Here is a 288,358-nt window from a genome sequence, read left to right as displayed (position 1 = left end):
ACCCTGCCCTGCTCCACTTGTCCACATGTCCGTGGTTAAGTGGACATTGGGTACAACTGCATTTTTTAGGACACTGGTGAGTCTTTTTCTGACGTCCGTGTACATTCTCGGTATCGCCTGCCTAGAGAAGTGGAACCTAGATGGTATTTGGTAACGGGGGCACACTGCCTCAATAAATTGTCTAGTTCCCTGTGAACTAACGGCGGATACCGGACGCACGTCTAACACCAACATAGTTGTCAAGGACTCAGTTATCCGCTTTGCAGTAGGATGACTGCTGTGATATTTCATCTTCCTCGCAAAGGACTGTTGAACAGTCAATTGCTTACTGGAAGTAGTACAAGTGGGCTTACGACTTCCCCTCTGGGATGACCATCGACTCCCAGCGGCAACAACAGCAGCGCCAGCAGCAGTAGGCGTTACACGCAAGGATGCATCGGAGGAATCCCAGGCAGGAGAGGACTCGTCAGACTTGCCAGTGACATGGCCTGCAGGACTATTGGCATTCCTGGGGAAGGAGGAAATTGACACTGAGGGAGTTGGTGGGGTGGTTTGCGTGAGCTTGGTTACAAGAGGAAGGGATTTACTGGTCAGTGGACTGCTTCCGCTGTCACCCAAAGTTTTTGAACTTGTCACTGACTTATTATGAATGCGCTGCAGGTGACGTATAAGGGAGGATGTTCCGAGGTGGTTAACGTCCTTACCCCTACTTATTACAGCTTGACAAAGGGAACACACGGCTTGACACCTGTTGTCCGCATTTCTGGTGAAATACCTCCACACCGAAGAGCTGATTTTTTTGGTATTTTCACCTGGCATGTCAACGGCCATATTCCTCCCACGGACAACAGGTGTCTCCCCGGGTGCCTGACTTAAACAAACCACCTCACCATCAGAATCCTCCTGGTCAATTTCCTCCCCAGCGCCAGCAACACCCATATCCTCCTCATCCTGGTGTACTTCAACACTGACATCTTCAATCTGACTATCAGGAACTGGACTGCGGGTGCTCCTTCCAGCACTTGCAGGGGGCGTGCAAATGGTGGAAGGCGCATGCTCTTCACGTCCAGTGTTGGGAAGGTCAGGCATCGCAACCGACACAATTGGACTCTCCTTGTGGATTTGGGATTTCAAAGAACGCACAGTTCTTTGAGGTGCTTTTGCCAGCTTGAGTCTTTTCAGTTTTCTAGCGAGAGGCTGAGTGCTTCCATCCTCATGTGAAGCTGAACCACTAGCCATGAACATAGGCCAGGGCCTCAGCCGTTCCTTGCCACTCCGTGTGGTAAATGGCATATTGGCAAGTTTACGCTTCTCCTCCGACAATTTTATTTTAGGTTTTGGAGTCCTTTTTTTACTGATATTTGGTGTTTTGGTTTTGACATGCTCTGTACTATGCCATTGGGCATCGGCCTTGGCAGACGACGTTGCTGGCATTTCATCGTCTCGGCCATGACTAGTGGCAGCAGCTTCAGCACGAGGTGGAAGTGGATCTTGATCTTTCCCTAATTTTGGAACCTCAACATTTTTGTTCTCCATATTTTAATAGGCACAACTAAAAGGCACCTCAGGTAAACAATGCAGATGGATGGATTGGATACTAGTATACAATTATGGACGGGCTGCCGAGTGCCGACACAGAGGTAGCCACAGCCGTGAACTACCGCACTGTACTGTGTCTGCTGCTAATATATAGACTGGTTGATAAAGAGATAGTATACTCGTAACTAGTATGTATGTATAAAGAAAGAAAAAAAAACCACGGTTAGGTGGTATATACAATTATGGACGGGCTGCCGAGTGCCGACACAGAGGTAGCCACAGCCGTGAACTACCGCACTGTACTGTGTCTGCTGCTAATATATAGACTGGTTGATAAAGAGATAGTATACTCGTAACTAGTATGTATGTATAAAGAAAGAAAAAAAAACCACGGTTAGGTCACTGGTATATACAATTATGGACGGGCTGCCGAGTGCCGACACAGAGGTAGCCACAGCCGTGAACTACCGCACTGTACACTGGTTGATAAAGAGATAGTAGTATACTCGTAACAACTAGTATGACGACGGTATAAAGAATGAAAAAAAAACCACGGTTAGGTGGTATATAATACAATTATGGTTGGACGGACTGCCTGCCGAGTGCCGACACAGAGGTAGCCACAGCCGTGAACTACCGCACTGTACACTGGTTGATAAAGAGATAGTAGTATACTCGTAACAACTAGTATGACGACGGTATAAAGAATGAAAAAAAAACCACGGTTAGGTGGTATATAATACAATTATGGTTGGACGGACTGCCTGCAGAGTGCCGACACAGAGGTAGCCACAGCCGTGAACTACCGCACTGTACACTGGTTGATAAAGAGATAGTAGTATACTCGTAACAACTAGTATGACGACGGTATAAAGAACGAAAAAAAAACCACGGTTAGGTGGTATATATTATAATACAATTATGGATGGACGGACTGCCTGCCGAGTTCCGACACAGAGGTAGCCACAGCCGTGAACTACCGCACTGTACACTGGTTGATAAAGAGATAGTAGTATACTCGTAACAACTAGTATGACGACGGTATAAAGAACGAAAAAAAAACCACGGTTAGGTGGTATATATTATAATACAATTATGGATGGACGGACTGCCTGCCGAGTTCCGACACAGAGGTAGCCACAGCCGTGAACTACCGCACTGTACACTGGTTGATAAAGAGATAGTAGTATACTCGTAACAACTAGTATGACTATGACGACGGTATAAAGAAAGAAAAAAAAAACCACGGTTAGGTGGTATATAATACAATTATGGATGGACGGACTGCCTGCCGAGTGCCGACACAGAGGTAGCCACAGCCGTGAACTACCGCACTGTACTGTGTCTGCTGCTAATATAGACTGGTTGATAAAGAGATAGTATACAATACTACTAATATACTGGTGGTCAGGCACTGGTCACCACTAGTCACACTGGCAGTGGCACTCCTGCAGCAAAAGTGTGCACTGTTTAATTTTAATATAATATTATTTATCATGTACTCCTGGCTCCTGCTATAACAACCTGCAGTGCTCCCCAGTCTCCCCCACAATTATAAGCTTTATATACAATACATTGATGTGCAGCACACTGGGCTGAGCAGTGCACACAGACTGAGTCACTGTGTGACTGTGTATCGTTTTTTTCAGGCAGAGAACGGATATATTAAATAAAACAAACAACTGCACTGTCTCTGGTGGTCACTGGTCACTGTGGTCGTCAGTCACTAAACTCTGTCTGCACTCTGCACTCTCTTCTAATCTACAGTATCACAGCAATCTCTCTCTCTCTCTCTCTTCTAAATCTAATCTAAATGGAGAGGACGCCAGCCACGTCCTCTCCCTATCAATCTCAATGCACGTGTGAAAATGGCGGCGACGCGCGGCTCCTTATATAGAATCCGAGTCTCGCGAGAATCCGACAGCGTCATGATGACGTTCGGGCGCGCTCGGGTTAACCGAGCAAGGCGGGAAGATCCGAGTCGCTCGGACCCGTGAAAAAAAAAGTGAAGTTCGTGCGGGTTCGGATTCAAAGAAACCGAACCCGCTCATCTCTACTAGGTAGTTCATAGTAAAACAGCACTTTACTATTCATTCTTTCCTATATGTTTAGTTCTATTATAGTATTAAATCTTAAATATTATAAGAATTAGCAGTTTTAAAATCATTAATGTTTGAAGATAAACGTGGATAAGATACTTGGAATAAAGTGACAGTGCATACATAATTCATAAATACTGAAAAAGACTTATTGGATTAGGGGAAGTCTGAAGAACTGGGAATAGAAATGAGGATAACAAAAGGTTATAAAGGGAGAATAAAAATATGAAGGACCGTTTAAAATAATCTATAAAAACCATTTTAACTCGAAATCCGAGTTGAGGCCCCCTGGTTTTAATGTCCCCAACTCGAAAATCAATCGCATTTCTGTTTTTGCCAATTGAGTGGCCGTATTTTTGTGTCTGCAATGTCCTGGAATCTGTTTTAAACCAAAAAACCTCTTGATTTCAGATGTCTTGCTGTTGTGTTTCACTCTAAAATGCTCAAAAATGCATAAGTGGGATGGACTTAAATAAATCACTTTCTCAAACATGGTTATGTACAGTATCATTGAGACAGTCCATAGACACAGTAAGCGAGTCCTGGAGAAAACACCCAGCGGGTGTGTAAATAGGTCCGCACGCCGGAAGTAGTCACTGGAACGCATCGTCATAAGGTCACGTGCATAAGTCCCGGAGTTACTGGCGTATCCCGGGATTTCTAGTGACATCATTTAACACTGCCTCCTTCTCACAGTCCACGCCCACATGTCAATCACCCAAAATGGGATGTTCTTCTTTCTTTATAAGAGCTCATCCTATTGGGATGCCTAGGACTCGTTATAAGTACCCAAAATAAGAAAAAGAAACATATCAATATTTCAAAGATGCCATCAAAACAATCATATGAATGGGATGAGATTAAACGCTAGGTAACGGCGGCCTTTCGGCCATCTGGCATGCGCAGTTCCGACCCGTTCGCTGCGCTGCGAACTGCAGCGCGCGATCGGGTCAGAATGGTAATACATATTATTTGCAACACATTGTTCCCCATTACCCAATTTTGCCCAGTTTTCTGATGGGAGCAGTCCTTTGTTTGGTCAAGTCATTTTTATAAATGTTCCATAAGGATACAGAATATGGACATATTTCTATAGACTTGGGACCAGGTTGAATTAGAGATGTTCATTTCCTATAATTTATTTATAATAATAATCATTTCAGTTTAGTTTTTACCCATACAGCCATCCAAGAGTTAATTTTTTTTAAACACATTTTAAAGAGGCTGATTCTAATACCTACCTTAATGAAAAGAGTGGCCATAAAAAACACCTGGCTTAACAGTATCCCAAAAAGCCAGTATCGCCAGGGTGGAAATTAATTATTATAGTCAAATTTTGCCTTATATGCTATATTAGCTCTATACTCTAGAGCAGTGGTCTCCAACCTTAATTGGGGCGTGAGCTACTTTCGGATAAAATGAAACCTCTGAAGGAGCTACCCCCTCCCCCCAATGCGCGTGCGTTCCTGTGAAAGTGGGTGTGGCCTTACAAAAGTGGGTGTGGCCTCACAACTACAAGTAATGCCCCCCCGCGTAGTGCCAGATACACAAATAATGCCCCTGAGCAGTGCCAGATACATAAATAATGCCCCTCAGCAGTGCCAGATATTCAAATATTGCCTCCCAGCAGTGCCAGATACACAAATAATGCCACCATCAGTGCCAGATACACAAATAATGCCCCCCAGCAGTGTTAGATAAAATGCCGCCAACAGTGCCAGATACAATTCCCCCCGCAGTGCCATTTAAAATGCCCCCCGCAGCGCCAAATCAAATGCCCTCCCCCCTCGCAGTGTCCGATACAGTGCCCTACACAATGCTAACCCTTGCTAGATTCTTCTACTGCCGCCGGTGCTGCTCCTCATGTATGAGGGACGGAAGGGGAGGAGAGTGCAGCGCGCGCCTCTCTGTGAAGTCCGGAGAGTGGCTGTGGTGAGGGTGCCGGCGGCGGCGGGCATTTAAAATATGGTGCCAGTAAGTGAGCCAATCAAAACTCGCGGTCCGGCAGCCAATCAGGTGCCGCCACTGCCGGTCCATGAACTCTGACACAAAGAAACAGAGAATTTGATGGCAGCTAAGAACCACTTGGCCCATCTAGTTTTCCCTAAACACTTGTACAAACACTGATTTACACACCGTATATTTTTGGAGTGTGGGAGGACACTGAAGTACCCACACAAGCATGGGGAGAATATACAAACTCCATACAGTTAGGGATGTTACTATTGATGTTGAATAGAAGTCCTCTACCAGTGGCAGTGACATTAGAATTTTTCTTAATATTGTTGAATTGCTGGCATAATGTTATTTAATGCTAAAATAACATTATACCGGCAATTCAACAATATTAATAAAAACAACTAATGTCACTGCCACCAGCTAGAGAAGTTGTATTCAAAGTGCAGATAGTGTTATCCCTGTGCTCAGCAGTAGTGCAGCATATGTTTATTACATTGCATATTGAATATGTGTTTTTTTAATATTATTAAAAAAACCACAGATATTTAATGTTCATTATGCAATGTAATAAAAATACGCTGCATTATGGGTGAGCACAGTGGATCAAAATAGTACTAACTGCACTTTGTATAGCATTGCATTGTGAATATTATCTGGGTTTGTTTTTTGTAATGTATGCTCTGGCTCATGAGAGACGCTGCGTGACAGCGTTTCCACACTCTGACTGCTGTCACTTACCAAAACATCACTGCTATCCTCCTGTTCCACGCTGCCTGGGCTGTTTCTCCTGCAGTCATGGGTCCTGGACTGGGCTCCTCTTAGGACTGTCGCCACTGCAAAGACTGAACTGTGAAAGGCGGGGAGAAGGCAGAGGGCGCAGCATCGTACGGATGCATCACATGATAACTAATGCACACAACGGGACCTGGACAGGTGACTGGGAGCAGTGGTTGGGTTTCTACCGGGGAGGGGGGACAGGGTCCACCGTCGGAGTTAACAACTCTCCAGTGCCACAGCTCTCTTCCGACCAGATCGATCCCTTTAAATTATACCCCATGCTAGCCGCCACACTGCCACAGCTCGACGCCATGGTTAATGCCCAGGGGTGGTCTTCTGTTTGCCGGCGGTCGGGCTCCCGGCGCTCAGTATACCGGCGCCGGGAGCCCGACAGCCGGCATACCGACACTTATTTTCCCTCGTGGGGGTCCACGACCCCCATAGAGGGAGAATAAAATAGTGTGGCGCGCGTAGCGCGCCACCGTGCCAGTAGCGTGGCGAGCGCAGCGAGCCCGCAAGGGGCTCATTTGCGCTCGCCAAGCTGTCGGTAAGCCGGCGGTCGGGCTCCCGGCGCCGGGATGCTGGTCGCCGGGAGCCCGACCGCCGGCCAGCCGTAGTGAACCCAATGCCCAGAACCGTGGGGCCCCTCACAACGTCGGGGCTCGGTACAGGTGTCCCCCTTGACCCCCCCCCCTGTCGCCTGGCTTGCTTAACCTCTAACTATACCTTCAACAGATCAACAAGCTAAGCTTAAATTCACCAATGGTACCTTGGCCTCTCTCCAAAATTCCTATAAATATTCATGGCTTAGATCCTCCTTAAACAATTGGCTTCCACTGGGGATCTCAGGGCCGGTCAGAAATGTAACATTAAAAATGAAAATCCACCCTAAAATAATATATATATTTCATATTACACCTCTTCAGGTCCCAAATCGCTGTTTTAAAGAATTCCATGCTCTTTTAAGTAGTTTAATCTGGAATAAAGAAGCAGCCTAGAATTTACACATTTATAATCATCCAGAGCTCTTCCCCCACTAACTTATCTAAGAGCCTGCATTTTAGTTAGTCTCCAAACTCAAATATCAAATGGTATGGATCCTAATTGTATTCTCCACAAAAATTGAAGATGCAATGTTTCAACCACTAACTCATATTCCCATTATGTTATTAAGGACAGTATGCAGTGGCACATCTTCTATATCCACCCCTCTCTTAAGATCTGCTACAGCTATTTTATGAGCTTGGAGGAATCCTAAACTACATATGGACCTGTCAGGTTCACAGATCCCTACAATTAGCAGGGATTGTCAAAATCAGGAGCTGTGGTGCTACTAAGAGCTGAGGAAGACTAAGGGTGTGTACACACGGGGAGATATTTTCTTTCAATTTTGACTATATAGTCAAAATCGCAAGAAAAGTTAGTGCAGATTGCAAGTCACCTTGCAATCCCGATCCGATCCCAATGCGCGGTCCCGCTAGGTCGGCATCGCAAGAAAAGATAGACTGTGCAGGCAAGTCAGTCCTTGCTAGATCGGGGTACTATCTGGTTCATCTCACATGTCAATGACATCTCACATAAGACAAAATCGTAAGCACACATAGTCCATATCTCAAGAAAAGTTAGTCAAAATCGGTGGTGCTGGGCTCTGGGGGAGTTCAAGGGAAATCGCAAGTGAAAATCGGGCATAGCAAGGATCTCACCGTGTGTACACACCCTAAGAGTTTGGTGAACCAAAACTGGGAACAAAAGAGGCTTACCTATGCGCAGGAGAAGCTCATCACATATTTCTATAGCAAAAAAAAAACTAGATAAAATGTGATTTTTTTTTTATTTGTTTACTTTAAAAACAGAGAGGCAGATGTAATGAAGTGCAAGTTGGCCGGAGGTGCGGGTTTTGTTTTTTTTAAAGCGGCAATAATTTACAAGGCATATAAAATGCAGTCTTTTAAAGATAAAATTACAATCTCCAGTGCGCTTTCCAGTGGCGGCTGCAGCTCACACCACATTGTGCAGGGGGAGCGGGATAGCACATATGAATATACATGCAGGGATATATGTAACATATGTGCTGGCTGCAGGTCACCGGGGATCAAAAGCGTTGTGTGTTTTACAGCCGCCGCTGAACCCGGGATGCTGCATTTGGCTAAACTCTCCTTCAAAGCTCGCCCCCAGACTTGTGAAAACTAGCCAATGGGAGGCCCGGGGTGTGCTTAGCAGGAGAGTGGAGGTGTTATGCTGAAAGCTGACTCCTGGGTTCAGCGACGGCTGTAAGACAACACGTAGTGCTGCCGATCAGTGGCGTAAGTTCGTCCCAGTTGCCCGTAGGCAAGATAAATATTGCCCCTCCCCCCTATATTTAGATAAATATATATATGTGTGTGTGTGTGTGTGTGTGTGTGTGTGTGTGTGTGTGTGTGTGTGTGTAGTGTTATTTTTTATCACACATTAGCAGTCATAACCAGGATTAGAAACCATGACCTGTTCCACTGCAGCAGACACTTTTCTGATGGAGCTGTTTGCTCCTGAACAGTAAGCATGAGAATTGTAACTAAATGAAGTTACGTGTAGTTGTCAGAGAAGTAACTTCATATACCGTAGTTAGAATTCTTATATTTCCTATCCAGTGTAATAGGTTGTGATATCTAATCCTGGGTATGACACTTGTAAAATGTGTATCTACAATATAATAAAAAGGGTGTGATTTGTAAGGTGCAGGGACCAGTGAGGAAGTCGGCCACTGGAGAGATAGCGACAGCCATCAATTAACTTAATTCAGTGGTGTCACAGAATGGGAGGAGAGGTGCCCCCCTTCAGAGCAGGAGCCCGGCGGCAGATGACTCCGTTGCCTCCCAGAGTTACGCCACTGCTGCCGATTCCCGGAGACCTGCAGCCGGCACATATGTTGCATACATTCCTGCATGTATGCTCATACGAGCTATCCCACTTCCCCTTGCACGATGTGGTGTGAGCTGCAGCTGCACGATGTGGTGTGAGCTGGTGCTTTAAAATATATATCTTTAAGACTGCCCTTTATATGGTAGTGCAACGTGTATAAGGATCTCTACAATGTGGTATAACTTGTATATAAGGGGCACTACTGTGGTGTAAAGTGTATAAGGAGCTTTACTGTGTGGTATAACATGTATATAAGGGGTAGTACTGTGGTGAAAAGTGTATAAGGAGCTCTACTGTGTCGTATAACGTGTATATAAGGGGTACTACAGGGACGTGCAATCAGGGGAGGCAGGGGAGGCAGTGCCTCCCCTGTCATTAATGATTGCAGTAATACAAAGAAGATACTTGTGACACATATTCTGTTCTGTCATAAGTATCTTCTTTTATTATTCTAATAATTTAAACACATCAACATTAGCTTGGGAGGCACCGATAGCTAGTGCCTCCCGTTGACAATTATAACGGGATAAAGCGGGTGGGCGGGGCCATGCACTGGGCTGTAAAAGCCCATTAAATATAGTGGAGAAAGCGGCACTAGTGTGAGTGCCTCGTTGACAGGGACGGGCTTTCAGCACACATTAAAGCACGCCCCTGTCAGCGAGATTGATTTGATTGGACAGCGGATCCAGTGATGGATCCGCTGTCCAATCACCCACACTGTGGCGCAGGGAAGCAGCGGCAGGACAAGCAAGCAGCTGGTGTACACACCAGGCAGCACAGCATGTGTACTTCTGTGGGTGCTGCGGCTGCCTGGCAGATAGTATCCCGGCCCCGCTCCGTGCCAGACAGGCGTACAGAGACCAGCGACGGCGCAGCCTTCTCCCTGTCCTCGGAAGCGGCGCCCAGCAGCGGTGTGTGTCTCCGACCTGCAATGAGGGGTAAGGAGTGGAGGCTGCGGGAGAGAGAGAGACGCACAGATGGGAAATGAGGATGTCAGCATTTGTAATTGTCAGGTGTGTGTCTGTGTGTGTGGTGGGGGGGGGGGGGTGTTACTGGGCAGACAGCAGCACACTAATGCTCCCATTTCTGTGAGAAAGACCTGTATTGTTTAGTTAGCAAGACCCCACAGAGCTGTTTTAAGTGTCAGTACTATATTTTTCTTCCCCTAATTGATCTAATTCCCCTTATTCTTTCTAGTAGAGGGCCTCAGGATGTCTAGTGTGCTCTGGTCCTGGGTCACAATGAGTCCCATCAGCTCACCTCCTCTCATTCCCCCTGACTCGCCTTGTGGTGATAGGAGCCTGACAGCAGCTGCGGCCCAGTGATCTCTCTCCATTACCCTGCCACGGTTGGCACTGGGGAGGGGGGCAGAGCCAAGTGCAGCTAATCTGCGGCAGCCCCTGAGGCAACGAGAAGCCCAGAGCTGGGAGTGCATGCAGTGGCCGGTGCTCTTCCCTCTCCTTCCTCCTCCCAGCCAGCAGCAGCACTGGTGCCTGCACTCTCACAGACTGGGGACTCTACACAGGGCACATCTGCCCAGGACCCAGGTGAGAAGGGGGCAGCTGGGCTAGGTGGGAAGTGACTGGGCAGCTCACCCCCAGCTCCTCTACAGCCACCCGGGTGACATGGGCTGCAGGGAGATATTGGGGAGGGGGATTCAGAAGCCAATTGGTGATGTGCCCATACCATCCTGTGTAGATCTGTGCTGAGGGGGTAATTCAGACCTGGTCGCACGCAGGCGTTTTTATGCACTACTGCAACCAGGCAATCGCCGCCTACAAGGGAGGGGGTAATGCCTGTGCAGGGGTGCAATGGGCTGTGCAGTGAGCTGCACAAACAAAAGTTTGTGCAGTTTCTGCACAGCCCAGGACTTACCTGCTGCAATAATCCAGGAAGCAGCTGACGTAAGGGACCCTCCTCTGCAACGGCCGGACATGCCTGCGTTTCTTCCGACACTCCCAGAAAACGGTGAGTTGCCACCCAGAAACGCCTTCTGCCTGTCAATCTTCTTGCGATCACCCCTGCGATCGCTTTCTTCATAGAATCCGCTGCTCTCCAGCAACCCGTCGCCGGGCAACAACGCGTCTGCGCAATGCGGCCCACACGCATGCGCAGTTCAGACCTGTTCGCACAGCTGCGAGAAAATGCAGCGTGCAAATGGGTCTGAATGACCCCCTCTAACCACAGTATATACACAAGGCTGCAGGACCAACCCACCACCTTGTGCACTCTATTGTATCTGCTGTTCCTACAAAGTGAGCTGAGATTTCTGTTCTTATGCTGTTGGGGATGTAGTGGAGAAACCAGTGCCTCCCCAGCCTTTGACCTCACTGCACGCCACTGGGGTACTACCAAGTGTAACATATATAAGCAGCTCTACCGTGTGGTGTAATGTGACTAACGGACACTACTGTGCAGTGTAATGTGAGTTGGTACTATTCTGTGGCCACACCGCTTCCCCACAAAGCCACGCCCCTATATTTTTGCCTATATTTTTGACACGTGCATGGGGGTGAGGGGTCACCAATTCTCTGTTTGGCACAGGGCACCAAAATGTCTAGCTATGGCACTGACCACTGGAAAACATTGGTGCTCAATTGTCCAAGACACTAAAGAAAGGTGAGTACATTTATTACACGCTTAAGAGAATTTTACCATCCACAGTGTTCACTATTGTGTTTGTTGTTTTTGAGGGGGGATTCCATATAAAAAAAACTAAGTATACCGACTCTAATTATGTCTGATACGTTTCAACAGGAAATGAGTGCTCCGGAATTTAAACCACTTTTTACACTGTATGGTGTAACAGACATAACGTATGATCCATCTGCGCACGCTTTCTCTGAGCAGACTGCTGACCTGTACTGACTGCTGAAATTCTTATTTCTGTTAAAGTACACCTGGGGTTAGCATGAAACTTTTAGGCATTTTGTTCTTATGACAATGGGGGTCATTCCGAGATGATTGCAGCTGTGCTAAATTTAGCACAGCTACAATCACTCACACTGACATGCGGGGGGACGCCCAGCACAGGGCTAGTCCGCCCCGCATGTCAGTGCCGCCTTCTCCCCGCGGAAGTGCAAATGCATCGCACAGCGGCAGTGCCTTTGCACTGCAAGAGTAGCTCCCGACCAGCGCAGCTTTCGCGTGCTGGCCGGGAGCTACTCCTCGCTCCCCGGCCCGCAGCGGCTGCATGTGATGTCACGCAACCGCTGCGGCCCGCCCCCGTTTGGTCCGGCCACGCCTGCGTTAGCCGGACCGCGTCCACAAAACGGCGGCCAAATGCCGCCGTTCCGCCCCTCCGGGCCCAGTGACCGCCTCTGCCTCTCAATCAGGCAGAGGCGATCGTAGCGGCCCGATGGCCTTCGGCCGTCTGGCATGCGCTAGCGCACCACGGCACCGGCACATGCGCAGTTCTGACCCGATCGCACCGCTACGATAAACTCCAGCGTGCGATCGGGTCAGAATGACCTCCCTCTACTTGTTTACATCAGCTGAGATCACATCGACAACATGAAATTCATATAATATGTCAGGGTAAACAGGGCACATAGTAACGTACAGTATATGTCAGGCTCAACACATAATAGTTCCTTAAAGGTACTGTCAAATTTCCTCCTAATTGCTGTTTACTAAAGTAGCTGATGTTGCTTAGTAAATATAAATAGGTAATTTAATAATGAGGTGGTAGCCTTCTAGTCTGCTATAATAAAGCTCTGTTTTACTGACATAGAAATACATCACTGACAGAGCTTCCTGCTGTAACAGTGACATTAGACGGGCAGATTATACAAGGCATTCATTATGTTAAACAGTACCGGATAGCTACCAGGATATATATGCGGTGACATATTTGAGTCATGTTGAGATCATTCTTGCCTACTTTTGAAAAAGTATTTCAGGGAGATTGTGAAAGTAACACCTACCAGCACAGATGTGTCCTGCTACACAGAGCTGGCCCTAACCAATATGATGCCCTAGGCAAGATTTTGGCTGGTGCCCCCTAGCACCACCGCTGGTTCTGCCTCTGACCTTGCACCTCTTTCCTAGCACCATCACCCCTCACCCATAGCAGTCCTTGTACCCCCTATATTTTAAATAGGAACAGTTTGCACATTTGACGCACAGCCCAAAAAGGGGCATCTTCTTGCTGGGAAGGGGCATGGCCACACAATAGTAATGCATTTATACACAATTCCACACAGTTATACCCCTTACACATATGAGACACATTAATGTCCTTATAAACATAATGCGCCTTACACATTATGACAACCTTTATTAATGCCCTTTTACACATAATGTCCCTTACACATATGCCGCACATTATTAATGCCCTTATACACATAATGACACACATAGTGCCCCCTACACATTTGCTGCACATTATTAGTGCCCCTATACACATAATGACCCACATACAGTAAGTAGTACCCTGTTACACATATGCCGCACATTATTAATGCCCTTATACACATAATGACACACATAGTGCCCTTTACACATATGTTGCACATTATTAATGCATTTTTACATGACACACAAAATGCTCCTTACACATATTCTGAACACTACTGCACAACCAACCCACTCACATGCACACAGCACTCACACTGCCACTAACACTGTGACCTCTGCCTCAGGTTGGATACAGATGTGTCCTCAAAAATCTTTCCTCAATGCTAACGTCAGGCACCTTTTTTTTAAATGAAAATGCATCTTATTTGCATTGCTATGTGGCTAGGATGCACAAGCAGCTTCTGCTGATTAAACTGATATGCAGCATGCCTATATACTATGTGAGACTGTGGCTGTATCTGCATATGAAATGCTACATACAGAATATAGGCATGCCGCATATCATTTTAATCAGCAGAAGCTGCTGATGCCCCTAGGCATATCAAATGCCGCTGTGAAGGGGCCCACAGTCGGTAGCAGTATAATGAGACAGACTGACTCATTACATGCTGCCCGCCATTACACTGCAGGCCCTAAAAATGGGGGTAATTCCGAGTTGTTCGCTCGTTGCCGATTTTCGCAACGGAGCGATTAAGGCAAAAATGCGCATGCGGTTAGTATTTTAGCACAAAACTTAGTAGATTTACTCACGTCCGAACGAAGATTTTTCATCGTTGAAGTGATCGGAGTGTGATTGACAGGAAGTGGGTGTTTCTGGGCGGAAACTGGCCGTTTTCTGGGAGTGTGCGGGAAAACGCAGGCGTGTCAGGAAAAAACGCGGGAGTGTCTGGAAAAACAGGGGAGTGGCTGGGCGAACGCAGGGCGTGTTTGTGACGTCAAACCAGGAACAAAACGGCCTGAGCTGATCGCAATCTGTGAGTAGGTCTGGAGCTACTCAGAAACTGCTAAGAATTTTCTATTCGCAATTCTGCTAATCTTTCGTTCGCTATTCTGCTAAGCTAAGATACACTCCCAGAGGGCGGCGGCCTAGCGTGTGCAATGCTGCTAAAATCTGCTAGCGAGCGAACAACTCGGAATTACCCCCAATGAAGGAAGCCTGAATGCGGTCTGCGGCACCAGCAAAGGAGAAGGGTGATGAGATCAATCATCACCCTTCTTTGAACTCTGCACAGTGCGCACTGCTGGCTGTCACAATATCCTCCAACCAGCTCCATACCTCCCAGCATTTTGAATCCCTAAATAGGTACCTCTCACGAGTCGAAGGTGCGTGCTCCCGAAAAGGGTGTGTGGTCTATGTAAAAGGAGCATGGCATTGCGGCAATGCCACAATCGTGAGCCACTCCCCCCATTTCTGTCACTATGGGTGAATGCCCAGCATTCTATGAGCTGCTGGCATGCCCCCAGTCCCTCTGTCACCTGTATATACACGCTGTGCGCATGGGACTGTCCCGCGAAAATCGGGACAGTTGGGAGGTATGCAGCTCTGTCTCTGCTGGCCGAGGGTCCACCACTGCGTGCTGGGAGAAGGGGAGGGAGCGTCTCGGGAGCATGCTGTGTCCAGGAGACGTCAGCAGTTGCCCTGAAGAGTGTTGCTAGAGCCAGAGAGCTAGCCAGGAGGGGCGCACAGTACAGTATGTTGTGGGGAAAAAAAAACATAAAAAACTGTAAATACCAGACTGTGTACAGTATATATGTGTTTTGCTGTGTGTGTTTTGCTATGGGTGTTTTGCTGTGTGTTTTACTATGTGTGTGTTGTACTTTGTGTGTGTTTTTTACTTTGTGTGTATATATTTAACTCTCTGTCTATAAAAATAGTGCACTCACATACTGTGTGTAATAACGTGTATAAGGAGTACTACAGTGAGTCGCAACATGTATAAGGTGCTCTACTGTGTGGCGTTGTGTATAATGAGCACTACTGTGTGTGGCGTTACATGTATAAAGAGCACTACTGTGTGGCGTGTATAATGAGCACTACTGTGTGCGGCATTACATGTATAAGGCATACTACTGTGTGGCATTATGTGTATAAGGAGTGCTGCTGTGTGGTGTTACATGTACAAGAAGCACTGCTGTGTGGCGGGACATGTGTAAGGAGCACTGCTGTGTGACGTTATGTTACATGTATAAGGAGTGCGGCTGTGTGGGATTACATGTATAAGGAGCACTGCTGTGTGGCATTATGTGTATAAGGAGACCTGCTGTGTGGCGTTATGTGTATAAGAAGCACTGCTGAGTGGCGGGACATGTGTAAGGAGCACTGCTGGGTGACGTTACGTGTATAAGTAGTGCTGCTGTGTGGTATTACAAGTATAAGGAGCGCTGCTGTGTGGTGTAAGGTGTGTAAGGAGCGCTGCTGTGTGGTGTAAGGTGTGTAAGGAGCGCTGCTGTGTTGCGTAAGGTGTTTAAGGTGCACTGCTGTGTGGTGTAAGGTGTATAATGAGCGCTGCTGTGTGGCGTAAGGTGTATAATGAGCGCTGCTGTGTAGTGTAAGGTGTATTAGGAGTGCTGCTGTGTGGTGTAAGGTGTATAATGAGCGCTGCTGTGTGGTGTAAGGTGTATAATGAGCGCTGCTGTGTGGTGTAAGGTGTATTAGGAACGCTGCTGTGTGGTGTAAGGTGTATTAGGAGCGCTGCTGTGTGGTGTAAGGTGTATTAGGAGCGCTGCTGTGTGGTGTAAGGTGTATTAGAAGCGCTGCTGTGTGGTGTAAGGTGTATAATGAGCGCTGCTGTGTGGTGTAAGGTGTATAATGAGCGCTGCTGTGTGATGTAAGGTGTATAATAAGCGCTGCTGTGTGGTGTAAGGTGAATGAGCACTGCTGTGTGGTGTAAGGTGTATAATGAGGTCTGCTGTGTGGTGTAAGGTGTATAATGAGGGCTGCTGTGTGGTGTAAGGTGTATAATGAGGGCTGCTGTGTGGTGTAAGGTGTATTAGGAGCGCTGTTGTGTGGTGCAAGGTGTATTAGGAGCGCTGCTGTGTGGTGTAAGGTGTATTGGAGGGCTGTTGTGTGGTGTAAGGTGTATTAGGAGCGCTGCTGTGTGGTGTAAGGTGTATTAGGAGCGCTGCTGTGTGGTGTAAGGTGTATTAGGAGCGCTGCTGTGTGGTGTAAGGTGTATAATGAGCGCTGCTGTGTGGTGTAAGGTGTATAATGAGCGCTGCTGTGTGGTGTAAGGTGTATAATGAGCGCTGCTGTGTGGTGTAAGGTGAATGAGCGCTGCTGTGTGGTGTAAGGTGTATAATGAGCGTTGGTGTAAGGTGTATAATGAGCGCTGCTGTGTGGTGTAAGGTGTATAATGAGCGCTGCTGTGTGGCATAAGGTGTATAATGAGCGCTGCTGTGTAGTGTAAGGTGTATTAGGAGTGCTGCTGTGTGGTGTAAGGTGTATAATGAGCGCTGCTGTGTGGTGTAAGGTGTATTAGGAGCGCTGCTGTGTGGTGTAAGGTGTATAATGAGCGCTGCTGTGTGGTGTAAGGTGTATAATGAGCGCTGCTGTGTGGTGTAAGGTGTATAATGAGCGCTGCTGTGTGGTGTAAGGTGAATGAGCGCTGCTGTGTGGTGTAAGGTGTAAAATGAGCGCTGCTGTGTGGTGTAAGGTGTATAATGAGCGCTGCTGTGTGGCGTAAGGTGTATAATGAGCGCTGCTGTGTAGTGTAAGGTGTATTAGGAGTGCTGCTGTGTGGTGTAAGGTGTATAATGAGCGCTGCTGTGTGGTGTAAGGTGTAAAATGAGCGCTGCTGTGTGGTGTAAGGTGTATTAGGAACGCTTCTGTGTGGTGCACTTTGAGGGTACTATTATGTGGTGATGCCCCTTCTCAATGAGACCAAACCCCACTTTTTGGGTGGTCCCTATTTTATATATGGGAGGGGGTCCCAATGCATATTGATGCGCCTGGGCCCACCACTCTCTAGTTCCGCCACTGGGAGGGAAACAGGTGGAAGAACAGGGTTGGGAGGAAGAATAGGGGCTATATGGGAGGAAGACGGAAGGGAGATATGGGAAGTGCAATGGAAGATGGGGGGAAGACAGGGGGAAGAACAGTCAGGTGATGAGGTAGGAGGGGGATTAGCCTGGTGGCAAGGGATGGAAAGGGGATTAGCCTGGTGAGGAGGAGGGGGGGGGGTAGCTTGGTGACAAGGGGAGGGGGGAGATTAGTCTGGTGAGGGGGGGGGGGGGTTAGCCTGCTGACAGGGGGAGGAGGAGGATTAGCCTGGTGATGGGGGAGGAGGGCAGATTAGTCTGGTTGGGGGGGGGGGGGGGTTAGCCTGCTGACAGGGGGAGGAGGGGGATTAGCCTGGTGATGGGAGAGGAGGGCAGATTAGTCTGGTTGGGGGGGTTAGCCTGGTGACGGGGAGGAGGGGGATTAGTTTTGTGAGGGGGAGGGTTAGCCTGGTGATAGGGGGAGGAGGGGGATTATTTCTGTGAGGGGGTTAGCCTGGTTATAGGGGGATTTGCCTGGTGACAGGAGGAGAATGGGAGGATTAGCCTGGTAAGTGGGGGCATGTTAGCCTGGTGACAGGGTGAGGAGGGGGGATTAGCCTGGTGATGGGGAGGAGGGCAGATTAGTCTGGTTGGGGGGGGGGGGGGGTTAGCCTGGTGACAGGGGGAGGGGGATTAGTTCTGTGAGGGGGAGGGTTAGCCTGGTGACAGGGGGAGGGGGGGGTTATTTTTGTGGGGGGGAGAATGGGAGGATTAGTCTAGTGAGTGGGGGAAAATTTGCCTGGTGACAAGGGTAGGAGCGGGGATTAGTCTGGTGAGGGGTGTCGGTTAGCCTGGCGACAGGGTGAGAAGGGGGGATTAGTCTGGTGAGGGTGTCGGTTAGCCTGGCGACAGGGTGAGAAGGGAGGATTAGTCTGGTGAGGGGTGTCGGTTAGCCTGGCGACAGGGTGAGAGGGAGGGATTAGTCTGGTGAGGGGGGGGGGGTTAGCCTGGTGACAGGGTGAGGAGGGGTGATAGACTGGTGACAGGGGCAGGAGGGGGGGGTTAGGCTGGTGAGGAGGGGAGGTAGCCTGGTGACAGGGGAAGGATGGGGGGGGGGGGTTAGGCTGGTGAGGAAGGGGGTCGTCTGGTGACAGAGGAAGGAGGGGGATTAGTCTAGTCTTGGGGATGGGGGGTTAGCCTGGTCTGGGTAGGGGGATTAGCCTGGTGACAGGGGGAGGAGAGGGGATTAGTCTAGTCTTGGGGGGGGGGGATTAGCCTGGTCTGGGGAGGGGGATTAGCCTGGTGACAGTGGGAGGAGAGGGGATTAGTCTGGTTGGGGGGGGGGGTGCAGGTGGCACTTTCACTTGTGATGCTGTTGCTACATATTGCAGAGCTCTGGGTTATGTAATTTATACTATATATGACAGTACCTGTCACTTGCAGATGGCGGCTCCATTGATGCTATAATAGGGGGCTCCAGCGTTTCTGACCTACTTGCACCGGACAGTGTGAGGGGGACACCCGGCCTTCCACGGCCGCCACTCACTGCACATTCGCGGACAGCCCGTCGGGCATCTAGAGGGAGCCGCGGCTGAGAACAGAACAGCGCGGGAGCCGCCAGAGCCGGGAATTCAGCAAGGGCTTCCTGGTAGGCTGGGGTCGTGGTCCAGCCAGGCTGCTCGGCGCGTACGCGGTGTAATGGTAGGGCCTTCCCTGTCCCCTGCCACTCATCCCCACTGCGGAGAAGCCGCCAGCGGCAGCAGCAGAGCAGTGCTGGGTCCTAGTGCCGCTGGCTAGATCATCTTGCCCTGCAGCCGGCAGTAAACAGAGGTGCTGGCGGGGTGGCTCTGCACTGCAGCTGTGCTCAACACACCGCATCGTCACTGGCAATGTGCTGTAGCAGGAATGTTTTTTTCCTGTTTACAGCAGCACAGCAGTCTGTGGGCCTATTTTGAAGGTGGGCCTGGAGCTGCAGCTCCATCAGCCCCATTGTTAATCCGGCCCTGCCACTAAGGAAACAGCTGACACAGGTTTAAAATAAATGAGCTTACACAGGAGTCAATGAGAGAGCTGCGATCACAAAAAGGTTCATTAAAATGTAAGGCTTGGTCTGGACCCTTTTTACAGGACCCGTTCAACAGGAAGGAGCCAGCACATGGTCTTCTATCTATCCGTCTACACATAAGCATGCTGAGCAGGATGACAGGACGACCGGATTTCCAGTAGAACACATACATTTTGAATGTATGTGTTCACACAGTGCAGCTGTGCCGTCGTGGCACTGGCCGGATCCTGTTCTGCAGCATCCGGCGAAAAGGCTATGTGTGAATCCAAAAAGGCTCCTTCCTGTTGAACGTGTCCTGCAACCCGGGTCCGGCAAAAACGATATGTGTGGCCCAAGTCTTACCCAACGCCGGGAACCCAACAGCCAGAATCCCGGGGAGCGAGCACAGCGTGTCTCCTGGCGGGCTCAATGCGCTCGCCACGCTTTGGGCCTGGTGGCGACCTTCGGTTGCTACACTATTATATTCCCACTCGGGTGATGGTGTGGACCACCACCCGAGTGGGAATACCAGGCTTGGGTCGGGATTCCGATCGCCGACATTTACCCAGCTGTCAATATTCAGACGTCGGGATCCTGACAGCCGGTAATTTAACCACATTCGAGAATTTGTGTATTTGTGAATATTACGTGATCTTTGTGAAGTGCTGAAATAAAAAAAAACAGATCGCCATTAACAAAGACATCTATTGTTGAGTAGAACTGAGACAAATGTATTTTTACACTCCAACCAGTAAAGCAAGTGCCCATAAGTTCCCGTCTCATGCTGTGTATCATACAGTGGTCACTGACTATAAAAAATGACTCATAACGAAGGAAAGATGGTTTTGTAAACAATTGGGAAAATGCTGCTATATATTACACAGCTGCTTGTCATCAATGTTATGTTTAGCATGAATACACTGTGAGGCTGGTAAACTTTACAGCCTGGCATAACCTCTACTGTGTATTTAAATGTCTGCATGCAAACAGGAGTCTGTGGTTTACTAACGAGCACAGTAATCTCCTTTGTATGTTAGTGTATGGACCTATCCTGTAGCGACACCTGACACGGGTTTCTTTCTACAGTGACATCACTTCCTACCTGGTGATTACTAAGATCATTTTTTATTACACTGATCCCTGCACTCATTCTTTCTGCTCATAAAGGGCCTGGTTATGAGGTGGCTATATTGTCAATGCCACATGTTAGAGGCTGATGTTTTCAGTCTGCGCACGCATTCGAGTCGCACTGCGCATGCGCACGAACAGTTACCACTCTAGCACGCAGATCGAAACTGCACACAAAGAGATGCAATTTGGGGGGGGGGGGCGTTTCCGGGAAGTAACAGGGACTGGCTATCCAGACGTGGTCAGCAACTGCATCCCGCAGTTTTAGACCAAATTTTCAAGCGGGCTCTAATTGTTCCAACTTTTATGGCTGTGCTTTCATTTCACCCCAGAGCCTTGTACCTCTTGTTAGAGCCCTGAGATCTAGCATCACATCACATACTGTCCAACTAGTGATCGAATGTGCTATTTGGGTAAATTAAATGTGATCCATCTGAGCAGAATATAATGCGCTGCACTTCTTTAGACAGATTTGTAGCTCAATTGTTAGCAAATTGTTTTTACATAAAATAAAATGAGGGGGTGGTATTGGAACCCTGGCAGTTGGGATCCCGATAGTGGCATCATGCCGTTCAGAATCCCGATGGATACTGGTATACCCTAACCCACTCCTCTCACAGCCTAACCCTAACTGATCACATCCCAAATTAGAGATGTGCGGCGGGCACTTTTCGTGTTTTGGTTTTGGTTCTAATTCCCCGCTCGTGTTTTGGTTCTGGTTCCATGCTCGTGTTTTGGTTTTGGATTGGTTTTGCCAAAACCACTCTTTCGTGTTTTGGTTTTGGATCTGGATGATTTTTGAAAAAAAACATAAAAACGACTCAAATCACAAAATTTGGGGGTAATTTTGATCCTATGGTATTATTAACCTCAATAACATTCATTTCCACTCATTTACAGTCTATTCTGAACACTTAACAATATTGTTTTTATGCCAAAAGGTTGCTCCGAGGTAGCTGTATGCAGCAGGGACGTGCGGTGTGGTAAATTTCTCAGGAGGCACTGGCTAGCACCAGAGTTAGATGTACACTAGAGATGAGCGCCTGAAATTTTTCGGGTTTTGTGTTTTGGTTTTGGGTTCGGTTCCGCGGCCGTGTTTTGGGTTCGAACGCGTTTTGGCAAAACCTCACCGAATTTTTTTTGTCGGATTCGGGTGTGTTTTGGATTCGGGTGTTTTTTTCAAAAAACACTAAAAAACAGCTTAAATCATAGAATTTGGGGGTCATTTTGATCCCAAAGTATTATTAACCTCAAAAACCATAATTTACACTCATTTTCAGTCTATTCTGAATACCTCACACCTCACAATATTATTTTTAGTCCTAAAATTTGCACCGAGGTCGCTGGATGACTAAGCTAAGCGACCCTAGTGGCCGACACAAACACCGGGCCCATCTAGGAGTGGCACTGCAGTGTCACGCAGGATGGCCCTTCCAAAAAACCCTCCCCAAACAGCACATGACGCAAAGAAAAAAAGAGGCGCAATGAGGTAGCTGTGTGAGTAAGATTAGCGACCCTAGTGGCCGACACAAACACCGGGCCCATCTAGGAGTGGCACTGCAGTGTCACGCAGGATGTCCCTTCCAAAAAACCCTCCCCAAACAGCACATGACGCAAAGAAAAAAAGAGGCGCAATGAGGTAGCTGACTGTGTGAGTAAGATTAGCGACCCTAGTGGCCGACACAAACACCGGGCCCATTTAGGAGTGGCAGTGCAGTGTCACGCAGGCTGTCCCTTCCAAAAAACCCTCCCCAATCAGCACATGATGCAAAGAAAAAGAAAAGAAAAAAGAGGTGCAAGATGAAATTGTCCTTGGGCCCTCCCACCCACCCTTATGTTGTATAAACAAAACAGGACATGCACACTTTAACCAACCCATCATTTCAGTGACAGGGTCTGCCACACGACTGTGACTGATATGACGGGTTGGTTTGGACCCCCCCCAAAAAAGAAGCAATTAATCTCTCCTTGCACAAACTGGCTCTACAGAGGCAAGATGTCCACCTCATCATCACCCTCCGATATATCACCGTGTACATCCCCCTCCTCACAGATTATCAATTCGTCCCCACTGGAATCCATCATCTCAGCTCCCTGTGTACTTTGTGGAGGCAATTGCTGCTGGTCAATGTCTCCGCGGAGGAATTGATTATAATTCATTTTAATGAACATCATCTTCTCCACATTTTCTGGATGTAACCTCGTACGCCGATTGCTGACAAGGTGAGCGGCGGCACTAAACACTCTTTCGGAGTACACACTTGTGGGAGGGCAACTTAGGTAGAATAAAGCCAGTTTGTGCAAGGGCCTCCAAATTGCCTCTTTTTCCTGCCAGTATAAGTACGGACTGTGTGACGTGCCTACTTGGATGCGGTCACTCATATAATCCTCCACCATTCTATCAATGTTGAGAGAATCATATGCAGTGACAGTAGACGACATGTCCGTAATCGTTGTCAGGTCCTTCAGTCCGGACCAGATGTCAGCATCAGCAGTCGCTCCAGACTGCCCTGCATCACCGCCAGCGGGTGGGCTCGGAATTCTGAGCCTTTTCCTCGCACCCCCAGTTGCGGGAGAATGTGAAGGAGGAGATGTTGACAGGTCGCGTTCCGCTTGACTTGACAATTTTGTCACCAGCAGGTCTTTCAACCCCAGCAGACTTGTGTCTGCCGGAAAGAGAGATCCAAGGTAGGCTTTAAATCTAGGATCGAGCACGGTGGCCAAAATGTAGTGCTCTGATTTCAACAGATTGACCACCCGTGAATCCTTGTTAAGCGAATTAAGGGCTCCATCCACAAGTCCCACATGCCTAGCGGAATCGCTCCGTGTTAGCTCCTCCTTCAATGTCTCCAGCTTCTTCTGCAAAAGCCTGATGAGGGGAATGACCTGACTCAGGCTGGCAGTGTCTGAACTGACTTCACGTGTGGCAAGTTCAAAGGGCATCAGAACCTTGCACAACGTTGAAATCATTCTCCACTGCGCTTGAGACAGGTGCATTCCACCTACTATATCGTGCTCAATTGTATAGGCTTGAATGGCCTTTTGCTGCTCCTCCAACCTCTGAAGCATATAGAGGGTTGAATTCCACCTCGTTACCACTTCTTGCTTCAGATGATGGCAGGGCAGGTTCAGTAGTTTTTGGTGGTGCTCCAGTCTTCTGTACGTGGTGCCTGTACGCCGAAAGTGTCCCGCAATTCTTCTGGCCACCGACAGCATCTCTTGCACGCCCCTGTCGTTTTTTTAAAAATTCTGCACCACCAAATTCAAGGTATGTGCAAAACATGGGACGTGCTGGAATTTGCCCATATTTAATGCACACACAATATTGCTGGCGTTGTCCGATGCCACAAATCCACAGGAGAGTCCAATTGGGGTAAGCCATTCCGCGATGATCTTCCTCAGTTGCCGTAAGAGGTTTTCAGCTGTGTGCGTATTCTGGAAAGCGGTGATACAAAGCGTAGCCTGCCTAGGAAAGAGTTGGCGTTTGCGAGATGCTGCTACTGGTGCCGCCGCTGCTGTTCTTGCGGTGGGAGTCCATACATCTACCCAGTGGGCTGTCACAGTCATATAGTCCTGACCCTGCCCTGCTCCACTTGTCCACATGTCCGTGGTTAAGTGGACATTGGGTACAACTGCATTTTTTAGGACACTGGTGAGTCTTTTTCTGAGGTCCGTGTACATTTTCGGTATCGCCTGCCTAGAGAAGTGGAACCTAGATGGTATTTGGTAACGGGGGCACACTGCCTCAATAAATTGTCTAGTTCCCTGTGAACTAACGGCGGATACCGGACGCACGTCTAACACCAACATAGTTGTCAAGGCCTCAGTTATCCGCTTTGCAGCAGGATGACTGCTGTGATATTTCATCTTCCTCGCAAAGGACTGTTGAACAGTCAATTGCTTACTGGAAGTAGTACAAGTGGGCTTACGACTTCCCCTCTGGGATGACCATCGACTCCCAGCAGCAACAACAGCAGCGCCAGCAGCAGTAGGCGTTACACGCAAGGATGCATCGGAGGAATCCCAGGCAGGAGAGGAATCGTCAGAATTGCCAGTGACATGGCCTGCAGGACTATTGGCATTCCTTGGGAAGGAGGAAATTGACACTGAGGGAGTTGGTGGGGTGGTTTGCGTGAGCTTGGTTACAAGAGGAAGGGATTTACTGGTCAGTGGACTGCTTCCGCTGTCACCCAAAGTTTTTGAACTTGTCACTGACTTATTATGAATGCGCTGCAGGTGACGTATAAGGGAGGATGTTCCGAGGTGGTTAACGTCCTTACCCCTACTTATTACAGCTTGACAAAGGGAACACACGGCTTGACACCTGTTGTCCGCATTTCTGTTGAAATACCTCCACACCGAAGAGCTGATTTTTTTGGTATTTTCACCTGGCATGTCAACGGCCATATTCCTCCCACGGACAACAGGTGTCTCCCCGGGTGCCTGACTTAAACAAACCACCTCACCATCAGAATCCTCCTGGTCAATTTCCTCCCCAGCGCCAGCAACACCCATATCCTCCTCATCCTGGTGTACTTCAACACTGACATCTTCAATCTGACTATCAGGAACTGGACTGCGGGTGCTCCTTCCAGCACTTGCAGGGGGCGTGCAAATGGTGGAAGGCGCATGCTCTTCACGTCCAGTGTTGGGAAGGTCAGGCATCGCAACCGACACAATTGGACTCTCCTTGTGGATTTGGGATTTCGAAGAATGCACAGTTCTTTGCTGTGCTGCTTTTGCCAGCTTGAGTCTTTTCATTTTTCTAGCGAGAGGCTGAGTGCTTCCATCCTCATGTGAAGCTGAACCACTAGCCATGAACATAGGCCAGGGCCTCAGCCGTTCCTTGCCACTCCGTGTCGTAAATGGCATATTGGCAAGTTTACGCTTCTCCTCCGACAATTTTATTTTAGGTTTTGGAGTCCTTTTTTTTCTGATATTTGGTGTTTTGGATTTGACATGCTCTGTACTATGACATTGGGCATCGGCCTTGGCAGACGACGTTGCTGGCATTTCATCGTCTCGGCCATGACTAGTGGCAGCAGCTTCAGCACGAGGTGGAAGTGGATCTTGATCTTTCCCTAATTTTGGAACCTCAACATTTTTGTTCTCCATATTTTAATAGGCACAACTAAAAGGCACCTCAGGTAAACAATGGAGATGGATACTAGTATACAATTATGGACTGCCTGCCGAGTGCAGACACAGAGGTAGCCACAGCCGTGAACTACCGTACTGTACTGTGTCTGCTGCTAATATAGACTGGTTGATAAAGAGATGTCTATGTAACTATGTATGTATAAAGAAGAAAGAAAAAAAAACCACGGTTAGGTGGTATACAATTATGGACGGACTGCCTGCCGAGTGCAGACACAGAGGTAGCCACAGCCGTGAACTACCGTACTGTACTGTGTCTGCTGCTAATAATATAGACTGGTTGATAAAGAGATGTCGTAGTAGTATGTATGTATAAAGAAGAAAGAAAAAAAAACCACGGTTAGGTGGTATACAATTATGGACGGACTGCCTGCCGAGTGCAGACACAGAGGTAGCCACAGCCGTGAACTACCGTACTGTACTGTGTCTGCTGCTAATATAGACTGGTTGATAAAGAGATGTCTATGTAACTATGTATGTATAAAGAAGAAAGAAAAAAAAACCACGGTTAGGTGGTATACAATTATGGACGGACTGCCTGCCGAGTGCAGACACAGAGGTAGCCACAGCCGTGAACTACCGTACTGTACTGTGTCTGCTGCTAATATAGACTGGTTGATAAAGAGATGTCTATGTAACTATGTATGTATAAAGAAGAAAGAAAAAAAAACCACGGTTAGGTGGTATACAATTATGGACGGACTGCCTGCCGAGTGCAGACACAGAGGTAGCCACAGCCGTGAACTACCGTACTGTACTGTGTCTGCTGCTAATATAGACTGGTTGATAAAGAGATGTCTATGTAACTATGTATGTATAAAGAAGAAAGAAAAAAAAACCACGGTTAGGTGGTATACAATTATGGACGGACTGCCTGCCGAGTGCAGACACAGAGGTAGCCACAGCCGTGAACTACCGTACTGTACTGTGTCTGCTGCTAATATAGACTGGTTGATAAAGAGATGTCTATGTAACTATGTATGTATAAAGAAGAAAGAAAAAAAAAACCACGGTTAGGTGGTATACAATTATGGACGGACTGCCTGCCGAGTGCAGACACAGAGGTAGCCACAGCCGTGAACTACCGTACTGTACTGTGTCTGCTGCTAATATAGACTGGTTGATAAAGAGATGTCTATGTAACTATGTATGTATAAAGAAGAAAGAAAAAAAAACCACGGTTAGGTGGTATACAATTATGGACGGACTGCCTGCCGAGTGCAGACACAGAGGTAGCCACAGCCGTGAACTACCGTACTGTACTGTGTCTGCTGCTAATAATATAGACTGGTTGATAAAGAGATGTCGTAGTAGTATGTATGTATAAAGAAGAAAGAAAAAAAAACCACGGTTAGGTGGTATACAATTATGGACGGACTGCCTGCCGAGTGCAGACACAGAGGTAGCCACAGCCGTGAACTACCGTACTGTACTGTGTCTGCTGCTAATATAGACTGGTTGATAAAGAGATGTCTATGTAACTATGTATGTATAAAGAAGAAAGAAAAAAAAACCACGGTTAGGTGGTATACAATTATGGACGGACTGCCTGCCGAGTGCAGACACAGAGGTATCCACAGCCGTGAACTACCGTACTGTACTGTGTCTGCTGCTAATAATATAGACTGGTTGATAAAGAGATGTCGTAGTAGTATGTATGTATAAAGAAGAAAGAAAAAAAAACCACGGTTAGGTGGTATACAATTATGGACGGACTGCCTGCCGAGTGCAGACACAGAGGTAGCCACAGCCGTGAACTACCGTACTGTACTGTGTCTGCTGCTAATATAGACTGGTTGATAAAGAGATGTCTATGTAACTATGTATGTATAAAGAAGAAAGAAAAAAAAACCACGGTTAGGTGGTATACAATTATGGACGGACTGCCTGCCGAGTGCAGACACAGAGGTAGCCACAGCCGTGAACTACCGTACTGTACTGTGTCTGCTGCTAATATAGACTGGTTGATAAAGAGATGTCTATGTAACTATGTATGTATAAAGAAGAAAGAAAAAAAAACCACGGTTAGGTGGTATACAATTATGGACGGACTGCCTGCCGAGTGCAGACACAGAGGTAGCCACAGCCGTGAACTACCGTACTGTACTGTGTCTGCTGCTAATATAGACTGGTTGATAAAGAGATGTCTATGTAACTATGTATGTATAAAGAAGAAAGAAAAAAAAACCACGGTTAGGTGGTATACAATTATGGACGGACTGCCTGCCGAGTGCAGACACAGAGGTAGCCACAGCCGTGAACTACCGTACTGTACTGTGTCTGCTGCTAATATAGACTGGTTGATAAAGAGATGTCTATGTAACTATGTATGTATAAAGAAGAAAGAAAAAAAAACCACGGTTAGGTGGTATACAATTATGGACGGACTGCCTGCCGAGTGCAGACACAGAGGTAGCCACAGCCGTGAACTACCGTACTGTACTGTGTCTGCTGCTAATATAGACTGGTTGATAAAGAGATGTCTATGTAACTATGTATGTATAAAGAAGAAAGAAAAAAAAACCACGGTTAGGTGGTATACAATTATGGACGGACTGCCTGCCGAGTGCAGACACAGAGGTAGCCACAGCCGTGAACTACCGTACTGTACTGTGTCTGCTGCTAATATAGACTGGTTGATAAAGAGATGTCGTAGTAGTATGTATGTATAAAGAAGAAAAAAAAACCACGGTTAGGTGGTATACAATTATGGACGGACTGCCTGCCGAGTGCAGACACAGAGGTAGCCACAGCCGTGAACTACCGTACTGTGTCTGCTGCGACTGGATGATAAATGATATAAAAAATATATATATATCACTACTGCAGCCGGACAGGTATATATTATATATTATATAATGACGGACCTGCTGGACACTGTCTGTCAGCAGAATGAGTTTTATTTTTATAGAATAAAAAAAAAAACAACACACAAGTGAAGTCACACGACGAGTGTTTAACTTTTTCAGGCAATCACAATATAAGTATACTACTAACTATACTGGTGGTCAGTGTGGTCAGGTCACTGGTCAGTCACACTGGCAGTGGCACTCCTGCAGCAAAAGTGTGCACTGTTTAATTTTAATATAATATTATGTACTCCTGGCTCCTGCTATAACCTATAACTGGCACTGCAGTGCTCCCCAGTCTCCCCCACAATTATAAGCTGTGTGAGCTGAGCAGTCAGACAGATATATAATATATATAGATGATGCAGCACACTGGGCTGAGCCTGAGCAGTGCACACAGATATGGTATGTGACTGAGTCACTGTGTGTATCGCTTTTTTCAGGCAGAGAACGGATATATTAAATAAACTGCACTGTCTGGTGGTCACTCACTATATAATATTATGTACTCCTGGCTCCTGCTATAACCTATAACTGGCACTGCAGTGCTCCCCAGTCTCCCCCACAATTATAAGCTGTGTGAGCTGAGCAGTCAGACAGATATATAATATATATAGATGATGCAGCACACTGGGCTGAGCCTGAGCAGTGCACACAGATATGGTATGTGACTGAGTCACTGTGTGTATCGCTTTTTTCAGGCAGAGAACGGATATATTAAATAAACTGCACTGTCTGGTGGTCACTCACTAGTAAACTCTCTGCACTCTCTACACTTCTACAGTACTCCTCCTAGTCCTAAGCTCCAGTAAATCTCTCTCTCTTATAATCTAAATGGAGAGGACGCCAGCCACGTCCTCTCCCTATCAATCTCAATGCACGTGTGAAAATGGCGGCGACGCGCGGCTCCTTATATAGAATCCGAGTCTCGCGAGAATCCGACAGCGTCATGATGACGTTCGGGCGCGCTCGGGTTAACCGAGCAAGGCGGGAGGATCCGAGTCTGCTCGGACCCGTGAAAAAAACCATGAAGTTCGGGCGGGTTCGGATTCAGAGAAACCGAACCCGCTCATCTCTAATGTACACACAATATATGAGCCAAGGGGTACATGGGGGCATTATACACATGTGCAGCAGTATAAACTCCTAAAAATGTTGTGAGTTTTCATTAGAGATGTTCTGAAAAGATATATATTTTTTACTCCACAGTTTTGGCTATAAAAATTATTAGAATAATGCAAAGAAGATATTTCAAACATATTGTTTGTATTTTTCAAATACTTTATACAGTAAAAACTCTGGCACGGGGCGTGGTCTGGGGTCTGAAGGAGGCAGACGTGTCTGAGGAGAGCTCCTGAGACCAATAGCCCAAAATACCCACCCCTATAATATTTACGCCTTTTAGGCCACCTTACAGCATCTGCTACCCTTCTGGTGCCCCCCGGCTGAGACCCCTGAAGCGCCGCGGAATCGGGGAGCAGTTTTAACTGCTCCCGCGGATTGCGGCCTGCAGGACTAGAAGAAGCCGGGGCCTCGATTTTGAACAATAGGCCGGGGACGGCTCCGGGACCCGCTACGTGGGCCGCGAACATCAGACAGAGCCCTAAAGACTCACCTGTCACCGGCCGCTTGCCGCGGCCAGCTGTTTCCTCCCTGCTCTAAGCTCCCACCGTGACGGGGACCCGGCAGCTCGTCGGACGGAGAGGAGAGAGAGGACGCCCGGCGGCCATCTTGGGCTCAGTGAGAGGTGCTGGCTGTACTTTCACTGCAGCAACGTATGTAAGGGAGAGAGGGGGGAACTGCAGGGCTGGATTACATAAGCTTGGTCACAATATAAAAAACCACAAGTGCAGTCACAGTACCCCCCACACCCATCCATCCATCCATCCACTCATCCATCCATCCATCTACTTAATAATTTCTCTATACTTGCTGGCTGACTCTCTACCCGGTGGCTTGGAGTCCGGTGGCTACACCCCGCTCGGGCTATATCAGAGGCACCATCGCTATAAGTGAAAGAATGGGCCCCTAGCCTAGTGCATACCTGCCTGATGCTACCCTAAGACCACGAGGAGGGTTCTTGCACGATGACGGCCCTCATGCTATATAATACCGAGGAAATGTGAAAGTGTAATTTTAAACAGCTATATCTAAAGACCGATCTCATGGTGAAAGGGATAAAGAAAAAAAAGAAGGCCAAGACTAAGCCGGGGGAGATCCCACCCCCCGCGAATCGACGTTCATCAGATCTACGTCGGTTCCTAACTTCCCCAGCCTCAACCCCTTCTGCTCCTTCTAACGCCCCGACCTTTTCGAGTGTACACGACCCGTTAGACGACATGGCCTCCCCTGGGACTCCAGAGCCCTCACAGGCCCTCTCCCTATCAGCGGAGATAAGTGAAATATTGTCTCATGTGCGAACACTTCCGACGAAACAAGACTTCTCGGCCTTGGAGACCCGTCTGCTATCCACCATCACTCAAGAAGTGACAGCGCTCCGACAAGATATGTCGCAAATCGCGACTCGAGTTGATGTCCTAGAACGCCATGAATCGTCTACTGTGGACTCTTTAACTAAATTTCGGGAAGTGCTATGCCACCAACGAGACGATATCTCTTTCTTAAAGTCGCGCATTGAAGATATGGATAATCGCGGCCGGCGAAATAATATTAGAATCAGGGGCCTGCCGGAGAGCGTCCAGCAAACAGATCTGGTAGACGCCTTATCTAAGATATTTGGGGAACTTATCGACCTGGATCCGAATAAGGACATTATATTCGATAGAGCTCATAGAGCCCTTCGTCCTCGAGGCTTGCCCTCCGACAGACCACGGGACGTGATTTGTAGGCTCCACTATTACGCCCAAAAAGAGGAAATAATGAGGTCGGCCCGTCAACTAGACAACATTGCATTTCAAGGCGACAAGATCCAGATATTCCCTGACCTGGCCTGGTCAACCCTGCAACAACGTCGCGCCTTGAAACCTCTTACAGACTCTCTCAGGAAGCTCGAGCTGAAATACAGATGGGGCTTTCCATTCTCCCTCCAGATTTCTCATGGCGGCAAAATTGCGAGCCTTTCCAGACCATCGGACTTACAGGCCTTCTTCACGACTCTAGGTATCCCCCCGGTTCCGGTTCCTGACTGGGACGCCTTTCACCACCTTCCGGACTTACCTGTTGTACTCCCTCCAGATGACGCATGGCAACAAGTTCGCACCCCGCGGAGGCGGGGATCCACTCCGGGCCCACGACTTTCGAAGCCTCCTTGAATGAGATGCCTCGTCCCGAGTGGATATAATTTTGCTTGTTGAATACGTTATACATTGAATTTTTCTCTTTCTTCAAAGTGCAATGTATTGCTCACCAAAGTGATCGGTTTTTGCTTTTGTTTCTGTTTATATTTTCTTTCTTCCCCCTTTTTTTTTGGAGGGGGAGGGAAGAGAAATTATATATTAATATATATATGTTATATTTTTGTTTGTGTAGAGGGATAATAGTGTACAGACACTACAGTCTACTGAAACCCGGCTCGATAATTTGAGGCTTGTCTGTGCGCTCTTGTGCCAATATGTATACTTAAATATTTGTATGCTTTATTTTTCATGTTTCACATATGCCTAGTGCATACATCGGTAATACCGTATATTTAACGAGTTTCTATTTGGGGAGTGGTCACTGTCCTGAGCCCCCCGCAGGACCCCAATATGCTGCATCCTCTGTTTCTTTGGACCGGGAGTCGGCAGGATTCCGCTCCTGTCCTTTTTGCAGCAATTTTGGTTGTAATACCACTTTGGCTTAACGTTAAAGTACTTTTTGGCGGAGATTTCCCCGCCACAGCTTTTTCTTTCTATTTCTTTGCTCTCCCTTTTTTCCTATCTCCCCCCCCTGTTGTTATTTTTCCCCCACCTTTCCCAAGGTCTGCCGTTGAGAAGACTATCGTGAAACGAACGGATCTGACGGATAATGGGGGTGAGTGATCTACACGTAACTACCCTTAACGTCAAAGGGCTTAATGTCCCTGAAAAAAGGTCTAAACTCCTTAAATGGCTTAGAGACGAGAAAATAGACGTCGCTTTTATTCAGGAAACACACTTCAAGATGGGACACGCACCGTCCCTAAAATGTCACTACTACCCGCATGTTTTCCTGTCCAATAATTCGGCTGGTAAGACACTAGGTGTAGCCATCCTACTTGCCCGCCATCTGCCTGTCCTCAATGTAGCCTCCCACAGAATAGCTGAAGGAAGGGGGTTGCTGGTGAAATGCGACATACATGGCCAACGTTTCTCCTTTTTAAATATATATGCCCCTAATGCTAAACAACCCTCCTTTTTATCCTCAGTTCTAGAAGACGCGGAACCTCTATTGGAGGGGGTGGTAGTGATGGGAGGTGATCTGAATTGGACCCTGGATCCTCGCCAGGACAATTCTAAAAAGATCTCCTGCAAGCCAGAGAGGGAGCATAGGGGAATGAGGCGTGCTCTGCTCGACCATCAGCTGATCGACACTTGGAGATTGACACACCCCACAGATATAGATTACACCTATTTCTCACACCCACACCAGACATATTCCAGGATTGATTATTTATTTCTGAGTCACCGACACCTACACCTTCTGTCTGATGCCTCTATAGGACAGATTGTATGGTCCGATCATGCCCCAGTCAACCTCACCATACGCTTACCACCCAATACACATCGCCAATGGTCTTGGCGTTTCAACGACACTTTCTTACAAGATGCAGATTGTAAGTCCCGAATTGATAACGCTTTAGACTCTTATATCTGCACCAATGACTTGGATGACATCTCCAAAGTCTCAGTATGGGAAGCACATAAATGTGTCATCAGGGGGGTCTGTGTCCAAATAGGATCCTTTCGCAAAAAGCAGAGGGAGAAACTCAGAGAGGATCTATTGACTAAAATACAATCTCTTGAGCTCCTACATAAAAAATCCCAAACCCCACAACACTACGCTGATCTCGAAACTGCTAGGGCAGCTCTGAATAAGTTACTTTCAGATAGAGTCAAATTTTCTTATCGGAAGTGCCGTAGCAGATACTATCAATGGGGCAACAAGCCTGGAAAATTACTGGCCAAAGCACTTAGAGAACAACGTGCTCTTACTTTCATTCATACAATTAAAGATAATCATGGCCAACCCCAACACCAGACATCTCACATAGCCAGAGCCTTCAAGACATATTACTCTACTCTGTATAATCTCTCCGGCCCAACCGGCAGAATTGACAGGTCGTCCCATCAAAAAGCCATAGCTGACTATTTAAAGACCTTACATTTCCCCACACTGACCGCAACAGAAGTAGAAGATCTAGATGCCCCTTTTTCTACTGAAGAGGTTCAGAGAGTTATCGAATCCTCTCCTAATGGCAAGAGTCCCGGCCCCGACGGATATACTATTGCCTACTACAAAGCTTTTAAAGATAAATTAATCCCCATACTCACAAGAGCCTTTAACACTATATCTGATCAATCGCCCTTCTCCCCACAATCTCTCGAAGCCCATATTGCAGTTTTACCCAAAGAGGGTAAAGACCCCAGTCTCTGCTCTAGCTACCGCCCAATCTCCCTATTAAATATTGATATAAAGCTTTTCGCTAAATTGATTGCAAACCGCCTTAAACTACTGCTGCCTGGCTTGATACATGGAGACCAAGCTGGGTTTGTTTTAGGTCGAGAAGCCAGGGACAATACCTCCAAAGTGCTTAGCATGATTCACTATGCAGGCCAGCTTTCATCCCCATCTATCCTACTGTCAACCGATGCAGAAAAAGCTTTTGACAGAGTGGACTGGGATTTTATGACTGGAATATTGAGGCATCTGGGACTAGGTAGCACCTGCCTTCACAGAATCCTATCCCTCTATACCTCCCCATCCGCCAAAATTAAGATTAATGGCTCCCTTTCTGACCCCTTTCCAATTTTTAACGGTACGCGACAGGGATGCCCGCTATCCCCATTGCTCTTTGTCCTTTGCATGGAAACACTAGCCCGAAGCATTAGGGCTAACCCAAACATTTCAGGCTTGCTAGTAAGGGGGACCGAATATAAACTGGCATTATATGCCGATGATCTACTCGCAATAATCACGAACCCGGTCACCTCTCTGCCAAATTTAATGGTGGAATTTGAGAAGTTTGGAGTCCTCTCCAACTTCAAAATAAATTATTCCAAATCTATTGCCATGAACCTAACTACATCTCCTGCTATAGTAGAAGGCCTGAAACACGCCTTCCCCTTCACCTGGCATGATCATAAATTAAAATATCTAGGGGTGTTACTGACCAATGACTTATCCAAAATGTTCTCCCTAAATTTTAAACCCTTATTATCTAGGCTTCGTTTAGACTTCCTGTTATGGAGAAAGCTGAGACTGTCCTGGTTCGGAAGGATCAACGTAGTTAAAATGAATGCCCTCCCCAGGATTTTATTCTTTCTCCAGACCCTTCCGATACACATCCCCCTGCTATGGCTTCGAGATGTCCAGAGGCTTATCCGTACATTTGTATGGGGTGGGAATACACCTAGATTTAAACACGATATTTTGTTCCGGAGAAAACACCAAGGGGGGCAACAACTCCCACATATCTCTAACTATTACCACGCAGAACACCTGAATAGGATTCTGGAGTGGACACGTGCTAAAGATCGCAAACAATGGGTCCTCCTAGAGGAGGGCTGTCTCCCATACTATATAGAAATTGCACCTTGGCTTCCTATCCTCCCGAAGGTGTCACACCCCACGGTCTCTCCCACACTCAGATTATGGGCCAAGCTGAGATCCCAGAGTTATATATCCTCCAAACGGTCCCCCTTAACCTCTTTTCTCTATAACTCCGAATTTGCCCCTGGCCTTCAGGGGACTGCTTTCGCCCCATGGGCGGAAGCCGGGATCTTCAGGGTCGGTCAGCTGGTGAGCTCGGGTAGGGTGCGCTCCTTTTCAGATGTTCAATCCTCTTGGAACCTACACAATACGGAGTTTTGGAGGTTCCTGCAGGTCCACCATTTCATATCATCTCCCAAGAACTTCTCTGACGTAACTAGGGACCTCACTGGATTTGAGAGACTATGTATCTCCCCCAGCTCACCCACACATACTATTTCACAAATTTATACGTTGATTATGGAAAATTTCTTCCCACAACCTCCTACCTTCTTGGCTTCCTGGGAAAGGGAATTGTCGGGGCTACCTACTCAAATTAACTGGGAATCCGTGTTTAAGAACGCTCAGGCGAGTTCTTTATGCATCTCGACACTAGAGACCCTTTATAAACTTATATATAGGTGGTATAGGACCCCCCGTGTTCTCAACAGAATGTTTCCCTCTCTTTTGAATATGTGTTGGAGATGCAAAAATGCCCCAGGGAGTTTTATACATATTTGGTGGGATTGCCCTCTTATAACCTCATTCTGGGCAGAAGTATTTAAATGCACCGAAATGATAATAGGTGACGAAATCCCGAGAGACCCAGATTTCTGGCTCCTTAATCACACCCCCGTAGGATCACACTCCTACAAACATTCCCTGTTAAGACACCTTAGCAACGCCGCTAAAGCGGTGATCCCAGTTCTTTGGAGATCTACCTCCCCACCCTCAATTAAAATGTGGTTCACAAAGATTGATCACTTCTTGAACATGGAAGACCTGGTTTCCTTCTCATCCGGGAAAACAGTTAACTTCATAGCTATTTGGTTTCCCTGGTACGACTTTAAAGACACATCGCAGTATAGGTCCTATATTGCGACATAACCCCCCTCATATTGGTAAACAGGCCCATAATCATAATCATATCATTATCTATACCTATACCCATATTTCGATAATGTTGTCTCAGCATTGTGGCCCAGACTCAGGATCGGTGGAGACCGCCCATACGCCCCCCAAATAGTCTGCCCGCACCACGCAGATCACCACACCTGACCCTGCCCACCCTAACCTTCCCTTGCTTACCCTCTTTTCCTCTTCTCTTCTCTCTTTCCTTTTTTTTTTTCTCTCTCTCTCTTTCCCACTCACTGATGCTGTTTTGATATTATGTTCATCCCCTATAAGCTTTAATGATGACAGAAATTCAGACAGATATTTTTCGGCTAAGGGCGCTCTACGTGTGGTGTACTGATGGATATATGCTATGTGATATTTTTGTATGCCCTTTTGTTTTTGTTTTTTTGAAAATGTTTCTGTAATGTTTTTTGAATACTGCTTTGACTAATAAAAACAGTTTACACAAAAAAAAAACTCTGGCACAAAAACATTAGTATGACAGGAAAGGCTCTGCCTCACCTGCCTCACCCCATCACTGGTATGCAGGGCCGCCATCAAGGGGGTGCCCTGTGCACACTTGTCCCGGGCCAGGCCACTCTGACATAGTGGAGGGCCCGGGCTGCTCAAACAGCCAGTCGTCGCTATTCCCGGGGGACTGACCGCGGCTGCTACCAGTACAGTACCACTCGCCTCCATTGAGACTGCCTCTGAGGCCGCCGGCGGCGCCACAGCTTCCCTTATGCAGTGCTGAGGCTGTCATCGCGGGCTGCTCCCCACTGCCACCCACCCACTGCCGCCGGCGCCACCCACCCCCAATCATAATAAGCAAGCAGCAGCTTGCTGTTTAATAAAGTTTTATGGATCCGGATGCGGCGCGTCAGTGAAGAGGAGCCGCGGTGCTGAAGAACTAGGGACAGGAGCAGACAGCGTGGGAGAGAGGACCCTCGGGACGGATTTGCAAAGGGTAAGTATGTGTTTGTGTGATTGTGTAATTTGTGTTGTGTGTTTGTGACTCTGAGAAGGGGGCCCGGGGCTGTCATGTCATGCAATAAATACAGAAAGGGTCAGATTATTCTTTGAAGAACAGTGTACGAGCCATGCAATAATACCATATATAAATAGGCTGCTATATAAATAAGATGAAGAATATACAATTTATTTATTTTAAAAGGTTGATCTGTTTTGATATCCCTATGAATGGAGTATTGAGATCAAACTCACAGCCGTAACTAGCGGTGTGCCAGCGGTGCCTTGCCCACAGCACACGTGCATTGTGGGCGCACCCTCTGGCAGCACCTGCACGGCCGCTCACCACGGCCGCCGCCACTGCCTCTCTCCACCATTACCTGCAGCACTGTACCACAATTGTCCTGTACCACAATTTCTGGTGGCAGCCCTGCGGCAGGATCACTGGAATTTTACGGCAGGATCACTGGATTTATACGGCAGTACCGCTGGACATATATGGCAGTATCAATGGACATTTACCGCAGGATCACTGGACATACAGTATACGGAAGTATCACTGGACATATACGCAGGGCCAGCAACAGAAATCTCGGGGCCCGGTACACTGATACCTCTGGGGCCCCCCTCTTCCCTCCAACCACCTCCCCCACCCAACCTTGACCCCAGACCCACACATCCCTCCCCTGCATGTGCCAATAAATGTATTGCCATATAGGTGTATTGTTCAGGTGTACACAAAAAACAGAGAATTTAACGGCAGCTAAGAACCACTTGGCCCATCTAATTTGCCCTAAACACTTGTACACACATTGATTTACACACAGTATCTTTTTGGAGTGTGGGAGGACACTGGAGTACCCAGAGGAAACCCACACACGCATGGGGAGAATATACAAACTCCACACAGTTAGGGATGTTACTATTGATGTTGAATAGAGCTAGAGAAGTTCTATTCAAAGTGCAAATAGTGTTATACGTGTGCTCAGCAGTAGTGCAGTGTATGTTTATTATATTGCATATTGAATATGTGTTTTTTTAATATTATAAAAAAAACATAGATAATTAATATTCATTATGCATTGTAATAAAAATACGCTGCATTATGGGTGAGCACAGTGGATCAAAATAGTACTAACTGCACTTTGTATAGCATTGCATTGTGAATATTATCTGGGTTTGTTTTTTGTAATGTACGCTCTGGCGTGACAGCGTTTCCACACTCTGACTGCTGTCACTTACCAAAACATCACTGCTATCCTCCTGTTCCACGCTGCCTGGGCTGTTTCTCCTGCAGTCATGGGTCCTGGACTGGGCTCCTCTTTGGACCGTCGCCACTGCAAAGATTGAACTGTGAAAGGCGGGGAGGAGGCAGAGGGCACAGCATCGTACGGATGCATCACATGATAACTAACGCACACAACGAGACCCGGACAGGTGACTGGGGGCAGTGGTTGGGTTTCCGCCAGGGAGGGGGGGCAGGGTCCACCGTCGGAGTTAACAACTCTCCAGTGCCATAGCTCTCTTCCGGCCAGCACGATCCCTTTAAATTATACCCCATGCTAGCCGCCACACTGCCACAGCTCGATGCCATGGTTAATGCCCAGAACCTTGGGGCCCCTCACAACGTCGGGGCCCGGTACGGGTGTCCCCTTTGACCCCCACTGTCGTCGGGCCTGCATATACGACAGGCCGGCAGCACAGGGACACCAACACTGGACTGATGCAGGACAACACAGCAACACTGCAATGGACTGGACTTACTGTATACAGCAGCACTGGACATATGGCAGCAAAGGACACCACCACTGTGACTGGTCTGATGCAGCACAACACAGCACCACTGGACTGGATTTATACAGTAGCACTGGACATATGGCAGCAGAGGACACCACTGTGACTGGTCTGATGCAGCACAACACAGCACCACTGGACTGGATTTATACAGTAGCACTGGACATATGGCAGCAGAGGACACCACCACTGTGACTGGACTGACGCAGCTCAAGACACCACCACTGGACTGATGCAGCGCAACACAGTACCACTGGACTGTACTTATACAGCAGCACTGGACATATGGCAGCAGAGGACACCACCACTGCGACTGGACTGATGCAGCACAACACAGCACCACTGGTCTGGATTTATACAGTAGCACTGGACATATGGCAGCAGAGGACACAACCACTGTGACTGGACTGATGCAGCACAACACAGCACCACTGGACTGGATTTATACAGTAGCACTGGACATATGGCAGCAGAGGACACCACCACTGTGACTGGACTGATACAGCACAAGACACCACCACTGGACTGATGCAGCGCAACACAGTACCACTGGACTGTACTTATACAGCAGCACTGGACATATGGCAGCAGAGGACACCACCACTGTGACTGATGCAGCACAACACAGCACCACTGGACTGGATTTATACAGTAGCACTGGACATATGGCAGCAGAGGACACCACTGTGACTGGACTGATGCAGCACAAGACACCACCACTGGACTGATGCAGGACAACACAGCACCACTGGACTGTACTTATACAGCAGCACTGGACATATGGCAGCAGAGGACACACAACCACTGTGACTGGACAGATGCAGCACAATACACAGACACTGAGGACAGAGACACGTTCTCTCTCTACACTCTCCAGTGCCGGAGTGAAAATGGCGGCGACGCCGGCTGTTTATATGGAATCCAAACACTGCGAGAATCCGAAAGCGGGATGATGACGTTTTGCCTCGTTCTGGTTTCCGAGTCAGGCGGGAAAACCCGAGCCTGACTCGGATCCGGGCTCGTGACCTGAAGTCCGGTATGTGTGTATCTGTGGCCAGATTCATAATTAGTCAGGGGCCTAAACAAAACTATACACACCTTAGCGCTGATCCAACTGGTGGGGATATATAGGTAATTGTATTATAGCGGCATGCAACGTGCCGCTATAACACTGCCTGCTTCTCCTCATTACCAAGGTGAAGCAGGAAGGGACATTGACAAGATGCATTAACATCTTGTCTGTCGAAGAAGAGGAGTGATAGCTCCCCCCTCCGGCGATGTCCCCCTGAGCTCACAGCGCATCAGCTCAGAGCTGAAACGCCGTGTCCCCTTCCCGGCTGGCTCCTCTGCGCATGTGCGGGAGCTCGCTACTCATCTCACAATCCGACTGTCAGGACTGTAAGTGGTCGAGATGTATGGGTAGGTATTGTGACCGGCGGTCTCCTGACTGACGGTCACATAACTACATCCCTTATCAGCATCTTCCTATAGGCAGCCCCACACATTCCATTCAAACATAGAGGGGCCTATTATGAAATAACTGTGAAATGAGAAAATAAGATTTTAAACCTACCGGTAAATCTTTTTCTCCTAGTCCGTAGAGGATGCTGGGGACTCTGTAAGGACCATGGGGTATAGACGGGCTCCGCAGGAGACATGGGCACCTAAAAGAACTTTTAGTATGGGTGTGCACTGGCTCCTCCCTCTATGCCCCTCCTCCAGACCTCAGTTAGAGAACTGTGAACAGAGGAGATGGACAACACGAGGAAAGGATTTTGTTAATCTAAGGGCAAGATTCATACCAGCCCACACCAATCATACCATATAACCTGGAATACACATAACCAGTTACCAGTATGAACAAACAACAGCATCGGTCCAAGACCGATGTCAACTGTAACATAACCCTTATGTAAGCAATAACTATATACAAGCATACCTCCCAACTGTCCCGATTTTCGCGGGACAGTCCCGTTTTTTGGGGTCTGTCCCGCTGTCCCACCCGCGGGCCGCAGTGTCCCGCGGTGGGGGGGGACAGTTGGGAGGCTCAGTCTCTCGCTGCCCTGCTTAGCAGAGCAGCGGTGAATAGACGCTGTGCGCATGCGCACAGCGTCTATTCATTGTAGACAGAGGGAGAGGGGGCATGCCAGCGGCTCACGGAGCGCTGGGCATGCCCCCTCAGTGCCGAAATCGGGGGCGTGGCTCGCGATCGCGGGTCTTCCCGCGAAGCCACACCCCCTTTCCATAGGTCACGCCCCTTTTTCGGGGGCGGGGACGCCGCGCGTGTGTCCCTCTTTCAAGGCGGCCAAAGTTGGGAGGTATGTACAAGTCTTGCAGAGTTTCCACACTGGGACGGGCGCCCAGCATCCTCTACGGACTAGGAGAAATAGATTTACCGGTAGGTTTAAAATCTTATTTTCTTTTACGTCCTAGAGGATGCTGGGGACTCCGTAAGGACCATGGGGTTTATACCAAAGCTCCCAATCGGGCGGGAGAGTGCGGATGACTCTGCAGCACCGACTGAGCAAATGCTAGGTCCTCATCAGCCAGGGTATCAAACTTGTAGAATTTAGCAAAAGTGTTTGAACCCGACCAAGTCGCCGCTCGGCAAAGCTGTAATGCCGAGACGCCCCGGGCAACCGCCCAAGAAGAGCCCACCTTCCTAGTGGAATGGGCCTTTACTGAATGCGGTAACGGCAATCCAGCCGTAACATAAGCCTGCTGAATCGTGTTACAGATCCAGCGAGAAATAGTCTGCTTCGAAGCAGGCGCGCCAATCTTGTTGCCAGCATACAGGACAAACAATGCTTCTGTTTTCCTAATTCTAGCCATCCTAGCTACATAAATCTTTAAGGCCCTGACTACATCCAGGGACATGGAATCCTCCAAGTCACTCGTAGCCACAGGCACCACTATAGGTTGGTTCATATGAAATGAAGACACCACCTTAGGTAAAAATTGAGGCCGAGTCCTCAATTCCACTCTATCCACATGAAAAATCAAGTAGGGGCTCTTGTGAGACAAGGCCGCCAATTCTGACACACGCCTCGCAGATGCCAAGGCTAATAACATGACCACCTTCCAGGTGAGAAATTTCAACTCAACCGTTTTAAGGGGTTTGTGATTTAAGGAACTGCAACACCACGTTCAGATCCCATGGTGCCACTGGGGGCACAAAAGGAGGCTGGATGTGCAGCACTCCTTTTACAAAAGTCTGGACTTCTGGAAGAGAAGCCAATTCCTTCTGAAAGAATATCGACAGGGCCGAAATCTGTACTTTAACAGAGCCTAACTTTAGGCCCATATCCACTCCTGTCTGTAGGAAGTGGAGAAAACGACCCAGATGGAAATCTTCCGTAGGAGCATTCTTGGTTTCACACCAAGAGACATATTTCCGCCAGATACGGTGATAATGTTTTGCCGTCACTTCCTTCCTAGCCTTTATTAGAGTAGGTATGACCTCCTCCGGAATACCCTTCTCAGCTAGGATCCGGCGTTCAACCGCCATGCCGTCAAACGTAACCGCGGTAAGTCTTGGAACATGCAGGGCCCCTGCTGTAACAGGTCCTCCCTTAGACGAAGAGGCCAAGGATTCTCTGTGAGCATCTCCTGAAGATCTGAGTACCAGGCCCTTCGAGGCTAGTCTGGAACAATGAATATTGTCTGTACTCTTTTTCGTCTTATGATCCTCAACACTTTTGTGATGAGAGGAAGAGGAGGAAACACATAGACCGACTGGAATACCCATGGCGTTACCAGAGCATCTACTGCTATTGCCTGAGGGTCCCAGGACCTGGCACAATACCTCTGAAGCTTCTTGTTGAGGCGTGATGCCATCATATCTATTTGAGGAACTCCCCAGAGACCCGTTATCTCTGCAAAGACTTCTTGATGAAGTCCCCACTCTCCTGGATGGAGATCGTGTCTGCTGAGGAAGTCTGCTTCCCAGTTGTCCACTCCCGGAATGAAGACAGCTGACAGAGCGCTTACGTGATTTTCCACCCAGCGAAGAATCCTGGTGGCCTCCGCCATCGCGACTCTGCTTCTTGTCCCACCTTGGCGGTTCACATGAGCCACTGCTGTGACATTGTCTGATTGAATCAGAACCGGTAGGTTGCGAAGAAGACTCGCCGCTTGTCGAAGGCCGTTGTATATGGCCCTTAATTCCAACACGTTGATGTGTAGACAGGACTCCTGGTCTGACCACAGTCCTTGAAAATTTCTTCCTTGGGTGACTGCTCCCCATCCTCGGAGGCTCGCTTCCGTGGTTACCAGGACCCAGTCCTGAATGCCGAACCTGCGACCCTCTAGAAGGTGAGCACTTTGCAGCCACCATAGAAGAGACACCCTGGCCCTGGGGGACAGTGTTATTTTTTGATGTACTTGTAGATGGGACCCGGACCATTTGTCCAGAAGATCCCATTGAAACGTCCTCGCATGGAACCTGCCGAAGGGAATGGCCTCGTAAGCTGCAACCATTTTCCCCAGAACTCGAGTGCATTGATGAACTGACACTCTTTTTGGCTTTAGCAGGTCTCGGACCATGTTCTGGAGGTCCTGAACTTTTTCCAACGGGAGGAAAACTTTCTTTTGTTCCGTGTCCAGTATCATGTCTAGGAACGCTAGTCTACTTGTTGGAACCAACTGTGACTTTGGCAGATTGAGAATCCACCCATGTTGCTGAAGCACTCTCTGAGAGAGTGCCACGTTCTCCAGTAATTGCTCTCTTGATCTCGCTTTTATCAGGAGATCGTCCAAGTATGGGATAATTGTGACTCCTTGCTTGCGCAGGATCACCATCATTTCCGCCATTATCTTGGTGAAAATCCTCTAGGCCATGGAAAGCCCAAACGGCAACGTCTGAAACTGATAATGACAATCCTGTACCGCGAATCTCAGGTACTCCTGATGAGAGGGATATATGGGGACATGAAGGTAAGCATCCTTTATGTCCAGTGACACCATAAAATCCCCCCCTTCCAGGCAGGCTATCACCGCTCGGAGCGATTCCATCTTGAATTTGAATCTTTTCAGGTACAGGTTTAGGGATTTTAGATTTAAAATAGGCCTGACCGAACCATCCGGCTTCGGGACCACAAATAGGGTTGAATAATACCCTTTTCCCTGTTGGCTCAGGGGAACCCTGATAATCACTCGCTGTTGACACAGCGTTTGAATTGCAGCTAGCACTACTTCCCGCTCTGGGGTAGAAGCTGGTAAGGCCGACTTGAAAAATCGGCGTGGAGGCAATTCTTCGAATGCCAGCTTGTAGCCCTGGGAGACTATTTCTATCACCCAAGGGTCCACGTCTGACTGAACCCAGACTTGGCTGAATAGTCGAAGGCGTGCACCCACCTGTGCGGACTCCCGCAGGGGAGCCCCAGCGTCATGCGGTGGACTTAGCGGAAGCCGGGGAGGACTTCTGCTCTTGGGAACTAGCCGCAGCAGGTGTCCTCTTGCCTCTACCCCTACCTTTGGCGAGGAAAGAGGAGCCCCGGCCTCTTCTGGATCTATGCGACCGAAAGGACTGCATCTGATATTGTGGAGGTTTCTTTTGCTGTTGGGGAACAAAAGGTAAAAAGGTAGACTTACCCGCGGTAGCTGTGGAAACCAGGTCCGCGAGGGCGTCCCCAAACAATACATCACCTTTGTAAGGTAAAACCTCCATATGCCTTTTTGAGTCTGCATCCCCCGTCCATTGGCGGATCCATAAGGCTATTCTTGCCGAAATAGCCATAGCATTGGCTCTTGAACCCAGTAATCCAATGTCTCTTTGAGCGTCCCTCATATATAAGATTGCGTCCTTAATATGAGCTAATGTTAACAAAATGGTATCCCTATCTAGGGTATCAAGGTCAGCTGACAGGGTATCTGTCCAAGCTGCTACTGCACTACATACCCATGCCGACGCAATTGCCGGTCTAAGCAAAGTACCAGTATGTGTGTAAATAGACTTTAATGTAGTCTCTTGCCTGCGGTCCGCAGGGTCCTTGAGGGCCGCTGTGTCAGGGGACGGTAGCGCCACCTTCTTGGAAAGGCGTGTTAAGGCTTTGTCCACTGTGGGAGAGGATTCCCAACGTACCCTGTCCTGTGTAGGGGAAGGGTACGCCATAAGAATCCTTTTGGGAATCTGCAGCTTCTTATCTGGAGTTTCCCATGCTTTTTCACATAACTCATTAAATTCATGGGAAGGAGGAAAGTTTATAACCTGTTTCTTTCCCTTAAACATGTGTATCCTCGTGTCGGGCACCGAGGGCTCATCAGTGATATGTAAAACATCTTTTATTGCAGTAATCATGCACTGAATACTTTTTGACACCCTGGGGTGCAATCTTGCTTCATCATAGTCGACACTGGAATCAGAGTCCGTGTCGGTATCTGTGTCCCCTATTTGTGAGAATGGAAGTTTCTGAGACCCCGACGGGTCCTGTGAGTCGGCACAATCCGTAGATTGACCACCTGCCGACACCCTGGACTCTGCTTTGTCCAGCCTCTTATGCAGTGAAGCTACACTAGCATTTAACATATGCCACATATCCATCCAATCCTGAGTCGGCACCGCCGACTGGGACCCACCACTCATCTGTTCCACCTCCTCTTTGGATAAGCCTTCCGTTTCAGACATGCCGACACACATTTACCGACACCCCACACACACAGGGATATAGCTATGAGGGGACAATTCCCTAAAGCAGGCCCTTTGGAGAGACAGAGAGAGAGTATGCCAGCACACACCAGCGCCAAACTGACCCAGGAAAACACCCAGACAGCGCTTTTATATCATATATATATACTGATTTTCCCCACTCACTGCGCCAATTATGTGCCCCCTCTCTTTGTTTCCAGCCCTCTGATGTTCAGCAGGGGAGAGTCCGGGGAGCCAGCGTTCTCTGCAGCCTCTGTGGAGAAAATGGCGCTGGTTAATGCTGAGGGATCAAGCTCCGCCCCCTCGCGCGGCGGGCTTCGGTCCCGCTCGTATATTTGAAAAAAATGGCGGGGGATCTGTAGTTTACTGCCTCCGCAGCCTAACTATTTGTATGCCCAAACGAGGATTATTGCTGCCCAGGGCCCCCCCCCCCCCCCCCTGTATGTGTGTAAAGTGTGGGAGCAATGGCACGCAGCTTACTGCTGCGCGCTTACCTCAGGAAGATCTGAAGTCTTCTGCCGCATGACGTCTTCTGTCTTCTTTATTCACCCGGCTTCTTTTTTCCGGCATCTGTGAGGAGGATGGCGGCGTGGCTCCGGGACGAACCCCAGGGTGAGACCTGTGTTCAGACTCCCTCTGGAGCTAATGGTGTCCAGCAGCCTAAGAAACAGAGCCCTTAAACTCTTAAGAAGTGGGTCTGCTTCTCTCCCCTCAGTCCCACGATGCAGGGAGTCTGTTGCCAGCAGAGCTCCCTGAAAATAAAAAAACTAACAAAGTTCTTTTACAGAAAACTCAGGAGAGCTCCCTGTAATGCACCCTATCTCCTCTGGGCACAAGATCTAACTGAGGTCTGGAGGAGGGGCATAGAGGTAGGAGCCAGTGCACACCCATACTAAAAGTTCTTTTAGGTGCCCATGTCTCCTGCGGAGCCCGTCTATACCCCATGGTCCTTATGGAGTCCCCAGCATCCTCTAGGACGTAAGAAAAACTTTAGTTTTCAATTCTAACATTTCGCAATTTGTTTGAAATTAATTTTGCTCCCATAATAAAATAATCACTTCCGAAAAACAGGTATTTTTGCGAAGACAGTTTTTCGGAAGTGTGAAACTTTTCTCCTACTTGTCCATTACAATGAACAGCACTGATCTGCTATACCCCCGTTGTCTGCTACCTCCGGCATCCTAACAAGTGACGGCTCTCGTCACAAGCAGTTTCCAGTGCTGCCTCTCCTTCCCTGCATCCCCTGCACCCTCTGTCATCCTCACCAGCCTCTTCCCCCTGCCCATGGCAGCTCTAGTTACAGCACTTTCACAGAGGTGAGTGCTGCAGCCGCGGTTTCCCCGTTCCGATATGCTGGCACTGAGATCCACTGCCCAGCTCCAGAGGAGATAACTTAAGCCCTATCTTGTATGCTGTAAAATTACAGGGGTGCTGTGAAAATAAAGGGGCACTGTTCTGTGTGCTGTAATAGTAAAGGGGTGCTGTCCTGTGAAATGGAGAACAAAAATTTTGAGGAAAAAATAATGGGAGATCAGGAACCACTTCCAGTTCCTAGTACTAGTGCTGAAGCTGCTGCTGCCACCAGTCATGACATTGACGATGCAATTCCATCAACGTCGTCTGCAAAGGCCGATGACCAGTGTCATAGAGGGCATGTAAAATTCAAGAAGCAAAAATTAAGAACCAAAAAAAAAAAATTATCTGATGAGAAACGTAAAATTGACAATATGCCATTCACGACACGAAGTGGCAAGGAAAGGCTAACGCCTTGGCCTGTTCATGACTGGTGGTTCAGCTTCGCGTGAAGATGGAAGCCCTCTTCCCTCTCGATAAATGTAAAAATAAAGCTTGTTAAAGCACAGGAAAAAACAACTGTGCATTCAGAGATATCACAAATCACCAAGGAGAGTCCAAGTGTGTCCGCGGTTGTGATGTCTAGGACTAACCTTCCCAAGACTGTATGGAAATAGGAGGCTCCTGCCACCATTTGCACGCCCCCTGCAAGTGCTGGGAGGAGCACTGCCAGTCCAGTTGCTGATATTGAGATTGAGGATGTCACTGTAGAAGTACACCAGGATGAGGAGGATAATGGTGTAGCTGGAGCTGAGGAGGAATTTGACGATGAGGATTTTGATGGTGATGTGGTTTGTTTGAATAAGGCACTAGTGGAGACAGATGTTGGCCATGGGATGAAAAAGCCCATTGTCATGCCTGGACAAAATACCAAAAAATCCATCTCTTCACTGTGGAATTATTTCTCTGTGAGTATGAGGATGAGGATGTAAACACTGAAGGGGTGAGGACTCGGAGGATGAGGATGAGGACGACATCTTGCCTCTGTAGTACCAGTTTGTGCAAGGAGAAATTATTTGCTTCTTTTTTGGTGGGGGCCCAAACAAAGCAATCATTTCAGTCACAGTCATGTGACAGACCCTGATGATTTGTTTGTTAAAGTGTGCATGTCCTGTTTATACAACATAATGGTGGGTGGGAGGGCACAAGGACAATTCCATCTTGCACCCCTTTTTTTTCTTTGCATTATGTGCTCTTTGGAGCCTTGTTTTTTAAAAGTGCCAACCTGTCTGCCACTGCAGTGCCACTCCTAGATGGGCCAGGTGTTTTTGCCTCACACTTGTGTGGCTTAGCAAAGTCATCCAGCTACCTCGGTGCAACCTTTTGGCCTAAAAACAATATTGTTAGGTGTTCAGAATAGACTGGAAATAAATGCTATTGAGGTTAATAATACCTTAGGATCAAAATTACCCCCAAATTCTGATTTTAGCTGTTTTTGTGTTTTGTTTTTTTCCAAACATCATCCAGATCCAAAACCAGAACCCAAAAGGGTGGTTTTGGCAAAACCAATCCAGATCCAAAACCCGAGTGGGGATCCAAAACACAAAACACAAAAAGTTCCTGCCACACATCTCTAATCCTAACCCGAATATTCAGAATCGGGATCCATTGGGATTGTGACCGGGGATCCTGACCACCGGAAAGGTCAGCTCTTATGACTAAAAGTCTCCTGAATTCAAATAGCTTTGATCGTACTGTGAAACTGAAGGTAAGCTGTAAAAATTAAGACCAAAGAGCTTAAAGTAATAGACATGCACAAGATAGATAAAGGCTACAAAATAATATCCAAGTGAATATATATATCCCAGTGAGCACTGCTGTGAATTGTGAAGAAATGGAAGCTGCATCGCACCACCCAGGTACTACCTATTCAAAGCCATGCCTCAAACCTCTGTAGGACCGTAAGAAGGAGCCAAATATTCTTTGTAAAACATTGCACCATATGTGTATGTATGTATAAAATAATAAATAAATTATATGGATTATGCTTAGCCTTTTTCTTTTGATCTTTTTTTCCTCTACTACAGTATATGTGATCTGTTCATCCTGGTGTGCTTTTTTCCTTTCTTCTATACTGTTACTGGTTGATTTTCAGGTATGTCTTTTGTTCTCATCATGAGGTGGTACTAGGGAGGCCAATCCCGGGATCGGGATCGCCGGGATCCCGGGATTTGGGCCCAAAAATGCCGGATTTTGAATCCTGGGATTGGAGCCTCCAATCCCGGGATTCACGGGATTAGAGTGCGCATGCGCAGTTTTTACCAGACAGCGCTGAGCACTATAGCTCAGTGCTGCCCGGCTGTCAGCGAGGTAGTTCTACACACACACTGACTGCGCTGGCTGCATTTCAAATGTAGCGCCGGCTGCCAGCCAATCAGAGCTGGCAGACCGGCAGCCAATCAGAGACGCGGCAGCGGCCGCGGCTCCTGATTGGCTGCCGGACTGCCAGTTCTGACTGGCTGGCGGCCAGCGCTACATTTGAAATGCGGCCAGCGCGGTCAGTGTGTGTGTGTGTGTCCATGGCTGCTGCCCGTGGCCCGCCCAATTAGTAAGTACTATCGCTACCTACACCCACACTCCCTCACTGCTGCAGACATCCTCCCTCTCTCTCTCTACTCCTGACATCCTCCCTGCTCGCTACACCCACCTTCCCTTCCTGCTCCTCACATGCTCCCTACACACCCACTGTCCCGCTGCTCCCTACACCCACCCTCCCTTCCTGCTCCTTACATTCTCCCTACACCCACCCTCCCTCCCTCGCTGCCTTCCACCCTTCGCTGCCCTCCACATTTACTCTCTCTGCTCCCTACACTGATCCCTACTGCAATCCCGGGATCCCGGGAATCCCGGGATTGAGCATTTTGCAATCCCGAATCCCGGGATTGAAAAAATGCCCCGGGATTGGCCTCCCTAGGTGGTACTGTATGTGATGAGTAAGTATGGGAAATAACAAAAGTGTTTGGAGACTGTAGATGTGTGTTATACCAGAACTATGAAGCTATAACACCACTGACACGGGTGGGAGGGGTCAGATGTCATACTGTCAACAAATGCTAACATGATGACATCATTTTTATCACTCTTCAGCTTTATATATATATATAATGTAAAAAAATGAGACTGATGCTATAATTTACCTATAATTATATTAAGTACATTTTAACTCCGTTCCCCTTCTATGTATTCCCCTTCTGCATCCACACGCCGCTGCATTCTTATTTTCCATTGCTAAAAGCCATGCTGTAGCTCATTATCTGTCAGCTGTCGTTTTCTTCTTTACCTCAGTAACTAATGCAAAACGGGTTCCCTTGAGTATAGCTTTGACTTTAGGGAAAAGAAAGAAGTCACACGGTGCTAAGTCTGATGAGTATGGAGGGTGTTCTAGCACTACAAACTGTTACTTGGCCAAAAATTGCTTCACAGAAAGAGTTGTGTGGGCTTGTGACCTACAGTATCCTGATGGAGGATTAAACCATTTTTCCACAACTCTTGCCTCTTCCTTCTAATTCTTTCCTGCAAAGTTTGTAGAACAATGTTATAGTAATGTTGATTCACTGTTGCGCCTTCTGGTACCCAGTCTGTCAAACTAAAACCCCTGATATCAAAGAACACAAGTAACATGGCTTTGAAACTGGATTGCTTTGACAAGCTTTCTTCAGTCTTGGTGATGATGGTGTTTTCCAGTACAGTGAAGATCCATGTTTCATCACAGGTAATAACTTAGTGAAGACACTTGGAACCATCTTAGCACAAACTTTTGTCATGTTAAGATCTTGGTGCAAAGCTTGCCTAACAGTTTCTTTGTCTTTAATATGCTAACCGAGGCCCCCGTAAGCCTCGGTTAGCATACGGAAAGATTTGGTGGGCATTTTGTTCAATATTTTAAGTTAACATGTTGCTCTACTTTTGAACTAAGTATTTTTACAACACACAGGACAAACTTTAAACATAGTGTGACCGCAAACTATCTGTGCGAGAGGGGTGAAACTTGCAAAACCATTTTGGGATAGTCCAAGGTCAGCGATTCCCCACTCCCTTTTAACTCATGCAGTATGGTTTATTTTTATATGTACAGTCGGCTGTGATATGATATGCCGATGTTCAAGATGTCGGCCGTTACATGACCAACCGCGGAATCCTGACTTTTAGAATGCCAACAGAGGATGGGCTAATTAATTTATCCCTCCCTTGCCCCCTACCCTAACCAGCCTGGGGTGGCGGCTAGGGCTAAGGACACTTGGGGTGTCGGCTACGTCTAATCCCAGGGGGTGGCATCTAGGGCTAAGGACACAGGGGTTTGCAGCTACAGCTAAACCAGGGCTGAATCTAGACCTTGTGGTGCCCCGGGCGAAATAGGGGCGTGGCTTCATGGAGAAGGGGTGTGGTCATTTATGCCCCCTGTAGAATTGCCCCCAGTACTGTGCCCCCAGTAGTATTGCCACCAGTACTGTGCCCCCAGTAGAGTAGAAAATAAAAAAAAATAAAAAAATAAATTAATACTTACAATCTCCGCTCCTAATTCCCGACCGCTGCGGCCCTCCGTCTCCAGCCGCCAGCGCCACTCCTCGGATTTATGGGAGAGACGTCATGATGTCTCTCCCATAGCACCACTTAGACTAGAGGTCAATTAGGACCTTTAGCATCTATGTGCCGCTCCCACAATGCAGTGTGGTGCGCAATGACTTCATCGCGCACCGCACAGCACCGGGCATCTAAACAGCACTGTGCGGCACCAGTAGCGGATTGTGCCACGGCGGCGGCGCCCTCCAGAAGTCGTCGCCCCGGGCAAAAATCCTGCTTGCCCGTAGCAAGATCCGCTACTGGGCTAACCCCCCTGTGCAGCATAACCCTAACCTCCCTCCAGGTCCTAAACTTAACCCTCACCCCAATACTTACAGTACTATCGGGATGCCGTCAGTCAGGGTTCCGATGCAGGGAATCCATGAGGTGTCAGAATTCTGGGGTCGGTAACCTTACCGCCGGCTTCCAGTGTACTAGGGTGCTGACCGCATCCCATACAGTCTTGTCATTTGATAGCCAAACCTTACATTTATTATTCTCAGAAGACAACCTACCAGTATATTTTTGGATTGTGGTAGGAAACTGAAGTACTTGTAAAAAAAAACATTCAAACCCAGGAGAACATACAAACTCCACTTATATAGGACCTTCATGGGAATAGAACACTAGATAGCTAGCTAGTGCACCACCATGGTAAAATAAATATGGTGAGATGATAAAAGTGGTGACTGCCCATCGCCTGTGAAATTCTGTCATCTCAGGCTGGGAACCAATGTGCGCTTTACAGAAATACAAGTCTGAGACAGACCATTTCATTCTTTAATTAGGAAGTTCCAATAACTGTGGGAAGTAATTTAGATCTTGTCTGGGTCATCATACGACACATCTAAAATATTTTTGGCTGCTGCTTTGGGGAGTAACAACCATTAGCTAAGAAGAGATTCTAATAAAGAATATTTTTTGCATTTATCATAATAAAATATGGGCTTAAGGAAAGGAGGACGAGCACTTCACCACAGTACTTTGGCTTTGTTATCAGCAGCACGTGGGTATCTGCAAAGCAGACAGAATGTTACTGATCATAAACACATACTGGAACATTTTTATTTGCAAATTCTGTACAAAGGTCCAACAAACAAAATATAAATTGCCATAAATGGGGTGATATTAAAGAAATAGTGCCCTCCATATGAAATACTTAATGCCAGGAAACAAAAATGTGTAGTCTGCTTTGAATCTGTATAAATTCTCTCAAAAGTTTCTAAAGTAGCCCATGTATAAATGTAAGCAATTCACTGAAATACTAAGGGGCAGCTATATTCATTATAGTGACTGTGTAATAAAGGATCATCAAAATGTATGAAAAAAACACATTCAGAGATCGCAGTGATCTCGTCCCTATGGTTTCTAAGACATAAAGTGATCACTAATGGTATCCGCACTGACACACTAATACAAAAATGGGTGTGGTATTGCAGGGAAGGGGTGTTGCTATTCAACAGTACCCCCACTTCAAATTACGCCAAACAGTAGTGCAACCTTATTCTCATTACTCCCCACAGTAGTGTCCCTTATTTATGTTGTGTCACACAGTAGTGCCCATTATTTACGTTTTGTCACACAGTAATGCTCCTTATTCACAGTAGTAACCCATATTCACATCATGTCATACAGTAGTGCCCCTTTATGCACATTATGCTACACAGTAGTACCCCTTTATATACATTATGCCACAGAATAGTACCTCTTTATGCATATTATACCACACAGTAGTGCCCCTTTATACACATTATATCACACAGTAGTGCCTCTTTATACACATTAAGTCACAAAGTAATGCCCCTTTATACACTTTGTCACACAGTAGTGCCCATTAATGCACTTTATGCCACACAGTAGTACCCCTTTATACACATTATGTCACACAAAAATGCCCCTTTATACACATTATGCCACACAGTAATGTCTCTTTATGCCGCACAGTAATGTCTCTTTATGCACATTATGCCACGCAGTATTGTCTCTTTATGCCACACAAGTTTCTCACTGTAATCCCAGACATTGTATATACTGTCTTATCCAAAACCAATAACACAGACATATAGCTATATACTGTCCCATCATACATCAACAGCTATACCACACACATTTACTGCCTTACCCTACAGTTATGCCACATATATATTGCCTCAAACTACAATAATAGCACATATATACTGCCTTCGTTTACATTTTAATCACATATACTGCCTTACCCTACATGTTAGTCCACATACATACTGCATGACCTGAGTTTAATAGGCATTCTGTAATTTAATAATACCCCCATCCGCACATACTATATATACTACATGACCTTAATTTCAAAGATGTACTGCAATAGTTGAAACACACACACACACACACACACACACACACCAGGGCCGAAACTAGGATTTTTGTCACCCGGGGCAAGGTAGTCATTTGACACCCCCCCCCCCCCCCAAAAAAAAAAGAGATTTTTTTTTTTTACAATAAAAAAATAAAAAAATAAACATTTTAAAATAAATAAATAAATAAAAATATTATATATATATATATATATATATCATCACATGTCCACGCAATCACATAGACAGGACCAGCACACTGTAGTTTTGTCAAGAAATGCTGTATTATAAACGTGAATAAAGTTACAAGGCTCGTCATATACTCATCGTTTGATCAGCACAGGGAAACACAGTAGACCACCCAAACAGCCGTTTTCGGACTTAATCCTTCATCAGGGGAATAGCCTTACAAAGTGCCATAGTGCCATGTGCAAAATAAGCCTGTATAAAGTGCCAAAAAATCTGTTCACTTGTGTGCTCTATTTAAACACACTTAATGGAGCTTACCTGCTACACCTGTGACCGTCATCACTCCCTTCCGTTCAGACCCGTCACACCGCCCGGCCGGGGTGCACCGCAGCCGGAACGCACGCCAGCGAACCACCCGGCCGGAAGTCCGGACACGCGACACGCACGCGTCACCCAACCGGAAGTCCGGACCCGTGAACCGCACCGTGCGTCCCACCAGCGGCGCAGACACCAGCCGTTAAGAGCAGCAAAGTCAAAATCAAAAGTGAGCGTGTCCGGGACACATTGCAGCTGGTCGCATCCACAACAGTATACAAAAGACTTGTCATAAAAACCTAATCATATTCACCAGCAACCAACCCAGTGAATGCTCCTCGATACTGTTCTGTATCGGGTCCATATATTTATGAACCGTCCACTACAATAATTAAAGAGGGACAACGGTGATCATTTGCCCCGATGCAAGACAGTATCGACAGAGTTAACATATACACATAAAAATAAATAAAAAATAAAAAATGGAGAATGATAATGAAACAATCTGCTGATTAGACCCAAAGTACTTGCACTAACTCTCTATACTTAATTCTACAATATTATAGGGATCTTCAATCTATCACCAGTGCCAGCATTACAAGAATGAAGCAAATGAGCATTCTTCATTAAGTCCATTAGGGAACATCGCATCAAGCATGTAGATCCATCGGCACTCTTGCTGTAATAGCAGTCTGTGTCTATCTCCTCCTCTTCTCAAAGGTGGTACATGGTCTATAGGCATAAATTTAAATTCACCTAATTTGTGTCCCATAGTCACAAAATGCCTAGCCACCGGTGGCGTGCTTCCATCCATTTTTTGATACGCCTTTTTTATGGAGGACCTGTGCATCGCTATCCTCTCCTTCAGCATACGTATCGTCTTCCCTATATAAATTTTCCCACAGGGACAGAGTATCAGGTATGTCACGAATTTAGTGTCACATGACATCCGAAATCGTAGCGGGTATGTTGTTCCTTTAGTTGGATGACTGCATGTCTTTCCTGTCATCATAAAGCTGCAGTTCACACAGCCATGGCACTTAAAGGCACCCTTTTGTAGCTGCAGCCATCTATTGCCCCTGCCAACTCTGGGGCTAATGTCAGAAAAAGTCACCTCCTCTTTCAGATTATGGCTACGGCGGTAGCCAAATAAAGGTGTCTCTTCGCAGTAATATTTCATCACCGGGTCGGTCTGCAGAATATGCCAGTGTTTCAAGATAGACTGAGGAGCCTTGTTTGAAGAAATGGAGTATGTGCTGGCATATACCATCCTGTTATTCTTTTGCCTCTGTTGGGGTTTCAACAGGTCTTCTCGGGGTATTTGCAAGCAACGAGTTATCGCATCCTTCACTTCCTTCTCGTCATAACCCCTCTCAACAAATTTATCACCCATAGAGTGTAAAGCTTCAGGTAAAGCGGCTCTATCGGATACTATCCTTGCGACCCGGACCAACTGCGAATAAGGCAGTCCTTTTTTTAAAGCTACTGGATGGAAGCTTGATGCAAACAAAAGAGAGTTTTTGTCAGTGGGCTTCCGGTACATGCCAGTCGTTAATGTCCCTTGTTGTATACGCACCAGGACGTCCAGATAATTAATCTCAATATCACTACTGGCACTGGTGAATTTAATAGATCCCAATATGTTATTAAGTTTGTCAACAAATTCATCTAATAACTGCTGGCCACCAGTCCACAGCATGAATAAGTCGTCTATGAAACGTACATAGAACTTAATATACCGCGAATATACAGGATCACCCATGATGTGTAATCGCTCATAATGGTACATAAAAATATTGGCGTAGGCTGGGGCCATATTAGACCCCATCGCCGTACCTTTGAGCTGCAAGAAAAATGAGTTATTGAATAAGAAGTAGTGTGTTTAAATAGAGCACACAAGTGAACAGATTTTTTGGCACTTTATACAGGCTTATTTTGCACATGGCACTATGGCACTTTGTAAGGCTATTCCCCTGATGAAGGATTAAGTCCGAAAACGGCTGTTTGGGTGGTCTACTGTGTTTCCCTGTGCTGATCAAACGATGAGTATATGACGAGCCTTGTAACTTTATTCACGTTTATAATACAGCATTTCTTGACAAAACTACAGTGTGCTGGTCCTGTCTATGTGATTGCGTGGACATGTGATGATATATTTACCTGCTTGACCGGACACCTGGACTATACCTCTGAGAGTGTCAGTGCGGCTTCCCGGATTCTCATTCTGTGATAATCTTATATTAAGTATTGGAGCTGCACCACTATTGGACTATTTTTAATGGTTTTATCAGTTTGTTTTTTGGTTTTTTCTGTTTATAATAATTTTTTTGGAGTGCACTTTTTTATCTTTTCACTCAGTATATGATGGAGAATGATGTTGGTAATCTTACAGGAACGAAAAGGTTTCTTGAAAAAGATGTTAGTCGTATTTTATTTAACACCACAGATCAGCTGTCTTTTGATGTAGATTCACCAGCTGAGGTGAATAGTGATTTACTCAAGTTACGCAAGAGGTTGATTGAATTGGAGTTGCACGGTTTAACACTCTCCCAATATCATAAGGAGAACCTTATCCCGAAGGGGTTGAGGATTAGAAATCAACCAACACTTGGGCGTAATAATAAAGAATTTTGTAGACAGTGGTGCCAGATATTGAACCAATGCAGCTTTGATCTGATGGTGTTAATTGTGCAACAAGTTAATTCAGACATTGACAATGTAAAAAAAGAAATAACCTTATGTGAAGCCCAGGGTCTTGCTATTTTGAAAGCTGACAGCACAGTGGACTGGTTGGCTCAACTTGATGAGAATTTGGTCTCGTTTAAAAATGAATTGTTAGCCTTTAAAAAAACTAAATATAAAAAGGTCAAGGATGACTACAAGGAGCTCAGGGTGTATCCCTGGGTTTTTGCCCCGTTAAATCGTAGACCATGGCGATCAGGACAGGGGTATAGGAAAAGGAATGATACACATTTCACTGATTTAGAATCTCAGACATCACACAGTGACTCCGATACCTCCACCCAAGGTAAAGGCTCGACGGCTTTTTTAGGCGGAAGGGCCAATACCAGGAGCTATGTGAGGGGCAACAGAAACCAAAAAAACCTTGTAGACGGGGAGGGCAGAGACACAAAAGTCGTAGGAAAAGGTCAGAAGGGAGGCAGGAGATAACAGTATTGAATCTATCGACCTATTCACCCACTGATTTAGAGTTAGCTGTCTTATCTAAAGGATTGACTCATGTACAAACATATCGGCAGAACAAATTTAACTGTGAAATTGAGTTATATAAGTTTCAAAGGCAGTTAAGACTAAAAAATCATTTTTTCAGGAAGGGTGAACAGGAGGACAGACTCTCGTTATTTAGAGGGAGGAGTACTTTTGAGCCACCTGCAACGAATGCCTCTATAGAAACTTTTATGAGGCTGGTACGGACTGAAACTCTATCTTCGGTACAGAACACCAGGCTGCGTTTCTCTAATATGTCTAAATTAGAAACGGAGGCAGTTAAGAGCCTACGTGAGAATCCAGAAATAATCATACGCCCCGCTGATAAAGGCGGGGCTATTGTCTTAATGGATAGACAGGACTACTTAGATGAGATTACACGCCAACTTTCTGACACGACATGTTATAAACTACTGCCCTGTGATCCGACAGAGCGCTTTAAGAGAGAGATTGATTCCATCATTCTCTTGGGTAAATCCAACAACTGGATTGATGCAATGACCAGTGACTTTTTGACACAAGAATTTCCTATAATCCCGTTAATCTATGTGTTACCCAAGGTGCACAAGACGTTGGATAAACCACCAGGTAGGCCCATCATATCCTCGAGGGGATCGTTGGGTCAACCAATTTCTCAATACATAGACCACCATTTACAGTCGGTGGTCCAGAATACACCCTACTATATTAAGGATACCACAGATTTCTTGTGTAAACTGAGAGCAACCGGTCCACTGGTACCTGGATGTATACTGGTGACACTAGATGTCACCAGTTTATACACGAATATTAGTCATGAGGAAGGTATTGCTGCTGTCAGGGATGTTGTTGGCCACAGTCCACAGTATGAGGGTCCACCTTTGGAATATTTATTGTTATTGATTGAAGTGGTACTACATAAGAACTACTTCTTATTCAATAACTCATTTTTCTTGCAGCTCAAAGGTACGGCGATGGGGTCTAATATGGCCCCAGCCTACGCCAATATTTTTATGTACCATTATGAGCGATTACACATCATGGGTGATCCTGTATATTCGCGGTATATTAAGTTCTATATACGTTTCATAGATGACTTATTCATGCTGTGGACTGGTGGCCAGCAGTTATTAGATGAATTTGTTGACAAACTTAATAACATATTGGGATCTATTAAATTCACCAGTGCCAGTAGTGATGTTGAGATTAATTATCTGGACGTCCTGGTGCGTATACAACAAGGGACATTAACGACTGGCATGTACCGGAAGCCCACTGACAAAAACTCTCTTTTGCTCGCATCAAGCTTCCATCCAGTAGCTTTAAAAAAAGGACTGCCTTATTCGCAGTTGGTCCGGGTCGCAAGGATAGTATCCGATAGAGCCGCTTTACCTGAAGCTTTACACTCTATGGGTGATAAATTTGTTGAGAGGGGTTATGACGAGAAGGAAGTGAAGGATGCGATAACTCGTTGCTTGCAAATACCCCGAGAAGACCTGTTGAAACCCCAACAGAGGCAAAAGAATAACAGGATGGTATATGCCAGCACATACTCCATTTCTTCAAACAAGGCTCGTCAGTCTATCTTGAAACACTGGCATATTCTGCAGACCGACCCGGTGATAAAATATTACTGCGAAGAGACACCTTTATTTGGCTACCGCCGTAGCCATAATCTGAAAGAGGAGGTGACTTTTTCTGACATTAGCCCCAGAGTTGGCAGGGGCAATAGATGGCTGCAGCTACAAAAGGGTGCCTTTAAGTGCCATGGCTGTGTGAACTGCAGCTTTATGATGACAGGAAAGACATGCAGTCATCCAACTAAAGGAACAACATACCCGCTACGATTTCGGATGTCATGTGACACTAAATTTGTGACATACCTGATACTCTGTCCCTGTGGGAAAATTTATATAGGGAAGACGATACGTATGCTGAAGGAGAGGATAGCGATGCACAGGTCCTCCATAAAAAAGGCGTATCAAAAAATGGATGGAAGCACGCCACCGGTGGCTAGGCATTTTGTGACTATGGGACACAAATTAGGTGAATTTAAATTTATGCCTATAGACCATGTACCACCTTTGAGAAGAGGAGGAGATAGACACAGACTGCTATTACAGCAAGAGTGCCGATGGATCTACATGCTTGATGCGATGGTCCCTAATGGACTTAATGAAGAATGCTCATTTGCTTCATTCTTGTAATGCTGGCACTGGTGATAGATTGAAGATCCCTATAATATTGTAGAATTAAGTATAGAGAGTTAGTGCAAGTACTTTGGGTCTAATCAGCAGATTGTTTCATTATCATTCTCCATTTTTTATTTTTTATTTATTTTTATGTGTATATGTTAACTCTGTCGATAATGTCTTGCATCGGGGCAAATGATCACCGTTGTCCCTCTTTAATTATTGTAGTGGACGGTTCATAAATATATGGACCCGATACAGAACAGTATCGAGGAGCATTCACTGGGTTGGTTGCTGGTGAATATGATTAGGTTTTTATGACAAGTCTTTTGTATACTGTTGTGGATGCGACCAGCTGCAATGTGTCCCGGACACGCTCACTTTTGATTTTGACTTTGCTGCTCTTAACGGCTGGTGTCTGCGCCGCTGGTGGGACGCACGGTGCGGTTCACGGGTCCGGACTTCCGGTTGGGTGACGCGTGCGTGTCGCGTGTCCGGACTTCCGGCCGGGTGGTTCGCTGGCGTGCGTTCCGGCTGCGGTGCACCCCGGCCGGGCGGTGTGACGGGTCTGAACGGAAGGGAGTGATGACGGTCACAGGTGTAGCAGGTAAGCTCCATTAAGTGTGTTTAAATAGAGCACACAAGTGAACAGATTTTTTGGCACTTTATACAGGCTTATTTTGCACATGGCACTATGGCACTTTGTAAGGCTATTCCCCTGATGAAGGATTAAGTCCGAAAACGGCTGTTTGGGTGGTCTACTGCGTTTCCCTGTGCTGATCAAACGATGAGTATATGACGAGCCTTGTAACTTTATTCACGTTTATAATACAGCATTTCTTGACAAAACTACAGTGTGCTGGTCCTGTCTATGTGATTGCGTGGACATGTGATGATATATTTACCTGCTTGACCGGACACCTGGACTATACCTCTGAGAGTGTCAGTGCGGCTTCCCGGATTCTCATTCTGTGATAATCTTATATATATATATATATATATCTTTCAGAACTTTTTTACCTGAAAAATTGCCTTTTCTAACATAAATTTCATATCCAGGAAAAAGTGTCCCCATTTTACACAGTACGACAGGCACGTGTCCCCATTTTACACAGTACGCTGGCAAGTGTCCCCATTTTACACATTGCGGCAGACACGTGTCCCCATTTTACACAGTACGACAGGCAAGTGTCCCCATTTTACACATTGTGGCAGACAGGTGACCCCATTTTACACATTGCGGCAGACAGGTGTCCCCATTTTACACATTGCGGCAGGAAAAAGTGTCCCCATTTTACACATTGCGGCAGGCACGTGTCCCCATTTTACACAGTACGACAGGCAAGTGTCCCCATTTTACACATTGCGGCAGGAAAAAGTGTCCCCATTTTACACATTGCGGCAGGAAAAAGTGTCCCCATTTTACACATTGCGGCAGGAAAAAGTGTCCCCATTTTACACATTGCGGCAGGAAAAAGTGTCCCTATCTTACACATTGCGGCAGACAGGTCCCCATTTTACACATTCCGGCAGGTGGTGGGGAGAAAGAGGGAGAGAGAGAGAGAGAGAGAGAGAGAGAGAGAGGGAGGGAGAGGGGCTGACTTACATTTGAAGCGGTTCTCGACGCTCTTCAGCCGCCTCTCCCTCCTCGTCTGCGCGGCTCCCCCTTCTCCCTCCTCCCGAGTGCCCAGCTCGGGGGGGCGGGGTTTCGTGGAATGACGCGTTTGCGTCGTGACGTCACGACGCAATCGCGTCATCCCGCGAAACCCCGCCCCCCCGAGCTGGGCACTCGGGAGGAGGGAGAAGGGGGTTTCAAAGTACAAAGAAGTGCCGCGGCGGGCGCCCCGTGCGGTTGCACGGCTCGCCCGCCGCAAGAAATGGCACTGGCGCATAGGGAGAGGGTGTTAGGGGGTCTCGGCGCCCCCTCCAATCCGGCGCCCAGGTCGCCTGCCCCCCTAGCCCCCCCCCTAGTTTCGGCCCTGCACACACACACACAAACACACTTCCTTATCCCCCAGCTGTCATAGGGTGACTCATCAGCTGCTCAGTCAGCTGATGCCTCACTCTCACATTCAGGGCTGGATTTAGGACCACATGGGCCTGGGGCAAAAAATATTTAAGGGCCTATTGTAAGAGGCAGATGAGATGTGACCATTGCTGTGTGGGTGTGGCAGTACCATGTGGGCATGTACAAGTGATAAAAATGGAGAGAGATAAAGTACAGGTGAGTCCTGGGTCATCTGTGCAGCTATCTGCAGCACATGCGACTTGCTTGCCATGAATAGTGTGCTCAAGATTTATATAGCACCAGCATATTCTGTTGCATTTAATAATTAGGAACAAAACAGTAATAAAACAAAGCTGGATAATAACACACAGACAGAAAGGTAAAAGGGTCCAGCTCACTAGTTTACAATGTACAAAATGTAGTTTAAAATATTCTTTTTCAACAACAAAATCTCTACGAACAATCTACAACAACAACTTGAACACATTTACATGATAATATCAACATATTGTTATGGTCTGAACAATTCAGTTCAGTGAAAACAGAATTCCTGGCCTAATATTGTAAATAATTCTTGGAGCCAAACATCTAGAGATTCACTCTTTTCTAGTTAAATATTTGGCAAATAAGTCTACACGGAGCAAAGGCCCCTTCTTTATTGTTTTGCTGACATTATAGATACATTGGGTCTCATTCAGGTCCGGTCGGTCGTTACTGCGCCCCCTGCTGCAAAGTACTGATTGTCAGTACTCTGCAAATGTGCAGGACTCATTCTGCGCATACGTAAATGGGTTGTACAATGACGGACGCAGAACTGCATCAGACTGTCAGTGATTGACAGTCTGATGCTGTTTGGGGGTGGGGAGGGAGCAGCGACAGCCTCTGTTTCTCCAAATGGAGCCGTGTCACCGCCGTTGCAGGGGAGGGCTGTCTGGCCTCTAGGTTGCAGCAGCGGCAGCTAACTTGTACAACCCCATAGGTCGTGCAGCCAGCCAATGGTGCTGGGGAAGTTACGATACTAGGTTCTTGGACACAGTTCAGATCAGTAATGCAGTAGGAGGTGTGGTGTGACGCCCCCAGCTGCATTACCATATTAGTGCTATGGCTTCTGCTTCTATGTAAGCAGCAGCGACTGCTCCTCCAACGATGGACGCAATGTTGATATTGTACGATGGGGAGGGATTTTTGACCACACCTAAGTCGCACTGCTCATATGCCGTGATGGTCCTGCGATGGCAGTCGCAGTGAGGACTTATTCGCAAAGTGAGTGACATGCAGGGGGGCATTAGTGGAAGGCTGCAGAGGCGGCTCACACGCAGGCGTGTTACAGTTTGCGACTGTAATACCATACGCAGTAATCATGGCTCTGGTGTCCTAGTTCCTGCAGCCGTGCTGCATGTCCACACTGTTATTCAGACAAATCAATTAGAAACCAGCGTGCATCCAATGTCTGCGTCTTCGTACACGAGTGGCGGATCTCAAACACCTGCAGTGGGCATCTCCCTACTAATCCTGGCGGCTGCGGCATTGGCACATTTTGCACAGGCACTGCATACGAAATCGCAGCTGAGATGGCATCTGTGCTTATCTCTGAACTAGGGGGGGTCATTCCGAGATGATCGTAGCTGTGCTACATTTAGCACAGCTACGATCATTCACACTGACATGCGGGGGGGGGGGGACGCCCAGCAGAGGGCTATCCCACCCCGCATGTCAGTGCCGCCCCCCCCCCCCCCCCCCCCCCCCCCCGCAGAGGAGCAAAGGCATCGCACAGCAGTGATGCCTTTGCACTGCAAGAGTAGCTCCCGACCAGCGCAGCTTTAGCGTACTGGCCGGGAGCTACTCATCGCTCCGCAGCGGCTACGTGTGATGTCACGCAGCCGCCGCAGACCGCCCCCCCTCCCCCCCAACATTCCGGCCACTCCTGTGTTTGCAGGACCACGCCCCCTAAACGGCAGCTTAACGCCGCTGTCCACCTCCCTCCGCTAGGCAACGACAGCTGCCATGCTCCGGCGCACTGTGGCGCCGGCGCATGCGCAGTTCCGACCCGCTCGCTGCGCTGCGAGAAACTGCAGCGAGTGATCGGGTCGGAATGACCCCCAGAGTCTCTATTCTGCACAGTTTGCCGTCTGTTTCCAGCTGTTCTCTCTGTCAGCAAAGCAGCTAGGGAGACTCAAGTGGTTTTATGTTGCTGCAACTAATTATGACTATGCACTGCGTATTGCTTAATACCTTGTGCGCACAGCATGCTATCGTTTATACCTACATATGTCTGTACATTCAAGTTAAGTCAAGGAACACATAACGTTTAATGAAGTAGTCAGCAGCACTCAGTATATCATAATAACAATCTAGAACTTAAGAGCGAAAATAAATCAAAATCTCAGACTGTACGTGATGTGAAACTATACAGAGTATTAATCTGTGCTAAACCTAAAACCTACAAAGCATGGAACAAAGGAATTTGATCATTTATCACAACCACGGTAGTGAGAGCCATCAGGAAATGTACAAATAAGTATCTAACACTGAGAGTTCAGCTGAAATAAATCTACGCAATAGTCGTGTTTTCCCATAATCCTCTCCGTTCAGTTTTGCCTACTGCAAACATTTCTTATTCTGTACAGTGCTATCAGTGACTGTGCATGTACGATGGTATTATTCCATTTTATTTACATAACGCCAACATACAGTACTCCATAGCACTTGATATTTGGCAGCAAATGTCTGTATATGCAATGGTAGGCAGGACATACTTGAGTTGAGACATGTGATAAAGTGTCATTATTACACATTGTTCTAAGTATTTAAGTCCTTCGTGTTTCCGTCATCTGCTTTCTATTATCTCCCAGCATAGAAAGCTCCTGCATGACATTACGTCAGCTCCAGACAGACCATTACAGAAGGCAACCAGTATTTGTCATTCTTTCTTACACACTTGTACATGTGATGCGACTGCAAAATCAGGGACGGGACCCACGCACGCATGCATAGGTCCTATCCTGCACACGCGCAGGCAGGAGGCTTCCATAATTTCTACGATCATGCTGTGATTGCGGCACGATCGCAATGGGTGGGTGGTAGTCTTCATGCTGGGTGGCCTTGCCCTGCGACGGGCGGCTCACAGCTTGCAATAAAAAGGACTGTAAATGCTGCTGTTTAGTGAATGAGGTCCACAGTCAGTGATAACTCTGCTATTGTTGGCAGTAACCCCCAGCCGCAGCAAGGCTGCCTTTGAATTGAGAAGTCCATGAAACATAAAAGTGTTTAAAAAATGTCATTTCATTTTAATATTATGCACCAAAAGGAAGGAAGAAAGTTTATGAACAAAAAAATACATGCCATGCAATGAGATGAGCTCACCAGTCCCAAAGTAGCCAGTCACTAGCTATATGTATTCTGTATGCACTTAACACAATGCAGCCAGAACGCACACACCCTGCACAGACATGAGATATTCACAAAAGTAGACACAACACAAGCAAATCCAACTGTCTGGATAAGTCTAACACATTGAATAATAGTTTGAAACTAGACTCAGTTCCTGCAAAATCTGATTAAATTGGCCAGAGGGCCAGATCAACAATGTGACAGATGGAGCTACAGCTCTAGGCCTTCACCTGAAAATAGGCCCATCATCACAGCAGATGCTGACCATGTGTCTAGCTGGTCAAACAGTCGCCCATAAATCACAAGTATTAATATTGTTTCTTTAGTTTTCTTTCTTTATGTATTTAGGGAGATAGTGGGGATGCTAGTGTAGGACGTGTGCACACCCACGTAGGTCTGGCCACACCCACACAGTACTCACCACACCTATGTGGCTCTGGCCACACCCACACAACAATGGTCACAGCTCCATTCCCTTCTCAGTATAGCCAATGAACATTTCCAGCCGAGAGACCCATGTGGCCCTTAATCCGGCCCTGAGTGGACCTGTCATGGTTGAACTTCTTCTAGTACCTACAGTATCAGTGACTGCACAAGAAGACTAACCAATGCAAAAGACAAATCATAAAAATGTCTCTCCACTTGCTTCCCTTTGGCAGGGCTGGAAAACATTAATAACCTTTAAAGTTACCACAGTCCTGCTGCATGTCTTTTTAACAGGTGTCATCTACACATAGCTGAGACACTTTTAGCCTCATGTCTCAGTAATGTCACTAGTTCCTAGAGAACTGACTTACTGATTTCTCTTTGAGGGGAGGTGACTTGGAGAGTGATAAAGTGCAGAAGTTGCCCAAAGCAACCAATTAGCTTCTGTCATTTGTCTAGTACAGGCTTTGAAATGACAGTTAGAATCTGATTGGTTGCTTTAGGAAACTGTTCCTCTTAATCTTGAAGGTCTGACACATCTCCCCTAAATACTGTACCTGCTTGGTTCAGCTCACAGATGGCTTCCTCAGGTCATTGCTGACTAGCATAGAATCCTAATGTTAGAGCCATAAGCAAAGAAAGCACAACATATACTGTACACTTCAGGCTTCTGGAGAGCAGAATGACAATATTGGAATGGACAGAGTTAAACCTCCTAGGCTAGGGGTGTATCAAGATGGTATGACAGGTTACAGCCAATTAGGAAAAGTTATGGGTGGTGTCAGTGGATGAATTGGGCTGGTTTTGTGGTGTATTCTGTCTCGGAAAAGAGCGGCAGGTTCTCGTGTTTGAGTTGTTAGTCACAGTTTTCAGTCGGTTTGGTGCTGTTTAGGTGCACTCACCTTCGTTGACTGTTATATCTGCTGGACCACCCTTCAGGGGGGAGCGTCATCACCCTTCAGGGTGGGTAGTCAAGGTAGAAGGTCTGAGTGGATACCTAGTGTTTTGTGATTATGATTGGTTTTGATTTAATTAGCTTGGGGTTTTTGTCATTGGATTTCAGCCGTTCTTTTTTCTGGCCACCATACTCTTTATCTTAAATATACAAATTAATATAATTTTATTACAAGTTTTTTCTAGTTATTAGATTAATAATGAATAGCTAACAACTTTCTGCCAAAATACATGTCCCCGTGTCGTTATTTTATAGTATAAGTTGTTTGAATTGTTCATTGTCATGAGGGAGGTACACCCCTCAGCCAATAGGAGGTTTATTTATTTTCTATCTCTCACTACAAGTATCTATTAGTATATAACATGCTATTGTGTCTGTCTAGTCACTAGTGCAGTCACAGTGAGAGTCAGAGAGAGGCCTTGCCCCACCCTACCCTCCCAGCTCTCAGTGGCTGCCTGACAGAACCTATCCTCTAGACACGTGCAATGCCCTGGACACACAGTAGCAAATCCTACTGTACTGTAAGTGTTCATTGGAAGGCCCCCTTAGCCGTGTGCCAGTCCCAGGTGCCCAGATCTGCAGTAACTTATCCGAGTAAGCGCGAACCGGGGTTACATGCCGCAGAGTGTGCAGACAGGGCTTTCTGGGCTTGGGGAAGAAGGATACAGAGACAAGCGTATGCATGCTGTTTGCTGCTACATGTCCAAGTCTGCAAATTGCAACTGAGCCACAACATGAGCTGAACTTCACCCACCACCCCGCCGACGATGCATACAGCGCAGCTTCCATGAAACGCTGAATGAAGAGAGAGCAGTATCTTACTGTAGCCTTCAGGAGAGAGCATGGAATAATGGGGGCTAAAAAAGGGCTATGAGGTAGGTTGTAACAGCAATGCAGTTGGATAATTCTGAATAAGCCCATACTATGTAGTCTTCACAATAAAATAGGGTAGAAAAGGTAAATTTATTTTTTGATCGAGACCCAAAAAGGTCTAGATTTATAGTATATGGCAGAGGTTCTCAAACTTTTTTGAATCACGGCACCATACAGCATCAGAATTTTTCCCACGGCACCCCTAGGCCAAAAATTTCTTTGACAAATGTGGAAAAAAATATTAAATTAAGCAAATTGTGTTTATATGTCATCCTTAGGTTCAGTTGTGTGGTGAGGGACAGAATTTTCTTCTGTTTGTCCACAAATTTTATGACTGGAAGAAGGGCCGGTGCTAGGGAATTCGGCGCTATCCTGCAAACTATAAAGTTGCGCCCTCCATCCCATACTTCACAAAGGTACAGTGTTGAAAAAAGGAATGTGGTCTCACAAGGAAGGGGTGTAGCACACAATAGTACCACCAATTAAAATTATGACACACAGTAATACCCCTTACACCTTATGTCACACACAGTAATGTCCCTTACACATTATGCCTCACTCAGTAATACCACTTACACATTATGAAACACATAATAATGCTCCTTACACATTCTGGATGATCTTTACACATTATGCCACGCACAGTGCCACTTATACATTATGGAATGCCCTTTACACATTATGCTATACACAGTAAAGTCCTTTACACATTATGCCATATCTGGCACCAGTTGTGAGCCACTGCAGACACTCCTGATTAGTTGCTGGTGCTTGAGCTCCAAGACAGCTGGGGGGAGGTGACACAGTGACTGGAACAGAACAAAAAGTGTGTGTGTGTGTGTGTGTGTGTGTGTGTGTGTGTGTGTGTGAGACAAGTGACTGGGAAAGAACACTGAAGGGGGTTTGACACTGTGACTGGGACAGAACACAGGGGTGATGACACTGTATGTGGTGAGCATACAGCTCATCGGGATACCGGCTGTCACAATACCGACGCCAGGATCCTGACTGGGGCACCATACCGCCACCGGTATAACGTCAAGGTAGGTGTTTCACCCTCTATTGGAATAACACCCAAAACGGGAGAATAGAACCTGAGCCCACAAGGAGCTTCATTGCGCTCGCCACCCCCCCTACCGACATTCCACCGCTCGGGTTGCCGATGTCGGTATACTGACCTTTGGCATCCTGTGCGGCGGGATACCATATCGATCCCGTTGACACAGTGTCTGGGACAGAACACGGGGGGGGGGGGGGGGGTGACACAGTGACAACAGAACAGAGAGGAGTAGTAACAATGGCTGGGACAGAAAACGGGGGGGGGGGGGGTGACACAGTGATAGAACACAGAGAAGGAGTGACAATGGCTCGGGCAGATACAGGGGGTGACAATTGCCGGGGCATAATACAGGGGCGGGCAGTGACCCTGACAGAACATGGGGAGGGGGGGTGACATAGTGGCTGGGACAGAACACAAGGGGTTTGACAATGCCTGGGACAAAATAAGGTGGGTGGGGGGGGCACTGACATAACACAGGGAGGGGTGACAGGACAGAAGGGCCAAGAGAGAGGGGTGACAGGGCCAGCACAGAGGGGACAGAACAGGGGTGACTGGGCCAGCGCAGAGGAGACAGGACCGAGGTGACGAGGACAGGACAGGGGTGACAAGGACGGGACAGGAAGGCCAGTGGACAGGGCAGATGTGACAGGGACAGGACAGGGATTACAGGACAGAAGGGCCAGGAGAGAGGGGAGACAGGGCCAGCACAGAGGTGACAGGGACAGGACAGAGGGGAGAGTGGACCAGCACAGGGGTGACAGGGACAGCACAGAGGTGACAGGGACAGGACAGAGGGGAGACCGGGCCAGCACAGGGGTGACAGGGACAGCACAGAGGTGACAGGGACAGCCCAGAGGGGAGACTGGAACAGCACAGGGGTGACAGGGACAGCACAGAGGTGATAGGGACAGGACAGAGGGGAGACCGGACCAGCACAGGGGTGACAGGGACAGCACAGAGGTGATAGGGACAGGACAGAGGGGAGACCGGACCAGCACAGGGGTGACAGGGACAGCACAGAGGTGACAGGGACAGCACAGGGGTGACAGGGACAGCACAGGGGAGACAGGGACAGCACAGAGGGGAGACCGGACCAGCACAGGGGTGACAGGGACAGCACAGAGGTGACAGGGACAGCACAGGGGTGACAGGGACAGCACAGGGGTGACAGGGACAGCACAGAGGGGAAACCGGACCAGCACAGGGGTGACAGGGACAGCACAGAGGTGATAGGGACAGGACAGAGGGGAGACCGGACAAGCACAGGGGTTACAGGGACAGCACAGAGGTGACAGGGACAGCACAGGGGGGACAGGACAGGGGTGACAGGGCCAGCACAGAGGAGACACGACAGAGGTGACAGGGACATGACAGAGGTGACAGGGAAGGCACAGAAGGGCCAGGAGCGAGAGGAGAAAGGGCCAGCATAGAAGGGACAGGACAGGGGTGACAGGGCTAGCACAAGCGGGACAAGGGCAACAGGACAGAAGGGCCAGGAGAGAGGAGAGACATGGCTAGCATATAGGTGACAGGGACATGACAGAGGTGACAGGGCCATCACAGCGGGGACAGGACAGGGGTGACAAGGACAGGACAGAGGTGACAGGGCCATCACAGGGGGGACAGGACAGGGGTGACAGGAACAGGAGAGTGTTGAGACAGGACCAGGACACAGCCCTGAATTCAGCACTGGTGGGAGTAAGTAGTTAGCAGCCCGGCTTCACTCACTATATACTGTAACTGATAGAGTATGCCCTACCTCCAGTCCCTCTCACTACATTACTTAGCAACAGGACAAACACAGCCTGTACCCCGCGCAATTCCCCGTCCAATACCTTTACCTCTCCACACCCAGTTAAACTGTTGTAGCTGTCCTCCACCAGTGACTCGCCCGCTGAAGTTCGGCCACTTCCTCTTTGGATCCTGGATCACTAGCAAGAAGCAGCAAAGGCCGGGAGCCGTGAAGGGGTGGAGCATGCAGGCGGCCAGCTGGAGCGCAGGCCGGCTATGTGAATGCATGTGGAGTGGAGACGTAGCGGTAGAAGAAAAAGCCGTCTGGGTCTTCAAAACGGGCGGCAGTGACGCTACTCTCCAATCGCTGCTGCTGTAAGGAGTCCGCTCTGTGGCTTTTCTGGTGGCAGCGCAGGAGAAGGGGGGAGCGCGGACAGCCACGCGGAAGAGGTGTAGAGGGAGTGGGCGGAAGAGGTGTAGAGGGAGTGGGCAGCCACGCAGGGAGAATGGGGGGAGGGTGGGGGAGCCCGCAGCAGCAAGAGCAATATAAGGCGCTGCGGAACGAGACAAGGCAGAGCCTCAGCTTCCTGCATTTCACTAGGGGTATTGTTAAAGCCTGGTTATCTCTCTCCCACAGGGATGCAGAGCAGGGGGAGCGCCTCTCCAGCCAAGCGCCTCCCTACACTGCATCCCTTTGCAGAGCAGGTTGCGCCATGCCTGACTGGAAGCCACTAGCAATAGTTTTGCCTATTACATTGACCATAAATAAATTGAATTGGTCCTGGACCACCAATCCAAGGCACCACTGCAAGTGTACTGAGGCACCCCAGGGTATCACGGCACACAGTTTGAGAACCTGGTATGTGGTCAAGAAATAATATTATTTAAATTAACCAATACTAAATAATATTATTTAAATTAACCAATACTAAATTATTGAATGAGGCATACAGAAAGATTAGAGAGAGGGAAAGACATAGGGAGAGAGAGAGATGGGAGGAATGGGGGGGGGGGGGGGAGATAGGAGGAGATGAGAGAGGGGGCAAAAACCATGCAAACAGCAGCCACATATGAAGCCAATATACTGGGCTTCATATAAAACTGTATTTAACATTATAGTTCAGCAGATGTAGCGCCCATCAAAACGCCTTGCATTCAACTTGTGACATTCCGATTAAAATAATCAGAAATATTTGTTGACTTTATTGCACCATTACATAATAACTTCAATAAACATTTAGAGTGGCTTTTGGATGGATGTAACTTTGACTGTATATATGATGAAACTATTTTCCTAGAAAATGAGGACCGGTGACTGAGACAAATACCCTCTGCAGATCATGTAGCCAAGAACACTTTAAAAATGTGCACAAACGGAGCAACAGAGGGATTACTGCAAAAGCTTAATATGCACTTATAATGAATAACTCTCGCTTGAGACAAAAGCAAACATCTGCAGTACTTATATGTGACAATTGACTTTTGTTTTCACCACTTAAAAAAGTAAATATTTTACTCTCAAAGAGTCTGTAATAAATAGCATAAACTGGGACTACTAACACAGTGATAATTGGCTTTAGTTGTGAATAACTCTTTACTATTGAGTTGAACGTAAGCCCGTTTCTAGAGCGCCTCTTACTTGTTTCCCCGCTGCACATACACCAGGATTGAGCATACATAAACTGGGACTACTAACACAGTGATAATTGGCTTTAGTTGTGAATAACCCGTTTCTAGAGCGCCTCTTACTTGTTTCCTCGCTGCACATACACCAGGATTGAGCATACATACACTGGCACGGGTGATGCAGAGTCAAACGCATTGCCAGCACATCTGTGCTTGCAACTGAAGGGGCGTTACTGGGCAATGAGTTACTGCACAGCTCCGGGCGGTGCAGAATTAGGTGTATGTGTAACTGTTCATGCTCTCAGTTAAATAATTTGCCCCAATTATGGTAAGTGCGCACTGAGGATGGTGAAATGCAGCAATCATGCACATAGGAGCGAGTGCACCACAAAGATGCACGCAATGGTCAATTACGATTGTCCCTAATGTATTTCCTTCTAACAATGCTGTCTTAATTACAGGCAATCAGACCTGTCTAGTGATTCTCAGCTGGTCATAAAAAGATTGGTTCTGTCACGTGGCCGGAGCTTCAGGATTCTCTTCCAGTTTGGCCACACATAAATGGATAAGTTAAACAGATCTGGCCACTCAGTGATGAGCAACCAAAGCAGATGCGACAACAAAAGCCACCTGCGCCCTGGGGCCGCAGCTTAGTCTGCACTCAGGAGCACGATTCCTCCAATAACACATACAAATATAAGTGGTCCAACAAGTGCAGTCTCCTGGAAACAATCGTTATGGCTTCTCTGATTCTGTTGTCCCTCCTGATTCTTAACACACTCAGAAGACGAGAAGAAAACAGGACATCTTACTGTATCAATTTCCAAAGTGTTCTTTGCATAGCAGCAGTGTTTCTTAGGAATACAGTTATATTGCCGGCAGTCAGGATACCGACGCCGGAATCCCAGCACCTGACAATGCCGGCAGCCGGAATCCCGGCTAACAGGGGCTATTCCCAAATGTAGGATTTCAAGAGGGGGGGTTTCCAAATGTAATCCACAGTCTACCACTCTGCAGAACATGGAATACAGTATTAATATGTAACACTATAGACGGTCTATAGTATAGACTGTATCAAACATTTAAATAATATACAGTAAATAAGATAAGAGGTCATGAAAAAGTTTAAACATACTAAATAAATAAATACGCAAACACAAAGGAACCAAAACTACACTTTCTAAGCACACATTCTCCCACCTCATGATAAGGCTCCTGTCTCTTCCTGGTAGCTACTCTCTGGTCCAGTGCACTTATTGGAAGCTCAGATCCACACACAGCAAACTTGATAGAAGAAGCTGCCACCACTGGGCATGTGCAGCAGCTCTGCTCTGTCTCTTAGCTTGCATGATGTGGCAGCAGCTCTAGTAATTGTAATATATACCATTGCTATTGTCAAAATGTGAGACAATTGCCAAGAGTAGGGGGGCAACCAGAACCTCCCCCCCCTACGTTTGCCTATGACGACTCGCCCCTCTGCCAGCATTCTGGCGGCCGGTATCCCATACCCTACACGTTTCTTTAAACACTCACCTAATATACAGTGAGATGCATGCACATAAAGGTATATTTTACTCCCTCTTTAGTACTGATAAAAATAATATGGGTTGGTACTAACATAAACCAGTGTATCTCCTTTCGGGAGTAGAACTCTCCTGGGACCAAGTATAGTCGTTCACCAAAAGGTTTCTCTACACCCAATCACTTCCACCCTCAGCCTGATCACATAGCGGTAAGTATACAGGCAGTATCCACAGACCAAATAAATTCCAATAGGGTATTTATTCCAAGCATATCATAAAAAAAAGTAAAAATTAATAAAAATAGGATAAAAAATAGTCCCCATGCAGCACGCCAATTCTATTCCAAAGACTGCTTGCCTACTCTGGGAGACACTCGAATTTTTGAAGCTGCAGACGAGGGATGAGATATAGGTATGGCAACTGGGGCATTAGCTCTGGAAAGCCCACAAAACACGGGTGGCAGCTTCACTGAGTACCATCTGGCTTGCACTATGATTGGGCCAGAAAGTAATAACTGCATGCTTCAGTATTCACTAATTGCAGGTAGTTCCAAGTGGAAAAGTCTGCCACCCCTGGAAATGTCACCCTCCCAGATCATTTCCACTTTCCTAGTGAAGTGGGTGGGGCCATGAAGCCACAATTCGATATGAATCACCCAATCTCTGAGATGACACGAAGCATGGAATTTTGCACTGCTGAGGAAGAGTTATGCGCCCGGCCATTTGCTTTTGGACCTATGTAAAAAGGTTGGAATGGAGTAGACTACATCAGGAACGTGGCATTACTTTATTGGCGCATCTATAATGGGTGCAGGGTATGTAGTGCACTTGGGACCCTGGGTCAATGGGGGCCCACCCCATATACCCTGTATCCATTATTATACTTACCTCTCTGTAGTCCTGCAGGAACACTGCAACAGCAGCACAAATCACCAGGAAAATTGCGCAGCGACCACTTTCCCAGACATTAGCGCGTGAGCAGTAGACTGACACCGCGCCAAAGTCTACTGCACTGCAGGAGGGGCACCGCAAGGAGTCTGCACATGATCTTCCTCTTCTCTTAATTTGCCCCTGCTTTACTTTAATATGCCTAGATTGTGAAGGCTGGCGTTGAAAGTTCTATCTTCCACTTTAATAGAAATGAGACTTCGTAGACACTGAGAAATAGCAGTCCTCATTACTTACAATTTTTATTTAGCTGGAAAAGATTAATCTAAATTGCAAAGCCAAAATCGGCATGGCTTGGCATGGTTTTAATTTGATACAGTAGAGATTTCATTCTTAAAGTCAAAGGAATGCATATCTTTAATGGAAGCCAATCGCTTGGCAGGTTACAATAAATAGCGTTTCTGACAAATATGCCAGGCATTTTTTCTTAGGTGCCAAGTATTCATGAGACCCGATTTATTAAGTAGGAAAAATATGCCATGCAATGTAAAACTATGAGCTAATTTGTCCAAGTTCCCTTAAGAAAACTAGACATGATGCTAATTATAAAACGTAACAGTGTCGCTGTATTTTAATAATAATGTAATGATATTTGCACTCTATTAAACTTTTCCTGAAAGTATTCCATCTAAAGCAGCGTTCCCACATACAAGTTTTGTTTTGTAATATTTACTAAATAGCAAGTTAACAACTTTTAATCTGATCATTTTTATAATGTGTTCTTCTTCAAGTCAATGGGCCTAATTCAGACCTGATTGTAGATCTACAATCAGTTACACAGACATGTGGGGGGACACCCAGCACAGGGCTAGTCCGCCCCGCATGTCAGGCCCTACCCCGCACCGCACAAGTACAAAAGCATTGCCCAGTGGCGATGCTATTGTACTTCACAAGTAGCTCCCAACGAGCGCAGGCCCTGCGCACTGGCAGCTAGCTACCCGTCGCTGTCCTGGTTGCAGCGGCTGCATGTTATGTCACGCAGCCACCGCTGCCCGCCCCCCCGCACCGTCTGGGCACGCCTGCGTTGCCCGGACTGCGCCTCTAAAATGGTGGGCAAACCCCGCCGGCCTGACCCCTTCCGCCCAGCGAACGCCTCTTCCTGTCAATCAGGCAGAGACGATTGCAGGGCTGAGATGGCCTTTGGCTGTCTGGTATGCTCCGGCGTACTGCGGCGCCACGCATGCGCAGTTCAAACCTGATCGGCAGCAGCAGGTCTGAATTAGGCCCAATATCTCTTTTAAAAATTTCTCTGGAGAATGACTGTGGTTGCCATGGTAGCCACGTGACACTATGGTTAATCTGCAGAATTATCAATCATTAATAGCGGACTGAAGAAACAAGCCAAGGAAAAAAGTAATTACCAAAATTCTTCTTAATGCCTTTCAAAATGATTGATGTTTTAAAGAACACATTTTTATAAGATTGCTGCTTTTAAGAACATTGGCCCTCATTCCGAGTTGTTCGCTCGGTATTTTTCATCGCATCGCAGTGAAAATCCGCTTAGTACGCATGCGCAATGTTCGCACTGCGACTGCGCCAAGTAACTTTACTATGAAGAAAGTATTTTTACTCACGGCTTTTTCTTCGCTCCGGCGATCGTAATGTGATTGACAGGAAATGGGTGTTACTGGGCGGATACACGGCGTTTCAGGGGCGTGTGGCTGAAAACGCTACCGTTTCCGGAAAAAACGCAGGAGTGGCCGGGGAAACGGTGGGAGTGCCTGGGCGAACGCTGGGTGTGTTTGTGACGTCAACCAGGAACGACAAGCACTGAAATGATCGCACAGGCAGAGTAAGTCTGGAGCTACTCTGAAACTGCTAACTCGTTTGTAATCGCAATATTGCGCGTACGTCGGTCGCAATTTTAAGAAGCTAAGATTCACTCCCAGTAGGCGGCGGCTTAGCGTGTGTAACTCTGCTACATTCGCCTTGCGAGCGAACAACTCGGAATGAGGGCCATTGTCCAGCTACACAAAGCAGCTTTGTGCTTAAGAAACTAGAAATAGCTGTTTCGTGCTACAGAAAAGTTTCAGCAGTAACTAACTGTGAATACAATGAGCTTTCGCAAATTCTATGTTAATTTACTTTAAAAGATCAACCCGGCTCATTACCGTTGTAGTTGTTATGAAGAGCCAATCTTTTCTCATAGATAGCCATTGGAGATATTGAATTTCACAGTTGCAATATTAGATTGGCCTCAACATATGGATCTGCTGCTTATGTGGTGGTCCTCCTCTATATCTGTTAGAACTCTTTGATTTCTATGACAAAGTCCAATGTTTGGGCCAATGGTCTCTTAGCTGGGGGATTGATGACTAAGGGCTGAGACCAGTGTAGGAATGGGGAATGGATGGTCCACCAATGCAGTGGTACATTATTATTATTATTATTATTATTATTATTATTATTATCATCATTATCCTTTATTTATATGGCGCCACAAGGGATCCGCAGCACCCATTACACAGTACATAATCAAATGCGCAAACAAGAAAACAGCACCTACAGTTCAAGACAATATAGGACAGGTATAGAAAACCAGGGCTTAGGTGCCATCAAAGAGAGTATAAGATTGTGTAAGTAAGAAAAGGAAAATAGGATTTTAATTACCTAGTGGTAAATCCTTTTCTCGTAGTCCGTAGAGGATACTGGGGTCCACATTAGTACCATGGGGTATAGATGGGTCCACTAGGAGCCATTGGCACTTTAAGAGTTTGAGAGTGTGGGCTGGCTCCTCCCTCTATGCCCCTCCTACCAGACTCAGTATAGAAACTGTGCCCGAGGAGACGGACATCTTCGAGAGAAGGATTTTACACAGATAGAGGCGATATTCACACCAGCTCACACACAAGGTAAACCAAGCTAACTTGCTTGAAACATAAGCAACGGCTGAACAATATTACTTACCAAGTAACAAAACAGTACTTAACCAAGAACTAAGCAGTACTGAACTACGTAACCACTGCAGGATCACGACGCGCTGGGCGGGCACCCAGCATCCTCTACGGACTACGAGAAAAGGATTTACCGGTAGGTAATTAAAATCCTATTTTCTCTTACGTCCTAGAGGATGCTGGGGTCCACATTAGTACCATGGGGATGTACCAAAGCTCCCAGAACGGGAGGGAGAGCGCGGAGGCTCCTGCAGAACTGATTGACCAAACTTCAGGTCCTCAGAGGCCAAAGTATCAAACTTGTAGAACTCTGTAAACTTGTTCGACCCAGACCAAGTAGCCGCTCAGCAAAGCTGTAAAGCCGAGACACCCCGGGCAGCTGACCAGGAAGATTGTCTGCTTAGAAGCAGGACACCCAAGTTTCTTGGGATCATACAGAACAAACAGAGAGTCCGATTTTCTGTGACGAGCAGTCCTCTTCACATAGATTTTCAGAGCCCTTACAACATCCAAGGACTTTGATGAAACTGAGGAGTCAGGAACAACTGGCATCACAATAGGTTGGTTGATATGAAATGCCGACACAACCTTCAGAAGGAACCGCTGACGTGTCCGGAGCTCAGCTCTATCTTCATGGAAGATCAAGTAGGGGCTCTTAGAATACAAAGACCCCAGCTCCGACACACGTCTAGCAGAAGCTAAGGCCAACAAAGTGAAAGCCTTCCACATGAGAAACTTGACCTCAACCTCCTGTAGAGACTCAAACCAGTCCGACTGGAGGAACTGCAACACCACGTTAAGATCCCAGGGCGCCGTAGGTTGGATGTGCAGAACTCCCTTCAAAAAAGTCTGAACCTCAGGGAGGGCAGCCAACTGTTTCTGGAAGAAAATGGATAGGGCCGAAATCTGGACCTTTACGGATGCCCATATCCACACCTGCTTGCAGGAAGCGGAGAAAACATCCCAGTTGAAACCCCACCATAGGAATTTCCTTGGATTCACATTAAGATACATACTTTTTCCAAATGCGATGGTAATGTTTAGACGTTACTCCTTTCCTAGCCTGTATCAAGGTAGGAATGACTTTGTTCGGAATGCCCTGCCGAGCTAGTATCTGGCGTTTAAGGTCCATGCCATCAAACGTAGCCATGGTAAGTCTTGATAAGCGAACGGCCCCTGCTGCAGCAGGTCCTCCCGAAGAGGAAGAGGCCTCGGCTCTTCTAGCAGTAGATCCAGAAGATCCGCGTACCAAGACCTTCTTGAACAGTCTGGAGCAATGAGGATCGCTTGAACCCTTGTTCTCCTTATGAGCTTTAGCACTCTTAGAATGAGTAGGAGTGGTGGAAACATGTACACCGACTGGAAAACCCACAGAGTCACCAGGGCGTCCACCGCCACTGCTTGCGGGTCCCTCGACCTGGAACAATATCGCCGAAGCTTCTTGTTGAAACGAGAGGCCATCATGTCGATTTGAGGTACACCCCAAAGATCTGTTACCTCCGTGAACACCTTCGGATGGAGTCCCCACTCTCCTGGATGGAGATCGTGTCTGCTGAGGAAGTCCACTTCCCAGTTGTCTACTCATGGAATGAAGATTGCTGACAGAGCCAACGTGTGTTTTTCTGCCCAGAGGATGATTCTGGTTACCTCCGACATTCAGCTCTGCTCTTCGTTCCGCCCTGTCGGTTTATGTAAGCCACTGTCGTTACATTGTCCGGCTGCACTTGAATGGCCCGATTTCTCAGAAGATGGGCCGCTTGGAGAAGATTGTTGTAGTTCCAGAATGTTTATCGGCAGGCCGGCTTCCAGACTTGACCACCTTCCTTGGAAGGTCTCCCCTTGAGTGACTGCGCCCCAGCCCCGGAGTCTTGCATCCGTGGTTAGAAGGATCCAGTCCTGAATCCCAAACCTGCGGCCCTCCAGAAGGTGAGGCAATTGTAGCCACCAGAGGAGTGAAATTCTGGCCTTTGGCGACAGACGTATTCTCTGGTGCATGTGTAGATGAGATCCCAACCACTTGTCCAGGAGATCCAGTTGGAAGGACCGAGCATGTAATCTCCCATACTGCAGAGCCTTGTAAGAGGCCACCATCTGCCCCAGAAGGTGAATGCACTGATGAACTGACACCCGGGCTGGCTTCAGGACATCCCGGACCATTGTTTGTATCACCAACGCTTTTTCCTCTGGAAGAAACACCTTCTGCACTTCCGTGTCGAGGATCATTCCCAGAAAGGACAACCTCCTGGATGGTTCCAAATGTGATTTTGGAAGATTCAGGATCCAACCGTGTTCCCTTAGTAGATGGGTTGTGAGAGCAATGGACTGTAACAACTTCTCCTTGGACGATGCCTTTATCAGCAGATCGTCCAGATATGGAATTATGTTCACCCCCTGTCTGCGGAGGAGAACCATAATTTCCGCCATCACCTTGGTGAATACCCTTGGTGCTGTGGAGAGGCCGAATGGCAGGGCCTGGAATTGAAAATGACAGTCCAACAGTGCGAATCGGAGATAAGCTTGATGTGGCAGCCAAATCGAAATGTGGAGGTATGCATCCTTGATATCCAGGGATACCAGGAATTCCCCCTCCTCCAGATCTGATATCACCGCCCTTAGAGACTCCATTTTGAACTTGAACTCCCTCAGGAAGGGGTTTAGCGACTTTAAGTTCAGAATGGGCTTGACCGAACCATCCAGTTTCGGTACCACGAAAAGGTTCGAATAGTAACCTTTGTTTTGCATATGGGGTGGAACTGGTATAATAACCTGTGCCTCCTCCAACTTCTGGATGGCTTCCTGTAGGATAGCCCTGTCTGCCAGTAAAGCTGGCAAGCCTGATTTGAAGAACCGGTGAGGAGGGAGGTTTTGAAATTCCAGCCTGTACCCCTGGGACACAATATCTTGCACCCAGGGATCCAGGCCGGACGATATCCAGACGTGACTGAAATGCCTGAGTCTTGTCCCCACCAGCCCCACCTCCAGGCTGCACGGTCCACCGTCACGCTGAGGACTTTGACGTACCTGAAGTAGGTTTTTGTTCCTGGGAACCCGCCGCAGTAGATTTCTTGGATTTTGGCCGATCTCCTCTGAAGAAGTTGTAGGACGGCTTGGCCTTTCTTGCTTTGGCAGTTCAAAAGGACTGAGATGCAGCCAAAGAAAAGGGTTTCTTCGTAGCAGGTGCAGCTGAGGGAAGAAAAGGAGACTTACCCGCTGTAGCCGTGGAAATCGACGCATCCAACGCTTCCCCAAAGAGAGCCTGAACTGTGTAGGGTAGGGTCTCCACACCTCTCCTGGATTCCGCGTCGGGAGACCACTGACGCAGCCAAAGTCCCCTACGAGCTAAGACAGACATGGAAGATATCCCCGCAGCCATGGAACTCAGGTCTTTCATGGATTCCACCATAAATCCTGCAGAATCCTGAATGTTACGTAAAAACAGTTCAACATCACTTTTATCCATTGTATACAAATCCTCAAGTAACGTGCCTGACCACTTTACTATAGCTTTGGAAATCCATGCACAGGCAATAGTAGGACGTAGTATCACCCCTGAAGCCGTGTATATGGATTTGAGCGTAATGTCAATTTTGCGATCAGCCGGCTCTTTTAAGGCGGTAGATCCTGGAACAGGTAAAACCACCTTTTTAGAGAGTCTGGATACAGACGCGTCAGCTATGAGTGGGTTTTCCCATTTTTTCCTATCCTCATCAGGGAAGGGGAAAGCAACCAGAACCCTTCTAGGGATATGACATTTTTGCTCCGGGTTTTTTACAAGCTTTTCCATATATAGCATTTAATTCTTTTGATGCAGGGAAGGTTAGCAAGGCTTTCTTATTGTCAGTGAAGTAAGCCTCCCCAACCTGCTCAGATGTTGTATTAGCAATATTCAACACATCTCTAATAGCCTCTATCGTCAACTGCACCCCTTTTGCAAGAGATGCCGCCCCCCGCAGCGCATCCCCATCACCGTCTGCCATGTCAGAATCGGTATCCGTGTCATCTTGCATAATCTGGTCAAGAGCACGTTTGTGGGAACATGCAGCAGGGGGTCCTGAGGTAACAGAACCGGACCAAACTGCCATAGAGTTCTGTAAAACCTGAGTTGCAGATTCATTTTGTGCAACCCTAGTAGAAATCTGAGAAATCATAGTTTTAATAGAGGATAACCATTCAGGCTCCCTTGCTGGTATCTGCGCTAAGACAGTGCAATCCTGATTACATAGAATGGGATCATCCTGAGAGGACATATCCTCTGCAGTATATGACAGAGAGTCCCTGGACATAGCTTAAGGGAGACCACAGACACTCCACACACACACAGGGGAGGACAGAGTTTAACCCCCCAAGAATGGCAAGAGAGACACAGAGATTGGAGCCAACCCACATACCGCACTTTTAAGGTATAGGGAGACCCCCCCAACCAGCGCTGACCCCTGATACCGTAAGAGATAGCTGGAGTTAAATTGGAAGGACAGCTCTCACTGACAGCGCTTCTGCAGGCAGGAAAATGGCGCTGAACGCTGCTGGGTCCGCTCTGAGGAGAAGCTCCGCACCCTTCATGGCGCTGTCTTCCCGCTCTTCTAAAAATTATACTGGCCTGAGGAATTGTGCTGGCAGCGATCCAGGGACCCTGACAGGCTTGGAGGTTAGTGCAGGGTGTAGGCACTGGCCGCTGGCTCAGGACGCCCCTCACAGCGCCGCACTATGTACCATTGAGCCCCGGAGTGCAGTTAGTACTGCGCTCCATACCCTGTTGCCGCCATCTTCACCCCCCCCCCCGCTTGGAAGGGGGGCCGGTGACTAACTCGCCACCGATCTTCTGGCTCTGTAAGGGGGTGGCGGCATGCTGATGGGGTGAGCGATCCCCTGTGACTGGGAAAGTTCGATTCCCTCAGGAGCTCAGTGTCCTGTCAGCGGAGATAGTGGCTCAGACCCCGCAGGGCGGACACTACTCCCCCCCTTAGTCCCACGAAGCAGGGAGGCTGTTGCCAGCAGCCTCCCTGTAAAATAATAAACTCTAAAAACACACTTTTAAGAGAGAAGCTCTCTCTCCTAGCTGTGACCGGCTCCTCCGGGCAAATTTTCTAAACTGAGTCTGGTAGGAGGGGCATAGAGAAAGGAGCCAGCCCACACTCTCAAACTCTTAAAGTGCCAATTTTTCCTAGTGGACCCATCTATTCCCCATGATACTAATGTGGACCCCAGCATTCTGTAGGACGTAAGAGAAAGGCACATTAGGAAAGAAGTCCCTGCTCTTGCAAGCTTACAATCTAAAAGATGAGGTGCTAACAGACCGGGGTGACACAGAAGGGGTAGACAGTGAGCATAGACAAGAGGGTTAGGAGGAGAGTTGGCTGGGTTTGGTGAAGAAGTGGGTCTTGAGAGCCCGTTTAAAGTTTCGTTAGGCGGCAGCTTGCCACTGGCACCAACTTCGGCACACTGGACACTAGAGAGTTAGGCGGAGGTTCGCCCCTGGCACCAGTTTCGGCACACTAGGCACTAAAAAGGGAGACACCTCACCCCTGACACCAGTTTCGGCACACTGGGCATGAGAGTGAGGTGGCAGCTCGCCCCTTGCACCAGTTTCAGCACACTGGGCACTACAGAGTGAGGCGGTGACTAGCCCCTGGCCCCAGTTTTGGCACTAAATAGTGAGGCGGCAGCTCGACCCTGGCACCAGTTTTGGCACACTGGGTACTAGCGTTTGAGGTGGTGGCTCGCCTCTGACTCCAGTTTCAACACACTGGATACTAGAGTATACTTTTGGATTGTGAGAGAAAACCCATGCAAGTACGGGGAGAATATACAAACTCCACACAGTTAGGGCCGTGGTGGGAATCAAACCCATGACCTCAGTGCTGTGAGGCAGTAATGCTAACCAATAAACCATCCGTACTGCCCACTAGATAGAGGAGTTTCAAAACATCAGTTTAAATATTCTTAAATGTATAATAAAAATAATAATAAAAATAGTTTTAATAAAAAGTACTTCTGTTTTCCACCTTTGTGGTCAGGACTCAGCGGAGGATAGAACTAACAATATTATAAGATTGGGTAGAGTGAGTCACAGAGACATCACATCACCTTCCAACAACATCACAAATGTGTCTGAGGCCAGACCAAACAAACATTAGCTTTGGTTTGTAGACCAAAACATTAACCACACTTTAAGCACTATCCTGAAGCCCCTTTAAAATGGTGATTTAGAAACTCCTGCCTATATTTAAATGGGTTTCACCTCAAATCTATAATATGCATGGTTGACTTTTTATGGTGCTTTTTATATAGCTTAAAAAGTCTGAACATTTTGAACGTATTTTAGGATGTCTAAAAATATTGAAATGTTTTCAGGAACAATTTCATACAATGAACCTAGTAAGAAGGGTAAACCACCGTGAATTACCATTTACTGTGGGACATGCAAGCCTGAAATGCAACCCATGACACAGGACAGGGTTTAGGACACAGGCTACAATGACGGTCACACCAGTGGCGCAACTAGCGAGCGGTGGGCCCAGGTGCGACAAAATGCTGTGGGCCCCCCCTCATCCCATCCAAGTCCACCTCCTCACCCCTGGAGAGGATCTGGTGAGGGGGACCTGCTCAGGGCCAGAGAAATGGATACTTAGCAACAGTGCCGTAGCTAGACATTTTAGCACTGTGTGCAAGAAACGGCATCGGAGTCCCCCCTCTATGTAAAACAGGGACAGTGCGCGCCATAGGCGCGCACAAAAAATATAGGGGCGTGGCTTTGTGGGGAAGGGGTGTGGCCACAAAATAATACCAATTCATATAATGGTGCACAGTAGTCTGCATTATTAAAATTGCGCCACACAGTAGCACCACTACACTTTGGTAGAGCCCCTTTTACACCTTACGGCAGACAGATTCCCCTTTTTACACATTACGGCAGACAGCATCCACCTTTTACACATTACGGCAGACAGCGTCCCCTTTTTACACATAACGGCAGACAGCGTCCCCTTTTTTACACATTGCGGCAGACAGCGTCCCCTTTTTACACATAACGGCAGACAGCATCCCCTTTTTACACATTATGGCAGACAGCGTCCCCTTTTTACACATAACGGCAGACAGCATCCCCTTTTTACACATTACGGCAGACAGCGTCTCGTTTTTACACATTACGGCAGACAGCGTTCCTTTTTACACATTACGGCAGACAGATTCCCCTTTTTACACATTACGGCAGACAGAGTCCCCTTTTTTACACATTACGGCAGACAGCATCCATTTTTTTACACATTACGGAAGACAGCGTTCCCTTTTTACACATTACGGCAGACAGTGTCCCCTTTTTTACACATTAAGGCAGACAGCGTCCCCTTTTTTACACATAACGGCAGACAGCGTCCCCTTCTTACATATTACGGCCGACAGATTCCCCTTTTTACACATTACGGCAGACAGCGCCCCCTTTTTTACACATTACGGAAGGCAGCGTTCCCTTTTTACACATTACGGCAGACAGCGTCCCCTTTTTTACACATTACGGCAGACAGAGTCCCCTTTTTTACACATAACGGCAGACAGCGTCCCCTTTTTTACACATTACGGAAGACAGCGTTCCCTTTTTACACATTACGGCAGACAGCGTCCCCTTTTTTACACATTACGACAGACAGCATCCCCTTTTTACACATAACAGCATACAGCGTACCCTTCTTACACATAACGGCAGACAGCATATTCTTCTTACATATTACGGTAGACAGATTCCCCTTTTTACACATTATGGCAGACAGAGTCCCCTTTTTTAGACAATTCGACAGACAGCGCCCCCTTTTTTACACATTACGGAAGACAACGTCCCCTTTTTACACATAACGGCAGACAGCGTACCCTTCTTACACATTACGGCAGACAGTGTCCCCTTTTTTACACATTAAGGCAGACAGCGTCCCCTTTTTTACACATAACGGCAGACAGCGTCCCCTTCTTACATATTACGGCCGACAGATTCCCCTTTTTACACATTACGGCAGACAGCGCCCCCTTTTTTACACATTACGGAAGGCAGCGTTCCCTTTTTACACATTACGGCAGACAGCGTCCCCTTTTTTACACATTACGGCAGACAGAGTCCCCTTTTTTACACATAACGGCAGACAGCGTCCCCTTTTTTACACATTACGGAAGACAGCGTTCCCTTTTTACACATTACGGCAGACAGCGTCCCCTTTTTTACACATTACGACAGACAGCATCCCCTTTTTACACATAACAGCATACAGCGTACCCTTCTTACACATAACGGCAGACAGCATATTCTTCTTACATATTACGGTAGACAGATTCCCCTTTTTACACATTATGGCAGACAGAGTCCCCTTTTTTAGACAATTCGACAGACAGCGCCCCCTTTTTTACACATTACGGAAGACAACGTCCCCTTTTTACACATAACGGCAGACAGCGTACCCTTCTTACACATTACGGCAGACAGATTCCCCTTTTTACACATTACGGCAGACAGAGTCCCCTTTTTTACACTTTACGGCAGCCAGCGTCCTGTTTTTACACATTACGGCAGACAGAGTCCCCTTTTTTACACATTACGGCAGACAGTGTCCCCTTTTTTACACATTACGGAAGACAGCGTTCCCTTTTTACACATTACGGCAGACACCGTCCCCTTTTTTACACATTACTGCAGACAACGGTGGTCATTCCGAGTTCTTCGCTCTGTAATTTTCTTCGCATCGCAGCGACTTTCCGCTTATTGCGCATGCGCAATGTTCGCACTGCGACTGCGCCAAGTAAATTTGCTATAAAGTTTGGTATTTTACTCACGGCATTACGAGGTTTTTCTTCGTTCTGGTGATCGTAATGTGATTGACAGGAAGTGGGTGTTTCTGGGCGGAAACTGGCCATTTTATGGGAGTGTTTGAAAAAACGCTACAGTTTCTGGGAAAAACGCGGGAGTGGGCTGGAGAAACGGAGGAGTGTCTGGGGGAACGCTGGGTGTGTTTGTGACGTCAAACCAGGAACGACAAGCACTGAACTGATCGCACTGGCAGAGTAAGTCTCGAGCTACTCAGAAACTGCACAGAGAAGTCTTTTCGCAATATTGCAAATTTTTCGTTCGCAATTTTGAGAAGCTAAGATTCACTCCCAGTAGGCGGCGGCTTAGCGTGTGCAATGCTGCTAAAAGCAGCTTGCGAGCGAACAACTCGGAATCACCCCCAACGTCCCCTTTTTTACACATAACGGCAGACTGCGTACCCTTCTTACACATTACGGCAGACAGATTCCCCTTTTTACACATAACGGCAGACAGCGTCCCGTTTTTACACATTACGGCAGACACCATACCCTTTTTTACACATTACGGCAGACAGATTCTCCTTTTTACACATTACGGCAGACAGAGTCCCCTTTTTTACACATTACGGCAGGCAGTGTCCCCTTTTTTACACATTACAGAAGACAGCGTTCCCTTTTTACACATTACGGCAGAAAGCGTCTTCTTTTTTACACATTACGGCAGGCAGATTCCCCTTTTTACACATTACGGCAGACAGAGTCCCCTTTTTTACAAATTAGTGCAGACAGCGCCCCCTTTTTTACACATTACGGAAGACAGCGTCCCCTTTTTACACATTACGGCAGACAGCGGCCCCTTTTTTACACATTACGGCAGACAGCGTCACCTTTTTTAAACATAACAGTAGACAGCGTCCCCTTTTTACACATTACAGCTGACAGCGTCCCCCTTTTTTACACATTACGACAGACAACGTCCCCTTTTTACTAGAGATGAGCGTGTTCGGTTCGTCGAGATCCGAACCCCCCCAAACTTCATCTATTTTACACGGGTCCGAGGCAGCTTCGGATCTTCCCGCCTTGCTCGGTTAACCCAAACGCGGCCGAATGTCATCATCCCACTGTCGGATTCTCGCGAGCTTCGTATTCTATATAAAGAGCCGCGCATCGTCGCCATTTTCATTCGTGCATTGGAGATTGAACGGAGAAGACGTGGCTACGTTCTCTGCCTGAAAAGCTCCATATCTGTGCTCAGTGTGCTGCAAATATCTGTGCTCAGTGTGCTGCAAATATCTGTGCTCAGTGTGCTGCAAATATCTACGTTCTCTGCCTGAAAAGCTCCATATCTGTGCTCAGTGTGCTGCAAATACCTGTGCTCAGTGTGCTGCATTTTGGTGACCAACAGTATATAGTTGTACAGTACAGTAGGCCATTGCTGTATCTTGCAGCTCCGTGTCACTGCAAGTATCCATTCCATATCTGTGCTGCATTTTTGTGAGCAGTAAATATAGTAGTACAGTGCAGCATTTTGGTGACCACCAGTATATAGTTGTAAAGTACAGTAGGCCATTGCTGTATTTTGCAGTTCCGTGTCACTGCAAGTATCCATTCCATATCTGTGCTGCATTTTTGTGAGCAGTATTTATAGTAGTATAGTGCAGCATTTTGGTGACCAACAGTATATAGTTGTACAGTACAGTAGGCCATTGCTGTATCTTGCAGCTCCGTGTCACTGCAAGTATCCATTCCATATCTGTGCTGCATTTTTGTGAGCAGTATATATAGTAGTACAGTGCAGCATTTTGGTGACCAACAGTATATAGTTGTACATTACAGTAGGCTATTGCTGTATCTTGCAGCTCCGTGTCACTGCAAGTATCCATTCCATATCTGTGCTGCATTTTTGTGAGCAGTATATATAGTAGTATAGTGCAGCATTTTGGTGACCAACAGTATATAGTTGTACAGTACAGTAGGCCATTGCTGTATCTTGCAGCTCTGTGTCACTGCAAGTATCCATTCCATATCTGTGCTGCATTTTTGTGAGCAGTATATATAGTAGTACAGTGCAGCATTTTGGTGACCAACAGTATATAGTTGTACAGTACAGTAGGCCATTGCTGTATCTTGCAGCTCCGTGTCACTGCAAGTATCCATTCCATATCTGTGCTGCATTTTTGTGAGCAGTATATATAGTAGTACAGTGCAGCATTTTGGTGACCAACAGTATATAGTTGTACAGTACAGTAGGCCATTGCTGTATCTTGCAGCTCCATGTCACGGCAAGTATCCATTCCATATCCGTGCTGCATTTTTGTGAGCAGTATATATAGTAGTACAGTGCAGCATTTTGGTGACCAACAGTATATGGTTGTACAGTACAGTAGGCCATTGCTGTATCTTGCAGCTCTGTGTCACTGCAAGTATCCATTCCATATCTGTGCTGCATTTTTGTGAGCAGTATATATAGTAGTACAGTGCAGCATTTTGGTGACCAACAGTATATAGTTGTACATTACAGTAGGCCATTGCTATATCTTGCAGCTCTGTGTCACTGCAAGTATCCATTCCATATCTGTGCTGCATTTTTGTGAGCAGTATATATAGTAGTACAGTGCAGCATTTTGGTGATCAACACTATTATAGTTGTACAGTACAGTAGGCCATTGCTATTGATATAATAATATTACTGGCATATAATTCCACACATTAAAAAATGGAGAACAAAAATGTGGAGGGTGAAATAGGGAAAGATCAAGATCCACTTCCACATAGTGCTGAAGCTGCTGCTGCCACTAGTCATGGCAAAGACGATTCAATGCCATCAACGTCGTCTGCCAAGGCCGATGCCCAATGTCATAGTAGAGAGCATGTAAAATCTAAAAAACTAAAGTTCAGTAAAATGACCCAAAAATCTAAATTAAAAGCGTCTGAGGAGAAGCGTAAACTTGCCAATATGCCATTTACGACACGGAGTGGCAAGGAACGGCTGAGGCCCTGGCCTATGTTCATGGCTAGTGGTTCAGCTTCACATGAGGATGGAAGCACTCATCTTCCCGCTAGAAAACTGAAAAGAGTTAAGATGGCAAAAGCACAGCAAAGAACTGTGCGTTCTTCTAAATCACAAATCCCCAAGGAGAGTCTAATTGTGTCGGCGGTTGCGATGCCTGACCTTCCCAACACTGGACGGGAAGAGGTGGTTCCTGATAGTCAAATTGAAGATGTCACTGTTGAAGTACACCAGGATGAGGATATGGGTGTTGCTGGCGCTGAGGAAGAAATTGACAAGGAGGATTCTGATGGTGAGGTAGTTTGTTTAAGTCAGGCACCCGGGGAGACACCTGTTGTCCGTGGGGTGAATATGGCCATTGACATGCCTGGTCAAATGACAAAAAAAAAATCACCTCTTCGGTGTGGAATTATTTTAATAGAAATGCAGACAACAGGTGTCAAGCCGTGTGTTGCCTTTGTCAAGCTGTAATAAGTAGTGGTAAGGACGTTAACCACCTAGGAACATCCTCCCTTATACGTCACCTGGAGCGCATTCATCAGAAGTCATTGACAAGTTCAAAAACTTTGGGTGACAGCGGAAGCAGCCAACTGACAACTAAATCCCTTCCTCTTGTACCCAAGCTCCTGCAAACCACACCACCAACTCCCTCAGTGTCAATTTCCTCCTTAGACAGGAACGCCAATAGTCCTACAGGTCATGTCACTGGCAAGTCTGACAAGTCCTCTCCTAACTGGGATTCCTCCGATGGATCCTTGAGTGTAACGCCTACTGCTGCTGTTGTTGCAGCTGGGTGTCGATCATCATCCCAGAGGGGTAGTCGGAAGACCACTTGTACTACTTCCAGTAAGCAACTGACTGTCCAACAGTCCTTTGCGAGGAAGATGAAATATCACAGCAGTCATCCTGTTGCAAAGCGGATAACTCAGGCTTTGGCAGCTGTGTTGGTGTTAGACGTGTGTCCGGTATCCACCGTTAATTCACAGGGACGTAGAGAATTTCTTGAGGTAGTGTGTCCCCGGTACCAAATCCCATCTAGGTTCCACTTCTCTAGGCAGGCGATACCGAGAATGTACACAGACATCAGAAAAAGAGTCACCAGTGTCCTAAAAAATGCAGTTGTACCCAATGTACACTTAACCACGGACATGTGGACAAGTGGAGCAGGACAGACTCAGGACTATATGACTGTGACAGCCCACTGGGTAGATGTATTGCCTCCCGCAGCAACAACAGCAGCAGCGGCACCAGTAGCAGCATCTCACAAACGCCAACTTGTTCCTAGGCAGGCTATGCTTTGTATCTCCGCTTTCCATAAGAGGCACACAGCTGACAACCTCTTACGGAAAATGAGGAACATCATCGCAGATTGGCTTACCCCAATTGGACTCTCCTGGGGATTTGTGACATCGGACAACGCCACCAATATTGTGCATGCGTTACATGTGGGCAAATTCCAGCACGTCCCATGTTTTGCACATACAATTAATTTGGTGGTGCAGAATTTTTTTAAAAATGACAGGGGTGTGCAAGAGATGCTGTCGGTGGCCCAAAGAATTGTGGGCCACTTTTGGCATTCAGCCACCGCGTGCTGAAGACTGGAGCACCAGCTAACACTCCTGAACCTGCCCCTCCATCAGCTGAAGCAAGAGGTGGTAACGAGGTGGAATTCAACCCTCTATATGCTTCAGAGGATGGAGGAGCAGCAAAAGGCCATTCAAGCCTATACATCTGCCTACGATATAGGCAAAGGAGGGGGAATGCACCTGACTCAAGCGCAGTGGAGAATGATTTCAACGTTGTGCAAGGTTCTGCAACCCTTTGAACTTGCCACACGTGAAGTCAGTTCAGACACTGCCAGCCTGAGTCAGGTCATTCCCCTCATCAGGCTTTTGCAGAAGCAGCTGGAGAGATTGAAGGAGGAGCTAAGATGGAGCGATTCCGCTAGGCATGTGGGACTTGTGGATGGAGCCCTTAATTCGCTTAACCAGGATTCATGGGTGGTCAATCTGTTGAACTCAGAGCACTACATTTTGGCCACCGTGCTCGATCCTAGGTTTAAAGCCTACGTTGTATCTCTCTTTCCGGCAGACACAAGTCTGCAGAGGTTCAAAGACCTGCTGTTGAGAAAATTGTCAAGTCAAGCGGAACGTGACCCGTCAACAGCTCCTCCTTTACATTCTCCCGCAACTGGGGGTGCGAGGAAAAGGATACGAATTCCGAGCCCACCCGCTGGCAGTGATGCAGGGCAGTCAGGAGCGAGTGCTGACATCTGGTCCGGCCTGAAGGACCTGCCAACGATTACTGACATGTCGTCTACTGTCACTGCATATGATTTTGTCACCATTGAAAGAATGGTGGAGGATTATATCAGTGACCACATCCAAGTAGGCCCCCTTCCAGTGTGTACTCCGAAAGAGTGTTTAGTGCAGCCGCTCATCTTGTCAGTGATCGGCGTACGAGGTTACTTCCACAAAATGTGGAGAAGATGATGTTCATCAAAATGAATTATAATCAGTTCCTCCGTGGAGACATTCACCAGCAATTGCCTCCAGAAAGTACACAGGGACCTGTGATGGTGGATTCCAGTGGGGACGAATTAATACTCTGTGAGGAGGGGGGTGTACACAGTGAAAGGGGTGAGGAATCGGAGGATGATGATGAGGTCGACATCTTGCCTCTGTAGAGCCAGTTTGAGCAAGGAGAGATTGATTGCTTCTTTTTTTGGTGGGGGCCCAAACCAACCAGTCATTTCAGCCACAGTCGTGTGGCAGACCCTGTCGCTGAAATGATGGGTTTGTTAAAGTGTGCATGTCCTGTTTATACAACATAAGGGTGGGTGGGAGGTAAGGGTGGGTGGGAGGGCCCAAGGACAATTCCATCTTGCACATCTTTTTTATTATTATTTATCTTTGCATCATGTGATGTTTGGGGACAATTTTTATAAGTGCCATCCTGTCTGACACTGCAGTGCAACTCCTAGATGGGCCAGGTGTTTGTGCCGCCCTCTTGGGTCGCTTAGCTTAGTCATCCAGCGACCTCGGTACAAATTTTAGGACTAAAAATAATATTGTGAGGTGTAAGGTGTTCAGAATAGACTGGAAATGAGTGGAAATTATGGTTATTGAGGTTAATAATACTATAGGATCAAAATTACCCCCAAATTCTATGATTTAAGCTGTTTTTGAGTTGTTGTTTTTTTAAAAACACCCAAATCCATAACACACCCGAATCCAATAAAAAAATTTCAGGGAGGTTTTGCCAAAACGCGTCCGAATCCAAAACACGGCCGCGGAATCGAATCCAAAACCAAAACACAAAACCCGAAAAATTTTCGGTGCACATCTCTACTTTTTACACATTACGGCAGACAACGTCCCTTTTTTACACATAACGGCAGACAGCGTTCCCTTTTTTACACATAACTGCAGACAGCGTCCCCCTTTTTACACATAACGGCAGACAGACAGAATATATAGAAAGAAAGAAAGAAAGAAAGAAAGAAAGAAAGAAAGAAAGAAAGAAAGAATAGATTAGATTATACTTACTGTCTCCGCTGGCAGTCAGGCTCCTCGGTGCAGCAGCTTCTGGCAGATCCCGGGCAGGGGAGAAGGAGGGGAAGTAGGGAGCCGCATCAGCGCAGTGTAATTGGTGGAGGCGCTGCTGCAGCTGTCCCTCTCCTTCACCATAGGCTGTCCTTCGCCGCTGTGAATGCTGGGATGCTCTTCCCAGCATTCACCATCGGAGATGTACGCACACCAGTGCAGATGCCCCATCATCAGAGATGTACACAGACTAGCACAGGCGCCCCAACCTTGGAGATGTACGCAGACCAGCACATGCGCCCCACCACCGGAGATGTACGCAGATCAGCACAGGCAGCCCACCATCTGAGATGTACGCAGACCAGCACAGGCGCCCCACCAATGGAGATGTACGCAGACCAGCACAGGTGGCCCACCATCTGAGATGTACGCAGAACGTTACAGGTGCCCCACCATCTCAGATGTACGCAGACCAGCACAGGCGCCCCACCATCGGAAATGTACGCAGACCAGCGCAGGTGCCCAACCATCTCAGATGTACGCAGACCAGCGCAGACGCCCGATCATTGGAGATGTACGCAGACCAGCATAGGCACCCCACCATTGGAGATGTACGCAGACCAGCGCAGGTGTCCCACCATTGAAGATGTAAGCAGACCAGCGCAGGCACCTCAACATCGGAGATGTATGCAGACCAGTACAGGTGGCCCACCATCGGAGATGTACGCAGACCAGCACAGGTGCCCAACCATCGGAGATGTACGCAGACCAGCACAGGCGCCCCCCATTGGAGATGTACATAGACCAGCGCTGGCGCTCCACCATCGGAGATGGACGCAGACCAGCACAGGCGGCCCACCATCGGAGATGTACGCAGAACGTTGCAGGTGCCCCACCATCTCAGATTTACGCAGACCAGAATTAAAGGAATCACAGTAGCTTCTTGCATATGAAATGTTTTGTCCAATAGTAATACATAAGGAAGTGTTTGTTCATTTTTTACTCTATTTTTATTCAATTCTATGTTCGATTTTATAGGTGATTTTATATTTGATTTGAAATGGACATCCAAAACCGAATAACAAACCTCTAGTCGACACACATCGAATTTGAGTTTGAAATCAATTTCAAAATCGAATGTTAGCAAATAAATTATTTGGACAGTGAAAAAAAAAATGTCGATTTGATTCGATTTCAGTCAATTTAAATCAACATTAATCAACATTAAGATCGAAAATAAGATTAAACGTTAGAAAATACTGTATACCCCCTAGTGTGGAGGTGAGAACTAGAAGCTGGAATTTATCTATTGAAACCAGATCTCTGAATGATTAGCAGAAAATTGTGGCTTTAACCTACAGTAAGAAGATATGCATCCTATTTCAGGACTAACTACATTCACCCTTTATACCCCTTTCACATCGCGCAAATAACCCGGTATCGACACGGCATATTGCCGTGTCGACACGGGTCAGTGTGCGATGTGAAAGCACTTTCGGCGAATTAGCGGGTCGCCTGACCCGGTAATTCAACCCGGTATAAAAGAAGGATTATACCCGGGTTGAATACCGGGTCAGGCGCAGTGTGAATGGGAGCCGCGTCGATGCGACACGGTTCCCATTTACAGCATAGGGAGAGGCGGGGCAGGAGATGAGCTCATCTCCCAGCGCCACCTCCACCCCCGCCCCTGCTGCACCCCCCCGCTACTATAGCAACCGACCCGGTATATTGCCGGGTCGGAAAGCCATCAAAGGAGACCAAATGCCGGATCCCACCCGGTAAGGACACGTTTCTCTTAGCGGGTGGGATCCGGCATTTGCGATGTGAAAGTGGTATTAGATAGGTTAGTAATCTCATAATCTACAAAAGTACAAATGGTAAAGTTCTGCTAAAAGGCCACAATATGGATGCTGCAACTTTCTAGGTATGCGTGTGTCACATATGATGAGCGAGGTTGCAGAGGAATTTCCCATTATATTCTATAGATAGGGCCAACTTGTGTCTGGGAAACGCACGTATACCTCTATGCTACACATATTAAATCTGTCACTTATTGGCCTCAAAAAGCTAAATATTTGGCTTTTTTTGCTGCTCATATTTCACTGTAGTTAAAACATATTAAATTAGTTTTGCTTGTTACCTCATTATTTAGCAGGGATCATTTAATGTGGATTAGTGAAGGGTCATATGTACTAATGGGCTTTACACACTCGGCAATCCACCACCGAGCTGCCCGACGGACAGGTGATCCGGTGGCGGGGGGGGGGGGGGGGGGGGGGGGGGTGATGGAGGAGTGAAGTTTCTTCACTCCCTCCGTCATCCGGCTCCATAGCAGTGCATGCTAATATGGACGAGATTGTCCATATTGGCTTGCATGCATAAGCGACGGGGCACCACTGATGAATGAGCGCAGGGCTGCGCATCGTTAATCGTTGGTGCCTCCACACTTCACGATATGAACAAGTTCTCATTCATTAATGAACAAGAATGTTCATATCGTGCAGTGAGATCCGTAAGTGTATAGGGCCCATAAGCCTTGAAAAGTGATAAAGTGGAAAGTGATATAGTACCAGACAATCAGCTCCTAACTGTCATATTACAGGCTGGGTTTGCAAAATATCAAGAGCTGGTTGGTTGGTAGTTTATCACTCTCCACTTTATCACTTTTCAAGGCTTAGTACATCTGATCTATAATGAAACTATATCATACTTACCGACTTTATGGCTGCTCTCTCCGGGAGAGAGCAGCCAGGTCGGCTCAACAGGGGGCCAGGCAGGGTAGTGACGAGCAGAGGGGGGCGAGGCAGAGGTGGAACGGGGGTGGGGCGGAGGTGGGGGCATGGCTGATGTATCGCGTCATTTAAGCCACGCCCCGGCATTATACTGCAGGGGGCGTGGCTATGATGATGCGATTTAACATGTCGTCGACTGCCCGGACCGCCCACTTTACTCATTAAGTGGGCGGCCGGGCAGGGGGACCACAGAAATCGGGATACTTGCCTGCTCTTCCGGGAGGGCCACCTGATTTTCGGGAGCCTCCCGGCCATTCCGGGAGAGAAAGTATGAACTATATATATTTAAAAAAAAACTGTATTTTTTAATATTAACTGTAATTCTTACCAGTGCAGCTTCCCTTTAATGTAGAGGCAGCAAACATATTTCTCTCCATTTTTCTTCAACCCGAAGTAAATCCCATCTGACAGAAGTGTTGCCTAATCCCACCGGTGAATGATGTACTATATGAAATACCAGTCGCTCACAATGGGACAAATCAGTATGTGTAATATTCATGCACAGAGTTAGGGCCAGGTATTCCCTTTTTTCCAGCTAATTGAATTGTTTGTATGTTTTCTCAGTAAACCTCTAAGAAAGCATATTTATTCTGCTGGTAAACTAGCAGGCCAACGAAAATAAGCAAATCCAGATGGGAAAACAACAGGAGTGTCACAAACTAGTGCAGAGTACAGTCAGTCTGTCCCGAAACCTAAACAAATGGCATCAGTCACCGAGAATGAAAAATGTAAAAGTGCTAGACGTTAGAATAGACCGATAGTTTGTCACTGAATGGGGCCATTGACGACAGAATATAAACCTGAACCTGCAAAGCTTTCACTTTCTGTCTTGTTCTAATTTATTGAAATAGAATCACTGTATTGAATTTATTTAATGCTCACTCAATAGAGCTCTTTCACTAAATGTATCACGCTTGTGGCACAGAGTATTTGTAGGTATTGAAGGAATGAAGGTATAAGGTTTAATTCACACACACACATAGCCTTAGAGAGCCACTCTGGGCCCTGGTAAAGGGGCAGGGGCATGGCTTAATAAAGTGGGCATGACTATGCGCTTTAATATAAAAATATTGCGCGCTCCATAAGTTTTAACACAGGGAGGAAGGGCTCCCGCTTCCTACCTTACTTAATCTGGAAGCGGTTCCCTCCTCCCCGGCCAGCACCATCTTCCCAGTGATATTTGAGAAGATGACACTTGCCGCTACAGAGCTAACATACACTTTAGTACTGTGCCTAGCACTGTGCCAGAGTCTTTGTTTTCTATGTGCGGCGCCATCTTCCCGAAGATATTACTGGGAAGATGGTGACTCCGCCGACCGGCCACAGCACAGGTATAACGGTGGGAGTGGGGTGGGGGCTGGGGGGGGGGTCATTGTTTAGCGGACCTGGGCCACTCTAGCAGTCCAGGCCCGGGTACTTTGTAAACTGTCGCTATAACTCCTTGAGTGAGTCTATGGCCACGCAAACTGGCCGCGGGTGTAACAACACTGGCTCCATGTTTCCTTCTTTATGTGCTGAAGGCAGATACACATCCCAAAAACTGCCGTGAGACCTGCGTTTTTGCTGCCAGTCCCGTTACATCGCTCAAACGGTCCCCTCCTGTCAATCTCTCTGCGGTGAAATCCTTGCTTGTTTTTGGTTGGTTTAGTTATTTTATTTTTTATTTGAAATGGTATAAAATATACTATAATAATGATGCAGGTACAGTAATCTGATCCTGAGTTGGGAGCAAAGCAAGCAGATGCTGTAGGGTAATACTGGCTGCTGATGCATGTAGCCAGGGACGGACTGGGGAGTCCATCCGGCCCTGGCAGAAGTGCGCACGAGAAAGAGGGCGCGCGGACACAGCAAATAGGGGCATGTCATGAGTTAGGGGGCGTGGACTCGCGGCACGCCCCCATATTGCTTAGAAACAGGCAGTGGCGGCGGCAGCAGGGGACAAACCAATCTCTGTGGACCGGACCGGCCCACCAGCCCATCGGCCCTTCTGACATTTGCCAGAAGTGCCAGATGGCCAGTCCGGCCCTGCATGTAGCCCACAAATACTGGGCAGATTTATATTTATGCTGCAATGTAGATTTGAGTTTGGACACGCTCCTCTCACATCTGAGGGCTAAATTTACTAAGAATCGTGTTTGACTTTTTAACCAAAATGATGACCATCGCTGGTGGGTTGCAGGGTCTAAATGCAGTGTATAATAACCATCGTGTTTGAGGTCCAATGAAATTCGCAAGCGATGACCACTGTCAACACATTTGTAATGTAGTGGCTTCAGGTGGCAGGAGTGGCAATAGAGAGTTTGTAGTTAGCAGGAGTTTTTTTGGAGGAGTTTTCTAGAGTTAATGATGATAATGATGGAACAACATAATAGTAATGTCAGCGCTGGTGGCTGCGTGCGCCCGAATGGACTACTGTAACACTTGAATTGCTGCATCTAGTGGCCGCTGGAGTGCACAACACTTGAATCCCCCCATAGTGGTTGAGGAGCAGCGTTAGTTTTTTTTTATTATATAAGATTGTTGTCATACCCCTTTTCCACCAAACTTATAACCTGGGTTATTGACGGGCCAACCGGGGTCAAGGTGTGTTGGGAAAGCGCCAGATCAAAATAACTCAGGTCAAGTTACCTGGGAATCCAAACCTGGAAGGTACCAGGGCCGAACCAGGCACCAACCTGAGTAGCCTGCTGTGAGAATTCCTGTCAGGAATGGAGGGGTTACAGCAAATATTGGAAATATCTGCAGTGATTCCTTCATAGTACATTTGTGGGATCCTTAATATTTGTGAGCAGTGGCAGCACTGGTGTCAAAAAGGGGGTGTGGCTTTGTGTGCAGGAAGCCTCATTGCCATCACTAGAGGGGGTGTGGCCTTGTGGGGGAAGCCGCCAGAGACTCTTCCAGCACTGCTGGCGTCTTCTCAGTGACAGGTGCCGGGTGCTGCAGGATAATGTCATACTGCAGCACCTGGCTCCTGTCACCGCTGAGGAGTCGGCATTTTGGTATCATCCCTTGGACGGGTGACACCCCGGTGTGGCCCGAACCCCCTTGTGACGCCTGTGTTTGTGTGTGTCCCCTGAAAACAGACATTGTCTTGCAAATATCCCACAAATATTATTTGATAACTGGACCTCTTAAACACAAAGATATCTAGCATGTAAACAGAATAGTGTATTATTTAGAACAGTTCTGTGCTTACAAAGTATGGCTATGAATGTTTTTGGAATTTGCCCATAAATCAAAGCTGCAAAATGGAACACCACTTTTAGGCCTTTTTTTGGTAATTCTCAAACATGACTAAAGCCACAGCTAACTCACAAATACTGTAAGTGTTAACAGAGGCTGTACTATTTTTGGATTAGTTCCTGCTGTGTCCTTTGGTACATTACATAAATTGCCTGTCCATGGTCCTTTTTTTTTTTACTTAGAATAAATATAGCATGATGCAGTGTTATAAGCAAAGTCTTGTTTATCAAAATAAACTTACCGGTTTCTCATACACAGATCCAGTGATTCCCGGGACACCTGTAACTGGACCACATGCGGCAGAAGGACCTAGTCACAAGAGTAAGAAGAAATACGGCACCAAGCCCAACACCACAAAGTCTGAATGCCCAAGCACAGCCATGTGCACCTGCTGTAGATCCAGGGATGCAATTTCTGTAAGCAATTGCAGCATTTGAGGACAGGCAGGTTGGACTCATAACTATACAAATATGCAAATTAACACAAATGATACACGTTTGATGCGGAGAATGGAAGTCGCATTACAGTATGTCAGTAGTTAATGTAAACCTCAAGAGATCGGTAGCAAGTACAGATAAAGTAAATGTAACCATAAAAAAAGAATGCATGATTCACACATTAGAGTTCAAGAGTCATTCCTTAGTATGTATGATTCACAAACTATATAGTTTTGAAATACGCACATGCTTTCCTTTGGAAAACAATTATTAGCCTGCATACTGTACCTCAGACAAAGCAAAGTTCATCCATGACCAGAACGCCACACACTGCCTCACCAGCAACAAACCCACCCAGGTGTGGACTCCACAGAAGTACTGCCCATGCACCAAAAAGCTCTGCTGAGCAGCGTCCTTCTCAGCCTCCTTAAAGTAGAAAGTAAAACATTGGCTTCATTAATTTATTGATAATGTAATGGTTTAATTAGGTACCAAACTAAAAAAATTTTTTATTAAATTATAATAATTTAAGTAAGTGTGTAGGTGAATTTTATTTTTCCACTTAACACTTGTACCACCCTACATTATGGACCAAATACTATTTTTTTTATTAAACATTTAATAAGACTATTAAGGGTGTTTGCATTGGGTAGAACATATCAGTCGTAATTTTGCATACTATATATGGTAAATTGGGTACATTTTGCCTTTACCTAACACAGCTGAGTGAATGAAATAATTTGTTAATATGCCTTTGCAACAGCATTTGTTGTTTTAAGTTTAACACATAATCAGTTTACTCATGTTTACCATAAAAATAATGATGGTGTTAAGTATACTTACAGGGGAAAAAGCTGTTGATTAGTGATCACTTAACCTGCCTCTAATTGATGTAGCACCAAATTATGCAATAAACAGCAGTGGAGCACAATTTCTGCCACTTTGGTAGGACTAAATAGCAAATTTCCACCTGATTTATCAAGTCACCTGAACATTTATTTTAATAGGCCAAAAGTGCATTCTATAACTGCTCTAGTGGATTTGTGGGTATCATTATACTTACATGCAGCAGGAATTCGCAGAAGTGACAATTGATTCAGAAGCCTGGAGCTACAGCCTTAGCATGAATCACCTGTTAATAACAAAAAAACAACAACATATATTTATGTGCATTTATAATAATGTGACAAACAAATGTCTACATACCCAGAAGCCATCCATCTGGCAACTGTACCACCTCAAACTTATCATAGAGGGATGACTGACTGAGGAAAAAGATTATGTGGCACAAGTTAGGATAGCCAACTACAACACTCATTATATTTTGTTTTGCATCAAACACCACCTGCACATTTGTAGACTAGGCATAGTTCTATATATTTATATATAGTATATATATTTCTGCCCTATTTTTAGGTGGTCTCAGGCCAATGTGTGCGCAGTCTATAGCTCCCAGGACATTAGGCATGAAGTGAGACTATAGAAAGCTACAATTATTGGCTTCAGCCTTCAGCTCCAACATTGCTGCAGGTGAATTAGTCCCCTTTTATTGGCATCATTATGAAGCTTGGACGAATTAGAGCTCTTCTCACAGACCAGCCCACACCTCATTTGGTAGTCTTTGGTTTTGTTTTTTTACTATTGTGGTGCGATTATTTAGCGATTTCTATCGGTTTTCTAACCTGATGGTTAGTCAATTCTAGATTTGTATTGTTGTCTATGAAAACAAATGATGGTTGCTCCAATGGTCTAATGCAGTTTATTGCTATCTAAAGTTGGGTTTTTCATGCAATTTTCCAGCGAATTTGCCTTCATTGAGCCTCAATTTGCAAATTTAATGGAAATCCCCCCCAAAAAAACCAAATCAACTAAATTTACCCCTAAATTTTTCTGCATATTTTAAATCTGCCCCATCTGGTTTTTAACAACGTACAAAGATTTTTGCTGATTTTTGCTTTTCATCCAACTCAAAATCAGTCCTATGTATATAAGAGTCATTGGGACACACTTAGAAAAGAACACATTTATAGATGTTAACCCTACAGTACTTTTACAACTGTGGAGTGCAGTCAGCAAAGACACCAATGATGAGTGAAGGGGTTGGAGGAGTAGTAGGGGGAGGGAAAATAGGGACATGTCCAGATGTACTTTTTAAAAGCTAGGAGAGGACAAGCTCATTTGTTTGAGCAGTCATATTTACATATAGTGAACCAGGCAGATGGCTGGCAGAGATTGTTCATTGTGGAAAAGAGAGGCAGAGGTTCAGTAATCAGCCTTGAGGAGAAATGCGGTGTGCACATGTATTTTGATAGAAATGTAAACAGGATTGTCTTTTTATAAGCAGAACACGCAAAATTAATTAATTCATTATTACCAGTTATTTATATAGCGCACACATATTTTGGATCGCTTTACAGGGAATATTTGACCATTCACATCAGTCCCTGCCCCAGTAGAGCTTACAGTCTACATTCCCTACCACATGTACACACACACACACACACACACACACACACACACACATTCATGCTAGGGTTAATTTTGCAGACAGTTAACTTACCAGCATATTTTTGGATTGTGGGAGGAAACCGGAGGACCCGGAGGAAACCCACGCAAGTATGGGGAGAATATACAAAGTCCACACCGTTAGGGCCATGTTAGGAATCAAAGCCATGACCTCAGCTCTATGATGCAGTAATGGTAACCATTACACAGTCTGTACTGCCTATAATTAGCTTTAAAATTATCTTCTAAGATTTTGAAGGCAGACAAAAAAGAAGCTATGAACCATTTTTTAGTAGGAAGCAAATATCGGGCAAGACCTCCTGATATAACGAGAGTTCATCTGTGTATACCATTCTACTAATACATGGGTTTGTATCAGGAAACAGCCTATTCAGTGTAATTGGATATTATACCTTCTGTAGTCAAATTTATTGGAGGTCTCATTTATTTTAGTTGAAACTTAACTTTTTTCAGTTTCCTCCCAATGTTGCTCCATGCATTCTCATCTGAGGGAAGTAGGACATATGTCTCTTTACAATTCCAGTTCATGTCGGCTCCTGATAGGGACAGGTGCATCCAAGTATATGCCATAAAGTTGATGAAACCAGGGTCACATGTAAATGCTAGCTGGGGTACAGTAGTTTAAAGAGAGGTTTCAGAGTTCTCAGTACTTGAAGATAAAAAAAATGTTGATTTTGCATAAATTCTAATGGTCTAAAGTGTTTCTGAAGGAACATTGTTATATGGTTCCTCTTAGGAAGCTATTGATTATGAGGCAAAATGAACAGAGAACCTGAGACTTGCTTGGATCAAGCTAGAGAACTGTCTAGGGAAAAGATTACCAGAGGTAAAGGTGGGTTGTCCTAGATAGGTGTCATGGGGAACTTGGGAGTAGTAAAGTTACACCTAAATGCATACCGGATTTTAAGAAAAAAAAACGTCTTTTTTTTTTTTTGTACGTTCCCTATTCCCTAATCATAATGTCTAATCAGAATAAAAATGTCCCTCAATATTGGCACGCAATTCTCTTCAAGCCACTGAGAAGACGGAACATACAACAGGCTGTCTGCTCTTGCTATTTGGATATTTCCACTAATTAAAGCCATGGTATTCCCACTGCTGTTTAATGTATCACTTATAGGCTATTGACAGTAGTATGTAGGTGTCATTGTTCTAACAGCTGCCTTTGGAGATGGTAGATATTAGCCAAATGACTTCTATAGACAGTGACATCTTTAGGCTAGAAGAAGACACTTCACTACATTTAAAATATACTAAATTTGATCCAAAAACTGGATATAGTTCAATTGCATTTAAGTGTATGTGTTATTCGGATACATTACTAATTGATGGGGCTATCGTCTATTTATTACATAAGAAAAGTGAGAGTGAACAGTTTTTTCCCACCTATTCTTTCCACCCTTCCCAATTATTCCCCAGTCCTGAACATGATATTGTAGGGCCAGTGAAAACACAATATATAAAAGATATAGTCCAGTATGTAATGGGAGCCGATAATGGCAAAATGTCCGTTGTCTGCAGCTATAGCTGCAAACATCGGGCTTTCTGAAGTCGGCTTTAAACAGCTCCTGCTGTTTAAAATGATATGTAGCATGCCTATATTCTGTGAGTAATAGCAACTGCATCTGCATACAACATGTTATGCTACAGTGTTTTCCAGCCAAACACAGTAACATAATTAGGGATGCTGATATAGTCACAATTACACACAGAATATAGCCATGCTGTATATCATTTTAATCAGCATAAGCTGCTTGTGCGTCCTGGAGGACTGGGGTTTATTTAGGGTGTGTGTTGCTTTAATCATGGGACTTTTGGGGGATGATGGGTGACTTTCTCTCACACTGTGGACCTCATGTATTAAAAGGCGCAATTCCGGTTGGTCCAAAAAAAATCGGACGTTTTTTAGTCTAAATACCGCGACAACTCGGATCCAATACACAGAAGCCAGAAAAAAGACACACTCCATTACATTGTCCGAGTCCCGGGAAATAAACGCACAATTGTAATATCTGATGAGGTGCGATAACTTTCTGGGTAGCATTATCTGCTTACATTACAACCCGGCCATACAGCAGTTACTTTTTTCAGCACTCTGTGGACTCTCAAAACAGTGGGGGCGTTCGCTGCTGTGCGTTTTCGCACAGTGGGCGATCAGGTAGTAACTGCACATGCGTATGCACCGCGTGTTGGACAGAAACAAAGGGCATCGCCGGTCAGCGACGGGATGGTGCGAAAAATCCGATCGCACGGGCGTTCGTAGGGTGATTGAAGCTGTTTGTGGGTGGTAACTGACCGTTTACTGGGAATGTCCAGAAAAACGCAGACGTGCCCAAGCGTTTTCAGAAAGGGTGCCTGACGTCAGATGCGGCACGGATCAGCGTATTCTCATCACACTGTAGGAGTAAGTCCTGGGCTGCACACACTGCACACAGTGGATTTTTGCAGCTCTGCGTACACATGGGATCGCACACTTGCACAGTGAATTTAAACTCCCCCTGGAGGCGGCGACTATCCGAACGCAGGACAGCCAGCGATCAGGTCTGAATCACCCCCAATGAACCATTACACTGTGAAGCATAATAAAGGCTGGAGACAACCAGATGACACAGAGACTGATTGGCAACCGTGTAGTTATTTAAGTATCCAATTACCATTTATATTGTGGTTCTGGTATGAATGGTCGACCATGTTAAGGTCGACAATCATTAGGTCGACCACTATTGGTCGAGAGTGACATGGTGGACAAATAGTCTACACAAGAAAATGGTCGACACTGGACAGGTCGACGCATGAAAAGGTCGACATGGATATTTTAACCATTTGCCGCCTGCCGCCCGCCGAAGGTACGTCATCATCCGGAGTTCGCGGCCGCTGGATTATTATGTGCAGCAGGAACCTTACACGCCAGCAAGCCCCCGGACTGCTCACCGGACTCACCAACGGATCCTCTTAGATGTAGGGACAGTAAGGGCAAAACGAACTGTGCAAACATCATCCAACCACTCACTACTTTGTCCTCAAAGGAGCTGTAAACATTTTATTAACCATCATTTTTTTTTTTTTTAACAGGTGCCAAGGTTCATTATACATAATTTTTAATTACCTAGCGCTCATTTTTATACCCTGTTTGTGGTGTCACTTTTTCCATAACATGACCAGGAACCCCAATTAGTGTACCGCGTTCACTTGCATGGCTCGTGCTGCGGGCAAGGTGCCTCACTCCGTTACTGCTGCGCTCGGCACAGGTTACTATTCCCAATCGTAGTCTAAGTGGATGGTAAAGTTTGAAAAAGTTACAAATCTATTTTTAGGGGGGGAAAAGCCATGTCGACCTTTTCATGTATCGACGTGTCCCGTGTCGACCATATTCATATGTCGACCATTTGTCCATGATTACCATGTCAATGTCGACCAATAGTGGTCGACTAGTGACTGTTGACCTAAGTAGGGTCGACTTGCCAAATGGATACCTATATTGTTTGTCATAATTTGCTGGGTAAAACACCAAAATACTTAAACATGTCAAACTGAAATTATTTTTGCTATACTTACAGAACTGTTAAGAAGATTTAGGTCTTTCAAGAAATGACGCAATTTGGACAGAAAATGAAGAACAAATGCAACCTATTTACAGCCAAATGCAATCAATAAATTTACAACATTTAAAATAAATAATAGCACATGATTAGTACAATTAATCATATTGCTATTAGTCATGATACACAACAAAGTGTTGACCATATGAACTATGGCCCTCATTCCGAGTTGTTCGCTCGTTATTTTTCTTCGCATCGGTGCGATTTTCCGCTAACTGCGCATGCGCAATGTTCGCACTGCGACTGCGTCAAGTAAATTTGCTAAGAAGTTTGGTATTTTACTCACGGCATTACGAGGTTTTTTCTTCGTTCTGGTGAACGGAGTGTGATTGACAGGAAGTGGGTGTTTCTGGGCGGAAACTGACCGTTTTATGGGTGTGTGTGAAAAAACGCTGCCGTTTCTGGGAAAAACGCCGGAGTGGCTGGAGAAACGGGGGAGTGTCTGGGCGAACGCTGGGTGTGTTTGTGACGTCAAACCAGGAACGAAACTGACTGAACTGATCGCAGTGGCAGAGTAAGTCTCGAGCTACTCAGAAACTGCTAAGAAATTTCTATTCGCAATTTTGAGAATCTTTCGTTCGCAATTCTGCTAAGCTAAGATTCACTCCCAGTAGACGGCGGCTTAGCGTGTGCAATGCTGCTAAAAGCAGCTTGCGAGCGAACAACTCGGAATGAGGGCCAATATACTGTAATAGGAGTGAGTCAAGTTCTGTCTAATTGTCCAATAACACCTGCCAGCACTAGCTAACTGTTTCTGATTGGCTGGTTGATTATTCACAACTGAAGCTAAATGTGCTGCCTTCATTGCTCATGCCTATTGTATACGTTTTATGGGTGGTGTGTTATAGGTTGACATTGTTGTTACTTTTATTCATAAATGTGAAAGAATGTTATATCTGCTGTAACATTGAGGGTTTTTTTTATTTGTGAAACCTGGCAACAAAATGTGTCTTTTCCTATCAAACAACAAATGTTTTCTTGTGTTTATGATGTAGTTGGGCGAAACCGTATGTGATGTACACCCGAAGTGAACCTGTCGCAGAACTGGACACAAAAGCAAAGGCTTTTCTCGCTACGCATGGAGTGCACATAGTTTCGTAGAGTAGTGCAAAAGTGAAATTTCATTTTGCAGATCGTGCTTATTTTTGAGGCGGTCCGTGTATTGCACAAGGGAGCACAGACATTTTTAAGTCGAACAAACCTGAAAACTGGAATATTCAGGTTTCATCTTACACTTTTTTAGGCATTGCACTTTGAGCCTGATTCATATTTGCATGCAAACTCTACAAATACGATGTTTGGAGGACCCGTTTTGAAGGTGTGGCGGGTCCAGGGTCTACGTCGTCAGCCGCAACTTTTCTGGATCCCAGTGTCCAGATCCTACCGCCAGCCTGAGAAAGCTTCAATTTATGCAGGCTGGCCTGTGCCTGTAACCAGGAAGCGGTTAAAATACCGCTAGTCAGGATCCCAGGGGTCACAATGCCGCCGCCGGAATCCCGACTAGCAGTAAAATGGCGTGCCGAAATACCGGCGCCATAGCCTATTCTCCCTCTGCGGGTGTCCACGACACCCATAGTGGGATAATTGAACCTGTGGCGAGCGCAGTGAGCCACCGTGCCCGCAGCGTGGTGAGTGCAGCGAGCCCGCAAGGGGATTTTTAGCGCTCGTCCCGCTGCCAACATTCTGGCGGACGGGATCCCGCTGTTGGGAGCATGACAGCTGGGATCCTGGTTACCGGCATTTCATACTGAACCCCTGTAATCATCGCAAATCTCAACGATGATCCAAGGGCTGGGTCCTCAGGCGCAGCACTCGGATCCTCGCTAATGCTAACAGGATGCATTTACCTCCTACAGATGACTCCAGGTGCATTAGACTTCTAATCAGACAGAATTGCAGAGCTGCTTCCTTGCGGCTGTACAATTCCATAAAATGAATCGGGCCCTATGGGCTATTCACAGTGTTGCAGAGATGGGGAAGTGGGTACTAATTACCCGGGCTAGAGCTTCTTGGGGGGGGGGGCAGCGGAAGCACAGATCTGAGCACCCCCCACCCCCATGTCAATCGTCAGCCTCTGGAAAGTGAGGTGAGCGATCACATTGATCTAACCCTGGCTTGATTAGGCTATGCCACCTTTCATTATGGGGGCCTGGAAAGCCTTTCTACAGCCCTGGCTATTCATCTGTACTTTGGCAGAGGAGCCTATCTCTAGGTGCATTTTGATCAATGTAAAACAAAAACAAAAGCTAACAGAAAACTGCCACATGTAGTAAAGGCAGTCTAAAAATCCTTGTGACTTATTTATGCCATACATGAAGCTATTTAAGGTGAGAACTAGAAAACTTTTAAGTCAAGTAATCAGTGGCACTAAAGGGGTCAGAGGTTGAACTTTGATGTGACCGTAACACTTTGCACAGTTTACCTCAGATTTTTCATCTCCATGCAAATCTACAGTAGCTGGACTATTTGGCAAAGGCATCTCTACAGAACAGAATGTAAGCATGATGACCCCCCCCCCCCCTCCCCCTCCAAATGTGCTTGGTGCACCACAATGATATTCATTGCTCTTTCTATATTATGTCCAAATTTTACTCAAGGATATATTTTCATGGTAGTCAATAAGGGCAAAAGTCGCATGAACAAATACTTTTTGCTTTCTATGTTCTCACAATCAGGTCCAAAATACTGGGGTAGATTTATTGAAGCTTGGAGAGAGATAAAGTGGAGACAGATAGATCTGCTAACTGCCATGTTACAAGCTTTGTTTTAAAGATGATAGTTAGGAGATGATTGGTTGGTAGTTTATCTTTCTCCACTTTATCTCTCTCCAAACTGTGATAAATCTCCCTGTTTGGTAAAAAAACGCATGTTCCCAAGATATTGCCCATAAACACTGATATCCGAATCAAGGGATATATTGAGGTTTTCAGCTGCCTAGATAACATTTTTTATTTGTTGCAGTTAACTCATAGTCCTCCAGTTACTCATCCGCAGATTTAGGAATCAACAGATTAAAGTCAAATTCCAGTCCTAGGAGACACTGACAGACAAACATATCTATGTACTGAAAGTAACGTTTCCGGTCGAGAGAAGAATATCATAGGGTTGGGTGACCTCCAAGAGATTATATCAGTACAAACTGTCTTCTGTTAAGTATGCATAGAATGGGACAAGTACTGATAGATTGCACTGCTTGGCATGTACAAGCACTCATATTATTTAATCAATGAAAATGAATGTGCACCTGCAGCGTAATGCAAAATGCCAGCACCAATCGGCATTCCTGCCACTTCCACACGCACACAGATGTGGGGTACAAAGCGCAATGAACCATAAGTTTGTCCAGAGGACTCTTTATGATGTATCAGTGAAACATTTAAGTCTATCAGTGACATGGTATTATTCACCTACCATCAGATCGGTGGTCGGGATGCCGGCGGTCATGTGACCAACGCTGGAATCCCGACACCACTCAGGAGCCCGGCGCCGAATCACCGACAGCTGACATCCCTAAGGTGCATTTCGGGGTTTAGGGTTAGGGCCTGGGGGGAAGGTTTAGGGTTAGGCAATAGGGGGGGTGATTAGCCGTAGCCAACACCCCTGGAGGGTTAGCCGTAGCTGACACCCCTGGAGGGTTAGCAATAGCTACCACCACCCAAGGGTTAGGTTAAGGGACAGGGAAGGGTAAAATACTTACACCGTCCTCTGTTGGGATCTTTAGTGTTGGGATGTCACTGTCGGACTGTGACATGTGACCGTTGGGATTTTGTATGTAATCCGTCATATCAAACCTTTTCCAGTGCTACTGGTGAGACAAGTATCACTGACATAGAAAAAAAAACATTTCTAAGCACTGTACAAATTCAGCTGCTGTGTACCTTACAAAATCAGGACACAAAACTGCAGTTCAGTGTAGAGAGGCCGATCCCGGGTATTGGGATTGGGATAAAGACCTGCCCACCCCAACCCAGCCTACACTAATACTGACCATCGTGGGTGGGAGCCAGGCTCGCAGGTGGCGAGATGCGGTCCGTGTGGCACTGACGGCTGGTGGCAGACTGCGCAGCGTGACCTCTGACATCATGTCACGCTGCGCAGTAGGCACTGCTGGGGGCAGGAGGAGCCAGGAGGAGGGAGCCGGGCAGCGTCTGAACCTCCTGAGGACGCTCAACGCTGCACGGCATTAAAAAAACAATGGGGCAGGTAAATCCCACAATCCTTGTGATCGGTACTTCCAATCCCGGGATTGAATCCCGTCCGTTTTTTGGCCTAAATCCCGGGATCCCACCGACCTTGTTTAGTGTAAATGGCAGAGCGTCCTACAGGACACATGGAGTCCTAGGATTCAGCTCCGAGGATGAGTAGGTTTGAGTACAATGGCCCTCATTCCGAGTTGTTCGCTCGCAAGGCGATTTTAGCAGTATTGCACACGCTAAGCCGCCGCCTACTGGGAGTGAATCTTAGCTTCTTAAAATTGCGAACGAAAGATTCGCAATATTGCGATTACACATCTCGTAGCAGTTTCAGAGTAGCTTCAGACTTACTCGGCATCTGCGATCAGTTCAGTGCTTATCGTTCCTGGTTTGACGTCACAAACACACCCAGCGTTCGCCCAGACACTCCTCTGTTTCTCCAGCCACTCCCGCGTTTTTTCCGGAAACGGTAGCGTTTTTCCCCACACGCCCATAAAACGGCCTGTTTCCGCCCAGTAACACCCATTTCCTGTCAATCACACTACGATCGCCTGAGCGAAGAAAAAGCCGTGAGTAAAAATCCAAACTTCATAGCAAATTTACTTGGCGCAGTCGCAGTGCGGACATTGCGCATGCGCACTAAGCGGAAAAACGCTGCGATGCGAAGAAATTTTCCGAGCGAACGACTCGGAATGACCTCCAATATTTGTACTTTTGTACCGAAGTGACCCAAAAAAGTCACAATTAATTTAATTTTGAAGAAAATAGCTAATCTCACAAAAGCAAATTCCCCCTTGCAGCAAATTCAGAGGCAACCACATACTGTACGAGCCGGATTGTTACATGTGCTACACTTTACATAGTCATGTAGGGTAAGTGCTCCAACTCCCCAGCCTATTTTTTGATAGCTATGAAAATAATGCAGCAACTATTTTCTTGAAACGAGTTCTACCCTTCTATTGCCTACGCCTCTCATTTGATGACCCTCATATATTGACGGTGTGATGATATTGTCAACAAAACTGGCTAGTTTAGCCCAAACTGGTACTTAATTGCAGCACGTGTCGTCCTCCTCCTCCTACTGCCAGCGATCATATAGAATTAAAAATACAATTTATTGACAATTGGAGTAAATGTGGCCTGTTAAGGTTTTGGGTGTCCATCTCAGGGTTCCCGGCTCTCAGACACCTGGAGGCTGAGATACAGTGTACTTAAGACTGTACTGTCTAGGGTGTATATTTACTAAAGTATGGATTTATCGAAGTGGAGATGTTGCCCATAGCAACCAAACAGATTTTACTTATCATTTATCTAGCACCTTCTAGAAGATAGTAGCTGGAATCTGATTGGGCAACATATCCACTTCATAAACCCACACTTTATTAAATATACCCCTAGGCTGGGAGTCTGGTATGGTAATGTTACTAAACGGGTTAGCTACATTAGTTCTATTAACTTATTTTACATGAGGCAATTTGATTGCTTTTTTGCCTATGCACACCAGACTTCCTCTCTGTTATCTCTTTTAAATAGCTGCAAGGAGAGAACAATAACTTAGCTCCAGCTGCTTAGTACATGTAATCACAGTCGTGGGTGTCTCTGTAGGGTCCCAGGGGTACAGGCAGGCCTTTGTGATGCCATGACCATACCCATGGGGAGCGCACCATACATAATAAAAGAGGGGCCGTAGCCTTGCCCCCTCCCTCCTGTGGACACTCCACCCACCAGCACCCTCGCCCTCTGTAAGTCTCTGCAGCCCTGATCACAACTTAATTATGTATGGAAATGTTTACTTATTAGTAACAGGTATTGTAGGCTTACTTTCCAACAGTGCCGATTTCAACAGAAAGTCACGATTTGAGAGGACTGTCTAACAAATGTAATTTTCAACCTGACTTGCGGGAGGTTGGAAGGTATTCCCTTGACACATGCAGGAGAGACAGGTGCTTCGTTACCCTCATTACAACTCAGTCACAACCCCAGAACTCTGCAGCCACGCCCCAATGTCCCAATTCTGGGATTACCATCAAGTATGCATCTATAGTATGTCTGTTTCTTCAATGCACTAGGCACGCCAATGGGAGCCATGTTTCCATCTGAATTTCCAATTTGGAAGATTAACCTGCTAGAGGACAGTCCTAGAGGAATATTTTTTTTTATAAACACCACCTCGCCCCTAATGCCAGATTAACAAATGGGTGGAAAAAACTACAATCGGAGTCCTCTATATGCAAATAGTCCTGTTGTCATGATGATGACCAGCTGCTTAGTTGGCTACAAGGTCAGCAATAATCATAGGTATTCAAATTATGGGGGATATTTAATAAACATAATTTTCTCATAACAGCAGGAAAATGTGATATTTATGTTTTCTGGAAATGGAGATAACATTTTTTTATTATTTTTAAAAAGAGATAAATATCTCTTCTCCAGTGGCAGTTGCAGCACAGTCCAAAATTCAAATAGGGGAGCCACACCAACTGCCAGTGAGACCTGGACAGCGATGTTTGGCAGCGTTTCAAGGGTGGCAGTTGGTGTGGTTCCAGAGGCGGAGCTATCATTGGTGCAGCAGGTGCATTGCACCAGGCCCCTGAGGACTAAGGTGCCCACTGCTGCCGAGACTATACCATTTGACCAATATCAGATAAATGGCACAGTGCAGAGAGCAGAGTTGGACCCCACTTGTAGGCAGGGATGACCTTGTGTGTGCTGGACTGATAGAGGAGTCCTGCCACCTATTAGTGCTGATGATCACAGCTACATACTGCCTCTAATTAACAGACAGCTGTATATTATTTCTGATTTACTGCTGTCTGTGAATTAAAGGCAGCTCACACCAGGTGTAACTAGAACTGTCAGAGTCTTCCTGACTGAGTGCCAAACTGAGGAAAGTTTATGGGGGGGGGGGGGTCCCTGTCAGGGACAGAGCAGAAGCTGCTGTGTTCCTGCCCTACCAAGGTACATGCCCTTCTGTGCTCTGTACTGTGCAGGACATTGTTCTTTTTCCCCCTTTCACCCACTGCCTCTCCCTGTCACCCTCTGTCACCCACTGCTGTGTGGTATTTTATGAACTTAGGTTGGGATGGAGGAGGGGGGCCCAAAGTATAATTTTGCACCTGGGCCTACCACTCTCAAGTTCTGCCATTGTGTGGCTCCCCTACTTGGAGTTTGGACTGTGCTGCAAGTTGCAACTGCCACTGGAGAAGAGATAGTTATCCCTTTTTTAACAAACAAATTTATCTCCATCTCCAGAAAACATAAATATCACATTTTCCTGCTTTTATGAGATAATTCTGTATATTAAATATCCCCTTAACTCTGAGGAGACTGGCTAGCAGAGGAAAGACCAGGCAGATGCTATTTCTGTGCTAAATTCCTTAGTCAGTGCCTGGAGAATGCGAGCTTAGGCACAATAGAATGTGAGAAGAGTGTCTGCAATGGAAGCCCAAGCTGGTGAGGAGGAGGAATGCTATTATATAAGCACTGTCCCTTATTAAACCTCACAGCCAGTGTCAGGGCCTGGACTAAGGAGAGCACCAAGCAGCAGAGGCAGAAAATAATTATCTATTCTTTTAAAAAGTGAAGAAAAATATTACTTTATTTTAATAATGAGACATGTTTTTCATTTGTACAGCCACAGCATAGAGGCCATGTGGTACCACTGTCCTTGTAAATATGCGACAACAAGCTTTCCCATGTTATCACAGGGAATAGCTGGCAAGGCATTCATCAGTGAAACCCAGTGATTACATTTTCCGGATCCCAGGCTGATTACACCTGGATAAGCCCTATCTATGGCAAAACCAGTCATTTTTGGCAGATTTATGGCTCTTCTCCCCATGACACATCAATGACGGATGCAGGATGTGCTGTTCACATGGGTTCTCATGCCGCACAGTATAGACACAGGAGAGATTCACTAACTATGTGGCGCTTCCTCCCAGCGGCATCCTATTTCCAGCGGTGTATTCTGAAAGATGGTGCCGACAAAGACTTTGCTGCTTTTGGCTAATGCCCCAACTTTCTGAAAACACAGATGGAAAGATGGCTGAGAAGCCATCAGAAAATATAAAGGGGGATGGGGCATCACCTTGCAGACACAACGTCCGCTGGAACAGGCATGGGGGGGAGCCCCGCTACATGGAGAGCGGGGACTACTGCACTTTTGCCAACTCAAACCGTATAATGGGCCTAATGCAGCGTGGATCGCTAATTACAGAAATCGCAAATCGCATGCATAGCGTTCGCATTGCATATGTGTGAGGGGAAATAGTGACAGAAATTGCGTACAGATCATAATCGCAATGTAGCCGTTGTTTGACTGACAGGAAGCCGGCATTTCCTGGCGGAAACCTGTGTTTTCTGGGTATATCAAAAAAACTCAGGTGTGCCCAGGCGTTTTTGGGGAGGGTCTCTGACGTCAGCGCAGACTACTTCCAGGCCGTCTCAGTCCCAGATTAGTGGCAGCCTCAGACCTACTCACATTTGCTTAGACGGCAATTTTTTTTGATGTTCCGGGAACTGTGTATGCATTTGCAAAGGGATAGCGATCTGCAATGCATTCGCAATTTTGCACGGGGCGTTTTTTCTTCCTGACAGGGCGGCGCCTTTCTACTCGCAGACAACTACAATTTCTCTGACTAGCGATCCATGCTGAATTATGCCCAATATTCCTCCCATACCCCCAAACAAAGTTGCGGTGGTTTCTGCAACACACCATTCAGTCCTATGAAGTATATTCACCTACGGCAGCAGAATGTCAGCAAATCAACTACAAGAACTCATATTTCTTGCAACACATCATTTAGGCTTTCACTGTGCCAATTAAATGTTTAATTTCACTTAAAGTAATGTGACAATAACATGGAGGGGGTAATGTGCGAATAACCATCAACTTCTCATAATACCACAAGTGACCTATTATTACCATTGCTTATTTATACAGCGCCAAACTCCTATTTCTCAGCGCTGCACAGATACGTAATCACTCACACCGGTCTCTGCCCTAATGTTCTCAACAGTACATTGTACAGGCAGCTACTGTTCCTTCCTAAGTCAGGCCCATTCAGTCCAATTCTGTCCATTTGGTCATCATCATGCTGTAAGGATTTGCTGACTGTTGGGATGGCAGAATGTTCCACAGAGCTTGGATGCTTATTACACACACTTTCTTCCAGTTGCACATTCTTTCACATATAACTTTCCTTTCTCAATGTGCTCCCTGGTAAACACAGACTGCAGAGAGCAGGGTGCAGACAGCACTGAATTCTCAGCCCACCTACTACAGGGGGAACACTCCTCCCACCCGCAGATAAAAGCCTGGAGAATGGTAACTGCTGTGGTCAGAGCACTTTCCCAGTCCCTCACTGTCACATGTCTGCATTACACCTTTCCCTTGGAGCTGGCATAACCAAGGTAAGATCATGGCATGTTTAACTGTCTAGCAACTATGCCAGGCTCAAAATGCCACCTGCTGCACACAAGGACTAGTCAGAGCAGGTTGGGGAGTATGGCTCTGTGTGCAATAATACCACCTTCTGAGATAGATAGATAGATAGATAGATAGATAGATAGATAGATAGATAGATAGATAGATAGATAGTGTGTTATATTGCTTTCCTGTCATCATTAGCCACAGTGCTCAGTCACAGTGAGTGATGACAACTGTGTTATGTATACATGTGGTTTGCTGGTGCAAGTGGATGTGGCATAGCTCTGGAATGCCTTATAAATTACTATACAGTAACACTGTGCAGTGAGGAGATGCAGACAGATTCTCTACTTACAGTAGTATCCGTGACTCTCTCTCTGCAGGAGCTGTCAGCAGGTGCACGCTGGGAATTCTGGACCATAGTTATGTCTGCAGCTTCATTGTCACTGTTGAGACTTTTAGTCAACTGACAGCCCAGTTTAGTAACTAATCTTCCAGACAAATAGCTGGGGCACTGGGTTGTACAGGAAAGCTGTGTATTTAAAAAAAGAAAACTTGTGTGTCTATAGATATAAAATACAGAATTACTTCTTAAAGGAATTTTTGTAAATACTGGGAAGTAACGAGAGAAATATGGAATTAAAGGACAGGAGTCGTTTACATGACGCTCGTTATTGTTGCTCGTTTATAACATTTTTATATTGTTGTACAGTTTTTTATGATCAGGTTTATCAGTGTAATAGCTGTGTGGCTGGGATGTTCTGTATAAAGTAGATCAGTGGTTCTCCAACTTGGTCCTCCGGACCCCACGCAGTTCAGGTTTTCCAGATCACCTAGCAGGTGCACAGGTGTAGGCATTACTCACTGATACTTTATTATTTCACTTGTAATTCTGTGAGGAGACCTAGAAAACATGAACTGTTTGGGGTCCTGAGGATACATGTATCGCTCCCAATTCTATATAGTGAGACAGTACAAATGTGTAATGCAGTACAGTGCCTCAGTTTGCACAACTAAAACGTGTATATAATGCATATAAATTATTTTCTGAGAGTTCTTATAGTGCATTAGCTTCATCATTTCTAAAGAAAAGCCAATTCATTATTATATTCGCATCACATTTAGGGAAGTCTTGATTTGAAAGAGTTATCTCTGCATAAATTTGTTATTAATTACCCAAATATCTGCTATTTTCTTTCAATGGTGTCTAACAAGCGTTGGAGCCTTTTGCAGCTAGACCATGTTTAGTTTAGATCCTTGGATACGTCTATTGGAATAGCAGTTTGAATGGCTGGCGTTACACTTTGCGTGAAGGGAATGAAAGTCTTGTATGACTCTGCTGTGAATGATAATGTGGTCCATTGTATTGGATCGTACAGTAGATGAGTCTGTGCATGAAACAAATCTGTCTTCGTTTGACTATATTTTCCCAATCTTTTGGCTACCTGTAATTTACTACTTAAAATAAGCTACTGTACTCCTTGGGTAGTCGTTCATGATATCTCTTACAGACACTCTTCAGTCTATACAACTAAACTAGCCATATGGGTATGGCTGTTATAGACCACTCCAGTCTTGAGGGCCTGGGAATGAATCAGAGAAATAGGGTAAAATATCATAGACCAAGCCTTATAAGTTACCATGGAAATCTGGTGGATTCTATATTCCAACCCACTTCTTATGGCTTGGACAGTGGCAGTTGTTCTGTTCTTCTATCGTGTAATTGAAACATCTATACCTAACAGACATAGGGGTCTATTTACTATGCCTTGGATGGAGACAACGTGGACTGAGATAAAGTACCAGCCAATCAGCTTTGTCACAAGCTGGGTTTGAAAAATGACAGTTAGGAGCTGTTTGGCTGGTACTTTGGAGGACATGTACTAAGCAGTGATAAAAGTGGAGAGGTGAGCCAGTGGAGAAGTTGCCCATGGTAACCAAATAGCTACTCTGTATGCTTTTATAGTATGCAAATTATAAATGTTACGGTAATGCTGGTTGGTTGCCATGGGCAACTCCTCCACTGGCTCACTTCTCCACTTTTATCACTGCTTAGTACATCTCCCCCTTTATCTCCGTCCACTTTACCTCCATCCAAGGCTAATCTCAAGATTGGCTTACTGAGTTTCAAAGCACTACATGACCAGGGCCCAAGGTACCTGAAGCAGCTTCTGATTCCATACTGCCCCACTCGATTACTGCGATCTGTAGATGAAGGCCTTTTAGCAGTACCTAGAATCTCCTGTAATTCATCTTGGGGTCGAGCTTTTAGTCATGCGGCTCCGACTCTATGGAACTCACTTCCCCACACAGTGCAAAAGGTCCCAACCATAGAATCCTTCAAAAATAGACTCAAGACTTTCCTGTTTACTCAGGTATTTCCATAATGTCCCTTTCTATCTATGCTTCTGTATTTTATGAAAAACTGTTCTGTCCTTCATTGTTTCTGTACTATATTATGCTATGTATCTGTTAAGCGCGTTGAGTCCTATTGGAGAAAACGCGCTATAAAAATAAAATTATTGTTATTATTATTATTAAATAGACCCCGCAGTATACAAAATTGGAGGTAAATATGTGTTTATGCTAAGTCCTTTGTACTTTTTGTATGTACTCCCAATTTATATACACCAGACGCCTTCACAGCACATTGACATAAACATTTAAAACGTTTTCTGGGTGCATCAGAACTTCCAGTACCCTTGATTTTCTCATTGTCCACTGCTTTACAAAAAGCAAACTCACGATTACGTAATAAAATAGAAATATATTTGGTTGGATTCCTCTTTGAAGGTTTGTTTGGTCAATTCACTCTTTGCTCTGGTTTACTCTTATTTTCTTCTGTATATATCTGCTCAAGAATATTTGCCCCCAGCCCATATTATCATACATTTGAAGACTGTATTGAATATTGGAGAGTATCATAAATTCCCGTGAAGGTAAAATATACTGTGAAAAACCACCTCATATAACAAACCTTGTTTAAACCTAACTACCTTTGTAACACACCTAAGGGATCTTGTGCTACACTCTGTGGAAACCTGGCATGCAGTACATTATTATTGTACAGTATGATTACTGAACAACTGTCAAATTAAAGGATCTAGCAAAAAAATACAAAAAGAAAAGAGAGAATTTTTTTTTCTTTTGATGTTATCAGATTGCGCTTTCATTTCTTATATAAACACTCATGTTTTTCTTACCAGTCTCTGGAGTTCTGGCAGTGTGTTTGGTCAGACCTCTGGTTTTTATTACTATTTTACATTTCTATAGAGCTTTTTTATATATAATAACCAGGCTCTTGACATTAAAGCAAACCCATAACAACATTTAGCTCTGGGGCTCCGCCGCATTAAATATATCCCACAAAAGAATAATACAAAGGAAATTTGCTTCAATATCTGTTCTACAGAACTCTTGAATTGCATTGGATGGTAAATGAGGCTTCAGCTACTAGAACAAATCCCCGTCTACCAGCGCATCTGTTATTGATATTCTGCTGAATTTAAATATTGCCACTTAAATGGGACTTTTTGCTGTTAAACTTTTGTAGTTGTTACGTATATTACAAAAAAGTTTATAGGAGCAATTGTTTTTTTTAGGTATTCAGTAAATAGCCTGTTTTTTCCTCCAAAAGGTAATAAAATAGTAAATTCTGTGCTCAGTGCATTAGCAATCCTATAATGTTGGTGTACAATTTTATTTGGCCACCATGTTTTTTTTTTACTTGCCAGTAATATATTAATATGTTAAATAGCTTTTAAGCATGTATCATCTATAGCTATGCTATTACAAATTCTTGTCACCTTTTAAAATCTTCCCGGGGGGGAAGACGACAGACACAGACACCATGGGGTCTATTTACTAATCCTTAGATGGAGATAAAGTGGATGGAGATAAAGGCCCTCATTCCGAGTTGTTCGCTCGCAAGCTGCTTTTAGCAGCTTTGCACACGCTAAGCCGCCGCCTACTGGGAGTGAATCTTAGCATAGTAAAATTGCGAACGAAAGATTAGCAGAATTGCGAATAGACACTTCTTAGCAGTTTCTGAGTAGCTCCAGACTTACTCGGCATCTGCGATCAGTTCAGTCAGTTTCGTTCCTGGTTTGACGTCACAAACACACCCAGCGTTCGGCCAGACACTCCTCCGTTTCTCCAGCCACTCCCGCGTTTTTCCCAGAAACGGCAGCGTTTTTTCGCACACACCCATAAAACGGCCAGTTTCCGCCCAGAAACACCCACTTCCTGTCAATCACATTACGATCACCAGAACGAAGAAAAAACCTCGTAATGCCGTGAGTAAAATTCCTAACTGCATAGCAAATTTACTTGGCGCAGTCGCACTGCGGACATTGCGCATGCGCATTAGCGACTAATCACTCCGTTGCGAGAAAAAAATAACGAGCGAACAACTCGGAATGACCCCCAAAGTACCAGCCAATCGGCTCCTAACTGTCATTTTTCAAACCCAGCCTGTGACATGGCAGTTAGTAGCTGATTGGCTGGTACTTTATTTCCGTCCACTTTATCTCCATCCAAGGCTTAGTTAATAGACCCCCATCTCACAAAGCTCTCACCATATCATGTGATGATTGAGGAGAGAAGTAGGAGAGGATGTCACCTTGCAGAATGAGCTCAGAGGTGTTCCAAAGAGTCACCGCTCATTACATCATGCATACCTGCTAACAGGCTGCAATGTGAAGTAGGGACCCCTGTGCATGTTGCAGCCACGCACGCCTGACAAGGTGGCATGGTCTCATGAATTGGGGCAAGGCCTGCGGAACTCCCTCCCCCATGTTTCCATCACCCCAGGGGGCATGCCCAGCAATCCCAGAGATGCTCAGCTGCCCCAGGCTCTACCCACTATACAGAACAGTGGTGAGAGAGTTCCCCCCCTAACTTTTTCCCTCCACGGGACACGCAGTACGCGGGTGGAACGGTGAGACAGTTCCTGAAAAGCCTTCCCAAATCTCTCATTGACAGTATAAGCCTTGCTGTACTATCTCATCTGTCTTTTCCTCAGAAACAAAACTTAAAAAATACAATTTTGTCTTTGTATAAGTTTAGTGACTACAAATCAAGTTAATCAGTGTTGGGGCAACTTAGAGGAAAGTAGATAACACATAGCAACCACTTATCAATTTTTAATTGTAGAATCTGTCTTAGACATACTAAACTCATGTTCCAGGTCGTAGTCTCTAATCTACTGTAGGTTTCCGAATGTGTCCTGTATTTATCAAAACTGATGACATCCATAATCATCAATATAGTAATATAATCTAAAGTAAAATACCCGTATTATAATATTATTCATATTGTACTAGCTGATGTGCTCGGTTTCAATGGAACAAACGTTTGCTGGGCGGAAAATTTTACTTTTCATCATTAGGAATCGAATTTCGAAAAATCTCTGCATATGGGGTGTATTCAATACCTGTCGGGTCTTTTCCTACAGGTGAGTATTCAATGGGACAGGTGAGTATTCAATGGGTCTGATTTGGCCGCTCCCGACAATTGTCAGTGAGTTGCTGAGTGCCGATCCATGCTGCTGCTGCTGCCACTGACAATACTCACCCATACCCGCTCCTCAGCTCACCGACTGCACCTTCGGCTGCCTCACGCGTCTCATCTCCCCGGTTCCGACAATGTTAATTTGACTTTAAAAAAAGTCGGATTGACATTGTCGGAACCTGGGCCAAAATCTGTCGGATTTGGTCGCGGAACACGTGGATCCGCGGCTAATCCGACAATCCACGTGTTTTCCGACAAGTCGGGAATTCCCGACTTGTCGGAAAAAAACAGCCAGTATTGAATAGGTCGGAACCCCTTCCGACCTAAACCTGTCGGAAGCTGCCGTCTTTCCGACAAGTAGGCAGCTTACGACACTTATTGAATACACCTCTTAGTGGGCGGCTGCAAATAACTGTCACAGTTTCCAGACCACCTGGCAGGTCACATGTTACAAGTCACCCAGCAAGTGCACAGGCAGAGTTCATCAATTGTCACATTTTCACAGAGCACAATGGTGATTCATTGTAAATGACGGGTGGACGTTTTGCCACATAACATCGAAATGAATCATCCAGTTACAACGCATTTGCAAAACTACGGACCAAGACCTTTATTTTTGTATATGATGTGCCCTGCTCAGACCACTGCATCATAGAAATATGTCACTCATAAAAGTCATTCTTCTACTATTAATATATAGATATTATAGATAGAGTTTCTGTCATTTTTTTAAAATGGAATGCAGTCAAGATACCAGCTGTCAGGATCCTGGCAGTCGGAGTGTCGATGCCAGAATCCTGACAACCGTCAGAATGCCAACGCCGGAATCCTGACAGCTAACATCCCGAATGTAAGTATAGCGGGCGGGTTAGGGCCTGGGGGGGGGGGGGGGGGAGGAGTCTAGGTTTAGTCGCCACCCAGGTGGGTTAGGTCTTAGGTTGTCGGGTGGGAGGTTAGGGTTGGGCTGTGAGAAGGGGGGTTAGGGTTAGGCATCACCGAAGGGAGGTTAGGTTTAGGCACTAATGGGGGAGGGTTAGGCTTAGGCTGCGGAGCAGGGGGGTTAGGTTTAGGCACCACTGAGGGAAAGTTGGGGTCAGGCACTAAGGGGGGAGGTTAGGGGGTAGGGGAGAGGAGGGTTAGGGGGTAGGGGAGAGGGCGGGAACACTGTCGGGTTTTCAACTATCGTGATGCCGGTGTTTGTATTGTGACCGCCGGCACCCCCTGCACCGGCAAATCATACTGAACCCATTTAAACTGTGCTAGATAAGACAGAAGCGTATTGTTTGGTTTGGGAATCTTCTCCACTTTTATCTCTGTCAAAGGTTTGATACAGATGTACCATGTTCATCTTACTGCGATGCGGCACGTTGCATCACGGCATGCTACATGATGTGCCTCTAAGCCAGCGATCATTGCATTTCAAGAATTAATGGAGCAATCAGCGGCCGTGAATAGTCGCAGCCTGGCACGCCATACAGCAAGCCGTGCTGCAGCATGCTGTATCGCAGCAAAGTTTAGCCTGGCTACATCTGTATACTGTATCTCTCCTATAACCTGAGACTGATGAGATTATTTAGAATCAGACACTTGTGGAATCCATCCACTTGGGGTGTATTAGGAACACCGCTATTCATGTATTACAAAGAATGTACAGGGTGATTCAAAAGTCGCAGTACACCCTTTTCTTTCAAAAACTGTGCTGGAAATGGGAAAACTGAATACTCCAGTAAGAGATGGGTGAGGTGGGCTATCTTTTAGGGTATGTACCGAACATGGGCGCCATCTTGAAATCTGCCATCTTGAATCTAAGTCAGTTTTTCCATTTCCAGCACAGTTTTTGAAACAAAAGGGTGTCCTGCGACTTTGACAAAGGTGTACTGCGACTTTTGAATCACCCTATAAAGATAACAATTAAACAATTACATTAAACTCTATAAAAACATTCAGCGTGTGGTCTGGATTTATTAGAGCAATGAACTTGTTGATGATTAGTTATATTTAGAGATGTGCACTTGAAATTTTTCGGGTTTTGTGTTTTGGTTTTGGGTTCGGTTCCGCGGCCGTGTTTTGGGTTCGACCGCGTTTTGGCAAAACCTCACCGAATTTTTTTTGTCGGATTCGGGTGTGTTTTGGATTCGGGTGTTTTTTTCAAAAAACACTAAAAAACAGCTTAAATCATAGAATTTGGGGGTCATTTTGATCCCAAAGTATTATTAACCTCAAAAACCATAATTTCCACTCATTTTCAGTCTATTCTGAATACCTCACACCTCACAATATTATTTTTAGTCCTAAAATTTGCACCGAGGTCGCTGGATAACTAAGCTAAGCGACCCTAGTGGCCGACACAAACACCGGGCCCATCTAGGAGTGGCACTGCAGTGTCACGCAGGATGGCCCTTCCAAAAAACACTCCCCAAACAGCACATGACGCAAAGAAAAAAAGAGGCGCAATGAGGTAGCTGTGTGAGTAAGATAAGCGACCCTAGTGGCCGACACAAACACCGGGCCCATCTAGGAGTGGCACTGCAGTGTCACGCAGGATGGCCCTTCCAAAAAACACTCCCCAAACAGCACATGACGCAAAGAAAAAAAGAGGCGCAATGAGGTAGCTGTGTGAGTAAGATAAGCGACCCTAGTGGCCGACACAAACACCTGGCCCATCTAGGAGTGGCACTGCAGTGTCACGCAGGATGGCCCTTCCAAAAAACACTCCCCAAACAGCACATGACGCAAAGAAAAATTAAAGAAAAAAAGAGGTGCAAGATGGAATTGTCCTTGGGCCCTCCCACCCACCCTTATGTTGTATAAACAGGACATGCACACTTTAACCAACCCATCATTTCAGTGACAGGGTCTGCCACACGACTGTGACTGAAATGACGGGTTGGTTTGGACCCCCACCAAAAAAGAAGCAATTAATCTCTCCTTGCACAAACTGGCTCTACAGAGGCAAGATGTCCACCTCATCATCATCCTCCGATATATCACCGTGTACATCCCCCTCCTCACAGATTATCAATTCGTCCCCACTGGAATCCACCATCTCAGCTCCCTGTGTACTTTGTGGAGGCAATTGCTGCTGGTCAATGTCTCCACGGAGGAATTGATTATAATTCATTTTAATGAACATCATCTTCTCCACATTTTCTGGAAGTAACCTCGTACGCCGATTGCTGACAAGGTGAGCGGCGGCACTAAACACTCTTTCGGAGTACACACTTGTGGGAGGGCAACTTAGGTAGAATAAAGCCAGTTTGTGCAAGGGCCTCCAAATTGCCTCTTTTTCCTGCCAGTATAAGTACGGACTGTGTGACGTGCCTACTTGGATGCGGTCACTCATATAATCCTCCACCATTCTTTCAATGGGGAGAGAATCATATGCAGTGACAGTAGACGACATGTCCGTAATCGTTGACAGGTCCTTCAGTCCGGACCAGATGTCAGCATCAGCAGTCGCTCCAGACTGCCCTGTATCACCGCCAGCGGGTGGGCTCGGAATTCTGAGCCTTTTCCTCGCACCCCCAGTTGCGGGAGAATGTGAAGGAGGAGATGTTGACAGGTCGCGTTCCGCTTGACTTGACAATTTTCTCACCAGCAGGTCTTTGAACCCCAGCAGACTTGTGTCTGCCGGAAAGAGAGATCCAAGGTAGGTTTTAAATCTAGGATCGAGCACGGTGGCCAAAATGTAGTGCTCTGATTTCAACAGATTGACCACCCGTGAATCCTTGTTAAGCGAATTAAGGGCTCCATCCACAAGTCCCACATGCCTAGCGGAATCGCTCCGTGTTAGCTCCTCCTTCAATGTCTCCAGCTTCTTCTGCAAAAGCCTGATGAGGGGAATGACCTGACTCAGGCTGGCAGTGTCTGAACAGACTTCACGTGTGGCAAGTTCAAAGGGCAGCAGAACCTTGCACAACGTTGAAATCATTCTCCACTGCGCTTGAGACAAGTGCATTCCACCTCCTATATCGTGCTGAATTGTATAGGCTTGAATGGCCTTTTGCTGCTCCTCCAACCTCTGAAGCATATATAGGGTTGAATTCCACCTCGTTACCACTTCTTGCTTCAGATGATGGCAGGGCAGGTTCAGGCGTTTTTGGTGTTGCTCCAGTCTTCTGTACGTGGTGCCTGTACGCCGAAAGTGTCCCGCAATTCTTCTGGCCACCGACAGCATCTCTTGCACGCCCCTGTCGTTTTTTAAAAAATTCTGCACCACCAAATTCAAGGTATGTGCAAAACATGGGACGTGCTGGAATTTGCCCAGATTTAATGCACACACAATATTGCTGGCGTTGTCCGATGCCACAAATCCACAGGAGAGTCCAATTGGGGTAAGCCATTCCGCGATGATCTTCCTCAGTTGCCGTAAGAGGTTTTCAGCTGTGTGCGTATTCTGGAAACCGGTGATACAAAGCGTAGCCTGCCTAGGAAAGAGTTGGCGTTTGCGAGATGCTGCTACTGGTGCCGCCGCTGCTGTTCTTGCGGCGGGAGTCCATACATCTACCCAGTGGGCTGTCACAGTCATATAGTCCTGACCCTGCCCTGCTCCACTTGTCCACATGTCCGTGGTTAAGTGGACATTGGGTACAGCTGCATTTTTTAGGACACTGGTGACTCTTTTTCTGAGGTCTGTGTACATTTTCGGTATCGCCTGCCTAGAGAAATGGAACCTAGATGGTATTTGGTACCGGGGACACAGTACCTCCAACAAGTCTCTAGTTGGCTCTGCAGTAATGATGGATACCGGAACCACGTTTCTCACCACCCAGGATGCCAAGGCCTCAGTTATCCGCTTTGCAGCAGGATGACTGCTGTGATATTTCATCTTCCTCGCAAAGGACTGTTGGACAGTCAATTGCTTGGTGGAAGTAGTAAAAGTGGTCTTACGATTTCCCCTCTGGGATGACCATCGACTCCCAGCAGCAACAACAGCAGCACCAGCAGCAGTAGGCGTTACACGCAAGGATGCATCGGAGGAATCTCAGGCAGGAGAGGAATCGTCAGAATTGCCAGTGACATGGCCTGCAGGACTATTGGCATTCCTGGGGAAGGAGGAAATTGACACTGAGGGAGTTGGTGGGGTGGTTTGCGTGAGCTTGGTTACAAACGGAAGGGATTTACTGGTCAGTGGACTGCTTCCGCTGTCGCCCAAAGTTTTTGAACTTGTCACTGACTTATTATGAATGCGCTGCAGGTGACGTATAAGGGAGGATGTTCCGAGGTGGTTAACGTCCTTACCCCTACTTATTACAGCTTGACAAAGGCAACACACGGCTTGACAAATGTTGTCCGCATTTCTGTTGAAATACTTCCACACCGAAGAGCTGATTTTTTTGGTATTTTCACCAGGCATGTCAACGGCCATATTCCTCCCACGGACAACAGGTGTCTCCCCGGGTGCCTGACTTAAACAAACCACCTCACCATCAGAATCCTCCTTGTCAATTTCCTCCCCAGCGCCAGCAACACCCATATCCTCCTCATCCTGGTGTACTTCAACACTGACATCTTCAATCTGACTATCAGGAACTGGACTGCGGGTGCTCCTTCCAGCACTTGCAGGGGGCGTGCAAATGGTGGAAGGCGCATGCTCTTCACGTCCAGTGTTGGGAAGGTCAGGCATCGCAACCGACACAATTGGACTCTCCTTGTGGATTTGGGATTTCGAAGAACGCACAGTTCTTTGCTGTGCTTTTGCCAGCTTGAGTCTTTTCATTTTTCTAGCGAGAGGCTGGGTGCTTCCATCCTCATGTGAAGCTGTACCACTAGCCATGAACATAGGCCAGGGCCTCAGCCGTTCCTTGCCACTCCGTGTGGTAAATGGCATATTGGCAAGTTTACGCTTCTCCGACGACAATTTTATTTTAGATTTTGGAGTCCTTTTTTTACTGATATTTGGTGTTTTGGACTTTACATGCTCTGTACTATGACATTGGGCATCGGCCTTGGCAGACGACGTTGCTGGCATTTCATCGTCTCGGCCATGACTAGTGGCAGCAGCTTCAGCACGAGGTGGAAGTGGATCTTGATCTTTCCCTAATTTTGGAACCTCAACATTTTTGTTCTCCATATTTTAATAGGCACAACTAAAAGGCACCTCAGGTAAACAATGGAGATGGATGGATACTAGTATACTTATGGATGGACGAGCGACTGCCGACACAGAGGTAGCTACAGCCGTGGACTACCGTACTGTGTCTGCTGCTAATATAGACTGGATGATAATGAGATGAAATCAATATATATATATATATAATATCACTAGTACTGCAGCCGGACAGGTATATATATTTATTATGTAATGACTGATGACGGACCTGCTGGACACTGTCAGCTCAGCAGCACCGCAGACTGCTACAGTAAGCTACTATAGTAGTATGTATAAAGAAGAAAGAAAAAGAAAAAAACCACGGGTAGGTGGTATACAATTATGGATGGACGAGCGACTGCCGACACAGAGGTAGCTACAGCCGTGGACTACCGTACTGTGTCTGCTGCTAATATAGACTGGATGATAATGAGATGAAATCAATATATATATATATATATATATAATATCACACTAGTACTGCAGCCGGACAGGTAGATATATTTATTATGTAATGACTGATGACGGACCTGCTGGACACTGTCAGCTCAGCAGCACCGCAGACTGCTACAGTAAGCTACTATAGTAGTATGTATAAAGAAGAAAGAAAAAAAAAAACCACGGGTAGGTGGTATACAATTATGGATGGACGAGCGACTGCCGACACAGAGGTAGCTACAGCCGTGGACTACCGTACTGTGTCTGCTGCTAATATAGACTGGATGATAATGAGATGAAATCAATATATATATATATATAATATCACTAGTACTGCAGCCGGACAGGTATATATATTTATTATGTAATGACTGATGACGGACCTGCTGGACACTGTCAGCTCAGCAGCACCGCAGACTGCTACAGTAAGCTACTATAGTAGTATGTATAAAGAAGAAGAAAGAAAAAAAAAAAACACGGGTAGGTGGTATACAATATTATATATATATTATATACAATTATATATATATATTATATATATTAAACTGGTGGTGATTATTAAACTGGTGGTCAGGTCACTGGTCACACTATCAGCAACTTGCAAGTAGTACTCCTAAGCAGACAATCACAATATATATTATACTGGTGGTCAGTGTGGTCACAATGGCAGTGTGGCACTCTGGCAGCAAAAGTGTGCACTGTACGTTATATGTACTCCTGAGTCCTGCTCTCAGACTCTAACTGCTCCCCACTGTCAGTGTCTCCCCCACAAGTCAGATATACATTATACAGTCACACTATCTATCTATCACTTCAGCAAGTAGTAGTACTCCTCCTAATGCTCCCCAAAATTACTTCTGTGTCTCTCTCTACTCTAGTCTCACTCTCTTCTCTATAAACGGAGAGGACGCCAGCCACGTCCTCTCCCTATGAATCTCAATGCACGTGTGAAAATGGCGGCGACGCGCGGCTCCTTATATAGAATACGAGTCTCGCGATAGAATCCGAGCCTCGCGAGAATCCGACAGCGGGATGATGACGTTCGGGCGCGCTCGGGTTAACCGAGCAAGGCGGGAAGATCCGAGTCGCTCGGCCCCGTGTAAAAAAAAATGAAGTTCGGGCGGGTTCGGATTCCGAGGAACCGAACCCGCTCATCTCTAGTTATATTGTTATATTTTTCAGTGGGCGATACCGCGTTGTTAGTACCATATAAAGTGGATAAAGAGTGAAGTTTAGGTGTTCTTTATACAGGACATTATACTTGCTGTAAATTAACAGCACTCTCGTGATAAGTTATAAAGGTTCTGAAACTTGGCTTTTTCCTGCAGCTCTGATTTATCTATGTGCTGCATCTTTATCATTTGTATTTAAAAGTCCATTGATATTTACTGTAGTAGTACGGTGTAGTGAATTATGGTTCCGGTATGAATGGTCGACCCTGTTATGGTCGACATTCATTAGGTCGACCACTATTGGTCGACATTGACATGGTCGACATGGACACATGGTCGACACATGAAAATGGTCGACACATGAAAAGGTCGACATGAGTTTTTTTACTTTTTTGGGTGTCGTTTTTTGCGTAAAGTGACTGGGAAGTGGGAACCCCAATTAGGCATGGTGCCTTCGCTCCGCTACTGCTTCGCTCGGCACAGATTACCGTTCCAATCGTAGTCCACGTGGATCGTAAAGTATGGAAAAGTTCCCCAAAAGAAAAAAAAGTTAAAAAACTCACGTCGACCTTTTCATGTGTCGACCATTTTCATGTGTCGACCATGTGTCCATGTCGACCATGTCCATGTCGACCAATAGTGGTCGACCTAATGACTGTCGACCATAACATGGTCGACCATCTGAACGGATACCGTGAATTATAGGTTGATTTCTTTTGTTGTTGTAATGTTTATATCAGTACACACATCACTGTCTCTCCAAAGCTTTACATATTATTTTCCACTTTGGAAATGCTCGCTGCTGCTTGTTAAGTTGTACTACAGTATTACGGCCGCTGTGCACGTGCCAACAATAGCACATTTTTGATACTGTGCACTACAGAACGCTCAACTCCTGTTTTAGCCATTTTAAGCCAAAAATCTGTAGCACATATCAGAGCACTTCAGAAGTAGCACTATGTGCTGCCAGGGAGACGGAACACGTTCCGATTGTAGTCAGACCCAGATTTGTGGAAAGGCCATATACTGTATACCCAGGCACAGAGTGGCAGAAAACAGGGGTGTCAAATCGCCAGTAAAAAGGCAGATAGACATGGTTCTGTTAGGAGGGATTGCTTAATCCATATACTATTTCATTATGGCGACTATAAAAATAATTCCTTCTGCTACTGAGGATCTGTATTATCTGTAGTCATTCTGTATTACAGCACTGTGACGGGCAACCTGACGTACGTACTTCAAGGCGTGCTTGCCTACTTTCTGAATGTCCATCCCAACCTCCTGAATCACGCCCATGATGGGATTCATTGTGAAACATGTCATTATCCCCCACTCTGTTGCATGATGCTGTAACTCCTGCCTTGCAGAGCAGGGGTGGGGCTGCAATGAAATGGACTACTACACTACATCTCTCTACTTCCCAGACCTTCCTAGTTGATCCCCCCTATCCAAGGAATTCCTGGAGAGGAGGCAAAGTGTTATGTTGTGGTTCATTCTGTGGGTATGCAATCTGATTGCAGGCAATCCGGCGCCATGTTTCCACTCACAGGAAATGCACGTGACGTTTTCAGGTCACCCTGAAAACGGCCATGATACACCTGCCTTTCTTGCTCCCCCCCCCCAACACCGCCCCCGGATGCCCGTTGCCTATCAGTCATGATGTGATCGCATCCTTCCAGGATGAGACCGCATCATGATAGCTGGCACGTGCAGACTGGAAAACCGTGGCCTCCAGAGCATTCACAGCCATAGCGATCAGCTCTGAATAAGGTCCTAATTGGGAGATGTACTAATATGTGAAAAGAGTGGAGAAGTGAGCCTATGGCAACCAATCAGCTGATCTGTATAATTTTATAGTATGCAAATCATAAGTGTTGCTTCAGTGCTGATTGGTTGCCATGGGCAACTTCTCCAGTGGCTCACTTCTCCACTCTTTTCACTGGTTAGTACATCTCCCCCCTTCTTTCATCTCCCAACCTCTTTATCACCACCTCCATAACCCTCTCCGCCTCCAATGACTCTTGTCTCTCCCCATCTGACACCAATCTTTTTGCCTCTTTAACCCAGTTCAACATTTTGTAGTGGTCATCTACCATCCCCCTATTCCTCAGTTTCTTTGCATTTATTTCTGTGCACTCAGCATCAGATTCAATATGACTAAAACTTTGCTTATAGTCTTCCACCTTCCAGAGTCACCTACCTCCCACCTTATCTTTATCAGTTGACAACACCCTTCCTTCTCCTCCGTCTGTCTCCCAATCATACTATTTTTACTTGCGCATATCCACCCTGCTCACAACTTATGGTGGGTACACACTAGGTGATTTTGTAAACAATATCGCTCATTTTTACCCTCCTGAGTGAAATTTTTACAATATCGCCCAGTGTGTATGCTGCAGCGATGGCCGGTGCACGCTCCCAGGGTTCTTCCAGTTTCAGTCTGGTTCAAGCCTGCTATACTGCTCTGCTTCCAGTCCGGATCAAGCCTGCCGTCTCATCAGGTTCTAGTCCAGTTCAAGTTTGCTGTCCTCCAGTTCCAATTTGGTTCAAGTATACTGTTTCCTCCAGTTCCACTTCGGTTCAAGTCTGTCGTCTCCGCCGGTTCCAGTCTGGTTTAAGCTTGCTGTCTCCTCCAGTCCCAATCTAGTCCCAGTCCAGTTCAAGCCTGCTGTCTCCTCTGGTCTAAGCCAGGTTCCAGCTTGCTATCCTCTCTGGTTACAGTCCGATTCAGCTTGCTATACTACTCTGCTTCCAGTCCGACTCAAGCCTGTTATTCTTCATTCTGGATTCAGTCAGGTCCAGTCTGCATTTCTTCAAGTGTGTGTCCTTCATTCCGGTCCCAGTCTGGTTCTGCCTCCCCTTTACAACCTGGTTACTGCAGTAGTCTAAAGCAGGCCTGGCCAACCTGTGTCTCTCCAGCTGCTGTGAAACTACACTTCCAGTAGTGATGTGCGATGAGGTGAATAGCTGGAGAGGGACATATGGGGATGAGTCTGGATTCAGGGAGCCTGTCTCACCCCCTACTCACTGTAACTCTCCCCTCACTACACTAAGCTACAGCGTCCATCGAGTCTCTCACCTGCATCCCTGCGTCTTATTGCTTCTGACTGAGCCCCGACTACCTTGCTCTTCATGGTCACATGACACATCCAAGTGTCCATCAGTGCACAAGGCACAGCCCCACACTCAGAGGCATGCCTCTATTAGCATACTTTATGTGCAGCGTTATTGCCAGTGGTGTGACCCTGCCCCCAGCTCTGCATAGCAGTGTCTGACTGTAGAACCGAGGCAGAGCTGTTGCTGCCTCATACATATAGATTGGTAAATGCTCAATTAGCTTAGTGATATCATTCAGGTGCTCGAAAGGAAGGGGTATTTCTGAGCAAGAAAAAAAGCAATTGTTTCCCCAGCACTGGGGAAACAATTGCTTTTTTTCTTGCTCAGAAATACCCCTTCCTTTCGAGCACCTGAATGATATCACTAAGCTAATTGAGCATTTACCAATCTATATGTATGTTGTGAGAGGCAGAGAGGTTTCTGCATTAGGAGGAGGTGCAGGCCCTGACATGCCACATGGAGCATTATGGGGTTGCTCCAAGGTAAGTAGCTCTTAGCTTAGACATATTTTAGTAAGGAGCCATTATCATGTGACTCCTTGCTGGTTAATATTAGACCCAGATTGGGGTAATGGAGGTGTGAGGTGTGGTGCCTCTGGACTGGCTGAGCTGGATGGCTTTAGTGTGGCATACCTTTACATTCTATTAACACTTTTCACTTATTAATTTTCTAACACTATTTCTCTATTTTAATTACATTTCATGTTTGTATCACCCCCTCTATAGCTTCGGCTTCCTAAATACTAATTTATTAACACTATAGTTTTTTACACTGGTATGTCACGCTGTGCTTTCTGGCTCATTCTGGTGTTTTGGGGTGCCACACCCTGCACCTAGATATAGCGCTAGGGACCCCAAATATACAGAGAGGCCTTGATGCGGCTTTGGGGCTTAACCACACATTTGCGCAAATATGTGTAACGAAGATCTCTGAATTCTATTATCATGTGGGATTTATATCTGGTTACTGTTATCCATTCAGTGTGCTGGGGAAACAATTGCTTTTTTTCTTGCTGTTGCTGCCTCATCTCTCGTCTCCCTGTAGCTCCAGGGATCTCTACAGAACTGGTGAGTGTTAACTATTAAAAGGATTACAATAAAGATGTTTGTTATAATTATCATCTTTGTACATGGTCAAGTCACATTATTATGACCAGCTCCTACATTTGACATTGGTTGTGCGTAGCCTATGAAGTACTTGACATGTTGTGCGCTGGCTTATTGGGTATATAAGGTGTGCGATAGGCCGTCTGCACACACATAGGGCCTAATTCAGAGTTGATCGCAGCAGCAAATTTGTTAGTAGTTGGTCAAAACCATGTGCACTGCTGGGGGGGCAGATATAACATGTGCAGAGAGAGTTAGATTTGGGTGGGGTGTGTTCAAACTGAAATCTAAATTGCAGTGTAAAAATAAAGCAGACAGTATTTACCCTGTACAGAAACAAAATAACCCACCCATATCTAACTCTCTCTGCAAATGTTATATTTGCCCCCCTGCAGTGCACATGGTTTTGCCCAACTGCTAACAAATTTGCAGCTGCGATCAACTCTGAATTACCCCCATAACTCGTTGCTGTCATGGGTAAAAGGGCTGATTAATCCGAGTTGCAAAAAGAGATGATTATCGGCTTTCAGGCCAAGGGTGGCAGTATGTCTGACACAGCGTGCTGCTGTGGTTAAGGTGTATCATGACTGGACAAATGTGAGAAGTGAATGTGGGCTTCGAAGGTGTGTGAGTACCGACCACCTACGCTTACTTTCAAAATAAACCTGGGGGCTACCAGACATGTGTCTAAAACGACAGTTCAGCCCATCTAGCTGCTGTCTGTGCTGCAAACGGTGGTTACTCTATTAGCTGGTGGTCATAATAATGTGACTCAACCGTGTATTATTCTAATCATTAGGAGTTTGACAGGGAGTATAACAGGGTATGCCTATCCTGACTGCACGTCCCTGCATCCCAGCATGCTCTGCCACAGTTTTAGCATTCCCTAATGGCAAAACTGTGGCAGGGCATGCTGGGACGTGTAGTTTTACAACAGTTGGAGAGCCACAGGTTGGCCAGGCCTGGTCTAAAGTAGCCTGTTAATACCATTGTCTGTAATAGTGCTTCCAAGTGCCAAGTCGTCAGTCTGCTAACCTTTGTGACTTCAAGCAAGTCTTCTGATAACAACTCGCCTGCTCATTGCAGGTTGAAGTGGATTGTTCCAGTATTAGATACTTCAGCTTGTATTGCTGCTTCATGTATTCCACATCCTTCCACTATCCTTCTCCGCACCATAACTGAAGGAAGTTCTCTGGGTCTCTTTTTTTATTGTACCATCGGTGTGACCATTGATGGTGGTGGCTGTGTCTTGAGGCCCAAATATATTAAGCCTTAAAAAGTGATAAAATGGAGCGTGATAAAGTACCAGCCAATCAGCTTAATAACGTCCATGTTACAATGGCTCAGTGTACCCCAAGGGAAGTGCTGATGTTAGCATTAAGATTAGGCTGCAGATGTGACTGCTGCAAAAGGAGCTAAAGAGGTGGCATGCTCAATACAAAAAAGCATAATTTGCCCAAAACGCACACTGGGCACACTGGCATTTTTTTTTTCCAACACACCTATATTAACATTTTCTCAGATGTATTGCACATTTGGTAAATGACTGCTGTGTTTTCATTGTGTTCTTTTTTTTTTTTTAAATGTATGATTTTTTTTTTATTGTTTTTACGGAAAATACCCTCTTGGCTAGAATGTTTTAAAATCCTTTGATTTCATTTTCTCATCTACAGGTAATTAATTCGAACTACTGCTCCCAGCAGACACTGTTGCATTGGGCTTAGTTAATATAACAGCATTCTTAGGTAATTGTAATATTTGTTAAAAAAAAAAGTAGTAGATCTGTTATTGTTTTGTTCTTATGTGATGCTATCAATCCCCCTCAGCATTTCTTTGTTTTAATTTTATTGCTCTCCTCACTGACCTTCTGTGGGTGATGGGTAGTGAGGTGTGGCCTTTTATCAGGGGAAATGCAAACACTTGGTATTTGGTCTACATATTAAGGGATACACGGCTGACAAGCCAGGCTGACACAGATAGTGCAGAATTCAAAGTGGAGAAATATAAGTGGTTTTTCAGCCTTTACTGTACTTAGCCTGTACTTAAACTGTACGAAAACTGAAAGAAAACAACACGCACCAACAACTACAAATTTACTTCTTTCCAACTTCTAATGTATGTATATGTGTAATGATTGCCTTGTAATTGACATTGCATGTGTGGGGAAGTTGCACAGTGAAACAGTTTATTATTGCATGCTCTCTGGTGTTTTCCTCCTTTGATCATTTGGCCATTGTGGTCAGGGTACTATATCTTTACATTTACTGAGGTGTATTCGTGGTGTACAGGACAGAGTGTGATTCCTGATTAGTAAAAAAAACAAACAAACAAACACTGAGCAACATCCCCAAACAGGTAATTTCAACTTTAAACTTGTCATTTATTTTGTACTGTCTGGAGTGGACATGGCTACTTATAACAAATGCACAGAAAAAAAATCTTAAAGCTATGTGTGCAAATGCTAGGAGCTTAGGAGACCAAATTCCAGAGCTAATTGCAATAATGACAAGGGATAACCTGGATTTTGTGGCAATTACAGAGTCATGGTGCAATGAGAATCATGACTGGGACATAGTTATACCAGGATACAATTTATTTAGGAAGGATAGAATAGGAAGAATAGGAGGAGGGGTAGCAATGTATGTGAAAAAAAGCATAAATGCTACTTTAATACAAAATATTGAAGACAAAACTAAGGCCCTTTGGGTCACCATAGAAACCGCAGAGAAGGACATTATTCGCATTGGGATGATCTATAGACCACCAGGCCAGGGACAGGATTTGGACAGGAACCTATAGAAACATAGAATTTGACGGCAGATAAGAACCACTTGGCCCATCTAGTCTGCCCCTTTTTTATTTTATCCTTTAGGCAATCTCAACCCTTTTTTAACCTTGATTCTTTGTAAGGATATTCATATGCCTGTCCCAAGCATGTTTAAATTGCCCTACAGTCTTAGCCTCTACCACCTCTGATGGGAGGCTATTCCACTTAATATCCACTACCCTTTCTGTGAAGTAATTTTTCCTTAAATTTCCCCTGAACCTCCCCCCCTCCAGTCTCAATGTATGCCCTCGAGTTCTAATACTTCTTTTCCTTTGAAGAATGTTTCCCTCCTGAACTTTGTTAAGACCCTTTATATATTTGAAAGTTTCTATCATGTCTCCCCTTTCCCTTCTCTCCTCCAAACTATACATGTTAAGATCTTTTAGCCTTTCCAGGTAAGTTTTGTGATGTAGGCCATGCACCATTTTAGTTGCCCTTCTTTGTACACTCTCTAATGTATTTATATCCTTCTGGAGATAGGGTCTCCAGAACTGGACACAGTATTCCAGATGGGGCCATACCAATGACCTATACAGTGGCATTATCACTTCTTTTTTCCTGCTACTGATTCCTCTCCCTATGCAACCAAGCATCTGACTTGCCTTTCTCATTGCTTTGTTGCATTGCTTTCCTGCCTTCAAGTCACTTGAAATAGTGACTCCTAAATCTCTTTCCTCCTCAGTAGTTTCCATTATAGTACCCTTGATACTATACTTAGCCTTTGGGTTTTTGAGACCCAAGTGCATGATTTTGCATTTTTTAGCATTAAACTGTAGTTGCCACGTTCTTGACCATTTCTCAAGCCTACCTAGGTCATTAATCATTTGTTTGACCCCTCCCGGTGTGTCTACCCTGTTGCAGATCTTTGTATCATCTGCAAAAAGGCATATCTTCCCTTCAATAGCATCTGCAATGTCACCAACAAAGATATTAAAGAGAACTGGACCAAGTACAGATCCCTGGGGTACTCCACTGGTAACATTTCCCTCCATAGATTGCACTCCATTAACTACGACTGTCTGTTTCCTATCCTGCAACCAGGTTCTTATCCATTTAACTGATTTATAATCCACCCCCAGGCTTTCAAGTTTATTTAGCAGTCTGCGATGTGGGACAGTGTCAAATGCCTTACTAAAGTCTAGATATGCTACATCTACAGCTCCCCCTTGATCTATTATTTTCATCACAGAGTCAAAAAAGTCAATAAGATTTGTTTGGCATGATCTCCCACCAGTAAATCCATGCTGTTTTGGATCCTGTAAGTTGTTTGATGTAAGATATTCCACTACTCTTTCTTTTAATAGTTTTTCCATTACTTTCCCTACTACTGATGTAAGGCTTACTGGTCTGTAGTTACTTGCTTCTTCCTTGCTTCCACTTTTGTGCAGTGGAACTACATTTGCTCTTTTCCAGTCCTCTGGAATAGCAGCTGTATTTAGTGACTGGTTAAATAAATCTGTTAAAGGTGTAACCAGCACATCTTTTAGCTCTTTGAGTATCCTTGGGTGTATCCCATCTGGTCCCATTGATTTATCCACTTTTAGTTTTGAAAGTTCTGTTAGGACCTTCTCCTCTGTAAATGTATTTTCATCTACCTTATTTTTATGAATGTCCTTGCAATTTAACTGTGGCCTCATCCCTTCTTCTGTAGTAAATACTGAGCAAAAATAATTATTTAGGTGATCTGCTATTGCTTTGTCTCCCTCCACCAAATGCCCACTCTCTGTCGTAAGTCTTATTATTCCTCCATTTGATTTTCTCCTTTCACTTATATACTTCAAAAAAGTTTTGCCCCCTTTATCTACTGACTGGGCCATTTTCTCCTCAGCTTCTGCCTTTGCACGTCTGATCACTTTCTTAGCATCCTTCCGTCTGTCCAGATACACCTCTTTGTCGTTATTATTTTGAGTCTGTTTGTATTTCCTAAAAGCCATCTTTTTTGCTTTCACACTAGTTGATACTACTTTTGTGAACCACACTGGCTTCCTTTTCCTGGTGCTTTTCCTAACCATTTTGATACAAAGGTCTGTTGCACTTAGTAATGCACTTTTTCATTTTTTTCCACCTCTCCTGCACTCCTTCCAAGTTCCTCCAGTCTGCCAATGAATCACTTAAACATATCCCCATTTTTGCAAAGTCTGCATTTCTAAAATCCAACACCTTTGTTTTTGTGTGAGAGGAGTTGGATCCTGTCTTTATACTAAACCATACTGCTTGATGATCACTGGATCCCAGGTGCTCACCCACATATATATCAGATATCCTATCACCATTTGTAAGAATTAGATCTAATATTGAGTCTTTGCGAGTGGGCTCCCTCACCAATTGCTTGAGAGATGCTCCCTGTAAGGAATGTAGAAATTTGCCACTTGTAGCTGAACTTGCAAAAGACCCCTTGTCACAACTGAGGGCCTGAGCTGACGGGAGGCAGCCTCAGTTGTAGGGGCTGAGATGTACCGGAACCTGGGAGGTTGTATCAGACCCCTGGACATGTAAGTAACATGAATAATAACTGCCCGAAGGCGTGACCACGACAACTTGGATAAAAGTCAATGATGTTTATTATGACAACTCCGCAACACAGCAGCAGTAAAAGAAAACGTAAAAGTCAGCAATGAATAAATACAGTTCCTGGGTACTACAGGATGGCAGGAGCCACAGGGCACTGGTAGTGTGAGATAGTTCTTATGATCTTCTAGATGGAAAGTCCTTACCAGGCCCGACTGTAGCAATGGAGATAACCCAGGATTGTGCCAGCTGGTGTTCCAGGAAAAGCTGGGTTGCTGAAGATAAAACAGCTGCTGTGAATACTGGCTGGAACCAGACTGTTGTTAGCACGGAGTGGATACTGGCTGGAACCAGTTAAATAATAAATGAACTTGGGAGCGATGAAATATGAACTGAAATGTAGAACTTGAGAGCGGAGAAATAATAATACCGGTGGAGAGTGGTAAAGTGTAGAAAGGACACCGGCCCTTTAAGGGAAGCTGTACTCTGCTGGAAGCTGAGCTGGAAGCAGGTAATGTTGTAGCTGGAAACAGATGAATCCACAATGGATTGGAGAGTCAGGCTACACCGCAGGTGGAATGCTGGTGCGGGTCTCTATGGTGGAAGTCTTGAGACAGGAGCTGGAACCTGGAAGACAATCACAGGAGAGAGACAAACAGGAACTAGGTTTGACAACCAAAGCACTGACGCCTTCCTTGCTCAGGCACAGTGTATTTATACCTGCAGCAAGGAAGGGATTGGCTAGGCAATTATGCAGATTAACAATACTGACAACAGATTGGAGGAAATGATCAGCTGACAGAATCCAAGATGGCTGCGCCCATGCAGACACCTGGAGGGAAGTTTGGTTTGCAATCCATGTGGTAATGAAAACAGCAATGGCGGCGCCGGCCACCGGAGACAGGAGACGCCAGGCCGACAAGTGCACATCCAACCACGCGGACACAGCGGAGGCCGCGGCCGACGTAATCGCCACTCTGACACTCTGCATGCAGAAGCTCAGGGACGGCGGCGGAGGCCGCGGGAGACGCCATGCCAGATGTAATAAGGCGTCACTGTGACAGCGTCTCAGAGAGACAGGAGAGGATGCAGGAATGTGAACACTAGGACAACAGATGGGATCCGGTCCTGGAGCGCTGAGCCAGCCCCAGGAGGCATCTGATGGGTAAGAAATGGCGTCCAGATACCCGGATCGTGACACCCCTCCCAATTTACATCAGGTAAATTAAAGTCTCCCATGATTATGACTTCTCCCTTAAAAGCCATTTTAGAGATGTCCAACAATAGGTTCCTGTCCAAATCCTGCCCCTGGCCTGGTGGTCTATAGATCACCCCAATGCGAATAATGTCCTTCTTCCCAGTTTCTATGGTGACCCAAAGGGCCTCAGTTTTGGCTTCAATATTTTGTATTAAAGTAGCATTTTTGCTTTTTTTCACATACATTGCTACCCCTCCTCCTATTCTTCCTATTCTATCTTTCCTAAATAAATTGTATCCTGGTATAGCTAAGTCCCAGTCATGATTCTCATTGCACCAAGACTCTGTAATTGCCACAAAATCCAGGTTATCCCTTGTCATTATCGCAATTAGCTCTGGAATTTTGTCTCCTAAGCTCCTAGCATTTGCAGACATAGCTTTAAGAATTTTTTCTGTGCATTTGTTAGTAGTAGCCATGTCCAGAGCGTACAAAATAAATGACAAGTTTAAAGTTGAAATTACCTGTTTGGGGATGTTGCTCAGTATTTGTTTTCTTTTACTAATCAGTAATCATACTCTGTCCTTTACACCATGACTATACCTTACTAAATATAAAGACATAGTACACCTGACCACAATGGGTAAATGTTCAAAGGAGGTAATCACCAGTCAGTATGCAATAATAAACTGTTTCACTGAGCTACTTCCCCACACATGCAATGACATTTACAAGAAATCATTACATAAAGAAACATACATAAGTTTGCATAAGAGAGAACTGTAGTGAGCAGATTGGGGATGCCTTTTCATAGGTTTTTTAAAAACAGATGATATGCATAAGATGAATTACATACTTTTGAGGCATTAAGGCAGTCCTTTTGTGGTAGTGTTGGTGTGTTGATGTTTTTCTTCTGGTTTCCTTCGGCTTAACGCAGGTATAACGCTATTTTTATAATAACACTTTTATGTCAGCACTTCTATGGAAGCACATCCAGCCGATGGCTATCCAGCCGTATACTAGACTTCAAATAGGAACAATATCCATGTGAATGCAATGATTGCAAACTCCACCCAAAACCATCCCCCTTTAAACTAAGGCCATAAATTAGCTTAGAAAAACAGACATTACATACCAATAAGGCAGCCAACTATATCTCTACAAAGAGAAAAACATACAAACAAAAACACACCCTTTTTCAATATAACTAGGCTATTCAATCATGAAATTCATTTGACATAATCAGCAAATGCAGTACAACTTGCTGGGATGTGTAGTTCCACGAATCATACCCTTTTTCAATATAACCTATTGTTGGACATCACTAAAATGGCTTTAAAGGGAGAAGTCATAATCATGGGAGACTTTAATTTACCTGATGTAAACTGGGAGGGGTCTTTTGCTAGTTCAGCTACAAGTGGCAAATTTCTACATTCCTTACAGGGAGCATCTCTCAAGCAATTGGTGAGGGAGCCCACTCGCAAAGACTCAATATTAGATTTAATTCTTACAAATGGTGATAGGATATCCGACACATATGTGGGTGAGCATCTGGGATCCAGTGATCATCAAGCAGTATGGTTTAGTATAAAGACAGGATCCAACTCCTGTCACACAAAAACAAAGGTGTTGGATTTTAGAAATGCTGACTTTGCAAAAATGGGGAGATGTTTAAGGGATTCATTGGCAGACTGAAGGAACTTGAAAAGAGTGCAGGAGAGGTGGAAAAAACTGAAAAATGCAATACTAAGTGCAACAGACCTTTGTATCAAAAGGGTTAGGAAAAGCACCAGGAAAAGGAAGCCAGTGTGGTTCACAAAAGAAGTATCAACTAGTGTGAAGGCAAAAAAGATGGCTTTTAGGAAATACAAACAGACTCAAAATAATAACGACAAAGAGGTGTATCTGGACAGACGGAAGGATGCTAAGAAAGTGATCAGACGTGCAAAGGCAGAAGCTGAGGAGAAAATGGCCCAGTCAGTAGATAAAGGGGGCAAAACTTTTTTTAAGTATAAAAGTGAAAGGAGAAAATCAAATGGAGGAATAATAAGACTTAAGGCAGAGAATGAGCATTTGGTGGAGGGAGATAAGGCAATAGCAGATCACCTAAATAATTATTTTTGCTCAGTATTTACTACAGAAGAAGGTATGGGGCCACAGTTAAGTTGCAAGGACATTCATAAAAATCTGGTAGATGAAAGTACATTTACAGAGGAGAAGGTCCTAACAGAACTTTCAAAACTAAAAGTGGATAAATCAATGGGACCAGATGGGATACACCCAAGGATACTCAAAGAGCTAAAAGATGTGCTGGTTACACCTTTAACAGAATTATTTAACCAGTCTCTAAGTACAAGTGCCATTCCAGAGGACTGGAAAAGAGCAAATGTAGTTCCACTGCACAAGAGTGGAAGCAGGGAAGAAGCAGGCAACTACAGACCAGTAAGCCTTACATCAGTAGTGGGGAAAGTAATGGAAAAACTATTAAAAGAAAGAGTTGTGGAATATCTTAAATCAAACAACTTACAGGATCCAAAACAGCATGGATTTACTGGTGGGAGATCATGCCAAACAAATCTTATTTACTTTTTTGACTCTGTGACGAAAATAATAGATCAAGGGGGAGCTGTAGATGTAGCATATCTAGACCTTAGTAAGGCATTTGACACTGTCCCACATCGCAGACTGCTAAATAAACTTGAAAGCGTGGGGGTGGATTATAAAACAGTTAAATGGATAAGAAACTGGCTGCAGGATAGGAAACAGACAGTTATAGTTAATGGAGTGCAATCTATGGAGGGAAATGTTACCAGTGGCGTACCCCAGGGATCTGTACTTGGTCCAGTTCTCTTTAATATCTTTGTTGGTGACATTGCAGATGGTATTGAAGGGAAGGTATGCCTTTTTGCAGATGATACAAAGATATAAAACAGAGTAGACACACCGGGAGGGGTAAAACAAATGATTGATGACCTAGGTAGGCTTGAGAAATGGTCAAGAATGTGGCAACTACAGTTTAATGCTAAAAAATGCAAAATCATGCACTTGGGTCTCAAAAACCCAAAGGCTAAATATAGTATCAAGGGTACTATAATGGAAACTACTGAGGAAGAAAGGGATTTAGGAGTCACTATTTCAAGTGATTTGAAGGCAGGAAAGCAATGCAACAAAGCAATGAGAAAAGCAAGTCAGACGCTTGGTTGCATAGGAATCAGTAGCAGGGAAAAAAAAGTGATAATGCCACTGTATAGGTCATTGGTACGGCCCCATCTGGAATACTGTGTCCAGTTCTGGAGACCATGGCCCTCATTCCGAGTTGTTCGCTCGCTAGCTGCTTTTAGCAGCATTGCACACGCTAAGCCGCCGCCCTCTGGGAGTGTATCTTAGGTTAGCAGAATTGCGAACGAAAGATTCGCAGAATTGCGAATAGAAATTTCTTAGCAGTTTCTGAGTAGCTCCAGACTTACTCAGCCATTGCGATCAGTTCAGTCAGTTTCGTTCCTGGTTTGACGTCACAAACACACCCAGCGTTCGCCCAGACACTCCCCCGTTTCTTCAGACACTCCCGCGTTTTTCCCAGAAACGCCAGCGTTTTTTCACACACGCCCAGAAAACGGACAGTTTCCGCCCAGAAACACCCACTTCCTGTCAATCACACTACGATCACCAGAACAATGAAAAATCCTCGTTATGCCGTGAGTAAAATACCTAACTTTTGTGTAAAATAACTAACCACATGCGCTCTGCGAACCTTGCGCATGCGCAGTAAGCGACTAATCGCAATATGGCGAAAATCGGCAACGAGCGAACAACTCGGAATGACCACCCATATCTCCAGAAGGATATAAATACATTAGAGAGTATACAAAGAAGGGCAACTAAAATGGTGCATGGCCTACATCACAAAACTTACCCGGAAAGGCTAAAAGATCTTAACATGTATAGTTTGGAGGAGAGAAGAGAAAGGGGGGGGACATGATAGAAACTTTCAAATATATCAAGGGTCTTAACAAAGTTCAGGAGAGAAACATTCTTCAAAGGAAGAGAAGTATTAGAACTCGAGGACATACACTGAGACTGGAGGGGGGGAGGTTCAGGGGAAATTTAAGGAAAAATTACTTCACAGAAAGGGTAGTGGATAAGTGGAATAGCCTCCCATCAGAGGTGGTAGAGGCTAAGACTGTAGACCAATTTAAACATGCTTGGGATAGGCATATGAATATCCTTACAAAGAATTAAGGTTCAGAAAGGGTTGAGATTGCCTAAAGGATAAAAAAAAAAAGGGGGCAGACTAGATGGGCCAAGTGGTTCTTATCTGCCGTCAAATTCTATGTTTCTATATATATTTTTTTGCCTGTTAACCACATGTTAAAATGGATTGAAGCGCATATTGTATGTTATTTTTAGAACTGTGCCCATAGACTGTTTAAAAAAACAGACACAAAATACAGCAAGCAGACTGTATTAAAAAAAAAATCTTTATAGAAATACTGCATTAAAGCCGCGTGTGTCTATGGTTTTTGCTGGTATTAACCCTACAAGACAGTACTGTCTTCCTTTTTTGTGGTCCTTTTAGGGAAAAAAAGATGCAGAAAACATTACCCAGTGCACGGGCTATTGGATAAGCTAGTATAAAAAAACTTTAATTTGTTTTATTTAAAGTAGTTATAGTTGGAGTTATGAATCATTTCTCCAATATATCTGTAGGATTTGATCTGAGAAAAGTTAAACATCTCTGATCCCTGATAAACCTGTTCTGGACGAAGGATATATAACCCAATGCTCCCAAATATGGGAGTCTACATATTTCTGCAATTTTCATACGGCACAGTAACATTCTTTGGAACTATCCCAAAAATGATTTCATATTTGTTTTTCAGTTCCGGTGGCTAAATGTGATGTATATTTTTAATTTCATCACGGTCTCAAAATAATTTCACAGTATATACAATTATTAGTTCATGTCAGATTTTTTTTGGTCATGTTTGGTCTTTTTGAGCGATATTTAAATGTTTCTCTTGCTGGCAACCAGAAGATGGCACCCAAAGGAGCTATTCAATTGTTGCTCCGTTCGGGCGCAATTGCCTGCTGGCTCCGGCATTTTAGCTCGCACCCCCCAGGGGTGGCGAGCTGAAATAAGTAAAAGTGACTCAAAAATTGGACTTTTTGATCAGACCTCTCTGGGCACGAGAAGCGCAATATAAAGAAATAATAGAATATCTTACACCCCCCGATCTCCAGTCACTTTAGACTGGAGATCAGGAACGATACACAATTGGATAACGCCCTTTTAGTCACCTGCATAGGTAAGCTGGAACATATCTATGGATTGTGAACTGTATTTTCACTTGGACATACAGAAAGAAGGACAGTAAATGAATAATGCAGTTGATAACACAGTACAGTAATAGCCATGAAGTTGTGCAAATGTTAACATCGCATTCAATATTGCTTGGCAAGCACATTTTCTACATTACAATTATACTTTTTTATTACATTCTCTTCTCTCTTTTTACCTTAATTTTCCATATTTCTATATTGCCAAAATTATGTACTTAGCTATTTACACAAGGTGCCAGTGAACACAAGGTACAGGAGAAATAGTTCTAGTTTATGGCTCTGGAGACGAATTTGCCAACCATGAAATTCCGTCTTGGAATTTGTACAAGTTATGAAACCCTGTCCATGTAAAATGAAAGAAAGTGGATTGTAGTGGAATTAAATATGATTGGATTGAATTGAAAGAATATAAAATGTACCCTTTAAGCCTCTTGGACGTTATTACTTGCATTACTATTCTGTGACATGGTAATATTTTATGGGGGTCAATTCGGTTAGGATCCATGCCAAATTGCATTGTTCCATTGCAGGGTACAGGAAATGGACAATGCACACATCTATAGAAACAGTAGCCTCAATTTGCGCATTTTAGTGCATACCGCTATGGGGCTGCAAACTTAATGTAGAGGTAAAGTAGGGTGCTACTTTCAGCTTTTCAACATCGTCACATTGCTGCATCACCCTTATTTGAATCAACCCTTGGTGTCACATGTTGGACCAAAAGTCTGGCTGTCCCTTACCGGACCTGGGACCTGGTGTTTACTACTTGTTCTTCCTGGTTCCTTAACCGGTGGTCAGCTGATTACTCAAGACACAGACCCTCATGTTTCAAATTAGGCAAGTCTATATAAACAGCACTCTGCTACATGCAATTTGCAGTGCCAGAGTATTGGGCCACTTTAAGCTTTCGATCTCCAACATTTTCCCATATTTCCAGAGGCTTTTGTTTCCTGGTGTATCAGACCTGGCTTGTTGGATTTCCTCCTTCTCTGTGACTCAGAACTTGGTTTGGCATCTGTACGTTCCTGGCCCTGGCTTGTCCTGACTCTTCTGCTTTTGGTTGTAGTCTTGACTGTCTGCTAGTGTGCATACCTTGGCTGGCCTGACCCATCCTCTCCACTCTTGTTGAGTGCTCTGCATTCTGTAGTCACCAGCTTGTCTCACCATTGGGCAGTTTGGAGAGATGTGGCCTGCAGACCTCAGCAGTGAAACCCAAACATCTTTGCAGGAGCCCCTGGTCAATGCTGGGCTCTGCACTTCTGTTTCTGACAGCGCTAACTTTGTTCTGAGAATAGGGAATCCGCTATCCCCAGATTCTTTTTTTTTTTTTTTTTTTTTGACAGCCATGACACTTGGTAACTTCTATACCTGCAAAATGTTGACATTGACAGAATGTCAACATAGGAGTTGTTGACAGTGTCATAATGTCAACATTTCCCTTAGGCATAGTGTTAAGATTAGTGTTTGGGATAGGGTTAGTGTTAGCGACATATTTATATAGTACTCTGGGGAAGTCTTACGGGGGGACGACCGCCCAACCTCTTGAAGGGGTAATTGTTCCGTTCCCCGCTGACAGGATACTGAGCTCCTGAGGGAACTATTCGCAAGCCCCACCATGGCGAGCGTACATTCCCGCAGCACGCTGACACCCCTAACAGAGCCAGAAGAAAGAAAAGTGCTGAGTACTAAGCCGGCGTCCCAGTTAGCGGGGTGCCGGCCATTATGGCAGCATGAGGGTACGGAGACGTGCGGCTTCTAACCGAGGCGGAATGTGTCTCCAGACACAGTACACAGCTGCGTCTCAGTACACCGTACACAGTAAACACACTGGCAAAACAGCCTTAAAACAGTTTTCTCTCCATTTTAAGCACCAGATTTCCTCAGCCAGTATAAAAAAGTGAGAAGACCGCGTGCCATTGAAGGCAATGGGCTTCACTATGAGAGGATTCAGCAGCTCACCAGCACCATTTTCCCTCTGCAGTGGACACAGACGTTGATTGACAGGGACGCGCAGCTCCTCCGGAGTGACTCCAGTTTACCTCAGCGGTACCAGGGGGTCATAGCAGGAAGGGAGCGATAGTTAGTGTACTAAGTCCCCTATCAGGGTACTTAGTCTGTGACCCGGCTAAGCTTGGCATTAGCGATAAGGGCGCAGTGGGAGCTGGCTCCAAATTACTCTGTCTCTCCCTGAAGGGCTCTTTGTGGGTTAATTGTGCTTAACCTTTTCGTGTGTGTGTGTGTGTGTGTGTGTGTGCTGTCACATTTACATTATGTCAGGCAAAAGGTGTGTTTCTTGTACAGTGGAGTGTTCCTCTTCACCGGGGGGCTCACTTCTGGGTACTCAGGGTAGTGCACCTTCCCAGAATAGCGGGGCTGAACCGGAGTGGGTTCATTCCCTTAAAGGAATGATCTCCAATATTTCTACGAAATTATCCCGCAATGAGAAAGAGACGCAATACTTAAGACAGACTGTGGATGAGTTTATGAACAGAGACTCAGTCCCCAAACCAGCGTCTCAATCCCCTCCCATTTGTCCGCAAAAACGATCTCTGGCCCATATCCTGCAGTCTGACTCTGATGCTGATGGGTCAGACATGGAGGAGGGTGAGGTGGATTTGGAGGCGGGGGGGATGCTGCTCTGTCACAGTGAATAGAGGCTCTAATAGAGGCTTTCAGAGATGTTCTGCATATTCCTGATAAGATGTCAGAGGAGTGTGAGGAATCTTATTTTAATGTAAAAAAGAAGTCCTCGGTCACTTTTCCTGTGTGGAAGGAATTAAATACCCTGTTTGAAGAACCATGGGTTAATCCTGATAAGAATTTCAAATCCCTAAAAGGTTGCTCTCATCTTTTCCTTTTCCTCTGGAGGATAGGAAAAAATGGGGAAATCCACCAATAGTAGACGCATCAGTGTCTAGGCTGTCACGAAAAATTGTATTGCCTGTTCCTGGTGCAGCCTCCCTGAAAGACACGGCTGATCGTAAAATTGAGACTACACTCAAATCATTGTACACAGCTGCTGAGGTGGTCCAAAGACTCACTATTGCATGTGCGTGGATCACTAAAGCCATTGCAAAAGGGTCAGGTAACTTAATTGAGGGGTTAGATTCCTTGTCTAGGGGGGTTGTTGTTTTACTCCTGCAGCATATACAGGCCATAAAAGAGATAGGCTTGCTTAATGCATGCACCACCGCTATGGCAGTGTCGGCACGCAGGAGCTTGTGGCTACGCCAGTGGACTGCTGACGCAGACTCCAGGAAAGGCGTGGAAGGCCTACCATTCACAGGAGAGGCATTATTTGGAGATGAACTAGACAAATGGATCCCCACAGCTACTGCGGGTAAGTCTACGTATCTTCCTTCCACAGCTCCCCCAGTCAAGAAGACTTATTCAGCTTCTAAGTTAAAGTCCTTTCGGACGACCAAGTTTAAAGGTAAAACCAGAGGTGCTTCTACGTCCTCCAACGGCGCAAGATGTAAACCACACACACCAGCTACTGCAGGTGCTCAGGAACAGAGTTCAGGCTCTGCTTCCTCGAAGCCTTCAGCATGACGGTAGACCGCGATGCCTGGAAGACTGTCAGGTGGGAGCCCCACTACAATTCTTCAGTCAGCTCTGGTCAAGTTCATGCCAGGATTCCTGGATCATAGATCTTATTTCCCAGGGCTACCAACTGGAGTTCCAAGAGCTCCCACCCCACAGATTCTTCAAATCAGGCTTACCAGTTTCACAAGAGGCAAGTATAACTTTACAGCAGGCCATCCAAAAACTGGTACAGGCTCATGTCATCGTTCCAGTTCCACCTCATCTGCAAAGCAAGGGGTACTATTCCAACTTGTTTGCAGTACCAAAGCCAGACGGTTCGGTAAGACCGATTCTGAACCTCAAGTCATTAAACCCATACTTACGAGTGTTCAAATTCAAGATGGAGTCTCCGAGAGCGGTAATCTCAGGTCTGGAGGAGGGGGAATTCCTAGTGTCTCTGGATATCAAGGATGCGTACCTTCACATTACGATCTGGCCGCCTCATCAGGCTTATCTACGGTTTGCACTGCAGGACTGTTACTACCAGTTCCAGGCCCTGCCATTTGGTCGCTCCACGGCACAAAGGGTGTTCACCAAAGTGATGGCAGAGATGATGTTTCTACTCTGCAAACAGGGAGTGAACATAATTCCGTACCTGGACGATCTCCTGATAAAAGCACCGTCCAGGGAAAGGTTGCTGGACAGCATTGGTCTCTCAACCAAACTTCTCCAGGATCACGGGTGGATTCTGAACCTTCCGAAATCTCACCTAGGCTCCCATTCCTGGGAATGATACTGGACACGGAGTCGCAGAAAGTGTTCCTTCTGTTGGAAAAGGCATTGGTGATCCAGTCGATGGTTCGGGATGTCCTGAAGCCAACCCGGGTATCGGCGCATCTTTGCATTCGCCTTCTGGGGAAAATGGTAGCCTCTTACGAGGCACTTCAATACGGAACAGGATATACAATGGCAAATTTTGAGGTTGCTTGCTGCGCTGTAAGACTAGTGCAAGCCCAGGGAGAATCCAGGAGCTTACCTCAAAAGCTCCTAATCAGAATATGGAACAAATAAAAGAAAATGGATCCTCCTATTTGGCACAGGTCAGGTGTTACTAATATGTATCCTTTTTAATAGGGTGTTAGAAAACATATGAAGTCTAAGGGATCCAATCAGAGTGTAATGATAAAAAACATGATATTTTAATATGCACACTACACTAAAAACATAAAATGCAAATGAGCAATTACAAACAAATGAAGGCTCGTATGGAAAGAAGTCCTACCAAATGGAGGAAAAGGAGCCACAGGTGAAGAATCTAGAGTACTCCCGGGAAAAATACCCTGCATACGGCTCCTAGAGTTTAATTTCCAAACGAGATCTTTCACTGGATCCAACAGTCCATAAACATCTGTGGTCACTGAGTGGCAAACACTGACGCGTTTCGGGATGTCCAAGTTCATTTTTCAAGGCTGTCCATACGAGCCTTCATTTGTTTGTAATTGCTCATTTGCATTTCATATGTTTTTAGTGTAGTGTGCATATTAAAATATCATGGGGTATATGCAATTGCGGTCGAATTCCCGAAATTGTCGAATTTCGGGTCATTTTCGACCAAAAAAAAAAAATCGCCTATGCAATTCAGTGCTTTCCGACCAAAAAACGGACTTTCAAAATTCGACTTTTTGAAATTCGAATTTTTGCAAATTCGACTTTTCTGCAATGATACAAGTGCTGCAATTCGACCAAAGCATATTCAATTCAAGTTTGGAAATTCGACAGCAGTGCTTTTAGACAGCAAATTCGTCATTTTCATTCCGCCACACTTTGGAGGGTGAAAACAAATAAAAAAAATTTAAACATGTTTTTTTTTGTGTTTTTTTGGGGGGAATAGCAGATCTATTTATATTAGAAGGGATTAGGTACTTTTTTTTTTTTTTTTTGGAGGCACAAATATTATTTATATATTTTTTAAAATATTATTATTATTATTTATTTATTTTTTATGCTGGAACGGTGAAATCATAAAAAAAAATGGCGTGGGGTCCCCCCTCCAAAGCATAACCAGCCTCGGGCTCTTCGAGCTGGTCCTGGTTTTAAAAATGCGGGGGAAAAATTGACAGGGGATCCCCCGTATTTTTAAAACCAGCACCGGGCTCTGCGCCTGGTGCTGGTGCCAAAAATACGGGGGACAAAAAGAGTAGGGGTCCCCCGTATTTTTAACACCAGCATCGGGCTCCACTAGCTGGACAGATAATGCCACAGCCGGGGGTCACTTTTATGCCGTGCCCTGCGGCCGTGGCATTAAATATCCAACTAGTCACCCCTGGCCGGGGTACCCTGGGGGAGTGGGGACCCCTTCAATCAAGGGGTCCCCCCCCCCCAGCCACCCAAGGGCCAGGGGTGAAGCCCGAGGCTGTCCCCCCCCATCCAATGGGCTGCGGATGGGGGGGCTGATAGCCTTTTGTGATAATAAAAAGATATTGTTTTTTCCAGTAGTACTACAAGTCCCAGCAAGCCTCCCCCGCAAGCTGGTACTTGGAGAACCACAAGTACCAGCATGCGGGAGAAAAACGGGCCCGCTGGTACCTGTAGTACTACTGGGAAAAAAATACCCAAATAAAAACAGGACACACACACCGTCGACAGTAAAACTTTATTTCATACGTCGACACACACATACTTACCTATGTTGACACGCCGACATCGATCCTCTTCTCCATGTAGAATCCACGGATACCTGAAAAGAAAAGATCAATATACTAGAGATGAGCGGGTTCGGTTTCTCTGAATCCGAACCCGCCCGAACTTCATGTTTTTTTTCACGGGTCCGAGCGACTCGGATCTTCCCGCCTTGCTCGGTTAACCCGAGCGCGCCCGAACGTCATCATGACGCTGTCGGATTCTCGCGAGGCTCGGATTCTATCGCGAGACTCGGATTCTATATAAGGAGCCGCGCGTCGCCGCCATTTTCACACGTGCATTGAGATTGATAGGGAGAGGACGTGGCTGGCGTCCTCTCCATTTAGATTATAAGAGAGAGAGATTTACTGGAGCTTAGGACTAGGAGGAGTACTGTAGAAGTGTAGAGAGTGCAGAGAGTTTACTAGTGAGTGACCACCAGACAGTGCAGTTTATTTAATATATCCATTCTCTGCCTGAAAAAAGCGATACACACAGTGACTCAGTCACATACCATATCTGTGTGCACTGCTCAGGCTCAGCCCAGTGTGCTGCATCATCTATATATATTATATATCTGTCTGACTGCTCAGCTCACACAGCTTATAATTGTGGGGGAGACTGGGGAGCACTGCAGTGCCAGTTATAGGTTATAGCAGGAGCCAGGAGTACATAATATTATATAGTGAGTGACCACCAGACAGTGCAGTTTATTTAATATATCCGTTCTCTGCCTGAAAAAAGCGATACACACAGTGACTCAGTCACATACCATATCTGTGTGCACTGCTCAGGCTCAGCCCAGTGTGCTGCATCATCTATATATATTATATATCTGTCTGACTGCTCAGCTCACACAGCTTATAATTGTGGGGGAGACTGGGGAGCACTGCAGTGCCAGTTATAGGTTATAGCAGGAGCCAGGAGTACATAATATTATATTAAAATTAAACAGTGCACACTTTTGCTGCAGGAGTGCCACTGCCAGTGTGACTGACCAGTGACCTGACCACACTGACCACCAGTATAGTTAGTAGTATACTTATATTGTGATTGCCTGAAAAAGTTAAACACTCGTCGTGTGACTTCACTTGTGTGTTGTTTTTTTTTTTATTCTATAAAAATAAAACTCATTCTGCTGACAGACAGTGTCCAGCAGGTCCGTCATTATATAATATATAATATATACCTGTCCGACTGCAGTAGTGATATATATATATTTTTTATATCATTTATCATCCAGTCGCAGCAGACACAGTACGGTAGTTCACGGCTGTGGCTACCTCTGTGTCTGCACTCGGCAGGCAGTCCGTCCATAATTGTATACCACCTAACCGTGGTTTTTTTTTCCTTCTTTATACATACATACTACTACGACATCTCTTTATCAACCAGTCTATATTAGCAGCAGACACAGTACAGTACGGTAGTTCACGGCTGTGGCTACCTCTGTGTCTGCACTCGGCAGGCAGTCCGTCCATAATTGTATACCACCTAACCGTGGTTTTTTTTTCTTTCTTCTTTATACATACATAGTTACATAGACATCTCTTTATCAACCAGTCTATATTAGCAGCAGACACAGTACAGTACGGTAGTTCACGGCTGTGGCTACCTCTGTGTCTGCACTCGGCAGGCAGTCCGTCCATAATTGTATACCACCTAACCGTGGTTTTTTTTTCTTTCTTCTTTATACATACATAGTTACATAGACATCTCTTTATCAACCAGTCTATATTAGCAGCAGACACAGTACAGTACGGTAGTTCACGGCTGTGGCTACCTCTGTGTCTGCACTCGGCAGGCAGTCCGTCCATAATTGTATACCACCTAACCGTGGTTTTTTTTTCTTTCTTCTTTATACATACATAGTTACATAGACATCTCTTTATCAACCAGTCTATATTAGCAGCAGACACAGTACAGTACGGTAGTTCACGGCTGTGGCTACCTCTGTGTCTGCACTCGGCAGGCAGTCCGTCCATAATTGTATACCACCTAACCGTGGTTTTTTTTTCTTTCTTCTTTATACATACATACTACTACGACATCTCTTTATCAACCAGTTTATATTATTAGCAGCAGACACAGTACAGTACGGTAGTTCACGGCTGTGGCTACCTCTGTGCCTGCACTCGGCAGGCAGTCCGTCCATAATTGTATACCACCTAACCGTGGTTTTTTTTTCTTTCTTCTTTATACATACATAGTTACATAGACATCTCTTTATCAACCAGTCTATATTAGCAGCAGACACAGTACAGTACGGTAGTTCACGGCTGTGGCTACCTCTGTGTCTGCACTCGGCAGGCAGTCCGTCCATAATTGTATACCACCTAACCGTGGTTTTTTTTTCTTTCTTCTTTATACATACATAGTTACATAGACATCTCTTTATCAACCAGTCTATATTAGCAGCAGACACAGTACAGTACGGTAGTTCACGGCTGTGGCTACCTCTGTGTCTGCACTCGGCAGGCAGTCCGTCCATAATTGTATACCACCTAACCGTGGTTTTTTTTTCTTTCTTCTTTATACATACATAGTTACATAGACATCTCTTTATCAACCAGTCTATATTAGCAGCAGACACAGTACAGTACGGTAGTTCACGGCTGTGGCTACCTCTGTGTCTGCACTCGGCAGGCAGTCCGTCCATAATTGTATACCACCTAACCGTGGTTTTTTTTTCTTTCTTCTTTATACATACATACTACTACGGCATCTCTTTATCAACCAGTCTATATTATTAGCAGCAGACACAGTACAGTACGGTAGTTCACGGCTGTGGCTACCTCTGTGTCTGCACTCGGCAGGCAGTCCGTCCATAATTGTATACCACCTAACCATGGTTTTTTTTTCTTTCTTCTTTATACATACATACTACTACGACATCTCTTTATCAACCAGTCTATATTATTAGCAGCAGACACAGTACAGTACGGTAGTTCACGGCTGTGGCTACCTCTGTGTCTGCACTCGGCAGGCAGTCCGTCCATAATTGTATACCACCTAACCGTGGTTTTTTTTTCTTTCTTCTTTATACATACATAGTTACATAGACATCTCTTTATCAACCAGTCTATATTAGCAGCAGACACAGTACAGTACGGTAGTTCACGGCTGTGGCTACCTCTGTGTCTGCACTCGGCAGGCAGTCCATAATTGTATACTAGTATCCATCTCCATTGTTTACCTGAGGTGCCTTTTAGTTGTGCCTATTAAAATATGGAGAACAAAAATGTTGAGGTTCCAAAATTAGGGAAAGATCAAGATCCACTTCCACCTCGTGCTGAAGCTGCTGCCACTAGTCATGGCCGAGACGATGAAATGCCAGCAACGTCGTCTGCCAAGGCCGATGCCCAATGTCATAGTACAGAGCATGTCAAATCCAAAACACCAAATATCAGTAAAAAAAGGACTCCAAAACCTAAAATAAAATTGTCGGAGGAGAAGCGTAAACTTGCCAATATGCCATTTACCACACGGAGTGGCAAGGAACGGCTGAGGCCCTGGCCTATGTTCATGGCTAGTGGTTCAGCTTCACATGAGGATGGAAGCACTCAGCCTCTCGCTAGAAAACTGAAAAGACTCAAGCTGGCAAAAGCACCGCAAAGAACTGTGCGTTCTTCGAAATCCCAAATCCACAAGGAGAGTCCAATTGTGTCGGTTGCGATGCCTGACCTTCCCAACACTGGACGTGAAGAGCATGCGCCTTCCACCATTTGCACGCCCCCTGCAAGTGCTGGAAGGAGCACCCGCAGTCCAGTTCCTGATAGTCAGATTGAAGATGAAGATGTTGAAGTACACCAGGATGAGGAGGATATGGGTGTTGCTGGCGCTGGGGAGGAATTTGACCAGGAGGATTCTGATGGTGAGGTGGTTTGTTTAAGTCAGGCACCCGGGGAGACACCTGTTGTCCGTGGGAGGAATATGGCCGTTGACATGCCTGGTGAAAATACCAAAAAAATCAGCTCTTCAGTGTGGAGGTATTTCAACAGAAAAGCGGACAACAGGTGTCAAGCCGTGTGTTGCCTTTGTCAAGCTGTAATAAGTAGGGGTAAGGACGTTAACCACCTCGGAACATCCTCCCTTATACGTCACCTGCAGCGCATTCATAATAAGTCAGTGACAAGTTCAAAAACTTTGGGCGACAGCGGAAGCAGTCCACTGACCAGTAAATCCCTTCCTCTTGTAACCAAGCTCACGCAAACCACCCCACCAACTCCCTCAGTGTCAATTTCCTCCTTCCCCAGGAATGCCAATAGTCCTGCAGGCCATGTCACTGGCAATTCTGACGAGTCCTCTCCTGCCTGGGATTCCTCCGATGCATCCTTGCGTGTAACGCCTACTGCTGCTGGCGCTGCTGTTGTTGCTGCTGGGAGTCGATGGTCATCCCAGAGGGGAAGTCGTAAGCCCACTTGTACTACTTCCAGTAAGCAATTGACTGTCCAACAGTCCTTTGCGAGGAAGATGAAATATCACAGCAGTCATCCTGCTGCAAAGCGGATAACTGAGGCCTTGACAACTATGTTGGTGTTAGACGTGCGTCCGGTATCCGCCGTTAGTTCACAGGGAACTAGACAATTTATTGAGGCAGTGTGCCCCCGTTACCAAATACCATCTAGGTTCCACTTCTCTAGGCAGGCGATACCGAGAATGTACACGGACGTCAGAAAAAGACTCACCAGTGTCCTAAAAAATGCAGTTGTACCCAATGTCCACTTAACCACGGACATGTGAACAAGTGGAGCAGGGCAGGGTCAGGACTATATGACTGTGACAGCCCACTGGGTAGATGTATGGACTCCCGCCGCAAGAACAGCAGCGGCGGCACCAGTAGCAGCATCTCGCAAACGCCAACTCTTTCCTAGGCAGGCTACGCTTTGTATCACCGCTTTCCAGAATACGCACACAGCTGAAAACCTCTTACGGCAACTGAGGAAGATCATCGCGGAATGGCTTACCCCAATTGGACTCTCCTGTGGATTTGTGGCATCGGACAACGCCAGCAATATTGTGTGTGCATTAAATATGGGCAAATTCCAGCACGTCCCATGTTTTGCACATACCTTGAATTTGGTGGTGCAGAATTTTTTAAAAAACGACAGGGGCGTGCAAGAGATGCTGTCGGTGGCCAGAAGAATTGCGGGACACTTTCGGCGTACAGGCACCACGTACAGAAGACTGGAGCACCACCAAAAACTACTGAACCTGCCCTGCCATCATCTGAAGCAAGAAGTGGTAACGAGGTGGAATTCAACCCTCTATATGCTTCAGAGGTTGGAGGAGCAGCAAAAGGCCATTCAAGCCTATACAATTGAGCACGATATAGTAGGTGGAATGCACCTGTCTCAAGCGCAGTGGAGAATGATTTCAACGTTGTGCAAGGTTCTGATGCCCTTTGAACTTGCCACACGTGAAGTCAGTTCAGACACTGCCAGCCTGAGTCAGGTCATTCCCCTCATCAGGCTTTTGCAGAAGAAGCTGGAGACATTGAAGGAGGAGCTAACACGGAGCGATTCCGCTAGGCATGTGGGACTTGTGGATGGAGCCCTTAATTCGCTTAACAAGGATTCACGGGTGGTCAATCTGTTGAAATCAGAGCACTACATTTTGGCCACCGTGCTCGATCCTAGATTTAAAGCCTACCTTGGATCTCTCTTTCCGGCAGACACAAGTCTGCTGGGGTTGAAAGACCTGCTGGTGACAAAATTGTCAAGTCAAGCGGAACGCGACCTGTCAACATCTCCTCCTTCACATTCTCCCGCAACTGGGGGTGCGAGGAAAAGGCTCAGAATTCCGAGCCCACCCGCTGGCGGTGATGCAGGGCAGTCTGGAGCGACTGCTGATGCTGACATCTGGTCCGGACTGAAGGACCTGACAACGATTACGGACATGTCGTCTACTGTCACTGCATATGATTCTCTCAACATTGATAGAATGGTGGAGGATTATATGAGTGACCGCATCCAAGTAGGCACGTCACACAGTCCGTACTTATACTGGCAGGAAAAAGAGGCAATTTGGAGGCCCTTGCACAAACTGGCTTTATTCTACCTAAGTTGCCCTCCCACAAGTGTGTACTCCGAAAGAGTGTTTAGTGCCGCCGCTCACCTTGTCAGCAATCGGCGTACGAGGTTACATCCAGAAAATGTGGAGAAGATGATGTTCATTAAAATGAATTATAATCAATTCCTCCGCGGAGACATTGACCAGCAGCAATTGCCTCCACAAAGTACACAGGGAGCTGAGATGGTGGATTCCAGTGGGGACGAATTGATAATCTGTGAGGAGGGGTATGTACACGGTGATATATCGGAGGGTGATGATGAGGTGGACATCTTGCCTCTGTAGAGCCAGTTTGTGCAAGGAGAGATTAATTGCTTCTTTTTTGGGGGGGGTCCAAACCAACCCGTCATATCAGTCACGGTCGTGTGGCAGACCCTGTCACTGAAATGATGGGTTGGTTAAAGTGTGCATGTCCTGTTTTGTTTATACAACATAAGGGTGGGTGGGAGGGCCCAAGGACAATTCCATCTTGCACCTCTTTTTTCTTTTCTTTTTCTTTGCATCATGTGCTGATTGGGGAGGGTTTTTTGGAAGGGACATCCTGCGTGACACTGCAGTGCCACTCCTAAATGGGCCCGGTGTTTGTGTCGGCCACTAGGGTCGCTAATCTTACTCACACAGTCAGCTACCTCATTGCGCCTCTTTTTTTCTTTGCGTCATGTGCTGTTTGGGGAGGGTTTTTTGGAAGGGACATCCTGCGTGACACTGCAGTGCCACTCCTAGATGGGCCCGGTGTTTGTGTCGGCCACTAGGGTCGCTAATCTTACTCACACAGCTACCTCATTGCGCCTCTTTTTTTCTTTGCGTCATGTGCTGTTTGGGGAGGGTTTTTTGGAAGGGCCATCCTGCGTGACACTGCAGTGCCACTCCTAGATGGGCCCGGTGTTTGTGTCGGCCACTAGGGTCGCTAATCTTACTCACACAGCTACCTCATTGCGCCTCTTTTTTTCTTTGCGTCATGTGCTGTTTGGGGAGGGTTTTTTGGAAGGGACATCCTGCGTGACACTGCAGTGCCACTCCTAGATGGGCCCGGTGTTTGTGTCGGCCACTAGGGTCGCTTATCTTACTCACACAGCGACCTCGGTGCAAATTTTAGGACTAAAAATAATATTGTGAGGTGTGAGGTATTCAGAATAGACTGAAAATGAGTGTAAATTATGGTTTTTGAGGTTAATAATACTTTGGGATCAAAATGACCCCCAAATTCTATGATTTAAGCTGTTTTTTAGTGTTTTTTGAAAAAAACACCCGAATCCAAAACACACCCGAATCCGACAAAAAAAATTCGGTGAGGTTTTGCCAAAACGCGTTCGAACCCAAAACACGGCCGCGGAACCGAACCCAAAACCAAAACACAAAACCCGAAAAATTTCAGGCGCTCATCTCTACAATATACTCACCTCAGCCATGGTCCAGAGATAAATCCACGTACTTGGCAAAAAAACAAACCGAACACCCGCTCCATGCCGGACTGAAAGGGGTCCCATGCTGACACATGGGACACCTTTCCACGAATGAGACCTGTCAGTGACAGCTGTCACAGAAAGGTCTCTAAGCCAATCAGGAAGCGCAACTTCGTTGCGCTCACCTGATTGGCTGTGCGCTGTCTGTACTGTGACAGCACATCGCAAAGCCGCTCCATTACTTTCAATGGTGGGAACTTAGCGGCTAGCGGTAAGGTCACCCGCCGGTCAGCGGCTGACCGGCGGGTGACCCCACCGCTACCCGCAAAGTTCTCACCATTGAAAGTAATGGAGCGGCTTTGCGATGTGCTGTCACAGTACAGACAGCGCACAGCCAATCAGGTGTGCGCCACGGAAGTAGCGCTTCCTGATTGGCTGAAGGGACTTCAGTGACAGGAGTCACGTGATGTCCCGGCATTCGGGAGAAAGGGGTCTGATGTGAAAGCATTGGACCCCTTTCTAGTCCGGTATGGAGCGGGTATTTGCGTTTTCTTTTTTTTTTACAAGTACGTGGATTTATCTCTCTGGACGTGGATTTATCTCTGGACGCTGGAAGGTGAGTATCATTTTTTCACAGGTACCCTCGGATCGTCGGAGACCGTGGCAGTCGGCGTGTCAACATAGGTAAGTATGTGTGTGTCGGTAGTGTGTAATAAAGTTTTACTGTCACGGTGTGTGTGTCCTGTTTTTTTGGGGGTATTTTTTTCCCAGTAGTACTACAGGTACCAGCGGGCCCGTTTTTCTCCCGCATGCTGGTACTTGTGGTTCTCCAAGTACCAGCTTGCGGGGGAGGCTTGCTGGGACTTGTAGTACTACTGGAAAAAACAATATCTTTTTATTATCACAAAAGGCTATCAGCCCCCCCATCCGCAGCCCATTGGATGGGGGGGACAGCCTCGGGCTTCACCCCTGGCCCTTGGGTGGCTGGGGGGGGGGACCCCTTGATTGAAGGGGTCCCCACTCCCCCAGGGTACCCCGGCCAGGGGTGACTAGTTGGATATTTAATGCCACGGCCGCAGGGCACGGCATAAAAGTGACCCCCGGCTGTGGCATTATCTGTCCAGCTAGTGGAGCCCGATGCTGGTGTTAAAAATACGGGGGACCCCTACTCTTTTTGTCCCCCGTATTTTTGGCACCAGCACCAGGCGCAGAGCCCGGTGCTGGTTTTAAAAATACGGGGGATCCCTGGCCAATTTTTCCCCGGGTTTTTAGAACCAGGACCAGCTCGATGAGCCCGAGGCTGGTTATGCTTTGGAGGGGGGACCCCACGCCATTTTTTTTTCCGGGTTTTTCCCGTTTTTTACCGTTTTTTAAAATCGCGGCAAAATTTGCCAAATCGGCCGATTTTCGCCCGCGACTCTGGCGTATCCGTTTTTCATTGAATATGGTGAATTCCGGAAGCCACCTTCCGGAATTCACCTGGCGAATTTAGTCGAATTAAAAAACGGCGAAAAATTGCCGCGATTCGCCGTGAATTGCATATACCCCCATGTCTTTATCATTACACTCTGATTGTATCCCTTAGACTTCATATGTTTTCTAACACCCTTGCGCCGATTGGGAGGAACCATTTTCTTTTATTTGCTTCAATATGGAAGGTTTCATGCAAGAGTCTTCCAGCTCGATCTATTGGACAAATGGTCCGGATCGCATCTTCACATGCACCAGAGGATCCGTCTGTCACCAAAAGCCAGGATCTCCCTTCTGTGGTGGCTACATATTTTAACCTTGTTGAGGGCCGGAGGTTCGGAATTCAGAACTGGATTCTACTAACCACAGACGCAAGCCTCAGAGGTTGGAGAGCAGTCACCCAGGGGGTGCAGTTTCAAGGAAAATGGTCAAGTCAGGAAGTCATCCTTCCAATCAACATTCTGGAACTCAGGGCCATATACAACGCCCTTCTGCAGGCCTTATATCTTCTTCAAGATCAGGCCATTCAGGTCCAGACGGACAATGTGACGGCAGTGACGTAAATAAACCGACGGGGCGGAACGAAAAGCAGAGCAGCAATGTCAGCTGTCAAGAATTCTCCTCTGGGCAGAAAAAAACGATGTGGCGTTGTCAGCAGTCTTCATTCCGGGAGTAGACAACTGGGTAGCAGACTTCCTCAGCAGACACGACCTGCCCCCGGGGGAGTGGGGCCTTCAACTGGAAGGGTTCAGGTGCTTGACACGTCGATGGGGATATCCACAGATCGACATTATGGCCTCTCGTCACTACAAAAAGCTCAAGTGGTATTGTTCCAGGTCGAGAGACCCACAGGCAGTGGCGGTAGACGCCCTGACGACTCCATGGGTCTATCAGATGGTGTACGTGTTTCCTACACTTCCTCTGATCCCAAGGATTCTAAAGACAATAAAAAAGGACTGGCCAAGACGGGCCTGGTACGCAGACCTTCTGGATATGCTCCTCGAAGATCCATGGCCTCTACCTCTTCTCGAGGATCTTCTGCAACAGGGCCCATTCGTCTATCAGGACTTACAGCGGCTACGTTTGATGGCATGGAAGTTGAATGGCTGATTCTAGCCAGAATAGGGATCCCTAACAAGGTTATCCCGACTATGATCCAAGCCAGGAAGGGGGTAACGTCTAAACATTACCACCGTATTTGGAATAAATACGTCTCTTGGTGTGAGAGCAGAAATTCTGCGGTGGAATTTCATCTGGGCCGTTTCCTGCGTTTTCTGCAGGCAGGTGTGGATTTGGGCTTCACGTCTGGGCTCCATAAAAGTCCAGATTTCGGTCCATTTTCTTTCAAAAACAATTGGCTTCTCTCCCTGAGGTCCAGATGTTCTTGAAAGGTGTTCTGCACATCCAGCCTCCCTTTATGCCTCCCACGGCACCTTGGGATCTTAATGTGTTGTTGCAGTTCCTCCAAGCGGACTGGTTTGAACCGATACAGGAGGTGGACATAAAATATATTATGTGGAAGACCGTCACAGTGTTGGCCTGGCTTCAGCAAGACGTGTGTCGGAGCTGGGGGCGTTGTCTCACTAAAGCCCCTTTTTAATTTTCCATGAGGACAGAGCTGAATTCAGAACTTGTCAGCAATTTCTTCCTAAAGTGGTGTCTGCGTTTCACATCAACCAACCTATTGTGGTTCCGATTGTCACCGACACCTCTGGTACTTCAAAGTCTTTGGATGTTGTAAGGGCTTTGAAGGTGTATGTAAAGCGAACAGCTCGTCACAGAAACTCAGACTCGCTGTTTGTTCTTTATGATCCCAATAAAATTGGGTGTCCTGCTTCAAAGCTGTCCATTTCACGCTTTAAAGCTTATTATCGTTATTCCACGGCTTATTATCGTTATTCCACGGCAGGTTTGCCAGTTCCAAAATCTGTACAGGCCCACTCTACTAGGTCGGTGGGTTCTTCATGGGCGGCTGCTCAGGGTGTCTCGGCTTTACAGCTCTGCCGAGCAGCTACTTGGTCAGGTTCGAACAAGTTTGCTAAGTTCCACAAGTTCGATACTTTGGCCTCTGAGGACCTTCAATTTGGTCATTCAGTTCTGTAGGAACCTCAGCGCTCTCCCACCCGGTTTGGGAGCTTTGGTACACCCCCCATGGTAATAAATGGACCCAGTATCCTCTAGGACATAAGAGAAAATAGGATTTTAATTACCTACCGGTAAATTCTTTTCTCGTAGTTCGTAGAGGATACTGGGCGCCCGCCCGGTACTTCGTTCTTCCTGCACTGTTACTTGGTTAAGTAATGTTGGTTCAGCTGTTGCTGTTTCAAGTTTGGTTAGTATGGCTTTCCTCTTGTTTGTGTGTGCTGGTTCGGAATCTCACCACTATTCTTATCTATCCTCTCAAAGTATGTCTGTCTCCTTGGGCACAGTTTCCTAGACTGAGTCTGGAAGGAGGGGCATAGAGGGAGGAGTCAGCCCACACGATCAAATTCTTAAAGTGCCCATGGCTCCTAGTGGACCCATCTATACTCCATGGTACTAAATGGACCCCAGTATCCTCTACGGACTAGAGAAAAGGATTTACCGGTAGGTAATTAAAATCCATTTTTTTTTCTATATTGTTCACATTAAGCTGCACCCAGCGTTCAGACTCTTGTTGAGCAACCATTGTGCATGATTCAGAGGTGATCCCTGCTGTATAATAATAATAATAATAATAATAATTTTTATTTATATAGCGCTCTTCCTCCAGTAGTACTCCAGGCACTTAACAGAGTTAACACAATACAGTACAGAAAACATGGAGATATTAAAGGGACAGTTGTGGAAATGCTTGTGTGTAACAGGAAAGTCTTGAGTCTGTTTTTGAAGGATTTTAGAGTGGGGTCCTCTTGAACTGTACGTGTAAGTGAGTTCCATAGAGTCGGCTGCTATAAAAGAAACCCAATGATTATCATATGAAAAGAGGTGTTTTAAACCTCTTGCACGGGGGTTGCATGAGTTCTGATCATTAATCTTGGTAGCCTATGGCACGTATGGGGTGTGTTTTTTGTGAAAGTTTAAGTGACTGGTGCTATAGGCCAAAGCCTCTTTGTTTTCAGTCTTCCCACCCTCCCTTCCCTTTGAGCATGCGTAGTTGGGTGGTTTAGTGTTGGCTATTTTGCACCAGAAAAGAATGACAGGTCACCAGTCCAGGTGCAAACATTTAGTTTGGTGCGCTCCCGTCATTGACAGGTAGGTTTCTGTACCACCCTAACGGAAGGCAGTGTCACCACCCAAACAGGTGGGTAGTCAAGTTAGCAGGATGAGTGGATAGATTTGCTGTTATAAGGGTGTTATAGTTGTGTTTGTGCACCTTGGGCGCGATCAGCCAGCAATGCATGTTTTTGGGTTTGATTGGGCATTGTAGACTGAGTTAATTCTGGCCATCGTTTCTTTGCCTCCGTACTTTCCCTTAAATAAATAGCCATTTATTAAATTAACTATATAACAGTTTCTTCTGCCAAATGCACATCTCTGTGTCTTTATTTATTGTTATATTCTAGTTGTTAAGTGATTTGCACACAATGTTACACTTCATCCGATCAAAGGTTTATGCAGATGATAATTGCAGCTTCTGTTTGTGCACTAGAGTGTGCCTGAATGTGCAGGCCAGGATATGGCCACTTTCTGAGCCCCTGCATGCTGAAACACTGCCGATGTTTCTAGGCAGTCCACCATCGATTCTACCATATGGCAGATGCAGTGTCTCCATCTGAACGTGACCTCTGCGGAAGAATGCAACTTGCAGTGACACGCCCGCGACACTGCCATAACACTTTCACGGTACAGAGCTCCCTTCAGGCCACCTCCCAGACACCACTCAGAAACGCTCATTGCTTTGTCTCTCTAGTTCTGGCACCTGCAATCCTGTAATGCAGCAGCGCCAATGTGAGTACGCTCAGGGTAATGCATGCACCGTACGGCTTTCCAGAATATTTGGCACAAGTGCAATAGCAAATAATGGCTGAACTACTCCAGAAGGCTGTGTATCATGTCTGCGAGGTACAGTATATGCATTAGAGCTACTGTCACAGCTTGTGAAGCTGTTAAACTCTAAATGTTATTTATCTCTGCTTTGAAGTGAACTAATATATTAATATAGTGCACAACTTGTGTTCAAGACTTTTGGAACACTTACTAACCTCCCTGACCTTAGTAAATAACATATGCAACCTTGAGGCCAATCCTCATAAAATGTTTTACTTGATAACGCCCTCGTCAAAGCCCCATTTTCAGAGGTGCAGAATGTGAAACTCTGGTGTGGTCTTCCAGCAGATGTACTGTCTGGGGAGTCAATTTCCTCTGGAATTTTGCAGCTAAGCTTCTACATCTGCCGTGTGTGAATTTGGAACCTATTTGACCACAAGTCTACAGATACTAGTATGTGAGAAATGAAGGTATTGTCCTAAAGCACGACTCTGATGCCAAGCTCCCAAACTGCTCTTTACCTTACGCTAAGAAAAGGATTTGACTCGCGCAACTGTCTAGGATAGTGTTTGCTTAACGTTAAAAATAGCTTATATGGTCCTCTAGTAATTGCTAAAGATTGCATTAACATAAACTTCATTTCATTTCTCAGAGCGTAAAAATCATTACTACTTTTCTACATTATATTATCAATATATAGTAAATGGCAAATGAAAATAAACCTATCTACACAAAAAAATATTCTAGAACAGTGGTTCTCAAACTGTTGTGTGTCGTGGCACCCTGGGGTTGCCTTGGGACTCTTGCAGGTGTGCCTTAGATTGGTGGTCCCGGACCAATTCAAATCATTTATGTTCAATGTAACAGGCAAAACCAGTGCTAGTGGCTGCCAATCACAAAATATGTGGACAATCAGAAACAATTCTTGTCCCTCACCACACAATGGTGGTCATTCCGAGTTGTTCGCTCGCTAGCTGCTTTTAGCAGCATTGCAAACGCTAGGCCGCCGCCCTCTGGGAGTGTATCTTAGCTTAGCACAATTGCGAACGAAAGATTAGCAGAACTGCTACTAAAAATTTTCAAGCAGTTTCTGAGTAGCTCCAGACATACTCCTAGACTGCGATCAGCTCAGTCCATTTAGTTCCTGGTTTGACGTCACAAACACGCCCTGTGTTCGGTCAGCCACTCCCCCGTTTCTCCAGACACTCCTGCGTTTTTGCCTGACACGCCTGCGTTTTTTTAGCACACTCCCGGTAAACGCTCAGTTACCACCCAGAAACGCCCCTTTCCTGTCAATCACTCACCGATCAGCATTGCGACTGAAAAGCGCCGCACGAACAACAGCAAAACTGCTAAGTTTTTAGTTAAATAACTAAGCGCATGCGTGCTGCGTGCCTTGCGCATGCGCATTTAGCAACAAATTGCAGCATAGCGAAAATCAGCAACGAGCGAACAATTCGGAATGACCACCAATAGAACCTAAGGATGACATACTGTATAAACACAATTTACTTTATTTAATGTTTCTTTCTAAATTTCTCAGTAAGAAACTTTTGGCCTCGGGGTGCCATGAAAAAAATTCTGATACTCTAGGGCGCCGTGATTCAGAAAAGTTTTGGAACCACTGTTCTAGAATATTCGTACAGCCTATGTGAATAATGTTACAAGACGGGATGGGAATATTTTGATAACATGAGAATGTCAACATGACATAATTCAATGTCGACAGTGATGACATATCGTAATGAATAAAATGTCTACAAAATGTTTCAATGGAATCCGGTAAGGATCCCGGAGTTCGGGATCCCAGCAGTCGGCATACTGACGCCGGAATCCTGACACTACTCGCTAAATAAACCTGACATGTATTAAAATGCCAGTGCCAGGATCCCGAACGCCATAGTCCCGATCGAGGTCTGGCGGTACTCCGCACTGGGGGGTGGGAGGGTTAGTTTTAGGCTGTGGGTAGGGGGATTTGGGTTAAGGACCACCAGAGAGGTTTGGGGTTAGGCTTCCGGGGGGGAGGAGGGGGGAGTTGGGGTCAGCCTGTGAAAAAGGAGGGAGGGTTAGGGAGGTTAGGGGTAGTTTACTTACCAAATAGGTGTTGGGATCTGGAGTGTTGGGATCTGGAGCGTTGGGATGCCTCTATCTGTATTTTGACTGCCGGCAACTCAAGTGCAGGGATACCGATATCATCCCGTTTCAACATTGTTGACATCGTAACTGTCAACATTGTGGGGTCAACATCATGATTCTCAACATTTTGAATTATGACGTGAGGCCTAATTCAGAGATGTATGCAAACCAGATGGGTTGTTACATTTCCGATGGTGGGGATCCTGCGCAGGACCCATTCTGCGTCTGTGCAGAACAGGTCCTGCGTCGCCGCACACAGTGTCTCCTGAGTCACAGCCTGATTGATGGGGGCAGTGCTGGCCTCTGTTCCAGAAAATGGGAGCATGTCGTCCCTGTTTCCTGGGAGTAGCGAGGCCCCAGTCTTTTGACGCAGACTTCCTGGCCCCGGCTACAGAGCTGAGGGCCAATCTGAGTGACCTCAGGATTACTCAGACTGCCAATGACCTCGCAGATGACACAATGCTGCGTCTTAGGACACAGCACTCGGATCTGCGATGCTGGGAGGAGGCGTCTTTTTCCCACAGACGCCTTCTGCAGCATTAGCATATTATCTTTGGCCGCGTCTATCTCTGAATCAGGCCTGAATGCATCCCGACAAGACAGATGCAGATAATCTATGTCACAGAGTTCTCCAGCCTACATGAATAGAAAATAATAACATTCCTGCGCAGGTGCATTCTTCAGTAAGCACTATGTGATGCTGGAATGGTTTTTTTTTCCAGCAGATGCAATTTATTCTGCTGATTATAAAGCAGGTGTTTCACTTTAATTTTAAGTAACAATGTTAAAGTTTATTATGTTAGATTGTACAGTATATGCGCTTTTCTATTATTATTATTTTTATTAAGCTGTGATTATCAGGCTTATGGTCAGAGCTTAATTTTTATAGATCTACTGTGATTTTTGCATTTGTAAGTTTGTCAGAGGATTCTCTTTGCAGGTATAAGTAGGATTATTACTGATGCATCTCCATATAGATTAATTTGCCTGTCTATGATTAAGGAAATCCTCAAAACATGAACGATTCTGGCTGCAATTTCTAGATTTCTGAATAATTATTATTATTTTTTTGCATCTCTTTAACATGAAGCGAAAGATTTGATGACTTATAGTGTTCCCTCGTTCTGGGCGGGATGTACTAATGTACATCACCGCCCCGATGCTGATCGCATATGTACTTGCATATACGATCAGCATTGCGGGGGACAGCTCTTCCGATAAGAGCTGTCCTCCGGGATGCGCAGCGGCAGCCTGACTCCGGTATTCTGCCCCGGGAGTCAGTCTGAGTATGCGCAGGGTGACGGAGCCGGCCGGGGGCATGCTGGGAGGGATCCGATCAGATCCCTCACGCAGCGCTGTGGAGAGAAGCCCATAGGCTTCTATGGGGTATCGCCAGCAAAAGCTGGCAAACCCCTCTGCAGTGCTGTCCTGCCGGCCAGGAGATAGTACAGTAGGAAAATGCGGTAAACAGGGGGGTTTACCGCATTTTCCGCTTAGTAAATCCCACCCTCTGGGCGGGATGTATTAAGATACATTGCCGGTTACCGCAGCGATGTTGATCGCATATGTACTAACATATGCGATCAATATCGCGATGCAGTGACGGAGGCCCCCCGTGATACCTGTTAGGTAGTCTGCGGGGGGTCTCCGTCACCTCCCAGGGGTCCCCACACTGGCTAGACGCCGGGAAGCAGCAGCAGGCTGCCCCCGGCGCCTCCTCCTCCCCCCTGCAGCCGGAAGGACGTCCGGCTGCGTTGCTAGGGGGCGGAGGAGATTACCTTCCGGGTCCAGGGCAGCCTGGAGGAAGGTAAGCCGGGGAGGAGGGGGGTCGGCGTCTGCGGCGGTGTCGGCGGTCGGCGATAAGAAGCCCATAGGCTTCTATAGGGTATCACCATCCAGAGATGGTGATACCCTGGACGCCGAAAACGCAGTGGTAGGGTGTTAGTAAATATGAAAATGCGGTAAAACCCCTGTTTTCGGGGGTTTTACCGCATTTTTGCTTTAGTACATCCAGCCCTCTGTTAAGGATACTTATATGCTTGCCACTACAAAAAGTGTTCCTCTTTGAATCCAGTCAGTGAGGAACCTCTTGGAGATCATGTGATGACAGAGGAAGGAGGTTTGTAGGGGTTTATGCTATAAATGTTCCAAAGCCTCTCTGCTCCCTATATTATACAGTATGTCATATGATTTTAGCTGGCCCGATAATCTTGTGACAGCAAATTGTAAATCATTATTGGCAGCTGGAATCAAGACAATAGGAAAAGTGTATAATGTATTTCTCTAACGTCCTAAGTGGATGCTGGGGACTCCGTAAGGACCATGGGGAATAGCGGCTCCGTAGGAGACTGGGCACATCTAAAGAAAGCTTTAGGACTATCTGGTGTGCACTGGCTCCTCCCCCTATGACCCTCCTCCAAGCCTCAGTTAGATCTCTGTGCCCGAACGAGAAGGGTGCACACTAGGGGCTCTCCTGAGCTTCTTAGTGAAAGTTTTAGTTTAGGTTTTTTATTTTCAGTGAGACCTGCTGGCAACAGGCTCACTGCATCGAGGGACTAAGGGGAGAAGAAGCGAACTCACCTGCGTGCAGAGTGGATTGGGCTTCTTAGGCTACTGGACATTAGCTCCAGAGGGACGATCACAGGCCCAGCTTGGATGGGTCCCAGAGCCGCGCCGCCGGCCCCCTTACAGAGCCAGAAGGCAGAAGAGGTCCGGAAAAACGGCGGCAGAAGACGTCCTGTCTTCAACAAGGTAGCGCACAGCACTGCAGCTGTGCGCCATTGCTCTCAGCACACTTCACACTCCGGTCACTGAGGGTGCAGGGCGCTGGGGGGGGCGCCCTGAGACGCAATAATAAACACCTTGGATGGCAAAAAAATGCATCACATATAGCTCCTGGGCTATATGGATGCATTTAACCCCTGCCAAAATACATAAAAAAATGGGAGATAAGGCCGCCGATAAGGGGGCGGAGCCTATCTCCTCAGCACACTGGCGCCATTTTCCCTCACAGCTCCGTTGGAGGGAAGCTCCCTGGCTCTCCCCTGCAGTCACTACACTACAGAAAGGGTTAAAAAAGAGAGGGGGGCACAAATTAGGCGCAGTATTAACTATACAGCAGCTATAAGGGGAAAAACACTTATATAAGGTTATCCCTGTATATATATATAGCGCTCTGGTGTGTGCTGGCAAACTCTCCCTCTGTCTCCCCAAAGGGCTAGTGGGGTCCTGTCCTCTATCAGAGCATTCCCTGTGTGTCTGCTGTATGTCGGTACTTTTGTGTCGACATGTATGAGGAGAAAAATGATGTGGAGACGGAGCAGATTGCCTGTAATAGTGATGTCACCCCCTAGGGGGTCGACACCTGAGTGGATGAACTGTTGGAAGAAATTACGTGACAGTGTCAGCTCTGTATAAAAGACAGTGGTTGACATGAGACAGCCGGCTACTCAGCTTGTGCCTGTCCAGACGTCTCATAGGCCGTCAGGGGCTCTAAAGCGCCCGTTACCTCAGATGGCAGATATAGACGCCGACACGGATACTGACTCCAGTGTCGACGGTGAAGAGACAAATGTGACTTCCAGTAGGGCCACACGTTACATGATTGAGGCAATGAAAAATGTTTTACACATTTCTGATAATACGAGTACCACCAAAAAGGGGTATGATGTTCGGTGAGGAAAAACTACCTGTAGTTTTCCTGAATCTGAGAAATTAAATGAGGTGTGTGATGATGCGTGGGTTTCCCCCGATAACAACTGATAATTTCTAAAATGTTATTGGCATTATATCCTTTCCCGCCAGAGGTTAGGGTGCGTTGGGAAACACCCCCTAGGGTGGATAAAGCGCTCACACGCTTGTAAGGGCTCTATCCTCTCCTGAGATGGCCGCCCTTAAGGATCCTGCTGATAGAAAGCAGGAGGGTATCCTAAAATGTATTTACACACATACTGGTGTTATACTGCGACCAGCAATCGCCTCAGCCTGGATGTGTAGTGCTGGGTTGGCGTGGTCGGATTCCCTGACTGAAAATATTGATACCCTAGATAGGGACAGTATATTTTTGCCTATAGAACATTTGAAAGATGCATTTCTATATATGCGTGATGCACAGCGGAATATTTGCCGACTGGCATCAAGTCTAAGTGCGTTGTCCATTTCTACCAGTAGAGGGTTATGGACACGTCAGTGGTCAGGTGATGCGTATTCCAAACGGCATTTGGAAGTATTGCCTTATTAAGGGGAGGAGTTATTTGGGGTCGGTCTTTCAGACCTGGTGGCCACGGCAACAGCTGGGAAATCCACGTTTGTACCCCAGGTCGCCTCTCAACATGAGAAGACGCCGTATTATCAGGCGCAGTCTTTTCGTGGATAAGCGGGCAAAAGGTTCCTCATTTCTGCCCCATGACAGAGGGAGAGGAAAAAGGCTGCAGAAATCAGCCAGTTCCCAGGAACAGAAACCCTCTCCCGCCTCTGCCAAGCCCTCAGTATACGCTGGGGCTTTACAAGCAGAATCAGGCACGGTGGGGGGCCCGTCTCAATGAATTTCAGCGCGCAGTGGGCTCACTCGCAAGTAGACCCCTGGATCCTTCAGGTGATATCTCAGGGGTACAAATTAGAATTCGAGACGTCTCCCCCTCGCCGTTTCCTAAAGTCGGCTTTACCGATGTTTCCTTCTGACAGGGAGACAGTTTTGGAAGCCATTCACAAGCTGTATTCCCAGCAGGTGATAATCAAGATACCCCTCCTGCAACAGGGAACGGGGTATTATTCCACACTGTTGTGGTACCGAAGCCGGACGGCTCGGTGAGACCGATTATAAATCTAAAATCTTTGAACACTTACATACAGAGGTTCAAATTCAAGATTGAGTCACTCAGAGCAGTGATTGCGAACCTGGAAGAAGGGGACTACATGATGTCTCGGGACATCAAGGATGCTTACCTTCATGTCAAAATTTACCCTTCTCACCAAGGGTACCTCAGGTTTATGGTACAGAACTGTCACTATCAGTTCAGACGCTGCCGTATGGAGGGTCCACGGCACCCCGGGTCTTTACCAAGGTAATGGCCGAAATGATGATATTCCTTCAAAGGAAGGGAATTTTAGTTATCCCTTACTTGGACAATTCCCTGATAAGGGTAAGATCCAGGGAACAGTTGGAGGTCGGTGTAGCACTATCTCAGGTAGTGTTGCTGCAGCACGGTTGGATTCTCAATATTCCAAAATCGCAGCTGGTTCCGACGACTTGTCTTCTGTTCCTAGGGATGATCCTGGACACAGTCCAGAAAAAGGTGTTTCTCCCGGAGGAGAAAGCCAGGGAGTTATCCGAGCTAGTCAGGAACCTCCTAAAACCGAGCCAAGTCTCAGTTCATCAATGCACAAGGGTTCTGGGTAAAATGGTGGCTTCCTACGAAGCAATCCCATTCGGCAGATTCCACGCAAGAACTTTCCAGTGGGACCTGCTGGACAAATGGTCCGGGTCGCATCTTCAGATGCATCAGCGGATAACCCTGTCACCAAGGACAAGGGGTCCCTCCTGTGGTGGTTGCAGAGTGCTCATCTTCTAGAGGGCCGCAGATTCGGCATTCAGGACTGGGTCCTGGTAACCACGGATGCCAGCCTGCGAGGCTGGGGAGCAGTCACACAGGGAAGGAATATCCAGGACTTATGGTCAAGCCTGGAGACATCACTTCACATAAATATCCTGAAGCTAAGGGACATTTACAATGCTCTAAGCTTAGCAAGACCTCTGCTTCAAGGTCAGCCGGTGTTGATCCAGTCGGACAACATCACGGCAGTCACCCACGTAAACAGACAGGGTGGCACAAGAAGCAGGAGGGCAATGGCAGAAGCTGCAAGGATTCTTCGCTGGGCGGAAAATCATGTGATAGCACTGTCAGCAGTATTCATTCCGGGAGTGGACAACTGGGAAGCAGACTTCCTCAGCACGACCTCCACCCGGGAGAGTGGGGACTTCACCCAGAAGTCTTCCACATGATTATAAACCGTTGGGAAAAACTCGACAGGTATTGCGCCAGGTCCAGGGACCCTCAGGCAATAGCTGTAGACGCTCTGGTAACACCGTGGGTGTACCAGTCAGGGTATGTGTTCCCTCCTCTGCCTCTCATACCCAAGGTACTGAGATTGATAAGATGGAGCGGAGTAAGCACTATATTCGTGGCTCCGGATTGGCCAAGAAGGACTTGGTAACCGGAACTTCAAGAGATGCTCACGGAGGATCCGTGGCCTCTACCTCTAAGAAGGGACCTGCTCCAGCAAGGACCCTGTCTGTTCCAAGACTTACCGCGGCTGCGTTTGACGGCATGGCGGTTGAACGCCGGATCCTGAAGGAAAAAAGGCATTCCGGATGAAGTCATCCCTATCCTGATCAAAGCCAGGAAGGATGTAACCGCAAAAACATTATCACCGCAATTGGCGAAAATATGTTGCGTGGTGCGAGGCCAGTAAGGCCCGACGGTGGAAATTCAACTGGGTCGATTCCTACATTTCCTGCAAACAGGAGTGTCTATGGGCCTGAAATTGGGGTCCATTAAGGTTCAAATTTCGGCCCTGTCAATTTTCTTCCAAAAAGAACTAGCTTCAGTCCCTGAAGTTCAGACGTTTGTAAAAGGGGTACTGCATATACAGCCTCCTTTTGTGCCTCCAGTGGCACTTTGGGATCTCAATGTAGTTTTGGGTTCCAAAAGTCACATTGGTTTGAATCACTTAAATTTGTGGAGTTAAAATATCTCACATGGAAAGTGGTCATGCTGTTGGCCCTGGCCTGGGCCAGGCGCGTGTCAGAATTGGCGGCTTTATCCTGAAATAGCCCTTATCTGATGTTCCATTCGGACAGGGCGGAATTGAGGACTCGTCCTCAGTTTCTCCCTAAGGTGGTGTCAGCGTTTCACCTGAACCAACCTATTTGTGGTGCCTGCGGCTACTAGGGACTTGGAGGACTCCAAGTTGCTAGACGTTGTCAGGGCCCTGAAAATATATGTTTCCAGGAGGGCTGGAGTCAGGAAATCTGACTCGCTGTTTATCCTGTATGCACCCAACAAGCTGGGTGCTCCTGCTTCTAAGCAGACTATTGCTCGTTGGATTTGTAGTACAATTCAGCTTGCACATTCTGTGGCAGGCCTGCCACAGCCAAAAATCTGTAAATGCCCACTCCACAAGGAAGGTGGGCTCATCTTGGGCGGCTGCCCGAGGGGTCTCGGCTTTACAACTTTGCCGAGCAGCTACTTGGTCAGGAGCAAATACGTTTGTAAAATTCTACAAAATTGATATCCTGGCTGAGGAGGACCTGGAGTTCTCTCATTTGGTGCTGCAGAGTCATCCGCACTCTCCCGCCCGTTTGGGAGCTTTGGTATAATCCCCATGGTCCTTACGGAGTCCCCAGCATCCACTTAGGACGTTAGAGAAAATAAGAATTTACTTACCGATAATTCTATTTCTCATAGGCCCTCATTCCGAGTTGATCGGTCGCAAGGCGAATTTAGCAGAGTTACACACGCTAAGCCGCCGCCTACTGGGAGTGAATCTTAGCTTCTTAAAATTGCGACCGATGTATTCGCAATATTGCGATTACTAACTACTTAGCAGTTTCAGAGTAGCTCCAGACTTACTCTGCCTGTGCGATCAGTTCAGTGCTTGTCGTTCCTGGTTGATGTCACAAACACACCCAGCGTTCGCCCAGGCACTCCCACCGTTTCTCCGGCCACTCCTGCGTTTTTCCCGGAAACGGTAGCGTTTTCAGCCACACGCCCCTGAAACGCCGTGTTTCCGCCCAGTAACACCCATTTCCTGTCAATCACATTACGATCGCCGGAGCGAAGAAAAAGCCGTGAGTAAAAATACTTTCTTCATAGTAAAGTTACTTGGCGCAGTCGCAGTGCGAACTTTGCGCATGCGTACTAAGCGGATTTTCACTGCGATGCGATGAAAAAGAACGAGCGAACAACTCGGAATGAGGGCCTTAGTCCGTAGTGGATGCTGGGCGCCCATCCCAAGTGCGGATTGTCTGCAATACTTGTACATAGTTATTGTTACAAAAATCGGGTTATTATTGTTGTGAGCCATCTTTCAGAGGCTCCTCTGTTATCATGCTGTTAACTGGGTTCAGATCACAGGTTATACGGTGTGATTGGTGTGGCTGGTATGAGTCTTACCCGGGATTCAAAATCCTTCCTTATTGTGTACGCTCGTCCGGGCACAGTATCCTAACTGAGGCTTGGAGGAGGGTCATAGGGGGAGGAGCCAGTGCACACCAGATAGTCCTAAAGCTTTCTTTAGATGTGCCCAGTCTCCTGCGGAGCCGCTATTCCCCATGGTCCTTACGGAGTCCCCAGCATCCACTACGGACTATGAGAAATAGAATTATCGGTAAGTAAATTCTTATTTTTTACAGGAAACTAGACGATTTATATAAAAGTAAGAAACGCATCCCATTTTTAGAGGAATTGCCTCTTTCATTTGCCATACAGTATGGTGTTATTTGTTTTTTATATCCATAATCTGCTACAAGATTCAGAAAATCTTATTAAACCAAAATATGTTTTCCATGTTTTCAATAAACACATTGATCCAACATTTGTTGCTTTTTGTTGGAAACAAATAGGTAAACCTCTAAAGGTGGGCAAATATGTTATAAATAATACAATATTAAGATTTATATTTTTTAATTGAATTATTAGAAAGAAACTCAATCAATTGGCAAATATGGCCAGGAATTGTGGAGAATTTTTATCTGGATAGTTACATTTAAGTTCATTGTGGATAGTTACATTTAAGTTCTTTGAAGCATGTGTATACTAAAGGGCAGATTCAATTAGCTGCAAGGTTCCGACTGCGATGTGTGGCTGTGACATATTGAATGTGATACGTCAACATTCATCATGTAGACACTATTGAAATGTTGACATGTTAAAATGTCAACATATTGGTCCTGGTGGCCCAGCTGTGACTTACCTGCTTCTGACGGCTGTAGTGGCTCCAGCATGACTATCAGGTTGCAGCGGTCATGTGACTGACACTTTTGGGTCAGACCTCTTATCGAGGGGAAGGTCCAGATGCAGGGGCATATCTATAATGGGTGCAGAGTGTGCCGTGCGCATGGGTCCCTGAGCCCCAGATCGGCCAATAGCGCACCCAGGAGTTCTGCTGCACTGACCACAAGGTAAATGGTGCAGAAGCCAGTTTCCCAGCGATTTGTGCATGCGCAGTAGAAAAATGGCAAGGAAATGGCCAGCATGCCATTTTACTGGAGACCTGCGCATATGCAGTAGACTCAGAGCCGACTCACTTATGCCGACGGCTAGAGAGGATAATGCTCAGAGGTAGACAGCACACGACCCCCTCCTCTCTTAATACGCCCCTGTCCAGATGGGAGGGGTGTGGGCATGATGCTACTATTTGCGCCATTGAGGCCACACCTCCCCACACATAATTCTGCAATTCAACTTAAGCCTAGTGGAACTGTAACGGGATTCTCACATAAGCAAAGTTCAGTGAAGTTGTATCAGCGAGACTATGGGCTATGCATACTAGTGAATGTGCCAGGTGTATCATTTGCACCCATTATAGGATTGTGCAAGTGCACCCAGATGACGATCATGATGAGTAGCAAACCAAGCATGCACATAGGGGCAGCAAGAACGCAATGATGCATGAGCGGAGAAACGCGTGTATTTCCGTGAACGCATTGTGGGAGCATGTATGCCTGATTTGCATTCCACTTTGCATCAGGCCCCATGTGAGGAGAATAGACGCACCTGCCCAGCAGCAAAATGTCACCAGAAGCTTTTTACTCCTGACGATCGCCATTAAGATAGTGTTCTCCAAAACCAGTTATTGCAGGAGTGAGGCTGGGAGATCTGTAACCTCAGGATGCACCAAGGGTTGTCTAGTGTTGAAAAGGTTGTGTTTTGCAGCACTCTGGCACTGTACAGGAGAATAAAATATCACGTATTCCCCAAGTTTGGCAGGTTCTGAAGACATTGTAGCCCGTCGTTCCAAAGGGTGGGTCCTGTTTCAGTGAAAGGTCTTTGCTAAATCTTATTAACAAAATAGATGTACTTGGTTGTGGTTTTGGCACATCCTACTTAGAAGCTGACATTAAAAGCAGGATTAAGGATGAAATGTAAACCATTTTTGTATGAACATAGATGACTGTGGAATGTAGAACTGAGCCAGTTATAAACGGACGCATATTGTGTTAAAAATGACCAGTAACACTGGATGACTTTGATAAATCCTTGTATTTTAGAAATTCCTAATGATTAAAGATATCATTACGTAAAGAAATCCCAAACCCATAATTACAGTACTAACCTCACCGTAAACTACTTACAGAATATAGCATGACACTGTAAAATATAAATATATTTCCTAACGTCTCTACTAAAAAAAGGTTTGGTGCTCTGGACTTCTTCATATGTTCGTGTGCTCCTGACATAATGGAAAGTATGCAACAAATATAGCATTTACTTTTCACTCATGTCAGTAATCATGTAGACTTAGCAGCAATAAGGAGTGACATACAAGTATATAAGCCCTGTATCTCGCCAGCTTTGTCATCCATAACGGTTTGCCCTGTGTTCAGCAGTCTCCCCCACTGTATTCAATATACAGTACTACCACATAAGCAATGATTGTGTAACCTTATCAGTAGCTTCAAATAACTTTGGGGGTAATTCAGACCTGATTGCTGGGCTGCTTACTTTGCTGTCCTGCGTTCAGATAGTCGCCGCCTCCAGGGGTAGTGTAAATTTGTGTGCAAGTGTGCGATCCCATGTGTACGCAGAGCTGCAAAAATGTGTGCAGTGTGCGCGCAGCCCAGGACTTACTCCTACAGTGCGATGAGAAGAGGCTGATCCGGGCCGGACGTCAGACACCCTCCCTGAATACGCTTGGGAACGCCTGCGTTTTTCCGGACACTCCCAGTAAACGGTCAGTTACCATCCACAAAGGGCCTCTTCCTGTCAATCACCTTGCGAACACCCGTGCAAATGGAATTTTTGCACCGTCCTGTCACTGACCGGCGATGTCCGTTGTTGTCCGATGCGCGTGCACATTGCGGTGCTTACGCATGCGCAGTTAGAACCTGATCGCGTGCTGTGCGAAAACGCTCAGCAGCGTTCAGGTCTGAATCAGGCCCTAAATCCATTACAATATTAACTCAGTCCATTAAAGGATATTTCCACTTTAGTCATTTTCAAAGTTAATTGTATGCATACTTAACTACTTTCTGGCTGGGCAGCCAGATGGGAGGTGCAGGGGGCATGGCATGGCACAGTGGGTGGTGCGAGGGGCGTGGTGGCGCAGTTACTGCATTGTAAAGCGGGGCAAAAATTACGCTGTTCAGCGTAAATCGCATCATCCAGGCGTGTGGACCGTGCACGTCACTTGGGAAGTAGGCAGCACTGGTCTGCCTTGAGGGGGCCCACTGTTCCTGGTGTCCAGGAGAGGCATGGAGATTTGGGAGTCTACCGGACGTTCCGTATGATTGTATGCTCCCAGTTGAACCAGAGATAAAATTAAATTAGTCCAATATAATTAGGAATTAACATCTCTAAAGAAAAACAATTAGCAAGCAATGCATATATGTACCATTAGTCTTTGTGGGCTCAGCTATTATTTATGACAATGTTGACTATTAATCCACTAGAAACTAGTGGCAGTATATAGACTAGAGATGAGCGCCTGAAATTTTTCGGGTTTTGTGTTTTGGTTTTGGGTTCGGTTCCGCGGCCGTGTTTTGGGTTCGAACGCGTTTTGGCAAAACCTCACCGAATTTTTTTTGTCGGATTCGGGTGTGTTTTGGATTCGGGTGTTTTTTTCAAAAAACACTAAAAAACAGCTTAAATCATAGAATTTGGGGGTCATTTTGATCCCAAAGTATTACTAACCTCAAAAACCATAATTTACACTCATTTTCAGTCTATTCTGAATACCTCACACCTCACAATATTATTTTTAGTCCTAAAATTTGCACCGAGGTCGCTGTGTGAGTAAGATAAGCGACCCTAGTGGCCGACACAAACACCGGGCCCATCTAGGAGTGGCACTGCAGTGTCACGCAGGATGTCCCTTCCAAAAAACCCTCCCCAAACAGCACATGACGCAAAGAAAAAAAGAGGCGCAATGAGGTAGCTGTGTGAGTAAGATTAGCGACCCTAGTGGCCGACACAAACACCGGGCCCATCTAGGAGTGGCACTGCAGTGTCACGCAGGATGGCCCTTCCAAAAAACCCTCCCCAAACAGCACATGACGCAAAGAAAAAAAGAGGCGCAATGAGGTAGCTGTGTGAGTAAGATTAGCGACCCTAGTGGCCGACACAAACACCGGGCCCATCTAGGAGTGGCACTGCAGTGTCACGCAGGATGTCCCTTCCAAAAAACCCTCCCCAAACAGCACATGACGCAAAGAAAAAAAGAGGCGCAATGAGGTAGCTGTGTGAGTAAGATTAGCGACCCTAGTGGCCGACACAAACACCGGGCCCATCTAGGAGTGGCACTGCAGTGTCACGCAGGATGTCCCTTCCAAAAAACCCTCCCCAAACAGCACATGACGCAAAGAAAAAAAGAGGCGCAATGAGGTAGCTGACTGTGTGAGTAAGATTAGCGACCCTAGTGGCCGACACAAACACCGGGCCCATTTAGGAGTGTCACTGCAGTGTCACGCAGGATGTCCCTTCCAAAAAACCCTCCCCAATCAGCACATGATGCAAAGAAAAAGAAAAGAAAAAAGAGGTGCAAGATGGAATTGTCCTTGGGCCCTCCCACCCACCCTTATGTTGTATAAACAAAACAGGACATGCACACTTTAACCAACCCATCATTTCAGTGACAGGGTCTGCCACACGACTGTGACTGATATGACGGGTTGGTTTGGACCCCCCCCAAAAAAGAAGCAATTAATCTCTCCTTGCACAAACTGGCTCTACAGAGGCAAGATGTCCACCTCATCATCACCCTCCAATATATCACCGTGTACATCCCCCTCCTCACAGATTATCAATTCGTCCCCACTGGAATCCACCATCTCAGCTCCCTGTGTACTTTGTGGAGGCAATTGCTGCTGGTCAATGTCTCCGCGGAGGAATTGATTATAATTCATTTTAATGAACATCATCTTCTCCACATTTTCTGGATGTAACCTCGTACGCCGATTGCTGACAAGGTGAGCGGCGGCACTAAACACTCTTTCGGAGTACACACTTGTGGGAGGGCAACTTAGGTAGAATAAAGCCAGTTTGTGCAAGGGCCTCCAAATTGCCTCTTTTTCCTGCCAGTATAAGTACGGACTGTGTGACGTGCCTACTTGGATGCGGTCACTCATATAATCCTCCACCATTCTATCAATGTTGAGAGAATCATATGCAGTGACAGTAGACGACATGTCCGTAATCGTTGTCAGGTCCTTCAGTCCGGACCAGATGTCAGCATCAGCAGTCGCTCCAGACTGCCCTGCATCACCGCCAGCGGGTGGGCTCGGAATTCTGAGCCTTTTCCTCGCACCCCCAGTTGCGGGAGAATGTGAAGGAGGAGATGTTGACAGGTCGCGTTCCGCTTGACTTGACAATTTTGTCACCAGCAGGTCTTTCAACCCCAGCAGACTTGTGTCTGCCGGAAAGAGAGATCCAAGGTAGGCTTTAAATCTAGGATCGAGCACGGTGGCCAAAATGTAGTGCTCTGATTTCAACAGATTGACCACCCGTGAATCCTTGTTAAGCGAATTAAGGGCTCCATCCACAAGTCCCACATGCCTAGCGGAATCGCTCCGTGTTAGCTCCTCCTTCAATGTCTCCAGCTTCTTCTGCAAAAGCCTGATGAGGGGAATGACCTGACTCAGGCTGGCAGTGTCTGAACTGACTTCACGTGTGGCAAGTTCAAAGGGCATCAGAACCTTGCACAACGTTGAAATCATTCTCCACTGCGCCTGAGACAGGTGCATTCCACCTACTATATCGTGCTCAATTGTATAGGCTTGAATGGCCTTTTGCTGCTCCTCCAACCTCTGAAGCATATAGAGGGTTGAATTCCACCTCGTTACCACTTCTTGCTTCAGATGATGGCAGGGCAGGTTCAGTAGTTTTTGGTGGTGCTCCAGTCTTCTGTACGTGGTGCCTGTACGCCGAAAGTGTCCCGCAATTCTTCTGGCCACCGACAGCATCTCTTGCACGCCCCTGTCGTTTTTTAAAAAATTCTGCACCACCAAATTCAAGGTATGTGCAAAACATGGGACGTGCTGGAATTTGCCCATATTTAATGCACACACAATATTGCTGGCGTTGTCCGATGCCACAAATCCACAGGAGAGTCCAATTGGGGTAAGCCATTCCGCGATGATCTTCCTCAGTTGCCGTAAGAGGTTTTCAGCTGTGTGCGTATTCTGGAAAGCGGTGATACAAAGCGTAGCCTGCCTAGGAAAGAGTTGGCGTTTGCGAGATGCTGCTACTGGTGCCGCCGCTGCTGTTCTTGCGGCGGGAGTCCATACATCTACCCAGTGGGCTGTCACAGTCATATAGTCCTGACCCTGCCCTGCTCCACTTGTCCACATGTCCGTGGTTAAGTGGACATTGGGTACAACTGCATTTTTTAGGACACTGGTGAGTCTTTTTCTGACGTCCGTGTACATTCTCGGTATCGCCTGCCTAGAGAAGTGGAACCTAGATGGTATTTGGTAACGGGGGCACACTGCCTCAATAAATTGTCTAGTTCCCTGTGAACTAACGGCGGATACCGGACGCACGTCTAACACCAACATAGTTGTCAAGGCCTCAGTTATCCGCTTTGCAGCAGGATGACTGCTGTGATATTTCATCTTCCTCGCAAAGGACTGTTGGACAGTCAATTGCTTACTGGAAGTAGTACAAGTGGGCTTACGACTTCCCCTCTGGGATGACCATCGACTCCCAGCAGCAACAACAGCAGCGCCAGCAGCAGTAGGCGTTACACGCAAGGATGCATCGGAGGAATCCCAGGCAGGAGAGGAATCGTCAGAATTGCCAGTGACATGGCCTGCAGGACTATTGGCATTCCTGGGGAAGGAGGAAATTGACACTGAGGGAGTTGGTGGGGTGGTTTGCGTGAGCTTGGTTACAAGAGGAAGGGATTTACTGGTCAGTGGACTGCTTCCGCTGTCACCCAAAGTTTTTGAACTTGTCACTGACTTATTATGAATGCGCTGCAGGTGACGTATAAGGGAGGATGTTCCGAGGTGGTTAACGTCCTTACCCCTACTTATTACAGCTTGACAAAGGGAACACACGGCTTGACACCTGTTGTCCGCATTTCTGGTGAAATACCTCCACACCGAAGAGCTGATTTTTTTGGTATTTTCACCTGGCATGTCAATGGCCATATTCCTCCCACGGACAACAGGTGTCTCCCCGGGTGCCTGACTTAAACAAACCACCTCACCATCAGAAGCCTCCTGGTCAATTTCCTCCCCAGCGCCAGCAACACCCATATCCTCCTCATCCTGGTGTACTTCAACACTGACATCTTCAATCTGACTATCAGGAACTGGACTGCGGGTGCTCCTTCCAGCACTTGCAGGGGGCGTGCAAATGGTGGAAGGCGCATGCTCTTCACGTCCAGTGTTGGGAAGGTCAGGCATCGCAACCGACACAATTGGACTCTCCTTGTGGATTTGGGATTTCGAAGAATGCACAGTTCTTTGCTGTGCTGCTTTTGCCAGCTTGAGTCTTTTCATTTTTCTAGCGAGAGGCTGAGTGCTTCCATCCTCATGTGAAGCTGAACCACTAGCCATGAACATAGGCCAGGGCCTCAGCCGTTCCTTGCCACTCCGTGTCGTAAATGGCATATTGGCAAGTTTACGCTTCTCCTCCGACAATTTTATTTTAGGTTTTGGAGTCCTTTTTTTTCTGATATTTGGTGTTTTGGATTTGACATGCTCTGTACTATGACATTGGGCATCGGCCTTGGCAGACGACGTTGCTGGCATTTCATCGTCTCGGCCATGACTAGTGGCAGCAGCTTCAGCACGAGGTGGAAGTGGATCTTGATCTTTCCCTAATTTTGGAACCTCAACATTTTTGTTCTCCATATTTTAATAGGCACAACTAAAAGGCACCTCAGGTAAACAATGGAGATGGATACTAGTATACAATTATGGACTGCCTGCCGAGTGCAGACACAGAGGTAGCCACAGCCGTGAACTACCGTACTGTACTGTGTCTGCTGCTAATATAGACTGGTTGATAAAGAGATGTCTATGTAACTATGTATGTATAAAGAAGAAAGAAAAAAAAACCACGGTTAGGTGGTATACAATTATGGACGGACTGCCTGCCGAGTGCAGACACAGAGGTAGCCACGGCCGTGAACTACCGTACTGTACTGTGTCTGCTGCTAATATAGACTGGTTGATAAAGAGATGTCTATGTAACTATGTATGTATAAAGAAGAAAGAAAAAAAAACCACGGTTAGGTGGTATACAATTATGGACGGACTGCCTGCCGAGTGCAGACACAGAGGTAGCCACAGCCGTGAACTACCGTACTGTACTGTGTCTGCTGCTAATATAGACTGGTTGATAAAGAGATGTCGTAGTAGTATGTATGTATAAAGAAGAAAAAAAAACCACGGTTAGGTGGTATATACAATTATGGACGGGCTGCCGAGTGCCGACACAGAGGTAGCCACAGCCGTGAACTACCGCACTGTACTGTGTCTGCTGCTAATATATAGACTGGTTGATAAAGAGATAGTATACTCGTAACTAGTATGTATGTATAAAGAAAGAAAAAAAAAACACGGTTAGGTGGTATATACAATTATGGACGGGCTGCCGAGTGCCGACACAGAGGTAGCCACAGCCGTGAACTACCGCACTGTACTGTGTCTGCTGCTAATATAGACTGGTTGATAAAGAGATAGTATACTCGTAACTAGTATGTATGTATAAAGAAAGAAAAAAAAAACCACGGTTAGGTGGTATATATAATTATGGACGGGCTGCCGAGTGCCGACACAGAGGTAGCCACAGCCGTGAACTACCGCACTGTACTGTGTCTGCTGCTAATATAGACTGGTTGATAAAGAGATAGTATACTCGTAACTAGTATGACTATAAAGAAAGAAAAAAAAACCACGGTTAGGTGGTATATACAATTATGGACGGGCTGCCGAGTGCCGACACAGAGGTAGCCACAGCCGTGAACTACCGCACTGTACTGTGTCTGCTGCTAATATATAGACTGGTTGATAAAGAGATAGTATACTCGTAACTAGTATGTATGTATAAAGAAAGAAAAAAAAACCACGGTTAGGTGGTATATACAATTATGGACGGGCTGCCGAGTGCCGACACAGAGGTAGCCACAGCCGTGAACTACCGCACTGTACTGTGTCTGCTGCTAATATAGACTGGTTGATAAAGAGATAGTATACTCGTAACTAGTATGTATGTATAAAGAAAGAAAAAAAAACCACGGTTAGGTGGTATATACAATTATGGACGGGCTGCCGAGTGCCGACACAGAGGTAGCCACAGCCGTGAACTACCGCACTGTACTGTGTCTGCTGCTAATATAGACTGGTTGATAAAGAGATAGTATACTCGTAACTAGTATGTATGTATAAAGAAAGAAAAAAAAACCACGGTTAGGTGGTATATACAATTATGGACGGGCTGCCGAGTGCCGACACAGAGGTAGCCACAGCCGTGAACTACCGCACTGTACTGTGTCTGCTGCTAATATATAGACTGGTTGATAAAGAGATAGTATACTCGTAACTAGTATGTATGTATAAAGAAAGAAAAAAAAACCACGGTTAGGTGGTATATACAATTATGGACGGGCTGCCGAGTGCCGACACAGAGGTAGCCACAGCCGTGAACTACCGCACTGTACTGTGTCTGCTGCTAATATATAGACTGGTTGATAAAGAGATAGTATACTCGTAACTAGTATGTATGTATAAAGAAAGAAAAAAAAACCACGGTTAGGTGGTATATACAATTATGGACGGGCTGCCGAGTGCCGACACAGAGGTAGCCACAGCCGTGAACTACCGCACTGTACTGTGTCTGCTGCTAATATAGACTGGTTGGTAAAGAGATAGTATACTCGTAACTAGTATGTATGTATAAAGAAAGAAAAAAAAACCACGGTTAGGTGGTATATACAATTATGGACGGGCTGCCGAGTGCCGACACAGAGGTAGCCACAGCCGTGAACTACCGCACTGTACTGTGTCTGCTGCTAATATAGACTGGTTGATAAAGAGATAGTATACTCGTAACTAGTATGACTATAAAGAAAGAAAAAAAAACCACGGTTAGGTGGTATATACAATTATGGACGGGCTGCCGAGTGCCGACACAGAGGTAGCCACAGCCGTGAACTACCGCACTGTACTGTGTCTGCTGCTAATATAGACTGGTTGATAAAGAGATAGTATACTACTAATATTATATATACTGGTGGTCAGGTCACTGGTCACTAGTCACACTGGCAGTGGCACTCCTGCAGCAAAAGTGTGCACTGTTTAATTTTAATATAATATTATGTACTCCTGGCTCCTGCTATAACCTATAACTGGCACTGCAGTGCTCCCCAGTCTCCCCCACAATTATAAGCTGTGTGAGCTGAGCACAGTCAGATATATATATACATTGATGCAGCACACTGGGCTGAGCAGTGCACACAGATATGGTATGTGACTGAGTCACTGTGTGTATCGTTTTTTTCAGGCAGAGAACGGATATATTAAATAAAACAAACAACTGCACTGTCTGGTGGTCACTGTGGTCGTCAGTCACTAAACTCTGCACTCTCTTCTACAGTATCACAGCCTCAGGTCAATCTCTCTCTCTCTCTCTCAACCCTAATCTAAATGGAGAGGACGCCAGCCATGTCCTCTCCCTATCAATCTCAATGCACGTGTGAAAATGGCGGCGACGCGCGGCTCCTTATATAGAATCCGAGTCTCGCGAGAATCCGACAGCGTCATGATGACGTTCGGGCGCGCTCGGGTTAACCGAGCAAGGCGGGAGGATCCGAGTCTGCTCGGACCCGCGAAAAAAACATGAAGTTCGTGCGGGTTCGGATTCAGAGAAACCGAACCCGCTCATCTCTAATATAGACACTGGTGTATTTATGCAGAATTGGATGGCACAAGATACACCCCGCAAAGTGTGCAATTGTCATAGAGAGCAGAGCTCGCCAATGCTAGCATATGCACTGCCTTGCTCCAGCAAACATGGTTAAGAGGATCAGTTGTTGTTGTTGTTCAGACCAAACACCAGAATTGGGAAGAAATATGATCTACAGTAGGCGACTTTGAAAGCGGCATGATTGTTGATGTTAGATGAGGTGATTAGAAGATCAGAAACTGGTAATAACCTGGGATTTTTTTTCACGTACAACAGTTTCTGGGGTTTAAAGATAATGGGCCTAATTCAGACCTAATTGCAGCAGCAAAATTGTTCTCTAAATGGGCAAAACCATGTGCAGTGCAGGTGGGGCAGATATAACGTGTAGAGAGAGTAAAGGGCCCCATACACTAGGACGATAATGCACAAATTCATCCGATGCACGAATTCATCCGATTTCGGCAATTCGGCCTGATATGTCGGATGAAATCGGGCATTTTAGAGGTGTTTCCGATCCGATGCACGTTTCCGTGAGGGTCAGATCGGCTCCTCTAGATCGTTAGTGCTGCACTCGTGATATGTCGGTTCCCGCAGGCACGGCTGGGATCGCCCAAGATACATCGTATGCAAAAGGACAGCATACAATGTATCTTGGGCGATCCTGCCCCCCGGGAGACTGCCGGGGTGATCGTCTGCGACATGTCAGACGGACATGTCGCGTAAGTGTATGGGGCCCTTTAGATTTGGGTGGGGTGTGTTCAAACTGAAATATAAATTGCAATGTAAAAATAAAGCAGCCAGTATTTACCCTGCACAGAAACAAAATAACCCACCCAAATTTATCTGCATATGTTACATCTGCACCAGGGCCGGTTCTAGGTATTTTGGCGCCCCGGGCGGAGAATAGGGGTGTGGCTTCATACAGGGGGCGTGGACAGTTACGCCCCCTGTAGAGTTGTGCCCCCATTTGTGCCCCCTGTAGCGCCGCTTGCAGACACAAAAAAAAAATACTTACAATCCCCGCTCCTGACCGCTGCAGACCTCCGCCGGCGCCGCTCCTCTCCTCGGAGCTATGGGAGAGACGTCATGACGTCTCTCCCATAGCACAGCATACACAGACACTAGAGGTCAAATATGACCCCTAGCGTCTGTCAGTCCCACAATGCTGTGCGGTGCGCGATGACGTCATAGCGTACCGCACAGCAAAGGTCCTCTCCACGAAGGGAAACTAGACGCGTAGCGTCTAGTTCCCTCCACAGTGGGGGACACAGCGGGGGGCACAGTAGCGGATCTTGCCATGGTGCGGCGCCCTCCGGAAGGAGGCGCCCCGGGCAAAAGTCCTGCTTGCCTGTGGCAAGATCCGCTACTGATCTGCGCCCCCTCTCCCCCTGCAGTGCACATGGTTTTGCCCGGTAGAGATCAATTTGGCTGCTGGGGGCAGGTCTGAATTAAGCCCAGTGTACAAAATACACAAAAAAACAAGAAAACTCAGTACTCTGGGGAATTGTTTCATTTCCCAGGCTCTGCGGAACATTCACACTTGTTCTAGGAACAGATCTTTCTAACATTTCCTGTCTATTTTAAGCCTTTTTTGCAAACTATGATGACCTTTATATTTGTCTCATTCATAGATTGCATTTTTGACGTTTGGGTTGGGCTGTATTAAAACATCACTGTGTATTAGAATTATTATTATTTAAACAAATAAAATAGTTTTGCAGCCTAGGTACATGCACCTAAAAAAGTCAGTGACAAATAATTCTATACTAAAACATGAAGGGCCAAATGTAATAGAGTGAGAGTTTCAAAAAGTGAGAGATTTGGTAAGGTTTTGCAGTTTTTTGTAAAGTGGCAATCATTCACACAGCAAGATAACCCTGGTTTTTCAGTGTAAATGATTGCCACTTTAAAAAAAACCTGAAAAACCTTACCAAATCTCTCACTTTATGAAACTCTCACTCTATTACATTTGGTCCAAAGACTCTTACTGGCATATGATGGGGTAATAGTGTCCCATCTCCTTTTCCCATTGTTGTATCTGGAACAATGAGCCTTTTTACCAGAGTGTAAAGTTATCTGTGTATACACGCTATGTCAGCTTGAAGAAAAATAAAAGGCTTAGGGCCAGACTCAGAAGTGGGTGCTAATGCCGCCGCCGGTATGCCTTTTTAAGCTATGTGTCTGCGCCTTTATGCCAATGCCGCACCTAGTAGAATTCGTATAGGGATGCCCACTGGCTAATCCATCACTTTGCATAAAGTGTTGGACTATTGGCACCACAAGCCGAACATCTGTCGAACCATTGAACATTTCACCATCCCTATGGTGTCCGTCGGAATATGGCCGCTGCTTCCAGTACAACTGCGCCTTTGGACACAGTCACTGGACGCGTCTGGATTGTCACCCACCTGTCACGTCCCAGGAACGCCACTCAAGATTGGTCCGTCGCTGCAATTACATTTATTCTGCGCCCACCGCCAGTAACCATGGGGACGCATGCGCAGTATAAAAAAGATTGGACAACTGCGCAAACATTGGCACTGCGGCCACCTCTCAATCAGGCCCTAAGTAGCTGAAACAATGCTTTTTGCTGATAAGGGGGTATACCATCTGGGATATGTCAGCGCATTCATACAATACATTATATACACAGGATTCCCTGCAGTTTGATATGGGCCTATCCAGATAATGTCTTCACTAGATGTCAGAAGGCTCATTGTAAAATATTACATTACATATTCCAGTGGATATGTGAAAATTAGCTTCTTGCAGAAATTATGACGGAATGTGTGATAGCCGGGCTGCTTCTTGGGTACCCCTGAAGGCGAGGATCCCCTTTATTTCTTCCACTGATTGTTCATGCTGCAACTTCTCTCACACTGCAAATCTGGATATCTCTTGCTCTTCCTAGCAGCACCTACATGCTGTTCCATAATGCCAGGGACTGTGGAGTTATAGATGCTTGTTCCACAGTCCCCAGACTGCGTTTCTCCTGGACACTAGCCTGTGCCCTCCATCTCAGTCCTCAGCTCAACTGAACTGTCCTGTGCTTTGTTCCTTTTGCTAAAATCCCCCTACACTTCCTGTCCTAACCCCCTAGATGTGGCAGGGTCTGCCAGAACTGGTTTTGGGGCCATAAAACTTCCCCACTCACTGATAAGAATTAAATGGCTTTTGGAACTTTTCAATATCTCTTGTCTCCTAACATTCCAGTATGCCACAAATGCGTCTGATGACTTCTGGTACAAGTATACCCTGTGACGATAACAGAATAATGGTGGAAGGCAGGTATATATTGCCCCTGAGTTCTTACCTATTTGTTTTAAAACCCCAGGAATATTGTGCTGGTTCTGCTGAGAGTTTGTGGCTTTTGGTAAGAACCGGATAAGGGTCCTGGGGTTGGATGTGAGAAGAGAGGGCAGGTTCTCATTCCATTTAGGCCCAGTTTGGGTCTTTGGGCTTTTAACCTCACAGAAGGCTAATTAGGGCTTTCAGCTTTATGCGTGTGTTAAAAGACTGTCAGCCTGATCATTTTTCTCTCACACTGCTTGGGGAAAAGGAGAGACTATGGAGTCTCTGTGAGAGAAACCTGCTCTTGAAATCCAGTGAGCTGTGCCTGGTAAAAACTTCTTTTTTTTTTTTTTTTTTTTTGTGAGTTAGGATTATCCTGTGCATAGTTAGTCCAGACGGCAAGGTATTTATTTTGATGTTTATTTCTATTTTTCTGCATAGTAAAACTGGTTGAGGCCAGTTGCATCAAACCAACAGACTTATGTGATGTCTCAGCTGCTGCATCCTGCCATATACCCCAGGTAGGCTGACCATATTATCCCTTTAACCTGGGACACTCATGAATTACACAGGTTCTGTGGCTGGCTGACTACAAGCCTGCATTTCACCTGGTTTTAAGCAGCCACAGAACCTGTGTAATTTATGAGTGTCCCAGGTTAAAGGGATAATATGATCAGCCTACCCCAGGAGATGGTACCTGTTCCCCTGACCATGTTACAACCCTAATCACATGAACCATCGACTTCCCAAAATTCGTTCAAGATACCCTAACAGCCCATGTTTTAAGGATATCCAAGTTTGTGCGCAGATTGTAAAATCAAACTGAGGTATACATTAAGTCACCTGTGCTTAAGCATGAATATCCATAAAAGTATGGGACGCAATCTCTTAAAATAGTATTTTTTTTATATTATAGAGGAAGATTATTGTTTGCAGTGATTTCTTTCACCATCACATCTGTAAAGTTCTGTAATGGTTCAAAAAAAATGTCATCACTTACTGTACTTTGTGCATTAGGATGGGAAAAGAGAAATTGGTAGGGTATTATCACTATAGCTAGCTATAAAAATGTCTGACCATTGTCTGAGTCATGGCAACGTGTAATGCACAGTGGGCCTGATTCTGAGTTGGAAGTAAAGAAAAAAAAAAAGTAAGTCACTTTGTACCTGGAACAAACCATGGGGGTAATTCAGATCTGATTGCTACTGTGTGTTTTCGCACAGCGAGCGATCAGATCCTAACTGCGCATGCACTGCACTGCACTGCGCACGCACGTCTGACAGCAACAACTGGCATTGTCGGTCAGCGATAGGATGGTGCGAAAAATGGGTTTGCACGGGCGTTCACAAGGTAATTGACAGGAAGAGGCCTTTTGTGGATGACAACTGAGCATTTACTGGGAGTGTCCTTTAAAATGCAGGCGCGCTCAAGCATTTTCAGGGAGGGTGTCTGACGTCAGCTCCGGCCCCAATCAGCCTGTTCTCATCGCAATGGAGGAGTAAGTCCTGGGTTGTGCACAGACTGCACAAAGTGAATTTTTGCAGCTCAGCTATACATGCGATCGCACACTTGCACGCCGAATTTACACTCCCCCTAAAGGCGGCAACTATCTGATTGCAGGACAGCAAAAAACGCAACCCAGTGATCAGATCTGAATAAGGCCCCAGCCATGTTGCAATGCAAGTGGAGCAAATACATTTACATTGTTTCTGTGCAGGGTACTATATGCTTTTGCATGTAGCCATTGCCAACAAACCTTAGCTTTATTTTTTTCACTGCAATTTAGATTTCAGTTTGGACACACCCCACCCAAATCTAAATCTAATCTTTCTGCACATGTTACATCTCCCCCAGCTGCAGTGCAGCATGGTTTGCCAAGGTGCACAATTACTTGCTTCTTTTTTTTGTTGCTTTACTCTCAAATCCGAAACCGCTGAGTTGTTTGCTCGCTAGCTGCTTTTAGCAGCTAGCGAGCAACCCTCTGGGAGTGTATCTTAGCTTAGCAGAAGTGAGAACGAAAGGATCGCAGCGCTTCTGCAAAAAAAGATTGTGTAGTTTCAGAGTAGCTCCAGACCTACTCCTAGCTTGCGATCACTTCAGACTATAAAGTTCCTGTTTTGACGTCACAAACACGCCCTGCGTTTGGCCAGCCACCCCCCCTTTCCCCAGCCACTCCTGCGTTTTTTTCTGGCACGCCTGCGTTTTTTCACACACTCCCCGAAAACGGTCAGTTACCACCCAGAAACACCCACTTCCTGTCAATCACTCAGCGATCAGCAGTGCGACTGAAAAGCGTCGCTAGACCTTGTGTGAAACTGCATCGGCTTTTGTGAAAGTACGTCGCGCGTACGCAGTGCGCACCATACGCATGTGCAGAAGTGCCGATTTTTTTGCCTGATTGCTGCGCTCTGAACAACGGCATCTAGCGATCAACTCGGAATGACCCCCTAGGCCCAGTGTACTTAAATCTGGTGCACATGAAGTGTTCCTGATTTATCATTCACTAACACCACTATAGTCACTTCCAACTTAAGCATGTATAGTGCCTTTCCCTGAATATACCTTTCACCTGGGAGGTCCTATGGTCATCATCATTCTTATTGTATAGCAACATCCACTTGTCCTGTCAGGAACAGCCTTACTAGGCATCCAAGTGAGGAAGTTCTAGGTAGTGATGGCTATCGGTGACTGAAGGTTCATAATCAACAATGTTTTCGTCCTGATGGTGATGGTGTTTAATTTGATTTAATGGGGCCAATGATCCATTGCACCCGAGTAACCATTGTAAGTTCAAATCATCAACTGGTTTATAACTGGTGGTTACATGTCATCGATAGGCGTATACAGATGGGGGTTGGGTGCGTAATAACATTCCTTACCCTGGAGCCTAACCCTAACCCTCCCCGGGGTCCCCTCCCCCCAGCCTAACCCAAACCCTCCCCCCGCGGCCCCGCAGATGATCGGGATCCCAGCGCCGGTGTTGTATAACTTGCCGGCGCCAGCATTCTGTGATGTTTCGGGATCTCAGCATCGGTATTTTGACTGTCAGGATCCTGACCAGATCCCTCCGATGGCCGCAACATGGGAACAATTTAATAACGTCCTTGCTAAGGCATCTTTAGTTCTAGGCAGAATCATATCTTCCAAAACATTAATCAGCTATAAGACTTAACAATTACCTTGATGATTAAGTGATATAAATGTAATATGTATTATCCATTGATCTTAGTGAGAGTATTAAACACCTTTCTCCTTTTATACCGAAACGATATATTAAAATATGTACTAGATGAATGTCTCCGTGATCCCTGACACATGGGTTTTACCAGTATGCCTCCATAATTCACGTGTGACACAGTTGTCCCTGTTTTATTTCACTGTCTGTATTTCATATATTGCCAAACTTTCCATTTGTAACATACAATGTGCTTTCTATTTATATACTGTGAATGTTCTTTTTTCTACTTGCTGTACGTTGTATTGAATTTCTCAATGTCTGTGTTAAAAGAATATTTTTATGTTCCTCAATTGGCAGTGAGATTTTTGGAGGTGATGCAGATGTGGACACTATGGTATTTTCTTTCACACTGGCTGATGTTTGTAGGATCCGCAATGCACATGTGCAGATCAGGGTCTGGTGGCGCTCGCAGTGCCCCAAAAACTGCTACATGATTGACATGCTGCTGTCATTTGGCGACGGGCAGCTTTCCAGAAAATGGGAGTGTGTCTGGAGGTGTGCCAGCTTTACTGGCTCTGGCAGCGCGGGATTTCACCGGACATCCTGAGTAACTTGAGTGATCCAGTGCTGCAGAGGGATCTTCAGATGCAGCAGCGGATCATAGAAGCCGGCAGTGGGCGTCTATTTATGTAATATTTTAGCACAGCCACTGCTTACAAAGGCACATGGGCGTACCTATAAGCTGCCAGGCCCCACAGCAAGACGAGACAGGGCTGCTATCAGAAACTGTGGTGCCCGGGACTAACAAAATAGGCAGTGCCCCCTCTCCCACAAGGAAAATTCTGCCACGCTTCGGTGCTTCACCCCTATGTGGCATCACATGTCATGACTTTACATATAAGTGGAGCATCGCGTATCTGCAGGAATGAATAACAGATGGTCAATGCACATGGAAGGCTTGCTATTAAGAAGTCCTCCTTGCTCGTTGGGCCGCTGTTGTGCATCCTGGTTTCAGTGGTAGGAGCAGGTTCCAGGACTCTGGTGCCGGCTGACCCCCCCTGATTACAGCCCTGACAGTAGGTGTGTCACTGTTCATTTTATAATACAGAAAATTGATGATCATATTGATATTTTGCTGTATTTGGCAAATGTATTTTAACAATTAAAAAAGATTGTACAATAAAAAAATTAAAAAAATAAAATCTTGTTTATCAAGATGTACAGAATGGGGAAGGGAGGGGGGTTTGAGTTTACAGTATATGTTTTAACTGAACTGACTGATCGTCTGGGTACACATCACTCTAGTGTGTACCCAGCCTAAGTACAGCAGGGTTGGGGGCGGTGATGGAAAAAGGGGCGGGGTCGGAGCGGAGATGTAGGGCAGAGTCGGATGAGGATGGTGATGTAGGAACGAGGCAGGAATGGGGACAGGCCTTGATTCGTCGTAGGACTGGTCCAAAACTACTACTGTAGTATTCCGATAGTAATAAAGGAGAATCCTACCAGTATTACTCTGGAGTGTATCCAAAAATGGAGATTCCCTTTTAATATTTTAGGGACATGAATCAGTATGCCGAATGTCGGGATCCCGGCGCACATTATACACATAGGGGATTACGTCTGTTCTGCTAAGTGGTGTGAGATTATTAAATGAGGGGTAGTCAACAAAACACAACTATTACTCTCTAGAAGCATTGTATGCCTAGACAGCCTCCATATGAATACTAAACGGGTCAGTCTGAAACCTTTAATAATAACAGGAAAAATGTCAAACATTCTCTATTTCCTCTTACATTTGAGTTTTTTCAGAAACTTAGGTATAGCCATTGGAATGCTGGTTGCTTGCAGAAATAATGCTACCTTCTTATTTTGGCAGCTCATCATTTCTAGATTTGTTTTCAAGAGAAACATAATACTAAGGGGATTTTGTCAAGTTGTTCCTGGCATATGGTCAGCACGATGCCTCTACGTGCCCAGATCAGACTCCGAACAACACAATAACGACTGTACTAGAAGGAGGCTTCTGCTGCAGACATGCCACTAATGAGTCAGAAATGGGACTTATAACAAACCATTCTTCACAGTAGATACTTATTATGGCAGTTTAGCAATAAAAGGTCATAACATGGAGAAATAAAATACTCGGCTGGATAGAGAGCTTAGCTGTGATTTATTGCATTTTACATCTTGACGCAAGTTTTGGCATTCTTGTATCGTGGTATAAAGTTGCTGATTGTTGAATAACACCGCACCAAATGCAGCTTCCAAATGTAGAATTCAAATATTTGAAAAGTCGGTTGGGGGTCTTTTTTCCCCTATCTATTAGATAGGAAAAAAACAGACACCCAACTGCCTTTTCAAACATTTGAATCTCCCCCCATGTGTGTATATGTATGTGTATGTATGTATGTATGTATGTGTGTGTGTGTGTGTGTATATATATATATATATATATATATATACGTGAGCGGCACTCTGCAGACTTCAAAACATGAACAGGCCATCACCCCGTTAATAGCAGCATTAATATATAATATTTGGAGTACGGTCTTGCTGTACCATTCTCGCAACATTCTCACCGATGTGCAGTGCTTTGGAAGATATTGCACTGCTGCATGTAATGTGCCTCATCCGCACGTGGCCGATCTAATGTGCATTGTGTCAATGTAGGGAGGTATGAATAAAGTATATATCATCATAAATGACGGCGTTAATACTGTAATAATACTGATATAATAGAATTGGGTATTTATAATTGTTAATGTTTAGCTTGCATTTTTAGTTACTAAGATATTAAGGGGCGTATTCACGATCGCTTATGGGCCAGTTACACATGCGTAAATGCTAGCTTCTTTCTATGGGAAGGAGCATTAGCTTGCAAAGACCAATCCAATCCTCCCCGGCTTCTGCACTACATGTCCCGCAGCTGTGCACATGTGTGAACTCGGGTCACGCATACATAGTCGGCCGGATCAGGAGGGGTAAGCGTTCGCGGGGTCAGCTGCTTTTTGAAACAGCTGTCCCCGCCCCAGAGCAATACTGAATTGCTCCGGCAGTTAATTGATTTGTGAACTGTACTAGGTTGTGATTATAAGTAGAGATGGTTAGAACTGTCATCTGTATATAATACACTAGCTGTTCTACCCGTTGTTCGCACAGGAGTTTCTGATTTTCATGGTTGTAAATATGAGTGTTCAAAATTTGGTAAATCGATAGAGATGTAAATTTGAGACGTTTTAATGTAAGTAAATATTAATCCATGGTTGTTGGTGTTACACGAGGAGTACCCGTAGCAGAGACAGTAAAGTGACAGGACCATTTTTGTAGTTTATTACATTCTACACACTGGAGGTGCAATCCAAATTTTGATCCTATTGTCCGTTTGGGCGTTATCGTTCACGCAGCGCAAGCCACGCAATGGTAATGATGTCATTATGTCAACCCCTTTACACCCTCTTAGGGGAGGTTTATTAAGATTCTAATTACATAGTTTTCCTATTTCCCACCTGCAGAATACCTATGTTACATTTCAGCTTCCTCACATATCGGGAAGTAAGAGAATTAGTGATGAGTCAGTCAGTGAGTGAGTGAGTGAGGACTTTCACATTTATACCTGTATATATAATTTAAGGATTGTGGAGTCTTGCCCTGTAACTCAGTCAGTGTTATGAGCCATGGCTGTGGCTCATTCCTGTTTTGCATTTTGGTTATGTATTTTATGTTATACTTCTGTTTATGTTCCCCGTGGGTGTCATGGGGTGCTCGGAGCTCACCCTTAAGGAGAGGATACTGTTATGAACCACAGGTAGTGGTTCATTCCTATTTTATGTTTTTAGTTCTCTTGCAGGCCAGGATTTCCCTTTGCTCTGGTTTAGAAGATTATTGTTTTTCTGTCAGTGGTGAGTCTGTGTAATTGCAGCCTGTTTTCATGTGGTTGGCCTCACCTGTCTGCTTATGGCATCTTGTCAGTTTGGAGTCATGCAACAGGGCAGCTGCACGACATAATTAATTAGGCCTCTCTGTTATATGCTGGCTCAGTGCAATTCACAGACGCTGGTGATATTTCCTGGGTTCCAGAGTTCTTGAGTTCTGAGCTAGTCCCTGCCAGTGCCTGAGCTCCTGTCTAGCAGTGTCTGTCTAGCTGCTTCCGGTCTCTGTTCCTGTGTCGATTCCTGTGTCTGGTTCCGTGTCCTGCCGTGAAGCATTCCTGTCCAGAAGTCCTGTGGCTTTGCCTGTGCCTGGTCGAGTTTCTGGCTTCTTGGTGTCCACCGGTCTGTCGTTTGGGATTCTGCCTGTCCTCCAGTTCTGAGAGTTTGTGTCGGCAGCATTGGGGGTTCCTGTCCGTTTGCCAGTATTTGTACCGGTTCTGTGAGTAGCGGCTTTGCCGCGTCCGTCGGCCTAGGCCGCTGTATTCCTTTGTTATATTTAGTTACTGGTGTTTTGCAGAGGGTTCTGCTTATGCTGTCACCGCCGGTACACAAAAGTATTGTGTCGGCATGTGGACAGCATTTCCTTTGGTTGTTCTTTTCCTTTGGCGGCAAGCCGCACATACATTTAGTTTTAGGCTAGTCAGTAGCCCCTGGCTTTGGTTGTTTCCGTTAGAGGTCCCCTTGTTATTACCCTGTCTCAGTTCACGCTTTGTCTCCCTTTAAGACCTGCGGGGGCATCGGAGTTGGGCAGACCTAATCCGCCCTTCAAACGCGGCTGCCATGGGCCCAAGAAACCATAGTCATGCAGGCGTGAACTGACCACACGGGTAAAACAACGGAGGTAGGGTGCTAGGGGCTATTTCCACACCACACCTTGTTTCAGCATCACGTTCTGGTGCTCAGGACTCACTACGCAACATCTCCCTTGTTCTGAGCACCAGGAACCTAACAGTCAGCTGCCTATATACTACAGTATATTTTCTAAAGCACACTGCTGGCATACAACAGCAGTGATGGAAGATCATTTTTTATCTTACATTTAAGGTGTCACATTTAGGGTCTATTGTCAGTTACTTCATCTACTGTATTTGTATAATTTCCATCCTGTTTGGTGTGTTTGTACTGGTTGCTGTGTAACACTCTTAGGGGTCTATTCATGCAGCAGTGGAACGAGTGGAGAAAAGGAACATTGGAGAAGTTGCCCATGACAACCAATCGGCTTTGAAGTTAGCCATTATCAAGTACATTTTATAAAGTGTAAGGGAGATGCTGAATGGTTGCCATGGGCAACTGTTCCGCTGGTCTGTTTCTCCATTGTTTTCACTGCTTCATGAATAGACTCCTAAGCCAGGTGTACTGTGGTTGTTTTTGTTATTATTATTATCCTTAATTTATATGGCGCCACAAGAGTTCCGCAGTGCCCAATTACAGAGTACATAAACAAATAATCAAAACAGGAAAACAGCAACTTACAGTTGAAGACAATATAGGACAAGTACAGGGTAACTAAACATAGCTACATCAGCAGATGACACTGGAATAAGTATCAGGTGGCAGAAGACTGCTGGATTTGGTGCAGTTGAAGATTATTATAGTAAGAAAAAGGATAAGCACATGAGGGAAGAGGGCCCTACTCGTGAGAGCTTACATTCTAAAGGGGAGGGGTAGACAGATGGGGGTGACACAGACGGGGTACATAGAGAGCGTGGAAGTTGGAGCAGAGGGTTAGGATGAGATTTGTCTGCATTTGGTGAAGAAGTGGGTCTTGAGAGCCCGTTTGAAGTTTTGTAGAGAGGTGGAGAGTCTAAGGGGGAGAGGTAGGAAATTCCAGAGATCTGTAATGGATCTTCTTGGAAGTTTATATGGTAACCTTTTCATTTACTTCCAAAACTTAAATTACAAGCTCATATGTAATGTATGAGCCCCATGCAGATTTGTCGTCATGGCAACAGTCACAAGATCTGCGGCTGCTAGCATGTAGCACTGTCATGGAGATATAATAGCAGCTTTAGAACTAGGTTGTTAGGACTGTGGGGATGCAAGAAAGTAGCCCAATTAATCAAGTGTTTGCTTGGGATGTAAGTATTGTAATAGTAGCCAAAGCCCACTGTAGAGAATACAACTCATACTTGTCTACCCTCACCAATATCTGAGAGACTCACGAACTCTGGTAATTTCTCCTAGGAGAGTAGACCAACCTCCTACATTCACCCTGGATGTGGACGGTCAATGGACTCAATCATGCGATTCATGGTGAATCACGTCTTTAAGATCTGCACCCCCAATGACCACCAGATGTGTAGAATCAAGCCCACATGTCCACATCCTACCAGATGCCACCTGTAATAGATCTTCTAGGCATTGTCCTCCACCAAAGATGTGGTAGAAGCTTTTGAGATCCTTTCTTTACAGTCGATCAAATGACCTTGTCTGTACGGCTCTCCAACACACTTCCAACTGAAGCTCATAAGAGCTGAGTTACATGATTTATTACATGCAGGGTGTAGAAGGTATTGGATAATAGTGCAGTCTGAAATTTAATTCTACAGTATATAAATCTCAACTAACGCCACCACATACTAATCAGGAAACTTTCACTATGTTTGTGTTCTGCTGAGACATGAGGTTGGAAGCGCGGAATGTGGATGCACACAAATCATTGTTCCAGTACATGGCACTGTTCTCCATTAAACAGAGTTGTCACAATAAAGTCTTACTTATGCTGGTGGAATGTTGGTTGATGACGTTTTGCTCCTCCAGGTGCAAGAATTGGCCAGCTAAGACAGTGTCTCCCTGCCTTAGTTCATTTTGGGTTCACAGCTTCCAATAAAGAAAAAAACAAAAACAAAGATTGCTTCATTTATGTCATTACTGGATCTCTATACACATTTTTTTATTCTGTTCATGCTTCAGTAATCCCTACTATTCAGTTTTGTGACTCTTAATCCCATTTAATCCCCTGGTTGGACTTTGTTTTTCCATGCCAGAATGGAAATTGGAAGAGACTATTAAGTTTGGAATACAAGAGGTTTGTTCCACTCCAGTTGTTGGAAATACAGCCCATTATGTATTGGAAAGCCAGTGCCAACTCCGTAGAGCTTAGACCAGTGGTTCCAAAATGTGGTCACCAAGGCACCCCGACAGTCCAGGTTTTAAGGATTTCCATTCTTAGGCCCAGGTGACTTAATTGGTACCTGAGTCAGTTTGAATATACCTTCTGTACACAGCAGGAAAATAGCTAAGACCTGGACTGTTGGGGTGCCTTGAGGATCGCGTTTGGCAACCACCGGCTTAGACCTAAATGTAGTTTACAATGCAAAATAATGACAGAACCAGTATCTGAATAGGAGAGACTGTGGGGTATTTAGAAATGCAGATGTTGCCCGTAGCAACCAATTAGATTATACCTATTATGTCCTACAAGGTGCTAGATAAATGTTAAGTAGAATCTAATTGGTTGCTACGGTCAACATCTCCACTTGTTAAAACCCGCACATTAATAAATATACCGTTATGTATCAGTGCAAGAAGAGATAGGTGCTGCCTCAATGCTGCATTTTCTAGACATGTCAGTATTTGTTCTGTTTTTGGCACATATGTTCCTATGCCTCACTAACAAAATCCTGGGCATGCCTTTGCCTGGAACCCTTGTGTTTTTGGAGACATTAATTCCTGGCAGCGCCATGCCCGACGCTTCCCCAAGCTGCATTGCCAATCTTCCACGGGGAACACAGGCTCAGGACGGACCTGCCACTTGTTTTGTCTGGGAGGAATACAAAGATATTTCTGTTTTAACTGAACAGTCAAATAGACAAATGGTCCCTTGATGTTTTAATTAGAGGGAGTAAAGTAAATTTATGTGGAGATGACAGTTCTGCTGGAAGTCTCCTGATAGATCACTTTGTACTAAATGAAAAGATATTCATACAGTACTTGCTGGTAGTATGTTACAACCTCTATGTAATATATCTAAAGATGCATAAACTGTTGAGTGGAAAGTGGAATTTTCTGAACTCAAAGCCAAGAAGTTCTTTCTTTCTTACTTCACTGTGATTCGATTCAATCTACTTTTTAGTCATAATTTTTAAGGTAAATGACATTCGTTCTGCTTTATTTTAATGTTATATCCAGTAAATGACACAGGTTAGTTAATATAATGTGTGGCAGTTATGTGGTATGGTTATATGTTGGTTCTCTCTCATGTAATAACGTTGAATTAGGTGATATCACTATCAAAAACTCTCAATGATCAAGGACAGCATTCATTTTCTGCGCATAACTAAACTGTTTGCCATTACTAACACACTCCATTTGGGATCAAGATGTTCTCTGAGCAAGACATCCAATCGGCAATTAGATTTTAACTGTCTGGACAGTGAAATCAAGTGTGTGATTGGTTGCTGTTATTTATTGGGGAAAAAATGGCACTAAGGGGTCTATTCATGAAGCAGTGAAAAGAGTGGAGAAAAAGACCAGTAGAGAAGTTGCCCATGGCAACCAATAAGTTTTAAAGGAAGCCTTCATCAAGTACAGTCTATAAAATGTAAGGGAGATGCTGATTGGTTCCCATGGGCAACTTCTCCACTGGTCTGTTTCTCCACTGTTTTCACTGCTTCGTGAATAAACCCCTAAGTTCCTGATTTAGATGTGGTTGGAGGAGCAATTGCTGCTTACATAGAAGAGGAAGCGATAGCACTAATATGGTAATGCAGCAGGGGGCGTCACACCTCCTGCTGCATTACTGATCCAAAGTGCGTATTAGATCATCTCTGACACCATTGGCTGGCTGTGTGACTCATGGGGTCGCACAAGCCAGCCGCCACATCTATTGCCTAGAGGCCAGGAAATCTCCATCCTCTGATGGAGATCCCTGCCTTGTCCCTCCCCGACAATGGTGGAGACACACCTCAGTTTTGATAAACAGAGGCCATCACCGCCTCCACTCCGCCCAAGCGGCATCAGACTTTCAATTACTGACAATATGATGCACCCTTACGTATGCCACCACGTCTGGTGCATTTGCAAGGTAACGAACATCAGGACCTAAATGCAATGATAGTAAGGGCCAGATTAAGGTTTGTGGGGGCCCCAAGGGAACTAACTTGTGGGACCACTACCAATAAAATTGTCAACATGATATGCTGGTGACGAGGGGCCTGATTCCCGATTTGTATGCTATGACGCTGTTCGTGAAAATTATCGGTAGACTGTGCATGTACCATAATCACACTGGGCACGTGCCAAGGTACTTTTGCGTTGCCACTCGCAGTGAGAATTTATTTTCAAAGTGATTGACAGGAAGGAGGTAACCTTGAGGTTTTTACCTTCTGCTGCAATCATGTACGCAGAGAAACTTAGCGCCAGCGTCGCTAATGATGTGGCCATCCTGCATGACCATAGATCACTCAGGGAGTTGCTGTTCCTCTTTTCTGCACCGATGCTGCATAAGTGTATCCAGTTGCTGAGGACTTTGTGATGGCTTCGGGGGGAGTCTATAATATTTTTGGGGCGTCTGCTTCACTTGCAATGATTCGAACGTCCATAGGCTGAAAAATGGCAGCTGCGTAAGCGTGTACGTGCCAATCTGCATCAGGCTCCTAGCCCGCAGTACGGCTGCCTGCGCTTTAAGAAATTACAGCAGTGTAATCGTCCTGTGGTTTTCATTGTAACCTAGATACACAGGGGTCTATTCATGCAGCAGAGAAAATCCCTGCTTTGCGGTAAACAGGGCTTTTCTCTGCTTACCACAATTCACAGAGCGGGTTACCGTGGAGCGGCACCCCCGCTCTGTGGCTGAATCGCATCACCATACTTTTGTATGGTGACTGCAATTCATGTAGGAACGGAAAGCCCAGCTTTCCGTTACCCTTCGCAAAACCCCATCGCCATCTCAGACAGGCGATGGGGAGGCTTGTACAGGAGAAGAGCAGTGAAGACGTCCATCTCCTGCCTTCTCCCCGCCCCCTTCCGTGACAAGAGCCAATCAGAGGAGCCCAGGGCATATGCATTTGCATATGCCGGGTCACCTCCTCCTTGCTGCCCTTGCCCGCCGCTGGAGGTCTCATTTCCCCGGTGCATGCGCAGATGACACCTGGAGGCAGGGGGGGGGGGGGGGGACACTGTGCATGTGCAGAAGACCCCAGCCGCGGTATGAAGAGAGAAGACTGGGGAAGCTGGGATCGCGGAACAGCCGGATACCGCATCGCATCAGGGAACAGGTAAGTATTAATGAATTGCGTTAGAAATCTGAAAAAACCCCTGAAATAAGAATGCGATGTTTAGTGATAAGTTAAACATAAACATCGCATTCTTACATGAATAGACCCCACAGTAAGTAGTATATTGAGAAGCTTCTGTTACACACATGTGCCGAAGTGATCACAACGCACAGGAAATATACCTCTGCTTTCCCTACCTCAACCTCGGACACTACAAAGTCAGTCTATACAGTGGCGTGTCACCCCCGCTAATAGACTCTGGTTATTTACTGAAGCTTTAACTAGGTAAAATACACCTGGGTAGCTCTCTGGCCAGGATTACACTTGTGGACTTTACTGGCTGGCATCCTGAGTAAACAGCAGTAAATGAGATAGGGTGTCATTGTCTTCTGCTGCCCACTGGTGTAGATTCTACGTTCCTTTACGTTCCAATGACGCCAATTACAAAAACATTTCTGGGAACAAAATCTAGTCCTGTATAAGACATGTTTTTCCCATCTTCAGCAGGCTTAGCCTATGGCCAAATTGTCTACATCATTACGGGTGAAATCTCGGTTTATTTTTCAAAGCCGAAAATTGCTATTCTCTTCTCCCAACACTTAAATCTGTTTTCTTACATCCACTTCAAACCTTGTTTATGAACATGCAAAATCGGAGCAGTCAAAACAAGTCAGATTTGGATTAATGGTCGGAACAGCCAGAGAGAAATCTAGCCTGGTAATTAGATGCAGAATCTAACTGATTAGCTTGTCTCGGATTATTGTCGCTGCTTTTCTGCATTTTTATTCTTCCGCAGTCTTCAAGCATTTGGTGATATTCCTGAACATCTGTAAACCTGATGTCGGCTTTCAGTGCCAAGTTGGTGCTCAGCCAGTCTGGTCTCCGTCTGTGCCAAAATAAATTAAAGTCAAATATTACTTCAGAGCTTACGTGACTGATAGATAACTAAATGACTCACTTATTTTTCAGGTATTTGTGTCTATTTCTTCAGGTAAAATAAACACTTCTAAAGGATCTACAGCGTTCAGGCATCCGAATGGATCATGTGCACATTCCTGACTTAAAATAAAAACTTTGAGTGATATAACTAAGACTTTTGATAGGCAATCTGTGACTCGCTAGCAGTTCATCTTCAGGTCCCAGAAACCTTTGCTCAGGACCAGAGACCAGTGAAATTGTTCGTGTTCCGGAATTGCCAGTTTGTGGTCCTCTGGGAGTTGGTAACGAATGAGTGAATGACTGGGCTTGTAAGTGAAATTATTATAGTCTACTGACAAAACACATGACAGCTCATTCAGCTGCTCTCTCGAAAAGGTTTGAAGGGAAGAGCATTAGAGTTTCTAGGCCTGATACACAGTTGCACGCCGGTATTCACACAAACGGCTGATGTTTTTTTCTTCTGTGTATGTATCTGAGTCGCACAGCGCACGTGTCCCGATGGAAACACAGCACAGATTTGGATGCAGGGTCTGTGGATTTCAGTGGACGTTCCTGAGAGGTAACTGTGGGGGTGGCTAAGCAGATGCGTGTGTGTCGTATAAGTGGCTGCGTCCACAGGAATCCATGCTCAGACTGAGAAACTTCACCTGCCATAGGGCTGGTGCAGTTTCTGTGGTTTGTCCGACGATGACCATTGGCGTATATATAATGGGTGCAGTGTGTGCGAGGCACATGGGCCCCCAGGGCCTAGGGGGGGCCCACCCCGCACACAATGCACCCATTTGTTTAATACTTACCTCTCTGGAGTCCTCCGTCGGAGCCATCCCTTCTCAGCAGCGTAATGGAGTTTGAACACTAGGGGGAACAAACTCTATTGCGCCTCCTGAAAACTCCGGAAAGATGGCACGGCGGCCATTTTTCCGGAGTTTCGCGCATGCACATTAGCAAAATCTCCGGGAAAATGGCTGCTGCGCCGTGTTCCCGGATGGTTTGCGCATGCGCAATAGAGTCTGTTCTCTATTGCCGCTACGGAGAAGGATGGCACCACCAGGGGACCCAGGAGAGGTAAGTATTAAAACACCTGTGCGTCAGTCAGAGAGGAGGGGGCCCCTGAAGCAGAAGGCTGCACACGGGCCTCCTCCTCTCTTAAAACGCCCCTGCCGATGACGCACTGAGACACAAATGCACCACCACAAGATGCTGCAAGTGACAGAAAACAAACCACAGCAGTAGCATCAGTGTGACCCTGAATCAAGCAGAATGGGTTCAACTGTATAAGGCATAATAAAGGCATAATAAAGGGCTTAAAATGAGCATTTTATTCTCCTGGCTGGAGCTTCTTTGCCTCAATGGTTTCAAAAATATCAGAAGAATTTACTCTATGAAATATGACAGTTGTACAAATGGCTGTATGTGATGTGTTTATGGCATGTAGCCCCAAGGTCTCTAGCGGTGGTTTCCCGATAGAGTATGGTAAACTTTACGAAGGTTTTTTTTATAATTTCTTAAAACATAATTTCTATTGTTACCATATTTATATATTTTGTTTAAGAGTAGACCTACAACTTACTTTAGAAGGATGGTTCTTATTTCACATAGCTCCTAAAGGGCCCCATACACTAACGCAACATGTCCGTCTGACATATCGCAGACGATCACCCCGGCAGCCTCCCAGGGGGCAGAATCGCACAAGATACATTGTATGCTGTCCTTTTGCATACGATGTATCTTGGGCGATCCCAGCCATGCCTGTAGGGTCTGACATGATTGAATGTGCTGCACATTCAATCTGGAGGATCCGATGCTCACAGGAATGCGAATCGGAAACACCTCCAAAATGCCCGATTTCATCCGATATATCCGAAATCGGATGAAATCGGGCATTATCGTCCTAGTGTATGGGGCCCGTAACAGTTGTCATTTTGGACTCCAAGCAGGGCGTGTCCTCCAGAAGGGGGCATGATCACACGGCACTGGGGTGTGGCCTAATCATGCTGAGGTGTGCCACTCCCCCCCCCTCTACCCTGGTTCCAACTCAGCCCTTTAGAAGTGCCAGAAGCAAGATTGAGGACTTCAGGCTCCTGAAATGTAAAATTATGCTGAACCTGAACAATCGGGCAACCTTTTTATGTGTTTCTCTCCTTGTCCACCTCTCTGTAACCATTGATTAAACATCAGCTCATTAAAGGCCAGATGTACTAAGACTTAAAAAGTGATAAAGTGGAGAGTGATAAAGTGCCAGCCAATCAGCTCCTAACTGCTTTGCAAAATGACAGTTAAGATCTGGTTGGTTGATAGTTTATCTCTCTACTTTATCACTTTTCAAGGCTTAATACATCTGGCTATAAATCCTCTCTCTTCCTCACAAATAATAATTTATCCATGAAGAGGTAATTTTGCTCTTTACCGCAGCCAAATCCAGGTGGAAACCTGGAGGCTGCATCAGACCCTAGTTATTACTGCCTGGTCTAACACAATAATAATAATAATAATAATAATAATAATAAACTATAATAATTCTAGAATATACAGTAGTCTCCACAACATTTGATGAGACAATGAGATCCATTTATCAATGGAAGAACATCTCTTATTTTATAGACATTTGTTTCATGTAGGCCTTATCGTAACTCCACATACAGTGCTTTGCTAAAGTATTCATCCCCTTTGGCTTTTTACCTATTTTGTTACATTACAACCTGTAATTTATTTTTATCTGAATGTTATATGATGGATCTGCACAAAATAGTCTAAGTTGGTGAAGTGAAATGAAAAAATTTTACATAAAAAAAGATTTTTTATAAATAAAAATCTGAAAATTGGCATGTGCATATGTGTCACCCCTATGCTATGAAGCCCCTAATAAGTTCTGGTGCAACCAATTACCTTCAGAAGTCACATAATTAGTGAAATGAAGTCCACCTGTGTGCAGTCTAAGTGTCATGTGATCTGTCAGTATAAACACACCTTTTCTGAAAGGCCCCAGAGGCTGCAACACCACTAAGCAAGAGGCATCACACCATCAAGACCAAGGAGCTCTCCAAACAAGTCAGGGACAAAGTTGTTGAGAAGTACAAGTCAGGATTGGGTTCTAAAAAAATATGCCCTGGTCAGATTAGACAAAAAATTTTACTTTTTGGCCACCAAGGAAAACGCTATGTCTGGCGCAAACCCAACACATCCCATCACCCCAAGAACACAATCCCCACAGTGAAACATGGTGGTGGCATCATCATGCTGTGGGGATGTTTTTCAGCAGCAGGGACTGGGAAACTGTTTTGAGTTGAGGGAAAGATGGATGGTGCTAAATACAGGGATATTCTTGAGCAAAACCTATTTCAGTCTGCCTGTGATTTGAGACTGGGATGGAGGTTCACCTTCCAGCAGGACAATGACGCAAAGCATACTGCTAAAGCAACACTGGAGTGGTTTAAGGGGAAACATTTAAATGTGTCGAGCTGGCCTAGTCAAAGCCCAGATCTCAATCCAATTGAGAATCTGTGGTCCGGCTTGAAGATTGCTGTTCACAAGAGGAAACCTTCCAACATGAAGGAGCTGGAGCAGTTTTGCCTTGAGGAATGGACAAAAAAGCCAGTGGCAAGATGTGGCAAGCTCATAGAGACTTTTCCAAAGTGACTTGCAGCTGTAATTGCCGCAAAAGGTGGCTCTACAAAGTACTGACTTTAGGGGGGTGAATAGTTATGTACGCTGAAGTTTCCTGTTATTTTGTCCTATTTGTTGATTGCTTCACAATAAAAAAAAAAAAACATCTTCAAAGTTGTAGGCATGTTCTGTGAATGAAATGATGCAAACCTTTAAACAATCCATTTTTATTCCACGTTGTGAGGTAACAAAACATGAAAAATGCTAAGGGGGTGAACACTTTAGCAAGGCACTGTATGGAAGCAGCACACTGACATATCTGGAAATAAATAAAAAAAATCAGAATAAATCAAACCACCCTATTACGCCCTCTATTCTCTTTTGTCTTGAAGTATTCTTATAGGTCTTTCTCGAATCAGGGGGAAAAAAGGGTGAAAAATCTAACGTTGGGTGCCATTCACCTCAGGGCTACAGAACCCCAAGGTAAAGGGTGCCCAGCAATACTAGCTCTCCCCCCTCCAAGGGCCGTGCTATGCCATGCCACTTCTGACGGCCCCGGAATGCCCTCAAAGAGCAGAGCAAAGCACCTGCTGAGAGGAGATCCTTCTTTTGAAAGAAGAGTACTGTAGCTCCCAGGAGGGTAGGGAGGCATTGACGGGGCCCCAATAAAATGTTGTCATCAGGCCCAGTGATGGATTGTTCTCTCCCTGACTATAAAGCTGAACTGTAATAGTGCAATACAGGCCGCAGGAATTGCTATAGTCATGAAATAATTGCGCATGGGGGAATCGAGAGAACCGTTCTTATTTTTCAATGAATAAGGAAAATTAGAATTCCACATTCTCTTTCATGGATTTGCCGGATGGTTTTACAGATCCCTGGTAATGCATCAACATATCTGATGGGCCATGTTCTGTCTGTCACACCGTATTCTGTAGGGTTAGTTACAGTTGAATTTACTTACATGAAACTTTCTTGCTCTTATACTAAAGTGCAATATAAATCAACATTTTGGCAAGTGTTTATCATAATAATAATAATAATAATAATAATGATGTTGATGATAATGTTGTTATTAATAATAATAATGATAATAATGTATTTGAAATGTATTGTGTTCTAACTGGCTTTATTTGCCCTTTCATTGTAAAATGTTATATCAGCCTGCATAGAAATTTGATAATATCCAGGTCCGTTGCAGAGATTTTGTTTGTTACCTGTGACATTTATTAGCAATCTTCCCTCTAATTTGTGCAATTTAGTGATGAAGTGAAAATAATAAATTAAATAAATTCCAAACTGAAGCTCTGCATGTAACATCAGCTATTCAGTGAATCTCTGCAACAATGGATCGCTCAGCTTAGACAGTGATATTTACTATTGGCCTGATTCTTAATTGTACACTAGTTGCGTCTTTGGACGCAGCAGCAAGGACAAAATATGCCTGTGCCGCAGGAGGCAACAAAACATGCCCGCTGCTGGCATTGTAGATCCAAGATGCAGCATCGGATCACCATCGGGCAACCATCCTAGTAAGCCTAATTACTCAGAACGGCCGCCTGAGCTCCTAGCAGAAGTCAGTTTATGTACGTCTGAAGACTCAGACACTGGCCTTGGCATGCCCAGAAAATGGGGCCAACGTGCTCCCGTATTCTGAAACGGTCACCCTCCCCACCCCCATACGTCCACAAATTCCATGTCGCTGCGACTGGAGCCATAGTTGCATTGTAGCACGTGCGCACTGTGCTTTGAGGCATGAACACGCCATCTGTCACTTTGTGTACAACTCTGAAACTGTTTTTGGTGGCAGGAAAAAAAAAGGCCCATATGAAATAGTTTATAAAACATATTTCTTACCTAGAGCATTGTAAGGTTCTATATATATTAGGGATCCGGTCTGAAGATCGACAGTGTCTAGGTCGACAATGTTTAGGTCGACCACTATAGGTCGACAGTCACTAGGTCGACATGGATGGAAGGTCGACAGGGTTTCTAGGTCGACATGTGCTAGGTCGACAGGTCTAAAGGTCGACATGAGTTTTTCACTTTTTTTTTTTGGATTTTTTCATACTTAACGATCCACGTGGACTACGATTGGAACGGTAAAGTGTGCCGAGCGAAGCGGTAGCGGAGCGAAGGCACCATGCCCGAAGCATGGCGAGTGAAGCGAGCCATGCGAGGGGACGCGGTGCACTAATTTGGGATCCCGGTCACTTTACGAAGAAAACGTCACCAAAAAAAAAATCCTCATGTCGACCTTTAGACCTGTCGACCTAGCACATGTCGACCTAGAAACCCTGTCGACCTTCCATCCATGTCGACCTAGTGACTGTCGACCTATAGTGGTCGACCTAAACATTGTCGACCTACATACTGTCGATAAAACGAACCACACCCATATATTAAGCTGCTTACTAACCAAGAGAAAATGTGCAGTATCCTATAGTAACCTAGAGCAAACAATCGTCAGTCATTCAAATGCAAATTAGGTAATGAAAGTAAATGTTTGCTCTTATTTAGTGAATAGTCCCACTAGTGCATTCTTCAGTTTACTTGTGAAACATTCACATTTCACCTGGAGAACAAGCTTCCTAATTCCCGACGTTTACAGTTTCAGATGTAAGCACTCTATTGGGCTGCTGAGGTAAATAATTACCTAATTCCCTGTGAAATAAAAGGCGTTATTGTTTCATAAGCAGCTACTGTGATGGATTTACAGATATTTTAAGAGCATTAGTTTATGTGGAAGTAGATTTCAGGAAAGCGGGTAGAGGCAATAATTCAACACAGACTTTAAAGTGAAACGATCTTACAAGGAAAGATTGCGAGCTACGCGTCTGCTCTCTCATATAGTTTTGGTTTCTATTGTCAGTATTGGGAATAGTTTAGAATGGGTGGCAGTTAAATTGAATAGTTGCTATTTACTTGCTGCACATAATATATAAAATATTTTCTGTTTTATGTGTTCATAAATGTCCCTGTATGTGGAGATGCCTTTGTTATCTCTATAACTTTCCTTCCTAAGGCTCAGTGTCACTGAGTTCTCAGCTCTTTCCTTAGGTCCTACGGCAGTGGTTCCAAAACTTTTTGAATCACGGCGCCCTAGAGTAGCAGAATTTTTTTTATTATTATTATTATTCAGTGTATTTTAAGTAGAGATGAGCGGGTTCGGATTTACTCAGTTCTTTACTCTAGAACTATCGACATATTTTTTTTTTCTGGATTTCCCTTATTGGCTAACCGAAACACGTGACGTCCGATAGCCAATAAGGAGATTCGGTTAAATCCGAGTAAAACCGAACCCGCTCATCTCTAATTTTAAGTGATGTACACACAGGAGGCCCCTCAGCTGATAGAAGGTCTGGTCCACAGGAAGTCAGCTGACTGGATAGAGCAGGATCTACCAGTACTGACTGCTGTGCATCATGCAATGGGCAATCATTCTCTACGATTCCAAAACAATGAAGCCAAGAGAACTACATTAGCTTGACCATTTCATTTGTGTTATCTTCATTATTATGCTTGTTAGTTGTACTTTTTTAAATCCTGATTTTATGGTAGTTTAGTGATTACAGGGCACTGACATATTGAAATACATCCAAGAATTTCTCATGAATTGCCCCTGTAAAGAGCTACATTTGGATGCCTATCTATAATTGGTTGCAGTGGGGCCGTGAAAATAGCGCGATAAGTAATAGTTTTTTCAATACGATTTACAGTTTTCTGCTCCGATAAGCAACTCTCCTGCCGAATGCTAACACCTGAACTTACATCACTGTTCTCAGCGGGAACATTTACATTTCCAGGTTCTGCCTCGGGAGTGTACCTCAGCATGCTCACCTAGGGTTGCACATGGCCACAGAAAGATTTGGATGGAGCAAAGGGATCTGGAGAGATCTCCAACTGTACTGATAGCGCTTTCCATTGGAAAAAGCCTGGTGATACCATCTGAAGATGGCTTTAGCAACCAGATACAAGCTCTGAAAACTCTAGGCTTTTTTAGCTTGATAAATACAATAGTCCGATCACAGTGTCCCTTTGCAAATCCTGTGCTTGCCCCTGAGGTATATAAGATGTAAGGTAAAATATTGTAAAACAATTAATCTGTCCTTTTCACTTTTATTGCAGCATAAACATTGGTCTTCTGTGTGTCTTACGGGTCTGCATCATAAGGATACAAGGCTACGAGGATCTGCTGTATGAGCCACCATACTTGAAACATCATTGTGTACTGTGGACAATGATAAACTGTGATTAGGTACCAGACAAACAAATTAAAAGGTAATCTATAGACATTGTTGCAGCTGTGGAGTAATACTGTCTGTGGGAGAGATGTCCATTAGGAAATGTATTTGCCTGACAATGTCCTAGAGTACCAGATTATTGACTAGTGCCAGCTAAGAGTATTGTATCATTGTGCTTTCCCATTATTTTCAGAATTCTTTGAGATTGTCAGCAAAGCCGGGTTATCTGTAACTACATAGCACTATGCAAGGGGCCCAGATTTTTACAGTGTGTTGACTGGTGCGCATAACAGTTATTACACTATTGGGGGAATGTATCAAACTTTCTAAAGAGTGTAGAAGTGGAGAAGTTTCCCATAGAAACCAATCACCTTTCATTTTATACAATGAACTTGTTAAATGCTATCTAGAATCTGATAAGTTGCTACGGGAAATCTCTACTTGTACACTCTTCAAAAGGTTTGATAAATCTCCCCCAGGATGCGGTTAAGATACCGGCTGTCGGGATCCCAGCAGTCGGAATTACGAGAGCCGGAATCCCGACACCCGTCAGAATGCCAACTCCAGAATCCCGAGAGGGTCAGGAGACCGAAGTCGGAATCACTACAGTCAGCATCCCGACTGTAAGTACAGCGGGTGGGTTAGGGTTAGGGCCGGGGAGGGGAAAGGAGGGGTGTTAGGTTAGGGTTTGGCAGCAGTGGAGGAGGGGTTAGAGTTGGGCACCACAGGGGGGAGGTTATGGTTAAGCTGCGGGAAGGGAGGGTAAGGGTTAGCGGGTAGGGGAGAGAGGATAACTTACTGGCCTTGCACCTGTCAGGATTTCAAAGGTCGGGATGCCAGTGTCGGTATTGTGACCGTCGGCATCCCATCCGCCAGTCAAACATACTGAACCCTCTCCGCCTATATACATTATTAGTGAAGGATTATAATAACATCTCCTTTATTGCAGGTGCTAACTGGAATACAGATAAATCTACATTTATATGAACAGTAAAAATCACGTTCTTCAGCATCACCAAGTTTTAATGTAAGTTGCGGAACTGCCAGTATAATGTAACGAGCGTTCAGCTCATATGGGACACTGCAGTGGTATTGATCTTCTTTATAGCATTTGTTTTATGTAAACCACATTTGTAACCAGGTCTTATGATGACATGGTTCTGCTTTAGGTCACTTTCATTGTAGTAAGCAAAACTAAAATATCATTAGGAGACCTGGTGACAGGATCCCTTTAAAGCTTAACTCCACATGGATATTTTTACTTCAAATAGACCTAAATGTCAAGTTGGTAAATGCAAGTCCCTGTCTAACTTTCTGTCGGTTAGATACACTTTCTCGCATCAATCATCCAACATTACTTTCAGTAGAAGACCCTTCGCATATGCGAGGAAGGAATCGTATACACCCCGCTCTCTGACGGCAGCTGTTTAGAAGTAGCTGGCAATGAAATCTCTATCTGGCAACAACAGTTAGACACAGACGTGACTTTACATAAGGGACTTTAAGTGTATTACTGTAGGTCTGTTTAGGAGAAACAGGTCCATAAAGAATATTCATTTATAGAAGACACAGATACAGAAGGTCACCTGTGGCTCCTGAGGCCTTTGGAACATACAGTTCCAGTGCAGTAAAATAACTGAGGCTAAACCAAATAGGATATAAGTGTAAAACTGAAGAAAGGGCAATCCTAATTTACTCTCTTCCTAGAATTCGCATCATATTATCACAGGGGCGCTTCCAGACTCTGTGGCACGCCCACATATATTATGTTTTGCAAATAACTTTACTTAAATTCTTCCCAACAAGTACAGTTTTTAAGACTAACATATAAGGATTGCACAGACTTCAGACAACGTTGGTCCAGACCAGTGATGGACAACAGGTGGCCTACCGAACCTTCGCTTCGAGACCCCAGCTCCTTTCTGCCTTGTTATCATATGTCTTTGTTAGAACTTGTAACACTTGTTTAAAATGTTTGCTGGCAGGTTCCTCTTTCATTGATTTAATGTATTAATTTAACTTTCAACTCTGATATTAAGAGAAATATGTGACCCGTATGAAGGTTAGAGGCAACCGCCGGGTGTGGATAATGGGGACGACCCTAACTAGGTTGACCACTATTGGTCGACACCTGAAATACTGTAGGTTGACATGGTCATAAGGTCGACGCGGAAAAAGGTCGTCATGCGTTTGTAAATTATTTTTTTTTTTGGTGTTGTTTTCTTCGTATGGTGACCGGGAACCCCAATTAGTGTACTGTGTTCCCTCAGATGGCTCGCTTCAGGCAAGGTGCCTCTCTCCGCTACCGCTGCGCTCTGCACAGGTAACTATTCCCAATCGTAGTCCACGTGGATAGTAAAGTAAGAAAAAGGTTTAAAAAATTATTTTTTCTGCAGCAGGGTACATTGTGTTCCAGAGGGAAACATCGGGGTGTAGAGTGGATCTTGATCCAGAGGCACCAACAGGCTAAAGCTTTAGGCTGTCCCAGGATGCATTGGGGCCTCCTCTATAAACCCCGCCTCCAGGCACTGGAGCTCAGTTTCGAGTTGGTGCCGGCAGCAGCAGGTCACTTAACAGGGGAGGCTGCACTGGGCAGCCATGAAAAGCTTTCTAAGAAGACTTCCAAGGGCCGCAGCACTGATATGTCAGTGTGACATTCTGTGCTGCGGCTTCACCTCCCAAGCGGCATTGCATACTCCCATGGCCTGTTCTCGGATACTTGCGGCGGAGACGCTCCAGCATTAGGCACACGGTCGCAGACGCTCTCCTGGTTCGCGTGGCTGCTACAGGGAGGAGGTAAGAGGGTCCCCCAAGCAGGACCCACCATTAAATCGCGTTCCTGCCGTGGTCTAGGGAGATGGAGCGCAACGCTGGCGTGGACACTGTCACCGAACAGGGACCCCACTAGACCGCCAGGGCATAGGAGTACAGGTCGGGTGTACTAACGCCCATTTTAATAAGACTACGTAGTACCGGCGGTTGAGGATCAGCATAGGGGAGTCAGCACTTGACCTGTAGCCCCTCCCCCGGCCCAGGGCACCATCTACTGCAGATTTTCCTGCCCTGGAGCTGCCTCACATTCTCCCTCACTCCCTGACTGAGACGCTGGGCGCCATCTTATAAGCATAGCTGCGACTGGTCTCCGGGACTGCAGGGCGAGGTCTTCCTTGTAAAGCCGCCTGTATACAGCGCTGTGACTTTACAAACTCTGGAGTATTCTACATGTCTTAATACAGACAGCGTTAGTTAAGAGTGTACCTATTACAGGATATAGTGTACGATTTCAAATACAAATTTTCCCAGATATATCTATCACTACATTCTATACTCTAAGGGACTAGGTGCGTCTGGGTCATATATATAGTGCGTCACAGTATTTACCCATTACGTGTATTCTACTGTGTACTCAGTCACATAATAGCGGATTTATTCACAGGTGTTGTCTACTGTGTATTCAGTAACATACTAACTGATTTATTTGCAGGTATTGTACTCTGTCTGGCTTTATCGTACTAAACCGCTCCGTTGTTGCATTTGTGTACAATGTCTAACAAGAAGCGCAGTAAGTCTGTGGATGCTCCTGCATCATGCAGAGCATGCACCCTGGATTTACTAGAGGGGGAAGTTTTGCATGATGGTCTGTGTACTGTGTGTGTCATACATCTCCCAGTCAGTCCGCAGCTCTTGTAACCAATCAGGAGCCACCCTGGGCTGCATTCATAAACCTACTAGGTACTCTGGTGGAACGCCTTACGCCCCCTATGGGACAACCTGTGCCACTACAGCCACAAATTGTCCCTATGGTTAATCCGCCTTGGGCAGAAAATTTGTCTTAACTAGTTGCAGCAATTAAATCAATCCTTGGTCAGACAAAAACCTACTCCAGGTCATTCCCGTGTCTCTTGGTCATCTAAGCGGGCTGCTTCCTCCTCACAATCCACAAATCTCTCAGATGTTTCATCTAAAGAGGAGAGGGAGCAGACACAGAGTCCTGTCAGACACTGAATCAGGTGTTTCTGATGAGGATTCCATTGCAAATTGATGTCCCTGCCCTAGTGGTTGCTATTAAGCAAATCCTACAAATCACTGATGATGAGGATTCCACTACTGTGGCTAAGAAAGCGGATATATGTTTAAACGACAGAAGGTAGTTAAAAATCTATTACCCCATTCTGACCATTTGGTGGACATCAGGCAGGAACCGTGGTCTAATCTAGGAAATAAATTCCCTCTGTCTAAATGGGCCTTGGCTCGCTATCCTCTCCCTGCAGAGTTATGTAACAAGTGGGAAAATCCACCGCCGGTGTCTTCTCATGTCACCCGCCTAGTGGTGTCATCCACTCTGCCTGTCACCACTGTCAGTTCACTGAAGGAACCTACAGATAAGCATGTGGAGGGATGCCTGAAATCTATTTACTCCCTTACAGGTGCTGTACAAAGACCCAGGTCTGGTAAAAGACCACTTCAGATGCATGGGTTCAGGAAGTTGTCTCTCACGGGTACGCAGTCTTATTCAAGAGACGTCCCCTTGGCCAGTTTTGCACAACGATTATCCCTTTGGATCCGTTAAAGGCGCAAGCTCTGCAAAAGGTTGTGAGTTCCCCTCCTGAATACAGGAGTGGTAGTGCCGGTACCTCTGTCCCACAGAGGCAGAGGTTACTACTCGACCCTATTTCTAGTTCTGAAACCCAATTGGGTCTTTCCTGCCTATACTCAACCTCAAATCACTGAACAAGTTTGTGAGAGTGTCCAAGTTTCGTATGGAATCACTGCGCTCAATTGTACTGGCTATGGAACACGGAGATTATATGGTATCCCTGATAATACAGGATGCGTACCTGCATATACTTATTGCCATGTCGCATCAGCAGTATCTGCGGTTTGCTATTGGCGACCTCCACTATTAGTTCCAGGCTCTGCCATTTGAACTGGCTACGGCTCCTCAGATCTTCACCAAGGTCATGGCCGTAATGACGGCACATCTCCGTCACCAGGGAGTCGGGATCCTGACGTATCTGGAAAACTTGCTAAATTATGGCAAACTCCCACGATGTCCTCAGTCATCTGCAACTGACGGTAAGCTTCCTACAAGGCCACAGGTGGCTCATCAATTGGAAGAAATCCTCGCTGGTCCCAGCTCAGAGCATGGTGCTCCTTGGGGTACTCCTGGACACACTCTGTCAGCGACTGTTTCTATCTCCAGAAAAAGTCCTGAAGCTCCAGGACAGGATAAGATGCTTCATTTGTCTCCCTAGAGCAGACATTCCCAACCACGGTCCTCAAGGCACACTAACAGTGCAGGTTTTAGTGATATCCAGGCTTCAGCACAGGTGACTTAATTAGTAGCTCAGTTATTTTGATTTAGCCATCTGTGCTGCAGCCTGGATATCACTAAAACCTGCACTGTTGGTGTGCCTTGAGGACCGTGGTTGGGAATGCCTGCCCTAGAGTGTCGATGCACTCGGTGATGCAAGTTCTTGGCCTGATGGTGTCGGTATTCAAGATGGTAGAGTACGCTCAATTTCATTCCTGCCCTCTGCAGAGGTTAAATCTTTCCAAGTGGGACAGCCTACCTGGTGGCTACAGGACCAGCAATTGAGCAGGGTCCGTCCCTTCTGGATCCCCGACTGGGTCCTTGCTGACAACGGACGCCAGTCTGAGGGCATGGGGTGCGGGGTTGGAGCAAAGCTCTTTTCAGAGTCGATGGACCAAGGAGGAATCACTCCTCCTAATAAACATACTGCAGTTGCGGGCGGTGTTCAATGCATTGACTCTCACCCTGCCGCTGGTGCAGAACAGGCTGGTTCAAGTACGGTCAGACAATGCCACCACGGTGGCATACATAAACCATAAAGGCGGCACTCGAAGCCGCATGGCTATGATGGAAGTGTCAAAAATCCTTTGTTGGTCGGAACGCCATCTACCAGCAACATCGGCAGTGTTCATTCCGGCCGTCCTAAACTGGGATGCGGACTTCCCCAGTCGCCAGGACGTGCACGCCGGAGAGTGGAGTCTTCATCTGGAAGTCTTTCAACTCCTAGTGGACAAATGAGGCCTACCAGATGTAGACCTGATGGCGTCTCGACACAATTACAAGATTCCAGTCTTCAGATCAAGGACCAGAGATCCTCAAGCAGCGTTTGTGGACGCACTAGCTATTCCATGGAACTTTCGGCTGCCCTACGTGTTCCCTCCAATGTCACTCCTGTCCAGGGTCCTGCGGAAGTTCAAACAAGAAGGAGGAATACTACTTCTAGTCGCTCCAGCATGGCCCAGACGACACTGGTTCTCAGACCAGCAGGGTCTATCGATAGCATCACCTTTTACTTCCTCAGCACCCAGACCTCCTCGTATAGGGCCCTTGTCTTTATCCGGACCTGGCCAGACTGGCTTTGATGCCATGGCTCTTGAAGCATCACTCCTGAGGGCCAAAGGATTCTCTGAGGCAGTCATCCAAACTATGTTGAAAGCTCGCAAACCGGCATCTGCCCGGATTTATTACAGGGTCTGGAATTCTTACGTCACCTGGTGTGCTAATAAGAATTATGATGCATTCAGATTCAGAACTTCCAGAATTCTGGCTTTTCTGCAACGCGGCCTGGATTTAGGCCTTTGTCTGGCCTCCCTCAAGGTTTATATATCTGCCTTGTCAGTTTGGTTTCAGAGAAAAATTGCATCTATACCTGACCTTCATACATTCACTCAGGATGTCTTACGGATTCAGCCTCCCTATGTCCCTCCTGTGGCTCCATGGGATCTGTCTGTCCTGAATGCCCTGCAAGAGTCTCCATTTGAACCTCTTGAATTGGTGGACCTTAAATGGCTCACAGCCAAGGTCTTTTTTTTTACTGGCTGTTGCCTCTGCTAGAAGGGTGTTGGACTTAGGCGATTTGTCCTGTCGTCCACCCTTTCTAATATTTCCTCGTGACTGGGCAGTTCTTAGAACTCGCACAGGTTATTTACCTAAAGTGGTGTCATTTTTTCACCTTAACCAAGAGATTGTGGTTCCGGCCTTTATCTCTACTGATTTGTCCTCCAAAGAGTGGTCTTTGGATGTGGTAGGGGCTCTCCGTATATATGTGGGGAGGACTGCCTCTGTTTGGAGGTCAGATTCCCTTTTTGTCTTGTTTGGTTTTCACAAACGTGGCTGGCCTGCGAATAAGCAAACCTTGGCCAGATGGATTAGAATGGTGATTTGCACAAGCTTATGCGCAGGATGGACTTCCAGCTCTTGCTGCTATTAAAGCCCATTCTACTGGGTCTGTTGGACCTTCTTGGGCGGCCCGTTCGCAGAACAGTTGTGCAAGGCGGCTACGTGGTCCTCACTGAACACGTTCATTAGGTTCTGTGCCTTTTATACTTACACCTCCCAGGATGCTTCCTTTGGACGCAGGGTTCTCATACCCGCTAAGGTGCATCCCCTCCCTTGAGGAACTGCTTTAGGACATCCCCAATGTTTTCCTGTGGAACACAATGTACCATGCTGCAGAAAAGGAGAGTTATGGTAGACTTACCATGGTTAACTCTCTTTCTGCGAGGTACATTGGGTTCCACAGGGCGCCCACCCTGACACACCTAGCTTCTATGGGCTTGTATGGCATTAGATGCTGGTCCCTTCTCCTGTCGTCTGCCGTGAGAATGTGATTCTATGTGACTTCTCTCTTGCCTGCTCCTGCATTTGACTGGTTAACGAAACTGAGCTCCAGTGCCTGGAGGCGGGGTTTATAGAGGAGGCCCCAATGCATCCTGGGACAGCCTAAAGCTTTATCCTGTTGGTGCCTCTGGATCAAGATCCACTCTATACCCCAATGTTTCCCTGTGGAACCAAATGTACCTCACAGAAAGAGTTACCCATGGTAAGTCTACCATAACTTTCCTTTTTTTTAAAACTAATGTCGACCTTTTCGTGTGTCGACATTTGCCATGTCTACTTACTGACCATGTCGACTTAAAGACCATGTTGACCTATTGCGTGTTGACCAATAGTGGTCGACCTAAAGACTGTCAACCTAAGTAAGGCCGGCCTAAAGACCGGATACCGCAGCTGCCATGGGGGGAGATATATCAAAGCTTCGAGATAAATTACCAACCCCTGTTATTTTTCAAACACAGCCTGTACCAGGACAGTTAGGAGCTGATTGGTTGGTACTTTATCTCTCTCCAAGCCAGTGTTAATTTTGTCAAGGATTTTCAATTTAATTTTAGTCTTAGTCACTTTCTTAAAATTGTACCAAATTAAAAGTCACATTATAGTTTTTTCTTTTTTCGTCTTAGTCAAGATTTAGTCAGTGGATCTCAGTTCACATTTTAGGTCTAACGTAAGTCAATGTTTTAATCATAACCATGCAGGTTAATGAAGAACATTTCTCTATTACTTTTGATAAAGCTGATTCTTATACTCTACAACACACGCTATTAAATCTATACCGTGAAGCCGTAATGGCTGCTGAACCTCGTGCACGTGTTACGCACTCCGTACGCTATTTGCGTAAGAATACCTTGCACGTGGTACGCAAGTCACGTACACACGCTGCACTGGGTGTACTGAACACACAGCTAGCGTACACACAGATAATAACCTTTTATACCTTACACAGAGTATGCTTATACTGTAAATCTTAGTGTTAGATACTGTAATGATATAATGCTGTTTAACCTTGGTTTGTAAGCTAGTTGTTTGAGCGATTGAGATGCTCCAATTACCCTCAGTAATGTAATAAACACACAATACCTGGCTAAGGTTCCAACACCTTTACTAACAATATTTAACTAGGTAAATGGGAAAAGAAAACAGTGAACAGTTCATACACTACAGGCTAACATTAAAATCTAACAGAATAACTAAACAGAAATATACACAATAGCGAACGATCGCAAACACTAATACAACAAATAAGAATGAATGACTAACATTTAAACAGGTAACAAAGTGGCCACAGAGAAACATACCATACGGGGAACACTCGCAAGCGCAACCGGAATCCAGTCCTCCAATTATCTGAGATAAATGTTGAAGAGTGAGAGTACTGGCCGGTCTGGGGACAGTGACCCTTATATACACAGCATACAGTGTACTACAAAGGGCCCTACAATCTTATTGTTCATTGGACACAGGAATGTCTCTCTGCACTGTAACAAAAGGTCATAGGTGGATTTGAACAGGTGGGCTGTGGCTATTACAAACTGCTCAGGTGGGAGGGAATCGCCGGATTCCCGCCGCATGGATAATGAACTGCAAATATATGAAATGTCCAGAAACTACTAATGGCCATAACTACACGCAGGAGCGATTAATCTTTACCTAACCAACACCAGATTATTGCTATTAAAATACTCTTCGGTTAGGTACCAGACACCACTGTTCAACCTTAATCAGACCCTTTGTACCGCGTAAAGAGGGATTCCCAAGTCCGTGAACAAGTCACATTAAACAAACTTACAGTTATCACTAAGGGGAACATTATCTATAAAACATACTATTTGGTTTTATTATTTAATGATTGAGTCGCCCGCTGGACGCACACAAACTCTACCGTAAATGCACATACCATGCGCTCAAGCGCACGCCCGTAGGGGCGCCGTCACGCAACTTGCGAATATGTGCACGCACGCCAGAGAAAGTGCATGTGCAGCGGGCAAGCGCATGAGGTGAATATATGGCAACGTGTAGCATGATATTTTTCTGACTTTGACAGTCCACCCTTTGGCAGTCATCAATAACTGCCACTTCCTAAAACAGTTCAAAAAGAGAAAAATATATGTCATGTGTAAATACATTTCTATGGTTGGGTAAGGGAGAAGAGAGGAAGGTGGGAAAAAGGTATGACCTAGTGAGATAGTAGAAGCATGTGTGTATGAATCCATGTTTGAGGGGTCATGTATCATCGTGCCGTACGTGTTTTAAATCCAGCTTCGAGGTATTGCGAAGTATACATTTGAATCCTTCTTATCCCGTATTACGGGTCTGTGGATGGGCTGTCAAACTTTACCGAGCTCTTTTCGGCTTTTGGTTGCAACAAATGGGGGAGCACATTTAGTTGATGATACATGAATGGGGGGATATGTGAGTGCTGATATCTGTGTCTATATTCCCTATCAACTATGTGTGTCATTACCTGAAGGTTGTAGAAATGAAGATAAGAAGCAATTATGGTAAATGCAGTCATAAACTATGTGAGTTTAATATACATTTGCCGATTGAGGTCTTGTCTTGTGTCTTGTCTCGATGTACATGTTGACTGTAGTCTCCCGATGCTTTTGCTATAAATGCTGAGCAAAAAGCTTTCTCAATGTCCATAGACTTACAATCTTTAAAGTATTAGGCTATCGTAAAAGTTAAAGTCACTAGGGATATTGGGGGTCTATGGCATTGTCCATCAGTGGTCTGTGTAAAAGGTTGTCAAATTCTTCTTCCAAGCGGATGTCTTTGTACCTTGGAGGAAAACAAAGGAGAAACGGGTGAAAGAAACGGACCGTGGAATCACATTTTCATCACAACATTGTCTCTATCGTTGGGTCATAAATCAAATTAGTTGTTGTTAGTACAGTGTCCTCGCTCCTTAAACTCATCACCCTGGTACTGCTTTTACGCTTCACTAAAACCCGAACGCATCTAAATATCAGGCCAACCAATATGACGACCCCCAGAATACACAAAAGAAATTTCCCTACATCCATAATAATATCTTGGGCCCATTCTCCTAAACCCGAGAACCAATTTCGTGGGTTCAACCATGACACCCAACTGGTCATCTCATTACCCACAGTAGCGAGTGTGAGATTGTGTTTCCTTCGAAACTCCCATTTTAATTGTAAAATGTCATCCATCTTTTGGTCTATGACCTCGGCTGGGTCCTCCGTGCTGTTTGTAATGTACGTACAGCACTTGATTCCATATTGAGTTGCCAGGGTAACACAATACCCGTCTGTCACAGCTGTGAGGTAATTGAGAATCATCCTATGCTGAACCAGTTCCGTTTTGTAGGCTTGTAACTCTTTCCCAGTGTACCTGAATGTGTCGTCATACATTTCGGTGATATTGTCTAATAAATTTGCAAGCGCAGATATATATTTATAATTTATCACTCCTCTGGCGGTATGAGTGATATCTAACGCGATTAGGAATTGAATCCCGGTGGATTCATGGATCAGGTCAGAGGCCGGATGCTCTGTTCTCTCTATCAGGTGCCGTTTAACGACGTGCTCGTAATGAGTGTGAGTATAAGGAGCTTGGGCACTGCGGTGAATATCTTTCATTTTGTTATGGGTTACAGTCATTACTTCAGGCAGTACTTTTCCAATATAGCACAATCCCTCTGAGTTTGGGGCAAGCCACTTATACGCCTTCCTCCCGCATATGAAATATGCATCATCGGGGAGAACATATGGGACAGAGTATGACATTACCATGTTACAAATTTTCCATGTGAAGTCTCCTAACCCTAATTCTCCCATCTGTTTAGTACACGTATCAGTTTGTACGATCTGTGCACAGTATCCTGGTGATACTTCTCCAACTCGCATGATCCTACTTCCTAAGGTGTACCTATACCGAAAGAATTTCTTATGGTCGGCTATCTGGCGTATAAGTTCTGTGTCTATGGGCATTCTGTCGGGTCTGTATGAAAGGTCATGGTTTGATTACTCCATGACACTTCCCAATTTCCCGGCTTTCGGGGATTGGAAATGTTAAAGCATACTAAAGACCTATCCACATGAGATTGGTGGAGCTTCAAACTAGGAGGACTAGAGATATTAAACCTCTTGTCCACCGGCCTCCCACCACCTAGCTCAAGTACCTCTCCTACAGTTAAAGGAAATGGTACTAGTCCTGATTTGCTATGGCCTTGAGGTACTTGAGAGCATACCCAACAGTCTGTCTGATTTAACACTTTACCCACTAAGGAGTGATAGTCACTCAATGGATGCCGGTCCATGTGGACATTAAAACTGGACTGACATTTCTTTATGCACCCATCCTCAACTATATTGTCACAATGCCTACAGATGCAGTTCTCTTCAGCTAACAATCCTTCACAATTCCTTCTATTGTCAATGCTACCAGATCGTTTTCTGACACTCGCCTTTACTCGGAGATTGTGTTGTTCTTGAAAATCTACGCCTGCATCCTGGTCATCAGAACCCATTCCCGATCCTTTCTCGACCTCCATGGTACTCTCACCGAAACAGACTGCTATGGTCAACAGGAAAATCCGGATCACAGTCTCTTGGGGCAAGTCCATCTTAGAGGAGTAAAAGGAGAAAAATAAGAAGGGGGAAAGGAAATAGGAGGGAGGTGGGAACTGGAGAAAATAACAAATGGGAAAAAGAAATCTGGCTCAACAAGCTTCCGGTCTTGTTATTCTCAGCGCTCAGGTGTCGTCTCAATCCTCCCTGAACAGACACTCTAGTGATACAACCTCTACCGTCTGTTCTTTATCACGGGACCTCTCTGGGTCAGTGACCTTTTTACAATGAGACGAATGGACCCAAGTCTCTCTCTCGGCAACCTTCAATGCTGTTGTGCTGGTTAATAAGACTTGATATGGTCCTTCCCATCTATCAATAAGGCAACCTGAGCGTAGAAAATTCTGTATCATTACATAATCCCCAGGTTCAATGTCATGACAATTACTGTCTGGCAAATCAGGAATCACCAACTTTAGATTATCATTCTGATTTCTCAATTGTTTACTCATCTTAACCAAGTACTTTACGGTTACTTCATTGTTACATTTCAAATCATCCTGGGGGTTAATCATAACATGGGGTTGTCGACCAAACAGAATTTCAAAAGGAGACAGATTTAGAGGGGACCTGGGTGTGGTTCTGATGCTGTATAGTACGATTGGCAAAGCTTCAGGCCATAACAGTCCTGTTTCAGTCATTACCTTGCTCAATTTATTTTTAATAGTGCTGTTTACTCTTTCCACCTTCGCGCTCGCCTGGGGGCGGTACGGAGTATGCAGCTTACTATTAATTCCCATCAACTTACACATTGTTTGAAAGACTTCACCTGTGAAATGGGTACCCCTATCACTTTCAATTATTCTAGGGATACCGTACCTACACACAAATTCCTGCACAATTTTCTTTGCAGTAAATACAGCGGTATTTGTGGCCGCGGGAAATGCTTCAACCCAATTTGAGAACACATCAATACAGACCAATACATATTTTAAATTTCTACAAGGTGGCAATTGTATGAAGTCAATCTGTATTACCTGGAAAGGACCATCTGTCGGAGGGATATGGGATGGCTCTGTCGGTATTGCCTTTCCGATATTCTTCCTCAAGCAGGTGAGACATGTCATTGCTCTTTTACCCGCATGGGAGGAAAATCCTGGGGCGCACCAATAAGCTCTTACTAGCTTACACATCCCTTCTTTGCCTAGATGAGTCAGCCCATGTGCTGCTTCCGCTAGACTTGGAAGGTATGCTCTGGGTGCCACTGGTTTACCCTGTCCATCTGTCCAGAGTCCTGAGGACTCCTGGCCATATCCTTTTGACCTCCAGACTGCCCTTTCCTGTGGGGAACACAAATTTTGCATTTCACACAATTTCTGTGTGTTTACAGTATTAAATACCATCAGTCGTGTACTATCTGTTTGTATGGGGTTACCGGCTGCTGATTTAGCAGCTTCGTCTGCTCGGCTGTTACCAAGTGATACCGGGTCTTGGCTATATGTGTGAGCTTTACACTTGATAACAGCCACTCTGTCGGGTTCCTGTATCACTGTTAGAAGTCTTTTGATGTGGGCTGCATGCGCTACGGGTGTGCCAGCTGCTGTCATGAAATTTCTGAGGCGCCATAGGGCTCCGAAATCATGGACTACTCCGAAGGCGTACCTAGAATCTGTGTAAATGTTGGCTGATTTGCCCTTAGCCAATTCACATGCTCTGGTTAGGGCAACCAGTTCAGCAACTTGTGCTGAGTGTGGTGGGCCTAGTGGTTCTGCTTCTATGGTACCTTGGTCATCTACGACTGCGTATCCAGTACACAAGTCTCCCGAGTCCGTCTGTCTGTGACAACTACCGTCAGTGTAGAAAGTAAAATCTACATCTTCCAGTGGGTTGTCACTGACGTCAGGCCTTGCCGTGAAATTTTGGGTCAAATATTTCATACAATCATGCGTGTCATCCCCTGTATTAAATCCTCCTTCAACATCACTCTCATCCTCCACCCTTTATGCCTGTCCAGGCACACCATAAGGAGATGCAGCGCATTAAATCCTGCAACATATCTCCTTATGGTGATGTTTACGGGGGCCATCAATGCCAATTCCCATCTTGTAAACCGCGCTGATGAGACGTGTCTGGTTTGGGCAGAATTCAGTAAGGCTGACACTGCATGTGGTGTATGAATTGTGAGGTTGTGTCCTAGCACTACATCTTCGCTTTTTGTAACTAGCAGTGCTATTGCTGCAACGCTTCGCAAGCATGTGGGGAGGGATCGCGCTACCGTATCTAGCTGAGCGCTATAGTAGGCTTCCGGCCTGCTGGCATCACCATGCTTCTGGGTTAAGACACCTGCTGCGCACCCAGCACTCTCTGTTCCGTACAGCTCAAAGGGTTTCCCATAGTCTGGCATACCCAATGCCGGTGCCTGCGTTAGGCACTGTTTAAGTTTCTCAAATGCCATCTCAGATTCGTCTGTATGCGAAATCCGATCAGGTTTACTTGATGAAACCATTTCCTGCAAAGGTAAGGCCAGTATGGAAAAACCTGGGATCCAGTTACGGCAATACCCACACATTCCTAAAAACGTTCTAATCTGTTGCTGGGTTTGTGGCAGAGTCATGTCACGAATTGCTTGAATTCTATCAGCGGTAAGGTGTCTCAGTCCTTGTGTCAGACAGTGTCCCAAATACTTCACCCGGGCCTGGCATAATTGTAACTTATCTTTGGAAACTTTGTGTCCTGTGTCTGAAAGATGAAACAGGAGTTGTTTCGTATCTCTCAGGGACGCTTCCAGTGAATCTGAACACAGTAGTAAATCGTCCACGTACTGGATCAATACTGATCCACTCTCTGGTTGGAAAGACTGTAAACAATCATGCAGGGCTTGTGAGAAGATACTTGGACTGTCTATGAAACCTTGTGGTAAGCGAGTCCATGTGTATTGAACTCCTCTGTATGTGAATGCGAATAAGTATTGACTGTCAGGGTGCAGAGGTACCGAGAAGAAAGCAGAGCAGAGGTCAATCACAGTAAAAAATTTGGCAGTGGGAGGGATTTGCATAAGGATGACAGCTGGATTTGGTACTACGGGGAATTGACTCTCAACTATTTTGTTGATCCCTCTTAGATCCTGCACTAATCTGTAACCCCTCCCCCCACTCTTTTTAACAGGGAAGATGGGACTATTGGCAGTGCTGGACGTTCTTACCAGAATGCCCTGTTGTAGCAAGCGCTCTATTACAGGGAAAACTCCTAACTCCACCTCTGGCTTCAGAGGATATTGTGGGATTTTTGGAGCTATCCTACCCTCTTTTACTTGCACAACTACTGGGGCTACGTTTGCCATCAATCCAGTGTCTTGTCCATCCTTGGTCCAAAGTGATTCCGGTATCTGGGAAATCACTTCCTCTACCTTGGACGGACACCTACAGTATTTACAACAACAGTGTGTGACATTAATCTTGTTGGGTAGTCTAGCATATCCTGCGCTTCCTGAGCGTGGTTTTCGGGTATGTCCAAGAACACACCTTCAGGAGTACAGTATATGATGCATCCCATTTTGCACAGTAAATCTCTCCCTAAGAGATTAGTCGGAGCCGATGCAGCCAGCAGAAAAGAATGCTTGGTCTGCAAAGGCCCTATCGTAACCTCTGTTGGTTTGCTTAAAGGGTATTGTCGCACTACTCCTGTTACTCCCATGGCTGGAATGGTTTTACCAGTGGTTCTCATGCCCACGGTCGAATTTATCACTGACTTGGCCGCCCCCGTATCTACAAGGAAATTTAGAGATTTACCAGCTACATCAATTGTGACCTCGGGTTCACTTCCAAGGCTCGCAATTAATTTCACTGGCTGCAGACTACAGGTGTGGCCCCGCCCCTATGGTGCGTGGTGACCTCCCTGCATCGCACTGGCAGCTATTACCTGTAAAGGAGGTAAATGGGAATTATCAGAGACTTGCCAGTCTCTTCTTGGGGGATACCTTGTTTCCCCTGCGTGTGGCTCATAACTCCGTCTCTGCGGTCCTTGATCCCAATCTCGTATGTCATGTCGTTGTCTAGGGTTTTTATATGCATTGTGTGGATTACTGGTGCAGTTACGTGCAAAATGACCTTCCCTATTACAATTGTAACATTTTACCGTATGTGGCTTACCACCAGGGGTCTGAGATTTAGACTGAGGCTGCCTTGTTGTAAGGGCTTGGATACTTATAGCCATCAGTTTATCACTCTGTGACTCCCTGCGTCTTGTGATGTTCCTGTCGTGCCCAACAGCAGTCTCTCTTAAGGCGGCCACCGACATACCTCTCCAGTTAGGTTGAGTGGTTTGTCCCCTATTCCTTAATACCTCTTTTAAACTGTCCATCAAGACGGACACCGCTACCTCTCTATGGTGTACATTTGCCTCAATTTCCACGATCCCAATGTATTTAGCCATTTCCTCCAGTGCCCGGTGGAAATAGTCAGCGGCAGTTTCTCCTTCCATTTGTTTGATGGAGAAGATTTTGTTCCATTTTACCACAGCTGGGAAGTATACTCCCAGCTGCAGATTGATCCTGGTTACATTATCTTGATTATACTCATCCGTAAGGGGTACTTCTTCATCTAATTTACAGTCAGCTAGAAATTTCACAGGGTCAATACTAGAGGGCAGGCATGCCCTCAGTAGTGTCTGCCAATCTTTGTTATTTGGTTCAGTGGAGTTACCCAGGTCCTTAATGAACCTCTGACATGCGGCTAAATCTTTTCTGGGATCAGGAAATTCAGACAAAATTGTTCTTAATTCTGCTCAGGACCAGGGACAGTGCATTGCAATATTCCTGATGGGTGTGACCCCATTTGTGTCGGTCTTCCCATTGGGGACCGCTATCACTCTAACAGGATTAATATTAATTACTTCACTCTGGGTTGATTCTACAGTGGGTGGTGCAACAGTTTCAGCATATTGTACAGTGCCGTACTTACCTTTATATACAACCTCACCTGTCCCTGAACTATGTGCCTTTGATACCAATCTTACTGGTTGGGTGATGCCCACTGAAGTATCGTTTAGGGTGGCCGCTAGAGAGAGAGCTGAAATCGTAGTGGGCTCATCTTCCTGGTCGTGTTCCTGAGGGAAGTTTAAAATGGGATACAACTTGCATGGGTTAGCGTTAGTCTCAACATTTGCATTAACTTTCATTTTACTCTTATCATTACTACATTGGTTAAGTGCACCCTTATCGTACACCCGCATGTCATTCTCTGCAGCCACTTTGTCCCCTACTATATACGGTGGTGGTGCCGTTGCTATCAGACTCCTACCAGGATTTGAATTTGCTTTCTGAGCTAATTCCTGTTGTATTTCACTTTCCTGTTGCCATACCTGTAAACAATCATAATGTCTAATCCTCTGCTTTGCAGATTTTATTAGACCTATCCTTTTTCTTAGATTCTGCAATACCTCAGGGTTCAAACTGCCTACCCGGGGAAACTGCTCCCCATCATCCTCTGTCATTCGTTCCCATTCTTTGCAAAATACCTGTGTGTGTGATCCGTATTTTTCACACATTATATACCGTGCTGACCCTTTGGGCCAACAACTACCAACGTGAACCCTTGTTGAACGTCCCTTCTTTGAACAACTGGCCCCCATTGTTTGCAGATATTGCTGTCTCAGCAAATTCTTACAAAACAAACCAAGTTGCCCGCGGTAAGGCGACGGTGAAAGTTCCACTAGTGCCTTCACTCACTCTGCGCCCCAATTGGCCAATCCAATCCGTGGGATCTTTTGTAACCTCTATTTACTGGGGCGCGTGGGAGTATGCTACCCTCCCCAGTAAGTATTGGTTGTTGGAGATTTCCTGAGTGAACAGCGAAACTCCCTTAAAATAACAAAAACCTACACAAATCACGTTAGAATGTACAAATAGCGTTTATGATCCCACAGTAGATTTTAATGGGTATCAAGGTAACAAACTAAAGCACACAATTACGTGCGGTCCAGTCGCACTGCGCATAAGTAACTTAATACTTATACGCTGTACGACCAACGGAATCAGTTGTTTAGGCTGCGAAACCTTCAGCCGGAGCTCAATCTATATGGGTAATACGCAAAACCCCCCGGGCTGCGCTTAAACCTTCGCAGTCGTTTTGTCTGCGGATACTACTTGCTCCTTTTACTTTGTATAATGTTAACGCGGGCAAGTCAGTCCCACGCCACCAAGTGTCCACTCACCTGATGTGGTCTCCGACGGGATCCCGATTTGTGGGTTCACAGAAAATAATACCTTTATTTCCACACTCACTCCTACTCACTCATATACAGACTGATCTTTCTGTACAGAAATTCCTTTCATACAGGCAGTAGTTCAATCCCTGAGTATTGCAATGGAAAAAGGTTCTCTTTTAACTAAGCTTTTTGAAAAACTGAACAAACCTGTGCTATTATTCAGGTGGCTATACTATACCGCCCCCACTAAAACAATGTTATCGTGTGATTTGAGTCTCGGTGGGCGTATCCGTACGCTCCGCTGCGTAAACACGCCACGTGCGTATGCCTTTGTGTTGCGTACGTAATCTCGCACGTTGCCCGAGACACGTATGCACAAAGTCCAGATATGCTCACAGCAACGCAACCAACACGCTTCTATCAATGTAAACGATGTTCAACTGTAATCGCTTACCGTACACCACACAGTATTTGCTATGCTGTGTGCGTGTCCTTTACAATTATTTCCTTAAAAAATTATCCTTTATAATCTCAACTAAATAGCACCAGATTTCCTCAGCACGTTTCTAATGGCAACAAGAGAGTGAGCCGCAACAATGCAGGTGTGTGCGTGCGTGCGTGCGTACGCAAAAACAGAAATGAACAGTTTTAAAAGATAATAGCGTATTGTTCTTACCTCCGGTTCCGGATTCCAACAGCACTCCTACAACGTAGCGAAACAGACACTTATCTAGCCAGCACTACTGCCTTCCCGCCCTTGCTGGCAGATAACGTTTGTTTTCGTTAGTGCGGATATGTGGAGGACGGACGAGCCCTCAATTGATAAAGCTGATTCTTATACTCTACAACACACGCTATTAAATCTATACCGTGAAGCCGTAATGGCCGCTGAACCTCGTGCACGTGTTACGCACTCCGTACGCTATTTGCGTAAGAATACCTTGCACGTGGTACGCAAGTCACGTACACACGCTGCGCTGGGTGTACTGAACACACAACTAGCGTACACACAGATAATAACCTTTTATACCTTACACAGAGTATGCTTATACTGTAAATCTTAGTGTTAGATACTGTAATGATATAATGCTGTTTAACCTTGGTTTGTAAGCTAGTTGTTTGAGCGATTGAGATGCTCCGATTACCCTCAGTAATGTAATAAACACACAATACCTGGCTAAGGTTCCAACACCTTTACTAACAATATTTAACTAAGTAAATGGGAAAAGAAAACAGTGAACAGTTCATACACTACAGGCTAACATTAAAATCTAACAGAATAACTAAACAGAAATATACACAATAGCGAACGATCGCAAACACTAATACAACAAATAAGAATGAATGACTAACATTTAAACGGGTAACAAAGTGGCCACAGAGAAACATACCATACGGGGAACACTCGCAAGCGCAACCGGAATCCAGTCTTCCAATTATCTGAGATAAATGTTGAAGAGTGAGAGTACTGGCCGGTCTGGGGACAGTGACCCTTATATACACAGCATACAGTGTACTACAAAGGGCCCTACAATCTTATTGTTCATTGGACACAGGAATGTCTCTCTGCACTGTAACAAAAGGTCATAGGTGGATTTGAACAGGTGGGCTGTGGCTATTACAAACTGCTCAGGTGGGAGGGAATCGCCGGATTCCCGCCGCATGGATAATGAACTGCAAATATATGAAATGTCCAGAAACTACTAATGGCCATAACTACACGCAGGAGCGATTAATCTTTACCTAACCAACACCGGATTATTGCTATTAAAATACTCTTTGGTTAGGTACCAGACACCACTGTTCAACCTTAATCAGACCCTTTGTACCACGTAAAGAGGGATTCCCAAGTCCGTGAACAAGTCACATTAAACAAACTTACAGTTATCACTAAGGGGAACATTATCTATAAAACATACTATTTGGTTTTATTATTTAATGATTGAGTCGCCCGCTAGACGCACACAAACTCTACCGTAAATGCACATACCATGCGCTCAAGCGCATGCCCGTAGGGGCGCCGTCACGCAACTTGCGAATATGTGCACGCACGCCAGAGAAAGTGCATGTGCAGCGGGCAAGCGCATGAGGTGAATATATGGCAAAGTGTAGCATGATATTTTTCTGACTTTGACACTTTGTATACCTTTTATTATATATATATATATATATATATATATATATAAAAAGGGGTACCCTTAGGCGCTACGTGGAACGGAACAAAGCTGCAACCTAGACGAACCCCCTGTTAGATGGGGCCCTAAGATATCAAAACAAACAATACAAGTCTAAGTGCGCTAATGGATAGTACTGTGTATCACATCAAAACAGATTTAAAAGATTCAACTTTCAGTTTTTAATACATAAAAGCCACGATAACATAAAACATCTGTGAGCATATTAACATCTTTTTACAGAATGTATAAACAATGTTTACAAACAATTTCTGTCAGATGGAAAGTTCAGATGAAACTTAAGATTCGTGACAAATCTTCCTTAGTAGCATAGGATACAGATGGAATACAGTACTTGAACACAACCCAACGCGTTTCGTCCCTAACTGGGACTTCCTCAGGGGTAATATCTAAATGACAGAATACAGTCACTACGCAATCTTTATTAATGTGCAATTAGACAATGAATAGCTAACATAGCTATACATACCAAGTGCCAGATGTTTTTAAAGATAATCCAAAAGTATGTAAAAAGCTCACTGAATATATCAATAAAAGCAGGCAAAAAACCTGTTAAAAATAAAAAAAGAATAGTATGTATAAGATTGAATGTTTGGGGTCTCAGATAAATATAGGAACAAGACAACAAGATGAGGGAGGATGGGAATGATACATACCGAAATGACTGGGGGAAGGATTCAATATTATGAAGCCCCCAGTCACAAGGGATCCACAAAACAAATGGTCAAACAGGTGACCTAAATTAAGAAAAACAGGTCCAGGGCTTAATGGACAAAGGCCTTAACAATAAATTATCATTCTTTGCACAAAAAGACTGTGGCCAGGAGTTTATACGTACCCGAATAAAATGTGGTTTATAGTCTATCACTGACCCTATAAACCAATCCCCAATAAGAGTAAGACCGCTCAGCAGTGGGTCAACCTATAATAATTTATAGATAATGTTCAGTTGTTGAATATACTCTAAAAGTTATATTCCCAAACTGCATTAGAAATCACTGAATTCCATTAGCATAATATGCATATGAATCCCAAAAATATGTAGAAGCAAAATTTTAACAATTATATTCCCAGACTACATAAGTAAGTAGCAAGATTGGAACAAGTGCTTGATGTTTACCAAAAAATATGACTGGAGTATATATTAACAAAATCAGCAAATAAATGATATGCATATAAAAACAGGGTATTTAACATTCAAATTCCCAGTGGTATTATGTGAAGGCAAACAAGGTCCAATCTTGCTACTTACTTATGTAGTCTGGGAATATAATTGTTCAAATTTTGCTTCTACATATTTCTACATATTTTTGGGATTCATATGCATATTATGCTAATGGATACGGGTACGTATAAACTCCTGGCCACAGTCTTTTTGTGCAAAGAATGATAATTTATTGTTAAGGCCTTTGTCCATTAAGCCCTGGACCTGTTTTTCTTCATTTAGGTCACCTGTTTGATCATTTGTTTTCTGGATCCCTTGTGACTGGGGGCTTCATAATATTGAATCCTTCCCCCAGTCATTTCGGTATGTATCATTCCCATCCTCCCTCATCTTGTTGTCTTGTTCCTATATTTATCTGAGACCCCAAACATTCAATCTTATACATACTATTCTTTTTTTATTTTTAACAGGTTTTTTGCCTGCTTTTATTGATATATTCAGTGAGCTTTTTACATACTTTTGGATTATCTTTAAAAACATCTGGCACTTGGTATGTATAGCTATGTTAGCTATTCATTGTCTAATTGCACATTAATAAAGATTGCGTAGTGACTGTATTCTGTCATTTAGATATTACCCCTGAGGAAGTCCCAGTTAGGGACAAAACGCGTTGGGTTGTGTTCAAGTACTGTATTCCATCTGTATCCTATGCTACTAAGGAAGATTTGTCACGAATCTTAAGTCTCATCTGAACTTTCCATCTGACAGAAATTGTTTGTATACATTGTTTATACATTCTGTAAAAAGATGTTAATATGCTCACAGATGTTTTATGTTATCGTGGCTTTTATGTATTAAAAACTGAAAGTTGAATCTTTTAAATCTGTTTTGATGTGATACACAGTACTATTCATTAGCGCACTTAGACTTGTATTGTTTGTTTATATATATATATATATATATATATATATAAAACAATATTATGAGGGCGCACAATGTTATTGTTTTTTCAAACTTATGACCAGCAGATGGCAAACATATAGTACAAATAATTTATTTAAAACAAATATGTCATATCAAAGCCAATATCCATTAAAATTGTTTAACATCGTCCATCATACAATGTAGTTTATTCAGATGGAATTTTTCATCAAACCCAACGCTTTTCGTCCTCGAAGGACTTCATCAGGGGTGTACATTTCTGCTGGATTTTTATATATATATATATATATATATATATATATATATATATCTCCTATATAATAGCCCAGATCTGTGATCTTGTGATTCATTTGCTAACGCTGGGCGGAGTCACAACAGTGGGCGGAGTTAGTCAAATGAGTCACAGATCTGGCCAAATCTATAGGACACCAGGAGCAGCTGCAGAAGCAGATAGTATGGACATGGCACAGGCAGGGTGCATACCTCGCAGCTTACACACACACACACACACTCACACACACACACACGGCGAAAAGGGGGCGTGGCTTCGCGGGAGGGCCCCGTTTTCGTCAGTGAGGGGGCATGCCCAGCGCTCTGTGAGCTGCTGGCATGCCCCCAAGGGCTGATTATGAGTCCGGGGGGCACAGGGTACTTGAGACAGGGGAGCCCTATCTCATTGCTGTGCCTGCTGTGGGTTGGGGGCGTGGCCTAATCGCGGGACGCGAGGCCACGCCCCATTATGCAATTTTTTTTATGGTATTTTTATTTTTTTATTTTTTTTATGGTATTTTGGCCCCTCAGCTAGAGGTAAATCCAGAGGAGGTGGTCGCTCCCCCCTACACACCCGCACAGGCAGAAGAAAGCAGGGAAACTGCTGCCTCCCTGCAACACCACAGACCTGCCTACACGTAGCAGTGTGCGCTGACTAGCACAATGCTGCCGCTGTTACTGGCAGGACGGGGGAGCTTCTGAGCTGGGACAGAGCTACTCCAGCCGGGGGGCCCCCTAAAACTGTGGGGCCAACGGTACGTACCGCCTGCCCCCCCCTTAATCCGGCTCTGCTGCTGGAACCCCCCTTAATCCGTACCCCCTGATGCCCCCTCTCCCTCTGTCTCCACTATTCACCGCTGCTCTGCTAAGCAGAACAGCGAGTACAGGAGCTTTCCAACTGCCCCCCCCCCCCCACCGCCGGACACTGCGACCCGCGGGTGGGACAGCGGGACAGACCCCAAAAAATGGGACTGTCCTGCGAAAATTGGGACATTTGGGAGGTATGGGGGTGTGTGAGGGGGTATGCCATACTTGACCCCCACATCAGCATACTCAGCAGGGTCTCTCTGGCAGGGAGGAGCGTCACATTCTGGCACACTCCACGCTTCTTAGCTGTAGTTTTGTGGGTCACCAGCCGCTGTGCACTTTCCGTACTGCCTCTGTGTGACTGAGGAGGGGGGGAGTTATGCGGACGGGCAGAGGAAGCAGGAATGCAGCCTAAGAGAGTCAGCCATGCCAAGTCTCCACCAGCAGCAGATGCCAACAGGTTGGAGTGGAACAGCAGCAGTCAGCAGCAGTGACTCCGGTAAGACACATCTGTCTGTCACCACTGTTCTGTCCCTAATACCAATCTCTCCCGTGCCCTGTGTTCTGTCATGTCCCTGTAACCCCTGGCCTTGACCTGCCACCCTTATCCTGACCCTTTCACCCTTATCCTGGCCCTTTCACCCTTATCCTGGCCCTGTCACCCTTATGCTGGCCCTGCTACCCCTATCCTGGACCTGTCACCCCTGTGCTTGCCCTGTCAACCCTATACTGGCCCTGACACCCCTGTCCTGGTCCTGCCGCCCCTACACTGACCCTGTCACCCCTATCCTGTCCCTGTCATTTCTGTCCTGGCCCCGTCGCCCATGTCCTGGCCCCGTCACCCCTGTCCTGGCCCCGTCACCCCTATTCTGACCCTGTCACCCCTGTTCTGACCCTGTCACCCCTGTCCTGGCCCAGTCAACCCTGTTCTGACCTGTCACCCCTGTCCTGGTCCTGTTACTGCATACCCTCCAACTACCTTTTTGGCAGGTACAGTACCCGCAGCACCTCCTGACCTCTCCCCAATGCACCACACCTCCGCACCTTCCCCTCCAACACATGCGGCACTCCACCCCTCCCCCACATGCTGTGCCTCCAGACCCCCTACACCACCCGCGGCTCCCACTCCTCCGCCCCTTCACCACCCCCAGCAATCTCCAGGCCCCCTCCACCATTCACCCCCCTTATATGTCTCCCCCACACCTGCCCCCCTCCACCCGCAGCATCTGCAGACACCCTCCTCCATCCGCGGTCCCCCCCTCACCCACCCCTCCCCCACCAATGGCACCCCCGCACCTGCCCCACCACCACCTGCAGCACCTCCGGACCTCCTTCCCCATCTGCCGCAACACCCGTACCTGCCCCTCCCCTACCCATGGCGCCTACGGACCCCTACCCCACCAGTGGCACTCCCGCCCCTTCCCATCCCACATCACCTCCGGAACCCTTCACGCAACATCCCCACACCTGCCCCTCCCCCACCCATGGCACCCCTGCCCCTCCCCCACCTGCAGTGCCTCCGGACCCCTCCCCCATCTGCATCCCCCACTCCTCTGCCCCTCCCCCACCCGCAGCACCTCCCAACCCTTCCCCATCCGGGCCCCACCCCCACTTCCGCCCCCCCTCCACCCGCAGCATCTACAGACACCATCCACAGTACCCCCCGCACCCGCTACATTCTGTACATTGTGGCCTGCAGGTGCTGTTCACGCCGTCGCAAGGGGCTGCGCCTCCTTCACCATCGCACACCCTTTCATTGTGCAATATTTAACCACTAACAAAGGAATGCAGGTGATACTCCATATAACACAAATATTGAACCCCAGAAAGGCATGCAAGGGTTAAGGGGGCGTAGCCCCTTGCGACGGTGTGAAGAGCGCCCGTAGGGCGCGATGAAGCACCTAGTGTGTATATATATATATATATATATATATAGATAGATAGATAAGGAGGAAAAGAGGAAGATAAAACACAAAGAACAATATCAGAAAAATATATTACATCAGGAAGATATACAGTATTAACCCTTTTTTATGCATTTATGTGTAGTTATTCAATATACATATAAGACATCCATTAGACTTTTGATATTTTTCAATTAGCCAAAAAGGTACCAAATTCATAATATTTATTATTAGACATTGAAGGAACAAAACGTCACTCCGTTAACGTGGGATCAAGCCCACCATTTTAATCATTTTATGTATATAATATATATATAAACGCACAGATGTATGCCCTCACATGTTGGCCACGCCCCCAATTCAGTAAAGGGGAGGAGGGAAGGGGGGGGGGGGCAAAAGATACCTTGCTCCAGGCACCATGACACCTTGCTACACCTCTGACAACACAAATACACTATGAAGACTGAACATGAGATAATAGAACAGGCTGCATTTATAAAGCCACAGAAATGTCCAACGTTTCTCATATGCATTCTTTTGGTTATTTAGCTGGAGCTGCATTCTGTGCCTCACCCAATAAGTATGATAACAAGAAATAATAGTTCATGTAATAATAATTGATATCGTTACATGCTAAGTAGAGGAAAATCTTATGTATGCAAAACTTGACTATTTTGAGAATTTGAAAATTGAGGCACAAGTTCGGTTTGCCACCAGGGGGAGACTTTGAGCCAGTACAGTGGCCATGCTGCCAAAGGATGTAATAATAATGTTCATTTATATACTGTAGTTCTTTCCTCCAAACGGAGTTAAAGCACTGTACATTTGCAGAAAATAAACCATATTACAAAAGAGGCATATTATAATATATACGGTAGGGGAATACAAAACATGACGTACAGATACAAGATACAGAATCATCAGTTCCGTGGATTGTTCTTTCCACTCGTGAAAGTACCAGGCAAGGGGTGCTCCTGCAACCATTGTTGCAAAGTACCGATTTTCGAGCAGGAACCATGCTGTGCGTGCATGAGTGGGTCCTGCAGCATAGGACGCCGCCATATTTGACATTCTGATGCAGTTTTGGGGGCGGGGAGTAGGCAAACTGAGGCGTGTCACCGCCATTTTGGGGGTGGGAAGAGGCCAGGTACTTCCGTTGTAGGACAGCGATTTCCTGGACTCTGCGACGGGCAGCTTGCACGGCACCATGGGTGCTGTAAGCCGCACGATGGTGGGTGGTTTGATCCGATGCTGCATCCTAGGACTCCGCTCAAATCACTAGTGCAGCAGGAGGCGTCTGCATGTCATTTACGCCTCCTGCTGCATATACATACAGCGCTATCACTGCTGCTTCCAAGGAAGATGATGATAGCAAAACCAACCACACCTGAATGACCCCCCAAGATACTGTCATGAAGTACTTTTGAATGACGTATGGATGTGTAATAGATTGTTCAGTCTTACCCTGAGGCAGTCATTTTGGTGCTGAGTTTGTAGCAAAGCAAGACAAAGCGAGTAACTTTGCAGCTGTACAAACATTTTGCAATACAAGGTGTAAGTGATTTCTATTTGGAATTAATGTACAGGTGTTTGAAAGGACATAATGTAACATATTTTCGCCTTTATTATCTCCCAGAGAGCTATTGTTGTTTAGTTTATTGTTGCTTAATATTTGGTTATTTATGTACTTTCATTGTTTATCATTCATACACGTTTCATAAGCATTTATTAAAAGCTATGTTTTAAATAATAATTACTGTTCAAAAAGAGTGCACCAAAGAGTTACCTTTTTTAATTCGCACCTGCTGAATCAACCCCCTCCTTTTCTGAATATATTTGTACCAGGGCCATTTCTAGATACTGGCTCCCGGTGCAAACAGCCACATACCGTAATGCCCCTTATAACATTATGCCTCACAGTAATGCCCCTTACACATGACAACCTCATACTTATCAGGCTGGGAGATTGCTTTCTATCTGGGGGTGCTCTTGGTTACAGCTGCCCTGCTTCCTTGTACCGCTCTGTGTCAGGGGTTTTATGTGCTCTGCCATGCTCTTTCCTTCCTGGCAAGTGGTCCCGGTACCTCTGTGTACTATATGTATGTGGCTGAGATGCCACTGCGCTGACTGGACTCCATTTTCCAGAATCCCCACCACTGTGGACTGTTTGCAGGGATTCTGGGAGATGTAGTTTTAGAGCTGCTCCCCCATACACTCTGCAGTACCCTAAGCATACTTCCCAAATATCCCCCTTGTTTTTCAGTCTCGGGCCGCGGCGGTAGGTTGGGGGGAGCACTTGGTCACTGAATACTGAATAGAAGCATCCAAACAGTGGGTGGGGTGAGCTTGGGAGCAACCCAGCTGTTCAGGAAACGGAGAGAAGGGGCAGGGGGGTTACCATGAAGCCACACCTCCTTTTTGGACATGTTTCTTTGGAGCGTGCACACAATCCCTATTTCATACTCCAGTATGTTGGGAGGGATGCCTTAAGGCATTTTATTTGTGATTTTTTTTTTTCAAAATTAATAAATATATTAATAAATATGTGTTCTTCAGACAAAAGTTAGTACTAGGGGGATCTGTAGATGCTTGGTCAGCCAGCCGTTCCCAACACTACCTCTCCTGGCTGATCAAAGTCATCTGCCCCTCCTGATCTGCCTCAGTACATTCAGCCATAATAGTCACACATCTCTAAGGAACAAAATTATAAACTGTTTCTGCTATGAATTCCTGTATGCATTTGCGGCAACATTCCTGGGATGTAAAACAAATATCAAAAGAGCATGATCATTCTGTTTTTATTGACTGTGCGCAGAATATATTCCATGTGCCATAAACCTCGGTATGTAAACACATTTTCTACGTACTTGTTCTGTAGCATTCTTAAACTATTAGCAAGCATAGCTAGTGCCTTACTTTGAAACCTAGAACACAGACCATTAATGTCTCCTCCATGTGACGGAGATGGTGTTTCTGTGATTATGTCTGCAGACGATGGTGTAAACTCCAGGAATTTGCACAGTCCCTCTAGTCTTTCAACACATTCTGCAAAGTTTGCTTTTCAAGGGCAAGGTAAATGTTACATTCCTAAATCCTAGACCCATTCCTTAGTTTATTGCTGTGCTTATTTTGGGAGAGTTTTCCTGTGAACAATGGTGCCAATTCTTCAGTGACAAACAGAGAGGTGGGAAGAATAGATGGGAAAGAAAGAAATCCATAGGACACTATTGTGGACTCTTCACTTTAATCTATCAAACCTACTAAAGAGGTCAAATGGGGGTGTTGCCCACTGTATCCAATAAGAATCTAGCTATCATTTTATAATAGGTAAATGATAGGTAGAGTTTGAGTGGCTGCTATGGACACCACTTGTCCTCTTCATAAGGTTTGATTAACCTCCCCCCATAGAGATGTATTTAAGAACATGGGGGGTCATTCCGAGTTGTTCGCTTGTTGCCGATTTTCGCAATGGAGCGATTAAGGCAAAAATGCACATGCGCATGGTACGCAGTGCGCATGTGCTAAGTATTTTAGCACAAAACTTAGTAGATTTACTCACGTCCGAACGAAGAATTTTCATTGTTGAAGTGATCGGAGTGTGATTGACAGGAAGTGGGTGTTTCTGGGGGTGGAAACTGACCGTTTTCTGGGAGTGTGCGGAAAAACGCAAGCGTGCCAGATTAAAACGCGGGAGTGTCTGGAGAAACGGGGGAGTGGCTGGCCGAACGCAGGGCGTGTTTGTGACGCAGTGTAGGAGTAAGTCTGGAGCTACTCAGAAACTGCTAAGAAATTTCTATTCGCAATTCTGCTAATCTTTCGTTCGCAATTCTGCTAAGATACACTCCCAGAGGGCGGCGTCCTAGCGTGTGCAATGCTGCTAAAATCTGCTAGCGAGCGAACAACTCGGAATGAGGGCCATGGTGCAGGTTGCATAATTATGAAGTATCCAATAACAACCAGGACCATATCACTTTTTCTAATGTAGTTTAAAAGGGGAATGGAAACCTCTGGTTGCTATGGGTCACTGCATAAATCCAGAGTGGTGTTGATTCATTTATCACAAGGATTACTTCAGTAATAATGTATATTCATACAGAAAATCAATACACAGGAAAAATGTTGTTTTTGGGGGGTACCCACAAATATTTAGTATCCCCTGGATGTATCTACAGGTGACTGTAGCAGATACCAAAGGTAGGCCCAAATGTATTAAGTCTTAAGTGGAGATGGATAAAAAGTGATAAATCACAAGCCAATCAGCTTCCCAACTGCCATGTCACAGGCTGTGTTTGAAAAATGGCAGTAAGGAATCTGATTGGCTGATACTTTATTACTCTTCATCCATCTCCACTTTATCTCTTGTTAAGGCTTAATACATTTGGGCCATAGTTACAGGGAAATGGATCTACAGTATAAGATTCTTGGTATCCGGATGATAGATGCACAATGTCTAGGTTGACATTCAATAGGTCAACACCATATGGTCATCATGCAAAAGGATCACCAGTGCTTAAGATCGACAGGTAAAAAAGGTTGATATGGTAATGTTCGATACACAAAAGTCGACACGTTTTTTTTTTTTCATGTTTTACCAAAATTTGCTTGATTTACTATCCACGTGGACTACAATTAGGAATAGAAACCTGTGGCGAGCCAACTTGCATGAGGCGTACCGAGCAGAAGTGAGCCCGCGAGGGTACATGTTTGTACTGATGGTGGTCACATAACATGGAATATACAAGATGTGGCCCCCAGGAAGAGCAGCCACTCCCCTTAGGTGGCATGACCCCGCTTTCTTCAGCAGGTAGCACAGCATGTAAAGAGGGACGATAGAACTCCCAATGGCCCTACGGTATATGTACCTTATGAACGTGTGGCCAAAAACTTGCTCAGCACTAATTTATATACCCATTAATATATATAAGCCTCATTTATTTTTGTGGTTGCAGGAAAATGAACGTTACATTAGCTGAAGGTTGTTATAGACATTTAATAGACTTAACCACATTTCTCATTATTTTCTGCATTTCTAAAATGTCTACAAGCCAGAGGAAACGTTGTTGCTAGTACATGGCTATTACAGCCAGCGGCAGGATCAGCACTTCTGCTGTAATATTGCACTCGTTACACAGCACATTCCTCTCCCAGCTTTCCTCCTCTGTCTAGAGAAGCTAATTTCTCATCAGGAAACTGCTCGTGTCATTTACTTCCAGTAACGAGGTGGGTTTGTGCTCAGCGGAGAGAACGGGAATGTTTAGGGACTGCTAGCTCCACTTTCATTTGCGCACATGAATACTTTACTGTGATTATAGATCAGATGGATGGAGCTGGCGTGACTACACCGCAGCTCTGGTCTGTGGGCCTAATGCTGGCTTACTATGTAGAGAAACACAAATCTCATTAAGGCCATATGTATAGAAGCATTGATATGCTGTAAATTGGTTATTGTGCACTTACATGTTACTCTTGTATCCAATGGAGCACTGAAAATATATGATTGGTAAAGGCCATGAGGCCTGGAAAGAAAAAGAATAAAATCACTATTTTTTGTGCTGTTCCTCTAACAGGGTAACAGTGGAATGAGCAGGTTCCCCAACAGCACGAGTATTGGAGACAGGAGCCTAGCAAGCTGGTAGCAGAAGATTGTTGTGTTAGATGAACCTCTATAGGAAATAAAGTCCATGCATCCTACTCGTGTATATACACAGCAACCTCATAGAAGGAAATTAAATTCCAAATGATGTGCCGGTTTTGCACACACAGCGAGCACATACAGTAATGCCGACATTTTGCAAGCTCTCCCTTGCAGCACTATACAGGTGTGTGGGAAAACTCGCAATGCCGGCGGGTGAGATGTGCTGTTCCGGAATGACGCATTGTGCTGATGTCTGTGAATTGAATTCTCTCCCCATTATGATGCTTCAATTCTATAAACATCCCATCAAACTTACCAATTATACCATTTTGGATGGGAGGTCATACTGTGTTTGTCTAGGTGCCAGGCACTTTACTGCATTTAGTCTTCTTCCCCTGCTTTTCCAACCTATCCAGAAGTGAGTGCTGGGCCAGGACAATGTGTGTAGCCATTCAGATCATCATAATGCTCACAGCAGCACAGATTGTTTCAGTAGATGAGTGGAAGGCAGTGACCTGACCCCTCGTGTGTTTATGTTGGTGGCTGCATGTGACATGGGCCGTGTCATGCTGAGGAGTACTGTGGAAAGCAGGAACCCACAGAATTAAGCGGGACACAAACTGTGATATAATGGGCAATAATGGGAAATCGGCTAACATTTAGCATGTAAGAGCAAAAATTGGCAATTGCAAACCAAAAATAACCATGATTGTACCAACAAAGAAAATGATGCATGCGCCATATAAGTGCATACTTCCTTACTCTCCTGGAACCTGCGGGTAGTCCCAGAAGAGTGGGCACCCCTCCTGCATCCCACCCTCTTCCTAGTGAAGTAGGCAAAATAAAGTAATATAAGGAATTTGTGGTCTTCTGGAAGGGGGAGGGGCAATTTTGGTCCCACCCCTATGTAAATATGCAACAATTGTGGCATATTACTATGGGGGACAGTGCCTGATGCCACTAGTAGCCTGGCCCCTTCCCCGTCACCACCCACCTGCATCTCCTCTCTGGAGTTCTCTCTGAGAGGAAACAATGGGCCTAATTCAGACCTGATCGCTCGCTAGGGGTTTTTTGCACTGCTGCGATCAGATAGTCGCCACCCATAGGGGCGTGTATTTTTGCTTTTCAAGTGTGCGAACACATGTGCAGCCGAGCGGTACAAAAAAGTTTTGTGCAGTTTCTGAGTAACCCAGGACTCAGCCGCTGCGATCACTTCAGCCTGTCCAGGGCCGGAATTGACGTCAGACACCCGCCCTGCAAACGCTTGGACACGCCTGTGTTTTTCCAAACACTCCCAGAAAACAGTCAGTTGACACCCAGAAACGCCTTCTTCCTGTCAATCTCCTTGCGATCGGCTGTGCGAATGGATTCTTCGCCCAGAAACGATCCGCTTTGTACCCATACGACGCGCCTGAGCATTGTGGTGCATACACATGCGCAGTTCTGACCTGATCGCAGCGCATCGAAAAATCCTAGCGTGCGATCAGGTCTGAATGACCCCCAATGAAAGTAGGTAAGTATGTTAGACAGACAAACAGCTGGATATTGTATGTCTATGTGTATGGATAAATTGAATGGTTATCCTATCATTTTGTCTCGTCCTTTGTGAGGCACCAGTACTTAGTAGAAGGATCATTGTTGGCAGCAGCACAGAGCAGTAATGTTGCTCCTATGAATCTTATAAAAAGTAACATCTGTATAAATCACCAGACATACAACTTATAATTGCCATATACTTATACTATATGGCAGTGGTTTCCGAACTTTCTTGAATCATGGGGCCCTAGAGTCAAAAGTTTCTTATTGAGAAATTCAACAACAATCATTTAAATGAAGTAAATTGTGCTTGCCTGTCATCCTAATGGTCCGCTATGCGGGGTGGTCAGGGTTGTGCTAGTGTATGTCCACATATGTTATGATTGGCAGCAACCAGCGCTGGTTTTGCACATTGATCATAAATAATTAGATTTGGTTCTGGACCACCAACCTGTGGCACCCCGCACGTGACCTATGGTACCCAGTTTGGGAACCAGTGTGCAATATGGCATATAGGAGGATATGTACTACGCCTTGGCGAGTGATAAAGTGGAGAGAGATAAAGGGGCTTATTTATCAACAAGTGATCAAACTTGTTGTGAATGATAAACGTTGCTTATGATAAATGGTACCCCAGCCAATCAGCTCCAAACGGTCATGTGTTCAGCTCTTAACTGTCATGTTTTTGAAAAATGACAGTTAGGAGCTGATTGGCTGAAGCACCATTTATCATAATCAACAAGTTTTATCACTCTGATAAATGGGCCCCAAAGTACCAGACAGTCAGCTCCTAACTGCCATGCCACAGGCTGTGTTTGAAAAATGACAGTTAGGAGCTGATTAGTTTGTACTTTCTCTCTCTCTCAACTTTATCACTTTCCAAGACTTATACATCTGTCTCATAATATCTAACCTGAAGAATAATTGTACCATTTTTAAATGACAGGTCATGTGTATTTCACTTTTCTTTTTCAGTTTTTTACCTTTCTAGGCTTCTGAAGATTTTCGAAAACGTGATACACCTCCACCACCAATAACAATTACCGCCTTTGTTGAAAGCAAAGAAAGTGCTTCTGTATTTTGTTCTTTGGATCTCTAACTCAATCTATTGCAGCGTACAGTGAAGCGAAATATGGGGGGCTGATGTACTGTATCAAGCAATGAAAAGAGCGGAGAAGTTGACCTTAGCACCCAATCAGCTTTGAGGTAGCATTTATCAAGTATGTACCTTAAAATGAGCTGATTGGTTGCTATGTGCAACAACTCCACTGGTCCATTTATTCACTCTTCTCACTGTGTTACCTCTCTGCTATTGCCAGGAGTAGGCCTCTGTGTAGGGATGGAAATTCTGTTCTCTATTGATCTTAATCATTGCAAATATTGTACCAGTTGGAAAAGGTAATATGGGGCCCTCTGATCCCAGAGCTGGGTGTGATTTCATGGGGAAGGCACAATTTCAGCTTGTAATATAGGAGGCATGGTATCCCCCAAATCCTCCACCAACGACACTATGGAGTTCCCCCTATGGTAGTGAAAACCAGTCAGTGAAGGGCTGGTGCTTCTGTTGAAGAAGTGGGCTGCATAAAAAACCCAAATAGCATTTCTCTCCGCCCAGCAACTACCAAGCAAGGAATGCGTCTCTTCTTAACTCCTCTGTGGTTGGATCGGTTGAACAAAGTTACCATACCTGTGGTCCCAGCAGCGACGGGGGGCGCCGTCATTATGTACTGGGGTGTGCCACGAGTCAATTTCTATGGCGATGCTTGCTGGGGGGGCGCTGCAAGTCCGGGGGGCATGGACTTGCGGCACCCCCCCCCCATTTCCATGGAGACCGGGGGGGGGGAGAGGCAGCTAAACCAGAGAGCCGGAGGCTGCGCTGCGCGTGGCCTTCCCGGCTCTCTGTGGGACCGAGCCAACCCACCTGCCCATCGCCCCTTCTGGCATGTGCCAGATGGCCAGTCCGGCCCTGTGTCCCAGTATAATGGCCAGGGTCCCTAAAACACCTTCTCAATATAACCAAAGTGTGAATATAAGTAACGGACACCTCAGGAGTCTCTCACCTTCCAGAGATAGCCTGACCCACAGTGTTCAACATTTGTTGGTGGCTTAGCCAGGTACACCGCCTAGCCCAGCCCCCCTTCTCCGCCGACACACACACTTTAGATCCGGGCCCCTAACGAGTGATATTCTGACAAGCTGGTAGTTATATCCCTGAAATTATGAATTGAAGAGAAGGACATACAGATGGGTCCAGGGTTATCTTGACTAGTTTTCTGCACCTAGGCCTATGTTACATATATAATGACTTTACGCCATTTGGGTTTATCACAATGGTGAAATAAAGAATCTGATGGAATTACTGTAAGCATCTGCCCCTCATCTCAACGTGTGACTGACAATTTATGTATCTACAGTATGTACAGTGCTAGAAGTGATTTAATAATGAGTAAAAGATAGCCAAACACTCTCCCTGCTCTGAGAGGGGTCATGTCGGGTTTTGCACAGTTACATTTTTGTCTGGCTGGTGTCATGAATAACTCTGCAGTAAAACACACAAACTACACACATGTGGCAGAAGTGGCAGCTAGATGAGACAACTCACAAGTGTCTATTTCCCTCTACGTCTAGCTGTAACCCTTCTGCCACTTCGCATATCCTAATGGTGTTCCTCACCCCACCGTCAGTTGGCTTCTCCATAGACAGCCTTTAATAACTTCAAATCCTGTTTGAACTCAATGTTTCCAACACGTACTGTCTGAGGTTATTTACTGCCAAGTAAGGTTCTCATGCTACTGACAGTGAGCAGCAGTTGTGTGTAGGGCAGAGAATGTGTATTTGTCATATGAATTAGGCACTCATAGTAGTAGAAGCCTGAGATATCCATTCTACAAGTTATCTAACGCTAAGGGGCCCTTCTATGATTAAATATTTGCTGAGTACTTCCCAAAACACCCGCTTTCCGGAGCAACTATTTAGTATCATCTTGATGTAGGACAGAGGAGCCGCAGCAGAGATCTCTGATACCTGCTGCGATCCCTCCATTCCCATCAGCAGCTGCAACCCCCATATGTTTCTATGCTGCCAGATATACCAAGCTTCCGCAGCTAGTGACATCTGAAGATGGCGTTAGCCCACTGTAGCCTATGGGCTACACATCACAAATGGAGCCATGAGAGGATTCCACCGGAAGCCTCCCTAGCAATGGCTTCCACACGTGAGTGGTCAGCAGGGCCGTGCATGTGCAGGATTCCGCGTCCACTCAGAGCACGTCGCCTGGGCGGTGAGCCCCTGTCCCTGCGGGGGCACAATAATACATGGCATCTGTATACAGTTATTGCATATTGCAGTGTGATTCTGGGTGCTAATATCGCATTCAATATGTAATTAATAATAAATAGACCCCTAAGTAAGATAATCATTATCAAACTGTGGGGTTAGTTTATTTAGCGGCGAATTGCGAGTAATGTCCACAGTGTGTGGATTGAAGACTGATATTGGCAAACTAAATTGTCCAGATTACACCCCAAAATCATGTATTCTTGTCTGCGGCCAATAGGGGATGCCTATTAAAATATGCAATTGACGAGCCATTGTATGTGCGACATAGGGGCACACAGTGCATGTGCGGTATATGGACACACAGTGCATGTGCGGTATAGGGGCACACAGTGCATGTGCGGTATAGGGGCACACAGTGCATGTGCAGTATAGGGGCACACACTGCATGTGCGGCATAGGGCACACACTGCATGTGCGGCATAGGAGCACACACTGCATGTGCGGCATAGGGCACACACTGCATGTGCGGCATAGGGCACACACTGCATGTGAGGCATAGGGCACACACACTGTATGTGCGGCATAAGAGCACACACTGTATGTGGGCATAGGGCATACACACTGTATGTGCGGCATAGGGGCACACAGTGCATGTGCGGGCATTGGGCACACACACTGTATGTGCGGCATAGGGCACACACTGCATGTGAGGCATAGGGCACACACACTGTATGTGCGGCATAAGAGCACACACTGTATGTGGGCATAGGGCATACACACTGTATGTGTGGCATAGGGGCACACACTGTATGTGCGGCATAGGGGCACACAGTGCATGTGCGGGCATTGGGCACACACACTGTATGTGCGGCATAGGAGCACACTGCATTGTGGTAATTGCCACTAATTGACTTAACCCCTATGTATTACTTAACTTAAGGCTGTCTTTTATTCATATGGAGTTGGTAGAGATGAGCTAAATCTTGGCATCTGCCTCATTCTGCACCCAGTCTGGCTGGCGTCATTTGACCTTTTGCGTTAAAAACAGAATGCATTACTATAACAGCCGTAGTCCCAGCTCTACGGATAGACTACAAATTCACAAATACAGTGTGTAGCGGCACAACTAAAAGCAGAACTCAGGGGGAGATGTACAGTATGAAGCAGCGAAAAGTGTGGAGAAATGAGCCAGTGGAGAAGTTACCCATGGCAACCAATCAGCTGCAACATATAATTTTATAGAATGCACTTGATAAATGCTACCTCAAAGGTGGTGATTGGTGACTTCTCCACTCTTTTCACTGCTTCATAAATCCTCCCCACAGAGCTTTAATCACCAAAAATGTGAACATCTGCTGATTGGCTGATTCCACTGTGAGTGGATTCACTTATCTCCAGTAATTGAAGATTGCCGCTCTTTATTAACATTATTATTGACTTTAATTTGCATTGCAGTAGCATGCTCAATTGTCGTGTGTTTGCAGGTTTAACATCGGGCCTTATTTCAGAGCTGATTGCTATGGCTGCGATCGCTGTCACAGCTTTTTTTTTTTTACCATCGGCGCACCCCAGTGGCCACAGTGGGCGCGCTCGGGCTATCATGATGCAGTCACATCCCGGGAAGGATGTGTTTGCATAATGATTGACAGGCGATGGGCGTCCGGGGGCGGTGACGCGCCATTGGGGGGGAACGTAGGTGCGTCGTGGTGGTTTTTGGGACCGAACGATGACGTCGCCTGTGTTTCCTGCAATAGGAAACATGGCGGCTGTCAACCTCTATTTGAGGTTTTTGCAATGCAATTGAATTGCGATCGCGGGGCGGCCTTGCACTGTGCTGGGTGTCCCCCAGCATGTGAGTAGAATGATCACAGTTTTTGCTGATTTAGCAAAAACTGCAATTAACTCTGAATAACCCCACTTACGCTAAATTGAAATGTAATTGTACTTAACAGATCCTTATGGACTTTGTACCATTGAGTTTGACAAGCCTTCTATACATAATTATAACTTGATGTTTCCGCTCAGTGCTTTACAGGACCCTAGGCTCTCATTTATTACACAAGTCATAAGTAGGGTTGCCACCTCTCCTGGATTTCCGGGATTTTCCAGGATTTGGTGACAACCCTCCAGGAAGCTTTTCCCCTCACCCGGATTCCAGGATTCTCCCAGAATAAGGGCACCCTGGGAACGGAGGGAACGCAGGCAACACACTGCTGACACAGACCTGTCAGTCTTAGCAGAGCTCCGCCTCCACTAGCCCACAAACCAGTGCTTGCGAACTCGGTGGGACTGCTGGGGGAAGTGGCGGTGCGTGCGGCGCACACTGCGCACATAGGGGACGGCCGTGACTGAGTGAGGGGGAGAGCTGGCACTGTCTGCCGCCCTTAGTGACACTGGGTACTGTTAAATAATAACAATTGATGTAATTAATAAATGCATTGAAAAAGTTATTTATGAAGGAGTTCACTGACGTGACAGCCAACAGACTCCCAAGTGACTTTTCAAACATTTGAATTTCCCCCTTGGTGTATTTCTAACAAAATACATATTTACTGTTTTATAAATATGGCACATCATTTTATTTACGTGGACATTGCATGGTGTCGGGGGGGGGGGGGGGGGGGGGGGGTGTTGGTCCTCTATATAAATACACTAGGTCATCTTTTCGGAATGCTGCCTATATATCTATTCTTCAACAAGATTCTTTAATATAAAGTAGACTTTATTATTATGATCATGTCACACTGTGCCAAGACAAGATATGTTGGTGCTTAAGGCATGCATGCCAAGTTGCACTAGCAGCCTTCCCTGGTCACATGTTACTGCATGCAGATACTGCTTTTCCATTGTCTGGTGGGTATAAGCCAATAAGGCAATAAAAAGCAGGAATTTTGTCCTTGGCCGCTGGAGATCTAGAGCAATTCTGACTGTGAAGTCACAGTTCTCCTGTTGCTGCAAGATAGAAAATGAAGGCTTGTCCTGGGCCACCAAGTCACTTGTCTTTTCTGCATATCTGTCATATTGTCTCTGCTGTCATATTGGTATCATGAGGAGTATAGCAAGGAAAGCAGCATAATTGCATTAAGTGAGGTGGCGCGTCATATGTGGGTAAGAGTGAAAGGGCTATTATGTGGTAATACACTGAGGATACACTGAAAGTGGCTTTAGCCCACCTAGATGAGGTGGGGATGGAAAACAAAGATGCAACCATTTCTCATCGTCTGGAAATATATATTTACACCTCAGCAATTTATTTAAAGTATGTCTTGTAATCTGAAATTAGTTCAATTTAAATTTACTTGAAGGGACTAGGGGCAGTTGCTTGGCTTGCAATGTGTTGTACTATATTGCCACCTAGTGTCAATTAAGTAAATTGCAATATATGTTTCTTATCATCTGTTTCATTCACTGCCAGTTGTACAAAGGTAAATCGTATTGCCTATTTGAAATATGTATTTTTAATTGAATGCAATTATTTTGATGTTTAAGTCAACATTACATAGTTATTGATGACATTAGCCTAGCTCTGATAACAAAGTTTACACATGCTTAAAGCTGGCAGCCATATAGGTAGTGTGTGTGTGTGTGTGTGTGTGTGTGTGTGTGTGTGTGTGTGTGTGTGTGTGTGTGTGTGTGTGTGTGTGTGTGTGTGTGTGTGTGTGTGTGTGTGTGTGTGTGTGTGTGTCTATTTATTAACAATTATTGATATAGTGCCCTAATGTTCCATTGTGCTTTACAAGGTTTTAACAGACAGGCTCTGTGAAAAGGCACTGCTCACAAGTGTCAAAATTATTGGAAAAAAACATATATATGTATATAAACTAAAACTGTAAGGGTCGTGTCTGTAAATAGCATTATTTTTTTCCAGAAATACAGATGTGTCCACTTATATCTAGTCCCCACTGCACGTTAAACAGCTCTCCTAGTGCATGACTTGGTAGCGGCGAACGTCTTTTCATGAGACTTTTTCCATTAAAATGCATATTTATTCATAAAATTATGTGACGAGGATGCACAAACAGCTTTTCCTGATTAAACTGATATGTAACATGCCTATATTCTGTGCGACTGCGGCTGTATCTGCATACGAAATTCTACGTTATAGTGTTTTCTTAGAAAACACTGTAGCGTAGCATTTCATATGCAGTTACAGCTGCAGATGCACAGGAAATACAGGTATGCCACATATCATTTTAATTAGCATAGTCTGCTTGTGCATCCTGTTCGCATAGCAGTGTGAATAAGATGTATTTCCGACAATAAAATGACACCTGACGCTAACAGAGTTGCATGGAACCTGTCGGCTCACTCACGCCAGGCATCTCCTGTTGTGTGGCATATATTGAGGTAAATTGTATGAGGACACTTATGTATATTTCTAGAAACTGTTTATGAACTATGGAGACAGAAAAAATATTCAGAATTTTTGTCTGTTTTTTTCCGGCAACACGCAAAAACTACTGGAAGAATTTTCCCTCGTGTATAGCACAGTGACCTAGAAAGAAACTGAGGTATATATGATCTCGATGTGACATCAGGTTAGATTAGGTTTAAGGCGTGGGGAGAGGGTTAGGGTCCGGCTGTGGGGAGAGGAGGGTTAGGTTTAGGCATCCACAGGAAGGGTTAGGTTAAGGCTGCGGGGGAGGGAGGGTTAGGTTTAGGCACCACCGGGGAGGGTTAGGTTGTGGAAGGGGATTGGGGGGGGCAAAAGGTTAGGTTAAGGCTGCGAAAAGGGAGGTTTAGGGGAACATTGGGGGAAGGTAGGTATACTGCCGAGATTCTCACCATCGGGATGCCTCAGTCTGTTTTCTGATCGCCGGTATATCATACCCAACCCGTGATGTACCTATAATTTCTTTTATACCATCTAAATCCCCACGTATATGATTGGGCACCTCGTGTTGTCAATATTCTATGAGTGTGTTTACTTGTATGCTTACATATTACATATCTGCGACCCTCATGTCGCGGTTTTTTAAATTCCTTATTTGAGAATTTTTCTTTCCCAAGGAAACAGCCACTAAATCATCAATGTATTCATTTATTTATTTTAAATCCTGAAACTTTATTCTACACACGTTGTGCATCATCACATAGGAGAACATCCACAATAGGACTGAACATGATAACACCTGGTGAATTTTAAGCTGCTCACCTCTTGCACAAGTGGGGACTCATTTGTATATATACATACATACATATTTTTTTTAGAAGAGAAAAATAATAAATATCAACAAGACTATTTTTTCTAGAGAAATGAATAGCAAAGTGAAATATGGAATTGATACAATTGTATGTAAATAATATCACATTTATAGCCAATCGTGTTTGAAAGATCTTTATTACAAGTAGTATGAATTGGTGAAACACGCAATTACTTATTTATAGGCCAATTCTAGAGTTAACAAAAACATTCAAAGGTAAGATGTAATGAGTACAGTCCTGATGGCCCGTCTCTCTCTTGATTTAAGTCATTTAATCAAGAGAAATTAGTTAAATCACGTCTTTAACCAATTTGCATGAACAACAGTTTTTTTTCCGTTTTCTAGTGTTTGGGAGCAAATGGTCGATTGTTATTTGCTCTCATCCATTACCAGATTTTCATTCCAACCACAGATAATCTGCCACATGATTGCACAGTGTATGTCCAGCTTTAGCGTGACAATTCTGATAGGCAGAATCATTTGCATTTGGTGCAACTAAAGGACATTATGTACAAGTATTAATAAGAAGCAATGACTTCGTAGACAACAAATAATTATCAATATACACATGACATGCAAATTTACACTACGGAAACAGATAAGCAGAGAATAATTATTGCCGTGCAAATGACATGTAGGTCCACACAAAAAGTATAAGGGATGTGATTATATGTGGCGATCACAATACAGACACCGGGATCCCGAACCCTGAATATCCCGACCAACAGGGACTATTCTCACTTGTGGGAGTCCACAAGACCCTTAAGGGGCTTTGACATCCACAAGGAGCCTAGTTGTGCTTGCCCCCCCCCTCCCTTCATCCCAAGTATAATATAACATGCACTAAACTTTCATGAATAACTCTCTACGATGAACAACCAGCAAACTGTATGAATAAAAACATGATTCTTAGCCTCGGCTACTGCCGCACCTATTTATTACTCTGTAAAAAGTGCAATTTCCATTCTTCTATAACACCTCCTATTATATTCTGAATGCACACCGTGGGGTATTTTTACTAAAAGTCAATTTGGGTCAATGTTGATCAATTTTTGGTCAATGTTGCGTTCATTTTTAATCAATTTTGTGTTTTATGGTCTAAATCACATTTACTAAGATGATTTTTGACATGTTTTTTAAACAATGTCAAAAATCATTTGTTAGTAAATGTGTGATTTAGACCCTTAAATGCAAAATAGATCAAAAACCGACCAGACATCGACTTTTGTTAAACATACCGCAGTATCTCTGCAATATATCTATATCACAGTGAGATAGCATCCTTTTGCGTTAGCGTGTGAACCTGCGTATACCCAAGACTGATCAGTCGTTCACTTCGTATAAGTGATCACAGTTATTTCGAGAGTGCTCTCTTGTTGGGTGGTCACTTTCTTATTACATTTTTGTGGATTACAAATACATGCCGGTAACAGTTATCATATAATGTTAATCACACAGAAATAGAATCTTCAGCACTATTTTATATCTCTCAGTCGCGACTAATACGCATTTTTGTGTAAGAAGACGCAAAAAAGATGCTCGATGCTAACCGAGTCTCACGGGACCTGTCGCGCCAAGAGAGGCGGTTTGGCATGACTATAGCAACAATGTATGAGGACACCTCTGTAGCAAGGGGCAGGCAAGGAGATTCGTCAGACGGACTGGATCAGAACACTGGGAATACAATGCAAGCTCTGAGAGAAACTGACGCTGCAGTCCAGGTTATTGACAAATACTCAGAGACTTCCTTTTATAGGAAGGGAACCAGCACCACCAGACCCACTATGTAGGAACCGGTCTCTGGTGTGCCGTGACCGTATCGCTCCCAAATACCAGCACGCACTTGGCATTCACACAGCGCAAGTTACTCTGTGGCCCTTCACTCACGGTGCCACCTCTGCGGTTTTTTTCACAGTATCTCAGTCTCTTCCCACCAGGTACAGACTTCCGGGGAAATCTTCAGCTCGCCGGCACACACCTCTACTCGACCGTGTTCCCTGCTCTGCACTGCGCGTGTCTGCACCAACTACCTTTTATTCTTCTTCCTGAATAAATGTCCCCCTATATGACAGAATAGTAAGTCGCCTCTTAGGGCTCTCACAAGCACACTTGCTCATAAAAGCATATTGTTCAGGACATATTTGACCCCTGTTAAGCCTTTCATGTGTTCTGTGATCTTCAGCTATTTATATATGTTACAGAGCAACAAGTACTTTATAAGAAACATTGTAGTTTAATATCATGCAAGATTTATAAATGAGCTGGATAGGTTATGCAAGGCTTCTGCATGGCACTCTATGCGGTTACTGCCATCATCCTTTACTAGCAAGGCGTACAGCACTGGGCAGTCAGAATTACATCACATAGTGGTGATGAAGGAGGTGCAGGCCAAAGGCAAAGAATAAAAGAAATTATAGTAGAGGAAATTCCATGACCATAGTAGACCTCATTTAGGATGTGAGGTCATTGTCCTGCCATCGATATCTTCCCATCTCTGGTGCTTCACATGGAAGGTGTGTGCATCAATGATTTGTTGTACTACAGGGCAGCCTAGAATCAGTGTAAAAACGATCATAATTGTTGGCCACACCCCCAGGGTGATGAGGCCACACCCTTTGTCATGATTTGCAGATCTAAACTGCTGCAATACTACTGGGCAATACTACTTTTTTCTTTACAGCCAGTTCACATTCATGCGCTTCAATATATCAGAAAACATGTGTACTAAGACTTGGAGAGTAATAAAGTGAAGAGAGATGAGCTATCAACCAATCGGCTCCTATCCGTTTCAAACACAGCTTGTATCATGGCAGTAGGGAGCTGATTGACTGGTGCTTTATTTCTCTTTACTCTATCACTCTCCAAGGCATAGTACATCTCCCGGAGTATTTATTCAGCGCACCTACCACCCTATAGTAATCAAAGCATTAATCGTAAGGCTTCAGGGAGTCCGTACCACAAAGCTAATAGCGCTTCTGAAATAAGGAATACAGAAGATATTTTTACTGTATATGCCATCTATGCCTTGAGTTGTTGGTGGTGATCTGGCAGTTGGCCTCCATCTAAGCCTTCAATGTTGTTGGTGGACAGGCAGATGGCCTCCATTTGGGCATTGAACTGTGGGTGATTGACTGGCAGATGGCCTCCATTTAGGTACTGAGTTATTGGTGCTGGACTGGCAGTTGGTCTCTATTTAGGCACTGAGTTGTTGGTGATGGGCCGGCAGTTGGCCTCCATTTAGGCATTGAGCTGTTGGTGATGGGCTGGTTGTTGGCCCCCATCATCACCTTTTATTGGGTTATTTGGGCAAGATGGCACCATCATGTTTCTTGCTCTCTTCACCGCCATGCCTTTTCCCTCCTTTCAAAAAAATTACATACTTAAAGCTGACCTATTTCCGTGCCAGTATATCTCCATGTCTTTATCGTAGATATATTTATTCCTCTTTTTACATGATGTAGAACTGTAGGTAAACATCAGCCGATAAGTTTAATAAGGTGGCAACACAACCAACAATTAGTGAATGATGCAGCTGCTCTTTCCATGGAATATTGAGCCAGCAAAGGATTAGTCTGTAGAATTGGAGAAGAGAAGAGCACCGATCGTTTTACAGTAGTTAGAGCGAGTGGGAGTGAACAGGAAAATTCTCACTGTGTACATAAAAGGAGCTAATCTGATAAGCTTTTAGGTTATCATTTATAAACATGTAATTGATATTCCTTTTCTTATTAATCCAATTTCCACACTATTAGTGCTTCTTTTGCACTGCAGTATGTGTTCTTGTATTATGCAATGCAAATGATTTGTTAAAATGTGTATAATTGGTTTATTATACTAATAATTTTGTGTCTTTTTAAAAGGAAAAGTCGGGGAGAATGTTGGTTCATTAATATGTAATAATATATAGTTATTCTAATTATTAATAAGTGGAAGTACAGATGGTGTAATGGTTAGCATTACTGCCTCACAGCACTGAGGTCATGGGTTCAATTCCCACCATGGCCCTAACTGTGTGGAGTTTGTATATTCTCCCCGTACTTGCGTGGGTTTCCTTCCACAATCCAAAAATATACTGGTAGGTTACTTGGCTCCCATCAAAAATTAACCCTAGTGTGAATGTGTGTGTGTACATGTGGTAGGGAATATAGATTGTAAGCTCCGCTGGGGCAGGGATGGATGTGAGTGGCCAAATGTTCTCTGTAAAGCGCTGCGGAATATGTGTGCGCTATATAAATAATTGGTAATAAATAATTAATAATAATGATAAGCAATCATAAATATAGATGGCATCCTTTTATTTCCTTCAATGTGTTGTAAATGTATTTCCAGATAAAAGGTAGAAAGAGAACAGGGGACATTAGGACAGGGTGTCCTCTCTAGGACATGGGACAGGGTGTCATCTCTGGGACCTCAGGACAGGTTGTGATCTTTGGGACAGGCTGTCATCTCTGAGAATTCGGATGCATCTGCTGCTAAAAACTAGATTCTTACAAGGAAATCATCTAAGACCGTAGCAGGATGCTGCACCACTTCTGTGCCAACTAAGGAAGGTTACTTTGAATAACCAACAATAGTGAGGAACGCACTAAAGGCCTGATTCATAGTTGCACAGTCACGGGCTATGCAATACTGTACAATTGATATGTTAATGCAGCAGGAGGCCTTTGTAGTAAAGAGACACCTCCTGACATCATCTGCAATCTGAGTTTTGCATTGGATCACCATAGGTCGAGATGGTCACAGGTCTTGGCCATCTGAGTAGGCCCGAGCTGATTCAGAATGACCGCCAAAACTGTTCAGCCAGGGCCATAAAGTCTGCATCTGAAGACGCAGACCCTGTCCTCACCACCAGGGCCGTTTCTAGGGTTGGGAGAACCATGCATTCTCACAGAGCGCCTGCAGTCACAACCAATATCTGCAGACCGTATTCTATGCGGTCTGGCTGTCTGCATGGAATACTGTTGAAAATGGTCCTCCCAAACTGGTTGTGAAGGATTCTAGAGGAGACAGCACCCATTTTGGGAGGGACATTTACTATCGTGCAGGATGTGCAAAAGAGGCGCATACCCAGCAAGCACTATGCAAGTGTCCTCTGTGCAAGTAGTAGTGATGCTGGGTGAGTGGCCTTATCCCACTTCCCTGCAGTGCTCACTAGAGTTGGATTGGGATTAGTCTGGCAGTCAGGGTGCAGAGTCTGGAGCAATCACATTATGCTCTAGTCTACAACCACAGTCATTTCCTGGTATTTGCCTCTCTACTACAGATATACTGGGTTTATGCACAACAGTTCTCTTGATAAGTTGATAACCTAGCTTCAACAGATATGTAATGTACATAACATATGCATTATGTTACCATTCATGATTGCACTGCACTTCCATAGTCTGCTGTACTGTACATTGACATGGCACACACAGGGACAATGACCTGCATACAGTGGTGCTTGAAAGCTTGTGAACCATTCAGAATTTTATATATTTCTGCTGAAATTTAACCTAAAACTACCTCAGATTTTCACACAAGTCCTAAAAGCAGATAAAGAGAACCAAATCAAACAAATGAGACAAACAGAACTAGACAAGCTCATTTTTTTTATTGAGGAAAATGAACCAATATATCGCATATCTGTGAGTGTCAAAAGTATGTGAACCTTTTCTTTCAGTATCTAGTATGACCTCCTTGTGCAGCAATAACTGCATGTAAATGTTTCCAGTAATTGTTGAGTAGTCCTGAACAGCGGCTTGGAGGAAGGTTACCCCATTCCTCCGTACAAAACAGTTTCAATTCTGTTACGTTGGTGGGTTTCCTCACATGAACTGCTCGCTTCAGGTCCTTCCACAACATTTCGATTGGATTAAGGACTTTGACTTGGCCATTCCAAAACTTTAAATTTATACTTCTTTAACCATTCTTTGGTTGAATGACCTGTGTGCTTTGGGTCGTTGTCTTACTGCATGACCCATGTTCTCTTGAGATGCAGCTCATGGACAGATGTCCTGACATTTTCCTTTAGAATATTCTGGTATGATTCAGAATTCATTGTCCCACCAATGATGGCAAGTAGTCCTGACCCAGATGCAGCAAAACAGGCCCAAACCACGATACCACCACAACTGTGTTTCACAGATGGTATGAGGTATTTATGCTGGAATGCCGTTTTCTCCTTTCTCCAAACCTAAAGCTTCTCATTTAAACCAAAAAGCTCTATTTTGGACTAATCTGTTCACAAAACATTGTTCCAATAGCCTTCTAGCAAAATGCAGATGGGCATCAATGTTCTTTTTGGAGAGCAGCAGCTTTCTCCTTCCAATCATGCCATGCACACCATTGTTGTTCAGTGTCCTGATGGTGGACTCCTAAAAATTAACATTAGCTTAAGCTACAGTAATGTGAGAAAGGCCTTCAGTTGCTTGGAGGTTACATTTGGTTCCTTTGTGACCTTGCAAGCTGTTAGACACCTTTCTCTTGGCATGATCTTTGTTGGTTGACCACTTCTGGGGAGGGTAATAATGGTCTGGAATTTAAACATCGAAACATAGAATTTGACGGCAGATAAGAACCACTTGGCCCATCTAGTCTGCCCCTTTTTTTATCCTTTAGGTAATCTCAACCCTTTTTGAACCTTAATTCTTTGTAAGGATATTCATATGCCTGTATTTGTACACAATCTGTTGATTGGTGGAGTTCAAACTCTTTTTAGAGATGCTTTTGTAACCTTTTTAGCCTGATGAGCATCAACAACTCTTCTTCTGAGGTCCTCAGAAATCTCCTTTGTTCGTGGCATGATACATTTCCTTCCACAAACATGTGTTGTGAACATCAGACTTTGATAGATCCCTCTTCTTTTAAAAAGACAGGTTGCCCACTCACACCAGATTGTCACCCCATAGATTGAAAATACCTGACTCTAATTTCACCTTCAAAATGTCTGCTAAGCCTGAAGGTTCACATACTTTTGCCACTCACAGATATGTGATATTGGATCACATTCCTCAATAAAAAAATTAGCATGTCTAATTTTTTGCCTCATTTGTTTGATTTGGTTATTTTTATCTACTTTTAGGATTTGTGTGAAAATCTGAAGTAGTTTTAGGGCAGAAATATCGAAAATTCTGTAAGATTCACAAACTTTCAAGCACCATGTAGATTTTTACTTTGTAGTGATGTCTTTTTCCTGTGGTGGCCAATGTCTTGGGATGCAGGGTGAAAAACTGGGTGTAAGGTAGTCTTTCCTGCAAGGCCACACACCTTACAGTGAGGCCACAACCTTGCAGCCAGGCCACGCCCCCTGGTTTTTTTTTTTTTTTCTGACATGCGCAAATATTTCTGTTTTAAATCGGCATCGGTGGAGCAGCCTGTCAATCAGGAGGTGGCTTGGGGGCATTGTCTGCAACCATGCAGGACCAGTTCTGCACATACTGTACACAAAACGGGTCCTGGATGTGCACAGTCGCTCCATCATTGGGAATATACATAAACCACCATGTATCTCAGCACTTAGATACAGACCAGAGTGTGCTAGAAGCACCACAGCAGAGAGCGACACCCCAGGCAGGAAAGAGGAACTGCATGGGTTTTGAAAGATGCAGGCTGCTAGAATGAACATTATACCTTCCAACATTTTCATAGCCAGCATAGTGTGCCAAAGGTGGTGTACCTTGTGCACTCTAGACCACACATCCTGCACATACCACACACCCTGGTGTATGCTGTTTTGCACTCCCCATTTCTGGTTAAGCTAGGGTTAAATCCAGCACTCTAGCCAGGGCTGTTGGCACTACAGAAGGGGAGACATGTAGAATGGCGACTCCCTGACCATAGATCTAACCAGCCCTAGCAAAGGGCTGGAATCCCTGGGGACAATGAGCCTACAAAATACATTATAGCACTAAGGCAGCTGTTGATTTGGGCTTAATAACATTTTGTAAAGAATAGAAACAATATTGTTTTTTAATGTTGCACCGTTCCGATTAGCCGTGACATGCACAATTACATGGAAGTCAGAACATCCTGGCACTTGGAGAACCAAGTGTCAACACACACAGGCAAACAGAGCACACTGGCACCTGTAAAAAAAAATAACCTAAAAAATATTCTTTAAATATTTTTAAATCATTTATTAACCACACACAGGGCTGGCATTAACATGAGGCAGCTGGGATCTGAGAGGGGGTAGTGGTGGCTGCCTAGTACTAAAATTAAGGCTGTCTTAACTTGCATTTAAACCTGGACAAAGTTTTGCACCAAACATCACTGCATCTGGAATTAAGCCTCGCCCGCCAGCCAGGAGCAGGTAAATTATTTTTATTTCCCTAAAAGTCAAATGTCTGAGGAGCTGGGAAGTGGATACTGGTAGAAGGATGGGCGGAAAGCAAGGTTTGTGTGGAATAGCCATAGTGCTATCAGCACTGTTCTGGTTTTTCCTAGGGGTGCCCCCACTTCTCTAGAGATCCCAGCCTTATGCTGACCAACCCAGGACTGGTTAGTACTATGGCAGTGGAGACCCCACTCCATCGGCTAAATGTAATACCCTACGAGTTTCGGAGGTGTGGGACGTTTGTGTGAGTCTGCCTGCTTTTTTAAAAGCAGCAATCATTTACAGGGCAAATCCAGGTTGGTTTGTAGACACATATGTTCCCCTAACTATAGTGCTACCAGCCCACCCTAGTTATGGCTAGGGGAACACCCCACACTATTTGTAACCACCCCCACAAGATTAGGCTTAAAGACCTAGGGCTGCTTAATACTTATTTTATTTTATTATTTTACATCTTTTCAAAAATAAATAAGAAAAACATGCAAGGATGCACCGTTACTAGGGATCTGTGCACTGCTTTTCACCAGGATGCCTGTCAAGGGCTGGAATTATGTGTTTTCTAAATCTGGTGGTATCTATACATTTAACGGGGAGAAATCAGGGCAGTGTTTTATATTCTAAAGTGTGGTTTATGGTGCGCTTTTGAGTTTAGTAAATGGGCGGGATGCAATGACAGTAGAAAAATGATGTAATCCTGATGAGATTTCAAACCAACCGCTTAGTAAATTATCCTCATAGCCTGTACAGAAAGATAGCATAAAACGGTCTAGCATGCATTACCTCATGTATAAGGCATTACGGAAGAAAATAATTGCATCCTAAAATTGTTTAATGGATGATAATTAGGACAAAGGGAGTTGAGAGCTTGGATATAAATGTAAGTTTCCGGAGAACTTCAGTAACTGCTTGCCCAAGTTTATGGTTCAGTGATATGGTCAGGCAGATAGTGAAAGTCTTGGAAGTAGATTTGAGGGGGGGAGGGTGGATTAATATCTCCACTTCCAGAGCTTTACATCTCAATTTCCAGACTGTGAGCTAATCATGTTCAGGTTGTTAGAGCTCAGTTATTTGACCAAGGGCATCAAGAGCCACGTAAAGAATCCAGAGTAAAATGCTGTCAATTATCTTAACTTTGATTTCCAATCCAGAATAGATTTGCAAAGTTTACTTATAATAATGTGTAACCCACTTTAAAAAAATAAATAAAAAAATCCCAATTAGGGTTCTTTCATTTGTACTGATTGAAAGGGAAATCCAGTAAACTTATGTTAGAAATGTGATTCTTCGACATACTTTCTCCTCTATATAGTTCCCTGGATCTACATTGGGGAATTATTATTCCTGGAAAATATTCCGCTTGTATGCTTTCATTAATCATACTGTTCACTACAGCTGCTTCTGAGCAAAAAGAGCTTTTGGAAGGACTTCTCAGTAAATGTAGCAGGAAACATTCCTCGCTTTATAGATCAGCCTAATCACCGGAACTCATTTAGCTTAAAGTGCAAACAAATGTAGAATATTTTCTAGTATTGGCAAAAGACATGATTACATGGAGTCTATAAAAACATCATGTTTGACCTCTGCTCATCAATATCTCAACCATGTGGCAGTTGGAGATCAACATTGTTATCATTTGTAAAGTTTCTGTGTGATAAGGTGGGCTGCGCGGCTCAGTTTTGTAAATTAAAATGGGTTGCGCATTAGCACAAGACGCAGACACGACTGAGGTAAAGCACACGGTTGCATTTGCGTCCTACTTAGAATCATTATTATACTGTAGAAAAAAATGATTTAATGTATATTGGGCAGAGTTTTTTTTATTATTTAATCTTACATTTGGCTGCCCCCACAAACATTATGGGCACACCTTTATAATTTAAATGGCTAGTGTTGCACTTATTTTTATTAATAACTATCATAAACTGATGATTAAGTGAAACAATTTTCCTACTAAAATAGAATTCCTTCATGCTAGAATGACAGCATCACTGTTATGTGCCTCCTTAACATTCTGAAAGTAAAATAAACAGGTACATATTAAGCTGGGTACACACTTGTATAATCCTCCGGGAATCCAACTCCCGACCAGACTGTTCACACAATCCTACTGGAGCCCTAGGTTGCAGATACATTACTCAATCTTCCTGTTCAATTTTGTACCAGATCTCCAATCACATCTGCTGAAATCATATGCTGATAGGACGGTGTCACCATACATACTCTACCAATCACTGGCAGACCGGCTGCCACTTACAGCACAAAGGCGGTGCTGCTTGAGGCATGAATCTGGAGAATTGGACAGACCAGTCACAGGAGCATACACTCTTCTATATTGTTCGGGAAATTGGCTGTTGGGTCTCCTGTTTTTTAGCAGGTTTAAAAATAGGATTTTAATTACCTACCGGTAAATCCTTTTCTCGTAGTCTGTAGGGGATACTGGGAATCCATTTAGTACCATGGGGTATAGATGGGTCCACTAGGAGCCTTAGGCACTTTAAGAATTTGATAGTGTGCGCTGGCTTCTCCCTCTATGCCCCTCCTACCAGCCTCAGTCTAGAAAACTGTGCCCGAGGAGACGGAAATACTTTGAGAGAAGGATAGATAAGGAAAGTGGTGAGATTACGAACCAGCACACACAGAACAATAGGAAAGTCAGGCTAACCAAACTGGAAACATGAACAGCAACAGCTGAACCAACCAGAATACTTAACTAACAGTGTAGGAAGTACAAAGCACCGGGCGGGCACCCAGTATCCCCTGCGGACTACGGGAAAAGGATTTACCGGTAGGTAATTAAAATCCTATTTTCTCTTATGTCCTTGGGGATACTGGGAATCCATTTAGTACCATGGGGAAGTACCAAAGCTCCCAAACCGGGTGGGAGAGTGCTGAGGTTCCTGCAGAACTGATTGACCAAACTGAAGGTCCTCAGAGGCCAAAGTATCGAACTTGTAAAACTTTGCAAACGTGTTCGAACCAGACCAAGTAGCTGCTCGGCAGAGCTGTAAAGCCAAGACACCCCGGGCAGCCACCCAGGAAGAACCCACCGACCTAGTAGAGTGGGCCTGTACAGATTTTGGAACTGGCAATCCTGCCGTGGAATAAGCATGCTGGATAGTGAGTCTGATCCAGTGTACAACAGACTGCTTTGAAGCAGGACAACCAATTTTATTGGGATCATAGAGAACGAACAGCGAATCTGATTTCCTGTGACGTGCTGTTCTCTTTACATACACCTTCAAAGCCCTCACAACATCCAAAGTCTTTGACGTAGCAGAGGTGTCCGTAACAGCATGAACCACAATAGGTTGGTTGATGTGAAACACCACCTTAGGAAGAAATTGCTGACGAGTTCTGAGTTCAGTTCTGTCCTCATGGAAAATTAAGTAGGGACTCTTGTGAGACAATGCCCCTAGCTCCGACACACGTCTTGCTGAAGCCAAGAGCAACAGTGTGACGGTCTTCTACGTAAGGTACTTTATGTAACTCCTGTAACGGTTCAAACCAGTCCAATTGGAGGAACTGCAGCTTAGACGTTACCCCCTTCCTGGCTTGGATCATAGTCGCGATGACCTTGTCAGGAATCCCTCTCCTAGCAAAAATCAGCCGTTCAACCTCCATGCCATTAAACGTAGCCATGGTAAGTCTTGATAGACGAACGGGCCCTATTGCAGAAGATCCTCGCAAAGAGGTAGAGCCCACGGATCTACGATCAGCATCTCGAGAAGATCCATGTACCAGAGCCTTTGAGGCCAGTCTGGAGCAATGAGGATTGCTTGAACCTTTTCCCTTTTATTCTCTTTAGAATTCTTGGGATCAGAGGAAGTGGAGGAAACACGTACACCAGCTGGTAGACCCACGGAGTTGTCAGAGCATCTACTGCTACTGCTTGTGGGTCTCTCGACCTGTAACAATACTGCTTGAGCTTCTTGTTGAGTCGAGAGGCCATCATGGTAATCTGCGGATATTCCCACAGACGTGTCAACAACCGAAACACCTCCGGGTGGAGGACCCACTCCCCCGGGTGCAGGTTGTGTCTGCTGAGGAAGTCTGCTTCCCAGTTGCCTACTTCCGGGATTAAGACCGCTGACAACGCCACAGCGTGTTTTTCCACCCAGAGTAGAATTCTTGACACCTCTGACATTGCTGCTCTGCTTTTCGTTCCGCCCTGTCGGTTTATGTACGTTACCGCCGTTACATTGTCCGACTGGACTTGAATAGCCTGATTCTGAAGTAGAGATGAGGCCTGCAGAAGGGCGTTGTAGATTGCCCTGAGTTCCAAGATGTTTATTGGAAGGACGACTTCCCGACTTGACCATCTTCCTTGAAACAGCACCCCCTGGGTGACTGCTTCCCAACCTCTGAGGCTTGCGTCTGTGGTTACCAGAATCCAATTCTGAATCCCGAACCTCCGACACTCGACGAGGTGAGAAATCTGTAGCCACAGAAGGGAGATTCTGGCTCTTGGCAACAGACGGATCCTCTGGTGCATGTGAAGATGTGATCTGGACCATTTGTCCAATAGATCCAGCTGGAAGGGCCTCGCATGAAACCTTCCGTACTGAAGCGCTTCGTAAGAAGCCACCATTTTCCCCAGAAGGCGAATGCACAGTTGCACCGAGATCCGGGTTGGCTTCAGGACAGCCCGAATCATCGACTAAATTACCATAGCCTTCTCCAAGGGAAGGAACACTCTCTGAGACTCTGTGTCCAGTATCATTCCAAGGAAAGGAAGCCTCTGCGTCTGTTCCAGGTGAGATTTTGGTAAGTTCAGAATCCACCCGTGATCCAGGAGTAGTTTGGTTGAGAGGCCAATGCTGTCCAACAACCACTCCCTGGACGGTGCCTTTATCAGAAGATCATCCAGGTACGGAATAATGTTCACTCCCTGTTTGCGGAGGAGAAACATCATCTCTGCCATTAGTTTGGTGAATACTCTCGGTGCCACGGAGAGACCAAATGGCAGGTCCTGGAACTGGTAGTGACAGTCCTGCAGTGCAAACCGTATATAAGCCTGATGAGGCGGCCAGATTGGAATGTGAAGGTACGCATCCTTGACATCCAGAGACACTAGGATTTCCCCCTCCTCCAGACCTGAGATCACCACTCTCAGAGAGTCCATCTTGAATTTGAACACTCGTAAGTACAAGTTCAACGATTTGAGGTTCAAAATCGGTCTTACCGAACCATCCGGTTTCGGTACTACAAACAATTTGGAATAGTACCCCTTGTTTTTGCACATGAGGTGGAACTGGAACAATGACCTGGGTCCGTACCAGTTTTTGAATGGCGTCCTGTAAAGTTATACTTGCCTCTTGTGAAACTGGTAAGCCTGATTTGAAGAATCTGCGAGGTGGGAGATCCTGAAACTCCAGTCTGTAGCCCTGGGAAATAAGATCTATGACCCAGGGATCCTGGCATGAACCTGTCCAGATGTGACTGAAAATTTTTAATTGGGCTCCCACCTGCCAGTCTTCCAGGCATCGCGGTCCACTGTCAATGCTGAAGGCTTTGAGGAAGCAGAGCTTGAGCTCTGTTCCTGTGAACCGGCAGTTGCTGGCTTGCGTGGTTTACCTCTAGCACCTCTGGTGGCTGTAGAAGAACCTCTGGATTCGCCCTTAAACTTGGCAGTCCTAAAAGGACTGTAGATTAGGTCCTGAGTAGGCCTTTCTGACTGGGGGAGCTGCAGAAGGAAGATATGTGGACTTACTCGCAGTAGCTTTGGAGATCCATATGTCTAGTTCATCTCCAAATAAGGCCTCTCCTGTGAAGGGTAGGCCTTCCACGCCTTTCCTGGAGACCACGTCAGCAGTCCACTGTCGTAGCCATAAGCCTCTGCGTGCATTAAGCAAGCCTATTTCTTTTATGGCTTCCACCATAACATTCGCAGAGTCCTGTATATGTTGCAGGAGTAAAATAATCTCCCACTGAGGCAAGGTATCAAACCCCTCAATTAGGTTACCTGACCATTTGGCGATGGCCTTAGCAATCCACCCACATGCTATAGTGGGTCTCTGGGCCACCGCAGCAGTATACAAAGATTTGAGTGTAGTCTCAATTCTATGATCAGCTGTGTGCTTTAGGGAGGCTGCAGGCAATACAATTTTCCGTGACAGCCTGGATATCAGTGGATCCACTATCAGTGGATTTTCCCATTTTTTCCTATCCTCAGAAGGAAAAGATAATATCAACCTTTTAGGGATTTGAAATTTCCTATCAGGATTAACCCATGGTTCTTCAAACAGGGTATTTAGTTCCTTTGACACAGGAAAAATGGCTGAGGATTTCTTTTTTATATTAAAATAAGATTCCTCAGTAACCTTAGCAGGGATATGCAGAACTTCTCTGATAGATTCTATGAGAGCCTCTATTCCCTGTGACAGAGTAGCCTCCCCAACCTCTGAGTCCACCCCCCCCCCCCTTATTCCCTGTGACAGAGTAGCCTCCCCCACCTCTGAGTCCACCCCCCCCCCCCCTCCTCTATGTCTGACCCTTCATCATCAGAGGCAGACTGCAGGATATGGGCCAAAGGACATTTTTGCAGACAAATGGCAGGGGACTGAGACGCCGGTTTGGGTATTGAGTCTCTTTTCATAAACAGTCATCAATTGTCTTAAGTATTGCGTCTTTCTCATTGCGGGACAATTTAGTAGAAATACTGGAAATCATTCCCCTAATGGAGTCCAGCCAAGCTGGCTCTGCCCCGCTAACCTGGGAAGGTACACTGCACTGAGTACACTGTAGTGAACCCCCTGGAGAAGAGGAACACTGTGCCTTACATGAAACATACTCTTTGTCTGACATACTGTGACGGTGACCACACACACAGGAACAGGTTAAATGCACAATTAACCCACAAAGAGCCCTTCCAGGGAGACACAGCGATAGTATGGAGCCAGCACACAGCGCCCTTACTGCTAATGCCAAGCTTAGCTGGGTCGCAGACTAAGTTCCCAAAATGGGGACTTAGTACACTAGTAAGCGCTCCCCCCCCTGCTATGACACCCTGGTACCGCTGAGGTAATCTGGAGTCTCTCCGGAGGAGCTGCGCGTCCCTGTTAGTCAGCGTCTGTGTCCACTGCAGAGGGAAAATGGCGCTGGTGAGCTGCTGGATCTGCTCATAGTGAAGCCCCGCCCCTTCAATGGCGCGCGGTCTTCCCGCACTTTTTTATACTCGCTGACGTAATTTTGTGCCTAGAATGGAGTCAACCCCACTTTTAAGTCTGTAATGCCAGTCTGGGTACTGTGTACACATATAGCGTACGAAGACTCAGTTCACTTCCTCAGAAGCCATGCGTCTGCACTGTGTACTGAGTCTAGAGACCCAGCCGCCCCCCTGTAGAAGCCGTGCGTCTCCGTACCCTCATGCCGCCATAATGGCCGGCGACCCACTAACCGTGACGCCGGCTTAGTACTCGCCACTCTTCTATCTTCTGGCTCTGTTAGGGGTGGCGGTGTGCTGCGGAAATGTACGCTCGCCGTGGTGGGGCTTGCGAATAGTTCCCTCAGGAGCTAGTGTCAGGAACGGGACCATTAACCCTTCAAGAGGTTGGGCCGTTTCCTCCCCCCAAAGTCCCACGAAGCAGGCAGGCTGGTGCCATCCAGTCCTGCCTGAAAATAACAAACAGATAACATAAATGCAGAAAACTCTTCTGGAGTTTCCAGCGACGTGACCGGCTCCTCCGCGCACATTTTCTAAACTGAGTCTGGTAGGAGGGGCATAGAGGGAGGAGCCAGCGCACACTATCAAATTCTTTGGGTGAGATTCAAATGATATATCACGCCCAATTTCCTTTCTAAAATGATCTCCGTTATCGTGAATATTGCGCCCATAGTAATCAGGTTTAGGTGTGTAAAGGGTTGGGTGCCTCGCTACTCCGGAGGTAGTGAACTGAAATAATGATACAATATCCCTGAGGACAGAAACAGAATGGGTGTGGAAATGGGTGAAAATAATTGAATCCCGCTCTTAAAGTGCTCAAGGCTCCTAGGGGACCCGTCTATACCCCTTGGTACTAAATGGATTCCCGGTATCCCCAAGGACGCAAGAGAAAAATCTTTTCACACAACCAGGATTCAAATGAAACCAGGAGGTCTTGTGAGTGTACACACTCTACCATACTATGTATATCTATATATAAAATACAAACTACCAGCTTATTAGTTACAATGACCAAAATTCTTTTACAATTTGGGGCAGATGTATCAAAGCTGGGAGAGAGATAAAGTACCAACCTATTAGCTTCTAAACTGTCATTTTTCAAACACAGCCTCTAACATGGCAGATAGGAGTCGATTGCTTGATACTTCATCTCTCTCTAGACGCTTTGATAAATCTGCCCCAATGTTACACAGCCACTATACACACTAGTTCCTCTAGCTAGCATCTCATAGATAGATTCCCAATGATCAGTATGCCATAAAGCCCTAATGAGCAGCACATCTCAGAGTTTCTGGTGCTACTCAGTCCTGGGCTTCTCTGTATAGCTCACATCATTTCAGTCCTGAGCTTGCCCATCCTCATCGTTTGTCTCCACAGCATTAATAAATATGTAGCGCTAAAGCCAACTCATAACCAACTTTACAATCAGTCGGACAGCATATACACAAGTCTAAATCACCTGTAGTCAATCAGGGGATTACAATGTTGACAAGAATGTACCAATCAGTATCTAGAGAGAGGATTCAAATGTTTAAAGAGCTAGAAGGTATCTTTACCCAATGATAGTATTCTGATATGTGCAGAACTAAAATCACCAGTACTCAATCAGGTCATCAGAGCAAACCCAAGGCTATACCAACCGATAGTCACCTATAGCATTATAATGTCTACCAGGCTAGACCAACCAGTATTAAATGAGAATATTAGAATCCCTACAAGTCTAGACTATCCAGTATTCAGTGAGTTGAACGTATGCCTGTTTCTTTAGAGTTTTTGCACTGCGTGTGCTACAGAACCGAACCAAGGGCCTGATTCAGTAAGGACTGCAAATTCTGCTAAGTAGCAGAATTTGCAATCCTAGTGATTGCATGCTGGTGGCCGTCCATCACAGGGCAAGGCCGCCCAGCATGCTGACCGCCGCTCCTTCCCCCTCCCCCGATCAAGCAGAAATTGCCATCGCACCGCAATTTCTACTTGATAGCAGAAATTAGGGTTGCCTCCTGCTTGGCTGCGCCCACAGGAGGCCCTCCGCGATCTTTCTGATCGCGGCAGCTGCGTGTGACGTTATGCAGCTGCCATGCTCACGCCACGCCCCATATTTCGGTAATGCCGCCCCCATTTCTCTGCTTCCGCAATGCTCTGTCTACATCTAGGAAACGGAACGTTGGTGCCCAACCCCCCTATTGACAGGCAAAGGCGCCCGCATCCTTTGTAAATTTTGCGCTTGGATCGCTTATTGCGATCCAACCAGAATCAGCCCCCAAGTGTATACAAGTACGGGCAATGCAGAGTTGTACACTGGTGCTGTAATGTGGCATCCCCACGTAGGCAATGTTCAGTTAGGGTGCGTCAACGGTACTGAGCACTATGCTGAGTTGTCCAGGAACGTAAATATGCCGGTGGTCTGAGGTATCTTCTCACCAAGGTTAGGGCTGGTGCAAGTGTGATCTGATAATGATGATGGGTATCTAGCCAAGTGTACAGATGGGGGCGGTCCACTTGCAAACTCTGCATACAGGGTTTACTATATATCTATTTAGCCCCATGCACATAATGCAGGAACAATTACTGTTGACTTAAATTCAATTGTGCATCAGGCCCAAATGCAGTACTACTAGAAACCACGTCAGGGATTAGACGCCACTGTGTGTAGTTAGTCTCCCAGTATACTTAACTGAAGAATATGAAGACTGACCTGATTTAGTCATTGACTATAGGACAGTAGCTCTGGTGTGATAATATTTCTCATAGAACATTTGCACAGGAAGGCATTAGGGTGGCTGACTGTATGACTTGGTGCATATGGCTGTATTTAGCATTAAGCACAGTGGGGATCATTCCGAGTTGATCGCTAGCTGCCGTTTTTCGCTGCGTAGCAATCAGTTAAAAAAAGGCAAAACTGGCATGCGTATGCACCGCAATGCGCACGCGCGGTGTATGGGTACAAAGAGCATCGCGGTTTTGCACAGGTTCTAGCGACGCTTTCAGTCGCACAGCTGATCGCAAGGAGATTGACAGGAAGTGGGAGTTTCTGGGTGTCAACTGACCGTTTTCTGGGAGTGTTTGTAAAAACGCAGACGTGGCTGGGCGTTTGCTGGGCGGGTATCTGACGTCATTACCGTGTCATGCGTTGCATCAATCATCGCACAGAATAAGTAACTACAGGGCTGGTCTTGTTTTGCACAAAATGTGTTTGCAGCTGCTCGGCTGCACAGGCGTTCACGCTCCTGCAAAGCGAAAATACACTCCCCCGTGGGCTGCGACTATGCGTTTGCACGGCTGCTAAAAGTAGCTAGCGAGCGATCAACTCGGAATGAGGGCCAGTGTTCTTACATTTATATACAAGGGAGTTTAAACTGCAGCTCTTATACCTACAGGCATTTTTGCAAAAAGAACTGAGGAAATAGGTCAAATCAAAAAATATGTAACTGCTTAGTAAATAAACATTCTTGTTTTTCCCCAGCTTCCATTATATGCTATTATCTGTCATTTTAGGTTATGGCACTACCGCTGCGTCCTGCACAGGAGCTCCCATTATTATCGGTCATCCTCCTTGGTCTGCTGAGTTTTGGCAATGGAGGTGCCTATTATGGCATGAAACAATTACCCCCGCAGATTCCACAATACCAGCACATGGGGCAGCAAATGCATCACATGCCGATTGGAAAAGATGGCATGCCTATGGGGCACATAGGAAAGGAGAAAGCACACATGCCGCATTACGGAAAGGACATCCCACAGATGCCGATGTTTGGCAAAGACATGATTCCAAGAAAAGACAGCAAAGGTAAATTTACCAAGTTCTATCGCATGAAGACACAAAACCATATGCCAATCATGGCATTATTAGAAGCAGAAGTATTTTATGATGGCTTCATGTTATTTTTCTACTTTCATCATATACTAGGTGATTCGTCGCGCCCTACGGGCGCTCTTCACTCCGTCGTAAGGGGCTACGCCCCCTTAACCCTTTCACACCCTTGTGGCGTGGAATATTTTTATTATATGGAGTATTACATCCAATCATAATTGTGTGAGTGATTAAATATTGCACGGACAAAGGGCGTGCAATGGTTAAGGGGTGGAAGCCCCTTGCAACGGCGTGAACAGCGCACAAAGGGCCTGGTGAATCACCTAGTAGGTGCTTTGGTTGGGGAAGTAGGGGGTGCGGGGAAGAGGCGGATGGGATCCTGGGGTGCCACGGGAGTGGTGGTGCCGCAGGTGGGGGAGGGTGCGTGGGTGCTGCGGGTGCTGATCCGGAGCCGCTTCGGGTGGGGGAGGAGCAGTTGCGGGGTTGCCCCGGGTGGGTAGGGGCGGATGCGGTGGTGTGGCGGGAGGTACAGGTGCGGGGTCGCTGCGGGTGGGGGAGGGGGTCCGGAGCTATCGCGGGTGCTGGTGGGGGAGTGTGGGGGTGCCGCGGTTGGGGGCCGGAGGTACTGTGAGTGGGGGAGGGGCGGGTAATGCTTATCCTGCTTCTCCCCCTGTCAGCAGCTAAGCTGCTGTCCTCCCTTTGGCAGTGGCTCTCCCGGAGACTCGCACAGCAGGCAGTCATTATTGTTTGCGCCGGTGTCCCAATGCGCCGCATTACAGGGAAGATGTACGCAATAAACTACAGGTCCCAGCAGCCCTAAGGGGCGGAATGTTTTGGTGCTAAGGGCTGCTGGGAGCTGTAGTTTATGTAGTGCGTCTACTTCCCTGTAATTCGGCGCGTTGGGACACTGGTGCTAACAATAGTGACTGGCTGGCAGAACTGAGTGACTGGCTGAATCAATGTAAAAGGTGAGAGTGCTGTGCAGTGTCAGTGACACTGCACACAGGGCCGGCGCTAGCCGCTCAGCAAAGGGATGCAGTGCAGGGAGGCGCCAGGAAGGAGAGGCGTTCTCCTGTGCATCCCTGTGCTGAGCTTCTGCTGCTATCCCTGCTGCTGCCGGCTGCTGTCACACATGCAGCGGCGCTGGAAGCACAAAACCTTTTCTCCCCCTTGGCGCCGGCAGCACAAAGGGACCTCTCCCCCTCGGCGCCGTCAGCACAAAACCTCATCTCCCCCCCCCCCCCTCTCCTGTGTGACATTCAGTGGCCCGGAGGGAGCCAAAGTGGGTGGAGCTAGATGGGAGTAAGGGGCGGAGCTACACGGGACCATGCTGCAACAGGAGGATGAGCTGCTACAGCTTCGGCCAGCCAGACTTCATTAGATAAGTTTCTGGAAAGAGAGTGAGTGTGTGTGTGTGTGTGTATATACAGTGTATGTGTATACTGTATATAATATGTGTGACTGTGTATGTGTGTAATGTATGTACAGTATGTATGTGTGTGTGTTTGTATATATATGTGTCTGTTGTGTGTGTATGTGTGACTGCTGCATAATGTGTGTAAGCGGCACTGGTACAGAGGGCGTTATGTGTGTAAGCGGTACTAGTAGAGGGGGCATTACGTGTGTAAGCGTCACTGGTACAGGGGGCGTTACGTGTCTAAAAGGCACTGGTACAGAGGGCGTTACGTGTCTAAGCGGCACTGGTACAGGGGGGGGGTGACATGTGTAAGCGTCACTGGTTCAGGGGGCATTACATGTATAAGCGTCTCTGGTAGAGGTGGCATTACATGTGTAAGTGTCTCTACTACAGGGGTCATTATGGGCGCTGTGCGTTTGTAAAGTATGCGAGGGTGCAAATTTATAGTTTGCAGGGGGGCGCTGAACACTCTAGCAATGGCCCTGACTGCACACCCACTGCACTGCACAGCACTGTCACCTTTTACATTGATTCACCGTCCATACATTACCCTCCACGATATCACCCTCTCTATCCGCTACATGAACCATCTCGGGGCTTCCAGGCCAGCAGGCCAGGTGCTGTGTTGCGGAGTCGGGGCCTCTGGGGATCTGGGTGCGGGTGTGGTGGGGAGGCACTTCTGTGAATATCACATGCAGAGGAGGCTCCAGGGCTCAGAGAGTATGCGGCGCAGGGAGGCCTATGAAAGTCTTCCGCTGCGCTGCTTTCATACACATCTATGCCGGTGGCCGCAGCAGCTTTTGTTCCACCTGCGGCGCGGCTAGGGAGTGGGGATTGTTGCTGCCGGAGGGGGCAGGTGGACTGGCAGCAAGACATTGGTGGTCATTCCGAGATGATTGTTCGCTAGCAGTTTTTAGCAGCCGTGCAAACGCTATGCCGCCGTCCACTGGGAGTGTATTTTAGCTTAGCAGAAGTGCGAACGAAGGGATCGGAGAGCGGGTCCAAAAATATTTTGTGCAGTTTCAGAGTAGCTTCAGACCTACTCGGCGCTTGCGATCACTTCAGACCATTCAGTTCCTGATTTGACGTCATGAACACGCCCTGCGTTTGCCCAGCCACGTCTGCGTTTTTCTGAACACTCCCTGAAAACGGTCAGTTGACACCCAGAAACGCCCTCTTCCTGTCAATCACTCTGCGGCTGCCTGTGCGACTGAAAAGCATTGCTAGACCCTGTGTAAAACGACATAGTTTGTTGCAATAGTATGCCGCACGTGCGCATTGCGCTGCATACGCATGCGCAGAAGTGCCGAGTTTTTGCCTGACTGCTGCACAGCGAATGAATGCAGCTAGCGATCAACTTGGAATGACCCCATAGGACGCTGCAGTGTAAGGATTGTTTTTCCCCCTATCTACAGCGCATAGACTTGCTGCAGATGCAGTGGCATACCCTCCAGTTGCACCTATTTGGCAGGTACAGCCACTTTTTTATGGTCTGTACCGTTTTTTGACTCTCCAAGCTTCCATTGAAAGTATAGGAAAAGGGGCGTGGCCACGGTGCTGTACCCGTGGCCACGCCCCCTTTTCGAATTTGCATAAATGTTTAAGTGTAAAGTGTTGGAGGGTATGATGCTGCAGATGCAGTGGGACTATTTTGGGGTGTGGAGCTGAAGCTGCAGCTCCATCAGTCCCATCGCTAATCCTGCTCTGTGAAAACACAGCAGGCAAAGGGCAGAGCCTCCCATTGGATGTAACCTGTGTGGGAGGGTGTTTCTCGCCCAATAAGCTGTGGACTGGGAATGATAGACCTGCTAGTAACCCAATGAGAGCTCCTAGCCACGCCCAGCGTTAGAGACCCAGGCACAGAATCACAGGGCTATTATATAGGAGATGGTAACCCTACATTAATATAGCACAATGAAATTCTTTCTTCACCTTTGGATGCCCCTCATTAGTACTTAGCTTCTCCAATAGATTTCAGCATGCAGTTTTAGGCATTCATCCACAGCCTTCATGCATACACAACAAGGGGGTGGAGAGATGGCCAGCAACAAACTAAGAATCCACAAAAACCTACTCTAAGGTCTGTATTGCTGGAGAAGGGGCCACAGGAGCCTAGACAGCAGTGAGGCAGGTTCAGAGCACAAGCTCAGGTCAGGCCAGATACAGGGCAGGTCAGGAAGGAGCCAAAGATCAAGAGAAAAACTTCTGTATACAAATCCAGGCAAAGATCAGAGCAAACAGAGAAACTGCAATGGTCTATTTGAGGCAGGGTCATGGTAGGGAGACTTCAAGACACGTTAAACGATCCTGATTAAGAAACAAAATTTCAGAAATCATATGCCAGTAGGATCGCTGTACCTTAACATGGATATCACTAAGACCTGTACTGTGGGAAACACTATAATAGACTATGTTGAAGGCAGAGGAATGCCATCCCCTGAGAGAAAGTGTTTAAATTGGAGGTAATGCCATATTTGTATATAAGTTAGGTCCCATGTAGCCAGGATGGCCTTGAATCACAGACGAATCTATGAGCTAGTCAGCATGACGATACCCCTTTCATGCTATGTTCCGACCATAAGAGTGGATGAACCAAGAGGAAAGGCTGAGTTCCCAGACAATGGTGTTAAGTTTGGATGAGATGCATGGCTTGCATAACATGCAAGGTGGGACTAATAAGAATTTACAATGGCAAGCCAGGGCAGATAAGATGACGTGACCGGGTGAGATTCTTCCCAAATTAACCCACTGCTTTAGATCTCTAGCCCTAGTCCAGTCCAGGATCCTGGTAAGCATGACAGCGTGGTAGTAAGGAAGTGTGCAAGATGGAGGCCATCCAGTTGCTTATGTCTGCGTTGAAGGTTGTGCTTGTGATTCGGTTTACGGCCTGCAAACACAAAGTCCCTCACTACAAATCATAAAACCATGGGCCTGATTCAGATGGGGTTGGAGGGAGCATGCTCAGATATGGTAATGCCACAGGAGGCACCTGGTATAAGTAGCTCCTCCTGCATGCATTTGTGATCTAGTTCTGCGTGTGTACAAGGGCGCAGCATCAGATCACTTGCGACACCATCGGCCAGTTGAGTGACACATGAACTCGCGCAAGTCGGCCGCCGCAGCTCCTTCCCAGAGGCCAGGAAATCTCCATCAGAAGATGGAGATCCTGGCATCGGCACTCCCACAAAATGGAGACAGTAGCTGCCGTCTCCTCCCATCACTTGAAGTCTGCAGCCACAGTGCATCCAACATCGCAGTACGATTTCAACACAAAGTACCGAACATCAGTACTTTGCAAATGTGCCAGACATGCATTGGGACCTAAATCAGACCCCATGTGCGGGGATTCAAATTGTAAGAGTTTGCATGAAGGTGGTATCAAAATTGGAAGAGTTTGCTGGAAGTACAAAACAGTACTCTTGGGAGGATGTACATTATATACACAGTAATGCTCCTTGTCCAGTATATAGGGGGTCATTCCGACCCGATCGCTCGCTGCAGTTTGTCGCAGCGATCGGGTCGGAACTGCGCATGCGCCGGCACCACAGTGCGCCGGCGCATGGCAGCTGTTACCTAGCGATCGCTTCTGAGACAGAGGCGGACGCTAGGCGGGAGGGGACTGAACGGCGGCGTTAAGCCGGCGTTTAGGGGGAGCGGTCCGGCCAATGCAGGCTTGGCCGGACCATTCGTGGGGCGGGCCGCGGCGGCGACGAGTAACTCCTGGCCAGCCGCAGAAGCTGCGCTGGCAGGGAGTTACTCAAGTACAAAGGCATCGCTGCTGTGCGATGCTTTTGTATTTGTGCGGGGCGGACTAGCCCTGTGCTGGGCATCCCCCCGAATGTCTGAGTTTATGATCGTAGCTGTGCTAAATTTAGCACAGCTACGATCAACTCGGAATGACCCCCATGGTTTTGGAGCTGCGGTATTGGAATTTTTTGCTTTATAATTTGGTGTTGGTCATGATGGGGAAGAGTAAGAAAATGTGCCTAACTGTATTTACATTTGCTGCATATCACACATCAACAGATAACGTATTGAATTATATAGAATTTATATCTACAAAATAGGAAGAGTTTGAATGTGTACGCTATTGCTTATCTCTATGGGCTGAGTTACTAAATCTGGGCATACACTATACAATTATCTGACAGATTATCTGTGGTTGGAATGAAAACCTGGTAAGGGATGAGAGCTACTGACAATTTGCTACCAAACACTGGAAAATGGACAAAAGTTGTCCATTGATTTAACCAATTTGTAGAAACGTCAGGTTGTATTCAATTTCCAGTGTTTGGTAGCAAGTGGTAGATTGTCAGTTGCTCTCATCCATTACCAGGTTTTCATCCCAACCACAGATTATCTGATAATGATAACTGTATAGTGTATGCCCAGTTTAAGGGATGGTTTTAGTGGTGATTTCAATGTCCATTTTAAACTGTCACAAATTGACAGCGGTTTTGACCTCCAAACTGATTTGCTAAAGAGCAGTTTGGAAGAAGTTGCGAAACTACTGCCGGTGCCCAGTGGATTTCCAATAGAAAGACCACTAGTAGATTTATAGGGCTCAATCCAATCACCCGTGAAGGGGGTGAGCTGCCATTGCAGTGGAATGTAAATGCTGGTATCGGCACCACAAGTTGCCCCCCTTACGGCCCAATCTCATCCCGGACTCGCACATTTTTGAACGCAGCCCTATAAGACACACTTTCTACACTTGCTATGACTTCCTCATGTTTCTCATAGACCAAGGTATGTCTGTATCAAATTTCACTAAATGACACCAATTACTTTATAAGTTGTAAGAAAAGCTTTGGCGCCAATAGTGAGTGAAACACCCTGTAGCTTAGTCATAGACTACCAAATCTGATACGGCCAAATCATAAATAATCCCGCAAGGTGACTTCCATCAGTCTTGTCATTCAAAAGAGGTAACATGACACCCGATCAGATCCTCTCATTGGCCCTCCTACCAATTCATCCGAATAACCCAATTAGGACTAACATGCTAACATGAATGATGAATTTGAATTTTTTTTCTTCGTATTTGCCCATTTGACAATCCAAATATTTTCACGTTCGTTCCACAATAAATGGATTATTATTATTTTTTGTTGTTTTTAAATTAAAGTTGATTTTACAATACAGATGAACCTACCCCACACATAAAGCATACAGTATATTCTATGAATAGCAGGCAATTAACTAGGAGAAGGCAGGAAGGAATATTAATAATAGAAGTGGCAACAGTGGAAATAATTAATCTTGTATTGAAGGCTGTCCACCTAAAATGCAGTTAACTCAACTTTATTCATACTTCAATATTGGATTTTTTAAAGAATTTCAGTGGTGAGATGCAGAACTGGCACTTTACCTATTGAAAAACAAATCCAGCTATTACTGTTCTTTGTATGGTGATCATTGAAAACAGTATTTGAAATTCATCTGGCTCAGTAGATGTGTGCTCAATTACAAATATTGTGAGAATGAGATGTAAAATTATGGTGACTAAAAGTTTTTTTTAGAGTGGCTAATTTATTTTTTTTCTCTTTACCAGAGCTTCCATTATCTGGCCGAAGAGGTGATCAAGGCCCATCTGGTGAACCTGGACCAAGAGGACCACCAGGACCTCCTGGACTACCAGGGCAAGGACTGCCGGGGCCAAAGGGAAACTCTGGCCCACCAGGCCCACAAGGTTATCCTGGTATTGGCAAACCAGGAATGCCAGGCATGCCAGGAAAACCAGGAGGTATTGGAATACCAGGCCCAAAAGGAGAGTACGGCCCTAAAGGAGAGTCTGGACAAGCTGGCCAACCAGGACTTCAGGGAGCACCTGGTCCTGCTGGTCTATCTGCTATTGGAAAACCAGGTGAACCAGGTTTACCAGGACTTGCAGGACCTAAAGGTGAACCAGGATTTAAAGGACCACAAGGATATCCTGGAATTGGAGGCCCAAAAGGAGAAAAGGGAATTGGTGTACCAGGTTTACCTGGACTCAAAGGTCCTCCAGGGCTACAGGGACCCTCAGGCCCACCTGGCTTGCCTGGTATTGGTAAACCTGGTATGAATGGTTTCCCAGGATCAAAAGGACATTCTGGTAATCCTGGATTACAGGGACAGCCAGGGCTAGTAGGACCTGTTGGGCCACCTGGGCTTCAAGGCCCACCAGGAATTCCAGGTATTGGAAAACCAGGCATTGATGGTCTTCCAGGTGAAATTGGAGTACCTGGTGGCAAAGGTGATCAAGGACTTCCAGGTTTACCAGGAGCTCCTGGTCTTCCAGGAATGGGTAAGCCAGGTTTTCCTGGACTAAAAGGTGATCGTGGTTTTGGTGGCGCACCAGGTCTCATGGGGCCAAAAGGCGAGAAAGGTCATGTAGGTGAACCAGGTATAGGAGGCCAGCCAGGTGAGTCTGGTCCTACCGGTTTGCCTGGGGCTATGGGACCTCCAGGTGTTGCAGGATTTCCTGGTGTCAAAGGAGATCGCGGTATAGCAGGTCCTGACGGTCCAGCAGGACCCAAAGGTGAACCAGGAATTCAAGGACTTCCAGGTAAACAAGGATTTCCAGGAGAAGTAGGGCCACAAGGTCTTAGAGGTTTACCAGGTCCACTTGGCCCAAAGGGAGAAGGTGGACATAAAGGCTTAACAGGGCAACCAGGTACACCTGGATTGCCTGGACCTAAAGGAGAATCTGGAATTCCAGGTGAACTAGGATTGCAAGGGCCAACTGGAATTCCTGGATTTGCAGGACCAAGCGGTCCTATTGGTCCTCCAGGTCTGCCCGGATCAAAGGGGGATCAAGGATTACCAGGAGAACCTGGCCTACCTGGTGTTGGCAAAAATGGTTTGCCAGGACCCCAAGGTCCTTCAGGACAACCTGGAGCAATAGGACCCCCTGGACAGCGTGGCTTGCCAGGTCCTCCTGGGCAACCAGGTGCACCTGGACTTCCTGCAGAAATCCCTCCTACACCACCTGGAATGGGTCAGTATTTACCAAACATAGGACCTGCTATTGATGGAGTGAAAAACCCACATGGCTACACAGGGAAGAAGGGAGGTACAGTCCCCAATCATGAAATGCCAGCATTTACAGCCGAACTCACCACTGCCTATCCACCAGTTGGAGAACCTATAAAGTTTGAAAGATTGCTATATAATGGCAGACAAGGCTACAACCCACTCACTGGCTTATTCACTTGTGAAATTCCTGGAATCTACTACTTTTCATACCACATCCATTGTAAGGGTGCAAATGTTTGGGTGGCGCTGTACAAGAACAATGAACCATTAATGTACACATATGATGAATATAAGAAGGGCTACCTGGACCAAGCTTCGGGGAGTGCAGTAGTCCCACTGATGTATGGAGATAGAGTATACATTCAGATGCCTTCAGACCAAGCTTCTGGACTGTATGCTGGCCAATATGTCCACTCATCATTCTCTGGTTATTTATTATATCCAATGTGAACAGCACTAGTGACAAAAACTCTTAAATTAAATGTTGCTTCTACTTTTTTTACTATATCAGTAATAACTGCCTTAAAACCTCCGCTACCAGTGGAACAGTGATGCTAAGTGATATGTTCCTAACCCAAAGGCAGCCACTAATGCTGAATGGCAGTTGGAGCATGGTCCTTTACTACCGCTACATCTTCAATTGTACTATGCACATTATTCACAATGGAGAGAACAATTTACTTACATTGAATTATGGTCTGGTGCTGTCCTCTTTAGTGTCTTGGCACATATTGCACACACCGATTACAGTGGTTGTAAGTTTGCTATGACACTGTTTCATATACATTACCGTTTAAACTATTATATTTTTATTACATAGATTACAGGGAAAGTAACGTTTCATAAAATATAAAATGAAATATAAGGCATGTACAAACTCACAAAATAACAGACCATAGTGGAAGCCTACATCGACGCAAATATATTGCCCACACTTAACATATTTTTAAAGGGCATACCAAACATTTCATTTATTAATGTACAAAATTCACTGATGTTTTCACTTAGAACTTTAGCATAACTTTATTTTTTTCACTACTAATTGAATGAAGAGTTGGGAAGTAGTGGTATTGAAAAATAAGCAATTGTTCACAGTATATCATAATAATGTATCAGTACTGTGTATGTGCGCTGGAATTTAAAAAATTTTTTTATATTGCACACACAACTTCAAACCTGTATTTCCGATTCCTTTCTTGACAGCGTGCCTCATCCGTAAACTGGATTTAGTGTTCAACTGAATTATCACAATAAAATTAAAACCTTTTTTCTTACCATTTGTTTAAATCCACAAAAAGATAACAAATAGGGCAGTGGTTTCCAAACTTTTTTTTTTATCACGGCGCCCTAGAATATCAGAATTTTTTTCACGGCACCCCAAGGCCAAACATTTCTTATTGAGAAATTTAGAAAGAAATATTAAAGTAGATTGTGTTTATGTCATCCCTAGGCTCAATTGTGTGGTGAGGGACAAGATTGCTTCTGTTTGTCCCCATATTTTATGACTGACAGCCACCAGCACTAGTTTTTCCTATTATATTGACCATAAATAATTTTTATTGGTCCTGAACCACCAATCCAAGGCACCCCTGCAAGTGTCCCGAGGCACCCCAGGGAGCCACGGCACACAGTTTGGGAACCACTGTAATAGGGTATTTTATCATGGCCCAACCCTGCTATATGATCACATTTCTTGTGAGCGTGCCTTGATTTGACTGTGACCTGCTATGCATGTTTGTACAGAATTTATTTGTACAGATTAAGGGGTCTATTTACTAAAGGCCAGTACTCACTTGCCGATGTGGGAGAGATGTGTGCTGAGCGAACCGCTCAGCAAACATCTCTCCCACCGCTCAGCACAGCGCGATGTGTGCTGAGCGTGCGGGGGGGAGACTGGGGGGGCGCTAATTTCACCCAGCGGGTGAAGTGAGCGGCCTGCTAGATTGGCCTGCATGCAGACCAATCTAGCACCAGCGATAGTGATGCGCGGGGCTGCGCATCGCTATAGCTGTAGGGGGTATACACGGAGCGATCATGCTTAAAATCTAAGCAATCTAGTCAGATTGCTTAGATTTAAGCAGCGATCACTCCGTGAGTACCCCCCTTTAGTCTTGGATGGAGATAAAGTCGCAGGAGATAAAAGTACCAGCCAATCGGCTCCTGTAATTTTTCCAACACAGCCTGTGACATGGCAGTTAGGAGCCGATTGGCTGGTATTTTATCTCCAGTGACTTTATCTCCATCCAAAGCTTAGTAAATAGCCCTTTTAGTATTAGTCTTACTTGTGCAATTCATTTTTTTATTATTATTATTATTTGATTTCAATTTAAGCTCACATTTTACAAACCTTTGTAAAATTTGTAAAATTAGCTTCACAAATTAAAACATGATAAATTAGATTTCAAATGCACTGCTCAGGAGTTTAGTTAATATATGGAGTGTGAGATTTTTATGTACTACTTTGTTGCTGCAAATTTCCAATTTTGTTATAGAAAGAGTTAGACATTTGCTGTAGAAAGGCTGCTAGCAAACAATCACTAACCTGGTGCAGAGAATGGTGTATTTTATGATGTTTTTATACTACAGTAACCCACCCATAATAATGTGCAATAGACAATACAGAACGGAGATTATCTGTGTTTAAACATATCATCTGAACTCATATCTATGCTTAAATAGACAGCTTTATATTTGGATCATATTATGTTAAAAATAAAAATAAAGTAAAAAAGGTAAAAAGCAAACAAACAAAAAATTGTGATGCAAATGTTTTTACTTATGCTTTAATGAAAAAAAAACAAAAACAATTTTATAAGTATTGATATGAGGCTCTAATTTTACAACTCATAGGGTAGTTTTATTCTAAATCTATATCTAAATATATACATACACTAAGTTGGTTTCATGGTATTACTACTGTATATCCAATCAATTATTTCAGTAAATTATTTTTCTTTAAAAAAAAATTGCAATAATTCACAGAGCCTCAACAAACTTCCTAAAGAAATGCACGGAACAAATATCAAATACTGTATGTTTAAAATGGTGCTAAACGTATAAAGTGAAATAAGTTTAATTTAAACAATGTAAAAATAAAAATGAATATTTTTCTTCATGAAATCAAGCTTTCCAGTGACTGATCTGAGACAATATAATAGTAATTTAATTATAACATGGCAATGCACAAATGGATTTTCAAACTTGGTTTAAGCATGGGAAGGAAATGCTGTTTTGAATGTAGAACTGAAAAAAGGTCAACATGTTGGCAAACAATAAAGTTTTTTCCCCAAACATTTGTCACGGTTTCTGATTTTCTTCTTTACTGGGAATTACAGTTTCATTTCTTACTCTATTTTTTTTTTATCTCTATGGGCTGAATCTAGGTTTAGTCTGGTAATACCATAAAGATGACAGCTGCAAATATTTATAATATTGGCATTGATGGCACATTGATTACAAAAACAAAAATGCTGCTTTAAATCTTATTGCGAAATCGCATTAGAATCTGCATTATTTCAACATCATACCATATTGCATTACCCCAGAGTGTTTTAGCCTGTACTAATGGGGGCAGAGGTTCATTACTATAATGCATGAATGTCAAACCACGTCTATTCATCATTCAATCCCCTTTATCACAATCACTATTATTCGTCCATGATTAAACCAATGGGGCAGATTAAGCCTGGAGGCGGCATAAGGAAGTGATAAACTAGTGATAAGTGCAAGGTGATAAATGCACCAACCAATCAGCTCCTAAGTGTAAATTTACATATTGGAGCTAATTAAGTGCAAGGTGATAAACACACCAGCCAATTAGCTCCAATATGTAAATTTACAGTTAGGAGCTGATTGGTTGGTGCGTTTATCACCTTGCACTTATTACTGGTTTATCACTTCCTTATGCTGCCTCCAAGTTAATACATGTGCCCCACAGTTCTTAATACGGTTGTTTCTAGCGTTCACCCCTTTTTTGTTTCATAAAGACCCCCTGGTTTCCTTAATAATTTATGTTCCTTGTGATATAAAAATTTATTTCATTTTTATTTATTAAGTTTCTTATATAGCGCAGCATATTCCGTTGCGCTTTACAATTAGAACAACATTAATAGAACAAAACTGGGTAATAACAGACAGACATAGAGGTAGGAAGGCCCTGCTCGCAAGCTTACAATCTATAGGGAAATAGGCATTGACACACAAGGATAGATGCTACCTATTGCATAAAGGTCCTCCAGATTGCTAGGTTCTTAATGGGATGTATGATATGTTCACCCAGCAATGCTGGTCAAGGGTCAGGAGGGTGTGAGAGTAAAGAAAGACAAGATATGTGATGTTGGGGGTCATTCCGAGTTGTTCGCTCGGTAAAAATCTTTGCATCGCAGCGATTTTCCGCTTAATGCGCATGCGCAATGTCCGCACTGCGACAAGTAAATTTGCTATGCACTTAGGAATTTTACTCACGGCTTTTTCTTCGTTCTGGCGATCGTAATGTGATTGACAGGAAATGGGTGTTACTGGGCGGAAACAGGCCGTTTTATGGGCGTGTGGGGAAAAAACGCTACCGTTTCCGGAAAAAACGCAGGAGTGGCCGGAGAAACGGGGGAGTGTCTGGGCGAACGCTACGAGGTGTGTAATCGCAATATTGCGAATACATCGTTCGCAATTTTAAGATGCTAAGATTCACTCCCAGTAGGCGGCGGCTTAGCATGAGCAAATCTGCTAAAATCCGCTTGCGAGCGAAAAACTCGGAATGACCCCCGTTATGTGTACTGTACAGAGAGGATGTAATTAGATATGGAAGCACTTAAGGTTATGTGGGTGGGTCTGGAATTTGATAGGCTTGTCTGAAGAGGTGAGTTTTCAGGGAACATTTAAAGGTTTGGAGACTAGAGGAGAGTCTTATTGTGCGTGGGAGGGCATTCCACAGAGTGGGTGAAGCCCGGATAAAGGGGGTCATTCCGAGTTGATCGCTCGCTGCTGATTTTCGCAGCGCAGCGATCAGGTAAAAAAATGGCAAAACTGCGGTTGCGCACACACGTCGTACGGGCACAAAGAGCATCGCTGCTGTGCACTGGATCTAGAGAAGATTCCATTCGCACAGCCGATCACAAGGAGATTGACAGGAAGAGGGCGTTTATGGGTGTCAACTGACCGTTTTCTGGGAGTGTTTGGGAAAACGCAGGCGTGTCCAGGCGTTTGCAGGACGGGTATCTGACGTCAATTCCGGGACCTTCGTCGCTGCAATCATCGCACAGAATAATTAACTACAGGGCTGGTCTTGTTTTGCACAAAAAGTTTTTGTATCGCTCCGCTGCACAGGCGTTCTCACACTTGCAAAGCGAAAATACACTCCCCCGTGGGCGGCGACTATGCGTTTGCACGGCTGCTAAAAGAAGCTAGCAAGCGATCCACTCGGAATGAAGGCCAAAGTCCTGTAATTTTGAGTGAGAACAAGTAATACATGTGGATGAGAGACACAGATCTTGTGCAGAGCGGAGAGGTTGGGTAGGGAGATATTCTGAAATGAGTGAGATGTAGTATGTTGGTGCAGTTTGGATAATAGCCTTGTATGTCAGTAAAAGTATTTTATATTTAATACAGTAGAATACCGGTAACCAATGGAGGGACTGACAGAGCGGATCTGCAGACGATGAATGTCTAGCGAGGAAGATTAGCCTCGCAGCTGCATTCAAAATGGATTGTGGTTGTGAGAGACTGTTAAAATGCCCAGATATTACTCATTATCTATATATTGCAATAATGACTGCAGTAAGCAGGGATGGCAAATATAACCAGTAGATGCCTTTCAAAGTAATTATATATGAACCCTCATTATATGGCGTAAATTCAACCCAGTCGTCCGGAGTATATATGGATATATACGGACACAACTTTTTTTTTTTAATATAGATAGCGCTCTTAGCCGTTCTACAGGGACCGGAGTCCACAGTGAATTGGCAGGCTCTAGCTACTCTGTGACAATGGCCATTGGATCAGGGTCAGACTCATGAGATTCAGCTCTCTGCGGCATGTAGAACCAGTGTTCACTGGTGGGTCCCATCTCACTGTCCAGCAACAGCAGTGTGTGCACCATTGCTTGCTGCAGCGCACAGGTGGGAGCTGTCCTGGCCCCTATTGCGGGTGTTAGCAGGGCTCTTGGGACAGAGCCGATGAACTTTGCAGCAGCAGATCCCGCTGTAAACCACACAGGTTTTGCTGTACATGCAGATGCCCCTTCAAGGCTTGGAACCCAGAGGCAGGCAATATCCATTGCCTCTGGGCAGAGCCGTAACTAGGTGTGTGCCGATGGTGCCTTGCCCACAGCGCAAATGCACTGAGGGCGCACCATCGGGCATCGCACCTGCTGGCTCCGAGCCCAGACTGCTGAAGGCGGCGCCGCCCGCCCGTGTCCCTCTGAAACAGCCACCCACCCGCCTGGACACAACCGTGTCCCGCTGAAGCCGCCGCCACCCGTGTTCCGCAACTTCCTCTGAACTTCAAGCCGCCACCGCCCGCCCGCCTGTGACACAGGCAGGCGAGTGGGCGGGCGGCTTCAAGTTCAGAGGAAGTTTTTAAGCCGCTGCAGCGTCTGTGCAGCCTTCTCAATGGCCCAGCGGCAGCCCGGCCCCCCTCCCCTGCAATACGGAAGCTGCTGCCGCCCACCAGACTCCTGCTGCTGAAGCCGCCACCCGCCCGCCCGTGTTCCCGTGAAGCCCCCGCCGCCCACCCGCAACAGCACGTGACTACACTACACTATATTACACTACACTTCACTACACTACACCACAGTACACGTCACTACACTACACCCTAAGGGTAGGAGGGGGGGGTGTAAGGGGGACTGGCTGCCGTACTGTGTTAAAGGGGGACGCCGTCTGCCATAATGTGTAAAAAGGGGACGCTGTCTGCCGTAATGTGTAAAAAGGGGACGCTGTCTAACGTAATGTGTACAAAAGGGGACACTGTCTGCCGTAATGTGTAAAAAAGGGGACGCTGTCTGCTGTAATGTGTAAGAAAGGGGACGCTGTCTGCCGTAATGTGTAAAAAGAGGATGCTGTCTGCCGTAATGTGTAAAAGGGGCTTTACCTGGTGTAGTGGCGCTACTGTGTGGCGTAACTTGAATAATGGAGATTACAGTACACCATTATATGAATTGGTATTATTTTGTGGCCACACCCTTTTCCCATGAAGCCACTCCCCTATATTTTTTGTGCGCCTGCGGCGCGCACTGCCGCCGGTTTGCGTTAGGGGGGGCGCCGATGCAGTTTCTTGCACACAGCGCTAAAATATCTAGTTACGGCACTGCCTTTGGGAGTTACACCCCTGCCTCATAATGACAAATTAGTGCCTATGTATGGAACAAATAAACCACTGTGTTTCTGATAACATACAGTATCAAGGGTGCAGAACAGGGGCGTTTCTACTGAGGGTGGGCCCCCTCCTCTGCACGGCACATTGTGCCGGAGTCTACTGCGCATGCGCAGGTCTCCGGAAACATGGAGCCCGCCATGATCTGGATACCAATTTGGCTACCGCGCAAGCATGGCGGCCATTTTGGCTGCGATTTCCGGCGCGATCACAGCTCCCGGCGCTGGTCTCCGGAAAGGTAAGTATTAAAATGGGTGCGGTGTGGGCTCGCCCTGGACCCAGGAGCCCATGTGCACAGCACACCATTATAGAAACGTCAATGGTGCAGAAGGAATGGGTTCTTGTAATGCACTCTATTGTATTCAATTAACTATCATAAGCAGTGCTGTTAGCAAACCATTGTGTTTTAATTGCTTTCTCATTAATTATAGCAATAACATATATTAATAAGGATCTGTTGCATGTCTGTACTGGATGTACAGGACACAAAATCCCAATTTCAGGGCTTGTTTCAGTTTAGCTTGTGATGTTAACATTATATATTCATAGGACGCCACAAAGAATCATACAATTATTTAACAAAAAGAATACAACCAAACGCAGGGTGGGGAGTATGAGGGAAGCGTTAAGCATCTCCTTAGATCTAATAAAAGCAAGTCATGATAATTTGTGTGGCGGTGATGCAGAAAGACCAGCATTTGCCGATTCTGTACCCAAAATATGGGCGTACGCACGGGGTCAAAATCGCTGGTGTGGGATGATGGACTGTATTAGAGCCACACTGTTCGCAGAGACTGTGCTAAGAGAATAAAATAATGGATGAGGGCCCTACCTGAGAAGGCTTCTGAGAGGGAGGAGTGTGGAACCATGAGGTTGGTCTAGGAAACAGTGCGTCCCAACAGGCAACATTTAATGCTGCAATATAAATTTCAGGTCAATGCTGTTCCAACAGTTTTAGGATTTTAGGGGGACATTTACTAAGCAGTGATAAGAGCAGAAGTGAGCCAGTGGAGAAGTGCCCATGGCAACCAATCAGAACTGAAGTAACATCTATAATTTGCATGCTATAAAATTATACAGAACTGCTGATTGGTGGATGGGGAAACTTCTCCACTGGCTCACTTCTCCGCTCTTATCACTGCTTAGTAAATGTCCCCCTTAGTCTCAGTTTAGGTACCATTAGAACCTTTTCTAAATAACGTTATTAATTTATGCCACAGACACCTTCCTTTGATGTCATCACAAAGTGTAATGTTTTTCTATTTTGTAGGGTTACTTTCCCCACATGCCCTAAATCTTCACTTAAGAAACAAAACTTTCTCTTACGTCCTAGAGGATACTGGGATTCCATTTACCACCATGGGGTATAGACGGGTCAACTAGTAGCCATGGGTACTTTAAGAATTTGATAATGTGGGCTGGCTCCTCCCTCTATGCCCGTCCTACCAGATTCAGTTTAGAAAATGTGCCCGGAGGAGCTGGTCACGCTTATGGAAGCTCCTGAAGAGCTTTCTGCATTTATTTAATATGTTTTTTATTTTCAGGCAGGGTGTGTTGGCACCAGCCTGCTGCTTCGTGGGACTTAGGAGGGGAACTGCCCAACTTCTTGAAGGCTTAATGGTCCCGTTCCCCGCTGACAGGACACTGAGCTCCTGAGGGAACTATTCGCAAGCCCCACCACGGCAAGCGTACATTCCCGCAGCACGCCACCCCCCCTAA

General features: G+C 45.6%; 1 protein-coding gene across 3 annotated transcripts; it reads left to right on the top strand.

Moving 5' to 3' along the window:
• The first annotated feature begins 115,004 nt into the window (after positions 1 to 115,004).
• On the top strand, positions 115,005 to 282,559 carry COL8A1 (collagen type VIII alpha 1 chain). 3 transcript variants are annotated; one of them, XM_063956260.1, is made up of 4 exons: positions 210,238 to 210,254; positions 211,167 to 211,244; positions 270,519 to 270,810; positions 277,806 to 282,559. In XM_063956260.1, exons 3-4 carry the CDS (start codon positions 270,522 to 270,524, stop codon positions 279,716 to 279,718), a joined length of 2,202 nt encoding a protein of 733 aa, XP_063812330.1. In that variant the 5' UTR covers positions 210,238 to 210,254; positions 211,167 to 211,244; positions 270,519 to 270,521; the 3' UTR covers positions 279,719 to 282,559. The 3 variants fall into 3 exon arrangements, with proteins under 3 accessions (XP_063812332.1, XP_063812330.1, XP_063812331.1); XM_063956262.1 differs by lacking the exons at positions 210,238 to 210,254; positions 211,167 to 211,244 and adding an exon at positions 115,005 to 115,107; XM_063956261.1 differs by lacking the exons at positions 210,238 to 210,254; positions 211,167 to 211,244 and adding an exon at positions 259,711 to 259,837.
• The last annotated feature ends 5,799 nt before the right edge of the window (positions 282,560 to 288,358 follow it).

This window comes from Pseudophryne corroboree, chromosome 2, assembly GCF_028390025.1.
Source record: "Pseudophryne corroboree isolate aPseCor3 chromosome 2, aPseCor3.hap2, whole genome shotgun sequence".
Lineage (NCBI taxonomy): Eukaryota > Metazoa > Chordata > Amphibia > Anura > Myobatrachidae > Pseudophryne > Pseudophryne corroboree.
The sequence above is the reverse complement of the archived record's forward strand: the minus strand, read 5'-3'. Positions and strand labels throughout refer to the sequence as shown.

Coding starts and splice junctions, on each gene's coding strand:
- COL8A1 (XM_063956262.1), top strand. CDS start 115,066: ATGTCTGCATTACACCTTTCCCTTGGAGCTGGCATAACCAAG. Junction 115,108..270,518: donor TTGGAGCTGGCATAACCAAG/GTAAGATCATGG, acceptor CTGTCATTTTAG/GTTATGGCACTACCGCTGCG. Junction 270,811..277,805: donor TCCAAGAAAAGACAGCAAAG/GTAAATTTACCA, acceptor TCTCTTTACCAG/AGCTTCCATTATCTGGCCGA.